Genomic DNA, 259,533 nt, shown 5'->3' with positions numbered 1-259,533 from the left:
AATCAACCTCCAGCCCCAGGTGGCTCCATTTTATATTGCACAACGGGTATCTTTTTGCGGATGATGCACAACGAAAATGGCGGCCCTGTCTCAGCAGCAAACGCAGGAGGGTCCGCCACAGGAATGGCGCCGCATGATCCTTTGAGGGACGTTAGTCATATTGTAGTTGACGAAGTACACGAGCGCGATATTGACACGGACTTTTTGTTAGTGCTGTTGAGACAAATGCAACGGGAACGTCGGGCAAAGGGTCTCCCTGTAATCAAGCTTATTCTTATGAGCGCTACGATCGACACTGGCCTGTTTGCGTCCTACTTTGGAGAGGGTTTCAAGGGAGGTCAATGCCCCACAATCTCTGTGCCGGGCAGGACCTTCCCTGTGAAGCAATACTTTTTAAATGATCTCTTGGATGCCATGCATAAGCAGTATCCTCCATCGGCCATAGCATCATTATCGAGGCATGATCAAACTAACAAATATATACAGCGGGAAATGAGTATCATGCCAGTGGGTCCACTTCAACCACACCAGACAAATAAGCCTATGACTAATGCATCACAACAGTATGACAGTGATGACGAAGTAGACGATGTGGACGATGGTGAGCTCGATTATGCAGAGAGTATCTTGGAGCAAGCCAGGAGAGTATCAAGGATGCCACGTGATGAGATTTTAGATGCAGAGATTCCAGCGCACTTAATTGCTATGACCATCTCCCATATTGTCAAAACTAGTCCACCGACTGGGGCTATTCTCTGCTTCCTTTCAGGATGGGAAGATATGCAGGAAGTCTACAGACAGCTACAGAACACGTTTCCTTTGGGAGTTGATTATAATGATACCAATAAGTTCAGGATCCACATGCTCCATTCGACCTTGCCTTCGATCTCTCAGCAGGAAGTCTTTGAGCCTCTTCCGGACTCTGGTATGAGGAAGATTATTCTTGCCACCAATATTGCCGAGACCAGTATCACTATCCAAGATGTGGTGCATGTTGTAGATAGCGCCAAAGTCAAGGAAACAAATTATGATCCAATCAAGAGAATGACAACTTTGCTTCCAACTTGGATCAGTGCCTCGAGTATGAAGCAGCGGGCTGGACGCGCAGGCCGTGTTCAGGAGGGACAATACTATTGTATGATGTCTCATCAGCGACGCGAGCTTCTGGATGCTTTCTCAGTCCCTGAAATGCTTCGTTCAGATCTGCAAGAAATTTGTTTACATATCAAATCTGTGGACAGCTCAACTAAAATTGTCAGTGTGCTAGCGGAAGCGATCCAACCTCCAGATCAACTCAGTGTGTCGGATGCACTGACACAGCTAACGTCACTAGGGGCATTGGATCGCAACGAGAACTTGACACCATTAGGAAGAGTTTTGGCAACGTTGCCAGTAGAACCAAGCTTTGGACGATGCCTGATTCTAAGCTGTGTCTTCCGATGTTTGGACCCTGTGTTGACGTTGTGCGCCTCTCTTGGCAACAAGGATGTCTTTGTGTCACCTTTAACGAAGAAAGATCAGGTCCGCGCAACACATTCTTTTCTCCCTCATCCTCTTTTTCATTCGAGAAATCAAGTTGAATCTCTCTATTTTTTACTAAGACTAATATGAGCTTTCCTTTTTCTTGTACCTTCTCACACTCCGTGATAGGCGGATCGTGCCAAGATGAAATGGGCCAAGGATCTGAATAGCGACCATTTGGCAATGATGAACGCATATAATGCATGGAATGAGGTGCTTTCTCAGGCTGCCACTATGATGGAGAGGACAGGCGAACGTGGAGACCCTACGCGAGCGTCGTTCAACTTTACGGATCAAAACTTTTTGAGCCGACAAGCACTCGAGAATGTGAGGCGGGCTAAGACTCAGCTTTTGGGATTACTAGAAAAGGCCGGTGTAGTCCCCATGATGACTTACCAGATGCGCCAGCAACAGGCATCATCATTTGAGATGGGTCCTGCAGAATATAACAAGAATTCAAATTGTACTCCACTGTTGCGAGCCATGATTTGCGCAGGAGTGTTTCCCAATATCTCATACAAGACTAGCAAGAAAATCCATCGGACACGCCACGATAATACTTGCATTGTCCATCCAGGATCAGTTAATTCGATGAGGGGTGAGAAGATGTTATACCCAGAGCAAATTCCTGAGCCAGGCTCTCTGTATGCATTCTCAACCAAGGTTAGGACAGGAGAGACCCAAATTTTTTTGAGAAATACAACTCGATTGGACCCAATTTCGATCTTACTGTTTGCAGGCGAGAATGATGTAGAAGCTGTTACTCACAATCAGCTGATGGTGGATGGATGGTGGAGGTTTAGTGGATCGGAGCGAACCATCCGGACATTGCGCTCATTGCGCGAACTGATGAATGATGGGTTTGAAAAAATGTTTTTGATTTTGGACCATAAGAGTCGGAATAGTCACTTGCAGCAGGGACGAAACCATTACAATAGACAGCAGCAGCTTAAAAATAACGGCGGCACTGGAGATGATGACTATTACAATGATAGCCATCGTTCGACACCTTCACCCCAACTCGGATATTATGGTGTGGGTCTCGATCTTGGCCCAGGCGGGGGAATGGATGATGGCATGGATATGGACGCGCTTTTGAGTCAAGCAATCGAGTCAGGCAAGGACTGGCTGGACCAGCCTGCAATGGTTCGTCTAGTTGAAGGAGTGGTCGAGCTTCTCCAGAATTCGGATGAGGAGATGATGGCTGGTAATCACAACAGTTATCAAGGTTATTATGGAGGCAGTGGAAATCAGGCCTATAATCCATCTTACTACAACGGCAGCGGTAGTGGCTACAATAGTGGCTATGGTAGTGGAAACAATAGTGGGCGGAACTCAGCAATGGATCATCATCCAAGCCATCCTCCACAGCACATGCCATTTCCTACTAATTCTAGGGCATACGGGAGTGGAGGACCCTATTATCCACCTGGCAGTAATAGTAATAGCCGACCCGGAAGCCGAGCAGGATATTCTTCAGGATCATATGGGTACAATAGCAATTATGGTCCGCATCATGGTCATGGTGGCCATCCTATGCATCCAGGCCATCCTATGCACCCACCGCCTTTTATTCAACAGAGTCAGGACCCACGCGAAATGTGGACTACTAATGCTGGGCAGGGTACCGGTGGTAGTCAGCAGAGTTGGTTCTAGATTAATTTTTCATTAAATTTTTTTTTATCGTCTAAATTTTGTAATATATTTAAATTAAAGCGATATGATTAGTGCTTTCGCTATTGCGCATCCAGATCCAGGCTTGTATGGTGCATTGATGCTCGCGTCTTTGTTGTAGCTCTCCTTGGTATGGTTGCTGTTGTGCTTGATTACCCAAGTAACTAGCCGCAATAGATGGGGGGAGTGGTGCCTGGATGACCCACGTATCTTTCCCATATCTGTGTTTTGGGCTCGCCCCAAACTCAAACACTGCCATCCGTCCATTACATAGTGTACACATGAGTATCGAGCCAGAGCGATTTATTCTGAACATGTGGATCGTACTGTCACTGCCTGCTGTTGCTTCAGGATTTTTCCAGATCGTTTCTCCAGCAGAATAGGCCATCATTCTTCTCAGCCTGGGTCTCGTTTGGTCAATAGTCTTCACTACACGACGAAGTGATGGGTTGATGTCAAGCAAGCGTGTTGTAGCTTGAGGATGGCTGTGGCCATGACTGTGCAGTCCCTGACTACGATCACGTCGGCCCTGGTTCAACGAATAAATATCCAGTGGGCATACTTGGATCCGGTATAAGAACTGGCCGGTCTCTTTGCTCCAAACACAGAGCATCCCTTCTAGTTTAGAGTTTGTCACAATGACTACGTCGGTAATGATGATTTTGCAAGCATATTGCTGGTACAAGTCTGTTTCGAAACGGAGATGGTCTTTGGAGCATAAGGGTTCGTCTAGATCCATAATTAATGTTCCAGTATTGAGGTCATGGATCTGATAACCTTCCGTGATTGATCCTGAACCTATGATCCAACCCCGTCGATGCAAATTGTTGCATTCTTGCTCATGTTTGAAAAGCGAAGCATTGTTGTTTTCAACAGAGACATTGATACCGCCAGCACCATAGATAGCGACTGAGTAGATACCAAGGCCGATGTCTCGTGAAAGGTACAGATCGGGGATCACGCGCAACAATTCACCAGATAGAGCATCCCAGACTCGCAATGTATGATCTGACCCCCCACTTACGACGGTTGTGTTTTTGATATCTACCGCTACGTTTCCATCGCGTTTTATGAAGGAAAGAAATATATATTAGAGTCGCGTGAATTGGTGCATACTTATTGGGCCACGGGTATTCAAACATACAAACAAACGATAAAAATGTGGTTCTTCTTTACCATTCACCCATCCAATATGTCCCAACAATAGCCATCGACTCTGAATAGGTTGCCCATACATTCTGATTTTCTGCGAGAACGAAATCGCAGCGATCATATCATTACTACCGTTACTGTTACTGTTGTCAAAGCTATTTTTCTGTTGGCTTCTGGGATATCTCCATCTCGGATTCACATCCCATACGCGCACCGTTCCATCAATGGAGCAAGATGCTAGTAAGGTTCCTATATCGTTCACAGCCAACCCTGAGATCAAATCTCGATGACTATGCGCTTCATCATCAATGTCTACAAACTCAGAGTCCTTCATCGGCCAATCCAACACCTGCATTAGAGGGCGGTTCCGATCTCGGTGAGTTCGGACACAGATACGTGCTTGTAGAATCAGACAGACATCAGTATAAGAGCACAAACTACAGCTAAGAATATCATCCACTAGTACCGCTTCTTCCCTTTGGATGCTTTGCTGGTCTCCTTCTTTTCCTTCTCTTTGTTGCTGTTGTCGTAAAGTAATCGACCGGGCAATGGTGGTCGAGGCGGGTAATGCAACCTCCAATGGGATTGAGGAGGTATTTTTAAGAGGACTATTTATGTCCCGGCATTTGTGGGCCATTGAGCGAAAGCTGGAGCCGGAGCTGGAGCCGGAGCTGGAGCGGAGGCTACTATCATCATATTGGTCTTGCAAATGATGGTGGTGTTGGTGCTGATGTTGGACAGCAAAATCTCTTTGGCCAATTGATAAAGATTGACATCCTCTGTTTGTAGCATCTTCGACTTTTAATGCTGTCCGCCCTTCAGCTTGACATTGGCTTTCAATATTCTCCAACATAAAGCTGTTCTGTAGGAGCGACTCATGCGCCGAGGCTTGCTGAGGCGATTGATAAGGCTGCACAACTAGTGTGTTGGCTTTTTGATGGATCCATCCGCTGCAGATGCTAAACATCTCTTTCCAATAAGAATTGAACGATGTTGTTATTGAAGGCTTTCCGCATTCCTGCAGGCGCTGCTTTAGCTGTAGTCCATTGAGCGGCCCAAATCCATGCAGCTCATGCTTTTCTGAGTGTTTATATGATGATAGCATTGGTGTAGGTGACAATACACAAGGAAACGCAGAAAGTGTCGCTGTACGCCAAAAGAGATCCTCATATTTTATCACAATGTAATACCAGCGCTTGCAGATAGAGTAGAGGTCCTTTAGGGTGCTCGGGTGCAAGTGAGCAATCTCGAGGAAAATGTTAAGGAGAATCTCATTCGGAAGCTGGCGGCTAGGAAGAGTCTTCTGTAAGGAGGACGCGTTGAAGGCTTGTATTGACGATGCGATGTCCTCTGGGACAATACTATTTACCATAATTATGGACATTGAGGGGAGTTTGGGGTGTAATGGGGATAGGTCCTATATTGGTGAGTTGAAGAAATGGGATTGCAAGACCAAGGAAAAAAAAAAAAAAAAAAAAAAAAAAAAGTTCATGGAACCGATAAAAGGGCGAAACCAAGTGAGTACCTCACCAGTTATGTCAAATGTTCCACACTCTAGGCAAAGTATTTATTTTACGCTTCAATACAAGCCTTGCTACCAACCGTAGGATTTAAGAATAAGTTATTTTTAAACATAAATACGTACTACTCATCTAATATTCATGGTAACATGAAGAAAGAGGTGCGAGAGAGCCTTATTCTTCGCAGCCGACCGGAAGAACGAAACTTTGGGTACGAATACTTCCAAAAGGCGAATTAGCTCCAATAACCCTAGCCTTGGTGCCCAGACCGCGTTTGGAGAATCCCCTCCAGATATCACAGCGGTACTTGCCGCGAGTCAGAATCTTCTCAGCCTGGATTATGGCATCGCGAGCCTGTATGAAGGAAGGCATGCATGGCTGAAGTTTCATACCATCGACTACCAGCTGAAGGGCCAAAGTGTTGGCATAATGAGTCTTGTCCTTTGTGTACCAATTATCTGTGAACGGAAGGCGAAGGCGCAGGTTCTGGTATACTTCAAACAACATCTGAGCCCAGACTTCGCCCTTGGCGTGGACACCCCAGTAGGCGGGACCGTCCATAAACTTGAAGGTCTCAGGATTAGTTTTCATCGAGGTCGAATAAGGAAAGCGACGGATTCCTTTACCACCATTGGCATAAGCGCCCATCTCGAACTCTGACTCATAGGTGTGCTTTTCATTCTGACGGAATAGAGTAGCAAAGAAATCGCCCCATCCCTCACCCATACCACCAGCTTCGCCCCATCCCAAACATCCAGAGTTGGCAGGACCGCCGGTCAAACGAGTTGAGATACCATGAGCATACTCATGGATAATGATCCCGCTCTCAAGGTCGCCGTCGCGTGGCACTTCTGTCACATCCCAGACGTACATGCGCATCTGACCGTGCTGACCATCAGGAGGTGTTGCAAAGTTGGCGTTGTTGTATCCAGATCCGTCCTGAGCATTGGCGATGACAGCATCGTTGCCTATGCCTCCACGTCCGAAATTATTCTCCTGGAAGTTACCAGACTCTTCATCAAAGCCATAATGGTGGAAAACATCGTGCATTTGGTTGTTCCAATAAAACAGATTGGTGACTGCAGCGTCAACATAAGTAGCAGGGTCCTTCTTGAGATCAATCTTGAAATCAAATGTGAGGTGTCCATCCTTGCTAAGCACGCCCTCAGGTTTAGGGTTGTTCTCCCAATCCCTTCCATTCCTTCTATTCTCTCCGGCGAACACATTATTACCAATAGTGGTGGTGAAGTTCTTATTCTGTGCCTGACGATTCCACCCAAGAGGTGAGCCCTTGGGATGCTCTGGGTTGACAACGAGTTTACGCTTACCATCCTCAGGGTCATTCACACCCATGGGATAAACATTGAATGTTGCGTCCGAAACCCAGTCGACAACCTGCATGACCTTGCCAGTCTCGGCGTGGACCTGGACATGAAACCAGTTATCGGTATCCTTCATCTCAACCTGAAGGTCGTAAACAAGCTCCAAAGTGCCCTCCTCGGTCTGAATGTAAGCTTGGTTGACTGGCACCTTGCCATCAGCAGTGAGGGGACAGTTGGTCATCATAACTTCAACTTTGTCGGAGTTGAGTGAGACAGTCGTGACAATGTCCATATCCTCAGGACGAGGAATCTCGATATTGAGAAATCTGGCAAACGACATTAAGGCCTCTTGAGGCGACTTCACATCTTTGCCTTCTGGAGCTCGGATGGGATTCTATTATGGCCGCATTAAATAAGTTAATTGGCGGTTAGAGCCATCAAAAAAAACTAATGCTGTGATAAATGTTGTTGGTAATAACCATCTTATTTGCCATCCTGTATCCTAAAGTCATTGCCATATCCATAATTCATCCTGTGACAGACCATGTGGGTCCAAGAGAGACAATCATAGCCAGTGTCCAACATCAGGATTTACACTGCACATGTGGATATTCTTCAAGCAACCAAGTGGCTGTAATATGTATGCAAGCCTACAACGTTCGCTTTGACCAACTGTAAGTGCAAATGTACAGCGCACATGCCCAAGGCTTGGCATTTCTTGAGTAACTGTTTGTTGGAATGCTTTGTACGCCTCAACTGTTCATGGCAGCTGACATTAAATTTCCCCTTACCTGGCGATGAGGGCTTCCACGGCGCCTTCGACCACCAAAGGCCAACTGACGACCCTGCTCCAAAAGAGACTCGCCTTCCTGTTGGAGCCATTCGCGAATGGTCATCGACTCGCTATTACCATCATTACGACGGACGCTAAAGCTGTCAATGTTGTTGTGATTGCCTTTGTAGAATGAATCACCAAACGAGATGACGTTGCCATCCTTGTCCACATTCACATTGATGTCACCATTTACTACCTCTAGACCGTTGATCACCTGGCGGAGGTACACATGAGTGACACCGTTGTGTTTGGATGTATAAGCGTTCTTAACAACGTAGTCGGACGAAGTCAACTGTTGCTGCACAAAATCAGTGGCCACTTTCTTAGGGTCGGCGGGCGAGCCTGAGAAGAAGGATACAACATCATCGCCATCCATAGTGATAGAGGAAGAAAGAGGTGTAGCGCCACGAGTCATGGCAGCCATAGAAGATGCTGAACCAGCAATGTGGTACTGCTGGTGGCCTAGCTCAGGGCCGAATGGCTGGATGCGAGTACGATGTGCAGCTGCTGTGCCAGCAACAGCGAGCATGGCTGCCAAGAGAGAGTACGACTGTGTCTTTGATATTTTCATTCTTGAAATCAAACAAAAAAGATTGGATGAAAATGGAGAGAGTCAAAGGAGAGAGTGAATCCTTTAAAAAAAAAATAATAATAGCGAAATGAGTGAATGTGTAGTGAAGAGTCCAGAAGTGAGTGAAAACTGAGAGGAAAAGAAAAGACAAAAAGTGACATTTAAAGGTCATTATTGAGACTGCGTAACATTATAGAATTAGTTTTCATAAACTTTATTTTGCATTGAACATGCTATTAAAACTGTGATCATTGAATTTGAAATACCACTGGTGAGCCCGAGAGCCTTTTCATTTCTTGCTTAGCCCATTCAGTTCACACAGCCGATGGAGACGTAATATCGCTTAGAGAACTAGCCACTGTTATAACATCCCAAAAGAAGCAAAAAGTATCTGACTCTGTCTCCTCCATGTCATAATCATGTGTAGAAAAAGAGACAAATGCATTTTTACAAACAAAAATAAAGCGCAGCGATTCTTTTGGACAGAACACAGGTGCGTTTTGATTCTGTCCAAATCTGGGCACGATCAATTAGAGTTGAAGAAAATTAATTCATTGCATAGCCTACATTCGACGCGTTCTTTTACATGCAAGAGATAATCCAATTACTCACGCAATATAAATTTATTATGATTTGGCGAAACAAACAAAATTGTCAGATCATTACACTCTAATGTTCTCGTCCATCTCTAGTTGCTGGCGCATAGGAGGGCCCTGAAGAAAGGTCGAGTCTGCCATTCCGATATCGTGCATCAAGCCCACCATATCACCTGTCCAGATTCGCATCATCATTGCTTGAATCTTTCGTTTTGTAAACATGTCTGCGGCTTCATCACCTGTCAACGACTCAACAGCCTGCTGCAAAAGAGGCTTGGGCTTGGGGAATACTTTGACCACAACGTTTTCAATTTTCATGTCCGATGGTACATGGCCAGCTTCCTTGTGCGCTTCAAGACCATAGTCAGCTGCTAATCGGACAGCATACGATAGTCCTCCAAGTTTATCTACCAATCCAGCTAAATTGCAATATCAAGCGAGGAAGGTACAAAGTTATATTATATCAGCTAAAAGGCATTGTTCTCGAATACAATTTATATATTTTTTTTCCCCTTTTTTATTTGCACGTTTCTTACCTTTCAAAGCTTCTTTCCCATTCATGACACGCCCACCAGCGATGTCTTCAACTTGCTCCAATGTCATCTTTCGTCCATCGGCAACACGTTTGAGGAAATCTGCATATGTGACATCAATTTGTCGTTTGAAGCGTGTCAACGCAGCACCTTCCAGATCATTGAGCAGTGACGTATCAGATGATCCAGTAAAGAACTGCTCAACACTGACACCAATCATCTTGAAGAACTCGGGAGTGAAATATGGTCGCATGGAAGCGACGCCAATGCTTCCGGTGATAGTGGTCGCTATCATTTCACCAGATCAGACGAAAGGATGGAACCATTTAGGTTAGTTGTACTCAAAACCGTTATGGTCTGATCATGTCTAGTTCAGAACAGACCACATAAAAACAAAGCCTTACGTTGAGCAACAATAGCCTTGGCATGAGTTGATACAAAATATCCTCCACTGGCAGAGGTGTTCCCAAAACTAACAATAACAGGTTTCTTCTTTTCATCTTGGCACCAGCGAATAGCATCTCCAATAGTGTCGCTAGCAACCACGTCTCCTCCGCCAGAATCAATTCTCAAGACGACTGCGTCAACTGTAGGATCATCTGCTGCCTCTCTAATGCCTTTGACAATGGTGTTGGCTCCAAAGTCGCCACCACCACTACAAGCCATAAAAAAAAAAACACCATTACTCGTTGCTTCGAAGATGAATGAAAAAAAAAAAAAAAAAAAAAAAAAGCACTGTACCGTTTAATGCCGCCAATCAGGTAAACGATCCCCACAACAAGGCTGGGTTCCTTTGTCTTGGCAAGCTTGTTTGTGTGCTCCTTGCCCTTAACGCGGATATAGTGAGCCAGTCCAAATGCACCATTTTGCTCGACGATCTTGCCACAGTCTCTTTTGTATAGAAGCCCGTCCACCAGTCCTTCATCCTTTGCTTCATAAGCCATGAATGGACCAACTTGAATTAAATGATTCAGTTTCTCAACTGGATCGCTTCCAAGAGCTTTCTGGCGAGATTTCGCAATATCAGCCAAAACCTGTGAGTTCAAACCCTTTAGAAGATCGAAGAGATTTTGCTTCTGTGCTGGTGGAAGCTCTGTCTCCGTGAAAGGGCTGATCACGCTTTTATACTCCTTGCGAGCTTCAGAGCGCACTAGGTAATTGATTATTGCATTAATAAAACGAAAAAAGGATTAGGCTTTTTTATTTTTTTGGCCATCAAGAAAACATTTTTCAAGCACAAGGCTTATTCCACTTTACCTTGGACACCGAAGCGATTCAAAAGAGTTTTGAAAAAGGGGACAGTCGATGACAAGCCAACCAAAGGAATGCCTCCAGTAGGCTGCATATACACTTTATCGAACACTGATGCCAAGTAATACTGCGTTTGAGTGTCTATATGATCCAAAAAAAAAAAAGCCAAGTTCATATAATGCATTAAATGAGACAATGTAATTAAAGCAGACACATCTATTCATTCTACAAAAAATATAGACCTACCAAATGAGTCTGTAAATGCAATAAGGGACACCTTATCTTCACCACCAAGAGCCTTAGCCTTGGCTTCCTTAAACTCTTGGATGGCACTTCGTAGTTCTTGGATCTGAGCCAATCCTAGCCCTTTAGCTTGCTGTGTTTTATTGTTAGAGGTTGAAAAGTTGGCCATGATACCTACGATCCTTGGATCGTCCTTGGCATGTTTAATAGCAGTAACAACATCAAGTAGTGTTGAGACTGGAGTGGGTGTATCGCCCCCTGCAGCCCTAAGAAGCTTTTGAAGGTGGCCTTTATCGGTGTCTGTTTCTACAATTGACCTATAAAGGATGGTGTACAATGTTATCAGAACGTTACATCGCCAATTTGCATTTAATTCAATTTCTTCCTTGCACAAAGGCGCTTACCCGTCTGTAACTCTCCAGTGAAGCACTGTGTTTGGTGGAATAGTATCCCTGATCTTCTGTTGTCTCCAATTGCTATTTGCATTTAAACGGTGACATAACCAATGAAAAAAGGAAAAAAGAAAAAAAGAAAAAAAAAGCGTTATGGCTACAATTTAATTGATCTTTAACAAAATTAAAATGGCCTTACGATCAGCTGAAATTGCAGATCAAGCAAGATCAAGTAAGCTTCATACTAATAAAAGTTAGCTCCACTATAGGCAAGGAAGAGACCAAAAGTGATCTTGCCACGGTGAGCCCATGTTCTTGAAAACACAGAGGGAATCCTCCTTTGTGATCTGCCTTGTTGTTGCTGTTGCTGCTTCTGAGCGGAATTCCAGTTGTTTCCAGACCCATGTTCTTGACCAGCATTTTGTGAACCTTCAAGGGCGCTGGATCCTACGATGTTTGCTGCAGATGTCGATGTCGACGGTGGTGGTGGTGGCGGTGATGGAGTCGACATCGTCTTTGAGTCAAAAAAGCTTCGATAAAGAAATGAATTTGACTTTTAATAAATGATGGTAAAGGAAGAATGGTAAGAATGGTAAGAATTGTAAGGATGGGACGCGTTACACAAACCATTCACGTCTTCAACATCACGTGAATAGAATATCAAGCACAGCAATTGACATTTAGTGGCTTAGCTGTTAACGACAGGTAGAAAACTGCCTAAGGTGAAGGGGTAACAGATCTGAAGTTAATGGCATGATTGATAACGAGTGCTATGTATGCCCTTCTATATAAAGCTTTAATGCAAGTGGAAATGCCTCCAAGCAGGAATATTAATCCAGGCTTCACCTTGGAATGTCATACAGGGAGGGAGATATAAGGCAAGCTCACCAAACTGAGACTCTTCTACATTGCTGAAAGAGGATTGACAACTTTTCCAACGAACATTATTCCCAACGATAATATTGGTAGCTCCAGAAAAAAATCAAGACCGCGAAGACATCAGGCCTCGATCATACCAACGGTGTCCAGCCCGCCTTTGAACTCATCCGTGGTAGCGCAATAAAAAAAGACCATTCAAGCCGCTTGTTGGCGATCTTGAAGAGCTGAATTACATTTGATGGCTCCAGCAGATAGTATAATTAACAATATGAATGCACATAGCTACATAGTGTTCCTTTGAAGGCTATATGCATTTACTCTGGTAATATAAAATCAAACTCACTCCCGGATCTTTTCTATGCTAATACGGCCACTATAGTGCGCAATGTAATTGTAGCTAGAGATACTTTTTAATGTAAGATTTGTCGATTAGCAACAACTTTGGATAACTAAAATACCATCTGGGTCGTACTGCTCGTCATAATATCTGAGGACCCTACATATAACGCAGCTCTCTGATCATGAGATAGATTTTCGCTTTCCTTGACACTCTCAAATCTACACTACACATGTCATCCTACCCTTAACATTAGTATCTTCATTTTCTTCAGCAATACTAGACATTCCAGAAATTATACACATATTGGTACTTTCCTTTCTCAAGGAGACATCGCTAATTGCCTTGGCACCTCCAAGGCTTTCCACGATACCCTTGTCAAATCCGTATGGAAAACGATCATCATTAGACCTGATTCAAGGTGTTCTACTAAAGAAGCACTAGAGACTCACAAGAAATACATTGAAAAGCTTGAGTAATGATTTCTTCCCAAATGAGTTCACGTCATTTCAAGGCTAGGATCGCCTCCGATCCATCGAGTGGTCAATATGGGCAGCCAAGGATCAGCGCCATGTTCTGAATTTGATTGTCTGACAGCTCCACAATTATTAAGCTCAAGCTTAAATGTTCGAGTTTACAAAAGACATGGGAAACACTACTGGAATACACCCACCTTGAGGACTTGACCATTTCTAGAACCTTTATAAGCGATGACCAAGTCACTTTATTCTTTCAAGTCCCATTGAGGCTGGTGACCAGCCAAAACAACTGTATTTTTTAAAAATAAAGGTTTGTTTGGGATGGTTATGGTGTTGTGGTTGTGTATTGGACGGATAATGTGTTGATAAATGGATCGATAGCGACGCATGCTTTACATTTTTTATCAGCCGTAAGGAGCCATGTTCAATGAGCCCTTTTCCCTTTGGATTTCTGTCCTTTTTGCCCATGGCTGGATATGATTTGCCCACAGGAAATAAATTTCTTAGGGATAATGACATGGCTGTCTCTCATTTGTCAATGGGAGGCATTGCATCGTATTATCGCGATCAAAAAAAAGAGCAGCTGGTTGTGGAACAGTTCTTTGATTGAATACATTCCATGGACATGTCTTCTGTGTAAATCATTTAAATCAAAACTCTGTGAGTGAAATAGAGTTTGAGTATAGTTGCACAGGCAGAAAGAGAAAAAAAAGTCGCGATGGCGAAGTGAGACTCGATTACTTTCCAATAGGAACACGAAAGACTGTATAAATACGTTACTAGTGTACTTACTCATCCTTTTCTTTCATCTTCCATCTCCTTCTTTTCTCATCAACTCTTGTTCACTTCCCCATTCTTACTCATTCTCATTCCCCTCTTGCACCTTTTCTATCCCTTTCTCACATAGACATTCATACACATACGCATACAGATAACATCATATTAATATCAGAATCATGAAGTCCACCCTCTTACTTGTATCTCTTGCTATTGCTGCTGTGGTCTCTGCTGCTGGTCAGACTTATCTTGAAGAAACCTTCTCGGATGATAAGTGGGAAGACGTAAGTTCATATAAAGTGCTGAAGAGCATGTGTCAAAACCAATTGTTATATCTAACGTGATTTTTTTTTTTTTTTTTTTTTTTTTTTGTATGTGCTATCTGTAGCGCTGGATGATTTCCTCACACAGGGACGACCTTGGTAAGGTCGAGCTTTCCTCAGGTACTTTCTACGCTGATAAGGAATACAACCAAGGACTACAGACCAAACAGGATCACCGCTTTTATTCTCTTTCTACCCCTTTCAAGTCGACTGTTGACAACTCAAAGGAGGATCTCTTCGTCCAATACACTGTGAAGCAAGAAGAACCTCAGGAGTGCGGTGGATCATACCTCAAGCTTCTACCTGAGAACTATGATGCCAAGTCCTTCAATGGCGACTCTGAGTATGCAATCATGTTTGGTCCTGATGTTTGTGGCTCTGAGAACCGTATTCATGTCATCTTTAACTACAAGGGCAAGAACTATCTGATCAAGAAGAATTTCCCCGTCCCTCGCGACTCTAAGACTCACTTTTACCGCTTAGTTGTTCATCCTGACCAAAAGTACTCTCTCAATGTCGATGGTGATCTTATCTCTGACCATGTTCCATTGGAGGAGCAGTGGGATGTCTATCCCAGCCGCACCATCCCTGATCCTGATGATAAGAAGCCCGAAGACTGGGTTGATGATGCTAGAATCCAGGAACCTAACCATGTCAAGCCTGACAACTACGACGATATCCCCCGCTACATCCCTGATCCCGATGCTGTCAAGCCCGCGGATTGGGATGATGAATCCGATGGAGAATGGGAGCCCGCTGAGATCCCTAACCCTGACTTTGAGGAGTGGGAGCCTAAGTACATTGACAACCCTGATTACAAGGGCGAGTGGACACCTAAGCAGATTCCTAACCCCGAATTTAAGGAGGATCCCGAGCTCGCTCACTACAAGATTGCCGGTGTTGGCTTGGATCTCTGGCAAGTTAAGTCTGGTAGCATCTTTGATGACATTGTTGTCACCACTGATGCCGAGCTCGCCGACAAGTACTTGAGCCAGTGGAAGGAGAACAAGCCCAAGGAAACCGATGCTCTTGTGGCTAAGGAGAAGAAAGAACAGGAGGAGAAAGAGGCACAGAAGAAACGTGAGGAGGAAGCAGCAGCCGTTAAGGAGGAAGAGACTAAGAAAGTTGAGACTGATGAGCTTGATGAGGATGATGAGAAGACCGAGGCCAAGGAGACCAAAGAGACAAAGACAGAGCCTGAGCCTGAGGCAGTCAGCGAGCCTGAACCCGAGCCTGTGGCAGTGAAGGAGGAAGAGGCCGTCAAGGAGACAAAGGAAACCAAGAAGGAGACCGTTAAGGATGAATTGTAAAATAATATGTTTAAATATGAAAAGACTTTACCACAAAAACAATGTAAAAATAAAAAAAGACATACTTCAACAATCGATCAAGAGTTCTGCTCTGTTTGGAAATACAAAAGTACATGTACATGTAGACTATGCGTGTGAACTTGTTGCGTTGTGTGACAAACTAAAAGAAAAAAAAAATGCTACCCAATGAGTGGCGTAGAAGAATATGATGTTGCCCTGTTGGCTCCTGCGTCTCAGGAACGTGCTTTGGTTAATGGGTCACATTCTTTACAAATATATGTTGGAAAGCATTGCTCCAATATGGATTCAGCACGTGTACATGCTGATGGATGCCGTACAACGCTGGCTTCTTCTTTTTCAACCCAAATTCGCAGGAATCTTTTTCATTAGATCTTTCATTCGTTTTAAGGCTACAAAGACGGATAAAATGTGTGAATGTTGAATGTGTAATTTTAATAAAAAGTACATTTAATATTATTTGATGAATATGATGGATATTGTAACCTTTTTTTTTTTTTTTTTTTTTCCCCCCGAATGTTTCGCCATCATCTCTTTTGCATCCATCTCATCTAGTTTTCTTCCTTCTCTCTTCTACTCGGTTCTCACCTTCTTTCATCCTTTCTCATTCTCTGAAGACGGGTCAACTTAATCTCATCCTGCCAAAACATAATAACGACAATTTGTATCCCTTCCCTGAAGGGTGCTTCTTCCTGTCTTCATAAGAGATCCGGTCTCCCACCCTGGACGCACGCTTTGCCGCCATCATGTACAGCAACCACCAGCATGCTCATTCTCACATGGGTCATACTCATGGACCTTCTCATGGACACATACATGGTCTCTCTAATAGTGATCGTAAACCGGGCATGATCAACCTGGATAAGATCACAAACCACTCTCCATCAGGGTACATGCACCTTCCAACTGTAGTCTATATCTGATATCTGGGAACTAAAATGGACAAAATGCACTTGAACAACTCACACGCTAAGGCTAATATCTCTAATCTGTATTCTTGATATGAAAATTGATCATGATATCAGAATTCCTTTCAATCACATCGCTTTTCTCGGAATCGCCAAGTTAATCCAGGCAGCATGTGCGCATTTTCTGAAGGACTGGATCAGAGTGGAGCATAAGCCTTTAATAGTCATCTTGTGGTGGATCTTGGCAGCTGGAGCCTTCATTCTAATGCTGATCGAACGACCTTGGTCAAAACCAAGCACGAGTAGCTGGAAGGTGTGTTTTCGACATTATGTTAATGCGTGGTTTGAGCTTTATTTAAACCTAGAATAAGAGTATGTTATTAACATCCTCTTTTTTATTTTTTATTTTTCTTGCTTATCAAAGTGGAATAAAATCTTTGCTTACAGCGGGGCATTAGTAAGTCAAATGTACACGTGGCTCTGGGGCCTCTCGACATTATCGACCCTCAGGTACGATGAGATTAGAATGTCAGGAGTCTTTGATGCTTCGAGCAACGTCATCAGTATTTAACGCATTTGACACATCTTTTGGTTTCATCTCAACTTTACAGGGTTCTCATGTTGACACAATATTCGAACATCTGGATGGTAGCGGTAACGGCAGCGTTGGTCAGAAAGCAATCGACATTGCAGGTAATACTCCTTGAAAGAACCTCCGAACCCGATACCCATGTTCATACTATCAGACCAGTTTTTATTGACATTATACGATCTGCACTTATCCAACTGAACGAGTATAGAGACAATATTCCTTCGTAGTACTAGGAAGCATCTTGGCATGCTTATTCTTGGACATTTTTTACACTTCTGCAGGAGTCAACCTTCTCTCTATCCTTTCGGGGTACTTTGGGCTCTTTATTTCGACCCAAGCATCAATTTATCAGCGTGGTGTAGCAAGACGTCTTTCAGCAGAGATGGGTGGCAACAGGACTCTACATGCAGTTACTGTAACTCTTGCAGCTGTTATCGTCAGTCCACTCGCCCTAATCCAGAGCATGATCTCGACTCACTCTGGAGCTGTTTACACTCACACATCCTCCTGGTTTATCTATCTGGTATTGGGTATTGGCTTATTCGTGATCGACTTTTATGTAAACCAATCAATTAGTCAGCGAGTCATCCCACTTTGGCACGTATTGGCAGGTTGGCCTATTGTTCTGATCAGTTCATGCTTTACAGGATTGCTGGTCACAAAGTCAATTGGCGCCAACTTGCTTGACTTATTGATTGCAATCGTGATGTTGTACGGGATTCACGAAATACTTCATGCAGAAGCAGTATCTTCTGATGCTCGCTTTGACTCTGAAGAAGGTGGACGATTCCATAACGACTTACCGATTCATGGAGATCGATTATCATCTCACTATTCCTCTGTAAGCATGGGGGATATCGGCATGTACATCAAAGCTATTCTAGCGGATCAAGACTCGAAGCAAATCTTTTATTTTTTGCTATTAAATCTGAGTTTCATGTTTGTTCAAATGCTTTATGGCGTCTGGACAAACAGCTTAGGGCTTATTTCCGATTGTAAGTTATGCGTGTATTTTTTTTTTTTTTTTTTTTTTTTTTTTTTTTCTCTTTATGTCGATATCGAAGTATTCAAGCGAGATATTTAACCGGATGACAGCGGATATTGAAATCTAAATCCCTCGTTTTATTTTTTAAAACCAAAAAGCGATTCATATGTTTTTCGACTGTCTTGCGCTGGGAGTAGGATTGTTTGCGTCGGTTATGAGCAAATGGAATGCCAACAGGACCTTTTCGTATGGATACAGCAGAATTGAGACTCTGTCTGGATTCTCCAATGGCATTTTTTTGAGCTTAATCTCCATCTTTATCATCATTGAAGCCATTGAGCGCCTTGTCCACCCTCCAGAAATGAATACACATCGACTACTCCTTATCAGCTTCATGGGCTTTGTAGTGAATATGATCGGAATCTTTGCGTTCAATCATGGCCATGGACATGGGCATGGCCACGGTCATAGTCACGGACACGGCCACGGTCATGATCATGGGCATGGACACAATGCTAATATGCAAGGTGTTTTCTTACACATCATGGCGGATACTTTGGGGTCAGTGGGTGTAATTATATCAACACTGCTAATTGACTGGTTTGGATGGACAGGGTTTGATCCAATCGCATCCATGTTTATTGCGGTTTTGATTTTCATGAGTGTTATCCCATTGATCAAGGACTCTGCCGCTGTGCTCATGTTAGAGGTTCCAGATGCGAACCTTGGTAGCATCGAGCATGCCCTTGAGGAGGTAAGCAGCACTTCATAAAACTCCCCAAGTCATCAAAATGGTACGGCATCGAAGTTAATAATGAATGGGTTACTTATTTTTCTTTATACACTTTATGATGTTTTAAACTTCCTAATACAGATCTCCAGGGTCCCAGGTGTCATATCGTACTCTTGTGCACGATTCTGGCCCAACTCCCCAGAATCCATGATTGGCAGTATCCATATTCAAATTTCTAGTGGCGTAGGAAATCCACAGCAGCAAGATGCAATGTCTACATTGACGACAATTGATACCAAAGCCCTTCAACAATCTGTAGAACAGATCCTGTTATCAACGATCCCAGGATTAAGCGAAGTGGCTATTCAAGTAGAAAAGGAGGGCATGTATGGTTTCCAATCATGTTTCTGTAACGGATCTCGGTCAAGAAACGCAGCCTCGGTCATTAAACAGAATGGCGGTGGTGGCGAAGCTGGTTATTCAGGCATGAGATGGTCAAGTTAGTAGATGTATAGAGTACAGACTTTTCATTTCATTAATCCGTATCATATAAATACTCTTATTCTTCTATTAAGTGATCTGTCTATGATAACGTTCTTGCTTTATGATCATGGGGTAGATTCGGACAAAAGGCTGGAGCGAATGACGGCGCCACCGAGGCATTCATCTTGATCATATAATACGATCTGTTGTCCTGGGGCAATTGCTCGTTGAAGGTCCTTGAAATGTACTCGAAACTCTGTTACAGAGTTCACATCGTTTGCTCCATTGTCCCTACCGATAATTGGCTCAATTGTACAGGGTTCTTGAGTATCGAAAAAAAAAAAAAAAAGCTTTAGCAAATCGAAAATCGATTTTGTGAAATATAGTAGAGCCACAAAAAAAAAAACATACGAGGGACTTGGCGATGTCGGATTTGAGCTGTGAATGGAAACTGTTCCTTGTGCAACTCTGTTGACGATAAGATATCGAGCAACTTCTGAGGCGGAGTCCCAGCGATCCAGTGCCAATCTTCAGCGACCAACCCAGGCGAGAATAGTTTAGGATTCTGTGTACCATCCACGACCACTAAAGTATTGGTCTCCAGATCCGTTTTTAAAACAACCCATTTTTGATGACCATGAACCACAGTTGAAGCTTGACCAATCGTATATCTGTAAAGTCCTTTATGTTGTCCAATCAAAGGTCCATTCAAATCATCAACTCGAACTGGACCAGGAGTCATCTCTAAATACTCTGTTAAAAACTCTCCAAAACGACGCCGCTGCCCTACAAAACAGATCCCCATGCTTTCCTTCTTTTCTGCAGCAGTTTTGAGATGTGACCACTGAGCGGAAGCGCCATACTCTAGCGCCATTTTCTTCACAGTGGGTTTATCAAATTGTGCTAATGGGAAGATAACATGTTGGAGGACTTTTTCTGAAAGTGTTGAAAGATAATATGTTTGATCCTTATTATTATCTAAAGCACGTAGGAGGCGAGCCTGCCCTGTGAGAGGATTCCGTTCTACGCGAGCATAATGTCCCGTAGCAAGGTAATCCCATCCTGGATAATGTTCCTGCTCCTGCTCCTGCTCCTGCCCTTGCCCCTGCTCCTGCTCCTGCCCCTGCTCCTGCCCCTGCCCCTGCCCCTGCTCCTGCTCCTGCTCCTGCTCCTGCTCCTGCTCCTGCTCCTGCTCCTGCTCCTGCTCCTGCTCCTGCTCCTTCGCTTGCTTCTGTCCTCGTTGTTTTTGCTGTTGTTGCTCCTTCTCCTGTTTTCGACTCCGATTTTTGCCCAGACCTCCATGACGATGGCACCACTCAATCAATTCTCCGAATTTGATCTCTCGATTACAAGAAATATCAGGATTGGGTGTCCGTCCACGCTCATATTCGTGCAGCATCACTTCAAAGACCTGATTCCAATATTGTCTTGAGAAATCAAGTCGAAGTGCAGGGATCCCGATTTGAGCACAAACTGCTTGTACATCTGCCCAGTCCCGTTCCGAGGTACAAGTCTTTGGTCGGATTCGACTAGTGCGTGGAGTTTTATTAACGCTATTATTATTATTATTGCTGTTGTTGTTATTTTTGGTGTTGTTGCTGGTATGGTTATTACCACCATCGGATATGGTTTCAGTAACAGGTAGAGGGATTTCATCCTGAGTTTCCTCTTGATGGTTCCAATTATGCATATATAGACCCGTCACATCGTATCCTTGATGATGCAAGATATGTGCACACATAGAGGAGTCCACACCGCCAGACATCAATAACAAGACTCGTTCTTTTCTTTTGTTTTCTTTGAGGTAGAGATTTGATGCATCATCTGCAAATGAACTTGTTCCTTCTGCTGCATTGGTTGTTTCTATAGTTGCAGCAGTGGAATAATGATGATGATGGCAAGGAATCAAGGTGCTTTGTTGAATATGCCTTGACTTTGTGCATGGTATTGCTCCATAATATGATAAGCGGTTGAAAAGAGGAGAGGGAGAAGGAGAGATCGAGCAGGATGAAGATACAAAAGTCCTAGATATCCTTACTAGGAGATTCATAGGACGAGAACATTTTGATTGATGGTGGTGATGATGATAAGAGTAGTGCTGTCCTGGACACCGTAGCCTGGCAAGTTGTCTAAAGGCTGTTAAGAAGTGAGCACTATTCTGCCTGGTTCCTGAATACAAGTGTGTCATTTTTCAACAAAGTTGGTCTTTAGCAATTTCAAGAAAGAGAAGTGGAAGGACCCTTCCGACTTTTTTTTTTTTTTTACATTTATGAAACAACGACAGTCACGATAGTGATAAAACAACAAGCGTTGAAAGCAAACTTCCATTCGTTCATTCTTTTATTCAACCGACATTGACTTTACGAATTTACAGAATCACCGAACACACACACACATAAAAGAAACACAATGGATTCAGATTCTGACCTCGAACTATCACCCGAGACTCTCAAGGCTCTTCAACAAGTCATGCAGGAGCAACAGGAGCAACAGGAACGATTCGAGACACTTCGTCAGCAGGCAGAGGAACGTTTTGATGAAGCTCAGGATAGTCATGAAAATAACAACACTCAAAACAAGCCTGCTATCACCATGGATTTTTTCAGAGAAGATTGGCAATTAAGTCAGTTTTGGTATGATGACGCTACTTCAGAGAAATTGGCTCGAGAGATCCTGAACAACACAGATCAACAGAGTATTGTCTGTTGTATCAGCTCGCCCACTGCCTATGTAAAATTGATGGTAAAGAAGATGAAGAAGAAGAAGAAGAAGGGGGAAAAAAAAAAAAAAAAAAAAAAAAAAAGTATGTTTATACACAATAATAACTTTTTTTTTTTTTTTCCTCTTTTTTTCCTGATGTTTTTTTCCTAGTCCATGAGCCCTCCAAACCCCAACAATCTCTTTTTGTTCGAATACGACACCCGTTTCGATGTCTATGGTCGTCAATTTATTCATTACGATTACTCTAAGCCTCTCGAATTTCGATTGGCGGACGAACTCAAGGGATCGGTCGATATGATTGTGGTCGATCCTCCATTTTTGAGCGAAGAGTGTCTCACAAAGACTTTGCAGACCGTGCGTATGTTACTCAAGAAGGGTGGCAAAGTAGTCTTATGCACAGGCGCTGTCATGCTTGAGATCGCGAAAGCCGACGGACTCCAGCTGACGACTTTCCATCCTGGACATCAAAATGGATTATCGAATGATTTCCGATGCTTTGTAAACTACAAATCAGAGCAATTTCCATATTCCCAAGATTCTTAAAAAAAATAAAAATAAAATAAAATAAAAGAATAATAATAATAATAAATAATAATAATAATAAATAATAATAATAATAAATATTAAAAAGCAAAACAAAAGAGTAAAGAATTGATCCTGTCCTTAAACATGGTCAAGCTTTTATTATTAACTATTGTACACAGTAGGGGGATCGTAAAGGATGAAAAAATGAGACCCAATACATTGTGAGATGAAGAAAGAGAGAGAAAAAAAACGGAATACGTTTGAAAAGAGGCAGTAAGGACGAGAGGCTAAAAGCGAATGAGCGAAAATGAGACAAGGAGGGAAAGGGGAAAGGAGGAAAAAAGAGCGTCAATATACGCCATGTAAATGCCTGCGGGTGCATGTTGGTTGGTTTAGAGGGCTTTTTAGTTGCACGTGTGTACAAAAGAGACATCCATAGGAGCGAAAGTCAATCAATCAGCAGCATCCCTCTTTTGCACGGGGCTGGTTCAACTGCACTCTGTCTGTTGTATCCTGTGCTTGTTGGTGCGCATGCTCTGCTTCCTTATTCATGATCTCCTCCAGCAAGAAGCGAGCTGCATCATCAATGTTACTGTTGTCTTTGGCTGAAGTTCCGAACCTAGAACCACAAAAAAATATTCTTTTTGCTTTAGTTTATGTAAAAGATCTCTCGCGTATCAAAACAAAGCATAGATCTTTTTTTTTTTTTTTTTATCTCCAGTAGGCCTACACACCATTTCAGGAATCCATGTTCTTCACAAAACTTGTCCATTTCTTGTGGATCGAGTCCTGCGTTTGGATCTTCATGCAGATCAGTCTTCAAAAAAAAATAATTGAAAGCTAGATTAACAAACGAAAAAAAAAAAAAAAAAAAAAAAAAAACAATATATTTGGATATACCTTATTGGCGAGGAGAATAGCAGGGATAGGTTCTCCTCCAGGCAGTGAGACTTTGGAGTCCAGATCTGCTTTCCATTTAGGTACTGCCTCAAATGTCTTTGGGCGGGTCACGTCATACACAACTAATGCTGCAACGGCTTCCTTGTAGTACACCTAATTTTAACACAAGGATAGGATATAGAGATGAAAATAAATAAAGGCAATATCAAGCATACAAAGTCTGCTAGTAAACCCGATCCGCATCCGGAAAGCCGTTGTTCCAAGGTTTTGTTTTAAAAAGATAACACCTATACACATGATTTGCGATAAAAAGGGTGATACAAAAACCTTCCAGTCATCACCTAATGGTTCTAACAGGAATATTTCCCGACAACCAAGTGATAATGGGACTGACTCAAAGCTCTTTTTTTTTTTTTTTTTTTTTTTTTCCTGTACGCTTCGAACATCTAACAATAATGCCATGTGCTACGGGTGTTGGACAAGACACAAGGAAAAAAGGAGGTCAAAACAAAAAGACATGCTGAGAAAATGCGATCTCCAGGGCGAATCTGCAGCAACAATATGGCTCATCCTGGTAGTACAAAGACAACATGAAATCCCGAACCACCCGTCTCACTTTGCATAATCTTTTTTTTCTTTGAGATGGCGCAATAAGAAAGAGAGAACAACTGTATGATTGCTCTTACTGTATCCAATTGTGTGTCTGAACGTGATCATCTGCATTTTTGACGAAATTTCTGTATCACAACCCTGGAAGAAAAAGATTGATGAGAGGCGAGAAAAAGTATTATTTTTTTTTACCCTTGTCAATCCGGAAAACTTTTCTTGGCCTGCAATGTCCCACAATTGCATCCTAACAACGGTATCGGGTGACCATTGGATGACCTTGAGCGCAAAATCCACGCCGATCTGTCATTTAAAGAATAGGTGAGACCAGAAAAGAAGGAAAAAAAAAAAAAAAAAAAAAAAAAAAGAAGAGCGAATAAAAAAAAGTGAGTAGATTGAACATCTCGTGTCCACAGTAGAGCTTTCCTTTTGTTGTTGTTGCTGTTGTGGTGGTCGTAATTGTTGTGGTCTTGTTTGAACAAGAAAAAAAAGGTGTCCCAGAGATAGTGTATTGTGTCAATAGGTCACAAAGAAAGAGAGATTTCACTCCTCCCTTTTGTCATGCAAAAGTCAAGTCGTTTCATGCCTTGTTCATGCCATTTCATCTTGTAATGTCATGTCATGCAGTCGCTTGTCATGTCTTTTTTTTTTTTTTTTTTTTTTTTTTTTACCGTAGATTTGTAGTTTATAGAAAAGATGTTGTGGACGTAGCGCTTGATGATTGAGGTCTTGCCGGTGCCGAGGTCGCCAATGACAAGGATTTTGTAAAGATATTCACGGATGTCGGTTGGGTAATGGTTATCGTCGTACATGATATAAAAAAAGGGGGAAGAAGGAGGTGGAGGATGTGGCGGGTGAAAAGCTTGTTTGATGTAAAGAATAAAGTCTGTCAATAGTTGAGCAAGAGTTTGTTCAGAAACTGTAGAAGAGATGAGGAGAATGAGTGAATGAAGAAAAGAAGAAAAAAAAAAAAAAAAAAGGAAGGAAGAGAGGAAAGAGAGGAATAGAGGAATAGAGGAGAAAGAGAGAAAGAGAGAAAGAGAAAGAAGAAAGAAGACAATGGAGATAAGAGAGAGAGAGAGTCCTTGGACACAAGGAAACACACGCGATACTCCTTCCTTATTTAGTCCATCACACCTTCCCCTTTTTCTCATCCCTGCCCATGCGACTGATAATTTGCGTCTGACTGTGCGGCAATGCTGTGGGCGGAGTTGAAATCCGAGATACGCGTATTTAAACAGCTTATCAACTCCTTTGATCCAAAATGCTGTAATGACGATTTGCTCCGATATCACTTGATCTCCTTCTATTTGACAAGTTGACAAGTTGACAAGATCAATTAATAAGACAAAGGTTTCTTCAACTTCCAGCTTGCCTTTTACGAACCACATCAACAACCTACCAAGGATCTATATATACTCCGTCTTCATGGCTTTCCTGCCGTCGGCATGAAAAGAAGTTTGCTATTTACCATCAGCAGCAGGACTATTGGCCATAGTCTCTCGCACTAGAGTGCCCCCAGTGCTCTCCAATCCTCAAAGAAAACAGAGACATCAAGGTCAAATGCGGATTACTGCAAATCCGAGGTCACTAGATCGACTCGTTCTCTTTCTCGGGTTTTAGACTACCTCTATGATGATATGATATTCCCTATCCTCGATGTCATTTCTAGCTTCCAGAAAATGTTTGACAGCTAATGGGTTTGTGAGTGGACTGAATTTAGTACTCTTCAAGTTCATTGTGGCTATTTGGAATAGTGTTGGATCATGCAACGTCCTAAATGCATTCCAAAAAAGTATGCGGCTCATGATTATTGTCCTAATTTCAGTGCGTGTCTACACTAATATAGTCCTCAATTCAGACAACCTGAGAAGCATCGATCTAGGTAACAAAATGCACGTAATAAAAAAAAAAAAAAAAAAAAAACACACACTTTCGAGAATACAATGAGACGAGCCATGTCAAATAGATATTACCAGACCCTTTCTGAATATCGTCAAGTGCAATCTTGAATAATCACTCTTGGACAGACCATATTAGGTCCATGAGGGCACAAAAAGTGGTAATAGCATAGTGAAAATTATAAGCAACGGAATGCACTCAGGTAATTCAAGTTAGGTTTATGGTCCAGATAAGCCAAATACCGGATACATGTCAAGAATATGCTGTCAAATCTATATATTGTTGTTTGCTTCTATGGATTTTGTTCCCCAACGCGGAACCCCTGACTCCAATTGAGTGAGCGAGATGATAAATTGTTTCCATTTTTTAGTCTAGACCCCTCCCCCATCGTTGAAGTGTTGACAGCTTGAGTTGCCTTTGCTTCGGAACAAATCACTGTTGTTTACTTCATTTGTACACGACCACCAGAAATTAAGCGGCGTGTGTACTCCGGGGGTTTTTTTTCTACGCGTGTTGGATACTGGTTGTGTTTTTGCTGTGTTTCGACTATTTCTGAAAGAACAAAGAATAACATTGAGATCAACACCCATCAGGTGAAGAGGCAAAGAGGTAAAGAGAAGAAATGAGGGTGAACAGTGATGTGGGGCAGTGAAATTGAAATACGCTTCCAAATGCGGGGTCCATACCATCCTTTTCTATTGAGCATTTTCCCATCAGCTCTGTCTCTTTGATTGTGCTTGCATTCTGATCCGCAGGCTCACTTGAGTATCGCCGTGCACTGGTTGGCTGAACCTTTTAGTACAAAAAGTCCACTTCCCCACTTTTTTTTTTTTTTTTTTTTCTTCGCTCTTCTTTCCTCAACTTGATCCTCCCTCACTGTGCCTCCTATATCCTTCCATCATGACCGCCACCAACACCACAACTCGTCTGCAAAAGCTGCGTGAGTTGATGCAAAAGCACAATGTTACTGCATTGTAAGCCTTACTCGCTTCCTGACCTCTTGTTATCTGATACATAATGTTTATCAGCAATCAATTATTTTTCTCACGCTCATTACTGTGCTTCTAAATCGTTTGAATGTGTAGCGTTGTTCCTTCAGAAGATGCTCATCAGGTGTGTGGCCATTGCAATCACCAATTGCAAGTAGCATGACCTTTTTTTTCTGAATCATCAAGACAAAAAAGCCATGCTCACCAACATTTTTCTTTCTTCTTGTCCTTTTTTACATTTATTCCATGCGTTAGAGTGAATACGTTGCCGAATGCGATGAACGTCGTGCCTATATTTCTGGATTCACTGGCTCTGCAGGATTGGCGGTTGTCTCAATGGATTCGGCTGCACTCTTCACAGATGGCCGTTACTTCTTGCAAGCTTCGCAGCAATTGGACACAAACTGGACTTTGATGAAGTCTGGCCTCCCCGAGGTTCCTACCTGGCAGGAGTACCTTGTCAAGGTAAATCAACACAACCAATTCTATACGGGACCATCGGTTTCTTTTAAATATTTTTAGTTACTTTTGCCAGTATTCGAGACTAAAGTGATACGCCATTCTGCCTGTCGTTTGATTGCGAAAACCCTTGCCGCGGTTTATTTTTCCCTCGTTTCCAGAACCTCCCTGCTGGTTCCCGAATTGGTATCGATCCTCTTGTTTTCACCGCCAGTAAGTTATAAGATGTAATAAATTTATTATGTGACTTGCTGTGGTCTAGGATCCGCCTTGACGTCAAAAGACCAAATGGCATCATTCAGGACAGGGGTACTATCATAGCTTGGACATTTGGGCTTGCGACTCGGTGGTGGAAAAGTGGGTTCAGTCTAAAAAAAAACAGAGCATCAGTAGAAATTGACAGTCCGACTTTTTTCTTATTCCACTTTTCTTCTCACTTGATAGCCGATGCTAAGAAGCTCGAGACTGATCTCGCCAAGGTTGGATCGACCTTGGTCCCCACTGAGAACTTGGTTGATTTGGTCTGGGAAAATCGCCCAGCTCGTCCTGCCAGCAAATTGCTCGTTCTCACCACAAAGACTACAGGTCGCACTCATTCTGAGAAAATCGAGCAGCTGCGCAAAGACCTTGAGAAGAAAGGTGTAGCTGGATTTGTTGTCTCCGGTCTAGATGAGGTTGCTTGGTTGTTCAACCTACGTGGATCAGATGTACACTGTAACCCCGTTTTCTTCTCCTATGCTGTCGTCACTCCTGACTATGTCAGCCTATATCTTCAGAAGAAGTCGGTCTCGCAAGAGGTCAGGGATCACCTTGGAGCTGAGGTCACCATCAAACCCTACGAAAGCCTCTTTGATGACCTCCGTGCTTTGGCACCAACCCTTCAGACCAACAAGCAAAAGTTCCTTCTAGGTACCCGTACCAACCTTGCTATGGCTGTTGCTTTAGGTAAAGATAATACTGTCGAGGCCCGTTCTCCTGTCACGGATGCCAAGGCCATTAAGAACGAGGCAGAGTTGGAGGGTATGCGCCAGTGCCACTTGCGCGACTCAGCTGCTCTTATCAATTACTTTGCTTGGCTTGAGGAACAACTTACTAATGGCGTCGAGCTTGATGAGGCCGATGGTGCTGCACGCTTGGAGCAGTTCAGAGCGTATGTATCTTCCTGAGGCAATAACAGCAATATTCTTTGATCTGGTTCCTTCATATCAATTATGTTTGACCTTTTTCAATTATTTGATCTGATTCTGTAACTTTTTTTTTTTTTTTTTTTTTTTTTATCTAAAAAAATCCATTTCATAGTGAGCAAGCTGGATTTGTTGGTCTTTCCTTCGACACCATTTCTTCGACAGGCCCTAACGGAGCCATTATTCACTACAAACCTGAGAAGCCTAAAGCTGCTCGCATCAATCCTGATCTAGTCTACCTTTGCGATTCTGGCGGACAATACATCGATGGAACAACTGATGTCACTCGCACACTCCACTTCAAAACGCCCAATGACTTTGAGAAGCGTGCCTTCACTCGTGTCCTTCAAGGACACATCGCCATCGACACTGCGGTCTTCCCTGAAGGCACATCTGGGTATCTTTTGGACGTTTTGGCTCGTCGTGCTCTATGGGCTGATGGCCTCGATTTCCGCCACGGAACTGGACATGGCGTTGGTGCTTTCTTGAACGTACATGAGGGACCTCACGGATGTGGCACTCGTATTGCTTACAACGATATTCCCTTGGTCCCAGGCATGACATTGACAAACGAGCCCGGCTATTACGAGGATGGGAAATTCGGTATCCGTATTGAGAACGTCATGCTGGTGCGCAAAGTCGAGACTCTCAACAACTTTGGAGGACGTGGTTACTATGGTTTTGAACATGTGACTTTAGTCCCTATTCAACTCAAGATGATCGACCGCTCACTACTGACACACCTGGAGATTGAATGGATCAACGCCTATCACGCTGAGTGCCTAGCCAAGGTTTCACCTTTCTTGGTCAAGGACAGCCCAGGCTTCAAGTGGTTACAGCGCGAGGCTGCCTCTCTTTAAAAAAAAAAAAAAAAAAAAAAAAAAAAAAAAAAGACATCTCTCGCCATGGGGGTGTAAATACCATAGAGCAAGAAATCACTCTTTGTTGTAAATAATGCGTTGACAAAGCGAATGATAATAAAAAAAGAAGCTGATTATTGTTGAAGCTATTGCGCCGATCCCCTGATCAATCATCTTTTTTTACAATCGCTAGCATGGCCGTCTGCTTCTGAACATAAAATAAAAGTTTTTTTTTTTTTTTTTTTTTTTTTTTTTTTTTTCGCTTTAATGATTTTTACAGCTTTTTAAATCTTCTTTAGTACTATCCTATACCCTATACCTTCCTGTAGCAATGAAAGAAAGCGAGCCAACAGCGTTAGAACATCATTCATATCTCATTGAACACCAGGTCCTTGACTTTCTTGACAAAGATGCGCCTTATCATGAAGTTAAGCAACCAGCGCTTCATCCTGTTATCACAAAGCATATTGTCAGTGACCAGAGCAGGCAAAAAGCCGTTGCTTCTCTTCAACAAACGCCGTCGTCTCTACCACTCCGCTATCTGTCCTCACCACAAACACCACCTAATAACCATTCTTTATTCAATACCTTGCAACAGGGCATTAACTACGACAGAGCCAGGAACGAGACCGAGACCGAGGTCAAGCCCTTTAGTATGGAGCATGAACCCTCACCACCTTCACATCCACCTGTGGTTGAGCAATGGCGAGGAGATATAATCGACAAGACAGAACCCTCACCGTCGATCCCTTCTATCGACAAGATACCACTCTTTCAATTGAATCAACAAAATATAGGGAAAGGAATCACTTTTTCATCCTCTAACGATCCTCGACCTGTGACAGTGAAGGCGATAGTGCAGAACGAATCTTTGACTGATGTTCGTAAAGAGCTCATTGGGCAGCGATCAATGCATCAAAGCCAAAATCGAAGCCAAAACCAAAGCGAAGCAAGCGGCAGCAACAGTATCGTCGCTACGAATGATGCCTCAAAGAACAACACAGAATACAGTCTAGATCCTCATCCACGCACAACCCTGATCCCTCTACCAACTACAGCAGCAACTCGAGGAAGCAGAGCGGAGAATAGCATGCTTCCTTCCATAGATTTACAAGTGGCGAATGGCGTTGTCGTCAGTAGTGGCATTTGCAATGATTTCAAGTACCCGAATAGACCTTCATTAACAAGTATTGACTACAAGAGGCCATCTCTCCCTGTGCGATTAAAGAACTTATCCTCGAGTGGCTCGACCTCACTAGGCAGGAGTCCTTATCATCTTTATTCGTATAACAATAGCAGCCATTATCTACTTGGTACCTCTAGAACAAAATCTCAAAAGAACAAAAGCACCTTGGCCTCTATTCCATGCTCTCCTGGTCATCAGGTCCATCCACAAGTTGATCCGGGGCCTATTCTAGGGGTTCGTCGTCCAATCCGTACAAAACAATATCTTTTATATGATGTGCCCTTTTATGGTATTGAAAATGTCGACATCTCTTCTAGTCGCCACGATTTACTGATGAGACAACATTCTTTGGATGGGCATAACTCTGGCGATGCTTCCCATGCTATTGCCAGTATTAGTACTGCTGATGCTAATAATAGTCCTAGCATTGGAACTGATACCAATGTAGGTGCTGGGGCTGCTAGCCCAAGCTTGGCAGAGCACAGAGAACATATTTGGTTTATTGCACATGAGCATGAGTATGGGACAGAGGCGAGAGCCGATGGCGGGGATATCAGTAATGCGGCTGTAGGTAGCCAGGCATTGCTGAAAGGCCGGCACAAGAGATTTCAAAGAAGTGTTCCGATTCAAGAAGTGTACACCAGTAAGAGCAGTAATAGTAGCTCTGCCCCACAACCCAAAGACGTAAGCTTTGCCTCACAGGGAGGAATGCTTTCACCACAAGAAACTGGTTCGTCGACAATCTCAAAGATAACAACGACATCTACAAGGCCTAGTGGAGCAAGTAGCGAGGGTCCTACTGCTGAAGGAACAGGTGATGGCGCTGAGGATCTTCTTGATCAACCTCGACGACAGCAACTTCAGGATGGTTCACTGAACCAGATACCACACGTGAGTCAGGGAGTCTATGGTCCAGATACATTCGCTGAGTATCTTTTGGAAAGTAGTAAACCGCCAAATTCACCACAGAGGCATCGAAGGCGGTATTCAAGGGCGATGAACCAACACTGGAAAAACTGTCTATGTTTCTTGGTGTTCGTAGCTGTGATAGTGGTGGTACCTTTAATGGTGATTCGTAAAGGGCCTTCCTCCTCCTCTTCTTCTTCAGACCCCAGCCAGCATAACTGACCATGAGGGCTAAGCATCAAAGCAACATGGTCCCTTGGCGATGATAATAATAGAGCACTATGCCAAACTATGGTGATATCCCTACTACTACTACTACTACTACTACTACAACTAGTAGAGACCTTGGAATGTAGTATGAGGTGGCCTCAGCTCTCAATGCGATCATACCAAAAAAATGAATTTTTAAAGTCTGAAAGCGATGGTCCTAACCTGACACCCTTTTTGTCTCTTATCCGTGCCTCCTGAGTCTACTTTATCTCAAAGAAATAAAACATTAAAAAAAAAAAAAAGGTTCATATTTAGGTATTTAGGTTAAAGCGCGTCTTGTCCCTCCTGAACGACGCGTCTTTGGCTCGATCACTATGACTGCGCCGTTCATGAAATGTTACACACACATGTCAACCATACCAACTCGAAATAAATGAGTGAATGTAAAAAATTCCATTTGTAAAAAAATCCTCTTATTCGCCATGAACAACACAGATTCCAAAAAGAAAACAAAAATCACCGAAATCACACGCTCAACCATTGATACCATCACAACGCATGCAGTCCTTTCCAAAGCAATTTCGAATGACACAAAGCCCACACCTGGATACTTGTTTCCAGAGATTGCACGTACGGAAATATCAAACCACTTTTCTGGACATTAAGAAAAAAAAAAAAAAAAAAAAAAAAACACAAATACAAAAATTACTTGTATTAAAATTTTAAAACAAATCGGTTAAAATAATAGGTCTAACGCAATCTCCTGGGACCAGCTCTGTCACCCTTTCACAGCTTCTCAAAATCATTACTCCTGTGAATGGTGATAAATCCTCATTGTCCAACCTTGGTGGTGGTGTTGGCGGTGGAGCAGTGACCTCCAGTTCATCGTTGACCTATTCATCATCACCCCATGTATTATTGAAGGCACTCAAAATCCTCCGACAGCTTGCTCAGAGTGGTTCAGCCGAGTTTCGAACTAATCTGGCAAGACGAGGAAAGGGGCTTTTAGCAGAGATAGTTGGATATCGAGGGCAATGGGATGAAATTCATGGGGATCGATTTAACGAAGATATAAGAAATGTTGCAGAGGTACTTTTTTTTTTAAAAAAAAAAAAAAAAAAAAAAACTGAAGTGGATAATGATAATGGAAAGACTGTAATTTCAATTCTGAAATAGTTTAATACGTAACATCTTTATATATATATAAAACGGAGTAGGATCTAATCGAGTATATGCATGCGAATCCAGTCCAGGAAGAAGAGTTGGTTGGGGGATTTTCGGATAGTTTTACAGACAAAGAAGCGATGGTAATGAGGAATAGTACTCAAGGCTTACCAGGATTTGGAAACCCAGGTAAAAGAACTAAAAAAAAAAAAAAAAAAAAAAAAAGAGCCTCAGTTTTAAAATTAATCCGCAATTCAAATAAAAAAAAGAGCATGATGACTCTGATAGTGAAAAGGATGCACTTCGACCAAGCATCCCAAAGAAAAAAAGCAAAAAGAAGGACGAAAAGCCTATGCCTCCACTTCCGGGCTTCGGGAACCCAGAATTTGAGAATGATGATGTCAATTCAGGTATATCGATGAACTTCCTAAAAGCATGCAATTTAATGCTCTCTAGCAACAGGCTCGAAGGATCTCCGTCAACCAACGACAAAGTTTATTTATTTGATTTTTTTTTTTTTTTTTTTTTTTTTAAATCCGACAATGATAATAGAACCTACATTGATGAAACGGTTGGTGGAAAAACTACAGGACATGACAGCGCCTCCACCACCGATGGCTATGCGTGCTGCTTTCCGAGAACAAGAGCAGCGGCGACAAAAGCTCTTTGTTGGCGAGTATAGTATGCGTGATGAAACTCATGGTGGAATCCATAATAATCCAAACTATACCAGTAGTAAGGCCAAAGAAGGAGCTGTCGCGTTGATAGGCACAAACCCTTTCAAACGAACAGTACGAGTACAAGGCATGGCGGCAGGTGGTTGGAATGAGATATCATCATCGAAGGATGGATCTGGAATACGGGCTTCTCTACTTGATATGACGGCTTCCCATGTGTTCCCTGTTGCGCGTTCTGGGACAGGGTCTGTCCAGTTTAGGAACGAGACTGCAGGATTGGTATATGAACGGGCACAACATGTACAGACAGAACTTGTGCGGTCGAAATTGCAACAGTCGCTATTATCGGATTTGTTGACGGAAGACAAGTCAAATAAATCATCCACACAGGATCTGATAGACACTACGTTTTCAGTACCGAATTCGACCCCAGCACAACAGACTGAGATTGATATATCGTTTGTATTCTGGGGGATTGCCAAGGATATCTGCGACGTTGTTGTCGCTGCACTCGAACAAGAAAAATCATCGTCTTTGGTGGATCAGAGTGAAGACTTGAATGCATTGAACGCCACTAATCAAGGGACACCTGTAATGACAGGACTCTTGCGAGACATGATTGACTGGATTGAACATGAAAACTGGGAGCGACGATTAGTAGGAGTCTTTTTTAATTTATTTTAATTTATTTTACTTTTTCTTTAACCCTTTGACGCTATATGAAGCGACTAATAATTTTTGACTAACTGAGTATACTCTCGATGCTTGAATGATAAAAACACTTTCCACCGCAGCGATATTTGTTTGTATTGGATGCTTTTCTGGCACATCCAAAGATTGAACCAGAATTGATGGGTTGCTCATCACTTCCAGTCCTGTCAAAGACGCTGATGGGGCCCATGTGCCTTGAAGCGGCCCAACCTTCTGTTCAAGAACTTTCGTCCCATGTAAGTCAAAGTTTTCTCTCATTGCTCAATCTTGGCATATATTTTTTTTGGATACTTAAAATGGTTTCCTGGTATTGAATAATAATAAAAAAATAGTTAGCAAAGTATATCAAGAATGAGTACAGAGGGTCATCTCGTTCAAGCGTATCAAGTGGCAAAATTCGGGCAATGTCTTTGATCAACATGACTCTTTTGGACATTTCAGACAAACCTTAAAATACAAGGCGAGCTATGCTTGTGTGCGATCAAATGGTGGCAAAACTTAATAAAAGCAATATTCCATTTCCCACATTCCATTGAAGCAATTCATTCATTCCTTTTTCTTCATTCTCAATCATTTCCTTTGCATTTTTATCGTGCGAAAGTTATTTTGTAATTAAAAAAAAAAAATTACGCATGAGGGCCATCATTCCTTCTATCTCCATCAAAGGTAAAGGATCCTTTCTTCCTCTCGCCCAGTTTTCTTTTCTTTTTTTTTTTTTTTTCTCCTACTTGTTACAATTCTCACATCACACTGTAATAACAAACATAAAAAAACCATAACGATAACAGGTTTCCAAGCAGTATTGGTATGTCTGTCCAAGATCGGTGACGATATCGTGGTAGAAGCTCGACCGGATCGATTCATCCTCTCGACTCTCAACATCACACGTTCTGCTTTCGCAACCTTTACATTTACCCGGGTATTTTTTGAGAGCTATCATCTAGATACAACTGCAGAAGCAATTAAACATGATAGCTCAGGCCCTTATTTGAGATGTACTGTTTTGGCCAAGGTAAAAAAAAAAAAAAAAAAAATAGAGAAAAAAACAGTATTGTCATAGCCTAAGTTCTTTATGTGAGTGTATTCTTGTAGGTTTTAATAGGTTTTTTTCTTCCTTTCTTTCTTTCTTTCTTTCTTTCTTTTTTTTTTTTTTTTTTTTTTTTTTCCTTCAAAAGGCTTTGGTATCAGCTTGCAAGATCCGTGGCAACGTGGAGTCCAAGATTGAAAAGCTCTGCTTATTTATGAACTCGGCTGAAGGCGTTGGAGAAAATTGTCGTTTAACAGTTGAAATAATTTTCAAATATGGTAAAAAAAAAAAAAAAAAAAAAGAAGCCATAATCGCATTAAGGAATAGTTTCCATAAACATGTATATATATATTGATATTCATATCTATATCACAAACACACCATAGGGTTCATTAAAATCCACAAGTTACTCTACGAATCGTGTCCGGAGCCCTTACAAGTCTTAGACTCTATTGAATCCTGCTCTAATTCATGGAGTCTCCCGCCTGCTGCACTGATTGGATTTGCAGAGAATTTTTCATCCAAGGCTGAGGAAATCTCGATGAAGTGTCATCAAGAAGGAGTCACTTTCAAGACTTTTCTAGATGCAAATGAAGGAGGACTGAGTAAGATCCGTTTCCGTCAAAAATTATATGTCCATCCATCCCTTTTTCACTTTTAGGCTTTTTGAAATACTGATTGCAATCAACCAATCAATCAATGGATCAATCAATATATATGTATGTTCTTTTAGAGGCGTCAGGTAGATTTGGAACGACTGTTGTACCAATCAACAGGAGCGCGTTGGAGTTTTACAAGCTACAGGAAGAAGTCGAGATCACATTTTCGCTAAAGGAATTCAAAGTATGTAAGCAACATGGATGCATTCACGCGCAACCTTTTGACCTTTTGATGCAGGAAAGTATGGAAAAACAAATTGATCCGACTATACTTTTCTGTTGCTCTTTCTTTTATTTTACACTTGTGAAAAAAAAAAAGGCAATCATTGCCTTTGCAGTGACACTTCGTCTGCCATTAGATGGGTATTTTGATGCTAGGAGTCGGTAAGACACCAGTCGTTTGTCCTTTTTGTTATAGTCTCTATGGATGATTTGTTTAGGTACAAATACTCATGTCATTTGGACTTGCCTGTCTGTTGGGTTATATTAGGCCATTACTCCTTAGAGTACAAGTTGAAAGCATTGTGAGCGGAGTAAGTGTTTGATGAAATAAAAGATTCTGTTTATAAGTTTGATATCTTTTTATTCTTACTTTTTTTTTTTTTTTTTTTTTTGATAGACTTTCGCTTTGGCGACGGTCCTTAATGAAGGCGAGGCGCCAGAACCATCTCCAATACCTTCTAAACGAGAATATGAGGCGATGAAGGGGGAGGACAGGGGAACGGTGGCGCAAGGGAAAAGTACACATGATAAGGGTCACGGCGAACTTGATCTCACACAACCTGAGAACGCCTTATTTTTAGATGATGACTCAGAATGGCTCGGAGAGCTGAATAGTTTAGAAATGGAGGAGACAGCGACTAGCGCAAAGGCAACGACGACAAATACCAAAAATAATGCTTTAGCATCAGTTAACCATCCAAAGCAGGAGAGACAGTCGTCACAAGCCCTCCAACAACAACAAAAGCAGCAGCAGCTATATCTAAGGGTAGCTGAGGATGTACGGATTTATGAGGATGAGGATGAGCCATTTGAGATTGAGGAAGAGTTCTTGTCATCAAGTCGACAGGTGAGTTTTTTATTATTGCTATTATCATTATCATTATTCTTTTTTAAAGGTTATTGTGTTATTGAAAAACCATTTAAAACAAATCTATTTTCTAACATTATCTTGCAAACTATTTTTAGTCTAAGCGTGCACGCTTCAATTTTGATGAGGACGACTAAGGATTTATAATAATTAGGTGATTTATTATATAAATATATATATATTTGAATTAAGAAAAATTAAAACTTTAATTATAATAGTCGTGTGTGCCCACGCGTCATTGCTCAGGCTCTTTGTTTTTTCAAGCAAGCTCCATTTCTTGGGCTTTGCCCTCATCAACAGAGTTTTTGCGACTGCCAGCAGGAGAAATAGGCAGCTCTCCTGTCTTTTGGGTATTTACGATTTCTTGAGCGATCAAGGAATGATAGGTTATAATGGAGGAGTCACCTCGTTGAATGGCGGCTCGCAATTGTAGGCTGACTCTCTGAGCAATGCGCCGTACAACCTCGTTATGTTGTGTAGCAGCAACAGGAGCGGAGGTATCAAAGGGACTGACACTATGACCTGTTGCAAAGGAAGGCATACATGGCTGAGGAGGATTTTGCTGCTGGTGCTGGTGCTGCTGGTGCTGCTGCTGCTGTTGTTGTTGTTGTTGTTGTTGTTGTTGCATCTCCATCTCCATCTCCATCCCCAAGTCAACGAACCCTCTCAAAAACCTATCCTTGTCCGAATCACTATCTGCATTGGATTTTGACAACCGCTTCACTCGATCTGTCATTGCCTCTTGTGTTTGCTGTTCTCTCAACTGCCGAATCTCTTGATTCGCTTCCAACATGGCGGAACTAAGGTCTTGAGCGGGGGTTGGGCGATCTCGACCATTGTTATCGCCGTTGGCTCCAGAGCCGTTCCCACTGGGCCCACCGTGATGACCATCTCGGGTAGATTGGAAAACATCTCCGGTGCGGGATGTGATCTCAGGCGCGAAATTAAAGGTGGCAGTTGTAGGTGAAGGTGTGGGTGAAACTAAGGGGGAGGGCAATGATGCTGATGCTGACATTGATGCTGACATTGATGCTTGGATGGGAGCTGAGGAAGTCTTTGATGATAGGGGAATAAAGTCCAAATTCTGGGTGAGAACCTCACCTTTATAAGGATTGATTTCGTCATGACCATTGCCGTTGTAGGTCGGGTGCATCATGTCCACATGGACATTAGTGACTTTAGTATCAAGGGGCAGTCCAGCTTTCGCGAAGGCAGTAACAGTAGTAGTCATGGTTGTTGGCGTTGTTGGTGTAGTCTTGAAGCTCTGAATCGGCGATTGAGTTGGGGGAGAAGAAAAGGAGAGAGGGAAAAAAAAAAAAAGGCGCTTAAATAAAATGTAGACTAATGACAAATGTCTTCTGTTCTGTTCTATTTTTTTTTTTTTTTTTTTCTTCTAGCTCATTAAGACACACGGACATGACGAACACTTTTTTTATAAACATAATTCAGTAGAGATATAAAATAGACAATACCTGCTTCTCCACAGCGTTTACAACCGGCTCTGGTGACATGGAGAGCTGCTCATTCATCACATAGTCAGCTGGCACAAGCTCCGATGGCAAGAGAGTTTTCGCAGGACAGGCTGATTGCTCGGCTATTCTTGTTTCATTCGTCATACGGAGCGAACTATGTTTATGGAAGATAAAAAATAAAATAAAATAAAATAAAAAAATAGATGGATAAGTGGTACGTTCATGAAAAACAAGGTGATTGGATATTATACATTATGGTCATTATTATTATTATAATTATACTATTTCATGTTTGATTACGTACTTTAGCTCAAGGTGCATGGGATCGGAGTTGTTCAAGACTCCATAGACAGTGTCAGTGACCTGTTGAAGAGTCATCACGGGGCTTGCATTGGCTTCATCAGCGAGCGCAATAAGAGTGGATGGAGTGGTAGTCATGTTTGAATTAATTTGGGGATAAGATAGATCTGATAGTAAAAAGAAGTAACGTGATTTTTTTTTTTTTTTTTTTTTTTTTTTCTATTTTTTTGAGAGAGAGATTGATTTGAGCGGTACGGTATGTGTACTTTATTTTTTTATTGAGGAAGAAGAAAGAAGCAGGAGTGGAAGAAGAAAGAAGAAAGGAGAGTAAAGAAGAAGGCAAAGTAAAGTTGAGATGATAAAGAAGATGAGGAAAAAAAAAAAAAGAGAGGGAAGAAATGGATGGAATTTAAAGGTTTTTTTTTTACAGATCGAGTAAAAACCAGGATAAGGGACAGAGAAAAATACAGGACCCGGCAAAAAATACAAACAAACAGACAATCAAATGAACAAATGAACGAACAAACAAACATAAACAAAATCTGCTAACATAAACAAAATCAACTGTGTTTTAATTGAGACAATTGTTCAAAGAAACAAAAAATAAAAAATAAAAAAAAAAAAAAACTATGCCCATCTGTAAGGAATAAGCAAAAGAATGTAAATGTGGACTCCTTTCAAGAAAAAAGGGTTCGTTTTGCTCTCGTTTATGCATTTATGCACAGATTACAAGAAAAAAGGTCAGTTTGCTTGGTACAAAAAAAAAAAAAAAACTAAGAGCAGAAGAGCAAAGGAAGAAAGTACGTAAATGTTATTTGTGTTTGTGTTTCTTTGTATTTTCTAAGCAAACGCCCTTTTTTATGGTGTTATTCCTACTATGAGATACTATCCTGGGGATGTAAATGCTGAGCATGAGCACATGCTCACATAGGAATATATAGACACTTTGACGTGTAGAATGATTGAATACTATTTTTATTTTTACAATATGAATGTAAAAAAGTAAACTTTAACATGCTGCATTAGTAATGTGTGTAAAGTTGTAAAAAAGATGTTTATTTGGAGTAGGATAAGCTATTCTCATTATTATTTACTAGACTATTCATTGGTTCAAGTCCAAAGGAGTCATCAGACAGGATCATCATCTTCCTCACTCTCTGGTCCTTGATCGCCCTTTTGGCCAAAATGCAATGTTCCTCATACACTAAATATGCTAAACAATAAATGTAGAATTACAGTTTTTTCAGTTTTTTTTTTTATTTTTTTTTTTTACTATTTCCCATATTTGTATATTGAATATAGTGTATACTTGTACATGTGAATGGTGTATAACGCATGTGAATAGATGAATGTGTTATGTGTGTATGTGTATAGATAGATGTATGTGTATGTAGGAGAAGGATGATCGATGTGTAAAGAGGGGAAGAGATAATAATTTACTGCACTCTCACCGTCTAGGGGGTTTGATTTTATTAGACCCATCGAATTTTTTTTTTTGTCCCATGAGCTTGGTATCGTTTCTAATTGCACCACTTTAGCGTTACTGTCTCCAATTGTCCCAATGATTGTTCAGGGATGTAGGACAAGGGGAAACAAAAGATTTGGATTGGTCGAAGGAGACACAGACGCGTGGAAAGAAATGCCTGAAATGTCCGAAATAAGGGTGCACACATCATCAACCCCCTAACAACTCGCACGCATATCACGCGTGAAAATATAGAACTGGAAAAAAAATAAAATAATCTCTCTCTCTTACACACACAGCACACAGCACACAGCACAGCACAGTGGCGCTTTTCTTTCTTTTTTTTTTTTTAATCTTTTTCACGAATTCTCATTGTGGCCTGACATCATGACAGCAGCAAGACTGGCTAGATCCGTCCCTGTCATTCAAACAATGTGCTCACCACTTTGCCGTTCTTACACTACAAATGTAATAAACTATGCATCTTTCCCTTTTTAACCACACATACCACATACAGACGTCACATTCACAAATAATCATCCAACTCCATGTCATTTTCACACCAACTCCATGGCATCGAAACTGCTCTTTATTTATTTATTTATTTTATTTTAATTTTTCTTTTCTGATAAGCTGATAAGGTGGCTTTTGCCAATATATGTCCGAGCCGAGTTGCTTTTCTGCTCTATGAATCTATCATGTTCAATTACATATTACATATGCTCAAAGGGCTAATTTTTTCCTTATAGAGCCTAACACACATTTTTTACTTTTTATATTTATATTTATATTTATATTTATATTTATATTTATATTTATATTTATATTTATATTTATATTTATTTTTTTTTTTTTTTTTTTTTTTTTTTTTAATCAAATTGTTACCCCAAATATCTCACGCCATGACCTAACTTTTTTTTTTTTTTTTTTTTTTCGTCCTTGTGGTCTAGACAAAGCCCCTTGCCAACACATTGACACTCATCCCTGGAGGAACTCGAGGCATTGGACTTGCAACTGCAAAATTATTTGCACGTCAAGGTTCACGAATTGTGATCTTGGCTCGCGACCATCATCGGATCCAACATGTCCTTCAAAAGGAATTAGATCCCTACGTCTCATCTTTTCCCCCGGCATCCTCCTCCTCTTCAAATAGCAATAGTAATCATCAAAGTCATAACCAAACTCAAGATCAAGGCCATCTTGGATTCCAATGCGATGTTTCTAACCAAGAGGCAGTTGATCAAGTAATCAAGGTAAAAAAAAATATGTATATACAAGATAAAGTTAAAATAAATGTTTACAATGTATAGAGTTTCTATAAATGAAAACAACAATATATATATATATATACTACATATGTTGTACATGCGGTCCATGCGTGTTTAGGAGGGAAAAAAAAAAAAAAAAAAAAAAAAAAAAAAGGAGGGAAGACAGGAAAGAGATGGAAGAAGAGCGAAGGGGAAGGGAGAAATGGCGCCTTGCCCAAAAAAGGAAATACCCGCTAATCATTAATTTGATCCGCTCATTTATTTTAACTTTTTACTTTATTTTATTTTATTATTTTTACTGTTTATTGCATAAAAAAAAAAAAAAAAACATCTTTCTACAACTCCATATGTATCGCATTCTGAAATGTATGCAATTCTTTCTTACGAAATAATGGTGATATACTTACCATACATATCAAAATATCAAATTATCAAAAAAAAAAAAAAAAAAAAAAAAGGATGTGACTAAGGTTGGATCCATTGATTACTTGATAACATCTGCAGGAATAGCCCGGGACTCTTTGCTCATCGCTCATAACCCACAGGATATGGAGAATGTGATCAATACCAACTTGATGGGTACCATGTGGATCAACAAGGCTGTTGCTAAGGGCATGATAAGACGGAAAAAAGGTAAAAAAAAAAAACTATAGCATCAATATCTTCTCCTTAAAAAAAAAAAAAAAAAAGACAGAGAGTAGAATAATATCATAAAAAGGGAGGTGGATAAGGAAAAAAAAAAAAAAAAAAAAAAAAAAAAAAAAGTCTAATGAGATTACCACATTGCTAATATTTATTTATTTGTTTATTTGGCATATTTGTATGCATGTGTTTAAAGGTGCTATCATCAACATCTCAAGTGTTGTGGGTATCCATGGAAATATTGGGCAGACTGTTTATAGTGCCTCCAAGGCGGCCATCATTGGTAAGGAAGTTTGACAAAAAAAAAAAAAAAAAAAAAAAGGCCTCATTTGTCTATCTATCCATCTATCTCCATCTCTCTATATTACATCTTTTTGCCTATATGTCTATTTTATTTTACTTTTCAGCATTAATTTACTCCTCTCCTTAACCTAATCTACATCATATATCTGTATCTGTATCTAAAAAAAAAAAAAATCCTGGTGTGTCCATGTTTGTGTATGATGGGATCATATGTGTAGGATTTTCTAAATCACTTTCCAAAGAACTGGGATCTCGAGGTGTCACCGTCAACGTGATTGCTCCTGGTTACATTGACACTGATATGACAGCAGGTAAGTGCTATTAAAATAAAACATGGCTTTAATCTTTTACATAGTGTGTAATAACTAATTAAAATAAAAAATAAAAATCGTCAAATTAGGTGTCTCTGAAGAAAGAAGAAAGGATATCATTGCAAGGACATCCCTTGGTCGTTTTGGACAGCCAGAAGATGTAGCCGAAGCTGCCTTGTTCCTTGCACAATCCAAATTCATCACTGGACAGGTAAAGAAAAAGAAAAAGAAAAAGAAAAAGAAAAAAAAAAAAAAAGCTAAACTGCCTGATCACTTGATTGACCAAAGTTGACCTTTTTTTTTTTTTTAGGTGCTTAAAGTGGATGGTGGTCTGATACTCTAAATCTTTGCATTTCGCAAAAACACGTCACAGTAATCTATTTTTCTTTTTTTTTCTTTTTGGTGGCAAAACATTGCCAGAATGCTTAATTTTTTATTTTTCTTTAATCAAGAAAAGAAATAAAAAAATAAAAAATAAAATGACAGTTGTACATTAAGGAAAAGTCGATTGGAGTGGACAGAAAACAAAAGATAAAGGTCGGAAGGAAAAGTATGGACGGATGAAGTAAAAAAGGCCTTTTTTTTTTTTTTGCTTTTTTCGTTTTTTTTTTTTTTTTTTTTTTTTTTTCTCTATGAAATGGCAGTGGTTGGATGACAAGAAATCGGGTGTAGTAGTATTTTGTATGGCGGAGGAGTCTTTTTTTTTTTTTTTTTTTTTTTTTTTTACAACAACATCTTGAGTGGATTCTCAATATAACCCTTGAAAGCCTTCAAGAACTGAGCTGCGACGGCACCATCGACAGTGCGGTGATCGGAGCTCAAGGTCACAGCCATAATAGAGGCAGTACGGACCTCACCATCCTCACCAGGAACGACCCGCTTCTCCGTGGCACCAATAGCCAAGATGCAGGACTGAGGAGGGTTAATGATGGCAGTGAAGTGCTTGACTCCATACATGCCCATATTGGAAATGGTGAATGTACCACCCTGGTACTCGTGAGGAGCAAGCTTGCCAGCGCGAGCGCGACTGGCAAGATCCTTGACCTGGTTAGAGATGGCAGCCAAGCCCTTGGATTCGGCATTGGCAACAATGGGGGTGATCAAACCAGAGGGAGTCGAGGTAGCAACACAGATGTCGGCAGTGTGATATTGTCTGATGGAATCATTCTGCCACGAGCTGTTGGCCTCGGGAACGGCCTTGAGAGCAAGGGCCGATGCCTTGACAATAAAGTCGTTGACCGACAACTTGTACTTGTCCTCCGAAGCCTTGTTAAGGACCTCGCGGAGCTTCAAGACCTTGTCCATCTCCATCTCAACTGTGACGTAGTAATGAGGAACATTCTGCTTGGACTCTGTCAAACGCTGAGCAATGATCTTGCGCATGTTGGTGATTGGGATATCAGTGTAACCAGCGCTAGTAGGGGCAGGAGCTGCCTTAGTAGCGGGGGCCGAGGCAGCCTTGGCTGTAATCGAATCGTGTCGATGAAGTTTGATTGATTCAAAAAAAAAAAAAAAAAAAAAAAGTCTGTCAGTTAAAACAATTGATCATTGCAAAAATCACATTTCTAACACCCTCCCTTATTGCAAAGCTGGTTTTCCTGTTCTTCAAATATTTTGAAAAAGAAGGGGAAAAAAAAAAAAAAAAAAAAAAAAAAAAGTCCACGTACGTGCAGGGGTGTAACCCTCAACATCAGCCTTCACAATACGGCCATTGGGTCCAGTTCCGGAGAGCTCGCCCAAATCAATCTTCTTCTCATTGGCGATCTTTCTAGCAATAGGACTAGCAAAGATGCGGTCTAATGGGAAAGGAGGACGAGAAGGGGAAGAGGAGAAGGGGAAAAGGAGAAGGGGGAAAAGAAATCGATAGTCAGGATGTTATGTTGCTGAATGTCGTATTTTCTAACCAGCTATCTGAGCTACATAATCATGAAAATAAAATAATAATAATAATAATAACAATAGTCTTCTTTTGAATATGAAACAAAGTCTCTTACCAGCATCAGAGCGAGAAGGAGGAGCGTTAGTGGTATCAGACTTCTTGGGTGCTTCTTCCTCCTTGGGGGCCTCTTCCTTCTTTGGGGCCTCTTCCTTCTTTGGAGCCTCTTCTTCCTTCTTGGTAGTGCCAGAAGCAGAAGCAGAAGCAGAGCCACCAGCATCAGCAGCAGTAAAGTCAGCAAACTTTTCTACATCTTCCTTGTTCTCAACCATGATAGCAATGGGTTGATTGATGTTGACCTCCTTGGATCCAGAATCAGCCAAAATCTTTGCAAGATAACCTTCCTCCTGACATTCAAAGTCCATCTGGGCTTTATCGGTTTCAATTTCTACAAGCACATCACCAGGGGCGATAGCATCTCCAACCTTCTTTTGCCATGTTCCGATGTTCCCCATGGTCATGGTAGGTGAGAGGGCCGGCATGTTGATAGTGATGTGTGTAGGGTATGCTAGATTATAATAAAAATAATAAAAAAGTTAATGTTTACGGACTATGTCATACATATTTGGGCACATGGGCTCGCACTATTTACTATTTTACTACTGCGCATAATTTTCATGTAAAGCAATGGACGTTCTTTTCTGTCTCTAACGGACCCACAAATTGCGTGGGTTAAGGTTGGAGCATCCCATCTCTTTGCTGGAATAATAACAAAAAAAAAAAACACAGATCGACAAGACTTACATTTGGAGCTATAGTAACGAGCCATGTTGGACTTGATCTGGACTGAGGAAGCAGCCAAGATATGGCGAGACGCACTATTAAGCATATGCAGAAGGAACAGATTACACACAAAAACATTGTTAGATCAAAGAAAGGAGAAGAAAAAAAAAAAAAAAGAAAGAAAAAAAGAAAAACCAACTATTATTTTGAATCGGCGGTATTCGGAGAAGGGAAGGTAGATGAGAAAGATGTATATGGATAGAAAGCAACTCCTCTCTCTTTAGTAACATTGGTTGTCAGCAGATCAACAGAACAGTAAGACACAGGTAAGCACCAACAACATTATTATCAAAGATGGAAAAAATAATAATAATAAAAGAAAATACAAAATACAAAAGTGCCCGCCTTTTTCAGTTTGTGGGTAAATGAAGCTGGTCCCAAGAGATTTTTTCAAAAATGCGCAAGCTGTGTTTGCTGGCTGAGAAAAAAAAAATCTGTTGGGGAGTGAGCACCTAGCAAGTCCGTCTACACCTTCCTACTCTTCCTCTTCCTCTCTCTCTTCCTCTCCGCGCCATTTTTTTTTTTTTTTTTTTTTTTTTTATGAAAGAAAAAAAAAAAAAAAAAAAAACTTCGATTGACTTTACTCCATTTCCAGTTTCACAATTCCCTGCTTTGCTGATATAAAAAGTATATCTGAATGAAATAGCGACGCGCGCCTTTCTGAAATTATTTTCTCAGTTCTTTTAGATCACACTTAGCAACCACATTGTGACGTATATGAACGCCACACACTCAAATCCATCTTTTCTGCAAAAGAAAAAAACCAAATCCGTTGAAGAGGTATAAAAAAAAAAAAAAAAAAAAAAAAAAAGAATGCCACAACATCATTCGAGCCAGAGTATCGAGAATCTTTTTTCCTGGAAGGTGATCTATCTCCATTAAAACATCATTTGCAATATATTTATAAAATAAAGAAAAAAAGAAAGAAAAAACACGTCCTCCTATGGTCTGCTGTTGCTGTAGTGATGGTGATCATTGTTATTATTATTGTTGCGGAAGAAAGAAGTGTAGACGTTTTATAGAATGTACCTTGGAGTGGCGGAAGAAGCGCGAACAGTGTTGTGAGAGACAATAGTCCTGGTCATAGGAATAAGGGTGGCAGCACGCTGGACAGTGCGACGTCCAGTGGCAAGAGCCAAACGAGAGACAGATGAGGAGATCATTCTACGGTTGCTGGTAAGGAAAGGGTAAAGGTAGAGAGAGAGAATGGATGAGGATGAGTTTGAGAATGAATAAAGAAGGACAAAAAAGATAAAAAAAAAAAAAAAAAAGATAAAAAAAAGTGTGGGAGAACAAAATAAATTTATTTGGTTTGATAATGATAATGTGTGTATCACTTATCGCGAATTGATTGTGGGAGATTAGAATCTGCTTTTTGATTGCAAGGTTTTTTGCAAGCCCGCTCTTTACAAAAACCATTATCACCCAATTCAGCAGAAAAAAACCCGCTCATTCATTCTATCTCTCTCTTTCTCTCTCTTTCGCTTTCGTTCATCTTCTCTCTCTTCTTGTCTCGGTCTTTTTTTTCTTGTATTCAAGTTTCTACCTCTTTTACTTCGCACTTTCATATTTATCGAGTTTACAATCATAAACATGTTATCATGTTTTTTTAATCCTTTATTATTGCGCTGTAGGAGGATAAAGAGTATGGACTAGTTGTTAAAACTGAACTACTTGTAACTGTCAGTCAATGCGAAGTAAGGCAAGTCGGAGTAAAGGAACTTCGCTGTGGTTCAGTAGCCATCTGTTAAAAGATTAAAACATGGCTCTCTACTTTTCCTATCCTATTCTTTCCTATTGTTTCCTCTCTCTCTCGCTCTCTCCCCAACCAGTTTCCCATGTAGGCACGGACAATTGAGGAAGGAGAGGGGGAGATCTAATAAATATCTATTAACGTTCATACGACAAAGAAAGTATAAAATCTTGGTCGTCTGTTCTGTGAATCCATTTTTTTTTTAAAGTTCGCGATTCTCCGGCATCCAAAAAAAAAAAAAAAATCTGTGTGTGCACAAGCCACGACGGCAATTTAGCCGCATGCGGCCAACTTTCTCCTAAATACAAACTTCAACCCTTTTGACCGACAAATTCCGAGCGGGCTAAAAAAAAAAAAAAAAAAAAAAAAAAAAAAGCGCGTCTTCCCCCCCACGCTCTCAACTATAGAAGTTTATTTTCTATACACATTTTCCCTTGTAGATACAGGGATCAGAAACAAACCTAGAGAGGATTGTATGCTCCACGTCATGTTTTAATACCGTGGTAGTTTTCTCTCATTCACAATTATAACACCAGCCCTTGGTCTTGTAAAAACGACTGAGTCTTCATCTAGTTTTCCTATAAAGAATAATAACAATAACAAAAGGGAGAACTTGGCAAAAGATTTCCATTATTTCCGTTGCAAAAAGAAGATCAGTTAGGAGTGCTATGTACGTACAGTAGTAAAATAAACAAAAAATAAAACACAAAATAAGGCAGAATATTTGGAAGATACGGTAGTAAATGAGAGGATGCTTATTTACAAAGCATCCTTGTAGACAATGTCCCGCATGTATAGCCCAGGTCTGAGATTAAGTTCAATTGCACCCACAACACCGATATATGGATCCGTCTTCAGCTTAGATTAGTTCTCGCTGATGAATTGAAGCTGATCCACCTCAAGCCTACTGTATTGATCGGTAGCGTACTAATAAGTCAAGCATGTATCCATCCTGATGAAAAATCGCTGGTCTGTTGAGCTCAAAGGACGAATCTGCAGCCTGTACGTGTAAAACTCCTCCAGCTTGGCGTATTCTCGACTTTTCCTAGCTCGGCCATCGCCCTCACCTACATCCACCTCTAGCTGGCCGTTTTCGCTACCGTCATAGCTGTCACCATGAGGCCCTGCAGAGGTTTGACCTGGCCTAGGCCATTTTTTATATTTTTTATATGTCCAGTCCTCGCCTTTTGGATGCAAGAGGTTATTATGGAGACTCTCGTGAGCTGGATGAACCTCACTGGTTTTTTCCAAACCACTGGCTCCGCTTTCAATTATGATGCCTTGCTGAGAAACCTTACTACTGGCGCCAGCCATCAATAGCACGATTCCAGTTGATGAGAGGGCCTGTACTGCATTCGCCTTTGCCCTCTCCCCTCATGCTGAGGCCCAGCACAGATGGCGACCTTCAGCCGCATGATATCCTCGTGCGCACATTCTCTGACGTCTTTGAGCGTATGGGCTATCGGGTAGTGTAGTTCAAGGAGCTGCTGTGGTTACTGCAACAGGCCTTCATCAAGGAATCCCCGAAATGGTTATTACGGAGTCTTGCTTGCTGAGCAGGGTCATGAATGTGAGCGTGAGCCTGCAGGAACAGAGAGGCAGCGCCTTCAGTTGGATTCATAGGATCAATCAGAGTACCAACCCTTCCAATGATACAAAGCGTGTACACTCCATATAGGTTGTTCGCAAGGTCTTTATCAAGGTTCACTTCCATGGACGTGAACGAAAGAGCGCAGTTATATGCTTATATGTGTTAACGGAATAACTTACCTTGCGGCTCTGCCCATCAAGAAGTTAAACCAAGGCTAAGTGGAGGAATATCCACTTGACCTCTCCCACAGCATAAAGGAAATTCTGGCCGGCTTTTACTACTGCGTTGCACACACATTCTTCAATAAACATGAAGGCACCGCAATAATGGCAACTGACCGGTACCTATATTGCATAATATTGGAACCCGAAACGAAATCTTGCTGAAACCTTTTTCTAGCGGGTGGTAGAAAGTTGTCTTCGGCAAAGGAATTATCTTCGGTAGAAGGAGCATCCTCAACAGAAGGATCACCTTTACGCTCGTGTATTCTGAAGGTCAATGGTAAATGGTAAATGGTAATTGTGTAAGATTAAGTACACGCAATGTATAATACAGTATAATAAGCCAATAAAAAACCGAACAAAAAGTAGCACACCCTTGTCTTTGCACGGGTCTTTCATTTTCATCTCCACCATCTTCAAAACAATACTTCGTGTGCACACAGGCCTAGCGCCATTTTGCACTGAGTTACTAACAACGCTATTAAAGCAAGCAGTAAACAGGAAAAAACTAAGGATTAATAGTCTATTGCTGAGAAGAAAAAATCAAACCGTTGAAAATCAAACTCCACCCTTTATTACTTGAGCATGGTCTACATCTACTCCTAGGCAACTGCAGATACTGCATTTATACACTGTAGGAGCTGGTTGACGGTGCTCGCCCTGCAGGTAAGTAATAATGATGGAGGGTTAAAAAAAGAATGACAAAATCTAATGAATATAAAATAGGAACCTTTGCCTTCGAATTGACCCAACATTCTGCACATCGTTGCTGGCAGCGTTATTCAAGTTATAGAAGGTATATAAGCTTAAGCTCAGCATGCACCAACCACTACCATGCCAAAAAAAAAATAAAATAAAATAAAAAAAAAAAAAAAAGTTTTCTACGATTGTTAAATACCGAAATCACTCATTCTTCATTATTTGGGTATGAACTGCGCACATGGCCTGGACAACTGCACCCACATACAGACGTGGAATGGAAGGGGGAGCGAGGCGATTGGGAAAAATCGTTCTGTCTTTATCAGTTGGGAAAATATTATTAATGTTTATATATTCCAAAAACATAAAAACAAAAAGATAAGAAGGCCTTACCACATTCCTTACATTCTGAGGGCATAGTCTCTTGCCATGTCTGTCGCTGCTGCACAGGCTACATGCCATGAGGCGTAGCATTGAGAGGGATCTTTAACTAATATAGATAATAAAATCCAAAAATAAAATAAAATAAAATAAAATAAAAATAAATGTAATAGTGGCAAAAGTAGAGAACAGTGGATAAACGTGAATTATATAGATGTAGTCCCTTCGGAAATACACCGATATTCTCCTCACCTAATGCAATAACAAAAATAAAGTTAAGCATTTTAGCATTGGCGGGTATGCAAGCGAAAATGCTAGAATTTAACTGTTACACTAGATTGTTCCTCGCAGAAGAACTACGTAATGTAAATTATCATTCCCATAGTTTTAGATAGGCTTTCTAGCATTACTTTTGTAGTGTAGGAGGTACTCTTTTATGATCATTACTTGGCTATTTAGCTACCTCTATTATAGACAATGCATCAGTATGGTACGTAGGTCCCTTGTCCTCTTTTTGTGAGGGAGATTGTGGGATTGAAAGAGAGCGAACAGTTGTTCATGTGGAGGTATGCGGGACGGCTGCTGGAGATCAACTCGGTGGAGTGAGTGCCGTTAGACCAAGGACTTGAGCTTGGCTATCCTTAGAATAGGACAAACACATCCTTGCTGCAAGAGCAACCTACGTCAAGCAAGCACTACATCGAAGTTCGGCTGCAGTCTTAAACCTTTCTACCTCATTTTTCCTTTCTTCCCCTTTTTCCATCTCCTATTCAAGCAATGCAAGCAGGGCAGAGCCGATTGGCCTATAAGCCCAGTCATATTCCTTCACCTGTTCTCCTCCTTGTAAGCTCTCTTCAAACCTCCGTCTCATCGGACTTGCCATGCTTTGATGACCCATTTGGCAGGTGGCGAAGGTCTGACAGATGAATGTATGGAACATATCTTTTTTTTTTCTTTTCAAATGAAGAGTGAAAGATATGTGAAGGTAAAGTGTGTGAAAGCAAGGAATGTAATAGAAGAAGGTGTAGAGTGGTAAAGTACGCTTAGAGTTCAGGCCCATAATATGTATATACTCTCGCATCGTATATTGTTGACATTGTGTGAATGGTATACCGTACTCAAAGTAGAGGTCAAATTTTTTTGAGCAAAAATTTTTTGGTGTCGACATTTGCAATGAAGAGAGCACTACCCTTTATTTTCTCTTTTCATTTACAAATAAGATACCTCTTTATTTCCACCCAGGGAGCCATATTGGGGCCAAAGCCACTCTCTGTAGCAGCCAGCAGATCTTGTAAGCCTCTTTGCACGAGGAAAAGATGCGAGTGCATTTAGTGGTCGTTTACTCCATAGAGTCCCCACTTCTGACCATCTCGACTTCTACCTGGTGTGGGCATCTCGTTGGGTCGAATCACAGATTATGGAGAAATTAAAAGATAACACTTGGGTCGATGTGTTGGCGAACCTTGTCAAAGGCGGAGAGGATATAGCTAAAGGCCCGGTATTTGAAGTCTATGCTCATTACTTATTTCGACGTGGTGATATTAGATTTCCCTTTAAGGATCTCCAGTCAGGCGAAACAGGATTTCTTGATTTTCCAGCAAATCCAGAAGAGGTGTTTATCCGGACCCAACAAGCTATTTCAGGTCACAGTAGCAGAGAAACATCCGATCAAGCAAGCACCATTCAAGGAGATAATTGATTATATTACTGGAGAGCAATCAAAGCCGAATGGAAGTGACGATACCATTTTCATCTATTTTGTGGTGCCAGGAGACGTATATGATAATTTTAAAGTTCAGAACTTTCTTACCACCAAAGATACGGTCGTCAAGAATCCATATGTATGCTTAAAACATGTAAGACAGCGTGTCATAAAAATCGACATCGAAGCTGCATATTCAGGAGGAGCAGCCGGTACGAATCTGAAGAATTAAATCGAATACCAATCAAGTGGATGAAATTTTGTCTTTTTTAAAAAAAGCATTATACCCGTTCCTTGAGAATTTTTTACAATGGTTCATTCTTTATGAATGAAGCCATCATTATCCACTTACCTTTTAGACGAATAGATAGAGCGGTTTAATCCGTCCTCCCTTCTACTGGGGCATTTAGAACTTTATAAAGCTTCCTGTGATCATCATGCGATCTTGTGTGCAAGAAAGGGCAGATTTTTGTGATACTATTATCAAAGAGTTTTGTAAAAATGGATAGAGATGAAGAATCCTGTGGAGAACCCAGTGAGAGTCTGATGATGAGACCCAAAACCATATTATTATCACCAGGACAGCTGGCATAGGAAATTGTCCTTTCTCGTATGCTTTGTCATCTGGATGCTTGCCACTTGCGGAAGACCCATCAATTATCATCATCCAAGGCGCCAGAACGTTTAACCAGGAGCTAGGATGACAGCTCCGCTCTAAAGACATAAATGTCGTTTTAGCCCCATGGTGCGTGCACGGGATGGCAACCTGTGACCAATGAGATCATATTAGTTGTATGTTCGGCCAATTCAGTGTCAGTATGTGAAGGCGGCGCGTCTTGAATCTCTAGGCGTCCAGGGACATGGAATAAAAAAACATCAAGAATGTGGCCAAGGCTGCCACGCGATTGACCGGTAAAATGTGATACAACATGGATTGTGTCGTCAGTATATTAATAGTTCTCGGTATATTAATGCTACATGCTGTTGAGGGCATCAATCTCGCCAGAATCATCCCCTCTCACATCAATTCATGCCAGACGGATGAAAGATTAGGAGGAAAAGGTCCTTGATGTCTGGGATATCCACGCTTATTTATAATCTCACCAAATGTTCTGTGTCTTGCGTTCATAGGCGGTTAACCGCAGTTTGGTTTTCGTATACCCCTTGAAGAACGTAAGCAAAAATGCCTTTATGTTTTATATTTGATACTCATCAATTTACCATTTTTACTAACTTGTGTATTTCAAATACTCATAGCCAATAAACGGTTTAGCAGCATTGAGAAGGAATTTTATTCCAAGGATTGGTCTGATTTATCAAGGCTTATATTTATGGCACCGTTAAATTACCAGTAACAGACGGCGCAATGTCAGGCTTCCCAGATGCTTGGCGTCGATTTCAGTCAGAAAAAAGAGAGGCGACACATAGACCATCACTCCTATTCTTTGATCCTCCTGGTTTGGATGGCTCTTATATGAGCTGCGACTCTAATAACAAGGCAAAAGAGATCCTTGTACATATTTTGTCGCATAGTCTCAGCTTTTGCTCACTTTAGGAGCATCTGGCTGTGGAAAGACTCGAACAGTTATGGACATGCTCTCGCAAAACTGGTGATTTTATTTCAATGCTGGTCGAGATGACCGCGGATCAGATGATGTCTGGTCTTTGATTACTTCTGTCAATCTTGGGGCTGGTGTTGACCTATCGGTAAACACTAATATTGCTATGATATCCGGACATCCCACTGTCAAACTTGTCCGGATAATAATTAGGTTTTACTGAATTGGGTGATATTCTAAACTTTATAAAATATATATACTCAGATGATACTGCATTTACGGGTTCCCCTAAATGCACATCTGGCGAGATGTCCGACGATTGCGTTCCTTTCAGTTACAAAAGGAACGAAACACGTTCGATATTGTGGAATAGGCTTCCAAGACCTTTTTTTTCGGGCTCGGCTTTCCCTCCCTTGTTTCTTGGTCTTGCCTTCCCTTGGCTCTATCGTTGCCTATTGCATTTTCTCACTCACATCTGCTAAACATATTGAGACGATTTTGTTTATTGCATTTGGATAGTTTTCTCTTATCATGTCGCTTCACAATTTTTTTTTTTTTTTTTTTTTTTGGTGTTAAAGAAAGTATACTTAAAAACAGAAAACTATCTGAAAGAGCAGATCCATTATGATGACGACCTTCAAGCACTAGTTCGGAATAACTGGGATTAGTTCTTAGCGTACGACAATAGAACAGTGTAGAGAGCATTGAGTTATACTGAGTCCTCCTCCTCCTTCATATCATTTACGCCTCCGCTGTTCTCCTTTTGCGCTTGAGTTCCTTCACCTCCATGACATCTTTGCCCCCGCGCTTGACCACCTTCAATTTGGACTGAATTCCCAGCTTCATATTTCGATGAGGCATGCTCAGTGTTGGAAATGGACTGTTGTCTTTTACATGCCCCTGTCGCTTTCCCTTTAGGCACTTGCTAGTAATCCGGACCAATGATTGAATCTGAAACAATTGGAAGAAAAAGATTTGATCCATTGATTTAAGTTCGGATGAACAGGTTGGCATTGTAAGCTCAGAGATCCTTGCATGGATGACAGTATTGCCAATCATTGCACCAAGGAAAAACACTATCTCAGGGCCGACAGACTGGAAGCTTATGAGTGGCAGATCTTCTTCAAGACCGGGGAGTAGATCATCGAGGCTGTCTTTTGTAAAAATGGCAATGCGGAGGGTATCCGCATTCTTTGACTGTGTTGTGGGGTGGATACCCTTGATTTCTCCATAATATACCTCACGTTTTCCCTCTGTTCGACCCACAATGTCGGGTTGCCTGGCTTGCCCATCCTGAGCCAAAGCAGCTTTTCTGTTCTCGCCCGCAGTCGATGCACTGTTAAGACTGCTAAAAGGAATAACGACAATTAAACCAAAAGAACATCCCATCTTCCTATATGCAAACGGCTAAACAATCAGGATGATATTGCCATTTGAATTGGATATGGCCTGGTATATTCATAAATTCACGTAAAATCGGCACGATGACGGACGACATAATATCACTTTCACTTTCAATCTCGCACCATGTATTGTAGTGTCGAAACACATACAGAGCCACAAACAAAACAGGTAATATGTCTTTTTCTTGGCATGTGTAATAGGATCCCATTATCATGTCAACGACCGACCTAAGATCGATCTCGGGTTCCTCGGCGGTTTCAAGGTCCTTGGATAGGTAGCTCAAGAGATTCATTGATCCCAAATTCTGCAGTCAACAACCAAAAAAAAAAAAAAAAAAAAAAAAAAAGGTGATTGGTGCCCATTATGCATTGCTCAAAACAAACAAGCAGTCAAAAAAACATAATGTCAACAACAACCATAGCCATATCCGCGAACCTGGACCCAAGCGCTCCATAGTGCAGCTGCTTCTACCGACCGCTTTACGTCTTTCTCTTGCAGCTCGCTGGTATAAAACCGACGGAGAACTTCCTTTGTGATAGCTGAGATCTCAGCAGTCTTGAATCCAACATGCTCTTTGTCAAAATGCAGGACACCAGAGAGCAGCCTAGATTGATACATTTCATCACGTCGATTAGTTTGTGTAATTTCGCTTGAACGTGAGTCTCATTTGTATGGAGTCAAACTTACTTACGCAATCTGATCTATTTGCTTGAAGTTCAAAGATGTCTTCTGCTTGATCTTGTTGTAGGACTCAGTTATCCGAGGTCCCCAGTCTTTTGTCAGCGGGAAACGGAATGTGAATTCTGGCCGCTCATTAATCCAGGACATATCTACAGTTCCACTGTAAGGTCGTCCAAATACCTCACCCTCATCACCTTTGTCTCCGCTAGACAGCTGTTCGTGATTGTCGAAAGTTCCTGTGACAGCTCCTTCATCGTTGTTGATATTAAAGAGCGGACGGCGCGGAGGCGACAGTGTTGGTGATGATAAGCCCGAGCCTCAGTCAAATAATGGAGTGCGAGCAGACGAAAATAGCACTATCAGTCGTCGGCCATGCAAATATTGAATGAGAGCAACAAACAATAACAAACAATATCAAATATAAGTATAAATAATAGTAACTCTTACCTCGTTTCGGACCCACCTCGAATTGTTTGATAAAAGTGGAATCAAAGTTGAATTATTGACGCTGATATAATGTTCTCTAACAGCCCCACTTCCTTCGATTATCTCGCTTACAGCCGACTTCGTGGACATTCGGACTTGATAGCGAATTCTTCGGTCTGCCCAAAATTCACCACCTTTAGATGCCTTCCACACTTTGTACTGATTAAGCGAACGTCGTCTTATGATATACGGTACAGTTGTTGATTGTAAAACTTGCATAAATAGCGGATGTGCATCTTCCTCACAATGGAACCCAAGCTCTTCGGCGAATTTCGACATTTCTATATCTTCACCCCTTTTAGCTTTCTTTTGTGCCCAACTCAACGGGTCATTCACACATGGTTCAACTGAGTCGGCAGGATGAAGAGGAGGTAGTTTTTCCTGTGGAGCTGATGATACGCTTCGCATTTGTGATTCTATACGCTCATGATTCTCGTGAACGATTCAATATAAGTAATGAAATTTCAATTTACACAAAAACAAAAGAAATCAAAGAATCATTAAGTGGATGTGATGTTATAACATTGTTCGATCCAACTCGTCTTTCCGCCGCCTCGCCGCGTACTAAGCAAAGGTTCGCTAAGAAAGATTCAGTATCCTGAAGCTAATGTTATAACGTCTAATTAACTGTGAATGCATCTCACAATCCGCCGCCTCGCCGCGTACTAAGCAAAGGTTCGCTAAGAATGTGCTCATGAAATCTACAGCCCACTTAATAATTCTAAATGAATAATTCTAAATGAATAATTCTAAATGAATAATTCTAAATGAATAAATCAATTACGGACCTTACGATGTATTATTTGTAACCGCTGAGTACAGTTGAAGAAGTTCAATGCTACTTAATGTTAAACAGTTAATACACCTGAAGTTGATTGGACAAGATTAATGAACCAATGTTACGTGACAGCTTTTTTCGAAACACAACTGGCCGCCGACGTGGTCTCCATTGTCCTCGTCTGGCACCACTTGAAACGGGCGCTGACGGAGTTTGAGAGCCGCCAGGACCTACAGGTCATTCACCCAGCCAAAGTTGGATTGGCAGGGCGAGGCGATAGCGTGGTTCAGAGCTAGGTCTACATTCGCGAGCGAAAAAAAGGAGATACTGCAACCAAAATCAATGAACGATCGCAATGAAATATGAATAATTATATTTTAATTAAAAGGATTCTGGAATTCTTCGTCTCGTTGGGAGCCATCCTGCATATCTTTTTGTGGAGATACCTGTTCCCTATTCTCGTCTTCACAAGCTCTTACAAGCTTTTTCAAAAAAATGGCGCACACTACTCATGTTACTTTTTTTTTGCATTATCCAGCATGGCCTCCATTCCCTCCGGAGTGCGCATATCATGCCCACCAGACAACTTGGCCAGTAGCTCAACCGAAGTATGAAGTGACTCCTTCGATAGAGGTGAACTATGCATGCTGCTCACAGGGGGTGGAATGGGTTCTTGGACTCCATCGGAAAGATCAGGAAAGTTACAATCCTCTATAGAAGGGCATGGCCCATTTTTATCCTCCAAAACATCCTGCACATCTTTCTCCGCAATGCGGTTGAGGTTCCAGCCGTTTGCCTCATTCACTGAGGCAACCAAGTGCTCGAAGTACGTCCTTTCTTGCCTCTCATAAAGGTGACGTCGCATGTACCGGAGCTCATGGTTCCGCTCTGCATTGGTAGTCGACATGGTTTTGAAGGGCGGCCGCATCTCTTCAGGAAGGACCGGCGTTTCAGCAAAGCAATTCCTTAGTGTTGTCGCTTTAACGGAATTCCATGCATATGGGATAATCGACCACGCGTGTCCATTAAAAATAGCCTTCGCCATGTCAAACGTTCGGATGAGATGCGACTCACGGATAAGCATCTCAAGGAATGCTCGCTTGAACACACTAATAACACCTGCGTCAAGGGGCTGCGTAACAGATGTTGGGTTCACCAGGAGTCGTCGGACGCGGAGATGCTTCCAGGATTAATTGATAAAAGGGTCGCGCATATCAATGTTTTTGTGTTGTGGAGCTGAGTCTAGGAGAAGTAGGCTTGGCTCCGTGAGCTGGTCATCGAGTTCTTTCAACCATTTCACAAAGATATGGTTTGTCATCCACCCCGATTCAGACTTCCTCACAACCATCTTACTTGCCGACTCTTCGTCAATGCCCTGGGCGATATTTTTGCCTAGTATATAAAATATATCACATCAAGTTAATGTCTAATATTTAATATTTACCAAGGTTTTCAGTAGTTGCTTCTCCTTACCAATGACTAGTGTCTTCAATGCACTCATGGATTCTGCCTTGAGGAGCGATGTGCCCGAAGCGTTGATACAAAATAGAATGGAAACACGGCAGCTCCTATTTGCCTTGATACCGGCTTTCGAGACCTGCGTTGTATAAGACTTGTGCTCCAGCTCCTTGAAATAAAATCCTGTCTCATCGCAGTTGTATATGTTGTCAGGCTTGGGAACATAGCCGCCGAATCTCGACTAGTTCAGGCTCAATCGCCTTAAGGTCAACCGATGCTACTTCTCCGTGGAGCTGGCAATACGTTATGTTATGACGCTTTTTGAAAGCATCGAACCAGGAAGCTGAAAAAGACGGCATCATGTCGTTGGAGTCCGAGTCAAAAGGATTTTTCTGGTCGGTGAGGACAATATAGGTGGTTTTAGCCGCTTGTTTTATCATCCTTTAGTTGACTGGATTGTTTCGCTTCTGCTGATCTTCCAGGCAGCCATTTTAAGAGCACCGCCTCAAGCTGAAAATTCTTTCGCTGAGTCATATAACATGCGCCCTTTGGATACAACGGAGCCTGTTGTCGAATCACATTTCTCTTTCTTTACATGTCGTAAAAAGTAGCCTTCGGAAGCATATATCCAACCAGGTCACCGAAGCTTCTAAAGTATCTTTTTGTCGAAGCAAAAGATATTCGTATATATCAAGGAGCTCGATTTTTTGTTCTAGAGTCAAACACACCTTCGCCATTGGGATGGCGTGGTTGTCAACTGAAGGAAGGATAAGGGGAGCATACATATCGCAATTCCTTGCACAATCTAGAAGCCAAGTACCTCTCCTTCCGCTTGCGTTCAATCGTTTTTATTTCAGACTTTGTATATTTGGTCTTCTTGGTCACTTCATAAGCAAGAGCCGACTCTGTGGAGCGTTTTCCAGTTGCCATTTTGATGCTTGGATGCGATTGTTTAATGTAAGGGAACAGGTGATATGTTGTGAATAGTAGCAAGCGGTGGTGGGTTCAAAAATGATTTATTGTTCAAGTCTGCCCTAATCTGCTACAATAATGATGGCTTTTATACTATTCGGGGACGCCGTGTGGAAGTCATGGGGCGTAGTGGGGCTGGGCAAAGAGGCGCAGTGGAGGCGTAGAATTGTCCGGATATTTCGTCAGACAAATCTTGTCGGACATTTCACCAGATGTGCATTTCGGGGAACCCGTAAATGCAATATCACCTGAGTATATATATATATTTTATAAAGTTTAGAATACCACCCAATTTAGTAAAACCTAATTATTATCCGGACAAGTTTGACAGTGGGATGTCTGGATATTGCAAGTTCGACTATGCAATAGTCTAGAGAGTTTCGCAAATATTTTTTTCGTCAAGGATTTTCATCGGGATATTGAACCTTATTTTCGCCGACGTAAAAATTGCAGTCTGTAAACAACTTATCGTATGTGATAGGCAACAACATTCACTCAACCCCAATCGAAATTTGGAATTTGCCTTTGGAGTAAACTTTGTTTCAAACATCCTTAACAAACTTTGGATATACATTTGTGGTAGACCTCACCTCTGAACATCAAGTATCGCTCAGTCATCGCAATATTTTTCTAAATACTCACAAATATGTTTTATTAACATTTTTTATAGTATTTTCTAGGTGTTATATGTCTCATCTTAGCACTAGAGAGCCGCATTATACATTATCCCTGGAGTTGAGAAAAAGATCCTTCACTTTTATACTGATTCATCACCAGTGAACCTGAATTAAGCTGTGAGGAATGTGCCAATCAAGTACAGGCATTTGTTACTATGGATGAAGAGCCATTCAGGACTTCAATAACCTCCATATTAGCCAATAAACTATATACAATGATTGGTGGCGTGAATTTTTTAAAAGAGACACTGGACATTGCATATATATTTCTATATGTCTGTCCTCTGCTCGTGAGCCTTTAAAGGAATAGTATTGGGGAAGGGATACACGGTCAACTTCTATCTCACGAGAGTCTAGAGAGAAATCACGAAAGAGAAGAACCGAGCTATTCTCTTTTTTTTCTTTTTTCTTTTTTTTTTGACAGTCAATGACTACGAAATGTTTCGGCTCTTGCTTTATTTAAAAAAAAAAAAAAAAAAAAAAAAAAAAAAACATTCGGTGCCAACATCAGTGCCCGACACTGTGGCGGGGCGCAAGAAAGAGGAGAATGAATTTAGTCCGGGTAAGTGTCAAGTACTGAGTTGGAATTGAATGAAGAGTGGAATAAGCGGTGGAGTAAGGAATGAAAAGAGTGGAAGGGAAGGTATAGAAGAATGGAACACATGGGCCAGCTGATTGCTGGAACTTTCTTCATGGGAAAATAGACAAAAAAGGGAAATGAGGAGACGTCTGAGTTTATAGAAAAGTAAGATCAAAACATGGACACAAAGAATGTTTGGACTCTGGCTGGCGTGCATGGAAGGATTAAACGTCCGACTTGCATTAAAAAGATCCTTAACAAATGCTCTGCTAATTGCTCTCTTTTCTTCCCCCATAGTTGCCTTATTTGTTTTGAATACTGCACGGATGTCATGACTAAGGGTTCTTCAAGGCCAATCTTCAAATAGGGCACAAGGCATTAAGAGAATGGAAAGAAAATTCTATTGGGACACTAGAAAAAAAAATATTTGTGAGATCATTCGTCCGTAATGGCTGCGTCGGACCCGTATCCGAACACGAGTGTCTCTTCCAGACGAGTCTCGACTCTTAAGGACATGCATGTTTATATAGACATATAAATATATATTCATTTAGTGCAAACAATGAAAGTATCCCTGAATGCCTGAATACGCAAGCGAAGGGTAAAAGGGGCAAGGCAGGCTTTAGTATATAACATTATATATACTTGCGGAATATGTCAGAGAAAATAAAGGAAGGTTGACATGAATTAAAAAAGAATGAAATATGGTTATGGTTATGGTTATAACTATAATTATGGCGTCAAATAACGCCATTATTTTATCAACAGGCAGCAGGAGTTTGGGAGAGTGGTTCGTGGTGTAGCGCGGTGGTTTTGTTAGTCATTTCCATATCTTTTTTTTTGTAAATCACCGCATGTGAATATACATCTTTACTGAAGAAGCACAGCAGCCAACATTCCGCGCGATAAATGCACCCCATCCTCTCTCTATGAACTCCTTATGGGACTAGTTTCCTGCTTCTGTATAGCAATGGCAAGCACTCCGTACTCTTAAGCAAATATAACAGCCCAGGACTATTAATGGTGTATATGGCTATCTGATTGTTTAATTGAAGTCAGCGATATCTGAGCTTTACGAACATGAAGATGAAATGGAAGAGGAACAAATCAAAACAAAACAAAGTAATTCAAAACTATTGAATCAAACATGTTTGGGGCTTCGATATTCTTCTTTCTCCTGTCTGTCCGCTCACACGCAGTACATATCTGTATATATATACTACTTAATACCATCTCTTTATAAAGCAAGAAAATATGAAGTTGGTTTTTATTTTATTCTTTTTTATACATCGCAGTAGCCAGTCCAGTGGTCCGTCATGAGTCTTTCCTTCTCTCATCCGATGCATTAATCGCGCAGTTGTATATCATCAATAGGTGGACATCTGAGCTCCAATTAGCGAATGTATGCATGCAGCAAAGTCGTTGTCCATGATCAATGATTCATTGATCAGCGGCGCTTTTCTCTCTTTCTTTCTTTCTTACTTTTTTTTTTTATTTTTTTATTTTTTTATTTTTTATTTTTTATTTTTTTTTTTTAAATTCTCTCAAGCAGGAAGAGCGGATAATGAACACATATAGAATACTCCTCATATTATCTTTTGTGTTTTTGTTGCTGCGACTGTAGGACATCGCCTAGTAGCACGCAGGTAAAATATATTGGCATTCGATATTCTTTTTGATGATATATGCTCTTTTTATTTTATTTTTTATTTTTTTTATTCATATAAAAGGACCAGGTAGTTCTCTTGGGATTCCTCTTTTCCATCATCAACCACAATCATCAGCATCTTTTTACATTTTAGCATTTTTCGCACCCGCATTAAACAAGATATCCAATTAATCCAATAATGATTGCCGCCAAGTTCCCTATCTTCCTCATTGCCGCTGCCATGGTCATGGTCAGCTCTTTTGTTGAAGCCGCCCCCGCTGCCAAGCCTACATGTACGTAGACGTATTACTGCTACTACTACCGCTATTATTATTACTACTATAATCATTACTATTACTATAATGATTGCTATTACTACCACTATAATAGCCTTCAGTCTGCAATATTGAATGCTTGTTGTTGAATACTTATTAATGTTTTTTATTATTATTATCGTTATTTACTATCATTACTGCTCTAATCTTAGCTTGCATCAAGTGCCTTGCTCCTCCAATGTGCCCTCCCTGCGGAACTGGCTTCAAGTGTGTGATTACTCCTGCCACTTGCCATGATTGTGGCAAGGGAGAGTGCAAGCCAGCTGAGACTCAGACCAAGCGTAAGGGCCCTTACTCTTTTATATATCATTATTACCATGTATTTCTATTCCATTAACAAAGTATTTTATTTTATTTTATTTTTTTAGCGGGCCACTGCATCTATTGCTTCGCTCCTCCTACATGTCCTCCTTGCGGTGAAGATGAGAAGTGTGTGATCATCCCAGCTACTTGCCACGACTGCGGCGACGGCTACTGCACGCCCAAGTAAAGGAAAAAAAAAAAAAAAAAAAAAAAAAAAAAACTATGGATCGAGTAAAACAAGTGCAAAATGTCTGTCTGAGACTTAGACGCGTTTTAATACCAATGCGCTTTAGATCTCATGCAAAAACCTGAAAAGCGGATAGTCTGTTATTAATTAATAAAGAAAAAAAGGAAAAAACAAGAAAATCACATGCATCTATTATGAATCCGAGTATGAACTTCGGAACAAGTAAAAATTGATTAAAAAAAAAAAAAAAGCAAAATGTATGTATACTAGAGACGCGATTTTTTAATATTTACAGCCTTCGTGTAACTTTGGCTACATTCGGTTTAATAAACAAATGGGAAATTTTCCGAATGGCTTAAATAAATAGGAATATACAAATATATATTTTTTTTACTTGGTGAAGCACCAACATGGGATGATCGACTTTTGGCGTCAGGTAGTTTTTTATTTTTCAAGAAGAAAGGAAAAAAAAAAAAAAAGACAAACAAAGGACCATATCATATCCAATGTAATTAGATGTTGACCATACAAGGGACGAGGGCTAAAACAAAAAAAAGGTGTGGGGGCTACACTCTCCAATGTTGCCTCCACACACACATGCATGCTGACAGGGGCCAAGTATATCATTACTGGTATAAGTTTGAGGAAAGGTGTAGATATTGTGCGTAGGCCTTATTGTTAACATTTGTATTAAAGCCTGTAATTAATTGGCACGGACAGGGTGTGGGCGTGTCATGCACGATGTATGTAGAGAAGAAGGGTGTATTGCTGTTGAATAATTGGGTCTCAGAATGTGATCATCTGCTCAGACCTCTCGACCTGAAATGCGCTCAAATGGCAGTGAAGGGATTCATTGTCTACTATCGATCTATCAGCGGTACATTTTATTGATATAGCAAAATAGCATATCACCATTGATGACTCTTTCCTCTTTCACCCGTTATCAATGGGGCACATTGACCTTTGGTGACCATTTTATATCTCTTCTTTTTGTGATATAAAGAGGTGCTACTACTGACCTTTTTTTTTTTATTTTTTTTTTTTTTTTATTTTTTATTTTTTTATTTTTATTTTTCTACTCCAAACAACAAAAGCAGCGATACATTACAATGATCATTACAAAGTTTACCATCCTTATCATTGCCGCTATCTTGGCCATGGCAACCTCTTCTGTTGAAGCTGCTCCAGCCACATGGTGTAAAGGTAATTGACGATATTTTGTCTATTTTTTTTATTACTATTTTTGCTTTATACCCATTTCTTCATCCTTCCTCCTTCCTCTCTTCATCCTATGAGCCATTATTCTAGATTTCCTGGCAATCAATAAGGGCTAGTTGCTTCTTTATTTATAAATATATGTACTCGCTTTTTGTTTCTAGATTGTATATACTGTTTTGCCCCTCCGAGCTGTCCTCCTTGTCGCAAGGATCAAAGGTGTGTGATTACTCCTCGCAAGTGTTGCGATTGTGGCAAGGGAGAGTGCAAGCCTGCATATGGATAACAGTCTGTTGGATAGTAACTGTAAAAAAAGTTGAGACCTTGAAGAAGGAAATAAAAAAAGTTTATCTATACTTAAAAAAAAAGAAATACATAAATAATAGAAAATAAAATGCTATAGCCTCTAACTCTAAGCTAGTTAGTTACCTACGCGTTTGGTAAATCGCGTCCAACAACAGTTACGCGTCACTCGAAAAAAAAAAAAAATCGAGTGACGTTTTTGTCGCAATTAATTCAAATTAAAGTTTAAGAAAAGACATCATCTGTGGAAAGCAGAGTAATAAAAAAAATAATAACGGCTCATTCTTCTCTCATCTTACTTTTTTATTTTTTCATTCATCATTCACCTTCCTTTTATTTTACTTTTTTGACAACCAATGAGTTTGCAAGTTAACTTTACAACGTATGGTCACGACCTCAAGGCGGCCTATGACACAATTTTAACCGGAGATCCCAAGACTAGCGACAACTGGGCCCTATTTGGATATGACAAGGGCACCAATGACCTCAAGGTGCTCGGACAGGGTAAAGGAGGGCTTGAGGAACTAGAGGGAGAATTCATGGACGGTAAAATCCAATATGCATTTGTTAGAGTTGTCGATCCTTACTCTCAACTCAACAAGTTTGTCCTAATTGCTTGGGTAAAAGAAAAAAAAAAAAAAAAAAAAAAAAAAAAATTCTTTCTTCTCTATCATACTGCATACTGGTAAGAAAAAAAAAAAAAAAGCTGACAAAAAGAAAACTTTTCTTTTTTCTTTTTCATATCTTTTAGTGCGGTGATGGTGTTCCAGTGTTCAAGAAGGGCCTCTTCAGCAGCCACCTTGCTGATGTTGCAAATTTCCTCAAGGTAAAAAAAAGTGATAATGGTTACTCATAATTACTTGTCAAACATCCAACGGATATATCTCAATGTATTCGATATGATATCATGTTTTTTATATTTGGGCTTTAGAAAAAAAAGAGTCTGAAAAAAGGAAAAATGTTACAGCGATATAAGATTTTACGAAGCGAGTAATATGAATTCTTTTTTTTTTCTTACATATATCAATATTTTCAATTTGATATTAGGGATATCATTTACAAATCAATGCTCGCTGTGAAGATGATGTCGCACCATCTCATATTATGAAGAGACTTGATGAGAGCTCTGGCTCAAAGTATTCGATCCACAAGGAAGATTATAAACCTGAAAAGATCACTCCTCTTCAATCTGCATACAAGAAAACGGAGATTCCAGATATTTCAGCCATGCAGCGTAACCCTACTAAGCCTCAGCCTGCACCGAAGGTAATGGGAATAATGAAGGAAGTACTTTGTCCTTAATCTTTTATTTGAGCCTATTTTTAACTTTTTTTTTTACATTTCTTGATTTTCTACTTTCTACTTTCTCTTCTCACAGTATGGACTCGCAGCGACAAAGACTTTCGGATCATCATCACCGTCCACTCCTTCTACTCCACAAGTATCCAAACCTGCACCTCCAGCTCCAGAAAGAACGTGGAAGACGTCAGTAGGGTCTTCATCTTACACAGGAGGCACGAAAACGATATCTTTCAACAAGGTTACTCCTCCAAGCTCTTTAACCAACTATGGCCGCCCCGCAGGAGCAGGAGCAGGCGCAAGCTCGGGAACAGGAGCTCCCACCATCCCTACTCCTACACGCAATGAACCTAGTATGAACAAGGCTCAACAAATCAGACTGGAGCGTGAGGCACGTGAGAAGGAAGAGCGAGAACGGATTAAGCGTGAAATCGAAGCTAGAGAAGCTAAAGAACGTCAAGCCTTAGGGCAATCCAACGCTCAAAAACAAGCTGAAGAAAAGCGCCTTCAGGAACAACAACAGCAGCGTGCACAGCAGGAGATCCAGGAACGTGCACGTGAGGAGCGTGCTGCTAGAGAAAGAGAGGAACGAGAGAGAGCAGAAGCAGAGGAAGCTGCTCGTTCTGCACGTGAGGCCGCTAAGGCCCGTGAGCAAGCTCAGGTTCGTGAACAGGCCGCTGCTCAAGAAGAAGAAAAGAGACGACAGCGTGAGAAGGAGGAGAGGGAAGCAGCGGAGAGACGTTTGAGAGAACAGCGTGAGGAAGAAGAGGCCGCAGAGAAGAGACGTCAACAAGAACAAGAACAAGAGCAAGAGGAAAAACACAAATCAGCAGTCTAAGGTAGGTACTGCTGCGGCTGCTATGGGGGTTGGGGCTGCTGCTGCTGCTACCGTTGCTGCCGTGGGGGTTGGAGCTGTTGCTGCTATAGGCGTTGGAGCCGCTGCCACCGCTGCTGCTGCTGCTGCTGCTGCTGCTACTGCTACTGCTACTGCTAATGCAAGTGATTATTCGGCACATCAGGAGGCTGAGGATACACATGGAGACGAGTCTGCACCCGCCGATGCCGGCCAAGGAGTCCAGGCAGTTGTCTTGTACGATTATGAGAAGACAGAAGAGAACGAAATGACATTAATTGAAGGTGAAATCCTTGTCAACGTCCAGGAGCTAGACCCCGGCTGGTGGAGCGGTGAGAGCGCAGATGGTACCAGAAGCGGTCTTTTCCCAGGTAAGTTGATGGATTTTTTCTACTCTGTTTTTAGAATGAAATTAGGATGAGACTGAGTATATGTATATAAAGTTAACCGATAACATTCTTCTCGGCTTTTCTTTCTGTAGCCAATTATGTCGAAGTCATTGGGCAAGATTCTGCTGCTGCTGAGGGAACGTCGGCGCATTATGCAGAAGAGCAGGAGGCCTACGCACATGATACCTATGCAGGAGATGAATCAGGACTTGCCGCAGTGGATGAGGTGCTGTCTGCTAAGCCCACAGCAGTTGCTTTGTACGACTATAATGCAGGAGAGCCTAACGAGATCTCATTCTCGGAGGGTGATATTATCAGAGATATTGAAGTAAGGATCAGAGAGTTGCTGTCTGGATTTATTATTCTTTTTATTTCATTTGTATGCAACATATAAGGCAAATAACAATTGAAACATAGTACTGTTAAATACTAACCCAACTTTTTCTTTTCTTTTCTTTTTTCTTTCTATAGTTCGTCAGTGATGACTGGTGGAGCGGGTTAGCACAAGATGGCACAAATGGCCTTTTCCCATGTAAGTTTTATGAAGAACATATATTTTTTATCTGATGTTCATGATGTTGACCAAAAAAGAAAAAGAAAGAGTAAATTAGCTGATAATATGCTCATTTTTCAATGTATTTGTATCTATCGATGTCTATAGCCAACTATGTAGAGCTTCAGGAATAATGGAAAGAACCTGTATTGGATCGAAAATAATAAAAATAAAAAGCGCGTCATGAATGAGCTGTTTGCACATACACGCGACATAATTTCCCGTGAAGGAGCGCGAGCAAAAATGCGCTTGCTCCTTTCATTTTTTTATTATTTTGGTGCAGCATCTTTATAATTCAATTTGTCCATTCTTCACCTTTTTTTTTTTCCCCTCAATGGTCAATGTCCTCAATTTCTTTCCTGCTCATGTCAAACAAAAGGCCATTCTACAAAATGAACAGCTGAATCGACTTGTTCTAAAAAACATGTCAAGTGCGTTGGTGACAAACTTGCCTTTACGGTAACATGCAAATTAGTGGCAAAAAGAAAAAAATGTATATGCAGGATGTGCTCACGTTGACCGTGAAGCTTGATTATCTTACAGATAATTCTTCTTATTATCTTTTATTAGCTATATATTCCAGTATGCTTTGAATTATCTTCAAGAGAGTGATAATGAGCACCGAACAGTCCTGATAATAACAGATACCAAGGCTCATCTCAAAGAATGGATGCTTCATGAACAAAAACTCTATGCTCCACCTGAACATGAAACAAAGCAAAAAACAAAAAACGGTCCATTACAACAAACATCAGACGCCATAACAACAACAACAGCAACAGGAACAAATTCAGGCGTAGATGAATCAATTAATAAGATAAGCAATGATCATGCCGGACCGTGGCAGCATTTATTTCCTTCAGGCCCTGGGCCAGACGGATACGATGAGTTTATATCTGCAACCCAATCCCAGCTACAAACCCAACAAGGATCATTAGGCTCCCAGATACAGTTGGCTCAAATGCTGCCTTCATTGTTACCAGAAATCATCGAAGAAGCAGAGGATGAGGGAATAGAAGGAGAAGAAGGAAGAGCAGAATCAAGGAGCCAACCCATGTCTATTTCTGGAAGCAGTCTTGAATACAAAACCAATACTGTTAACCTCGATGATGACGATAGTAAGGATGACGATAAAGATGATAATAATAGCGACAATAATGCCAATGTCAATGAGGAGCCATTTCGAGCAGATCTATGGTCAAGAATCCAGATTCGATATGTGCCTACGCTTGCTCATCTTCAGTCCTTCTTTCGATGCATACACCTCGACCCAGAAGATACACAAGATAAAACGTTTGGGTACCATCATCAACATAAATGGGTAACGGATAAAGGCATTAGTCCGACTTTGGACGAGGATGAGGATCATCATCATAGGCAGGAAAGGGTGAAGCGGTGGGAGAAGCACAATGACAATAGGAACGACGATAAGAACAACTATAATAATAATAATAGTAATGATAATCATTTTAACAGCGGCAGCGGAGAGACTATTGAACCTTCGATCCCAACTCTAATCATATTAATTGGATGTTTCAGTGGTCATTTTTATAAAAGTGTTAATCCTGAAGGCCAGACACGAGTAGCCACTTCATCGTTATGTGCCTTACCCTCACCATACAATTATAGAGGTGAATTAACTGAGATCCCAACAGTAGGAACTGCAGCAACAGCTCACAGCGCACAACAACAGCAGCCGCAGCCAGAAACATTTCAAACATTCCCGTCCGCTATATCAATGACGAGCCATACCAACGATGAAGATCGTGAACGTGTTCAATATATTAAAATGGCTAACCAGGCATTGAGCGAAATCAAGGACAGCCTCGAGTGGATTCAACGCGCCTCGTAGGTGCTTTTTATTTATCATTATTATTTTTCTTAAAAAAAAAAAAAAAAAAAAAAAAACTACCTCTCACTACATATCGGCTTATGCTGCTCTTTTTTTTTTTTTTTTTTTTTTAGTGGACAAAATCCAGAACTCTTGATTTTTGAAGAGAATCGAATATCATCACCAGCAAGCATCAATAATCCACCTGCCAATCCTCAGCCGCTACCTTCTGAACGTGAACTTTGGCTTCAACAAATTGTTGGGTTTTGGACAGATTGCTTCATAGTGGCTGAAGTACAAGATCCAGCACTAGAAGTGGAGCAACAGCAGCATCCGTCAACTGGTTATTATAGTCAGGAGCTACCTAATAGAGGGGACACAGCCATATCTGATAAAGTCGCTACGATTAAGTCTAAGGATTGTATGCGTCTCTGGATCAAAACTCGACAGAGCATCAGAGCCATTCTTTCTAACGGAATAGAAGGAATAATAGAACGATTAAGAGATCTGGACGAGACCCCAAAAGCATCAGCACCAGCAGCTTCCTCTATCGGAGCTATTGTCGGATTAGATTGGGAGATTGATCAAACAGCTACACGATGTCGCTTTCAGTTGCTGACATGATATATTTTTTTATTATATTTTTGTCCGCAAAGTTAAATGCCTTACAGCTTACAGCTGGATGAATATGTGCAAAAATAGAGTGGGGGACTAGGGTAGTGATTTGAAAAGAAAAGAAAAGAAGAAAAAATAGCTCTACCAAGAAAGCACTTAATCTTCTCAATGTTTAAATACCCTCTCTTTTTAATTGGCGGCAATGACCTCGAGATAGGCCTTGCGGTGTGGGTTTTCATCACATGGACCTAAAACAACAACCAATCCCCGTGATATATAGACATTAATACGATTAAGATTTTGCTTCTACAAAAAAAAAAAAAAAAAAAAAAAAATAATAATAATAATAATTAATCATTTAAACTTATTCCTTACGATTAAGAGGGGTCCAAACAGGATCCTCCTTGAACAGACGCATAGCCTTGAGGTAGTTGTTGGTATCGAGAGTGAAGCGGTGATAGATGCCAGCGGGCTAATTATTTATTCATTTAAAAATATATTAATATACACATACATCGGTTCTTTAAAAAAAAAAAAAAAAAAAAAAAAAAAAAAGCGTGGTTAAGTCTGTCTTACCAAAACAATTAAATCACCAGCTTCAACTTTAATTCTAACCCAACGATCCTGTCTATCTGTTGATGAATGGAAGAGGGAAGAGAAAAAAAAAAATGCAGCAAGGTAAGTTCAAGATGCCTTGTGCTTATTTTTTTATTTTTTTAAAAAAGGGCTTACTTACCTCTGATATCAAAGTATCCAGTGCCTTCAAGAATTGCACGAATCTCTTCGTCCTCATGCAAATGCCTTTTTTAAATGTTCACGGATTGAAGAAAAGGAAACGAAGAAGATATTTCTTTTAGTACTTTTTTTTTTTTTTTTTGGTTGGTTGGATGGGGTGGATAATAGAATTTTTCATCCATATAGCATTGATGACTTACTCTGCGAAAAACGTCTTGATCTTCTCGTCAAACAAGGCACCGAGACCTTCCTTGGAAACCGTAATCTAAACATATTGACGGAAAATAGTGAAATACCAAAACAGTGTTTAGATTTAAAAGTGAGTGTCATGTTTAAAACATGCACAAGGGCATGGGAGGGGGACAGCTGTCCAGATTTTTTTTTTTTTTTTTTTTTTTTTTGAGTAATTAGTTATAGACATTAATACTACAAATACCTGGTCACGGTTCTTGTAGTTACGTTCTTCACAGATTTTGTCGATTTGCTCCTCAAAGTTCTCGTCCTGTAACTTCCAATAAAGGACTCCGGAAGCTGCTAATTCTTCAGCCGAGACAGGAACCGAAGGCTCAAGCTCATGAGGCAGTCTGCAGTCAGTGTCAAGGTTGTCGTAAAGATAAGCGCGCATAGTTGAAGGTGTGGTTGATAGGTTATTAACGTTAAAAGAAGGAGTGCAAAAAAAATAAAATAAAATAAAATAAAAAGCTAATGTCCGAGTTTGAATGAATGAATGGAAAAAAAAAGAAAAAAAAAAAAAAAAAGTTTGCCAGTACATGTGCCTGATCGATAGCACACCACAGCCTCATGCTTGTCGAAAGAAACACGACATTTTTGTTTTCCCCGACGAACCGGTCTCAAATAAAGCCCAATCTTGTTGCAACAGGAAGGTTTACTTGTTGTGTGACAAGCATTTGCTTGTCGCTTGTTCTTTCATCTCTGCCCACTAATTAATCCTTACTTTCACCTAATTCATTCATTAATCGTATAAATCTCGCTCTCTCCATTGATCTTTTCCAATTAATCTCCTTTCACTTCAAGCTTATGTCTACTGGAGCAACGAGGCGCTCGCAATCTCCTTTTCGTTTCTAGTTTATGTTTATTAGGGCAACGAGGCACTCGCTTCCTCAAGTAAAAATAATAAAAAATAGCACTTCTTTATCCTACCCATTTATCTTTATACTCCACGCCTGTGCATCCAATCCACAACAGCTGAATCTGGCGATTGTTTGATAAGGCCCACATATTCCCCATGTAAAATAGTGAATGCTTTCTCCCTTGTACACTGTTGGTCTGGATACAGAAGACAAATCTATACCTTGGTAAAGGGCGAAGGCTGAAATATGAAAGGCGAAGAAAGATGAGAAGGAGTCAGCGAAGCTGTAAGAGAAAGAGTTGTTTTTAACATATGGCTCTAACTGCCTCTCCATGCGTTACCGTATTAAATCAGACAGTCTAATAATCGACCTTGGCCCCGTATTGACATCTTTAACTGCTTGCATGATAACAAGGAATCGGAATCACTGGCCTCTTAAATACTTTTTTTTTTATAGACTCTACACTCTTGCTCTGAGAATAAAAGGTGTTCAGGCTCATACACTATCATGCAAAACTGATTCAATAATTCATTCCCATGTGCATTTCTTTTTTTCATTCCTAGAAACCGTATATGCATACACCACTCACACTTTGGTTTAATAAAGCTCCCGTCTTCTTCTACGTCATAGTGATGCGTTGTGACATTAGCTTGTCTCATTTGAATAGCTAATGACTTTTTTGTTCATGCAGGTCATTGAATCAGTTTCACATGTGCCCATTCGGTGGCCAAAGATCTTTATTCTTTTGTGAGGCATAACCTTACATCAATAGATAGTATTCCAACCATGGGCATCACTGACAGCTTGGAGTCTCTTATGGATACCTATGATGAGTTTGCGGCAGAAGTCCACTGGGATCCTGTACCATTCAACCGATATTCGCTCCCATAGTTCATCACAGCTCTTAGCTCGCTCCGGATACCTAGAGAGCCGCCTATCCAATTCTGCCCACATGTGTTCAATAGGGTTGAGGTCAGGGGATTGTGCTGGCCACTCTAGAAGTGTACCTTCCTCTTCTGTCAGATGTACTGACTCCAAATACTTCCTAACAATCTTCGCCGTGTGCTTCGAGTCATTGTCGTGCTGAAAGACGATATCGCTTTTAGTTAGGCCCCAGTCATCAAGCGACATCTGTAGATCCTCCTGCAGTAGTTTGATGTAAAGTTGTGCGTCCATATTATTGTCAATCTTTGCAATGTATCCAGGTCCGTACCATGAGAAGCATGACCACACTTTAACATTACCACCCCCAAACTTGACAGTGCCTTGCACCGACCTGCGAGTGAGGCGTCCCGGGTTGTCGTCCCAGATCCACTGCACGCCATCAGAGCAGATTCGGTTTATTTTCGATTCATCTGACCAAATAACCTTTTTCCAATCTTCCAGAGTCCATTCCTTATACTTTTTGATAAAATGCAAACGAGCTTTAATATGCCGTCGACGTAAAGCTGGCTTATGTACACGCCTCTTTGCTGTCAATCCTAACTCCTTGAGCCGTCGTCTAACGGTGGTCTCAGAAACAGCCGCTGGTATGAGCTGGTTGGCTCTGACGGTGGCCTCAACTGCAGACTTGAGTGTACCTCGTTTCATGTTCACCTTAAGATACTGCATGATACCTCTAGGTACTTTCCTTGGTCGACCGCCTTTATTGACTGGCATGTGCTCCTTATTATGTGCATAGATCCTGGTGGCCGTCGCTATTGATATACCAACACTAGCAGCAGTTTCTCTAGTAGACATGCCTCCCATCATTAACCTCCTGGCTTCGTTGACTTTCCTTTGTGGAGTGGGTCTCATATTCTGTGAAGGTATAGTTAAGAGAGAGTTAAGCAAGTGTTCATAAAGGAAAGAGAGAAAAGTCCTTTTTTTACTGGCATTAAATGACGTCCAAAAGTTGTCATGGGCAACATTTTAGACCACATGTGAAACTGATTCAATGACCTGCATGAACAAAAAAGTCATTAGCTATTCAAATGAGACAAGCTAATGTCACAACGCATCACTATGACGTAGAAGAAGACGGGAGCTTTATTAAACCAAAGTATGAGTGGTGTATGCATATACGGTTTCTAGGAATGAAAAAAAGAAATGCACATGGGAATGAATTATTGAATCAGTTTTGCATGATAGTGTATCAAATGAATTGAATCGGTACAATCGAGGCACCGAATGATTCGGTTTACCGAATGCATCGAATATTCGATACATTCGATTCGGTTTCGACAATATATATTCATTCGGTTTCGATTCGATATGAACCTTACCTTGGTCAATTCGATTTCGGTTCGAAGGTGTATTGAATCGAATGTACCGATTAGGAGCACTGGAATCCACCCTGTATTCCATGTCAGCTTACTAGAGCGACATCACCAAGATCAGATCCCAGGCCGTACTCCACCGCCTGCTCCTCTACTAATTATTGATGGAACCAAGGAGTATGAGGTTGAGACTATTCTCGACTCCAAGTTCATTCGTGGTCACTTACACTACTTCGTCCATTGGAAGGATTACCCCGTCTCCAAGAGATCCTGGGAACCAATCGAGTTTCTTGAAAACTCTGGTGACCTTCTGAATAGGTTTCATAAAAGCAATCCTGACAAGCCACGCCCTTTGCTTCGCGGAGCTCAGCCCAAGAGAGGGAGGTTGTCGTATACCAGCCACCAAGTCAGAAGCTCGCCACGTGATTCGAGGCCAAGCAAGTCACGAACTAACGCCACCACGGCTCGGCTCACATCGGCTCGGTTAAGGTCTGAGTCATAGCATGTGAAAGCATAGCCTATGACTCATTGATAAACATAGCCCATCGATAAGCATAGCCCATGAGTCATCGATAGATACAGCCCTATGACTCACTGATAAGCATAGCCCATGAATAACATATAAATAGAGACGCATTCCCCACCTAGTTTAGTTCCTTACCTGATATCTTGAATAAAACTCCTAAGCTTTCCTTGACCCTTGTTCCTGTTCACATATCTCCTACTCTCTTACATACCCACCTGCCTAGTCTGGAAAAGGTCATTCTGCCTTGCCCTAAGCCTAGGTTCTCGACAGGCATATGTAAAACAGACGCAGCCTGGTCTGACGAAGAAGCAAATCTATGATCGATATAATTCTGCCAAGGATCACTTGGGATTGGACGCTAGAAGACTGGAAGAACGTCATGTTCTCAGATGAGACCATTTTTGGCAGAGTTGGGTCCTGCGGAAGAAAGTACTACTACAAACATCGATGGGATAAAACTCTACGAGCACATCATATCAAAAAGACAAGGCAAGGTGGCGGAGGGAAAATGATGTTCTGGGGTTGTATCACCTACTAAGGACCAGGCGTTGACTGCTGGCTCCAAGACAAGGTGGATTCAGTAACCTAGTTCGACGTTCTCAAGGATTATATTTTTATATCCAGGGACTACTACGTGATGGATAATGACAAAAATTTTTTCAGCAGGACAATGCTACATGTAGGATTCATACCGGAAGAATAGCAATGATCTATATCCAAAAGTCTAAGATACTCTCATGGAATGGCCAGCAAACTGCAAAAGTCAAGGTAGTGTTCTAGAGGGATCTAAGGGTGCAATAAAGGTATCTTTATTCAGGGGAACTATGCTACAGAACTAGATAGAAAAGTAGATCTATTTATACTAGTTAATATCCTGTTGCAAGGAATGCTCTAGAAATATGGGCGAAATACTATGTTGCACAAAATTATTATAGTGATTTCGCTTGCACAAACTCTCCTGTCATCAACCAATAGAAAATATCTGGGCATACATGAAGGTGCAGTTGGTTTATTATCCAGACAAGCCAAAGAATTGGGGGACCTCTGAGAGAGAGTCTAAGACGTATGGACACATATCCCTCCTGAATTATTACACAAACTATACTGCGGTATGCCGAAGAGGATGAGGGGAACATCGTTAGGGTAAATGAGAAGTAACAGGAATAAATAAAAACAGGAAGTTGCTAACTGCCATAATAGATGCAATGAGTGGCTGAAAGCAAATTGCAATTAAATGCTAATTAGGCCAATGATGGCTATGACGATGAGAATCCATGGAGGTGAGACAAATGAGAATGAGAAACGGTGGTGGCAGGGAAGGTCATAAAGAAGAAGAAGGAGAATGAGAAATAAATGTTGAAAAATGCAATTTATTGCATCAGTTTTGGCACGCACTATACATTGTCGACAAGCAAGATCAAATTGGAGAAAGGAATGACAATGTCAATATTTCGAAATTATTGATTGGCTTTAGATGACGACAGTACAACGGCAGCTTAGCTTGTATATCATTGACTGATGTTGTTAGTTTCCATGGAACTTTATTAACAAGAACACTCTGATCTGGCAACAATATCCTTCTTGGCTTGACGAAAGACGGTCTAAGCCAACTAAAAGGTACCAGTGGTGAATCTGATGGTGCAATCTTGACGGCTCGCAGATTCATAAGAGTCCTCTCTACCATGATCTACAGAGTGGAGTTAATACTATCAACGTTTTGATATAGTACGGCCTTCATTCGCTATCACAATATATTTAAACCATGTACCTTTGTTGCCTCAAGGATTTCAAGGAGCCTACAAAGTGGGAACATGTTCTCAGCTTTGTTGAACAAGTAGCAATCTGCATACTTTTTAAAAATATATACTCCCTCAGCCTGTATGGTCATCTCATAGAACTCCAAGTTGTATCCTACTGCAAGCGAAATCACTATAATAATTTTGTGCAACATAGTATTTCGCCCATATTTCTAGAGCATTCCTTGCAACAGGACATTAACTAGTATAAATAGGTCTACTTTTCTATCTAGTTCTGTAGCATAGTTCCCCCTGAATAAAGATACCTTTATTGCACCCTTAGATCCCCCTAGAACACTACCTTGACTTTTGCATTGGTAGCAAAGGAAACCACGACCACACCCAGAGAACTACAATTACCAATGAATTTCACCCCTCGCCATGGAACACTTGAATAACGCCCTTTCGTCCATCGATCTTCCTCTGAACATTCGCGAAGCCATAGCTACTGCTTTTAATCAGGCCCTCTCTACTGCCAAAGCCAACGAAGCCGCTGAGAATGACCTAGCCAGAACCCTCGCCACGGTCCTAAAGCCACAGAAGCCTACGCCTTACGAAGGAGCTATTAACGCTGTTGCAGCCTTAAACTTTGTCGACAGCCTGGAGGAGTATTACACTATTGTCACACTCACGCCATCCAAATGGGTTCGATACGCTGTCCTCAGTCTCAATGGCGAAGCCAAGGCATGGTGGAGAGATTCCGGGTTGAATCTCGATACACCTTGGGCTGACTTCCGTAAAGCATTCCTCCGTCAGTTCACCCCTCCAGATTCTGCGAATGCAGCTCGCCGAGCGTTGGATAAACTTCGCCAGGGAAGGATGAGTGTGGCAGAATATACGAGCAAGTTTAGAAGCCACCTACGTCTGGCTACAAATCTCGACAAAGACTCTGCTTTGCAAAAATACATGCTAGGCCTTGAGCCCGAAACAAGCAAGCAGGTAAGACTTAGACAGCCAGAGACGTTGGACGATGCCATTGAGCAGGCGACCATTGTCCACAGTATTCTACATCCCATCGATGCCACCCCTGTATCCGCTGCCCCGAACGCCTTATCACCCCATCATGAGAATAATTCTGGCCCTACACCAATGGATCTCGATAACATGAGAATGTTGGTTGCCAACCTGTACACCTCTCTCCATCAGCAACGACCAAACAGAAACCACTCCAAGCCAAGCTCGCTACCCAAGCTCACAGCAGCTGAACGAGAACGTTGCGTTCGTGAGGGGCGTTGTTTCAGATGCCGGAACCGAGGTCATAGAGCCGAACAATGCCAACGCACCTCTGTCTTTAATATAGAAAACAATGACCATACGCTTTCTGAGTCGGGAAAAGAGGAGGGCGAGCAGTAAACCAGGCCTGCCTCGCCCCCTCTAGCCCCAGCCTTCAAGCCCTGGATAATAGAGGGCATGGTCAGTTACAGTTGATGACTACAAATAAAAATCCTTTGTGCACAAATATAACATCCATGCGCCTTTCTGATCACTCTATTGCTCCCACTGCATCTACTTCCTTACATCTACTCTCTAAGTATTCACCTCATCCTGATCCCCATTCCCCTACTCATTCCTCATTGCTAAAAAACAATCCCCTCTCCGACCCTATTTTCCCCTCCACTGATCCTTTCACTGTTTCCACTTCACTCACTTCCACTCATTCATCTACCCCTAGTTCATCCAATCGCCACTCTCATTGTCGTAACGAAATTCGCCTTCAATCCTTCAGCCTTACCTATGACAAACATAAAAACTCTCGCCGACTTCTTACTTTCATTGGAGCAGTGAATGGTCGACCTGCGCGCATTCTTGTAGATGGAGGGGCCGAAGGCAATGTCATAAGTTCCTCTTTCTGCGAGAACACACATGTTCCGTTAACTAAGGGTAGACCCATTCCTGTCATTCTTCCCAACGGTACCGAGACAATTGCTCAGCACACAGCCACGTTCATCCTCGCCCGCAACGCGTATCAGGATAAAATCAACGCCATTGTTTATCCTCTATCCAAATACGACCTAATTTTGGGTAAACCATGGCTGACGGATATCAACCCTCGCATCAATTGGCGAACAAATGATCTGCATTTTGAATACCAAGGTACCCCGGTCTTGTGGCCTTGCACTGGCATCGACAGGAAGCCTAGACAGCGATCTTCCGTCATATCTGCTCTTAACTTCCTTACCGTTGCCTCGGAACCTGATGCCTCTGTATTCCTCGCCCAAGTTCGAGTTCCAGTACCTGTCTCTAGCAGTAGTTCTGAACTACCGGACTCTATCAAGCAAATCGTTCAAGTCGAATTCCCTGATGTCTTTCCTACAACGCTTCCCGATGGCCTTCCCCCTGACAGAGGTGATAGCATGCGTATAGAGACTGACCCTTATGCTGACCCACCTGTCCGACCTGTCATCAGATTGTCGATCGCTGAGCTTGATGAACTGAAGAAGCAGCTAACTGATCTTTTACAAAAAGGATTAATCTCACCGAGCACCTCACCATACGGTGCTCCAGTCCTCTTTGTGAAGAAAAAGGATGGCTCGCTTCGAATGTGTGTTGATTATCGGGGCCTGAACAAGATCACAAAGAAAAACAGGTACCCCTTACCACGGATCGATGAATTGATCGACAGATTCAGAACAGCTAAATGTTTTACCAAGCTGGATCTACTCTCGGGCTATCATCAAATGCGTGTCCATCCTGATGATAAACACAAGACCGCGTTCCGAACTCGCTATGGCCACTACGAGTTTAACGTCGTACCTTTCGGTCTTACAAATGCACCTGCAGCGTTCTCGACTATGATGCGTAACGTACTTGATCCACTTCTTGATAAATGTGTTGTTGTGTATCTCGATGATATTTTAATTTACTCCGATAACGAGAAAGATCACTTAGAGCACATCCGACAAGTACTCTCCCTCTTGCGTCAAGCTGGGCTTTATTGTAAATTATCCAAGTGTTCCTTCATGCAGGAAGAGACTGAGTTCCTAGGCCATGTCATATCCAAGGATGGACTCAAGACGAATGGCGGACTTGTCAAGGCAATAAGGGAATGGCCAGTACCAACAACCCAACGACATGTGATGCAATTCCTTGGTTTGACTAATTTTTACCATCAGTACATTTCTCATTACGCTGATATTGCTCTTCCCCTCACACAATTGTTAGGCTCCAATAAGGAATTCCACTGGGGAAAATCTCAACAAGACGCCTTTGAGACTTTGAAAAGAGCAGTGAGCTCAGCACCAGTTCTTAGGATATTCGATCCTGCCCTCTCTACAGCAGTCGAAACAGACGCTTCAGGCTTTGCAATTGGTGCTGTCCTGTTCCAGACGGACCAAAATGGTGAATCACGACCAGTAGCTTTTACTTCACGCAAGCTCAACCCAGCGGAACGCAACTATCCTACACACGAACAAGAACTGCTGGCTGTGGTGCATGCTCTGAAGACATGGCGATACTACCTTGATGGTTCTCACTTTGTCGTTTATACCGACCATGCCACTCTACAACATTTTCCTAGCCAGCCGAACTTGACTCGCAGACAAGCAAGATGGATGGAGTTGCTTCAAGAGTATGATTTCGTATTCAAGTATAAACCTGGTAAAGATAACGTCGTCCCTGATGCTCTTTCACGAAGACCGGACCTCAAGGACTTGGAGGCTACACCTACTACTTTGAACTCCTTGGATATCAATCTAGACCCTGGCATTCGAAAACAACTAGCCAGTTGCTACCTACACGATCCAATTCTAGGTCCCTCGTGCATCAGTATAAGGATGCCTCTACCTCGGATCGTTACTTCGTGGTGGATGGTCTACTCTGGATCAACGCTGGACAAGGCCCTCGCCTCTGCATACCCAAGGACGACGGACTCCGTTCACAACTCTTGCATGACGCTCACGACGCTCCTATATCAGGCCACTTGGGATTCGATAAAACGTACAGTAGCATGCGACGAACATATTTTTGGCCACGCATGGCGAGGGATATAAAAAAATACATTGCTTCCTGTGAGCAATGCCAGCGTAACAAGCCTTCACTAAAGCCTCCTGCAGGGCTTTTCCAACCTTTGGCAATTCCAAGCCAACGATGGGATACTGTAACAATGGACTTCATTGTCAAGCTTCCGAAGACAGCCAGAGGTTTTGACGCGATTACGGTCTTTGTGGACAAACTGTCCAAGCAAGTTCATTTCTGCGCTAGCCGAACTACCGACACTGCCTCTGATGTTGCACGACTCTTTTTCGACAATGTTTTTAGACTGCACGGCATGCCTCGGACAATTGTGTCAGACAGAGATTCACGTTTCACCGGCAAGTTCTGGACAACGTTGATGAAGCTCATGGGCACCAAACTTAACATGTCTACTGCCTTCCATCCACAATCAGACGGACAAACAGAGCGCGCCAACAGAACATTAGAAGAAATGCTCCGCTCTTACATATCGTACAAGCAAAACGACTGGGATCTTTTACTGCCTATGATGGAGTTCGCATACAACAACTCTGTCAATCCTACGACAGGCTTCTCCCCATTCTTTCTGAACTATGGTCACCATCCACTAGTCCCTGGATCTCTTTTAAAGCCACCTGATACCAATGTTCCGGCTGTCAGTGATTTTGTTCGAACCCAGTCGATGAATTTGGCGCTAGCTCAGGATGCCATTATCGAAGCGCAGAATAGGCAAAAGGCCCAAGCGGACAAAACTCGCAGGCCTGCTACGTTTGCTGTGGGTGACATGGTGCTCTTAAGCTCGGAAAACATCTCTGTCGCGGGACATAAAAATAGACCGTCGCAGAAACTGGAACCTGAGTACATAGGCCCTTACAAGATCATTTCGAAGGTCAATGAAAATGCCTACAAGCTGGAACTACCGCCTGACATGCATCAGCATCCAGTCTTTAATGCCGATCTGCTTCGCCCCTATATTGAGTCACCTCGTGAATTCGGCGACCGCTCACCACCACGCCCTGCCCCCGAGCTGGTAGATGGAGAAGAGGAGTATGAAGTCGACAAAATCATTGACTTCAAAATGTTTGGCAAAACTCCTAAGTGGCTCGTTCTTTGGAAAGGCTATCCATTAGATGAAGCCACTTGGGAAACAAAATCTTCGCTCGCAAACGCTAAAGAGGCGCTTGCCGTCTTTGAGGCTTCAAGAAAAACAAGATAATAGGTTTCTTCATGACGGGAAGGATGCAAGCGAAATCACTATAATAATTTTGTGCAACATAGTATTTCGCCCATATTTCTAGAGCATTCCTTGCAACAGGATATTAACTAGTATAAATAGGTCTACTTTTCTATCTAGTTCTGTAGCATAGTTCCCCCTGAATAAAGATACCTTTATTGCACCCTTAGATCCCCCTAGAACACTACCTTGACTTTTGCATCAGTCTAGAGGGGCTGGAAAAATTTTTGGAATTAAGGAAAAATGCACCCCCCCGTCAGAATAAAATTTTGACCCCCGGTTGAGAATTCCCTTGACCCCCCCGTCAACATTTCTCTTTCCGGAATTCTCATCCCCCCGTCAACCGCGCAATTCTTACCCCCCCCCGTCAACATTCTGGAGCTGATTTTCAAAAAAAAAAAAAAAAAAAAAAAAAAGAGTACTACATCCTATGATTTCCACACAACTAGTACAGTATTTTAATCTTAACCTCTATTAATTGTAAAGATGGTTTAGGATCGCCAAGCGTTGACGCTGAATAATAATGCAATGTTTTTTTGTCTTTTTCTTTTAAGACTATGTTGGACGCATGTGGTGTATGTTAAGTTGCCGAGGGTTCTGAACCTGATGAATACGAATCTAGGAAGAGATCATTCATCAAGGAACTGATCCACTGATCTACTGTCATGCAAGATACAAAGTAAGAGAGGATCAATGGTGTCGAACTAAATAGCTAGTTAGATCTAGGTATAACCAAGAACAGAAAATCTTCTCTTAAAAACAGCTTCAAAATGTTGACGGGGGGGTAAGGATTCCCACAATTAAGATGGTTGACGGGGGGGTAAAGATTTACATTTTGAAAATCTTTACGGGGGGTGTACCGGAATTCTGACGGGGGGACAGGGGTAAGAATTCCGAAAAAATGAATGTTGACGGGGGGTCAAGGGAATTCTCAACCGGGGCTCAGAATTTTATTCTGACGGGGGGTGCATTTTTCCTTAGTCCAAATTTTTGAGTAGTTTGGCAGAGATCCCAAAAAGGAAAGGTTATATTTTCATTTTAGAATAGTATTTCAATACAATCGACATGCACTTCACCTCGAACAATTTTTTGAAAATGTCGATTGAATTGAGCTGCTTATTCTAAAATATAAGGAATTTCCTTTTTGGGATCTCTGCCAAACTACTCAAAAATTTTTCCAGCCCCTCTAATCTTAGATGACCATAAAAGGACACTTCAAGATAGAGAGGGCTGGGTCGAGCCTAAGTGTATCCTTCATACTCCTGCATACCCTCTTGTATGTAACACTGTGCTCTTCTTTCTCTTTCCTCCCGCTGTTCTACACTTAGGGGATCAAGTGGCTCTCTAGGGTCTTCTTCCACGTCACTGAGGTAACTTATATATCCAACTTCATCATCCTCATCATCCTCAGTGGGCTGCTCCTCCAACATATTGTCTTCTGTGAGTAGTTCATCTGCTCTCTCATTGTTTTCAGCCTCATTTAGCTGTTGGAGCTCCCTTAAATCTCTCTCTTCCTCTTCGTCTGGTCTCTGAAGAATGTTCTTTTTGTCTCTACACCATACTTCGATAAAGTTGTGTGTGTAAAGGGACTCATGAAGGGCATTTTGAACATTGTGGAACCATGCTGGAGATGCCTTTGGGTCTCTCCTTTTCGTACGTACCTCATTCCAGGATTTGAGTGACGAATCCTCGTCTAGAGTTTGCTCAGCATAATATATTCCTCTTGCTGCTAATTCCCGCACAGGCTGGTCATCCACAATGCCATGAAGCATGTCTGCTATATTGAGAGCATTTCCAGGGAGCCCAAAATCGTTTGCTAGTTGCAAGTCAAACTTCACTTGTCGATCGGCCATTAGTTTACAGACGCTTGATGCGAAGTTGTGTTTGTATGCTTTTATTTTGTGCGGCTCTGCAGTTGGGAGCTTGCTCGTCCTAAGGCGCTTCTGGAGGGCAATGAGACGTGCTCTACAGATACGTCCCATCAACCCATTGTCATTTAGGCGTAGGAACAGGGTTGATATCTGCTCCTCTGTCTGTGCGTCTTCTAAGTTTTTAATTGCATAGAATCTAGGGTGATGCATTATGCTGTTGGGTGTGGTTGACGGCATACGTGTTTTGCTCTTACATAGCTTCATATACTTACCTGTCATTCGTCTCACAAAAGAAGGGGGAAGTATCTGTGCCGAAGAAACAAGCGAAACTCTCAAAGTTCGCACGGGATGGCTGTGAAGAGCCAATTCGTATCCATGTTTTTCTCTACTTTTTTTTTTTTTTTTTTTTTTTTGATAACAAGGACCCTCAGGGTCATGGGATTTATTTTCTACATTCTATGAACAAAATGCTCCAGAAACTATAGTGATATGTTTTATGGTAAATCGGAAGTCAAGGAGATCAAAAGTTGTTTATTATTTTAGCTAGGTCGGAGCCTTATATAGGCTCCAACATAGCCGTCACTAATTGCTCTGATCTATGAATAAAAAGGGGAGTGCTCCATTTGGGTACACTCCCTAGCCTCAGGACGTAACAACTTCCCCCCAGATTTTATGTAGGGTTTTTGGCGTCTTGTCTAAAGGCCTTGAGGAAAAATAAGAAAAACCTCTTGTTGTTGAAAGGTAGGAGGAAAAAAATAAACCTCTTGAGGACAAAAATTTAAACCTCACGTGAGACTTCACAGTGTCTATTCTTAAAACTTGTTTTGATATTTCTTTTCTTGTGATTAGAGAGAGACTTTATCTCAAAAAGTAATGTCAGCAAATGGATCATGGAAATATAACAGCCATTGGATCAGGATGTGTCATACAGGAGATGTGGGTAGTAATTATTCAGCATGTCAAAAATGTAGAAATCTCATTGGTCCTTTGTCAAACAGGGATCACAAAAAGATCACGCCATCCACTTCCCCCCAGAAGGACGAATGAGGATTCACGAAGCAAATGAAGAAGATTAAGGTCAAAAGGAATGAAGATTGGAAACTTCAAACGCTCACTCATTCCTTCATTCCTCAGTATTCACTTTTGCTACTCAAACACCTTCTTGCAGGGACACATACTCATTACTTACTTTCCTTATAACAGCCATCAGCAGACAATTATCAATATGCCTTCTAACAATTCTCCCTCTTCCCCCCTGTCTGACTCTTCAACTCTACATGAGTATGAGGACTATGAATTTATCCCTACGGAGCTTTCAACAGCTCCGTCTTCACTCATATTAACAGAGACTGCAGACGTGGAGAATCGCAGTAACTTCGAAGGAGATACTGAGGAAGAGAGCAGCTATGACGCTGAGGACGACGAGGATTATGAGGGTGAGGAGGATCTGTGGGATAGTGACGAGGAGACTCGTGCCTGGAAAAAGGCACACTATCAGTTTTACCACCCAGAGGCACGGAGCCGATCAGCCTCTCTGGAAATCCCAGGACCTCGTCCTATCAGGAAGCGAAAGGAGCCCTCTGGTGATGAAGAGTCATCAGGCAGCGAAAGCAGTGAAGCAGAATTGTCAAGCTGTGGAGTGTGTACGACTCTTGGGAAGAGAAGACGTTTGATGGCGGAGAGTGGCGATGATTCCGCGAAGAGCCGCCTCCAAAGAGAATTCGCATGGGCTAAGAGGTATGAACGCCTCTACAAGAAGTATACTAAGTTGCGCAAGCAATCAGAGAAGTATAAGACTATGCGCATACGGGTAGAGAAAGTTGTAGATTCTCTTAACTCTCAGTTGCCATCACATCCAGTTGCTAGTTGCAAATGCTGCAAGGGAAAGAATAAAGTTGATAGTTGCTAAATTGAAATTTATTGACTGTTGCGTTGCAAAAAAAAAAAAAAAAAAAATATTGAAATGAGGACGAGTGTGTGCTCTCTTTTCTTCATACTGGAGAAAACTTATTTGTACAAAAACTCCAGTTATCTCAACCCTACTAATATAACAGCTCTCTGCACTTTACAGCTTTGCCGCTACATGACGCTTGTGCCGTTTGGTCTGGTTATGGGTGAGTTGTCTCTGCTTCCTCTTAAGAAGTCTTGTTGACTCTGATGCGTTATTCTTTTGCTGCTTCTTCCTCTTTCTGTCATTAATATGAGGATTTTGCTGTCTTAGGTTCTTCCAATATTGACGAATGATGATGTCCGAGTCAAAATTCTCATAGGGAATTTGCTCGTTGTATGAGGAGTCATAGCCCTTCCACTTTACAGTATACATCATTCCTTTTCCCGTGAGTTCGTGGTCAACGATAGACTCTATTTCATACGACTCTTCACTGGGAGCATCAAGAGCTTGAGTGACCATTTTGAGCTGGCTCGGAGCATAATTACGAGCCAATTTCTGGTTGGTAGCGTCTAGCAGAGTGTAGGCACCATTTTCGGTACGAGCCACTACTTTGTATGGGCCTTGGTATTTAGGTGCTAATTTACCATTGGGCAATTCTTCCTTCGCCATGACAAACGCTCCAGGTGGGAACTGAAGGATTTTGTGTGTCCTGTTGAATTTCTCCACCATTCTTTTTTGCGTGTCAGAACTCTTATCATCGATAGCAGGGAAAACTAACGCGGTGAGATATTCCAATCTGTTCTGTAATTCTTCTTCAGACAGGAGATGTGACTCGGCTGAGGAAAAATCCGTTAGTCCTGCAAATGAGCGTCCATAGAATAATGAGAATGGCGTTGAATGATGTAGACTCGCGACTCTAGTATTCATTTGGAGCTGAACCATTGGAAGATGGATGTCCCAATCATTCTGTATGCCTTCGAGTTGTTTTCTGAGGATGTCCTTAAATGTGCGGACAAACCTCTCCGCTACACCATTCGAGCGTGGATGATATGGCGTGGAGAGTCTATGCTCTATTTGCAACTTTTGCGTTATGAGACGTGACACTCCATTGACGAATTCAGTGCCATTATCAGTTTGGATAATTTTAGGGAATCCAATAGAGCAGAATAGCTTGAAGAGGGTGCTGGCCACCGTAATGGCTTCCTTATCAGGCAGAGGCTCCAGGAATACAAATCTTGTGCAGATGTCAACCACTACTAAAGCGTAGTTATTACCCCTGGAACTGGTTTCAAATGAGGCTAAATCGAATGCTATGTGTTCCCCTGGGAGTCTGGCATGTATGGCAGTTAAAGGATGATACCCCTTTCTAGCTATGTTGAATCTTTGGCATGGTCCGCATTGGCTAACCCATTTGAGACAATCATCTCTCAATTTAGGCCAAGTAAAGCCTTTAGCATGGATAGCAGTAACCATGGCATTTCCTCCAGGATGACCGAATTCGTGTGCTAGGCGAAGATGCTGAAGCTTTTCTTCAGGATCTTGGATGATTTTTCTAGAAGCATCCTCCAACTGAAGTTGATGAGAGTAAGGAGCAGTTATATCAATAACCTGTAGAGTGGAAGGCAGCTGCTGCGAATCAGATGACTGTGGAGCTGCCTGAACATTCTCGGTAGTCTCTGTTCCTCGCCTCATAGAAGCAATCTGCCGACTCGTAGAACATGTAGCTTGTTCTTCTTTAGGAGACTTCCACAATTCCTCAGGAAATGCGCGAGATAATGCGTCTGGAATAATGTTCAGCAGGCCTGGACGATAAATACATTCAAAATCATAGTTGAGCAGAGTGGCCTTCCAATTCAGGATTATTTGTGGCAACTCCTTCTGTTCATGAATGTACGTCAGAGGTCTGTGATCAGTATATAATGTAAATCTTCTTCCCCAAAGGTAATGGTGAAATTTCATTAGTGCAAAAATAATTGCTAAGAGTTCCTTCTTGTAAGCTGGGTAATTTTTCTCATGCTTATGCAATGCTCTGGCTTGAAAGGATATGTAGTTGACCTTGGTTTCATCTTCCTTGCCACCCGGTAGCTGATATAGGACAGCTCCTATGCCTACGTTAGAGGCATCTGTGGCTACAAAGAATTGCTGAGTAAAATCAGGGAACGATAAGGCTGGAGCTTGGGCTATAAGCGATCTGATGCTGTTAAAGCTTCGCATTTGCTCCTTATTAAGATCAAAAGTGCCTTTGGCATTGCGCAGGGCATCTAGAGGTGCTGTGAGCGAGCTGTACAAGGGTATATACTCCCTAAAATAATTGAAGAGGCCTAAATAGCGTTGAACCATCTTCTTATTAGTAGGTGGTGTCCATGAATGCACATTAGCAACCTTGTTGATATCTATTTTGCGTCCTTCTTTGTTGATTATGAACCCCAGTAGTAGCACTTCTGTACTAAGGAATTTACTCTTTTCTCTATTGATTATCAACTTTGCAGCTGTAAGCCTTTCTATGACAATGCTGACATGAAGAATATGATCCTCTGCTGTGTGCGAATAGACAATAATGTCATCCACATAATTGTCAGCAAAGTGCAGATCATCTAAGAGTTGTGACATTCCTCTTTGGAAGATACTCGTGAGGGGTTTTAAACCAAAAGGTGCTCTAGCAAACATATATTGCTTACCACCGTACGTAAATGCAGTTAGTGGTTGGCTTGATTTCTCTACAGGCATGCGATGATACGCCTGAGACAGATCAATTGCGGTGAAATACAGATGCCCTGCTACCCTCTGCTGGATATCAGTGATTAATGGTAGAGGGAAGACATCAGTATCCTCTAGTTGACGATTCAACATTCTTGGATCAAGGCATACTCTATATTTCAGAATATTACCATCCAGGTCACGGCGTGCTGCCATTGTCAGGGAGTTATTATACGGACACCCCTTAGGTGCTGGAACGATAACACCCGTTTCTTGCCACTTCTGGATGGTCTTTTCCACTTCTTCTTTTTCAATTTGCGAATGGAATGGGCGAGATCTTTCCTGGATGATACAGGTGGGTTTAACCTTTAGCTGGACCTTCATTGTATCAAGATTGCAAAATGAATTTGGCGAGATGGCTTCATTCGCCTGTAAATAAGGCTCCAGTGCTAACAGGAACTTTTCTTTCAATGCTTTGAATTCAGCATTGTTTTCTCTTTCTGGAGTTTGTGACGGAATGACTTGAGGTTTTTCATCATATGGGACCCATAGGGATTCCTCCTCTCGTATCTCCGGCATGGCTATTCCCGTGATGGAAAAGCCGAGTCTAGCGAAGAGATCCATTCCCAACACGAAGTCATAATACTCAATGTCCATGACCGACAATTGATATTCTCCAGATCTATTGTTGCAGACCAATTGGACTTTATCACAAGTAATGGCATTATCCGTGCTAGTCCCTTTTTCTATCATTGCTATAGATTCTCCTGGTACTCGACCATAGCGAATACCTTGCTCTATGGCTACTTCCTTACTGAGCAAAGAAGTTGTGGCGCCTGGATCTAACAATGCTGTATATTGTTGCCCGTTTATAAATATAGGCACAGCTATTCTATTATCACCAGGAGCGGGACCTTTGAAAGCCCCTAGGTGCTTGATACAAGCTTTCTCAACAATTGAGTACGAGGAAAAGAAGGATTCTTTATTCGGAATTATGTCTCTTATGAGCGCACTATCACTAATCCTCTTAAAAGCACTGACTGAGGCAAGCGGCTTGCGCACATCAGTTCTCTTGACGTCCTTGGGCTTATCCTTAGAATGATCTCTGACTTGATCCTCAGCATACCGACAGTCCTCCGGGGCATGTTTGTACGGATTCGACCTACACTTCTCCGTTCCCTTACACCAGACCTTGAATGGTTTAGCCTTCTTGGCTTCTCTATCACTTGACGGATTGGCATTAAGTCGAGATCTTTTATGACTAGATCTCGGAACCTCTCTAGGAGTGTATTCCGATCTGGACTTGATGGATCGCAAATACTGTTCTCCAGCGTCTCCTCCATACTTCTGGATAAACCAATGGGCGTCATCGGTTCGTTTCTCACCTAAGGCACCTGGTGTCTTTTCTAGGAACTCTAGAAACTCCTTCAAAGAGCTAACACTTTTCACTGAGCCGAATTCCTTGATGACAGCCTGAAATCCTACGTCGGACAGATGATTGCATAAAGCTTTGATGAGCATATAGCAGCCATCATCTGGGATTCCAGCTGCCTCAACCAGTGGTAGCAATCGTTGCGCGAACGACCTAATAGTGTCATTCTTCTCAGGCCTCATAACTAGCGCCATATCAGCGATGTAAGCCCCTAGAATGTCAAACTTTAGAGCTTTATTCAAGCATGTAACTGCCCGAGACCAGGTCCTGTCTTGAAGAGGCACTTTCTTGATGAGATCGTCATAGTCTCGCGCCAGGCCGGACACTTTGGAAACGCAGAGGGATAAGTAATCCCATGCTAGTTTGTCGAAAAGAACATCAGAAAGGTTACGACGGAATATCCTCTCAAAGTCATCACGGAAAGTGACAACCCTGATTGCTATTTCCTTGACCATATTCTTGCCGGGAACCTTGGACACGTCTAAATCAAGCATAGGCGCATCCGCAAACGTTTTCTTCTTGACCTTGGTATAGTCTACCTCTTCTGAATCTTCCATCAAAGGAATGTTCTCTTCTTTGAAGATTCGATGAAGTGCGTCATGTTCGGGATTAGCAGGATCCCATTTCACCGTTATACGGTGACTATCTGCTTCAGACACACTCGATCTATCAATCGAAACGTCCTCGCTTGAAGATAAGCCATTTCTGACCTCCTCCATATGTTCAATAGAACTATTCAAGTCTTCAGTTTGTCTTACTAAGACCTTCAAGATGTCTGCCTTCTGTTGAGCGAGATCGCCTAAGGCCTTGGTAAGTGTCTTTTCATCAATGTCAATTTTTCTTAACTTTGATTTGGCATCATTGTACCTAAGGAACAGCAATGCCTTCTTTCTGAGTGTCTCCTCCTTCTGAAGTCTATAACTTCGAAGAAGCATCGTAACATTCTCGATATCGGGAACAGCATCACTGCCGAACTCGACTACACTCTCCGTCGTATCTACGACCAGGCTAGCCACCAATAAGTTCAACTGCTCGACAGGTGTCAAGCCTGAGCCATTCTCTGGTGAAGAGATTTCCATATCAACATCTTCGTTAATTGGTACTTTATTAATATTAGACATGATTGAAATAAAGGGATTGAAATTATGGAGAAAAAAAAAAATGGTTGGATGGATTGATAAAATGGATGGATGTAACTCTATGTAGATCCTTGAAAAAATGATATGTTTTATGGTAAATCGGAAGTCAAGGAGATCAAAAGTTGTTTATTATTTTAGCTAGGTCGGAGCCTTATATAGGCTCCAACATAGCCGTCACTAATTGCTCTGATCTATGAATAAAAAGGGGAGTGCTCCATTTGGGTACACTCCCTAGCCTCAGGACGTAACATATAGTCAATATACAGCTATTACTGCACAACGACAAGAGCCGCTGTATCCATGATTTCATAAACCCTGACCGCCGTGGTTGGTACTCAAAGTCCACCTTTCCGACGTGGCCTGTTGCGCAACACGACAAATTATCCGCTATCCATAGTCATCAAAAACTTCATTCCACCTAGCCGCTCCATCACGTCCAGTTTGGTTTTCCCAAGGTAACTGTCCCGGACTCGGTCATCCGCGATCTTGTAGATCTCTTTTACATTCAGCTTCTGTCTTTGTCTGAGGGAAGGGACAAGGAAATCATTGCTACTACGTCTGTGCTCCCCAACACAGTTGCGTCCTCTAGCGCGTTTGCTCATAGCAGTGATTCCACGAGCCTTTTCCCATTCAACGGTGACTTTACACCGTTTGTTCCAGATTTCTGTACGACCGAATTCCTCTATGGCCTTGACGAAGCGCCCTGCCATATATGTAGCTATCCTTGTTGTTGTCTTGAAGCCAACTTTCCAATTCTGAGCAATGGACTTGGGCGTAAGTCCATGGTAAATGTCCTGCACAGACCAATCTGGTGTGTGCTCTCTCTCTTCCTCATCATCGCCGTTCCTATCACCATGGCGTCGTACGTATCCATGTTTTTCTCTACCAATGTACACCGTGATCGGTACTCGAAGTCCATCCTTCCGATGTGGCATTTCAGTATAGTCCTCCCATTGTTAAAATAGTGATTTGTTCACACAAAGGTGTCGTAAATCTGCTATTTACGTATCCTCTTCTTCATTATTTCCATCATCATTCAGTACTTTTATCATTATTTCCTTTATCAATCCTAGTATTTAAATCACTTTGGCTTCTTTGCAAAACAGCTATTTTGCAGCATTCTCCAGGACTATCATTGTTGATTTATGATCCTTTAGTGTTCTATTTGTCAGATTATCCTCCTTTGGCACTTTGTCCATTTATGAATTTATCTTTTGGCACTTCGTCCAACTTTTTATTATCATTTTGTTCATTTTCTGTCAATCTTTGGGATCATTAACAGATCTTTCCACGTCAAAGGTAAGCGTTGCTTTCCTAGCTCAGTTGGCAGAGCGTCAGTCTCATAATCTGAAGGTCGTGAGTTCGAACCTCACGGAGAGCAATTACTTTTAGAAAAAAGATATTTGCACTGGCCCGTACACCTCTTATTTGCACGGGGGCCGTACAAATATTTACACCGCTCCCCCCGTGCAAATAAAAAAAAATTATTTGCACGGGGGTCTTTTTTTTTATTTGTACGGGGTCTTTATTTTAGCCCTAAACACCATAACCAGGAAGCCTTCCATGACACAGGCTTAGATCTAGAGCCGCTGCCTAAGCATCAAATACTGACCAGAATATCTTATCAAGTTCGTATGTAGCTCAGAGTAGATGTTGGCATTCTTTATGCGACTGGGACTAAATACAGAATTACAAATGATTTATCTATAGTTGCAATATACTATGCAGCTTTACTTTGCACTTTTGTTGGTTGCATTGTTATGGTTCCCCGATGCTTTCTTTCATTTAACGCGTGCATACATCTTAGGTATTTCCGTACACTATTAAGCACACAACGATGAATTCAGTTATTAGGAATCTCTAACGTGTAGTTTGTGTCGGTAGATGTACAAACAATCATACAATCATACTCATTTCTACGATGTATAGCGTGCCGTGTTACTACCTACTCTCTTTCTTTTCCCTTTCTGTTTATCAAATTCATCAAAATACAATGGGTAGACCTCAGCTTATTTTGTGGAATATCTATCTTCTTACCCGATATTACTTGTCTTTTGATAGTTGGTGACAGTTCGCACTCAAAGCCGAACGTGCACAATCACCTATATCTCTATATCTTAGTGACTAAAATACTTTAATAGCATAACCGTGACTAATAGTGATAGAAAAGAGACATAAATATTCTTTTCTGTTATTGAAATATGCCAGGGTCATAATAAGTAGCGAGAACGAAAGAAAGATGTCTTTATTATGATCCAGGGATCTTCGTTAAATAAAAAGGGTAAAAACCTTAGCTATAGTAAAAACCCATATAAATGACTGCTAATCGCAATAATCCTTAGTTTTGTCTCATTACATTCCAAGTTTATTATCATAGCCAACTTACCTTGGTTCGTCTTTAGCACGCAGTATTGCATACTCAGCAGCACATGTAGATGCTCACTGCGTCTAAAGGACCAGCTTCATATTGTACAATCACTTGAAATGGTAATGAAGAGAAGCACTGTCTTCAATCTTATTTCTTGCCGTTTCCCTCAGCCTGTACTGCCCAAAAACTTCAGTGATTATCCACATTGCCTCATTAATAAAAGGGTAAATTTATTGAACTTTAGCTCCATATTACATAATAAGTTATATCAATTAGGTTAAAACATTGCACCAACTAAGAAGGAGGACAAAGAGAGGGTTCTTGTCTGCCCCACGTGAGTGGTAATTTAAATCATCGTATACGCTATATGGGTCTAATGGTAGTATTTTTGTATGTCACAAATGAGCTGTTTGGCAGCTCCCACGGCGCTGCAACTTCCACCAGTAATAATTCCAGACCCCTCTCTACTCTAGACTCACCTCCACTTATTTATATAAAGCCAGAATCATGTAGTCTGTAGGATACACGTTGCTGCTTGTAGATGAAAAAGAGACCCCGTGCAAATAAAAAAAAGACCCCCCGTGCAAATAACTTTTTTTTATTTGTACGGGGGGAGCAGTGTAAATAGAGTGTGTACGGGGCAGTGCAAATAATTTTTTTTATAAGTAAAAATTTATTTGCACGGGGGCCGTACAAATAAGGGGTGTACGGGCCCGTGCAAATAACTTCATCCTTACTTTTATCCTACCTTCGGAAAGGATGAAGTTATTTGCACGGGGATTAATCTTTTTGGCAGCCCAGTTGCCAAATAACATTCATTATGAACTTGGCAGCCTACCCAGCGTTATTTGGCCTCTTAACTAATTTTTTTTTTTTTTTTTTTTTTTTTGGATTAATCTATTTGCAAAACTAATTTGAAAAGGTTGATTGGCCACACACAAGTAAATTAATGGAGTAAGGGAACCGAGTATCAGAGAGTGTGCACTTCGGAATCAATTTTGCTATTCATTGTAAAATAAAATCTGAGATGTTTTTCAGATATTAGAAGTCAAGGAGATCAAAAGTTGTTTTTATTATTGTCAAACGAGAGCCTTTTATCAAGGACTCTCTATGACCGTCACATGATATTCTGACCTTATGGAAGTGCACCTGAGGTGCACTCCCAAGCCTCGGTACGTAACAAAATCTTTAGCGGGCTGTCTCATGAAGAAAACAAGCTGTGCTAACGGAAACCTTGAATTGAGCACAGCACTTACTATAAAAGGAATAGAGAAGTAATACTTATCGTCTTTTATTGTTCGAGTATACCAATTTCCAAAGATATCAATGTTTAAACATTGCAATATCACGTTTTGTTAATGTATGCTACTCCTGGTCTGTTCCTCCTGCTGCATCTCCCAATATCAATACGGTAGTGGACCAATAATGCGATTCATAATCCATACCATGCTTACCCAGTATAGACAGATGGAGCCCACGGCGGCCTGGGCGATCCAATCAGACAGCCCGTCTATCAACACATATCCACTTAATATCGATCCGTGGATCGCACTCGTGACGGTTGCTATAGTAACACCAAAAATTCTGCCCCAGTATAGAAACGTTCGGTTCACGCAATCTTCATCCTCTTGGTCCAGCACATACTCTGTCAAAATCAAGACGCCCAAAAGGAGCATCACTAGTAGAAAGACTAATACTCCTTGAGATCCGATAAACAGTAGCCAATACGAACTTTTGATGTCGAATCCAAGCGGCTGGAATGACTTGCGATCTTCGTCATCGCTATGATATTTATATAACAGTGCCTCCTTCATGCGAGTTATCCTGTTAACCTTTTCAGCATTTAGGTCTGCATTATTATGCTTTGACTGAAGTGCTTCATCAAAAGCGACAGGAATGGAGGTTACAATGCTAACAGCCAGAGAAGAGGATAGATCTAAGGTAACAGTACTTGGATCAAGAGGTAAATTCAACTGTGACTGTGCAGAACTGGCGTCAGTTTTCGCTTTTGTAGAAGGCACTGCGGCTTCGCCTGCATGCGTATTTGTCAAAAGTGGATACCATGATGCTGGCGATAATGATGGCGATAATGATGGCGATGCTTTGAATTGGGCAACCTTGTATGCGTTACTTGTTGCTGCAACAGACTTAGGAATTGATATATCAACAGTTCTCGAACTACTAACTACTGGTTCTGCTGCCTTTTGTGGAGCCTGTTTCGCAATAATAAAAGCCTGTTCCTGGTAGGATGTCCTGCATTCTTCCTGGGATTGCTGAGACTGTCCACAATGGGATGGTAACAGGAACTTAAACACAGATCTTTGTGCATCCCATCTCCATTCTACAGAAGTGATTGGCTGATCGGAGACGGTATTCTTATCATCGGACCCCACCATCATTTGCTGCTGTTGTCCTCCATGATGAGCCTGCTCTTTAGACAGAGGCACATAGGTGGTCCATGGCGACAGCATAGCTTCTGCCTTGTCATTCATTTTAGCCACTCTGTCATCGCCAGTTGGAGTCTTGGTACTTTGTTCCCCAGTGCCTTTTACTACAAGCACTGTAGTGGTCGATTCTGGGCCAATAGACGCTGTAAACAATGATTGCGAAGGCCGAATAGCGAAGTAACTCTTACGATTATAAATAGTGTCGCGTGAATTCGCTAAGGAGTGTACCATTATCAAGTGTACTGCTACTATGAAGCAGAGACCGGATCCTGCCAGCATGACGTACATCCTGGCGCGTTGGATAGACAAAGATATACGCTTGAAACGCTCCAAGTAACGATATGAGAAGCAGAGCACAGGATAGAAGGTTAATGGTGGGATAAATGCAATAAGAATAACGGCAATTGGTGGTATAGTGACAAATGGTGTTGAGGAAGAGATGAGAGTAGAGGATAGCGCAAAAGGAATGTAGCCTAATGCTGCTACTGAGTGGAACAAGGCATGGAAAATATGTAGGCGAGTCATTCCCAAGCCTAAGTTTTTGAAATAAAAAATAGTACTAATAATGAAAGGCGGTTGGGCGGATTATGTGAGGTAAAGAGAGAAAAATAAATTAGAAAGGTTGAAGACAACTTCAGCGAGATCGCTACAGTTGAAGATCAAAAGTGGGAATGAAAATTCTACTCTCTCCAAGGGCAATTCCACTTGCGAGGAAAGAATGGAATGCATAGACAAGGGGTGCTTTCCATTCTCAACCAGTAGAGCGCTTCAGCACAGTTTATAGTGTTAGAAATTATGTCTTTCAAACAAGGATATCAACTCCTTGTTCTCTCGTCTACATTCCTCCTCTTATGCTTTCCTCTCCATTTAATATTTTTTTTTACTGCGTTATTATGATGCTTATCGTAACATGTTATCGTTTAAGGCACCACACCTGGACTTCTAGATCGTGCAACGATTTCTCAACGCTAAACATGGCGCTCAACTTCTCAAAGAACTGCCGTTCCATGTCAATGTCCAATGCGCGCCATTTGTAGCCAAGGTAAAGCGTTGTGTGTCCAGGCGTACAGAGGTCGTAAAGCGTTTCTAGAAGGGAGTTGAAACTATCTACTTGGTATACAACATCCGACGCAATCACAACGTCAAAAGGATCGGCTTTAAGGCGTGTCAGTGGGGAGGAGCCCCAGATGAGCGGCTTCGCTTCTATACTGACATTAGGCGCTATTCTACGCTTATTCGATGCGATGTTACGTTGGATAAGTTCCATGGCATCCTCTAGATCAGTTAGGACCACCGTCGTCGATGGTGGCGCGTTTGATATATGGGTAGTACTGCTGTTGGTAATGCCATCACGGTTGGTAGCATTGGGTCTACCGCGTAGAAGTAAGAGATCCATTTCAACCTGGGCCAAACCTGCTAGAAAGACGCCTAACAGACCAGTGCCTGCACTGAGATCCAAAATTCGTTTCCCGGCAAATATGGGGGGCCTAGAACCCTCGAGCCTATCTTGTACCTGTTTTGTAAATATGTCCTTCAAAATGAAGGCAGAGTCCCAAACACGACCCTGAGGAACATTATTCCATGTCTCTTCAAGCAGCATAATCCGAGGATTTGAGCCATTTCCTTGTGGGATACTAATAGGGCGTAAGACACGATTCGAATCGTAACTTTGAAAGCTCCCAGCGGTGTAGTTGAAAGGACCAAGGACTAGAGGCATTAACCCTTGATCATCTTTACAGCCAACGCTGATCCAAAACGGTTCTGGACACTCCCTTCGAGGTACTACCCGTACTTCTAATCCTCCTCGACCCGCTGGCCCAATTCCTGGGCCTGACAGATCCTCCATCCCTAGCCAGTTTGCAGATTGTAATGCACGCTTCTCGAGCAGAACATGGCTCTGTGCAAATTGGTTTATTATCTGCCCCTTGGATTCGTAGAGCAGACAGCACTCAAGCGGCATGAGCGACTGTCCTTCATTGATCCTAAACGGCGAACTTTGATTCCCACCATATTGAAATTTGCCAAATTCACCTACGACCTCAAGTGTAAGGCTGATCCACGCACCTCGTTTGATTCTCGAGGGTATTGAACATGCTGGAAGGAGCCTGAACAGAGTTTGACGGCGACAATCCATTGACGGCGATGAAGGTGGTGTGGATAAAGGTGTAAAAGACAAGTCCGAACTGGCCTCGTAGTCGCTTTCAAAGAATGGGGATATGGGGGAGAACGAGGGAGAGGACGCGTTGTCGCAGGTTGAGTGTATAGGAAAGTGGGGGTGGGGTCTATAGAGTGACATGAGTAAATGTTTGTAGGAGTGTAGAGCTGAAAGAGAATGTGTATATTGGATGACAGAAGGCGTATATCAAATAATTAACAGGGGTAGAGAATAATGAAGTGTTTTGTGAAGACAGAATTAAGGTCAAAAGCAAGAATAAAAAAATAAGTAGGAAACAAAGAATAGGATAGAATTGAAGGACTAAAAAATTCAAAAGCAATGGATAGATGAAGATTGATAGGAGAGAAATGAGATCAGTAAGAGGTGTAAAAGTGGGGCGTGCTGCTGATCAATGTGTGGTATATGTGGAGAAGTAAAAGGAGAGGCACGACGCGTATATCTGTCGTCTCTCAGAATATATTTACGAGTCGGCTGCAAGAATAGAAGTCATAGGAGAGAAAAGCACTTAACACCAGATGCTGCAAGGCAGGGCAATGCAAATAGTAATGGTAGTAATAATAGAAATAGTAAGGACAACAACGGCGGTGATTAAAACGATCAAAAAGAAATACGTGCAGGTGATTGAATGCAATTGATGTTGAACGATCGACAGAAAACCATGAAGAGATGGAGAGGAATGTGAAACAAGCCAGGATTCCGATGTGAAAAGAAAAGGTGTGACAGAAAAAAAAAAAAAATTAAACTAATGGTGCAACGCGCCACAGCCAATGAAATGACATGGCTGGATTTACATGATTAATAGGAAGACATTGCTAGACACCACAACTTGTTATAAATAGCATCTGGTGCTGACAATGCCGTTGCTGCTAAGCCGACTGTTCGACTGCTGTCGCCCTTATTTGGGTATATCTAAGCTCCTTCGATATTAAGGCATAAGATGCGAGAGATCCTGCGCTTGGTTACTGAGAGCGATGAAGAGGCCCCGGGTGAGTAAGAGGTACAGGAATGTGAACAGAAGACGGAGAAGACGAAGTCAACACCCTCACAAGTAATAAAACCCAGTATAACGATCATTATTAGAACTAACCTGGATACTTTGGAAACAAGCTTGGAACACTCTCAACTCAAAGTGGATGTAGCATGTCTTTTATTTTGATGACCAGATGTATTGCAAGTTAAGTGCACAGCTAGGATTTGCTCATATCTTTTATGATAGTGCCGCGCTGTTCAGAAAGATTCTTATTGCAGCTGTAGGAGCCAAAGTGGAGAGCCGGATCAGAATAGTTTGAATAGGCATACAGGTTGTTACTATACGGACCCTTAACAAGGAGCGCTTTTTAGGCTTCCTTATTGCCTTCCTTAGGCGGCAATGCAATGCCAAATGTTCTTAAACCCATGCAATAGTATAGCATGCCCGTATTATACATCATGTCACCACAATAGGGTAATGAAGTGTGGAACACTCTAATACTGATTTTACCCTATAAGGAGAAGGACAAAGGTAGGAAAGAAGGGCTAGTTTTAGAGGTTAGACGCAGATGGAGCTTGCGAAACGGGTAGGCTCTGGTAGGCAGAAATGATGATCAAGAGGGAGTGATCGGGCAATAACAATAATAGATAGCCTGCTGAATCTAAGAAACTTTCCTTATACTTTGTAAAAATAGACGCCACTGTCCTGAGAAATGCCAAACGCGCATCTCAAAATTAAGGGTCCATGTAAACAGATGTGGTCTCCTTCCTTACTTTTAGCCAGTCCCTGAATATCTAAGAAAATGAAGCTGCTCCTGATTTTAAAATGTTTTGCTCTATTTGAAGCCTTTGGTATTTCTATTTGCAGTTGTTGTCTTCGCCTGAGTAATGACGCGTTTCGCGTCTGTCGCGAAGCGGCTTGTTTGACAGCTACAGAGTTTTTTTGAATTATAAAATTAGTGAGAACAGAGCTCGACATTGGTTTGGCTATTAGGGATGGATAAATAAGAAGTTCTATTCCAAGACAATGACAGGCTATCACCTCAAAGAAGAATACGTTGCCATGTAACAAAATAAGAATAATGGTACTAGCATGTCGTTCCTTGACATTCACATAGTAGTTAAACATTCGGTTTTGTGAGAGGAGATAGGAGTCCTGGAATTTGGTATGCTATTCCATAGCAGCTGTCGAATAGCAACTGAGCAGGTTATTGAGATAGTCGTCCCATTGACATTGTTGCAAAGATTTATTAAAGATCGAAAACATGTATGGGTACTTATTAACAGGCATATTGAAAATATATTATGTGTCTATAAGCAGTACGTATCGATTAAGGCCAGAAAGACATCCAAAGGTTGATAGCGAGAAATGGTAAGGCATGCGGTGGCGCTCCCAAGATATACTAGCACTGTGGGGCTACAAAGGACATGGCATCATTCAACCATTTGTTGTCACTCCATTTGGTAAATTAAACTCCACTTTTCCAAAGGTAGAAGGTGTGGTGTCAATTGACCGTAAGGAGGAAAAGAAAGGGAACAACTATTCAGTGGAGATGTATCAAATAATTCAGCTTTTCTGTAACAAGACTCATAATTCTCTTGTCTTCTGGATGGTCAAGAGAGCATAAGATCAAAGGCTGAGAGATCATAAATTAACATACAAGAACATAAGCAGTAGAAGTTACGTGAGTGCAAGACAAGGTTTTAATCTTTCAACTTTTAGACCGGTGGAGACTTGGGCATGTTATACAGACATCAAGGTTTTTCACCTGTCTCGCTTTTTTTGTCTTCGCCCCTCTTTTTTCTTTTCCTCTGTGCATCCGAGACATTCGCTCTCGGCTTGTGGTCATTTAGGTCATATAAATACACCGACTACGTCTTGGCTTCCTTTTTTTTATCATTCTCATTTCGCTCTCACTCTCACTCTTGCTCTCACTCCCATTATCACTCTCAATCTTATAACAACTATAACACTCTTCTTTCGCTTGTTCCTTACTCTCTCTTTATTTTTTGTGAGTGGGTGTCCAGGCACAGAAAAAAAAAGCATAGGTACCTTCGTCTCTTTTTTTTTTTTTTTTTTTTTTTTTTTTTGAAACAAGCAACCAAAACATGACCGACATCTTCCAGATGGATACGCACACCACACTTCCAACCTTTGGAGCAAAGCCCAAGTTACCAGTTATTCCTGAAAGTATTTGGCTAGACATTTTTACTCACCTCCCACTTGAAGAGAAGTTCAGAGCATCCAGGTATTATTCTCTCACCCTTCTATATCCTTCGAACTATTTCTTAATCTTTTTCACATCAAGAATCTATATCGAACTTACATATCCGCATTTCCCCGTTATTCCAGAGTCATGGATGTTTACCTGAGCCTGGATCGATCTTCACTACATATCCTCTCCCTTTTTGAAATGGAGACTGAAGCTACAGCCATACCTTTATATTTGTAATGAGTTCAGAAAGAGAGTATTCTAATCCAATTTAAACACATAAATCAAACGCTGCTCTCTCTTCAACAGTATCTGTCGTGCATGGCGCCGCATCTTGGCGGACCCTTCTCTCTACACTCACCTCATACTTGACCATATGGAGTTCAACACCTTGGTGCTCTGTATGCAACAGCTCACTCGGCTTACTCCGCGGATTCGCTCACTTCGTATCGCCAACTGCTATTCCTCCTTTATCTCCAAGACCACAGTTCCTGTCCAGAACACTGCCATGATGCATCACTTTCCTCATCAGCCAGGCATGCATTTGCTCTACACACGTATCACTTCTTTCACGTTACCACGCCGACGAGAGGAGTATCACAAGCTTGGTTTCACCCTTCATCAAGATTTTTCCCGTGCATTGGTTGCATTAATGGAGCAGAGTCAAGGGTCGATCAGGTGCCTTGAAATCCAGGACAATTTTTTAGATCTTGAGATGACTGAGCTTATCTTTTGTATCGTCCGTTATGGGCGCTGTCTGGAGCACCTGTTATACGATGGCAACAGAGATGGAGGATTTGTAGCGCCAGAGGTCGTCAGCGCCATTACTGCAGCATGCCCACAGATTCGGAGCTTCCGAGGACAGCATGCTATTTCAGACACAGTCTTGCGCAGGATGATGACTGGCTGGGAGGATTTTAGATCTGTGACACTTGCCCCATATCAATCTCCAACATTGGGTATCAAAGAAGTCAGCCTGGAAGGATTCTGGTCCTTACTTGAGTGCGGGAAAGTTGAGTCACTGGAACTTCTAGATCTGGACTGTATCTCGAACGAGAATATCCGTGAAATGGTACAACGTGTCAAGCAGCTGAAACTTCTATCCATGTCAGCACTTTGCCCATCAGCTCCAACCGATCTTAATAATATCCCCGATCATCCCTTTGCTCATCATGCCTCACTAACCAATATCACTGAAGGTCAACCTCAATCCACATCATTGTTATTATCATTATCAGCCGTTTCACGACCACTTCCTGGCGATTCAGTACGACACCTAGCATTAACAAAGTATACCTCGAGTCCGCTGACTCTGCCTGGTTTCGGCGCATTACTTAAGCTTTTCCCCAACCTTGAGACGCTCAAGTTCACAACCAACTTTTTCACTTATGAGCATCAATTCCAGGGACTAACTAAGGACATTTACGAGAAAGAGATTGCCATGATCGGGCACATGATTCTTAGTGAGATGACGGATCGCTGGTCAGCCGAAGGTGCTGCTTCCTGCTGGATCCATGATTGGTATGCGCCTGTAACAGAGGAACAGCGTCTTCGAGCTGGTATTATGCACTCTCAATAAGAAATGCTTTCCCTTTTTTCCCCCCAACATCATCGGTTACTCTCATCTGCTTTTTTTGTGTGCTATTGTGCATCTACCTTTATACCTTTCTATATATTTGTTTCACCAGAAATACTACTCCATCATTGTATTATATCATAAAAAATAAATAGGTTTCGATAATCAACCTTCAAATAAATATGAGGCTTGTGTTTGAATTCCTCATATTTTCATTCCACCCATAATGAATAAAAGGAAATGATATTATATTTCGATTGCTCAATAAACCAAAAAGAGGCAGAATTTTATGGGAAAGGCTCATAGATATACAAAATACTCTACCCACCTTTTGTTTGTTTAATTGCGCGCTGTGCTTGTCATCACTGATTCAATGCACAAATCCCACTTCTTCCAACTCGTTCCACTGGCAGCGAAAATATTTATTGTGGAGGGGAAAAAAGCAATTTTATCTTATTTAAAGAATGAGTCTGCTTTCAAGTACTTGACAACAATCTCACCTATGTAGAGCATTTTTTTTTTTTTTTTTTTTTTTCATCAAAAACGATAAATGAGCTTGAATATCCATCATATTTAAATACCTGATATTTGTCGCAGAAATGTATGCTTACCTGCAGCAACAATCACGGCAATGACAATGAGGATGATAACGATCCAGGTATTGTAGTTCATATTGTTCGATGCCAAATCATCGCGCAGCATTGTTAACAAGTCTGAAATCACCAGGCATCGGTCACTCAACACCTTGGCGCGCTGTCCAATTTCGAGATATCCACGGATGGCATTATATAGTGGCTGAAGTTCTGGTTCTGACCAGAAAATCTCAGGCGTATCTAATTTAAAAAAAAGGCATTGGGATGTTCAGTACCAAGGTACCGCTTGATTTCAATGTAATTGGCTCAACTCCTTATGAAGAGCCAATGACTTCTAGAACAAAGCCTAATAATCATACCAAGCACATTGGACACAAGGTCGACATTCATGCGCAGTTGGAAAAGATGTCCCGAGATCCTAGTGATTTGAGGCCTAGAATAGTTCAGTTTCCCTGTTTGCGCCAGCTGGATAGGGATGATCTTGGTATCATCAATGGTATCGTCCATTTGACATTCATAGAGCGCCAATTTGACAGACTGTGAAATGGCGTGGGATATTGTCAGCTTGATCATGTGGTTTCCTCCACGCAACGTGATCCTTAAATGGCGGAAAAAGAATAAAAAGACACACGAACAAAACGCGCGATGCCATTAGACATGACAGGCACTCTAGTCAAGATATTGATCCTCGCTCATCTGTCGTTCAATTATTAAAAAAAATTGCTTACATGTCATTGTAGATACGTGGCGCTGAATATCCTGCGTACTCGAAGTGAAACTCTTCTGTCTGAACATCTTCAGGCAGCAATCGCTTTATTTCAAATTGTGCGAGATCGTCCATGATCCATGCTTCTTGCTCCAAAGTCATATTCCAGAAAACAGTGACCCCATAGTCAAAGAAAAATACTTCCCCACCCATAAATGGAGCCACAGCATGATTTTGGCTTGATGTAAGAGCTAAATCGGCAGTGTCAGGCTGTAGATCTGTAGGAGACTTGAGAGTGGTAGTCTGATCCTCTACCGTATCAGTGAAATAATCTTGTTGTTCAAGCGCTGTGCTAGTACTCTGGTCAGATGGTCCAGTCTCATGTCTTGATGTGCTCAAGCCGACATCTTCATTTTGTTCATTTGGCCGGCTGGCAGTTTGACGTCTGTTCTTTAGTTTTTTGCTGTTGATGGAATTGTTACCAGATCTGATCCCATCTCCTTGTGTCTTGAGATGCTGGCGATATCCTTCCTCCGCCAACTCTTTGGCATGCTCAAGTGACCTAGAATAAGCATCTCCTGTATTCTCTTCGTACTGCTCCAACTGCTTGTCTAAAACAGAGCCGCCGCCAGGAGATCGAACTGGCGGTCCCGCCATATATTTGGTTGTTTTCCCTGGAACAAGAGGGAAGTGATAGGCAGCATAGAGTGCCTCATCATACAGTCGGGGCTGGACCGCATGTTTTTCCCTTAAAAATGTTGTAAGTCTTTTAATATCATACCCTTCTGCAGTGCAGTAGGCAACTACCCTATGATGTATCATCCAGTGAAACATGAATTGTTAGACAGAATCATTCAGCTTGATGTTGGCGGATGAATTGATATTGCATGGAATAAAGCCTTTTGAGGTCGTTATTAAAATAAATGATGTCCTTCACCATATTTACCTGGCGAGACCCCTAGCAGATCTCTGTTCCTTAGTCAATAGCTCTGAGCGAGTTGGGGCTCGTCCGTGAAGTCCTCTTCTCTTGATCCAGTAGTTAGGCTCGTCACGGAAAGGATCTAGCGAGTCATCAAAAGGGTTTTCTTCATACCCCGTCTCATCATCCTCCTGATCCTCCGGTAGCATTACCAGTTTTTGAGATACTTTAGTGGTACGAAGAGGTACTTGCTTTTGCTTCGGAGTCGTTGGACCCGGACTAATAAAGCCAGCCTGCATTGCTGCAGCATTGGCGCTTGCAGTATTGATCCGCATGGAATTATCATTGATAGCTCCATATGAAGTTGGACCACTATTGGTAGGATGAAAAGTACGCTTTGCTCGTGAGGCGTCAGGAAAGAGCCGACGCGGGTTAGGTAGTGGAGTAGACGAAATGAATTGGACGTGGTTTTGGTGCTGCTGCTCTCTGTAGGCGTTGGAGGTTTGCTGACGCCTGTTTTGGACTAATGGGGAGTACACGCCAGGAGTCTGTTGCTGATTTGGATCAGTCATGGTGCCAGTTGGGGTGGTCTGGTGGAAAACAAAAAATTCAAGGAATTATAAGCAGGTTAATGGAGGAAAGGAAGGACGGAACTTCTTACCTCGATTTGTGTGACGTAAAATTGCTACATTTTTATTGTAGGGTAGCCACACATCAATTGTTCTCAACAGCGAAAACGTCTCATTGAAAGTTCAGTAATGGAACAGTAGAAACGCCTGATCTGCACTTCGTAAACATAGAGCCTGGATTGTGAGCATTCCTTCGATGGCCTGCTACAACCGGTGCGATACAACAAGCCGTAAGTTGAGGACATGAGGGTAAAATCATGGCCCCATATAGGAAATTCTTACCAAATACTCCAAATCCCTGGAAACAGAAGGGCTCAGATATGACGTCTGTGAAAATTGTTATAATTGACAGAAATGGGCCATGCAAATTGAGTGTTTATTGATGAAGCCGACTATAGTAAAGATAATAACAATAAATATAATACTACAATACTAATAAATAACAAGATAGAACAGCTGTAGGCTTTTAAACACGTCCTTCATAGACTGGGATATTCAGATAAATATGCGCGATAGTCATATCCTTGATAGCCTGTGGAGGTTGTAACGTCTATTGGTTGACAAATAATGGAGCAAAAGTACATTGTTAAGTCAAAGTTTGTACCCATCGTGAAATTGTTGTGATTATTATTATTATTTACCAATTCAAACGCGCGTCAATTCTGTGCAAGGACCATACTTGGAGGTAAGGTCAAACTGGCGAAGTTTCTTCTCTTCTTCTGAGATATCAGCTTGATGAACTAATGGCTCCAGAAACAATAATAGCGAGACTATAACAACGAGCAGCAACGAATCAACAAAAGATATAGATCAATAAAACCCAGGGAAAAAAACTTACACCCAGAATGGATGTCGCCTACGTATGGAACTACACAGGCACTCTCCTTGGATGCTGTCTTTACACTCCTCTTCGCGATAACCCTTGAATTTTTGATATCTTCGACGGATGCAATTGCGTTTACGTCTACGTTCTTTGGTTCCGAGATACCCAAAATAATAGAATTCTTATCTTGAGCATGCGCGTCCCCATACCCGTCTTCGCCGTGGTCCTCTTGATCACAGTGATCCGAAACTGATTCCTCAGCTGAGTAGTCTAATTCATCACTGTAGCCATCCTCTTCTTGTTTGGTCAATTCCTTGGGAGCTTTTCCTGATGTTGGTACTGTTTCTCGTTCTAACTGCAGGGCAGTCGTGGAAGCCGTTGTCTTTTTGGCAGCTACAGCTCTCTGCGCTGTCGTCGGTTTCTTTCCTCGCTGGAAAAAATTGGCGCTGGAGTCGAGTGTGACAGCTCGTTTCTATGATGCCATAATGGGAGCTGTTTGTCGATTAAAGCGATCATTTGCACAAAGATTGGCCAAATCTGCTCACATGATTTATTTTAGAGAACCAAATATTTTTGAGTAGGAATTAATCTATTTGACAACCCGGGTTGCCAATAGTAAAATATCTAATTTGACAACCCCAAGCTCACTGTTATTTGACAACCCTTTTTTTATTGGCAAGATTATTATGTGAAAATCGTTTCTATTGCTATCTCTCAGCAACACGAAATCCCTCCAGCAATCTAAAAGCTTCCATCAAATAACAAACTTTTTTTTTTGGTTACGAGGTGTTGTTTTTTATTACAACTGATTTCTAAAACAAGGGTTTGCTTTTATAGAAAATGTGCCTATACGGGTAACATGCACTAAGGGGTTTTTGGATATATAAGCATGCATAAATTCGGAGTGGTTATGCGACGCTTGATGGCGCATGCGTAAGACGCGGAAAGGAAAAAAAGAGAGACAGAAGAAGCTATAACCACAGTCATGATAATGGAGTGTTGCCACCATTTTAGAAATCCAGCTGAGAAAGGCCCTCCATAAGTGCAAGAGGGTGAAGACTTGTCATGTGACAGGTTGAAAAAGACAATTTTTCTTCTTTTCTTGACAACCCGGGTTGTCAAATAACAAAAAAGAAGACCTGGGTTGCCAAATAAGCCGGTGTGACTGCTAAATTAGGGGGGTTGTCAAATAGATTCACCCTTTGAGGAGAACCCTTTTGTCCCAGACGCTGGGTATGCGATCAATTTGGCTTCCAAGAGAGTGACGTAGCATTTTTATTTATTATATCGGAATAATCACATAAACAAGTGTCTCTTTTCTTCCAACCACAACCGTAAACAGTATTTTGCTCCATCCCTTTGTCTTGCGCATTCTTCTCACCATGAACACACCCAACGGCCTCCCAATTCAAGAGCAAGTAGACATTGTCAATGTCGCAATCAACGATGTTCTTGCCACTGATCAAATTGAAAAAATATTGATCAACGGACTAGAAGAAATAGTAAGTTTCTAACGCGAATAATTTTTGAATCGATGACGATCTGCTGAAATCTAATCAATATTATGTTACAGAGAGAAGCCTTAGGCGCGTTGAGCCCCAGCAAGGATGATGGGGAGCATGACGATGAAGGAGAGGACGATGATCAAGAGGACGATGATCAAGTCGGTCATGCACATAATTTTGAGGTCAGTGCTATAATGCTACAATCAATAAAGTCTAGTTCGTTGCATAATAATAAAGTAATAACTCAACAGAATACCTATGCGTCAATTGTAGCCTTTAAAGACGCGTATTGAAAATGGTCTCAATAATATTGTTATTGATAAAATGAGAGGGGCTTTGTGTGATGATCCTGAGATTCTTTTATCTGCAAAGCACTATAAAATTGAACCTGAATCTCGGTTCAAAGTTTTGAACACCTCGAGAGTAGAATTCTACATTCAACCTGAGCGTTTCGATGCTTGGCTCCTGAAGCATCAAAGGCCTACCTCCACCAACTTTGTGTTGGCAAAAAAATACGATTACAAAGTTGACAATCAGTGTCGCCTTTCCTATGAATGTCAATGTACTGGCAAGAAGCGCATAAGAAAAGATAGAGTTCAAGGAGGTGTCACTGGCAAGACTAGAAATCGTGCTCCAGGAATTAAACAAGGATGTGGAGCAAAAATCTTCGCTACGCGTGCGCGCGAACATATAGAGACTAGAAATTCGAGAGGGTTTGAAGGTCTTTTTATTTGGCAAACGGGAAGTGATACACTGCTGGTGGAGTCATTCACCACGAAGGGGCTTCTTATGAGATCAAAGTTGACTTTTCAAGATCTCCCACTGGGCATATCATGTCGTGCTCCTGTCACTATTTCTTCATGAACCACACTTGTTGTAAACATATCGCTTTGGCTCAGCTAGAATATCATCCAGTGACATTCTTTCGTGTTGATCAATGGGAGCATGAGTCCAAGTTCCAGCCGGGGATGCTTGAGCCTCTTGAGGAGGAGCATTCTGCTAATCCAACTCCTGACGTTGACCATATTGCAATTTATATTCAACGTTTGACGCTCTTAGAAGAACTCAGGGATAAAAATGCTGACTTTCCACAAAGAAAGCAAATTGAAAGGGACCTGTAGGCTGTACTAGAGCGTTTCGAGGCAGTGTTTCCCCGGCGAGAGGGACAGGGACCTGAGAATAAGCGGCCAAGACAACGTTACTGGACGTAGATATGTCGTGTTTGTCGTTGAATTAAAAAAAAAAAAAAAAAAAAAGCTTACACTTGTAGAATTTAAAAATAGAATAAGGTTTACCGCTCTATCCCTGTGTAAAAAAAAGACCCTGTCTTTATCAAAAGACGCTTAATACTAAAGAACCAATATCATTATAGCCCATGTCTGCTAATGATAATAAAGACACTTTCATGGGGCCCTGGAGGAGCTGTTCTCCAATTCTGAAAGGCTAGGAATGGAACTGATGCTTATTTATGGTGTATTTTGTGTTTTATCAAAATTAATCCGTCTTTCAATCCGTATTTTTCAGTGTTAGAATATACACCGCACTCTCATACATCGCTTTTTCCCATAGCTCGCGCTACTGATGGTAGCCACTGCCCATAGCTATAATATGAGGTCTGGTTTTGCGAGATCCGGCTTGTATCCATCGAGTTTTTATAAGCGTAAAGCTAAAAAACATCATTTTTTGAAGACCTGTTGATATTTGGGTATATGATGACTCTGTCTACCCATGGCAAACACTCAGAGAAACCCAACGGTCCTTAATCCATGTTTATAGCTCTATTTATTTAGAAAGTTTGAAGAGTTTTGGAAATCTTTTGCAGATTCTGTTCAATTTCAAGTAAAAACTAGATAATAACCTATGTGATCTGTTGCCAAATCTTTGTCTAAACGCGTCTTCATTAAACATCCTCAGTATTAAAACTTATTAGTTTTTTACTCAAAGCATGAAATAGGGCACTAGAGATGTGTATTAGTGTATTCTACATCATTTCTGAGGGTTTCAGGTGTTTTGAAGCAGTTCTGGTGAACTTCACTACTGAGGGTATGGTTTTTCTAGATTACTTAGTAGAAATGGCGGAGGAAATAGTACTTTGATATTTATTGGTGAGGAAATTTTCAGGGAAATAAAATATTTTAGCTCTAAAGCGAGCTCTAAGCCGCATTTATCCTGGACAAAAGGACACTCCCCTTTGAGTAGAATTTAGCAATCACACAGGCTTATTTGGGTTGGAAAATTATCTTTCAACCTGTCACATGACAACTTTCCACTATCCACACTATTGTCGCATGTCTTACCGACCACTCATTATTCTATTGGTTTTCAAGTGATAATGAACACCATTGACAATTAGGGGACGAAGTGGATTGTCAAATAACAGCCCTGAGGATCCTTGTCAATTAAAAAAAAGGGGTTGTCAAATAACAGCGAGCACAGGGCTGTCAAATCAGATATTTTACTATTTGGCTCAGGTTGTCACGCAAAAAAAATAATATGTTATTATATAAATATATAGGGTTGTCAAATAGATTAATTCTTTAGCAGAGTCAAGTTGGAACTGGCGTTGTCGCCTGAAAGCTTCCTATCATGAACATCTGCTTGACTTCTGCATTCTGTTCGTCTTATTTATTAATGTGTCGTCCTCCATGGAGTTTATAAAGAAATATTGAAGCACCACTATGATATAGCATGGTCAAACACGAACGAACTTGCTTGTCTTAATCTTGGTCATTTGATAAGGTGACTGTTGAGCTGTGAGCAAACTACCATGTATTTTGTACAATGCTATTTACACAAGGGTTTTTTATCTCACATATTGACGCAGAATTGCGTGTTATATTGATTACGGATTAGGATATCCTTTTGGGTGCGATGGTCCTTCACAACCAAGGATAATAGTATAGTTGGAAGTGCACACATTTTGTTCCTTGACATATTTATTTTCAGGCTTAGGAATGGCATCCATGCAGACTGTCAGGAAGAGAACAACAAAAAGTTGTATACCTACTGAATAGTGCTGAGAGAGTAACAAAAAAGAGAAGAAAAAACTTTCGATCACCATCATCGATATGTTTCATTTTCTGTGGCTTTTTATTTGTTCTTACCGTCGTCCTGGATACTGAAGCCTCGCGTACATAGCCGACACCAGCTGGGTCGTCGGCATGTACGAATAATGGTATGGTTACCTATGCGGCTACCACAGCTCGTCTTAAGACGCAGGTAGCTGGTACATGGCAAAACAAGCATAGCACAGTCCACAACGACGATTGCTTCCTCCACTCATAGATCTCAAAGCTATATAAGTAAAAGGGTCGTTTTCTAGTTTGGTATTTGTGCGCACATTACAGTTGTATTACACTGCGATTACCAAGGCGTGCCCGGATCATAAGGAGACTACCAGCAAGATCGTGAGCAAAGAAAGGTTCAGTTCATCCTCAAGAACCTTCGTCTATCAAGGCCAAACTAGGCTACTGCCATTGCGACAGCCAACGGTTTAGTAGGCGTTGAGGACTTTGGAACTAATTAGTTGACATGGTGTGCAAAAATGAGTTAATGCAAAGTACAAATGCGGTCTTCAAACTAACCTCAGCCTTTGGCTCGTGCTGCTAAGTTATTGGACTTGAACCTCGAAAGACTTGGATGCCTTATCAGTCACGCTATGCGTTAAGGAATCGCATTCGGCACAATAGAGCATGAAGCATATGGCTTATCGAGAGCGTATGTCTGCAAAGAGTAGATAGAAATGCTTAGGAGAGGCAACTGGACAGAAGAATGACCCATGGTACGGTAGGCATTGAAAGATGGATCCTTTTGGACTGCAGTTTTTGAGGATATGACCACTCAGACGGGATGTCATGCTGCAGGCCATAATGTGAGTTGCCACAGCAAGTGATCAAGGCCCGTATAAGTCTATGTGGCCTGACGATGTTAACGGCTATTTTGTTTTTCGATTTAAAGGTTCCTGTGGCAGCTTCGAAGCAATTGTTGATTGCATTATATGAATATTACCTGACTGTGGTCTTAAAGTAGGAGGGATACTAGAGCTACCATAATAAGCTCAATACAGACTCTAAATTCCAGTTGTTGTTCTGCGATATCCACTCGCCCTTTCCTTTGATTTAATAGTTTTATAATTAGGTATGGGTCCTAGGACGGAAATATAAACCCCAGTATGTAGGAAGAAGTGATGATGTTCTTATCATGAAATAGTTTCCTACTCTTAGCAGTGTGCTGTTCATATTCTTCACTAAGTCCTGAGGACATTCTAAGCGTGTCGAGACAAAGCTTTGCACGTTCTGGTGTGCCTTCTTTTCCTCTTTCGAAGAGGGTCCTTTAGGGATTCTGTGCTTCAATATCTTACTTGACAGTGCAGTGGACAATGTTTAAAAGATAGCTTTATAAACACGAGGGAAAGCCGAATAAAATGCTAGAGTATCAACGTATTGTGTGAGAGTGGATGGGATCTGGATACTATGGAGGACAGAGAACAGATATTTTCCATGTTCTCATCCTATTCTTAGTGATGGAGATCATGAGCCATATCCTTTTCTTCGCCTTCGTGACAACGAGCACGAAGCAACTCTGGCGCATTAACAATTAGTGAACTATTCCGCTTCCATCGTTTTTTGTGGGTTACGAAAGAATCAAAACATTTTTTTTGGACCTCTAATATGACCACCACTTTAATAATCATTAAATACTTTTGCACCAATAGCCATCTGTCGAATAAAAAGTAACAGGTCAAAACTGCCAGATTGGTCCTTCCTCTGCAGTATATCACATAAAAAAAGCCCTTTTTTCACTTTATTCGATCAAAATAGTATATTCAGCTATCCGATCGATCGATCATTTTGGGTTTTTTCACCCACTTTCCTTTCAAAATTGCATGGAAACTTTTTTATATATTGCCATTGGCGTTCGAATATATTGAGCACTTACCAAATGTTGAATTCATGCGACCGGAATACAAAAAAGGTTTGTTCCCTTGCGTACTGAAGTTTGAGCCTCCAATATGAATAAGGGTGTGTATAAGGACCTTGAAGGTGTTGCTTACCTACTTTGTGATCATTCGACCACGAGGAAACACTCCAGAGCATGCATGCAGATTACGGTAGCACGAAAACCTTGATAGTATTGAACGGGATTTTTTGCTTGGGTTGCCTGTTTTCAGTGAATACGGTATATATATATGTATATAATAATATTAATATTTGTGTATATGTTTATTTTATGTGACCATGGAGTACATCTGATTGTTGCTATTATTAATAATTAAGGGCGAGACTCCTTCTTCCCCACCAGCAAGTTCCAACATGTCTCCAAGTCATGACTCATCGTCGCAAGGTCGTAGTTCAAAAAGGTCAAGAACTCAGCTTCCATTCTATCTAAATCCTCCACTTGTAACATGGCTGCTGTAGGTGACGCGTTGGTGGCGTTGATGATCGAAGAGTTCGACGGAAACGATGTTTGAGCATGGAATGGGGCTTGAGTGGCCAGATCAGAAGGCGTTCTTACTCGAAGAGACGTCGCACTAGGCGAAGGCTGTCCAAGCATTGATTGTTCTGATGATGCTCGGGAGTTAGGGCTCCCAGAGGATTGAGTATGATGACTATGATGATATGACCCTTGATTTCTGGAGTTAGCAGTCGGTCTGGCAGGTATTGGTTGTCGATAGAAAGATCCAAGGTTCAAAAGCCGAACCCATGCGTCATTAGAGAAGATTAATTCTGCATTCGATCTTTCCAGATTTTGCTCTGTTGAGGCAGTAGAAACTCCAGACATCGGCCTCAGTGGCCCATCTACAAAGTATTCATTATCGTTATCACGGTTGTCGACTGATGGCTCTAGACCATAGCTGCCATGCTCTTGGTTGAAGCCATCCATATCTTGAGTTAAAGGGGACGCCAGCTCAACGCTACAACGGTATTTGGCTGCAATTATGAAGGCTACCAAAAACAGGCGATGCGAGCATCCAGCCTCGCCTTTGGCATCCTTATTTTTCTATCGTACAAACAAGGATGAAATTGTTTAGAGTTAACTGGGTGTCATGGTCTTAGAAGCATACCCAAGTGTTGCTTCAAAAAAAAATCTTACTGCTTTGAGTCTATCCACGTAAATAAGAGCAAGGGTCAAGGTCAGATTTGGATAAGGAATCCTGAGTAATGGCGGCGGATCCCGTGGTGGACCCGTTTGAAATTGAGGCTCATGCTCGTAGTTCGGACGTCGAGCTTGGTGCGAAAGAAATTGTGACGATGCTCGACTCATGCTTTCATGTCTATCCTGTCGTGCGGAAGAGCGTGCCCGTTGATCAAAGACATGAGGTCCTTCTTGATAGCTTTGTTCATATGATGGTTCGTTTCTATATGGATAGATCACTGATTCATCTTGAGGACATTGTTGAAGTCCAGAATGACCTCTCATTGGTTGCAGCGCTTGATGATGGGCGTTCCGTCGGATCAAATGGTGATGGTAATCGGGTGAGTAGCGGTGTTGTCGACCTGATTCAGACTTAATGGGTCCAGGGCCTAGGAGAGATTCGGATAAACGCTTTAGTATCGTAGTTCATCCGGCTGCAAATGTTGGACAGATCGCAGATTAACATATGCTTGTCCTACCAGACGAGACATTTACAGAGACAGAGTTGGAAGAAGAAGTGGAGTTGATTCTGTTCCCTGCTACCGCCTGCTCTGGCTTGGGTTGATGGGCTACAGCCGAATGTGGTTGTTTATTGGGGATTCCTGCGGTTAGGGATAGGATATGACTGATATAGTTTGCAAGAGTCAATAGGCGGGCCGCATGAGCTGGGTTATTTCTTGCAGCTTCAGGTGATGATGTAGCTGAACTAGACCCTTCCTCAGTAGAACCATCTGTGGATGTAGGTAAGGGAGGTTCCCAACGAGATATGGTCAGGTGTGTGCAGAATGCTATCAATAGGGTGCACAAATGACGCATAGAATTAGAAGCTTGCGGGAGGGGGGGAAAAAAAAAGAAGGAAGCACTGCCCCTTGTGGCAATGGTGTACTTCCTTGGCCTGGAGATACATGTAAATATACTTCTACATGTATTATACATACACACACAAAGTGAAAGAATGGGCGAGAATACGTAACATGCGCGGTCATTGCGCTATGCATGTTTGGCGACGGAAAAAAAAAGAGTGCATGTACGGGAAAAAAGGACGCCACACTCAGAGTGCAGACTTGAAATTGTCAAGGATCATGGTCCAAGTGAATAAAGAACACAACCAAACAGAAATCGAAAATCAAGCAACCATTGTCAAAGACAGCAAACATACTCCCGCGCAAGAGTGGCCCTCCATTCCAAACTTGTGATTTTTAATGACAGCCTTACTTACCAATAGTCCGATATTCGACTTTACCACTATCCATCCGCTGGAGTCTTTCAAAACTCCTTTTCATTTGCGAGCTCTGTCCTGAATAAGCTCTCTGGGTCACCTCATTCCTGAAAAGAGTTCGTGCCGGTACGGGATGCAAAGAGTTGTCTCTAGATTTCATGTCGGAATACAATGTTTGGACTGTAGGAGAGGGATGGCGATAGTTGGGGTCTGCGGTCGATAATGAAGACATTGGGTAGTGTTGATTATGGTGGTAGTATGGTCGTGATGGAGTTTTTGCTGAAGATCGATGGTGGGGCTTCAAGTCAGCCTTCATCCTATCAATCACGGACGGTAGTCGATTGTTAATCCGTGGAGAAGCATATGGAGAGGATCTGTACGTAGAGGAGGCTGATCGAGCTGGTGGCTCGGGGTTGGAGTGTATATGATTGATGGTGTAAGGAGATCCATCAGAGTGACTATAGCTGTGATGATTGCGATGATAGGAAATAGAGGAAGAGCTTGTCTTTGCTACTCGCGGACTTCTGAGTATAGAACGAAATGTATCATCATGATGACTGGAGATGTCTTTATGTGGCAACGTGTTACTGGACCATGTATTATGTATGGGCGAGGGAGGTGGGGAAGGCGAAAGTGAAGATTGACGGGTGCATGGCGCGAAGGGTGCTTCGTATTCTGACCTGAAATTGGGGGAGGCGGAAGGATGGTCGTCACAAGTTTGTGAGGTATTCATGTTTGCAGAATTTTGAGGAGGTTTGATTTTATTGACCAGGGCTAGAGCGTATGTTTGGGGAGAAAAGGACAAGAGGATGAAAGGACCTAAATAAATGCCTCAGAACGTCAAATCAACCGCAGAAGGGATAGAAGATGGATGATGATGTCTATCAGCGCAGTTGTTGTTGCTGTCAAAGAGGATAGAGAACGGTTGGCAGCAATGGAGGGAGGCAGTGGAGTGGATGTCTTTGAAAATCCGACGAGGAAAATAAGATGAAGAAAATGTCTATATCACTGTTGTAATAGCATAGTGCGCCATCAGACTCAGGGGAAAAGTCAGGATTGGGAGTGATTGTGAAGGTGCTTGGAAAGAGAAAGAGCAAGAGAAAGAGCGAGGAGGGCAGAAAAAAGGGAAGAGAGAGACCCTGAAATGGTTTACAGTAATGAGCAGAAAAGAAGGCTTGATGATAAGGAAACTGAAAAAAGTTTTTTTTTTAGGCGAGAAGTCTTGGGTATGAGGATACAGGCTGTAATGTTTAAATTGATGAGTGAGCTGGTGTTCAATTTTACTCCGCGGAACGTGCAAATTCTCTTCTCCCACTCTCCCACATAACATGTACATTTTCGCACACAGAGAATAGATATTTTGGATATGAACGACTTCATCAAAAAAAAAAAAAAAAAAAAAAAAAAAAAAGTATGCATTGTGTATAACTAAAACTCCAAAGCACTAAAAAGAAGGGAGAGGGGGCCTCATGTCTCATATGGATTGGGAGTACAAGGAATCCCTTTGTTCGGTCAAATTTTCAACGACGATCGCTTTTTGCCAGATTTGCTTCCAATCGGGGTTTTGACCCATATTGCCACATGACCGCTTCAATTCCGACTCGAAGCATTTTGTGCACACAACTCCAAAGCTTGGATCTAAATCTATCTTACCCTATTCGAGAGGTAGAACTGATTATATCGTGCATAAACAATCCTACCAACAGAAATGCTTATTAGTTTTTTTTTTTTTTTTTTTTTTACACGCACTCGATTCTTAATCAAGCCTCAAAGAACCTGCTGCTTACAGCACTTTGATATCTTCAGTAATAGGCTCCAAAGGATAAATTGCTAAATGGATGGGAGCATCCTTATTTTTATATGCTTTAATTTTTGGCTTATTCGTCTTGTTTTGAGCAAAATGATCCATAATTCTCTGTCTTAAACCATATCCCTTTCAAAGCTTATTTCTATCTCCAGATTGTTTAGTTGCTTCAGTCAGTGTCGCAGTTCGCCCCTGATAAAGCTTTGACCATTGGTATATATATATGTACACACATGAATATATTATATATATATATATATATATATTTGTCATTGCACAGTATTGGGTTTCGACCCAGACACTGAAGTTCGGTATTATTATTATTATTTTCGCGTCGCGATCAGCTTAAGGCTATATTATTGGATTCCTTGCTGAACAAAATAATACACATGTTTTTTGTTTATGGAGCTGAAGATTACCTTAAACATATTTACTGAGGGCAGAAGAAAAACCTTTCGCATAGTTGACGTATTGGTTACGGTCATGCCCTAATTAGTTTATGAGCATCATGTGTCCGGATGCCGAACGTGGCAAAGTTAACATAGAAGGTTCATCTAAAGATTGTACATAGTGAATAGCCTACTTTAAGAAGTGCTCCCCCACATTGGCACTGACCTAGGAAAGGCAAGCCACCAACCTCTGTCTGAATCGTACTTCCCTAATTGTAATCATTCGACTTCTTTCTTGGTTAATCAGCTCACACGCTTAACTGTCTCAAGAATACATTTCTATATTTCAAAAATAAAAAACACATTTCCATGTCTTCTACCGAGGACAAAAATAAGGATCTGCTAGATCTTTATGATGGCACTGATGACTTGCTCGACTACGGCGATTCATATGATCTTGACACCGAGATTCCAGATTCTGAATTTCAGGCAGTCGAAAATTATGATGAATACAACTTCAGTATTGATGATGATCTCTCACCCGATTCTGTCAAGACTACTATCGCCGCTACTACGGCGTCAACTTCAGATGTAGCGAATATTGCCAACCAAATGGCCGTACCTGACGGCAGCAACAATATCAACCCATATGATACTGCAGAAGGGGAAAAAACCAGGGATGGTGCTACTGAGACTGAAGTCGAGATAGAAGGTGCTGTAGATGCGTCATCATCATCCTCTGCTACAAGTAACAGTATCGCTAATACTGATACTAATGATGCACAAGTTAGTATCCAAAACGGCAATATTAACAACAAGGGTAACAGGAGAACCGATGGATCCCCGGGAAGTCTTCAGGGCCAAAGCAATCAATCCAAGGCTGATTCAACCATAAGCAGAGATAGTGCCAAACAATTCAGTAGCAGTCCCTACTGCAATACATCGCACTCGAGCGCATCGACGCGGGGAGGATTTGGACGAGGAGGACATGTAAATATGCGTGGCCGTGGAAACTTTATGGGGGTTGGACGCGGCAACTACCAAGGCGGCGGTGGTATGGGACATCAGTCTATGATGGGCATGAACATGCCCATGAATGGTATAGCCCTCAACCAAGCTATGGCTCAAGGCATGAACCTGAATATGGGAATGAATATGGGGATGAATATGGGGATGAACATGAATATGCATATGATGGGATTGGGCATGAATGGTCCTCGTTTCTCTGGGTAAGCGCCTATCTTCAATAATTCAAAAAAAAAAAAGAAAAAAAAAAGTTTATGATCAATAATGTTATTCCCAACACGATCTGAAACGTGTTTACTTCTCTTTTTCGTTTCGTGATACTCGTAATAGTGGTTTTGGCAACCAAGGGATGATGCATCCTTTTGGTACCGGGCAGAATATGGGTAGTATGAATGCACGACCTGGCATGACTGTTCCTGGCAGGACGATCCACATTAATCCGAACTTTCAGAACCGTGTGGGGATTCCTGGAGTCCCAGGCATGGGTATGGGTTTAAGTGGCGTCGGAAATGGAGGCATTGTAGCAAGAGATCGCTCCCAACAGCCGCAAATACATAAGCAATCTCAGAATCTGCGATCCCATTATGACGAGTCTAGTAAAGGGCAGTTGCGATCATGGGAAAACAAATCCCTCACTACATCTGATTCAACGGTCCGTTCAGGATCGCGCGATAGACGTGATAATGATCGACATGATGGCAATCAAGGACGTTCCGTAAGTTAATTACTTATCTATATCGTAGCATTACTCTTCACCTACGGCCATACTGATATGATCACGCATATCGATTTTGGATATAGGACGAACATCGAGGAAGTTGCGATCAACCGAGTAGCTCAACTTCGGGAGGGGGATTAGGACGTCGAGATTACGAAAGCCGAGGCATCAGCGACTCACATAGTCCTTCAGAACAAGAAAGAGGAAAGGAAGGTGGATCTTTTGGCAATCGCTCCAATCATCTGGAGCCACGTAAGGATTTGTTTGCCCAATCACAACTAAATACACGAACAAGAAGTCGATCGCCCCAGTCTGTTCAATCTGGAGGAGGTCATAGTTCTATCAACAGTAGATTGGGCTTGAAGCGCTCAGGTGAAAATTTGAACGATGCGTACAAGGCTCATAAATCTAGCGGAGGGAGCACGCCTCGCAGCGAGCAGAGTCGGTCAGGAGCCTTTACTGAAAAGGAAGCAGGATCTGTATCGTTCTTGCGAGATAAGAAAGGACCGTCGGATTCATCACGGGAATCAGATATAGAAGCAAATGGTGCACAGGGAGACAGTGTTCCCAGAGGATTTGTCAAGATGGAGAATGTGCCTGAGTCATTTTCAGATGACTCGATTCGGAGGCTAGCCAGCGACGTTCCCGGGGTCCGCCGCGTTTTGGTAAGACTTGAATTGAAGTTCATTGTCATGATAACGCATTTATGCAAATTTCACTGATTTTTTTTTTTCTTTTTTCTTTACTTTTATATAGAGCATTGCTAAGAAAACCGACCGTACTGTGACCCTCGGGTTTGGCTCGATGGATGAAGCAAAATTTTTCCGTAGACAGATTAATAGGTTTGATATGTTAATTGAGATGATTGCTGCTTTAATGTACAAATATAGTCAATATCCAGGAAACGCTCCCATTCAAAACACTTACTTTTTTCTATATCGTTCGCTTTATCTCTATCACTTTCTAGGACAACAATTGAAGGCTCCTTGGTCACAGTGACCTTGGCTAGTGCGTAAATAACATGACATTCGAATCCGACCCGAAGAGCAATTTTTTTTTCTTTCTCTTTATTCTCATTCGGATATCTATTTTGTATATCTTTGCTATTCTCGTTTAATCCTGCGCATGTTTGAATTGTATTATATTCATTTCTTTATAATTTTTTCCCCCTTTCGGTGCATGCATTTTGTCATTTGATGAGACTATCAACATCAGTGGATTGAACTCAAGGGGAGGGATCTATAAAGTTAATAATGAAGAACCATGTATTCTACTAATGGGCCATTCCAGAGCAGGTGTAGGGATCTAAAGAATGAATATACTGAGTATTGTGCTCAACCTGTACCTTAATGTAAAATAGAAAAATAAAGATGGTACATCATAATATCATCCGTAAAGCTGATGGCAAGAGTGGTGAGAATTGACTTAATGCATGGATTTTGACCGTTTGGAGTCGTAGAGTGGAACAGGGTACCCCGGATCAGGCGAGCCAGGTTCTTCATGATGCTCGTGCAGTGTGTCACCTTGCTGTCGCTGCTGCACACTTCGTTGCGTTTGCTGATGGAGTTGACTCATGCTTAGGTAGTCATGCTCTCCTGGCTGTACATTGCTGGTCATACGGATTAGTCGATGTGAGACATAATCATTCCCAACTCCGTTGCCTATTCCAGTCATGGCTCCGACAATATTAGCACTACTCCCACGCCTGGTGACGGCCGGTGAAGCTGAGTGAGGTGTTAATCGCTTTGGTCCTGATTTTTGCCTTCGATGGTGTGCACTTCTGACCCCAATAGAGTATTGTTGTCCCTGAATCCCAGCCTGAATGGCTGAAGCAGATGCTTCGGCTCTTAGTTGTAATAAAATTCGGTCCAAAGCAAGTTCAATCATCAGCCTGTATTTGAGCATTGACAAGAAGGGCCAAGTCGATTGCTCACCCTTGAGAATCCAGTACTGAATTGACTCGTGGGTTGGATTTGAGATCAAGGTCAAGAAGTCCTGAAGCTGGACTTCAGGGACGATTGTAACGTTTCCAGATACCTTTTCCTCCACTAGCTGCACGAAAAGATGAGGAAGAATCCCTATTTGGTTCAGCTGGATACGTGGGAGCGACGTGAGTTGTCAATTAACCAACCTTACATACACATATATTGCAGTTATAGTGGTTTGAGAGCTTGAATCCTTACCTGGCCCATTCTATGCTTAATCTCCTCCAAGATGACTCTTGCAATCCGCTCCATCATTCCTGCAGAGTAACCAAACCGATCAGATCGACCAGACTTTCGATCCTTCAAACCGCGTGATAGGAATGGGACAATGTAAGGGTTTGCTTGTGAGACAATAAAATGATTGACGTTAAACAGCTCGGAAAGTCTGGTTAGGGGCGTCTCGGGACTTACTGCCCCATATGAAAAGAATGAAGGGGTAGTGGAGTTTGTGTAATTAACGGCTATCACAAAATGTTAAATATTAATATTAACTTAATCTCGTTCAGGATCACGGAACTAAATTAGTAGCAAAGCCACAGTGATGTTGTAATTAAAAGGCTAGTTTATACCTGATGGAGTCCATCTAATAATTCGACCGGATTTATCCTTAGCTAGAAGATCCGCAGCAGAAGAGAATCCCAGCATTGAAGCCGACGTGCACGCTGCGCTACTAATCAGCTATGGGTAATATAGTGTATAGTACATGTGATATAAGTCCCACGGTGTTGAGCAGAGAATATCAGTCGTAAAATTAGGGGGAAATAAATCATGATACTTACAACATTAGGGGATGTGATGTAGTTAAGAAGTTTTGGGCCTTCAGACTTCCGTGATGAGGGCACCGTGATATTGAGGACACGCTTCGTTTTTTTAAATGCTTCCTAGGAGGGTATCCGAAGTAAATAATTATCCGAGGTAGGTTAATCTCCAAAGCATTTTTTTTTACTTATATCAGACTTGCCATGAAGGATACTCATACATCAAATGTCAAATTTCCAACGTTGGTCTGAATACACTCCTGTAAAACTTTGATGTCAATAAGATATCCTATATGCCATAATAAAATTTTATTTTAACTAGTCGAACGGACAATGTAATTATGATTACGAGAATTGAAGCTTTCAACGTCCACATACCTTCAGTCATTAGACGCGTGATCTTTCGGCTCAGGTTACCCCTGACTCCAACACGCTGAAATGCCCGGAGATCAATGCCGCCTTCCTCGAAAATACTCTTGAAGATAAGGACATGCAAATATAAATACTTTTTAGACATTTTGATTTTTCTTGGTTTTCCAACTAAGCAAGCCATGAAGGCTAATTAAAACAAACGATATTGAGTTGCAAACATACAGGCAATTCTTCATCCGTTTTGACGCAAACTAATGCTGCCACCAAGGCACCCACGGAAGCACCACTAATGATGCGAGGTAAAAGTCCATGTTCAAATAGAGTCTTGACCACACCCAAATGGTACATGCCTATTAGCAGCTCAGCATGTAATCACTCATTCAGTTTTTTTTTTGTACAATAGGTTTAAGCATGAAACAAGTTGGTCCAAAGTCGTTGTCATTACCAAATGAAGCACCTCCATGAAGTAGAAGCGCAGAACTTCCAAAGCTCTGTCTTGTTTCCATGAAAAAATCTATTTTTGCCTGTCTTGAGAGTGTAGCGTGGCTAGTCTCGGCTACATGTTCAAGCTGTGAGACTACTTCATCCATATACGACTCGATCAAATGCTTCGTGCCTAGATAAGAGTGGCAAAAGAGTCGTGGGTCTGTAATCCCACCCAAGTTCCGGAGTAGTCCGGAACGGAGTAGGTACATCATGGCTGAAACATCTTTGGACTCTCTAACAAGCTTGAGGTGATGTCTCCGTGAGAGAATCAAGTTGTAATCATAGATATTGGATCGGTGATTGTTACGCCATACATCAGACCCAGTGAGGATGTCAAGCTCGGTGGCTCTGGCCAGCCACTCATCAAAGTTTTTGGAATGTGCAAGCTCGTTCGTCATACGATCTACAAGATTACGGTCCACAATCATGGACCACAGGCCCTACAGGTATTGAGTAAGCAAAATAAAAACAGAGATGAATAGCATGATCCTTTCATGCCTATATCCTGACCAACTTTATTATTCAATCCCCTGCTTTTATTGAAAGAAAAAGGAAGAAATACTTCAGCCCGTAGGAAATACCTTCCATGAATATATGATCAGCTGTAGCAAAGACGCAGAAATAGTCGCAAGTAATTGTATGAGTGAGTCTATAAAAGGTATCTATATTAAAATAGGACCATACGATAGCGACCACAAATTACAATAGGCCGGAAGTTTTAGCTTCTGTTGTACTAAATATTCATGGTTCAAGGTGTTAAAAACATGTAGGGCCAATAACCCGACCATTCTGCTTTGCCTGACTGAGTGAATGATGATGGTTCTGAGGAATGGGAAGATGAAAAAAACTGTCTGGTGAACAAATGGAAATGATTAAGAAAAGAAGACAATGGACCGATCTCTCTCTCTCTCTCTTTCTCTCTTTTGCTTCCCTCTTATGAAGAATGGCAGATTTACAAATGGCATCGTGTCTGCACGTGAAATCGATGTGAAGCGCGTGAATTTTCGTAACGTACCTTTTTTGATTGAAATGAATTTATCAAAATGAATAACAGTCGTATCCTCCCACATGTCCAAGTTCTGGGAGCAGTGGGAGCAGAGCTCTCTTACAAGAAACAGGGGATGGCTCAAAACCTTGTTCAGCTGAAATCAGCTCTATCCAAGCGCTCGAAATCGTTGGGCGCTCGACCAACCAGAGTAACCTCGATGACTTCATATCGTATCGCACAGCTGGAGTTTTATCCCTTTGACCAATTGAGTGTGCTATTTTATATATCATTGGTGCTATTTTACCAACCAACTGAGCCAAGTGGCTTACCAATTTTACTTAACTTTCAAACCAAATTCGCTTAAGTTTTATTCAACTGTAATATCGACCCAGAGGTTCACCTCTGAGTGCTATTGATATGTTCCTATTGACCTCACGCATCCACCCACAGCACATTGAGGGGGTAATACAGTATCATATTTCGAAGACTTGCCTCAACGTGCTCTGTTAACATTTCTTGCTTATCTATCTAACTCTTGGATCCTTACATCGGCCTTAACATGACCAAAGACCCATTCAGTCGTATTGAAGCGAGGGGTATATGGGGGTAGGAACAAGAATGTAAGACCATGGCTTCAATTACTTTTTTGATCTCTGGGCTTTTGCGGAACTTGACATTGTCCATTACTATTACCCTTGGCGCTTGGAGACTTGGGTGTATGTGTTGAGGCATGTATCCATTGAATGGTGTATATGTTGATAGATGTGTTGAGTGTGTCTAGATATATATCAACAAACAGTTACGAGTTAAAATGATTTAAAAGTGAGCACATTTGGTTGACATGTTAAGTGGAGTTGGGATTTATTTAAGCGAATCTTCTAGCAACTTAAGCTAATTTCCTAAAAATATAAGCACACTAAACTGACCAAAGGGATATGATATTTCGTTGAATGCGTGCTCGATTTAACAAACGACGTGTCGCCCCCACTTCCTATGTTCGACTATTCTTGGATTACACTCTTATTCTCACAGGAAATGTTATGATGAACGAGGCTCTGAATCGAAATAAAAAGCAATAATTAACAAGCGATACTGCACGCGTAACGATGTGTAATGCTTTCAAAAATTGAATGCACAAGATAAAGATTTAGTTTGCATATACTATATGTATTAAGATGGAGTATTTTCTGATCAGACAGGTCTCACACCATTGATTAGTAACTAAAAGTAGAGCTATACTGATGATTATTAGTGCATTAGAGTGTAGTGCGTGTGTACTTGTCGTTATTACATGTAGGCGCTTGCTTCGGATGTGTAAAAGAAATAGCTGCTAGCTGTTGATGCCGTAGCAAAGAGTGAAAGTGGGGATAAAAATGCCAGAATACCAGATGGTTGCTCATTTTCAGACACTATTCTTGTTGGTGTCCTTGTCCGTGGAGTCCTTCTTGATGCTGCAGCTCAGATGCAAAAAAAAAAAAAAAAAAAAAAAAAATAATAATCACACATTAGAATTAAGTTTTAAAAAAAGGCATGAATATGCAATATGTAAATATGTATCGGTCTGTTCACCTTGAGAATAGTCCCTCTTACAAATAGGACAGATACCATGAACTTCTTTGAACCATGGATCAATGCAATCGCTGTGAAAATAATGTTTGCAAGGTAACTCCCTCAACTTATCCCCAACTTCATATTCTTCTAGGCAGATTGCGCATGGATCATATCGTCTCCTTCTGGCCCTCTTCTTAAGCTGTGTTGTTTTTATTGGTCCTGCAGCTGAAGCTGAGGCTGAACTATTGTCGCCTGTCATACCAGTTAGTGTATCTGTAGTAGTTACAGCCATGCCTTTATCATTACCATTGAATTTACGAGTCTGAGGATAGCCTTCTACAGAAGCGCTTGTTGAGTTTATCTGCTGTTGGGTGCTGCTATTGCGGCTATGAACTCTAACGAATTGGTTCCCAATACCACAAAGGCCCTCAATTTGTTGCTGTCGTTTATTGTCGCTCTGCTGCTTCATTGTATGCTGAGGGTTCAGATGAATGCTCTTATCCTTATGGGCTTCACCTGTATTCAGAGAAAGCCTAGAAATTTTCCTTTGTATTGGCATATCATTATTATCGGGATGGCTCTGAGTGGAAGATGGTTGGTCGAGGCTTCTCCTGTACAGCTGTTCTGGCGATTGATTCTGATGTTTTCTCGTTGTTCTTTGATCAGTGTGGATATGGAGTACCCCAACACCACATCCATCATCGGGATCACTTCGCTTTTTGCTACCATACTCAGACTCTCTGTCTCCAGGAGACGAAAGCAACGATGCTGGCGAGCCTTGCCAGTGAATTTGTATAGATGGCCTACGGAGAATCAGTCTGAGTGAACTGCGCCAATCTGGTTGCGCGGCTCCAAAACCGTTGTCGGACATGATCACTGCACTCAAGCTTGGTCGCCTACGCTCGCCAGCCCGCTCTGCTGGAGCAAGGGACTCAGCGATACTGGCCTCTAGAGAACTGGAGTTATCATCAGAAGATGCTGAGGTGGCCACATCCGTGAGTGAGACAATGTTTAATGGTAGCGGACCTGTTTTGAGCTTGCGTGGCAGGGTAAAACGGTCATCATGCTGCAACGTTGATTGAGAGCATAGAGCTCTTGTCTCTAGAACGCCTGCAGTACTAGCCCTTCTAGGTGTGGTTGTTTTGGTTATATCTCCGTCTGTAGGCACGAAATATAAGGATGGCAATGACCTTCGGCGACCACCAAGCGATTTGACTACCAGCTTGGGTCCAGCATCAGACCTTGAGTTGCTTTTGACATATGATGTCGCAATATCCCTGCCGATCTCCAAATTCCTCCATCCCTCCTGTGCATGCGATTTGTATTTTTTCTCTTGAACATAATCATCATACATACTATTCTTGTCCCCAAAGTCAGCATAATTTCCAAATTTGTTTCCTACCCAGTTATGGCATCGCTTGTTATGATCTTTGGCTGCAACCGACTTCACCGCAGGATGACATCCTGTAAATAGGCTTGACTGCATGCCAGTGGATGCACCTAGCCCGCCATATAGGGTCTCGTCAAAGGATCCACCCCTTCGTTCCATTCCTAGCGAACCTCTAGCAGAGCCCGCATAACTACTTTGGTCCATAGCTGGTATTTGTGGAACGCCGAGACCCGTGCGAGTGGGCACGCGCTGCCCGCAATGGTATAGAGTACCAATTAGTTGTGTATCACTGTTGCAGCGCCTCCGGTTTTCTTGATCTATAACAACTTTTTCAAGATCCAGGTGCTGTTGTTGTCCTAAACAATTGGTTATATCAACTACACCATGGGAAGACCCAGTGTTGTGGAAAGTTGCTGCTACTTCATCTGATTTGTTTTTTTCATTGTTTTTGGCATCCTCATCCTCACTTTCGCCGTCTGTATAAACAATGTCGTCCTCTTGAAAGATCCTAATCTTGTAAGTGTCCAGAACCTTTTGATCCACAGTCCTAAGCCTGATGTTCTCCATCACAACCTGCCGCCTCCTATGAGACAATGAGCGAGCCTCAATCACACCAAACCCGGCCCTGTAAGTTATGCAAGTGAATATGTTAAAAAGAAAGTGAATACTTTGTCATGAAAGTGCAGATGGGACAAAAAAAACACTGGCAGGCACTTTACCAAATACTGACAATGAAGGCTATGAATCCCAAAGCGATCCAAAAGAAGAGGCCCAATGAGCGATCCGCTATAGGATGTTCGTTAGTAGTTGGCGGGACATGTGTCGATGTAGGGTTTCTTGGTGTGGTAGGAGGGTTATTAGGTTCAAGGGCACGATTTGTGAATGTCATTTGTCCAATCACGAATTCGCCCTCAGTTGCAATGCTCGTGCTTAAAATCTTGATCAATCTAGGGTCACTGAGTGCCATAATCCCGATAGTAGGCATCCTAGCTTGCTGAGGCTGTGTCGACGTAGATTTCGTACTGGAGAAGGCAGCAGATGAATTTGTATCTTCAGCCTGGAGTTCTGTGGAATCAGGCGGGGCTTCACTATTCATGCTTGATTTTGTTGAGACTTGTTGACCTTGAGAGGTTTCACTATGTTGTCGCTCTGAGGCTCCTATCTTGGCCAAAATTTCACCTTTTGAAAATCCTCGTAGCGCACGCTTAGTCAGGAGTCCTTCCTTCAGTGGGGCTTCAAAAGCTCGTGTATTCTCTGGACCCTGGCTGCGAAAGATGTGTTGGATTGCACGCTCTGTTTGAGCTTTCACCTCTGCAAACGAAACCCTTGCCTTGTTATCATCGTATATGATCATACCCGTAGCATGCTCTGAAACCGCTTGAATGATAGATATAAGCATAGATACATCACAGCGATTTCTGCCGTCTCCTTCACTGGTGTCATTTGAATTTGATAGGTTGTTGGAAAGAAGCGCCGATGACACGAATGCTATCCAGGGGTGCTCTGTCGGAGGATAGATGGATAGTGAGCCGCCAAGGTCGCATGCAATCCTCCACTCGACCAGTACACCCTAAGTTCATTTTGAAAAAGAATTAGCGTCCATGAAGCGGCAAAAAAAAAAAAAAAAAAAAAAAAAAAAAAAAGACACGATATTTCTGCATACCGTCAGGGGCTCTTTACTTCCAGCTCCAAACATCTGCGAATCATCCACATGATAGATTTGACTAGTTGCGATGGCCAAACTCGAAGTAGGTAGTAGTAAAGGTGTGCTACCATTGGTACTGTTTTCCTGGGCAACTGAGTCATTACTTGCAGGTAGCGATGTGGTAGATGGCGGTGACAAAGTAGAAGAAGGGGAAGAAGGAGAGGGAAGATCCAGGGCTGCAAAGAAAGACATATTAGGGGCTATTATCTGCATTAAAGGTTTCTGAATAAATCCTGTGGTAAGGTCGACGACTGAAGCAGGGGAGAAGGAGGCGGAATTTGAAGCCACTGATCTTAATGTATCATGACTAGCGATGTCCTTCTGAGCGGGACGAAGGGGCCGCAGAATTGTGTTGATAGGATATGCATGGGTCAAATTCGTCAACTTGGTGGTGGCGAACCCACTGAGGATGACAAAGAAACAGCACAAATAGAGGCACTGTGCCATCTTGAAAGCAATAGTGAGCATCACTATCTTTTCTTTTTCCTTTTTTTTGCGATGTTGTCAATTTTATCTTCTTACAGTGAATACTATATGACAATGTCACTAGTGAAAACGGGGACGGACAACTCCCGTGAGAGGGATGATGTTCACTGGCTCCCCTCTAGACTCTACGTCAGTAATAGCCTTCGAGAATTTATAAGATCTTAATATTGTTAAAAAGAAGACGTGGATATGGATGCTGTGTACTAGGTTCTGACTAATGGGCGAAATGTGCTTTGGCCACTTTTATTAACTGGTGGTAGAGAAAAGATTGCACAGAAGCCAACGTTGGTTGCACAACTGTTGGAGAAAGGGAGACCACCCTGCCTGAGGCAATCAATAAATGTGTAATAAAACCAGAATGATAACGTCCAAAAATGGTGAGAGAATGTGGGATGTCAATGTCTGTTAATGACTGTCGTGATAATGGGTGGAAAATTAAGCCTTGAACAAACACGAGCGAAGGAAAACAAGAAATGGACAAAGGGATAGACGAATATCAGAAAGGATGCCAAGATGAGTGTTGGAAAATGGAGTGTGTGAAAGTAAGGAAACGAGGAGGAGTAAGCTGAAAGGGATGAAAATAAGAATGGAAACAGGAGGATACCGATACCGATTCAACTGGTAAAATATATAGTGGATGATATGAAAGAGAAGAATAGGGGAAGAGAGAACCAAAGAGAGAACCGAAGAGAGAGTGAGAGGGCTACAACGCAACCTTGTGTGAAAATCAGGATGGAGGACAAGGCTCCAATTGCAGGTACTGCATAAAATGTATGTCTGGATTGCAAATCGATGTCAAGATGTTTATTTGTTCTTTTCTCCCTGACCCTTTTTTCTCGTCATTATCATCTCGATATTTCATATACTCACAAGCACATTCCTGAGAGTTCCAGGCAGTATTTGTGAACGAAAAACCAGAGATAGCGACCATTCTGCCCCGCTACGCTTTCTTAAACTTTCTTTTTATCAGACTCTTAACAAATCCTTCATATACAACCCATAGTTTAGGGAGGGATGCATCCTGATCATGGCGCTTCTCAAAATAAGACGACTGACAATGCGGACTATGCAAGTGACATGAGTGCCGCGGATGACACTCAGACCGGTTATTGCTTGCAATGCAACATTTTTACATAATAGCCATTCTTTTTAAGGCTATCTCATCTGATAATGGTAGTGAAAAAGTTATTCTTGATCAGAAGGGTTCCATCCTTCTGGGACATACATATCGAGTCTTCTTTCCTTATTTTTATCCCGAAGATCGATTAAGGAATTTGATCGCCTCCTTTAAATGCCTCTGTTATAAAGTGCTCCCTGGATAGAGTGTAATAGATTGAAATATGGTGCGAACGATAAAAATAAAGTGAAAAAATGCAGATGAGGAGGAATGATGAATTTGGTGGCAACGTTCCCTCGATTCCTCAGATTTCAGTTAAGATTTTTATTTTAGGATTGAATAGAGAGGTGTTGCTGCAAACAAAACTAAAACTACAAATCAGCAATCTTGACCACTTGCTTTCCAAAGTTTTTACCCTTGAGCATGCCAACGAAGGCATCGGGTGCATTCTCAATACCAACGGCAATATCTTCCTTATAGACAATCTCTCCGTTCATCAGCCATGACCCGACATCTTTGGCAAAATCAGCACCGCATTCATCAGCAAAATCGCTGACAATGAAGCCACGCATAGTAATGCGCTTGGAAACAATATGGAACAGGTTACGGACGCCATAGGGATTGGGCGTGTTGTAGACACTGATCATTCCGCAAGCAATGACACGACCGTGATTATTCATCACCTCCAGAGCTGCTTCGAGGGTCTCACCGCCGACGTTTTCGTAGTAGATGTCGATACCCTTGGGTGCAGCAGCTTGGAGCTCCTTCAAGATATTTCCCTTCTTGTAGTTGAACGCGGCATCAAATTTAAGTTCCTTAAGCAAATACTCGACTTTTTCGTCTGATCCAGCGGATCCAATGACACGAAGGCCAAGCTGCTTAGACATTTGACCTACTAGCTGTCCAACAGCACCAGAAGCAGCCGAGATGAAAATCGTCTCACCGGCCTTGGGCTTCCCAATGATCTTGAGAGAAGAATAGGCGGTCATGCCCTGTTCAAGGAAAATTAAAACAACTAAGTTTGTTAGTTGACTGGCTGCGACTTTTTTATATATCTGAAATGCCTTGAAAATGACCTACAGGCATTCCAAGGACACCGATATAGACTGAAAGTGGAACTTTAGAATCTCGAGCATTAAGGATGGCACGAAGACCTTGAGCACCGGGCACGACACTGTACTGCTCCCAACCAACCGTGCCAGTGACGATGGTGCCAACAGGGAAAGAGTCATTCTTAGATTCGATGACCTCGGACACACCTCCGCCATTCAAAGGCTCACCAATGACAAAGCTAGCAGTGTAGGACTTGGTTGTATCTCTCATCTTGCCACGCATGTCTATTGATGTAGGAAACCAGAAATAGCCACATTTAGCATTCATGGGACTGTACGTACAATAACTGCAGCAGCCGCCAAAATACATTAAACCCGTTTCAACCCATACAAGGATCCAGAGAAATGAAGAGATTGCGGACAAGAACATCATTGGGCTTAAGATCAACATCGAGCTCCTTGGTTTCGACAGCAAAATGTTCACCGGGAACAGGATACTCGACGGGATGCTTTAAGAAGATCACAGACTTATTCTGAACCATTGTGATGTATATAAATGGAATAGGGAATAGAGAGAGTTACTATGGTAAGGCTACTGCAATGAACGGGTAATGATGTAAAATGAAAAAGAAAAGAATACAATAAGGATAATGGTTGGCTTTTATAGTTGTTTCTCAAGGGTATGAAACAAGCTGTTCATGGAAGCCTATAGAAACAAAATTAGTTTGGATATCATTAGTTATGCTATCGTGGCAATAAGATGAAAGAGGGTGATGAAAGCCCCATTGTAAGGCTCCCACTATCTATTTAGAAATTAGGAAAAGAATATGATCGCGAACATCGGTTGCAAAATATATTATTTCGAGTTAAAACAGAACAATGATCGAAACTATTCCATTTTGGGATTACCTCTTCCTGATAAACGATTTTCCGACGGACGAACTCAGTCTTGACTAATTCTTGACCAAACAACATTGCCGTTCTTTAACTCACAACCCCTTGGCTGGTGACAGCCTGGTCAATGCATGGAATTTGTGTTTGTCAGACATCATGTCCTTCTTTTTTTTACAATTCAAGAGTTTAACCTCTTTATCCGATGTGGTCCTCTTTGAATTCTATTTATTTGTCTTTAGTCCTTCATTTTTATGATTATTCTGAAGGAGTTCGTACATTTGAATATGAGATCAAACCAAGGAAGGAATGTCCTGCCATCTTTCATTAGGCGGTAGATATTTAATATATGGAAAAGTTGGTGGTTAGTGAATTATTTCCTTGAGCTCTTTTATTACTAATATTGCTACACAAGGGTTCTCACAACCCCCCAGCACGGTATCCTTCGAAACTAATACAATGAATTGATTATGGTTCTTCATCCTCCTTGCCTCACACCCATGAACTGACATGCCACTGTTATAATATGCAATTGCCAATTATTCTACGTCATTTCATTATTTGTATGCTCTGCTATCCCGACAGATTGTAATCTTAACATGCGACCAACTCAACCGCTCAAAATGTTATTGCCCAGAGAGTCCTACCGAAAAGTTTCAAGGAATCTTATGATATCCGTTACCTCAGTACAAAAAATCAGGACAAGTGACAAAGAAAATATCCTTGAATCGAAAGGAGACTCGTCTTAAAAAGCTACTAACGGAGCTATGTATATTCTTGAGATTTTGATATGAAGAATCTAGTGGAAAGAAGTTCTGCCACAAAAGACGAGGTAACAAGACTCTACGACCCCATTGCATCAAGAAGACAGGGTGGCGGAGAAAGTTATGAACTGGAGTTCCATTACCAGATATGGTCCAGGCAACACTTAATGTAATGATTTAACATGAATATTCTCAAGAGATGGATTTGAATTCAGTATCTCAGCAGAACAATGCCAAGGCACATGTCGCAAAAAATTAAGAAAATTGTCCTGATGTTAACTCAATAAAGTTGGTGTGACATTTCAAAAAAGCAAGTAATTGAATGACATGGATGAACAATTATCACCTGTATGCCAATTGTATCAGCGATGACTGGAGATCTGGCAAAAGTGAATGAGGAGCCATAATGTCAGGAAAAATGATCAGAAAGAAATTGAAATAATTGAAATTTACATTTTTTTATTCAGAAGCAGCACATTCTTTCGCCTTTCGCCTTTCACCTTTCAAATAGATCAACGTAATAGGATTCCCAAACATTCGCAAACAATAACGGGAAGGGCATCAAGCGGATTCTCCATTGGCACTTTCTGCTCATAATTTTATTATTAACCGATCCGCATGGCGCACTCTAACTCATCCTTTCGTGCCACACAATGGGACCCTGTTCTTATCCTCGTATGGGCCATCCATTTGTCACTTTCATACAACCGGACTCTAACAAAAATAAAATGAAGTCTCGTACTGATTATTTTCGTCGTTTTCTGATGCCTTTTATACACCTCTTTAGTCACAAATCGTTTGCCTGCAAGCTGTTTGGTACATATCCATTTCCACCATCGTCTTTACGCTCTTCAAGTTCTCAGGCATGGATATTACATTGGACGCAATCCTTAATTATCGTGAGATTCGTACCGATAATGCTCAGGGGATGCTGTTGGGCCTTGCATGGCTGCTTAACTCAATCATCGGGTAATAAACAGTTGGTTCGGTTGTCATGATTTTTTTTTTTTTTTTTTTTTTTAAAAAAAAAAAAGTGGTTAAATATGTTTTCCCTTTCCCTTTGCATGACAGAGTCTATCTTCTGCTCAAGATTGTTGCGCGCGCACGCCTGGTGCTTGACTTTTCACTCACGCTTCTTCTCTATCATGTCATCATGACGAGTCTTTATTCAGATCACATTCCTACTGGTTTCCTGTGGTGGGCCTTGAACGGAACCACAGCTGGAATCATGATCTTTGGGGGAGAATACGTTTGCATGCAACAGGAGATGGAGCCAATCTTGCTGGGTGGAGGCAGTAGTAGCAATAATGGTGGTAATAGCGATCATGAATTACAGTCTAGATCTGCATCAGGAGCAGGATTAGCTTCAACTTCAGGATCAGGGTCAGGAAATAATAGGAATAATAATGATAACAATACAGGTTCTAGCAGTATTAATAATAATGAAAGTATCAGTAATCAGAGCACTATCAAAGGTAGTCATCATCTTTCATTACAAGGCAAAGCATTAACTGGGATCCATGATGGATACAGCTATGGTGAGTCGGATTCTTTACTCATGGAGACCTTTGACAGCCATTCCCCGGATCAACAGCAGCAGCAACAATCGTCTTCCTTATCTACTTCATGGTCCATACAGCCACAGAAGGCTCGGTCCAGTGGCAATGCCAGCGTAGTACGGTCAGGGTTCGCACGCTCTAGTGTCATTCTAGGAAGCCATAAACAAGGACGTCAGCGGACTTCAGATAATTATAAGATAGTTCCTATCTCGGACATTGGAACTGATTAAAAAAAAAAAAAAAAAAAAAAAGAAACCTACTATTTCTTCCCATCAATAAAGCATTAAAGTGTATTTCATTTATAGGTCCACAGCCGGCATAAGGAATTCAGCAGCAACATGATATCATTACATCTGTTTATTGATTAGAAAATATTATCAGGCAGTGCCTGAAAAGTTATGGAAGACAAAAAATGGTCTGTATTTTACATTTGTTTCAGCGCAGACGATCAGTAAAGACAGGATACTGAAATACATTAATAGGAGAAACAGCAAATAAAGTAAAAGGAAATAGAAATTCTTCTTTCTAGCGCACAATTGGTTTGCCTTCGATTGCTCGGCGAATCTCTTCTTGTGTTAAGGTCTCATATTCTACAAGGGCCTTAGCCAAACGATGCAGCTCCTCTTTATGTGTCTTAAGCAGTAGCTGTACCCTGATATTTGCAGCTTCGATCAGACCTTTTGTTTCCGATTCAATCAATTGTTTCGTTGGCGTCGATAATACTGCCATGTCCTCTTCTGTATGAGCTACTGGTCCGACTTTATCACTCATACCGTACTGCGTTACCATTGCCTTGGCCACCCTTGTCGCGTGGACAATATCACTTGAGCATCCACTTGTCACATTCTCTGCTCCAAAAATCATCTCCTCTGCTACACGACCCCCCATCGCAACATCCAACTGTGCCAGGTACTCTTTCCTTGTGAAGCTATCTTTGTCCATATCTGGCAACTGCACAGTAACACCCAAAGCATTTCCACGGGGCATGATTGTCGCCTTGTGAAGTGGCATAGCGCCTGGCGTATAAAGTGCTACCAGAGCGTGGCCACCTTCATGATATGCTGTTAACTTTTTTGATTCCATCGTCACAACTTGGCTGCGTCGCTCTACACCCATCAAAATCTTATCCTTGGCATGCTCAAATTGTTTGATGCCCACTTCACTAACGCCTTCACGCGATGCTTGGATTGCAGCTTGGTTGATCAGATTTGCTAAATCAGCTCCAGAAAATCCCGGGGTGCCTCGTGCAATTACCGAAATGTCCACAGAGGGGCTAGTATTAATATTCTTGAGATGATGTTTCAAAATTTGCATTCTTCCACGGACGTCTGGCAAGGGAACATTCACGTGCCGATCAAAGCGACCAGGTCTGACTAATGCTTTATCTAGCAGTTCAGGGAAATTAGTTGCTGCGATGATGATAACGCCTTCCGTCTGCGAAAATCCATCCAGTTCGACCAACAGTTGATTCAGAGTCTGTTTCATATATGTTTGGTCCTTTGGGTTACGTCTTGCTCCGATTGCATCTAGCTCGTCAATGAATACGATACTGGGTGCTCTGCTTCTTGCTGCTGCGAACAGTTCGCGAACTCTCCGAGCCCCGACACCAACATACATCTCATCAAACTCACTTCCACTCATAAAGAAGAATGGAACACCTGCCTCTCCTGCGACAGCTCGAGCCAACATGGTTTTACCGGTGCCTGGAGGTCCAGTCAAGAGTACACCCTTGGGTAGCTTACCACCAAGCTGATTATACTTGTTAGGATCCTTTAAGAATTCCACCACCTCTTCTAACTCTTGCTTAGACTCATCTACGCCCTGAACATCCGAGAATTTAACGTTGTTTTCAGATGAGGGTTCGAACTCTGTTTGACTAGGCGCCGGCTTTAATAACCCAGAGTTCTCAAAGACCAGAGATAGGAATGTCAAGATGCAAAACGCATAGGTAACAGTGATACCTAGCCACCTTAGTCCTCGCCATAACATATATCCTTTTGTAGCTATTCTCAGAAAAGTAAAAACAGGGAAGGTTTAAGAAAGTGTAAATTATAATAGTTATTTTCATGTCTCAGCAGGCGAAAGCCGAAATGCGAAAGAGGTTTTCGTCATCCTAACGTACTTTTACTATCATCCATCACCACATAAATAGGGTTGCCTTTGTTGCCTGCAGCGGCCAATGCGTCTCCCATGGCAACTCCTCCACCATTCTCCAAAGTTGCAATATTGTTCGGTCGACGTAATCCCTGCCCTATACTATTGATCACTGCCTCAGATTCTGTGGCAAGAGGCTGGCGTTGAAGTCGCTGGAGAAGCTTAGGCACGATTTGTTCAGCTTGATTCGTTCGTGCTAATGCGATTGCATAGTATTGCAACGATGCCTCTGAGGTGGCAAATTTGCCGGATTCGAAACGCGATATAATAGCGCCGTAGTCATCTATTCGTAAGAGCTCCTATAAACAAATTAATAAATGATAGTAAAAAATAAAAATGAAAGAGAGTAATTAGAATTGGGTACAAGTTTCAAAGGATGTCTCACGCCGGTAACCAAGGATCGTCCCAACCGTAGCAACGGTTATCGGCAGTCATTAGAAGAGCGCTTGCCTTGTAAAACTCTACTTGAGCAGCTGGATTGTTAGGGTTAGCCATTGCCTCCGCCTCCAGTTTCTGAAGCTTGCGGTGATTAATGAATCGGAAAGATGAATAGCTGCGGCATCCTTGACCCGACATGGCAGCTCGACTATTTGGAGAAGATATCAACAACGACTGGTTATTGGTCCATGACTCTACTCCATTACACCCACCTAAGATCCGAGAAAAGTTTAAGATAAAAATATTAATGCTAGAAGTGGCACTTGCTGCTACATTGAAACAGAAAACAGGAACTAATCTCGATAAAAGCTTTTTTTGCGATTTGGCGGCTACTGTTAATAACTTCTTTACCTCGAAGCCAACCACGCGTAGAGCTACGTGTTGAGGAAGTGGCACTACTGGAAGCAGCAGTAGGATGACGCTCTCCAAGCTGCTTTAATTGACCTATATAAGTAGCATGTTATAATGCCAACAAATAGTAGAGGGAAAAGGAGGGTATAACATTTGTGTAAGCCTTCGTCATTTTCCAGAAGCCGAGCGATCCCGAGTCTCTCTGACTTGTTTTTACACCATTGCTCATCTGGCTCGATATAAATATAACGAAGCACTCCCGTTGAAGAGCTAGGTCCGACGTATAGACATTAAACAATTGAACGAGCGTAACCTATGTATTCCTGCTTCCGTATTTAAGTACTCACCTTTGACTTGCAACAAAAGTGATTCAACATGCGCCGTGGTCACAGTCTGGGAACTCTTTTCCAGCGCCGTCACGGACTGGCGAAGAGTTGACAAAGACAATGCGCTGCTCTTAGCTGCAAGTTTGAGGCATTCAGGAATATGGATGTGGCCATGTCCTGATGCTCTGGCTGACGTTGCTGAAATCATGTTTGAAGTGCTTCGTGGAGATCCAGTTGCAGCTTTGACAGTAGCAGATGCCTTGTTGCGTACATGTGAGGATCGTGAGGCAGCGCCCATTGGCAAAGGTAGTGAGCTGAGATAAGTTGCCGATTCGGCGACTACGGCCATGATCTAGCGATGGTATTCATTTTTCATAAAAAAAGAGGAGGGAGAAGGTTGTCAATGACGTGAAAGAGGTAGCTTTCTTTTCTCTGTGAGATATGTTGAGTCTGGAGGATGTAAGCAGATTGGAGACGTATGAGCAGTACCTGCTGCGAAAGCGAAAATGCTTGCATCAGTGGCGAATGAGGGAGAAGAATAGTCGAAGATCAGGAAAAGGAGGCGTTGTAAGATGAAGGAGGAAGAGAAGAAACGCGCGATGCAACATGCAAACGCACACAAATGCAATCCTAGAAAGGAAAAGCAAGAGAGACTGATTCCTTAATTCCTCGTCTCATTTTACTAATATCATTATTTCCACACAATTCAAGCCTAAACAATCATAATTCCTTATCCTTCATTGCTGGCGACTATCTCACAGGCCGCATCGCCACAGCACATGGAAACATTGACCCTCAAAAATGTCAAAAAGGCATTCATGTCACACGATGTCTTGCAAGGACGAAAACAAAAGGCTATAATTCAAGCATCTGAATCAATAGTTGGCTCTTTACTTCAAAAGCCCTAATGCTGATGAAAAGCTTTGGCAATTTCTCTTGTACTGTTAATGTTGGTGGCTGTTTTGAGAAGCAAAAAAGATTCATGGGCTACATAGTAAGCGCTTGTCTTCGATGAATAATGTGGGAAGGGACAATCATGGGAAACACAACAGCCTAAGGGATTCATCCGGAGGGGAGGGGACAAAGCACAGGCGAAGGCGAGGGCTTTAGTGGAACAGAGCGCACAAGCTACACCAGGGATGCGATTCTCAAGTCGTACATGATCCTCCAAATTTTTCAAGACATCTGCGCCTTGCTGCTAGATCAAATTTGAAGCGCGTCGCCAAACTCAATAATTGATCCAACCGTGGTGGGTCAAATAAATGAAAAACTGACAACCATCCAGTGAGATCTGGATTTTCTGTAGCAGCCATTAATACAGGAATAGAAATCTACTCCTCAATACATTTTGAAAATAGAAAAGTATGAGGAACCCATGTGGTCTTCCTTTTGTCTTCACAGCACATCAAAGTCGATTTACTCGAGCACCAAGGTAAAGAAAAGATGGATTGAAAAGATTAAAAAGCAAAACCTCAGAGTCCGACTAGGCCGTCCACTCTGTTATAGGGATGTTCCTTGCAGGTGCTTATCGTGCCCAGCCGACAAAGGGCTATCTCACTATTATAGTATATGAGAGCTGCAGCTTCAATGTATAGTTAGGGTCGCTATCTCTACAACCACATTCAAGAGTTACTTCTGTTTTAAGATAATAGGGAAGTTTCATTTATTTTTATTGACATTTGATATCAACGTGTAGCAGGCCTTGGCTGCCTTGTGATCTTGGTAGATGAATAACCCAGATCCAGTCTTTATTCCTCATATATCGGCCAAGCATTAGTCCGAAGGGAACCAAGCTTGCGGATTGTGTTTGTTCTGTTCGCAATAGATGGGGAATTGCGACCTTTCTCCAAAAATATTCGGGCAACCACAAGATGATGGATGCAAAGGCATACAAGGCTCCATCACTCTGTCGTTCTCCTAGTGCTGCAAAGTTACTTGGGATTAACGTCTTGTTTGTCCTAAAGTCTAGAAGCCAAATCCTTTAGGAGAGGCAAATAGAAAGTACTGCTAGATGACTATTCCATGTTTTAATACCGCTCTGAGTCCAAATGAGTAGTGGAATAGAATTTTCCCGAAGATTCAGATGTCTTCTGCTCCTTGACTCGTCTTTTGACCAATTTCAAGTTTCCTAGAAAAAGGAGTGATCTGTAAAAATAACAAAATGTTCGCATTGATCAACCTCCTCCATTGGCGTCCAGCACTACAAAACTCCATTTTAAGGAAAATCGACTTTGCTTCCCGCTTGAATACTTATTGGAATCCTTTGTTTTCAATTTTTATTATGTAAACAGGAATTGCCCTTGGGCGCGATTCAACCTTTTGCAGTAACTACACAAGTGATGTCTAGAATTGTTTTACTGACTTTACTTAGGCGCCTAATGGTAAGGCGGAACTTTTTCTTATTTTTTCATTTCGCACGCTATTTCTTCGTTAGTATTTTGATACTTTGTGAGCGAACTTTTTTTTTACTTTGCGAATGTACAAAGCGCGCAGAACAGACGGACGGGCCATCTGTGAAGTCATTGTCCCACAAGGTTTACGATGGGGCTCCCGATATATCTCATAGTTAATATAGTTTCCAGAACACTGAGAATAAAAGGAGAGTATCATTCATTCCAAAGCTCAGTCCAAAGAAAACAAGAAAACAAAAAGTATATATTCCAGTGGCCATGTGCCTGTAAACTCCACATCTTTTTTTTTTTTTTTTTGGTCTTGATCCTTATCCACCAATGCAAGGGTCTGTTTTTTGTTCTTTCCTCATTGGTGAAGGAAAAAAAGGTCGTCTCATCTCTTTGGTTCTACAGCCAACCTATCCTTCGATCGTTCGGATACACTCCGATCCTCTTTTAGTGATACATTGCTCCGTTTTGGTCTTCTGGCACACATGCATTCTTTATTTAATATGTTTAATTTGTTTTTCGCCAAAGAGCACTTGCATGTTTAATTCTATGACATAACAGGAATTAAGAAAAGAGTACAAATACTCGCTTCTCTTGGCAATATCTCTCCTTCCCCTCTTCTTTTCTTCTCTTTCCCGTGCCCTCTTTTTTGCTCGATTCTTATTTTGTCTCTCTGAAAAATCTGCCCACCCCATCATCTCGCCTGATCTGGTGTACACATCTAAAAGGTATCTCCACTTTTCTCTGACTATTCCCAAAGTGTTCAAGCCAGGATGATTGTAACCCTGTATCTTGGGCTCTGAACTGTCACTTGCGCCATCACTTGGCCTTTCCCTTGCACAGTGGTTGCGTAATCAAGCAAGCTGTATAAGGTGCCATAACTCTAGATTAAAACATAATGTGACCCATTCGGTTACTGCAACAATTTGGAAGAGGCAACTGTGGATGCACTGCCAAGACCTAATAAAAATAATAAAAATAATAAAAATAATAAAAAAAGGTCTCGAGCGCACAGCCATCTCTGTATTCTATCTCAGCCCATGACCAATCTTCAAAGACATTTTCTTCAACTTCTCTTTGTTTCCATAAAAGAAATGACTGCCGCGCATTTACTTATATGCTCGCCCTTTCTTTTAACTTGCCCTAGTCTGATACCTCCTTATCAAATCTCATTTCAAGTCGATGACCAGCTCGCCTTTGCCGTCACCTTTTTTGACCATCCTAATGCAGGACTATCCTTTGTTCTCCTCCCCCTCCTCGCCTTCTGCACTCTCTAACTCGATCTCCCCACAAGTCTCACCTGTTCTGTCTTCCATTAACGAATCACCAAACTTGCATCACCCTAATGCCCATATTGCAACCTCATCACCGGTCAACACACAGCAGTGCCAACAGCAGGAACAGCAACAGTACCATCATCATCGTCATCCACAGCAGCAGCATATGAGCACCTCTATTATTCCTCCAGAAGAGCAGCGTCTACGCTCAAGTGTTGTTCAACTCTATGAATATCAACAGCAAATGCTCCATCGACTTGTACAAAAAGATCACCCACTTCATATCCCAAATCCCGAGGCTGCTCGTCGCCATCAACAACAGCTGACCACTCAGCTTGAGTATTACAGACAGCTGCAGGTCATGCATTCCCAGCGTGCCCGTGATATTGAATTGTTGCACCTGCAGCAACAACGGCATCAGCAGGAGCAGAACCAGTCTCAGTCTCTCCATGTCATTAAACGATTCCAACTTGCGCAGAAGATGCTACAAGTGCAACAGTTGCACCATGCGCATCAAATTCAGAAAATCCTGTACCTTCAAAGACTAAATCGCCTCCAAGAACAACCACTTTCTCCCTGTGGTGATGCGGTGGCTGAGTCATCATGCCTTTTTTCCACGAGTGAGGAGGGAATGGCAAAACTCGAGATTGATCCTAAAATGATGCATTTCCCTATCAGATCAGCTAGTCGGCCTCGATTGGATTTGCAAGAGCTTTTTGGGGGTGTTGCACAACGTCTATCAACAAACTCGTCCATTCAGCACCAGGCGGAAGATTTGGCTAGGATTGTACTCCCAAGCCCAGATCAGATCAGGAAGCTACGTCGTCAGAGGCTCAAGTGCCATGCGCGTCTGCGGCAGGCTGCCACAGCTCGTGTAGCCGAAGCCCAAGCCAAGTCGCAAGGCTACCAGCCCTGTGTGGTAATGATGGCCGAAAAGACGGAAGAAGTCAATACCGGCCAGCAGCGGACGATCCCACTCCCACCCTCCCCTATATCTCCAACTTCCTCTACATCATTTGAATCGACTAGCCCAGTCTGTCCATCGTCAGTGCAACTAGCTTCAGGATACGCTGCTGGGGTTCAAATCGAGAAGCAGATGCAAGCAGCTTTTTGGACAAGCTCGACGACTTCAGTCATACCACGTACATCTGCAGATCTGGTTTATAGGCGACAGCTCCGACATAGCATGGCATTACAGCAACATATGATTCAGGATCATATTCATAAGTATCGAATCTTCCAGGCATATTGCCTGTTGCAGCGAGCACATGAGGCCCAGGCTATAGACGAATCAGAGGTTCAGAAAAGGAAGCATCTCCAGACGCTTGCATGGGTAGAAGCCTTACGTCAGTCCAAAGAACTCGAGGTTCCTCAGTAGGACCAAACAAAATTGATTCCTTTTTTTTTACTTTTTTCTTTTCTTCGTTTCTGGGTTACACCTTGTTATTCATAGAGTTTGTTCTTTAGCTATTTATTATTCTCTTTGCCCTTTTTAAATCCTTCTTTTTCCGTGAGTGTACTTATGTTGTCTTGTAGTTTTGTACCAGATGCACTCCCTAACTATCCATAGCATACCCTAATTATATTCATCAACATAGAGTCGCTTGCATGTACCATTATGACAATAAAACTATAGAGAACGTTCCGATACAGTTTTTTTTACATATTTGTAAAAATCAGCCACTAAATCAATTCATTCATCGTTTTAGTTTAAAGAATATATAGGTTCAAATGTTCGAATCACCACTTATATTTAAAACAACTTGTTTTGCATACTGTAGGCATGTTGTATGTCTTCTGTCTTTGTAGGGTTTTCTCTTCACGCGTTGTGTCTAGGACACGCGTTGCAGTTTAGATTAGGGAAATGGTTCAACTGTTGATTGGAAGGATGTGCAAGTGTGTGTGTCTATCTTGTACTACCTTGGCCTTTTGACAGTCCTTTTTCCTTTTGCTTCCCCTTTCCTTCTTCCCTTCGGTCCATTTATTCATCTGTTGGTCTTTCCTCTATTTTCCTATTGAGCTTCTCATTGCCTTGGCGCTTGCATGCTTTTGTCGGTGCCTTTGTTCTGCTCTGCATACCAGCTGTGGACTGAATCGACTAAATGAAATTGATCCCATCACGAATCGACTTTCTTCCAACGCAATAAAAAGAATTAGTCTACTATGAGTGCACGCATCAAAGGGCTATTTGGAAGCAAGAAAAAAAAAGATGACCGTCAGGCCACACGCTCGCAAACCAAAGAAATCTTCCCTCCACCTTCATCCTCTACTTCTGCTTCCGCTTCAGTCTCGTCACTCGTCCAGACACGCGCCCACTCGACCAGATCCATCGCTAGCTCATCCTCTGTAGGTGACATGCAGGGCGAAGTAAGTCCAAAAAAGTCTGGGACATTCAGCTTCTAAACAGTGTTACCATCTCGGGCTCTGTTCTCGTTTTGCTCTGAAGAAGTGGCAAATGCGAGTGACTATCTCCTTTTTTTCTTCCCCCACCTCTTACTCCCATGGTCAATACAAAAAGAACTAACTAGAAATTCCCTTCCTTTTCTTTTTTCTTTTTTTTTTGCTGGTCATCCTACAATTCCTCCTACGCAATTGAACTTTGCACTTTAGTTGTCTGCAAATTTGACTTTGACGCCATCCAAAGCTGCATTCGCCTCCGATATTAGTGCAAGGCACCACGCCCAGCAGGATACAGTTCCTTCTGACGCATCCAGAGTCCCGACAACACCTCTTCTCCCTGCAGAACGACAAGCAATGACTACAGATACAGTCATTGAGGAGCTTGCTTTTTCTAACCCGAACCAATCTAATCATAATACTAGCGTCCCTCCTAGCCCGCCCTTATCAGCGCAAAAACGGGAAGAAGGGGATAATGACAAGACAGCCATCCTTCCTTCTCAGTCGCCGTCGATGCTTGCCTCGCTGGACAGCCAAACAATCACTACCCAAGTCTTCGATTCAGGTGAGTTAATCTCTCACAAGTATATAGAGTGAACAGAACATCGCATAGCGATGGCCGAGCTATCTTGTATAAATGATACCTTGCTTACCATAGACTTCCATTCGAGGATTGTTACTAAGTTCTGTCTATGTTTATGATTCTTGGTGGTAGAGAAAGAGAAGGAAACGACAATATTTGTCGACTCTCTACAGTCTATTGACCGCTCTGCAGGTAAAGCCACAGGATTTCATGATGTTTATTCTGTAAGGTCTCGCATTCTATTAAACAGCTAAAACCCCAGTTGTAGATGATGTACATGATAGCTCAATCAGCAAGCATCTTTCGATTAAAAACAGTAGCCATGGAGATACTGTAAGTCTATAGCATCTTGCACTCTTGTAAAGCGCTATTAGTTTAAATATTATAACAAACTAACAAATTTCTACGTTGATAGGAGAATGATGAGCAAAATTGTTCCATCATTCCTGCAGCATATTCTGAAAAAAATGGGCATGAAGTCAGCTATTTTGTGCAACATCAGGATGGATCACTTGTGGAGCAGCAATCTTACAGTTCAGTTACATCGATGGACCATGATCTCAACGTGAACGATGCTATTTACCTCAACTCGACAACAGAATTTATCCCTGTGGATGATCAGGACGAACAAGTTTATCTTGAGCAATATTCAGAAGGTATCATCAAAATATAAAAGCATCTTATTTTAATGAGGCTTACATTGAGCCAGTATTATCTGATATAAGTAAAATCTAATTATCCTTTTATTTAGAGGGTGACGATATCCCAGTGCTTCAATACAAAGTAACGAAACTGCAAAAGCAGGTTCGAGAAATGCGCAAGTTCATGAGAGGACTTGTTCAGCTGCAAATTGAGCAATATGAGCCAGCAACAATTTTGATTCAGGCATGGTGGAGAGGATGTTTGGTAAGAGTGAACCTATTGATCTGTTTTAAATAGATATTCGAATGATTTTGGACGATGCAACTATGTACAGTTATATTCAAAATCCCTAACTAATATTCTATCAACGACAATAGGTTCGAAGAGAGCTTAAGAAACAGCGAGCTTTTTCATGGCATAGGAATCCAAAACGATCAGTCAAGCCATTGAAATACTTGACGAAAGCAGAGCTTTATCAGAGCTGTGAGAGAATCAGTGCACCAAAGGCATCGTTACTGGTCACGGAAGACCTCGGAGGTAAAGCGAAATAAATGATATCCTATACTTTGATATTTCAATAATGTGACGTATAGATCTTAACAACAAAACATCATGATACTTCGTTCTTAAATATTTAGCTCAGAAAGATACAATTGCAGCGATCAAGCTTCAGGCGGTTTTCAGAAGCTATTTAGTCAGGAGAAGAGTTCATGCCTATCGAGAAGGCATGAGGGCTGCTACCATTATTCAAGCAAGATGGTACGAAGTAGATCTAGTCTCTTTACCCGTTAATGGTAAGCAATGAAATGGCCTTTGTATCAATTATCTGGCTGCTGATATTATATCCGTATTTTATTTTCCATAGGCGAGGATATAGAACGCGGAATCTAGATACCCGCCTGGGTGTGGAGCAGCTTCGTTTCAGGAATTTGAAAGTCCAAAAGGCATTTGGACGAGTTTCGATTAAACTACAGTATCTTCAGGGTCGAATTCTCGCATTGGAGGAGAATAGCTTACCACTACACGAGGCTCAGGAGCTAATTCATAAGGAAATTGAAGAGATGGGAGATCAAATTGACAACTTAAAACAGGAGCTTGACCAAGGGTTGAAGCAATTAGATGAGCAGGTCTCTGAGGAAAAGGAACAGACAACCATTGAGATACGCACTCTGACTGAAAGGATTCAGAAATTAGAAGAAGAACTTAAGTCCATTCGCAACTCGAACACAAGGTACGAGGTCTTCAATTTATGAATTATGCTTTAGTGTGGTAGTCTTTTTTATTATTATTATTAATTTCGAAATCTCTTAATTCCTTTATTGAATTCAAATATTTAGTATTGAGAAGCAAGTCAAGTCTCTGACACTCGAGCTACCAGCAAATGCGCATACAGATACAGGAAAGAGCGATCAGGAAGATGAAGACTATGAGGTCCAATATGATGAAGATGGCAATCGGATTGAAAAGCCACCGAAGAAGAGCACAAAAAGGGCGAGCTTTCATGAACAGCTCCACGATCATACTGTAGCTGGTTCACGCAGGACAAGCACCACTCGACCCATTATGGATACCACAGTTAGTGGCAGTCCAACACAAATAGTTGGGTCCCCAGTGCCTATGCAGCAACCATCTCACAGAGGAAGTATCGGTAGCGTTCATAGTCAGGGACACGCACGAACACACTCTTTAACTTCGCAACCACCACCGTCTCCCGGTCAAACGTTCCCTAGAGCCTTTCCTGCATCATACTCACCCACCATTAGCAACGCGGCTGTATCAAGCGATACCGGAGCATTTACGAATGGAATAAGGTCACACTCTATTCCTTATCCTGGAACCAGCAATAACAGCAACAATTCACCACGATCATTAACGATAGATCCCAATCAACTGTTCCGGTTTCACCCAGCAGCAAACCAATTTATACCACTTTCTCCATCATCATCGTCAGCTACAGCGGCAGCAGCAGGGGTTGCAGGGGGTTTTCCAGGAATGGCTCTGCCTGATCCAAAGAAATATGTATCGGTAGATGATTTTGAATACATGCAGGCAGAAGTTGATACTCTGCGCCTGAACAATGATCGTTTGGAAGGCATTGTTCTCGACCTAACAATGCGCCTGAACACCCTCGCAGCAAATATGGGTCAATTCTACCCTGGATGAAAAATTAAATAAAACACAATTCGTTTTTTTTTTTTTTTATTTTATTTTCTTTTCTTTTTCTTTTTTTTTTTTTTTTTTTAAAAAAAAAAAAAAAAAAAAAATACATAAATCTATCATATTAATAAAATGCTGCGCCAATATGTTGAATATATGGTACTATGGAGCACAGTTTTTTGAAAAAGGGTATGTTGAGATACTTTACAAGGTGATTAAATGTGAGAATAATAAAGGATATTACTGCCTAATTTCCTCATCTGCCTCACGCTTCTCATCGAGATTGGCGGGCACGATGCCATCGAGCTCCTGGAGGGCAATCTCGGAGACTGGGCCCTTAAACCAATGACGAGCGGACAAGAACCAGGTCAGAGTAGTGAAGACAAGCAAGAAACCCACGGCGGCAGGGGTGAAATTGAACTCATTCATGTTATTGACAGGCCACTTCTGGGGCAAGTTAAAAATAACGAAAATGAAGGCAGTCCAGATACAGGCAATCCAGCCAATGGGCTTAGAGAAGCGACCCAAGTTGAACTCACGTTGGACAAACGTGGAAGAGCCGACAGTGATGCGAAGCAAGATGGGGATGGCATATGAGGTGGTAAAGCCGATGATGGAGATACCGGAGATAGCACTCAAGGTAGCGGTGGAACCAAGTGAAGGTAAGGCGAGGATGATGATGACAATGACTGAAAGCCAGACTAAGCGCAGAGGCATTTGAGTGCGCTTGTTAAGCACAACCCAGTAGGAGGAGAAAGGTAAACCACCATCACGAGCAAATGCGTAAAGCATACGTGAGTTGGAAGCAACCGTGGCAACACCGCAAAGGAACCCGGCAAAGACAATAATGAAGATCAAGACACTACCACCCTTCCTGCCTGCACAATCCAAGAATATCTGAGGAGCAGCACCAGATACACTATTGAAAGTATCCTCATAATTCTGGATACCAAAGGTCAGGGCTAGTGCAAGGCCGAGACCAATCATGACAGAAGCAAAGATGGACATGAGAATACCACGGGGACCATTGACGTAGGACTTTTCGGTTTCCTCAGACATGTGAGCGGACCTGATAAAATATTAAAAGAAAGTCAATGTCTAGCACACTTATTCTTCTCTTTCTTACGACTCTTGACTTTGCCCTTTCTCTTATTTTGCCCCAGAAAAAAATAAAAATAAAAAGTAACTTACGCATCATATCCCAGCATGGACCACTGCGACTGCAAGAGACCAAGCATGAAGACAAAAACAGGGCTCGCATTGCTTGCTGTGTAGCCGGTGTAATCTCTGAATTCTGTGAATACAAACTTGCCAGACTGTAGCGTAGGGGCGCCTACAAGGACCACGATAATGATCACGATAGTGCCGACAATATGAATAAATACTGAAACCAAAGAAGCCACTTTGAGGGCGCGACCTCCTGCAGTGTTGACAATGCCAGCAGTGATCATCAATGCGACCATGATGTAAAAGTCCTTCTTGCCATCATGAATATATTCTGGTTGCCAGATAGAAATCAATGTGTTCATAAATGTTGCTGCAGAAAGAACAGACCCCGAACATCCCGCCACTGGAATTTACACACGTGCAAATATAAATATAAAAAAAGTAAGCTTCGTGTGCGAGAAATCAATAAGCCATTTGTTTTTAATACGGCAAGATCGTGCACAAACCTTGACCAAGCATATTGAACCACGCCTCATACCAAGAGAACATTGGGCCCCACTTTGGACCTCCACTACGAAAGAGGGAGGAAAAAGAAAGAAAAACCCTTTAGTAAGGAGGTATGAAAAATTGTTTTTAACCTTTAAGGTGCATTTTTTTTTTTTCCTTTTTCGCTTACAGCTTAGCGGTCCAGAAATAAAGACCTCCAGCAGTAGGGAAGGTACTGCAAATCTCGGCCATGCCCAAGCCAATAAACATAACAAAGAAGGCGACAAGCAACCAACCCCAGATGGCCACCACGGGTCCTCCCGTTTTCAAACCGAAGCCAAACAGAGGCACAATCCCGATCAGGACTGAAGAGTTAGTCAGCGTGAATCCAAAGTTCTGAAGCCCAGTAAATTGACGCCTAAAAATAAAAATAAAAAATTTTTTTGTCTCAGTTCCGAGCTGTCGGTGCACTCTTCCAGGACATACCACACAACACACTTCACTTACTTCATGTTTTGCTTGTAGCCCAACTAAAGTAATACCATTAGAGCAAATGGAGGTTTAACAATATATTATTAGTTCATCTTTTCTGTTTTGTTGCAGTTGTTGTTATTATTGACCTTCATGTCAATGACAAATAAAGAAAGTGGAAACAAAATATAAAGTGAGTGAGTGAAAGCAAGCCTACCGCGGCAAGACGGGCCTCGTCCTCATTGTAGCTAGCCGCATGGCCTTTCTCAGAATTGTCCATGCTTAATGAATACTGAAGGAAGAAAGGGACAAAGGAGAAAAAAAAAAACCGATCTGACCGAGTGGAAAGAAAGAAAGGAAAGGAAGGAGGGAAGAGAAGAGGCGGGCAAAGAGATGTAAGAATGACGGGTGTACACTTTTTTTATATGTAAAAAGAATGGCGCAGGAACAGTAGCAGGACAGCTCAAAAGAAGTAGTAATTATATATTAGTGTGGGATACAGCTTATCACCCAATCAAACACAAATTTTTTGTACGGGGATGGTGTGATTGGAGCTCTCTGTCTGCAAATATTCGTCATTCACATGCGATTATCCATTTAGAAAAAGGTTAACATTCCCAACCCAGGAACGCTTATTTGGGCTTGTTTGCTTTTTTGTTTGTTGTTTGTTTTGTGTTTTAAAGTGTTTTGTCTGGGTTCACAAAACCATTGATCTGAAGTGAAAAATGCAAGGTTATCTCTTTCTTGAGGCCCTTTTGGAAAGAGTGTGGTTGATTTTTCTATCCAGTTCTGACAACCCTTTCGAATATTTAATTTGAATTGATTCATGGGCCTGAGTATATTGTCTTGTTGGATTCAAGATGGCATCTTTTGAAAGGGATTTGATCTTGGGCTAACGTTCCTCAATAAGACTGAATAAAGAGGAAGACATTGTCAAACGTGGACTGAATTCTCAACGAACCCCCTACCCTGTGGCGACTTAAGGTTTTTGCGCTGTCTATTAGAAAGAAATATCATGTATAAATGTTGGACGTCCCACATGATCGTTACGACCACGATCGTGGTTCTTAAGCATCGATCTGGTTCATTGTCTGGGAATGATGGCGAACCCTGTCACTTGAAAGCGAGTAGATGGAATAGCGCCAACGACACTAATATTTCTACCACACTCTTTCATAGCCATCCAAATCTGTGGATCGAATATAGATCAAATCCCGCTCCATCAATAGAAACCCTCCTGCTTCTTCCATATCCACGAAGCACGCATTGATAGCTCAATCATCTAGTAGTTTCTTTTTTTTTTTTTTTTTTTTTTTGACTGTTTCTTCAATGATTTGGGCTTTGCTTGGCTGAGATTGCACACTTCCTTTTGCGATCGCAGCCTTCCAGGAAAGACTCGTATTCCTTTGTGGAAGAATTAAAGTTATGCCCTCGCTCTCCAACTTTTCTCGGAACTTTCCCTCACTTTAAAGCTCATTATCGCCAAAGTTAGTTTGAATATGCAGCTCAGAACTGAGATATCAATGTCTAGCCATGTCCAGTATGACTTAAAATGGTCTAAGGAGTAAATAGATCCTTAAAATCAGAACCACTATCTTCTTCTATAGCCATTCAGTCGCAAGTAGACACTTGGGTCTGGTGACCGTCATTCTGATTTTAGTCCTCATAACCTCAGCTCGATTCACCGAAGCCAGGATCTCAACGGTCATTTCTTTGATGACCCAGGCTTCAGCTGCCGTGCTTTTAGTTCAAATCTAGAGTAGCATAGCGTTTGTTGTCCTGTTGTGCACGTATGACCAGCAATCAAATATCTCATTGAAAGCTGTATCCAGTCATAAATATGTCTTAAAAGAAAAGCATCAAGGATTCATGCATCATCGTCAGAGTAGACCGAATTGATAATCAAGATATTCTTATAGTGTTTAGAGGATGTGGGTTGTATGTAGATGAAGGTGAGGGTTTTTTATGTGTTGTATATTTCATGAACATACTCACATTCGTTTGATCCATTTTGGCACACTCATGTCTTCCAAAAACGCGATGCACAGTCTTTTTTTTTTTTTTTTTTTTTTTTTTTTTCAAAGAGTAGGACAAATTGTACAAGAGCGCATCGCCAATGCTACAAAACTTTATGGCCAACGTTATATAATCGAATACAGTGGACATGAAGATGTAGATTTTTTTTTTTTTGAATACATATTTGTCATGACCCGGATAAATTTTGGCTCACTTTTGAAATTTGGTTGGAAAACAGATTAAGTTTAAGTCAGATATTTGTAACGCAAACAAACATGCACACAATCTGTTATATAATTTGTTTATAAAAATTCGTGAAGGTCCCACAAAAAAAGAGGGTGCCAAGTAGACATTGGCCATATTTGGCTATTGCCCTTCAGAGCAATATTAATATGCTGTACCACGCTTTATTGGGTCAAAATTGTTTCTTGAAAAAGAATGTGGAGGCGCTGGTTCTTAAGGCTTGCGAGTAGCAGCATATATATGTCCATGTATATATATACAATGCATGAACGCTCACTGACAAACTAGAACATTTACTTTTTTGTCTTGCACCGCGGGGAACGGCTCTTATGTTTATCCAAGTCGTTTATGTCGTGGAGCAATGGGGAAAGGTCTCTACACCTATGCTTCAATAGTTCCCAAGTTGGAAAGGAGCTAGAGCATCACGTTATCATACATATCTATATGTCTTTGTTGCTTAATAGAGATTTTCTTACTGGTGCTCGTAATAGAAAAATATGACAACTTCAGTGACTATTCATTAGTACAACCTTTTCTAATTGTAGCGAGAATCCTTAGATCAAATTAAAATAAGTGCACCGGACTCTCGACTCTCTTCAAGAACCTTCCTTATTTTTCAACATACTTTGGGATGGAGAACTTCAACGACACGTAAGATTTCGAGTTTTTTATTTTTTTTATTTTTATTTTTTACCTTTTCTTTAACACAAAGAACGGCGGATGTGGATAGCGTAGTGACTGTGTTGTAATTGTTGAATACAGCACAAACCCCTAGAAACGGCCACGCAACGTCACGCGTACTCAGCCCCTGTAGCTTGGCTCTCCTCTTGATTTTGTTGTCCATATAGGATGGCCGCCCTTGATAATTGATGGCTCTCAACAATGTTGCGAAAGTTATGCCTGCCATAGCATCTCTATGCATGAATGTCTTGCAGCTGTCACAATATAGCTGATGAGTTTCAACCCGACTACCACTATATCCTGGAGATCAGACCCGAGGAGGTGGGACAAGTAAGATAAGCTATAACCTTTCCATCCTGCTCTTTGACAGTTTTGTGGTTGGAGACATTTCTAAGCTGGAGATTGTTGCTAATGTAATTGTAGTACTGTCAATTGTGTTAATTCTAGGGTCTGGCTTTTTTTTTTATCCTCCTCATTGCCATCTGCCCAGAGGAGGTAGATTGGTGACAAAGTCCTCACAAAGTTTGCTTTAAACCATCAAATCCTCTTCGATCTCTGAGGGTTGTTTTTTTTATTATCTTTTATACGCGTTTGTGAATCTAAAATTCATTATTTTGTGCGACCATCAAAATAGGTTTCACAGCTGCAGTGTTTTACCGCCACTTAATATTAAAGTAAAAGCAAGTTAAAGCTAAATGCCTGGCACAGTCTTTTCTCTCGTTCCAAGACTTCATATGCTTGCATATCTAAGGATTAATTCACTTGGCTTGTCTCCCTCTTTTACACTAATTTTTAGTACTCGACTATCTCGAAACCTTTTTGATGAGCTTTAAGTAGTAAATTTAAACTCGGAAGGGACACGTTCTGTACAAAAAAAAAAAAAAAGGCAATTCGACTAATAAGTTGATAGAATTTTCAATGGAGTGTCGATACAGGGATTGAGCTACTTGTTGCGGTTTGGCTAGATCCACTATCACTCTGTTGCTGCTGCTGCTGCTCGTGAAGGATACGCTGGCTTTCCTTCAGTGCCTGAAGTTGCTCCTGTTCCAGTTGCTGTTGTCGAAAATAGGCTGATGCATCAAAAATCTTGTCCTGATTATCCGCTCTTTTTCTGGATCATCGACAAAGAAAAAGATGACGTATGGTGTTAGTATTCCAAGGTCTTTGAATGTTCGTAATGCAGCACCTGAAGATTCAATATTTAAGGGAAATATAATATACCCCATCTTTACTGCTGTAGCAACATCTACAGGCCCAGTAACAAAATAGGGTTCGTCCGAGAAAGGATCTGTTGAGGATGCATGTGTTGATGGTCCATTGTAACTGGTAGGAGCACCCTTGCCATTACTAACTGAAGCTCCATTGCCATTATTGTATTCATAGCTGTTGCTGCGCCCTTTGCCAACCCCAGCGGCATCAATATCGTTGAACGACATCAAGTCCTGTTGATAATCTTGAGAGCTTCTGGGTGCGTTCTCAGGGCTCCGGTTAGGTACAACGTCCGTCATCGCCGACACTTTCGTGACCTTATTCATGTGCTGACGCTCCATCATTTGGTTGTATGCAGTGAAAGCTTGGACTAACTCCTGATTGCAGGCCAGAAGTGATGCTTAGTTTCATAATAAATAAAAAGAGGTTAGAGTTAGCTATATTAGAATTTTTTTCTCTGAGCGCTATTCCTATAGAATTCCCACTTATTGTACTCTCAAACATACTTAGCCATTGCTCATTAGGATTTGCTGACTCGGTCATTTCGGACAAATATTGCTGGATTCCGCGCTGGAGAGTTAAACATTTGGAGTGGAATTCCTACAACGGCACGAAGTGGTTCAAAGTTAAGCGTACGCACAATTGAATTTCATCCTATTGGTAGACGGACAAGAGAACAAAAAATCATGCATCATCCTGGATGTTCGTTCTGGCCTACCTTGATTAATTCATTCTCTTCGATGGCCTCCAGCTCAGGATCTGCGAATGAAACGGCCTCAATTAACATATGTGCATTATTTCTTGCAAGTTCAATATCCTGTGCCATCTGTCTCATTTGCTATTTCGCCCCAAGTACATAGGTGTGATGAATATTCTAGCGTTGAACAAACTTTTTTTTTTTTTTTTTTTTTCGTAAAAGGAATGCAAAGACGGTGATGTAGTTCATAACATTTACCTGTTCTGGGGTGATGGGAGCACGCGTCGGTGAAGGAGGGCCTTGCCGACTATTGTTCTATAGAATTATGCAATAGAAAATATAATGTTTCAGAAAATAATGTGGACTGCGCTGACCAAGGATTTCCCTCTCTGTTCAAGGTTCTCTTACACTTCGTGGAGTGTTGTTCTTAATGAGCATGTAATAAAGCTGTGGGATGATGACAAGACCTGGATCTGTGGCAAATGTCACAGACCAATCCTCCAGACGCTCCATGAGGCGAATCTTCACATTAGCATCAGTGGCCTAAGAAATCGGATATGGAAAAGAAATAAAATTCATCAGCTCGGTTAATTCGCCACCAATGGCAGGTAGCAAACATCACATTTATCCACTAGGCTCCATACATCTGCAATGATCACAGTCTCAATATCTTCAGCAAACTTGGAGGTCGCTAATTGGGCTGTGAGCACAAGAAAGGACAAAGGCATAAATAGCATTAGCAAGATTTTTCTAAATAAAACAAAATAAAAAAATAGAAAGATAAAAAAACGCAATGGTGCCATAAAGATACCTTTGAACTTTGACCCGCAGCCATCAACCATGGCTTGGATCAACTGAATACAATAAAATAAAATAAAGTTAGAAAGTAACTCAAGGTCATGGAATACATCGCCATGAAATGTATTGTTCCACTCACTGTAATGGCGTTCATTTGCTGCTGTGGCCTTCCTAAACGCAACTTCTTCCGCAAAGCCTTGGACGCTTCTTTGGCTCTGTAAATTGTGTTTAAAGGTTTAGGATTTGTAATTGGGGCAGAGAATACACCCGTGAAAATCGAGATGAGCGACAGAAGGTCATGTCAGCGGCTATTGTAATTAACTGAAATGTCTATGTTCATCGTTTTCCAAGTACGGTACAAGTTACTTTTTTTTTTTTTTTTTTTTTTTTTTTTTTTGACCTTACCCATCGTCTTTAGCATTGACAGTCTCACAGAGGACAACAACTTGGTCCCAGTTCGTAATGGATGCTAAGCCCGTGATGACATCTGTTTTGCAAAAAAAAACATCTTCACGAGTCAGCACCTGTGCAGTTGGTGGTGTGGTATGCTTCGCGCAGTACATCTCCTTTCCATACAAGTCTGTTACCAATTTGGGTGGTGATGGCACTTTGCTTGGAGAATAGTCCCATCTTTTGAATGAATGAACAAGTAAATGAAGAGACTTTTTTATAAGTACGAGCTGAGTAATGGAAAATGATAAGAGGGAGAGAAAGGCTGTCTTCGAGCAGAAGAAAAGGGCTGTTGACCTTATTGGTGGATTGGTGGATTGGTACATTATGATATGAAAGCCAAGAAAAACAATTAATTAATATAATATCATGTGATATTGGCTATTTTGCTATTTTAACTGGTGACGATTAAGGATCAATTGGTCATTACACCTTTCCTATCCGTAAATATGCAGCCAATAAATTTTGATGGTGGCAAAGCGTGATTTAGACTAATTTACATGTAATTTTTATTTATTCATCATTAATCCTGCGATAGCAGGCAAGGTACTTGTCACCCTTGTTCCGCTCCACCTTCTGTCCCTCTTCTGTAGCATTCCTGACGTGTTCCACCGCTGGATCATCAGCCTAATTGTATTCGGAAAAAATAATTTAACAAAAAAAAGACCTCTACGATTCAAAACATCATATTGTGTTACACTTTTTCTTACCAACTCCTCGTCCGGAATCCTAACAAACAAAGGGTGGGCATCCAAGTGCTTCACCATCCACAAATGAAGATCCTTGACATCGCTGATAGTGTAAATGATCCCGCCTGGACGAAGAACATATGCATATTCTGATAAAAGTGTAGGTCTAGACATACATCCATAAAAACAGGGAAATTTTAGATTCTTGCCCGTCATACTTTCAATCAGACTAACATCAAAAGAAACGTCAAAATGTCCATACGTAATGATACGGGCCTTATGCTTCCTCTTCTTGAAGTGAGGGTCAGGGAACAGGAAGAACATCTTGGAGAGCTATAGGATCCGGTATCGTAGGGTTTTTTGTTAATTGAAGTACCCCTATATGACTTTAGTCTGGTATTTGAAGCAATCTTTCGTATATTTAAATTTTTTTTTTTTTTTTTTTTTTTTAAAAAAAAAAAAGTTGGCCTGTACCTGATGCTTCTCGAAAAAGTTTGGCAAGAATTTCATGGCATTCATACGTAAAATCGAGATGTTGTCGTAAGAGCCAGGGTGATTCTTTCGTAATGCTAAAATCTTTTGATTGACGTACTCCTCGACTTTGACACGGATCTCCATTCCTAGCCAAGCGATAGTGTATCCGGATACCACATTAATAATAAAAAAACTACTAGTTGGAAGAAGCATATCCGAGCTGACAGAAAATGAGTCTCTCCTCCCTTAATTCTTACCAAGCATCAATGTTTCTGGAAATACAGTTGACAAAGCGACAAGAAGACCACCATATCCACATCCAATATCTGCAAATTCGACTTTCTTCCCAGAATCCTTGACCACAGCCCCATCTACAGCCGCGCCTTCCTTTGGAGCAAAATGATTAGGAAAGTTCTTTGACCAATCCATGTGAGCTGGGCTGATGGGACTATTAACATTTAGATGGATTGACATAAGAAACTTATCGATATAGTATTCGATTCCACAGAATTCATCCACAACATTGACTTCGGGCGGCACTCACTAATCAAGATGATGATCCGAAAACACGTTGGCATGGGCGCGCTGTCTAAAATATTTTTTCTGAAATTATATCATACAACAGCTTTGAGTAATGAACTACAAAGTCTATGGATACATTATGGACTTTAAACATAGGCATTAGCATACCTGTGGAAGTCTAGCCTCCATTTGGCCTTCCTCCGCCTGCCTTTTCTCTCCTGTAATCTTTGGCATGTCGTTTTGCATGTTGTGCTCTGATTGTTTTTACAAAATTTTATTTTTTCAAAAAATAAAAAAAAGTGATCTCAAGCACGGACAAAAAACAACTATTCTGCTCAGCCACTAAAAAGGCGGACACCATTTTATTCAGTTTAGAGAAATCAACATTCTTTGCAGTTGGTTGACTAATTACCAAATCCAATACATTAAATCGACATTGAAATAGACCTCTTTCCAGCAAGTGGTTACAGCGCGGCATAATGACAAACAAACGACAGATGTCCTTCGAGGCCAATGAAACAGTACTCTGTTTCCATGGCCCATTGTTGTATGAGGCTAAAGTAAGGGTTAGAGTGACACCACGTTCAGCATACTTTCAGGACACGCAACGCAGCGATACTCATGCTTCAATACCACACCACTCAAAACATAGATTTTGAAAACGGATTGGAGAAGTCTTGACCCACATGGTGAAGAAGGCCCTGTATATCTTGTTCATTACCGCGGCTGGAAGCAAACGTGAGGCACTATTCACTTTTGTGTATGGATATTGTCACCACTTTTTATCAAGATCCAAACTCATCGGCTTTCTTCTTTTTTTCCCCCCTACGTCCAAATATTGATAGCTGGGATGAATGGGTACCGGAATCGCGCGCTCTCAAATGGAATGAAGCTAATCTTGCAAAACAGGCAAGCTTGAAGGAGTCGTACCCTGGTAAAAAAAAGACAGTTTCAAAGACATCAGGATCCACTGAGAGCTCAGATAGAGGGAAAAAGCGAGCCAAGGACACTAGTGTGGACAAAGAGGAAGATTTTATTAAGAGACCAGAGATCAAAGTACCCATTCCAGACTCTCTAAAGACTCAGCTCGTTGATGATTGGGAGAATATCACAAAGAACCATCAGGTGAATAACTATCGACTTTATACACGGCCAAAGATCATTAAATAGGCGGCCAAACTTACCCATTCTATTTTGGCTCTTGGAATAGCTCGTGCCACTTCCAAGGACACCGAATGTGGTTCAGATTCTGGACATGTACAGGGACTCAAAGAAAGACAAAAAGACGTATGAATTCACAAGATCCCTATAATTACTAAAACAGACCATCCAGTAATATTCGACATCACATTGTCTGCTGACATGACTGCCACGACATTTATTCTTTTTTTTCTTTTTTTTCCCCTTGTGGTATGTTTTCCATGTGCTTGGATCCATTAGTAAGAATGATGAGATTTTTCAAGAGGTCCTGTCAGGAGTCAAGACATATTTCGATAAATGTCTTGGGAACATGCTTCTATACCGGTTCGAACGCCAGCAGTATGTTGATATTCGAAAAAAGAACGTGGGCAAAGAGGACTCTGAGATTTATGGTGGCGAACATTTACTCCGTCTATTTGGTATTTTTTTTTTTTGTACATCTTGATTCTGTCGCCAAGTGAAATACATGCATACATTATGTGACATGATTTATTTATTGCTCCGTTTTTTGGCTGTGTCTAGTACAATTTCCCATGTTGATTGCACATACAGAGATGGATCAAGACTCGATCAATGCGTTGCGGGAGAATCTAGTTGATATTCTTAAGTGGATGCAGAAGAATCATAAAGATCTACTTCTGTCAGAATATGAAAACGCTAGTCCTGCATACCAGTCAATTGTCAAGTCATAATGGATGGCCGAAAATACACGTATATCCTCGCAGTGCACTTTTATGAAAGAGTGCTCATCTAATACAAATAAAAGATTGTTCATGTTCACACGATATTTGTCTTGCCATTCTACAAATTATTTCCTCAAGGTCCATTATGAGAGCCAATAATTTTTATTTTTATACTTACATATTTTTTAAATTAAACTCTAATGCGAGCAAGCCTTATCATGCCACACCTTTGGCGTCCATTGGTCTCGCTCGTCAGTGTAATAGCAGCAAATGTAAATGTAGACATAATCCAGAAGTGGATGTAAATGTAGATGTAAAGATAGGGATAGGTAAATATAAATGTAGATGATGATGTAGATGATGTAGAGGTAGAGGTAGAGGTAGATGATGTAGATGACGAAATGTCAATTGATTCATTGTCCTGAGTTGAATACATTCAGTTTAATTCTATTTTATTAATATATCTTTTAAAGGCAAACTTTTGGTCTCTTCTCTCTTTTCTTTTTCCCTCTTGTATCCTCCCTTTTCCCTCTGTCCTCTCCTCTCTTTAGTACATGCATTTGTTTCTCATATATCATTGACAACACACATAGATATTTCATACATCCAACTCACAGATACCTTCTATCCATGACATCCATGACAGGACAATCATTACCTCCGAAGCGTATTGCTGACTATTTTTTCATGGTCGGCTTGAGGGATGACATTTTATTGGCAGCATCAGACATCCCTCCAACTGAACCCCTCACGTCTGATGTTAGTCCTACAAGCGAAACACAATATCCGCCACAGAGTCAGAGTCAGGGTCAGGGTCAGGATGTTTTTGTGCACAGCTCATTTTTCAATGGTGACACAGCCTCAGCTTTAGCTTTCATTGCAAACAACCCGCAGACACATACACAAGCAACGGAGACATGTAAAACCAGGTCCAACCAAAGGGCACGGTCCAAGTCCATGGCACAAGTGACTCGCCCCCATCCAACCTCCGCCACCCTCGATAATCAATCTTCAACTCCCCCTTCCCGAAGTATGTGAAACCGAACGTAACAATCAAAGCAGGTTTTCTTTTTGTATTTTCATCTAATATTTGGAACACTTTTTCTGATCTTCTATACTGTGCAATGTAACAGCACTTGCGCCGCCTTATTCAGTCATAGATTCGGCACTTACTGAGAGATCTGCGGTCACAGCAGCTCCAAAGACAGCCATCAACGCTGCTTTGGCCATATCAAGGCGACCCAATAGGAGGTCGGTGACATTGAGTGATATTAATATTGTAGAGAATAACACTACAAGACTTCGGCACAAACCAAGTTATCGACACATATCTGCAGGAACGCTTTTCAGGACAGTGCAGGAAGGGATCCGTCAAGAAATAGCAAAGGACCCAATGATGGTCCGAGATGATGATGATGATCATGAAATGTACACAGCAGAGCAACACACTAATCATAGTCCTATAGCAGCAGTAGCGGAAACTAGAATAAGTATGGGATTGACTTTGATCACTCGGCCTTTGATGCCTTTCAAGTGATCATGAGAGTTTATAATGTACTAAAACAAAAAAATTTCACTCATACAAATCAAAACCTTGATTCTTATTTTTATTTTTATTTTTATTTTTATTTTTATTTTTATTCACGTTGATATCCATGAATATAACGAAGTCTCTAACATGAGGCGACAAAGCACAAGTCCATTGAATATGAATGCAATGACAACACAAATACCTGCACTTTCCAAAATCCAACAGCAAGGGAAAACTAGATTTTCGGTACAGGACAAGAAGTGTTTAACTTTTGAAAAAAATATGGCTGTAGTCCGGAGTCGGTCCAAAATCGTCCACGGAGCTGACAACGCTCAAGCAGGAGGTACGCAGGAATTAACACAGGAATCAGCACGGAAATCTCCAGATATACATCCTGCAGAGCTGCTCTTTGATCCCATTGTGACTTGTCGGTATCCAGAGACAGACTGGGAGGATGCAGAGGCCTTCCCACCTCATTTGCCAATGGTAAGCCATAACATTGAATATGGCCGAAGACGAGTAAAAATAGAGTCCCCATTTATTACAGAAACCCGAGCTCTGTTAATTTCTTTGACATGGTAATTGCACCTGAACAAGAGAAGAAGAAAGCTCATCCTCATGAATTCGTCGATCATTCTTAGTTCTGCTTTCCAGGAGGGCTATCCTTCGTATTACAAGAGGAACGACCACCAACCACATATCACTCCTTTGTCATGACACAGGAAACCGGGAATCGATCATATGCAGTGTGTGTAACTATTTATGAACGGCTACCTACATCCATGCAGCAGCAATTTATAGCTCTCTGTGAACATTGGACTAGGAACCACATGGTATGCACCTTAAGCTCAGAGGGATTTCAAAATAATTGATGTATTGGCGTGGTAATCTTCCAAGTGTAGCCATCTAATTTATCACTCTTGCCTCCACATATCTAAATCCTTGATTTTTGCATTTATCTGACGATTCAGTCGGAGAGCGAGATGGAATATGTGAAGGCCATCAAGACTAAGATATCACGGGAACGAGCAACACTCCATAGTTTACGAAACAGATTAAAAGAAGAACAGACTCTCGGAAGGAAGCCGCAGATTCTGGATCTGAAGCGAGACATCTTTGATTCAGAAGAAAAGTTGGCGCTGCTAGAGGATCAGATGCAGCCTTGGAAGAGACTCTTCGTGGAGCCCGAGGATGTTTGGATCCCACGATGTGTGGGTCTTGTGAGCGCGGTTCCATATCATTATCTGCTGAGAGATTGGCTGTTGGCAGTGGTTGTGGCATGTTCAGGTGGCGTGGAGCATCCTGGATTGAGCTCAAATTCTTTCCGACTTGAAAGGTCTTTTTATATGTATTTATATATTTAGATCTAATGTGATGTGTGCCGCAAAGTACTGTTGTTTATTAACGTTTTTATGCTTTGGTTGATATGATAGTTATGTGAAAAACATTATCCATGACGTTGGTATCCCTCCGTTCGGAAAACTGGAGATTGGAATCACCATCAATGACCGCATGATTTACGCATCCAGGCCGGCTCTAAATAGCGTTCCTATTGTGAAAAATGTTCGTCAACGCAGATTATTTTATTTGGGTTCGATGGCTTCACGATCCTGAAATGGCTACTAAATGCGCTTTATTTAATTTACTATAGTTCTCCTTGTATCCGCTATTCCGGTGCATTTCAGCTGAGGATATTGTTACTTTGATTGAAGTGAGTAAAACAAACTTTCATTATCATTATTACTGAGTAGTGATTGTATTAATATGTGTAAACATTTTCGCTCTTTGATAGGTTATGCTGTCCGAAGGCAGGATTATCTTTATTTCTTCTCACTTAGGGATGCTGACATTAGCGGCCGAAAGTCTCCTGTATATGTTCTTCCCACTTTATTGGCATGGAGTTTATATCCCAATCCTCCCAGGAGCATTAATGACATGTCTTCAGGCGCCTGTACCTTATATTATCGGCGTGAAACGAAGCTGTTGTGAGTCCGACTTCCCACCCGAAGAAGTAAGTAGATAACAGAAGCATTATATTTTTTTCATTACTATGAGGCTTCTTTTATTGGTAAGGCTTATTAATTTATCTCATCAATGATGAAACAGGCTTGTGTAGTAGATTTGGATAGAGGAACAGTGAATGTCCAGTTGCCGCCTATTCCATTGCCTCCACGGCCGCGTAGAAAGCTAATCCAATCCTTCGAGCAATATGCTCCATCTTGCACAAACTCTGCTCGTCGCCGCCTGGTTGCCGCCGTCACAGCCTCCACGGCGCCAACTGCCTACAGTATTGATTCTGTCTCAGGCCCTCCCAAGTACGTTCAAGAGGCCTATCCATACTCAAGGCTAACCTTATTTTGCGGTGTCTCCCGAGCGCCACGTCGAGGGAGCATCGTGCGGACGGACTCTTTACGTCCTCCTGCTGGTTCAGCATTCTCAAACATAACCAGCGCATCTTCTTCTGTACAGGATGTATCATCATGCTCAGGAATTAGTAGAAACTCTTCGACTAATACATTGACTCATAACGGTTTACATCCTGCCTCTCTACCCAAAATCCCTAAGATGGAATTTGAGAAGGAAACGTTAATGGAGGGGCTAGCAGATGAAATGAAAATAGTCCTTGCCTCCAGTGATGACCAAGCGCGTGTTACGGATATGCCCTTAACGGCTGAAGGAACTAACAGAGATCCGAGGAATAACAAGGTTGCACCCGAGCAGGTAAAAAAAAAAAAAAAAAAAAAAAAAAAATTGAAGGTAGAGAATTTCTCTAATACTTATCTTATACATAAATAGAACACAACTGAGGTTACTACAGCGATGCGTAAAGTACTGACTTCTCAACGCGCTCATGCAAACTTATTTGAGGCACATAAGAGACAAGATTCAGGTTCCTCAATACAACAACAAGCACAACAGCAATCATCATCGTCCTCCAATGTCAATATAAACAGTATCCAGTGCAGCTATTTGGCATCTGTTGATACTCCAACTAGAGCGTTATCACACAAGTCATCAATGACCTCTATTGAATCGTCAAGGTCCAGACACCAAGGCTCTGTAGTCCACACTGGTTCTCCATTGTCAACAATGACATCAAATACGATGGCAAGTATCAATGGGTCAACACAGCCAGGAGATACATACTACATGCATTATGAATCATCATCTACTACGTCATTGCCTCCCCTTGTGCACAATATGAGTGCATACTCCATTACAACTACCAGTAATAATGCCAGCTCAACTCTTCTCGGCAGCAGTGTAGGAGGCGGAGGCGCTGGCTCTATTGAGGAAGCTGAGCCAGAACCAAGTATAGCTCCCATACTCAAAGAAGGTCATGCCCTCAGCTCTGTCCCTAGTCCTGCTCCAATTGCTCTGATTAATTGTTGTTGTGGCATCTGTTCACATGTCCTAGCATCTCATCAACAAATTTATCGATGCGAAGGATGCTCACTACTTATTCATGCCGGATGTATTGAGGAATTGCTATACCCATGTGTTCCTTGCGGGTTCGATGAATCTGGTATCTGCTGGAGTGTGTTGCAAATGTGGGCAGGGTTGTTGAAGGGATATCGATCAGGCATCTTAGCAGGACAGCAAGCGCTCCAGCATCAGATGCAGCAGTTTCAACAGCAACACTACATGCAGGCACAAAACCCTAGAGGGGTTTCTGGGCACACAAGGCAGCGGTCAAGCAGTGGGAGTGAAGACTGGGGAAGTGCAGTCGAGAAGGAAACTAAAGATCTGCGGTTCACGTGGGCAAGTCTCCGTGGATGGGCCAGCAGGAGCAGCAGTACAACAAATACTAATACGCCATCGACTCCAAGTGTAAAGAGTCCAGCAGTTGGATTTTCTCAGACCATTGAAGATGCTTCGACACAGCAGCAACCGGTGACAAGAGCAAGACGGGGAACGGGTGGAAGTGCAATGAGCGATGTGGTTCGGTTCCATCGAGATGTTTTTATGAAGACTGTGGACAAGGATGCCAAGGTGAGTGTTGAATAAGGACATCTCAGTGTCAGTGCGAAGTATAGATGTTTTTTTATTTTATTTTTTTTTTTATTTCTAGATTTGAGACGACTGCTATACACTATTATCTGATTATTGATAGATGAATCTTTTTTATATGTATCCTATTTTCTCAGCCGTTTATGACGGCGTTTACAGAATCACAGGCATTTGTACAATTTGTGCAGGACCGCGTTGATCGCTCTCCTGGAGACCCTGAAATCATGTTTTTTGACGAAGTCATCAAAACTAAAATTAATCGCTCACGGTTCCGTCTTGGAAAAGAGGAGACCAAGTTCTTGGACGTATGCCAAAAAAAAAAAAAAAAAAAAAAAAAAAGAATAGTCAATCGCTCTCGGTGCTTTTGTGTTCCAATCTAACACTTTTTTTTTTTTTTTTATCATCCTTCCTTCTGTCTATTTCTAGGACACATCATATGGAATTCAAAGTACTACCAAGGCAGCGCCACCGTCGGGCGATATTGACATTCATAATGGCGAAACAAGACGTTTCCCAACTGGTCTTGATCCCGCATATTTGTAAAGCTCCCTCCCTTTTTGCACTCTTCTAGACGAAATAAAATAATATGATAGCAAAGTTTTTATTATATCCAACCAGTTCATCATGGTATGCATCTACTCAACAACCTGGTGTGCTAATAATTTGTATTTGTGTCATGAACCTAAGAATGTCTTGATCTAAAGTCGAGATTGCACTAAGTGGCCCTTCAAACCCTTGGGATTTGTGAAGGGCTTGATATACTGTTCATAACCGGCAACGACCTCAGTCTTGTTTAAGGGTTCATGTGTTGCCATCTCTGTGTAACGTTCATATATTTTCCCATCATATGCACCAATGGCGCTATGGAGCATGTAGTCCGGAAACGCGAATGCGTCCACCAATGCAACTGCATCAGGACGAATCTTCTTTTCCATAAGCTCCATGATCGCCTCTCCAAGCCATTTAAGATGCTTGGCTTCTAAGTATCCTGAAGCCAAGAACTGACCTGGCTCCTTGTGGATCATGTGCAACGCAAACAAGTCCGAAAGCCTTGTCAAGACCTGTTTAGCACTGCTTGACAAGGAGGCGGTCGGATCTACGACCCCATTAGGTTGAGGCATCTCCCCCCTGATCCCAAGGATAAAGTTTTGAACTAGAACGAACTGACAATGAGCAGTCGAGACGTTATAAATATCGACCAGCATTGAATTCCAGGTTCGTTTCTCAACATCCAACGCGTGCACAACCTGAGCAACTAAATGGGCTGCACGGTGTCCAAATGCAGTCAATTGGATCTCTGGGTTGTGGAATTGGACAGCAGAGGTCACGGGACATTTAAGTGATGGATTCTCAAGATAGGCATTCATGTATGCCAGTGTCGGATTGTTGATCTGTAATGCTGTATTCCGTTCACCAGATGCACGTTTTGCTACAAGCTCGCGGAAGGACTTGAAGAGATAGCGGCCTGTCTGCTGTGAGAGAATGTAATTGTCGCCTTCCCACGTAACATTTGGTACTATTGGATACCATAAGAAAACACGACGCCAATTGTATTATTATTAATATTTAGAAATTGATAAAGACAGGATTAGCATTCCATATGCAATTAAACAAATGAGCTTACCATAATCTTGCAATAACAGTGGAAGACCTGAGAAGCTCGAGAATCCATGTCCACCACAGCAGCGCCTACACTCCTCGATACCTGCAGCCGCCATGGTGGTCGTCAGGGATTTCAACCCTGAGCTGGACGCATGTACGTCCGCCAACAACGAAAAATCGCCCGAGGTCATGTTGTGGACATTGACATTATATAATCTCATCATTTCTTTGCTCGTGAAAAAGAACGCATATGAAGTAGCGATCAATGGCAAGATACGATATTGTTGTGTAGAATAATCCAGGACAGGCGTCTCGACTACTGTCTTTTTATGACTACTACTATCTTCGATCACTTTAGGTACGTCCTTGTCCACGAATTGACGGCGGATTGCAGAATACCGTGCCGCAATCGTCACGGCTTTGGCTAGACCTTGGCGCGCTCCTCCAACTAGAGAAGCACGGATGAGGACCATGCTTCCGTACGAGAGCTTGGAATTGGGTGGTTTAATGTACTCTCCGGTTCCAGGCTTGATGCTGGAGTACTTGGACAAGAGCGAGATCCTTGGGATACGATAGTGATCGAACCACATGCAGCCATTGTCGGTTGTGTTATACCTGATTGGGTTTCAAAGCCCAGTTTTAATAATGTCAGTGGGTGCGTTTACATTATCCAAAACGAACCACTAGAAGTTTCGGCTGACGAAACAAGAAACAAATAAAAAAAAAGAAAATTACCCCAATTTAGGCCCAATATCGCCAGCCATAACACCTGGGAGGAGAGTATGGTCTTCCATCGATCGGATGGGGACCACAAACGGATGAGGTCCATGATCCTTACCAGCACTAATAAGCCTGGCCATCACCACTGCATGGTTCGCGGCTTTACCCAACCCACCAATCCACCATTTGCATGCTGTCAAATAAGGTGTGTGCAATTCAAACTCATCTGTCTCCGGTATATACGTCGCCGTGGTCTCGATTCCTTGCACGTTGCTTCCATGACCCAACTCTGTTTGTGCGTAACACCCAATGATCTCGTATCGTAATGCAGGCTTCAAAAACTTTTCAATTTGTTCCTTACTCGCCTGGGCTTGCAATGTTGGAAGGAACATAGCACGATGCAAACCGAAAGGCCCAGCTTCTGTGATCAGCGAGTCGGCCTGACTTAAGTCATCTGGTCCCCATCGATGCTTCTGAGCGAGCTTTATTAACGCATGGTCTTTGCGAAGTGCGGCAGCAAATCGTTCAGTACGGCCAAGAAAGTATCGTTGTGACTTGTCAAACGCTGGGTCGTGTTCAATAAGCGAAAGAATACGCTTTTGTCGCTCTAAGTAGGCTTCACCATAGAGAAATGTCGACAGCTCGTGGACATCAAAAGAAGCGCGACCGCGTTCCCAAGCCAGAAGGTCTGAGCCTTGAGGTTCAGATGGAGGAATCTTTGGAAAGCGAAGTGCTGACATTACCAGAATGAGGAAGAACTAGAAATGGAATTAGTTGGGGAATAGGGTCATGCAAATAACAGTGGAAGAAAAGGAAAGGGAAATCTATTGGGGAGAGAGTGGAATTCCAACCGACACAAACATCCAATAACTTTATTGATCGAGGCGATTCGCCAACCGAATGAAATGCCTGTGCGCCGGAAATGCATTTACCCTTTCTTTCCCCACAAAGTATAATAATCTTCAATGTGCGGGAGTGTGGAGAAAGGGCACATAATGTTGACTTGACCTGCTGTTTTCTTCCATGGGAAATGACTACATGCATACAAATTGTTGCGGAGTGTACTAACAAGTAGAAAGTTTGAGTAATCCTTAAACTATGAGCTCTTGCCTTGTCTAAGAATATCGCTAAGAATAAATTCCTTAGTTATGATGCGAAGGTAAGGAAGTCCAGCCAGCTCGCGACTTACACATTGGACAATGATGTCTGTCCTTACAGCGTCGCGATAGACGTATCTTTAGTACTTTTCACCACAGCACTTAGTTCGCATATCTACCTCCTAAAGGTTACTATAGTATATCTGCCATGCCTTGTGTTAATTGATGCTGGAACCTCTTGCCCAGTATACTAGATGGAAGTAAAGGACCAACGCCTTTTCCCAAAGCTTTTCTTTCCTTGGTTTCCATTTGAGGCAATCGATGGTGAATCGCCGTCAAGTATGTAGGGGAGGATAAAGTTATTTGAAAATATAGCGTTGATGACTGATTTTGAGGATTTATTCGCGTTTGAGGTACTGCTTGACAGGTGAAGAAGGTTTATTTCTTGGTGCCGCCAAATTTCCCTTTTCTAGGCCGTTACGTCAAACGGGTTGTCTCCTGGGTTGTCCCTATGCTAATCATGATTTCTGAAATATTACAAAGGTTCTAAACTTGAAGACGAGTTGTTATTGATCAGAGAACGGTATTTACTGGCAATGACATAATTGTAAATTTGAAATATGCAATACACTACAACATACAGCCACGAGGAGGAGAAATCATTATAATGGATAACTTGTTAGAAAAACTATTTCATTGAAACAATCCATCTTGAATGACAGTTAAATTGTAAAGTTAAAACGCTGTATTTATTAGGCTTAGTCTAATTGCTGCACTATTACCGGCGACAATGTCCTAATATAATTACATGTAAAAAAAAAAAAAAAAAAAAAAAAAAACTACTACTACAACTACCTCCATTACTTTCATTAGGAGCTAATACATCCTGAAATCGTCCAAGCCTTGTACCATAGCACATACACCCCAAGACTAACGAGCATGAATCCACTGGATAAGAGTACTGTCGAAGGCTGATAGACATAATTTCAATTGTCTATTAGATGCTATTATTATTATTATTTTTTTAAAAAAAATAAACATACAAACAAATCCGCGTCACGAATTCGTACCTGATGCAGTGCTGGCTGGTTCCTCTTCGCTATGGGGAAGACGAATTGCGACCATGAAAACACATATTTGGACTCGTTGTCACCATGAGCATACGGGCAATTAGTAATAAGAGCTGTTAAAGAATGTTTCGAAGGCTCTATTCCATCTCCAGATTGTACGGTTCCGCCGTCTACTGCACTACTGATTAATTTTGTCGATGCTGCTGGATGCATAGGGATAGTACCATTAGTATTACTATCTGGAGTGGTCGATAAAGGTGCTGAGATAGAACTGTTACTACTACTATCCTTAACATCATGTAGCATCTTCTTATCAAGCTCTGCTTTAAGGTTATTCAACTGCTTCAGGAATGCGTTGTTCTCCTTGGCCAACGCCTCGATCTTTCGAGATTTAGCTTCTTCAGACTGCCGCAAGCCCTGTACCTCTTCCTTGAGTGATATTAATTCCAGCTCCAGAGCTTTTTGAACCTTTGCCTCAGCAAACGTATTACCAATACTCTCCCGAGCTTGAGCAATGGCCTCTAAAAGCTCCCGCTTATGTCTGTTTCTCAATTCTTCCTTCTCCTGATTGGTTTCTAGAACTATGCGGCTAATTTCTTCTTGATGCGTGGCCTTCAGTTCTGATAATGCTGTTTCAAACCCCTTCTTTACTGACTTAAGTTCCTGTTTATGCTCCTGGGCCATGCTATTAATACGAGCCATGACAAGGTCCATTTTAGATGCAGCTTGTATCAATGCTTTGTTTGCATTCTCATTGCTGTTACGCATCGTATCCTTCTGAGCTTCCAGATGAGCCTTTGTTTCTCCAAACTCTTTGTTCAATTTCGCAATTTCCTCTGAATGCTCCTGGTTTTTAAAATGGATAAATGAGTAAAATAAAATCGTACTGTAGTAATCAATTTACTTTCACTTGACCTCTGTAAATATAAACTCACCTTATCCTTTCGCTTTAATAACTCTTGATAATCGGCAGCAGATAGGGGCGCTCCACCATTAGCAACTGTTGACTCTTTTTTTTTTGCTACATTAGAGTCGTAGTTATTTACAGTCATGGCTTTCTCCAGCTCCGTTAGGCTATGCTTCAACATCCCTAAGTCCGTATATGTTTCTTGTGATCGCGTGAGCTCATTCTGGAGTCTTGAAATGATCAAGTCTATGTTCTCAATTTGTCCGCCTTGCATTGAAATTGCAGTAGTTTTGATCGGATTGATACTAGATCCAGTTAACGAGGTAGGTCTGATCTTGGCATGGGAGCTTCATTCACGAAAGAAGTAAAGTATACAATAGAGCTCGAAAATTAGTCAAATTAGTGAAACCTGGGGATGGGGGCCAATTATATGATGATATGGGCCTTTTCAAGCTACACAATTGTAGTAACATACTCTTGTGGAGAGCTCCCTGGTGTAGGATATGACATTCGAGAAATATAGATCTTGCAAGACACCTTCTCGTGAAGTACTACACACATGAAAGACTTCAGGTCAGTGCATAATCAAAATGAACCTCGTGCTTATCAAACATGGAGATTTTGTATTATTTCTGCCCTTGCTTTGACCTCGTGCTTCATGCAGCTAATTGGTGTCATTGTTGCTGGGGTTTATTTTGTACTCTCACAAATAAATGAAGAGAAGGGAGGGAAAAAAAAAAAAAAAAAAAAAAAAAAAACTTACGAGCACCGTTTTCATCCATGATGTCAATACCAAACTCGAGGTTGTCATTCTGGTTTAGCTCAAAGGGCTCACTCTCTGTGCTTTCCGAACAGAGTCTTCGTCCATTCAAGAATGTGCCGTTACTTGACTTGAGATCTCGAATAAATACCTGGGCCAACGAAATGTTCAAAGCCATGTATAAGAACTGCTCTTCATTTTATTCTTTATTTTCCTGCTGATGTGATGTCCTCATTCAAGAAATTAGTTACTCACCTTGCCACCCTCTGACCAAACCTCTGCGTGAACACGACTAAGGACTTTGGAATCAAAGTATCCATTCGAAGGATGGGGTGCTGTCGTAACGCCCGTCTGACGACCAATTTTGATTTTGGAGTGCTCTGGTAGCTCAAGAGACTTTAATGCAAATGTGTCGTTGACTGGCTCGAGCACTAGGATGGGACTGTTGGAGGGCTGGTGAGCGCGGCCGTTGAATCCGATGGATCCTGACATTCCATCCATATTTTATTGTGGGTGTAGACGAAGATAGTCGTGACCCAAGCTGACTACCTTGTTGGTTAATGTCTGACCTGAATTCCAGTCAAGAACTTCAAATTTTTGTTACAGAAGTAGCCGAAGATATACCAAAAAAAAAAAAAAAAAAAAAAAAAGAAAGAGCGATGTCTTGTTCAAGTGCTATTATGGTACTCTATTAATATTACTATTTCCTTCTATTGCTTCAATATAGTCAACAAGAGTAGGAAGAAAGGTATTGAGGTAATAAAAAAAAAAAAAAAAAAAAAAAAAAAAGGATTTGTCTGGAAAGGAAATGTCGATAGTCCAATATAATAATTATAACCACCGCTTAATGAATACAGAGTGTGAATGAGCGATGGAGATCGTATTGTAACCGGATGAGAGTGTGTGTGAGCAAGAAAATGAATCGATTCAAATGTGAAGTTCTGAGTGATGAGCAAGCAGAGAAATAGTCCATTGGCGGCAAAAATAAAACAAAAATGCGATAATGGGTCAAATGCACCAAAAAGGAGGATGTCAAATGCCACGCAGAGCGTGTTTGTTTGGACTCCTGTATGTGTCAGAAGTGACTGATGAGGACGGACGCATTGCAACAATCAGTGGATACAATACCAACATGTCTGAAGTTGTGAAGTAGGGATGTAGAACTACAGCAGAAATATGTGTTGAACATGTTAGAGACGATCCGTGTGAACTTCCGGTCAAGCTTATATAGATTTACATGTATTCTACTGCGTACATGTTATTTCAAATTGATTTTTTATTTTTATTGTGATTCTCGACTAAACATCACTTTATTCATGCGCTAGAAAACCCAAATATACAAATGTAAATTATACATGAATATTCCTTTTTAAATATTAATTTATTTTTACTTCTATCAAACACGCGTCAGATCACCCGCCCCATTCCGCAGGATCTCATCAACGACCTTTGTGAGTATATTCACAGGCTTTTGAATTGTTTCCATGATGTTGCCAGACTTCTGTTTCTTGGAGATCGATTCTAATAGGCTATTCTTTGTGGTAAGCCCACAGCATAGACCAAGAGATTTGTGATCCTCGCATGTTTAAATTTTTTTTTTTCCGGCACATGGACAAACTTTGCTCTATTGCCTCATTTGCACATTGTTAGTCTCCCATGGCAGTGAGACAAGTTAAATCCTTCTTCCGATTTTTTTTTTTTCTGATAAACCTCAGTTCTGACATCGCTGCCTCGTTGATCAAACGTTCCGGGTTTATAAATTTCTTCCATATCGGCTTTCCTTTCAGTTACGGATTGTGAAGATCACTAAGAGACAGATGGTAGGAAGAGGAGAAAGATTGGTAAAGAGGTGATGTTAAACATTCAAGTAGTCATGTGCATGCCAATATCACAAAAAAAGCGAGCAGGGAAAAGAAGGGCGAAAGGAAAGAAAGAAAATCAGGAAGGGTTAGGGTGGAGTAACATCAAAAAAAAAGAAAAAAAAAATGTGAATGCACGCACGCTCCTCACCCTTTTTTAATAGACTACTCAGATTTCTGAGATTGCTCTGCTTTTTCTTTTCTCCTCTCGAAGAAACGTTTTTCCAGCCCACGCATGATTGAAATGATTGAATAAAATAATAAAAAAATAAAAGTGATGGGTTTTTTCAATTGAAACACCACCCACAGGAACAACCTACGGTGAACAGCAGAAACACTTAGACCCAGTCCATGTCTTTTTATTTAAAAAAGCGTCATAAATCTTGGCCTGGTCGATCTATTTGAAGAAATAGAGAAATAGGGTCACAGGGATTTCTTTCTTGACTACTCAAGTGGATCAAAGAACGGAAACAACAGCACTCTCTCTCACTCTTTCTTTCCTCTCCACTCAACTTCTTCATTCCCTCTCCCTCAGACATACTTTTATTCTCAGACTTTCTCTTGGACGTCTTTAATCACTCTCCTGCCTTTCCTACCCCTCTCGCCATTCTCTCTCTCTTTTTTTTTTTTTTTTTTTTTTCCTTCTGTCATCCTTACAACCTTCCCTCTCTCTTTTTTCATTCTTTTTATCTCTCTCTTTCTCTCTCTCTCTCTCTCTCTCTACTTTGCGGAAGGTGTGGAATGTTTGTGCACAATTTAGAATTTTAACAAATCATCCTCCTTACCTTGTTCCAGCTCTAGCCTCAGTCGTCAATCATTTCCAACAACGCCTCTTCTATAATAATCTCATTAACTAACGCTTTCTTCTTTTGTCCCTTCGACCTCCTCCACCTCCTTTCCTCTTCTTTTACCTCTTCCCTCTATACCACTGCCATCTTTTGCGCTACCTTAGTTCTTCCTCACCCTCTAGTCAAGATCCAATTCTTCTTCCTCCTGTCTCCTCGCCAGAACTCCAGAACCTGCTCTTTTCGAACGTCCCCTTTCCTCCCTCCACTTGGCATGGCAGTTAGTCCTTGCATATCCATCCCTGCTTTGTTGCCCTTGATTTCCTCCTTGGCTACCTCATTCTTCTTCCATCCCCTCCCTCCTTCCACACCCTCTCCTTCATCTAATTATCCGACTGAGAATAAACAAGCCAATAACACTCTCTTCAAGCCATGGTCTCTAAAGCCATGCGTCAGATCATTCTGATCGGCGTCATTTGCTTTGGCACCATTGGAATGTTCAATGCAATGTCTTCGATCGGAAATGCTGGAAAACATTCACCTACAGCTCAGAACCTCGCTATTACCTCCTCCTCTATCGCCTACATCATCGGATTCCTTGTTGCCGGAGGAACACATAACATGCTTGGACCACGACCCTGTGTAGCCTTTGGCGGCCTCACTTTTTTCCTGTACGCCGGAGCAATGATGCTTGCAAAAGATAATGAACATTCGATCTACCCCCCTCTTGCCGGCATCCTACTGGGACTTGGTGCCGGATGCATCTGGGTCACACAAGGAGCAATGATGATGTCTTATCCGACTGAAGACAACAAGGGCAAGTATATAGCTTGCTTTTGGTCAATCTTCAACCTCGGCGCCGTCCTTGGATCTGTCTTCCCTCTCGTCATGAATAGCCGTCCAGGGATGGATCCCGACGACTTTTCACCCTCAACATACATCGTGTACATGGCCCTCATGGGCTCCGCCACATTTCTAGCCATCTTTCTCGTCCGTCCTTCCAGTATCGTGCGAGATAATGGTGAACCTGTGGTTGTAGCCGAATTTGCTGGCGTCAAGGCCGAGTTTGTTGCCATTCTATCAGTCTTCTGTGATTGGCGTATGCTCCTCTTAATCCCTGCATTCTTCTTCTCCAACTTCTCCTATACATACCAATTCAATGATTTTAACGGTTTTACTTTTAACATCCGTACACGCTCCCTTAATTCCATTATCTTCTGGGTGGCACAGATCCTTGGAGCACTAATCATTGGAATGCTGCTTGATCGGCTTCCTATGAAGCGACCTAGGAGGGCTTTACTAGGTCTGTTGGTGGTAGCAATTTTATTCAATTCTACATGGATCGGGGCGCTGCTAATGCAACACAAATACAACTGGGAACGAAGGGCGCCCAATAGTAAAGACTTGATTGATTTTGAACACGGCGATACCTACTCAGGACCTCTCACCATCTATGCTATGTTTGGTTTCTGCGATGCGGCTTTTGCAGTATACTGTTACTGGCTCATGGGCGCTCTCTCCAATAAACATGAAGAACTCTCGCGCTATGCTGGGTTCTTCAAGTCAATCCAATCACTCGGGAGTGCCGTTGCAGCGCCACTCGACCTTGCCCAAACACCATTGCGAGCCTATCTCATCATCAATTGGATCTTATGCGGCTTCTCCATCGCAGCCATGTTTCTCGTTAGTAGGACCATCACAGACACAACAGTTGAAGTACATGGTGAGGGCGACGTGTATGCGGACGACGAGGAACCAACTGAAATGCTTGAAGCGAATTTGACTCATGCCGGCGCTATGGCAAATGAAGGGACCGGCAGCTATCAGCAACGCCAATCTGTGATTGGCACCAGTTTCTTTGATGAGAACGTGAGTACAATCTGCGCTAAGAGTGAAGAAAATAAAGTCATATGCGGTTCACCAACAAGTGGCCAAAGATCTGGAGGCTGGCGATCCTGTAACAGAGTACAGAGTTTTGATGAAAGAGAAATGGAGGAAGGCTACTCTCATGGGTTTTCCTCGTCACGACCGGGCCCTGGACCTGGAAGTCATGACTCTTACACCTCAACTGCTACTGCGGTCTCAAATGAGAATCATGGCAAACGTAAGAGCAGCTCAGTAATTTCGGCATCATCAATAGTAGACCCAACTACGTGCCCCTCACCCACGCTTCAACATCCTCAGGGACATATTCGAAGCGAGTCCCGTCTCTCGAGAGCACCGCCAATGGTGGAGATCCAAGATGATACAATCTATCTGAGCCAGCAGCGCCCACAACCACACCAACACCTCTCTGTCCCACTTACGCAACATTCATCTGTAATACCCTCCATATCATTGACCACTGAGCATGCTTCGAGTTCTCAATCTGGCATTGAGCCCTCGGCGCCTGCAACATATCTTCATCCCTTTGACTACTTGAGTGCAGGAACAGCAGCGTCTTCAGCATCTGCACTGTCTGCAGCACCACGATCAAGCTTTGGTGGCGCCAGTAGCTCAGGATCCACAAGATACGATGAAGAACAAGACATGGATTCTGTCGATACATGCTCGCTCTCGTCCTTGTCGTCTGGTCACGACTCCATACCAGAGATGAGTGACATGGGTCCTGTCTATGGGTCAAGTCGCTTATAATGGCGATTTAATATATATTCTACTCCTTACTCCGTGTACCATAGCTACTATAATGATAATCATTTGCATCTTAATAAAAAAAAACTCTTTTGATGAATAAACACAAACACTAGTTGGAAACAACACAATCCCAGCATCATTATCTAATAGGCTGGGATACTTGGTACACTTGCTATTGTACAAAGTTGTTTTAAAAGCTTTAGATGATCCAACTTTATCCTCTGCTAACCTCTCACGTCCATGAGGCCGATTCTACATTTCCCCAGTCGCAACCACCGTAAGTGAATTTGTCCACGATTAGTACTTTTGCTCATCATCCAGTCGTAGACACAATAACTTCTGTTGATCGCGTAGGTAACCGATAACTGCGTTTCAGAGGCTACTTATCCCCTGATCTCGATATATTCGACAGCTTGAGCCATATTGTTATGGCAGGAGGGCACTTGCGGGACGAAATATATTCATTCAGTCGGATGACAACATACCAAGAAAAGAGCCCTGAAATACCCATGAAAGATGCAAGTTGAATCACCTCCAATCAATACTTTCTTCTACATCAAAGAGTTCGTATATGGCCATGTAGCGATCTCAGGCTTAAATAGAAGTACTTCCCAGACCACTAATAACTATGTGCACAGTAGCTGCCAGCTCCTTCTTTAATTGACGTTGTAGTCAATAAATGAATAGAAGTTGGCTTGTCATCTGACTATATTAATGATCATGAAATTCTCTGTATGCCTCAATAACGCTCTTTCTCGTCTTCTGAAGCTACCACCGAAATTCGATTAAAGAGGAGCAGAATGCTTTCAATGACCAGTGAAATCCTCACTGTTTAGGTCATGATTCAGTCCTAATACTCTGATGATATATTCATATCTGACTATACTCCATGATCCTCCGAATCCTTTGTAGGCTTTTCATGGTTTTTGTCTAGTGGTGTGTTACTTTCAAGATTCGAGATTAATTGATTAGTCTGCTATACCGATGATCCAGCAGGCAAATTAGTTGACAACATATTGTTGAGCAGGCGTTGGAGTGAACGTATACTTAATACATTCGACTTTTTTATTTTGGAGATAATCATACTTCCTGGGCAAAATGCCATGTTCTTGCTTCAATAGAATTACAAGTACACGCTGTTGCGGCATTATGGGTTATTGAGGGAGGGGATGGTTCGGAAGAGTACTGTCGGTCTCTTTCGAAGAGTTTCAGCATATTAGAGTGCTTTCGCCTAATGACGATCGATTAAAACCGATAGTAGTAATAAATAATAATAATAGTAATAAATAGCAATAACGAGTGCATAGTTTAGCATGACTTGTAAATTTTCATTCTTATTTGTGTCGTCGATGAAACACGGCCTGTTTAGGAAAGTCCGGGTAATTCGGACGTCATGGGTCTGTCCGTTCAGTGCTTCTTGACGAACCGTTTCATTCATTCCAGTAGTTTCTGTTTATGACTCCTTGCTTTGATGAATACTTCAGTCTATACTTGCGTTTTTCACTGGAAGGAAATGACAGGGAGGAGTAAGAAGCGACCTACAGCCGCGAGCTGAAAAGAAATGATGGTCAATTAGTTTATACACTTGGGCAATTATCCAACGTGTGCGGAGCTGTCATTTTCTAAGGTGACTCATTCAACGTGTACATTTCCTACTAATATATATTATAGTTATCTGATATGACCCATCACAGAGCTGAAAGGCGATGGATTGAAGTGTCGTCAAAGGCATTTGTTGCACCTTTTTTTTTTTTTTTTTTTTTTTTTTAATTTATTAATCGAATTGTAGTTTTTGCCCGAATGGATATCGCTCAACCGCTTCGCCCAAATCCTAGACTTTCTTTAAAGTAAAAAATATCCTCCCTGTCTTATACTCCATTCTTCAAGCCCCAAACCTTTGACATTTTGCATCCGGTATTACATCTTGAGAGAGACAAGCAGGTAGGTATAGTATGAGAGGTATATTTCTTTTCATTAAAAACTAAAATATCAATGGAATTCTGGTATTTGATATCCGTTATCCGAAAGTTACAGTATCGTAATCGAGCGCGTGAAGCGTTCTTAATTCGGTAAATAAAAACAATGAAGGAAGACCATTGATTGTACCAGAGATATGATGAAAGGATGTGTAAGTAAGAACAAGGGCGCGATTGAACTATAACCTTGATCAGGCCAGAACACAGATCACAATTGACGAGGTACGTGGGCATCCTCCTAGAGACATGGCTTCATCGCATTCGAGACTTTATGTGTATATTTATACAGCTTGATTTGGACAAGAAGATCAGGGATTGAAACACTGGCAACTTTAAACCAGGACACAGCTCGGCGAGATAAAGAATATGATTTTTTTTTTTTTTTTTTTTTTTAAATCACGTATTCTAGGGCTGTGTTGCACTTGCGATCACTCCACATCTTATTGGCGATTCATCGTTGTTTATGATCAGTTGTCAATTCATTTCTTCATAATTTACAAGAGTCTCAATCATTAATTCATTCATCAAACTATGGACGAGCAACCGACTGCATTTCACAATATACGACTTCGCTTCCACTTAGGACCGACTAACCTCGGTATCATGGGGTGCTTAGAAGAGACTATGGGGCTTTACCCCGTCATTATCCATCAACACGACTTCCGCTTTGATGTTTACGGTTCTCCTATGGATGTCGCAGACGCGATTACAGGAAAACTCCTTGTCAACAACCCTAGTCCAACCTCTCCACCACAGCAGGTGATATCCCCGTGGGCTGGGCTGGGCATCCAGACTCTGCATCCATCAGTTCACGAAACCAATGGGCTATCCACAAGAATAGATGAAAATAATAGGGAACTGTCACGAACTGATTCAGACCTTTCACACAATCAATATACATTCACAAAGAATCCACAAACAATTTTATCTGGAGATATCCTTGAATACAGAAGATCTTATTCCTCATCATCACCACCAACATCCTCTTCACCATCGTCGCCGATCACGGGAGACCAGGACGTTAATGATTCTACTCCAAGCATCCCGCCGCTAATATATCTTGCCAGGCCGTCAATATGTGATATCATTGGGCCGCCAGCACATAATGGCACCAAGCTATCGAAGCATGGTGACAAAGATAAAAGAGATCAAAAGGATGAAGATTATGGACAATCGCTCTTTAGAGCAGCAAAAACAGATTATCAGATGGAGCAAGAGCGTCGAGCGGACATGGGTATGCACAAATTTGGTAATGATCCGACGCCTTGGACTTTGAGTATCATTTTAAGCATGCATGAAAAGATAGCTCTCTATATACTCCATATATCGGGCGGACTCATGTCCTACCTTGTAGAGGAGAAGGATCTAATATCATGTGCTCATAAAGATATGACACCAACAGACCTTGAGACCGTGTCACGAAGCGCAGGATTGTCAGTGGGTATCTCGAAAAACCAATTAACGCGATCAGATGAAATTCCGGTGTGGATCCAGGTTGGCGATATGAAGGCTTTACGGGCTATTCTAAAAGGAATCGCCAAGGCACTGGCGACAGAGCCGTTATATAGCCTGGAATCAAAATGGATATCAGATGAAGAACGCATTCGACGTTCATCATGGGAACTAAAACTTCGCCAGTATAAAGGCCCAACTGCGCATAATTCCATAGAAGATGAATGGGTTACATTCAAAGATGAAAATAATCAGTCATACAAAGAAAATTCCATCTGGCCTCCACAACAGCATGGCCAACCTATCATTGTGACCCAAGAAAGCGCACTATATGATCAAAATGTGGATATGGTGATGGCGGAAGACGAGGAAGTAGAAGAAGAAGAGAGTGATGACCATGATGGGTGGTCGAGCAGGATCTCAGTAAGTGGATGATATATAAAGAAAGGGACAAGTGTGCAATTTCTCTCCCATGTCCTCATTCTTTTCTTTTCTTTCTTTTCATTTTCTGTAGTCACCACAAACGCCCTCCACATTAAACGTCATGCATCATGACCCCTGGGCAGGCCCTCCGCCAAATCGCCCACGTGAAAGCCGGGGTTCAGAGCGCCTGCAAACAAGACACCGGATGTCGAATAATGGGGTTTTTACCAGGGCAACCAGTGGCAGTGTTATGAGCTTTTTCGATGATGACGAGCCTCAAACCCAGCAGAATCAACAAGGTGAAGAGGCTGGAGACGGAACTAGGGACACTAGTTCTAGCATACCACCGTCAAGGTCGGGATCAGGTCCCTTACCAAGAAAAGAAAGATACCGTGGAACAGCTGGCACCACCATGTCAGATCCTGGCCTTATTGAGAGAAATGTGTCATTTTCAGGAGAGAGGATGTCACGCCACTTCGGATCTCCTGAGCAAGTCTCAAGGATAATACTTAATTCTAATTCACGGACTACATCACGTACGAGTACACCATCGGGCAGGAGAGTCGTTGTTGCCGATGGATCTGGGCGCAGATAAAGTGGCTTGAATGACCTTCCTATAAGAGATCTAGAGAATGATAAGAGTTCATGTCCACAAAGTAACCAGTGATATCCAGTGTGATAGAGCTCATGAAGTTTTGCCTAGAATGCTTGGTAGTGTGAAATATGCAAACAAGCAAGCAACTGGAAACATTAAATGAGAAAATATACACATTAGAAGAACGCCACCATTTTTTTTTTTTTTTTTTTTTTTTTCTTTCCTCCACATCCACCTCACTTCATTCAATTTCTAGGAAATAACAAAGCGCATTCAGCATGGTAAATGCGATTGATACTTTACATTCCCCGTTTTTAGAGATGAGCAGCGGGATTTGACCAAGTCAAGGATGCATGAGGACACGGATAAAAAAGATTCATTAACTCAGGATCATGCAATTTGGTTACGTACTCTGTTTTTCTTTAGGCTTCTTCGCAATACTACCGTGTCAAGCGTCATACACAAACCATCTTCATTAATAGCGCCAATCCCAAGACGGATACGGTCGCAGCACTCAAGCAGCGCATTGTTAAAGCATTAATCACAACTCTGAAGAACAAGAACGACGCAGATTCTGGAGGTCATATCACCTCATCGACGCAGATCCAGCTTTATATTCCAAGCAAAAAGGATCCTAACCAGTACCAGCAGCTAACCGACTCGAAATCCTTAGCAGACTCTGGTCTTGTGGACCAGCAAGTCATCGCTATGACCTTTAAGACCCCTGGTATGCTTCTTCATCACTTTTTACTGCATTTAATTGTATAAAAAAAAAAAATTTACACCTTTTTATTCTGTTTCTTATAGAAGGAGTATGGGAGAATGTATATATTGCGCAACCAGAGGCCGTGGCGGATTTAGATGATTTGGAAGATGAGGCTGAGGAAGTAGAAATCACAAGATCCTCCAAAGGCAAGGAGCGCGCATGAAAAAAAAAAAAAAAAAAAAAAAAAAAAAAAAGCAAGAGTCAGGAGAAAAGAATGATGATATGAAGAAACAAAAATAAAGAGGTTTACGTGAAATAGAGAGTAATATCGTCCATGATTAAAATTGGCTCAGGATGATTAAGCATGGTGCCTACACGTTTTTTTATTCTTTTATTTTTATTCTATTTCCGAGCAAGCTTCTGGATTGAATAGAATAGAAAGTAAAAACTATAAAATATGAATAAATTAATTGCAATCAAGCACATCACTTCATGATTTCATGATTAAGGGTCAAGCCTTTGTGGCACACATTTCTTTGAACGGCGAAAAGAAAAAGAAGGGGAAGAGACAATTCTATCGTTTTCCTTCCAACCAAATCCTTTGCTTCTACATCTCTGTTTATTGATATAAATATTCATACTCTTTATTTTATTTTATTTTATTTTTTTATTCACTCACTTTGACCTTTTCTCCATCAAAACCAATAACCCCTTTATTTGTTATTTAAAAAAAAAAAAAAAAATTACACCTTGAGCTAATAACACAAGGAAGAACAGGAAAAAGTCTCTCTCCGATGAACACGCCTCTGGATTCTACTACGGATCAGGACGAGTGTAGTTCCGCCGCGTCATTTGCTCATTCACTTGTTGTCGCGCCGCTCGATACGGCCAATACCATCCATAACATTAGTCTTGCTCTCAACAATGGGAGCGATGCAACTCAAGCGGATGTCTCAATGGATCTTACCACCACTTCCACGGACGCGGATGCTCTAATGAAAGATGTCACAGATGCAGTGCAGAGTAATATGACAGCTACAGAACAACAGCAACAGCAGCCTGCAGAAGCACGTATGGCTGTTGCTGAACTCCTAGTCTCTCTCGCGCAAAACTCTCGTAGCAATGAGTAAGTGTGTTATAGTACGACATAGGAACATTGGAGAACAAAGAGGACCACCGCCTTCATAAAAGAAAAAAAAAAAAAAAAAAAAGGTATCATGCGCAGGTTGTAAGAAAGACGGGGAAGAAAGGATGTACTGAATCAAGTTTATATTCTTCGGATCAATTTTTTTTAGGGCTTCAACATCACAGGATGATGGAACAGCAGCAGCCACTTCGGCGTTTGTCAGCGCAGTAACAGGCAACCCGCAACCAATAACTGATATGACACAGGAATCGCCAATCTTTAAAAACGCCGTAGATTATGTTGGGTCTGTAAAGAAGGCCTATGAAAATAACCCCAAGGTGTACACAGAGTTTTTGTCCGCTCTCGGGGAATACCATAATCAAAAGTATGAGACAAAGCTGCTATATACAGCCATTACGTTTTTTCTTTTTTTTTTCCTATAAGTATAGTTGTATTATCACTATTGCTCCTAACCGTATAAGAGCAATGACAAAAAAATATGATTGATTTTGTATCGAAGCCTACCATTAGATCGAATGGTACAAACAGTGATGACTCTTTTCCAGGATCAACCAGATCTTTTACTCGGATTCAAAGAATTTCTGCCAGAAGCACAGGAAATTTTGAATCAATTAGTGCCGGTACGTATTTTTTTTTTTTTTTTTTTTTTTTTAAAAAAAAAAAATAAATAAATAATAAGTAAAAAAAAATGGTCTTATTCAAATGGTCAATTTCCCATTTTACATTCCTAGCCAATGATGTATTCGGATTATAAGGGAAACGCGTCTAAAATAGAAGTAAGTAACGTTGGATCTCCAGCTACAACCAGAGCAACTATACCCGCCGCATTGATAGCTACACCAGGTAAATATATTCATCATCCAAAAAAAAAAAAGTATATACTATGGACATGCCTCGTTGACCTTTTATTTATTTATTTCTCAGTAATGGGCGTTCAGCAGCCAGCACAAAACTTTAGTACTAATGGAAGAGATGGCGCGGCAGCAGATTTCCTGAGTATGATCAAGGTATGAAAGAGGCAGTCGAAGAATACACAGCTTTTTTTTTTTTTTTTTTTTATATATATATAAAAAAAAAAAAAAAAAAAAAAAAGTTATACACATGACGCATGACAATTCATTATGTATTTTGCATTTTGGCTTTCAGGAACTATCGCAACAAGAACCGAATATGTATCAACATTTGATTACCCTTCTTCGAAAATTCCAAAAGGACCATAACTATGCAAACGTAAGAGCAGAAATATAAAACAGTGAGAGATAAAATAGGCGAAGCAATAACAGAAGTAGAGGCATAGCATACTCAAGCGCTTTTTTTTTTTTTATTTATTTATTTTTGTTTGAACTCATATCATATCTGCTTCTCCAGTTATACTTTTACGTCTCGATAATTCTGCGGAATCACTCTCATTTGTTACAGAGGTTCCAAAATTTCCTTCCTTCGGTTGTTTCTGGTGTAGAAGTGACAGAGCCAAGGATCATATCAAAAGCACCGCCAGAAGAACTGGTTGTATCCCCTGAATTTATCGAAGCAAAAGACTTTGTACAAACTGTCAAGGTAAAAAAAGCTCTTTCGTCACATGGCCAACTCGTCATAATCAATGAAAGTAGAATACCCATTTATCTCTTCCTTTCCTGTAACACATACCATTCCACGAAATTAAGCTCGAAGCCAAGAACGATCTATCAATGTATGACAGATTTATTATTGCACTGGAAAAATATCAGTATAATGGGTGGACTCTCGATCAGGTAAAACATCATGATCATCCTTTTCAACGCTATTATGAGTTGATGATACCCAATGTAAGAACTCTTGAGTCTCAACCTCTTTTTATACTTCATCCGCACCATCTCATATTAGGTCTATTCAGAAGTCTCGCTTATTTTTTGGAATCATCCAGATGCATTGATCGGATTTAAGCAATTTATCTCATCGGTACCGGCCCAATCTTCACAACTCTGAAGTATATAGGTGTCCCACGCTTGTCACACGTTCCATGAACATTAACCGCACAAGTCATAGAAGCTCGAGATAAATTTTTTTAAAAATCCTTGTGAAGTATTGAATATTGAATTATTTTTTTTTTTTTTTTTTTTTTTTTTTTTCGTATTAGACATGACAAATAACTGCTTAATAAAAAAATGGTATGGGCCATTTAGTCATGATCTACACAACACATTTAGGGAAGGTGAAAGGGAGGGATATCTCAGAAAGTGAAGGGTAATCTAGAAAAAAGAAGAGAGTGTATTTTATATTCCAGAAAATCATAGCTTTCGAAAGTCATTGAATAATGCTCTATGTATCACAACGAGGCAGGCAGATCAATATAAATGACCACCTTTGTTGAGTCTGTAGTGGACACAACAAGTAGATTCAGTGATGTGATGGTTACTTGAACTCCATGGGATACATTTAATAAAAGAGTGTAACAAAAGGAACAATAGGTATCCTTTACTTCACCATGCCGACAGGCAAGTGCATGCACATTAATAAAAAGAGCTTATGTTCGATGAAAATATCAAAGGAAGCTAAAATATCTAATCGATAAAAAGTCGTATGGAAGCTCCGTTGCTCTTTCACCAGGATTTTTTTTTTTTTTTTTTTTTTTTGCTACTTAATGGGATAATAGGCTTCCTCTGGGACACGGTACTCACTTTTCTGCGATTGCTTGACCCATTCTGTGGTAACTAGGCGTGGTACATCAAACGAACTTGCATCAGAGCCGTATAATGTAGAGATCCGCATGGCCTTCTGCCACTCATCTAATGGCTCCAAATAGCAGGGGTCAAACAAGACAATAATCTCATTCGGAATGCCGACATATCTTTCATCCAGCTTGAAATCATAATTGGCACTGACACGATCTCGTAAAAGCTGCTGACAATGCTCTATATTGCATTGGTCCGGCGGCATAATCACAGCGCCATGAAACTCAAGTATTTGAGAAATCATATCCAAGCTGTAGGAACAAAAAGTAGAGCGAAAATGATTCTCTTGTTTAAAAAAAAAAAAAAAAAAGAAAAGAAAAAGACAAAGACGAAGACAAAGACGAAGACAAAGAAAAGAAAGCCTTACTTTTCCCGACATAATTGGTAGCGACATATTTTGTCTAACATCTGGTCTAATTCTTCTTCATAAGCTTTCTCCTTGTCGACATACTCCCAAAAAGGACTTCCCATTCCCAGACTTTCGATTTCCTTCATCCTTTGTGATGATTTGGCGTCAAGATCCGCCATGATCTGAGAGGCACTCTCATCTCTCCTCATACTCCAAAAGTCGATTGTATCAGATAGGACATCAAATGTCGATTCAAATTCTCGTGTTGGGCCTTTTGGGCATTTCGTATTCCAAATTTTCGGCCTTGTAAATGGAGATCCTGGATTTGTATCATCTGGTTCACGCTTTACTTTGTTAGTCGCATATTTGGGCACTGTAGTTGAGGGCTGGGATGCAATTGACTGCAGCAACTGTGTTGGTGAAGGCGGATAAACCACAAACACCTCTAGGCCTTGAAACATGCCAAGAGGCGGTTCACGTTCACCTTCCTTTCCATAATACCGCCGTGTAAGCTCAGCCGCAATCTTCCGTGCACGGCGAGCATCTTCTTGTTCCCAATTTTTATCGAGGTTGTCGATCTCCATCTGTAAAACCACCTCTTTGTCGTCTATATCCTTGTTGACAGCTGATGATTCAATTTGATCAGCAAAATTATTAAGCCTCTTCATTTTATTCCTTGCAGCTGTTTCTTCAGCAGCCTTCAAACGCCTGCGCTTGACGACTTCGCTTCTATTAGGCATCTTGTCCAGAATTTCTTGCAACCCCTCCGCAGTGAGTGGCTCGGTATATGAATCCTTGTACTCGTCCATGATCAATCGGAATTGCTTTTCAGTTTCTTTTGTTGTAAACAACATGTACTTTGGGTTTAAAGGAATTAGCCGCAACTCGTTAATGCAGGCGCGGATCCATGTAGGTAGAACAATGTTTCTATGACCCTTTTTTTTGAGTCCAATAAGGTCAGGCCCTATAATACCGCGAAAGGGATTTGAAGAGCATTGATGAACAAACAATTGCCGCACTCATGAAGCGGATAAGGAAACCCCGGTATTTTCCATGAACTAAAAAAAAAAAAGAAAAAACAATTCCATACCATGAACTCCTGCAATGATGATGGTGCCTTCCACTTGATCGGACTGAGACTGCTTCCCCCCGAATCGCTTGATCAGTACTTCTAACTCTGACTTGGAATGCTGCTGATCGCCCCGTACGACCCAGAAAACCTGGCCTTTGAAAAGATCTGTTTCGATTTTGAAGGCACTCATATCCCCAACAATGCTGTGTAACAGACGTGCTTGCGTTGACTATGAAGGAGACGTAAAAAATAGTATTTTCCGTCTCAGACTCTGTAAATAAAGACAAAAAAAAAAGAGCCAACACACCAACATGTCTCCAATTGAAACGTTGTTCGTCACTTCGCATGCATACCTTCCGTGGCCCAGCCAACTTCTCCTTGACCTTAATAAGCGCGGTAGAACTTCTGGCACTGAATTGTTTGTTGGAAAGCTTGCCTTTAAATTCACGAAACATGCGATGAACTTCACTCATGGTCATACATGAATCCATGTCTTTATCCTGGCGAATGTGTAGGAACCGAGGGAAACGGAGCGTATATTCTGCGGCATAAGAATCCGTGTTGGGTAGGATCTCCGAAGCCTTTACTTCTACTACAATAGACCTTTTTTTATTATTATATTCTCGGTTAGTAAAGCTATATCTCAGCCTTTTTTGGGCTCTATTATTATGAATCAGAGACACCTCAAATACATACTTGGCAGGATCAATAATCACATCGGGGCGCATCTTGGCACTGTCGAACATCTCCACCCATGGGTTCTCCTTGTAATACTTATACTCTTTCCAGTGAGGCGACAGTAAATCACTATTTGCAGCATCGCCATGACAAATGCAATTGAGTATTAGCTGGGAACAAATGCCATGGAACTAGCTTTGTTTCATTAATAAGGACATGCCTGAATTTCCCCATCTGCTGATAAGAGAAGCCGGAACCAAACTTGCAAAATGTCAGGAATTTCTTTCCAGTAGAGGATTTGGATGTATTATCGCGTACTGCGCATAAATAAGAAGAAATGACACCTTGACCACCACGGGAGCCTGTTCCATAGTAACCTCCCACGATAAGGACGTCTAAACTGTCACAGATACCGTCGATATACTCTGGTTTAATCTTTACCCAATCCTTCCCTCTGCCATTAGGTAAATACACTGACCGCGGGTTTTTGACAATGACGCCTTCCTGGCGATCCATTACAGCTGCATCGATTGCATCGATAATGTGCTGCTCTGTGGAAGCGACTTGATATTTTAAAATTTCCAAATGTCCCTCACGCTCTTTGATGAATATGGAGGGTAGCATATCACGTCGAGCCTCTAGCGGTTGATCAATGATGGATGCGCCGTTCATGTACAGCACATCAAAGACAAACACTGGATCGTCGGAGCAAATTTTGAAAGCAACCATTAGTATCATGGTTTGAACGCTATACTGCATGTAGATAAAATAGAAATGAACTGCTGCTTACAAAGCGGTCGTCTTTTATGCTTATCGCCAGAATGATCTCCTCCTGCAGTCTTGACCGTTCCAAAACCAAGTATTTGTTTAGTTGCTGGATCATATTCGACCATTTCGCCATCCAAGATCAGACTTTCAACTTTTGGGTTAATGAGTGGATGGAGGAATGGAGTAAGCGAACCCTCTTCTGACGTAGCCCCATAGAGGTGAGTATATTCTGTAGAGTTCCTGGACCAATATCGATACTTATCCCCGTCTTTATGAACCTGTACGCGCTCTCCATCAAGTTTGGTTTCAATCCAGAAAGTCATATTTCCCATGCTTTCTACTACGTCTTTGGCACTTGGTAGCCTCTTTGAGAGCATGGGCTTGTATGGACGGCCAAGGCTAACAGTAGAGGTGGAAATACGTACTGTTGGGTCCGCACAATCAAGGACAGTCTTCCGAAGGTCACTGCACACATTAAATAGCTCGAAAGCATCTTGATGATAGCATGGAAGAACAGAGTTTTCATTCATGTGAATCTTGAGATCTCGGTTGATGATTCGCACAATCCATTTATTTTCCAAGGGTGTATAGCTTTGGACAAGCGTTTTAAATATGTGTATGTTATCCGATCCTCTAAATTAAAAAGAGAGACATGCTTGTGTTAATGTCTTTCCACATCTCTTATTTTTGCATTCCGATAGTTTGCTTAGCATACTTTCTTGAGAGCCCTGTAAGAAGCCTATTGACATCGCGGATCGTTTGTCCTTGTGGATGGGTCACTAGCGACCGACTGGCCACCACTTCTCGTACTATTAAACTGAAATCACCGCTTGAATCCTACGATTTGAAGCGTTGAGTTTTTTTTTTTTTTTTTTTAATACTATTACTAGTGATTTATCAGGAGTCTTTTTACAATTGGAATTAGATGTTATGGCCTCTTACCCGAGAACCCTCTTTCCAATTCTTGAGTTTAATGGCCGGTTCAGAGCCGGGCAGGATGTTCAGGCTTATGATATACAAATCTGCCATTTTTTGTTCCTTGAGACCATAGCGACCCCTTTCACGATCAAGCTAATGATTAGGGGAATAATTTGATCAATCGACTTGTTCAAACAAATATTGCAAAAAAAAAAAAAAAAAAAAAAAAAGTGCAGAGCTATCCTCACCTGAGGCAAGATAAGCCTGATAACTGGAAACATGTCACCATACCCATTTTCGCGCCATTCCTACAGTTGTTGGACCCAAAATAAAATAAAACAGCATTACATTTTGCTGGAAAGCGAAATAAATAATGAAATTGTTTTTCTATTCTCTTATTTATTTATTTTATCTATACCTGGAAATACCTGCGCAAAAGTGGCGACTTTTCTGTGCGTTTTCTTGAAATTTCTTCCAACAACATTACGAGATCATGAAATGGCGGGCTGGGCACTGTTGGATCATTATCTTGGTCATTATTAGTGGAGGAAGATTCATCTTTGGGAATAGATATTCGTGAAGCCCTTTTAGAAGAACTATCCGGTGTAGTGGCCATTGAGCTTTGTTTTCTTTTGTCAAGAAAGGCAGGCTTTCAGTTTATCTGATGGTGCTCTAACGGTTAAAAGGCTAGTAAATCGCAAGGGTGGAAGTAGCAAAGAAATTAATAAGAAAAAAAAAAAAAAAAAAAAAAAAGTGTGTTGTTACTGAGCATATTGGTGGCAAAGAAGGGCACTGATCGTCACGAGTCAGATGCAGTCACATGGGCTTCGCTTGAAATGGAATGAGATGAATGATGAAAATAACAAGTTTTCTTTTTTCTCATTCTAGTAACAGAGCTTCAATAGGTTCGTTACCATCACTCAGGGACGGAAAAAAAAAAAAAAAAAAAAAAAAGAAAAAAGAAATGTAGCAATACAGGGTCATGGTGATTTGTCTTTTGTAGCCTTTGTTCCCGCCTCGTCATCGGCTCTCGATATTGAACCCTCATAACCTTACTCTTTCTCCGCCTTTCTTCAGCCCCGTTCATAATGCCAGAGTCAAGAGCCAATAATCTCGTTCTCCAATACAAACTTCTTCCAGCAGAAGATGTTCCAAAGGCCTACAAAATAGAAATCACAGGTGAGTATTTTTTTAGCTGTTTGGTTGTTTATTTAAATACTAGTCTATTATTTTTCTTTGCTTGGTATTTACTGGCTCTTCTGCAAGAGCTGATTGTAAGCCTTGATGAAATTTCGTGTTGATAGCTTGTGCTTGTATATATACAGTCGTATTGTCATTTACGTTCCTGACGCCCAATCTTCTTTCATCCAATCAAATGGCCATGAATCTCTTTCTCACATTCTCCCTATTGGTAGAATATCCCGAAGATGAAGCCGCGTCGCTTGAAAACCTGGTTTATCGGCAAGAAGCTGCACCTCAACTTTTTCTTGGATGTTACACAACAGCGACGGGAATGAAAGCAGGTACAGGAACAGGAACAGGAACAGGTGCTGAGCAGGTGCTGCAAGGCGATATCCTTGTTGGATACATTGTTTCAACTCTGTCATCCGATCTGCATCTCACTCATGCATCCATGTCCACCCATGATCCCAAGGGGACCTCTGTCTGCATTCACTCTGTTTGTGTCGCAAGGGCCTACCAACGTCGGGGAATTGCAAGCGCGATGATGAAAGAGTACTTGGACCATTTGCGGCGTCTCAATAACAATAACAACAACAATAGCAGCATCGATAACAATAACAATAGCAACAGCGTCAACAATAGCAATCCCCCAACATCCGCATTGCCTACTGTCCGTCTAGAGCGTGTATTGCTCATTGCTCATAAAGAGTTGATCAGCCTGTATACAGGAGTAGGCTTTGAGCTTGTTGGCAAGAGTGAAGTCGAACATGGCCCAGATCCATGGTTTGAAATGACTTGCACCTTGTGAAAGATAGAGAAAGAAACACACCCACTGATTATTCCCGCTCATCTCTCTTCCCCTTGTTTTTTTTTTTTTTTTTTTTTTTTTTTTAGCTTTTTACGAAATAAAGTCAAAAAAAAAAAAAAAAAGGTGTACATGCTCGAAGGCATCCAATTTTTTCTTTAGTAATTGATGAGCTTTTTCATTCTTTTCAATTGCTCCCGCTCCCGTCTTCTTAATGATTTATCGCGTAAACATAACGCTGAAAGCTACAGCTCTTTTGACAATACACATAATTTATTCGACTCGTCTCTCCCGCCCTTTCTCTCTTTTTTTTTTTTTTTTTTTTTTTACCACGATGTGTTGCTTAAATACACAAACATTATCAGTGAGCTAGTGCATGCAAAGTAAACCATGGACTGCATGGAGTATTAAAAAAGACAACAAACAATGCAAAGCGCGAAAGTTGCATTAAAATTCACTCCCCCTTTTTTTTTATCTTGTACATTACTCTTGGCCGAACAAGAACAAAGAAGAACTGCTTTGTTGAAGAGAGAAGTTGATTTTTCTTTTCTTTTCTTTTCTCAAACCACATTGATGGAAGATGCTATACTATATTTTATGTAAGAGTGGAAACAAACATTTGCCCACATCTGATCAACATCAAGGTTCTCAATATGGTTTGACTTGACATGAAAGCTTATTATAATACTATCGCCAAGCATCTCCCTTTCTTTCAATATTGGATGGGCTGAATGCCTCCATAAACACAAAGCGATTAGAGTATTGGAAATCGCCCCCATAATCACACAGTCCTCATCTCTTCCCTCCAAGTGAATTGCTACACTGACAATTTTTTTTCGTACTTTTTAGTGCCAAACTTTTTCCCCACTTTTTACCCTCTTCTATTACTTCGTGACAATATTTGTCACACAAGTAAAAAACTTTTTTTTTTTTTTTTTTTTTTCCCCCTCTTCTAGTACTCTTAGCTGAAAGATGCATACAAGTTGGATGATGATAGTTTACTGTGCAATAGGAAAATAATAAATCGGGAAATATGAAATAGGCGGCAAAATATTCAAAATATTTAATGAATATCAATATAATGCTTTCATTAATAAATGTTTTCTACCAGTCATTGTGCAGGTTTTACCATGTCAGTCAATAGCACTGTCAACCTTAAGAACACTCCTTCCTTTCCCTTGTTTGGTACTCCAGAAAAAAAAAAATAATGGTTATGGTTATGATTATGATCCTGATCAGATGCATTGACGGTATCGTCATGCTTAAAACACGCGCGCATAGACATATACTTTCAATGTCATTCATGGTAAAAAGATCATGCTTATTGCTCTCTTCATTGTCTTTTTATTTATTTACTTAATGATCATGCTGTACAAATGAACAGAAAAAAAGAACTACAACAAGACGAAAAAGAAAAAAGGGCGGCAAAATATACAAATACTATTACATAAAACGAGGGAGGAGGACATTGCAGCCTGTGCATCTACATTAAAGTCAAAGAAAATAATAACAATAAAAACGTAATGGTATAAAGGACGGGAATGTACAATTTGTCATCATGATGATAAAAGCCATGGGACCAGTCTTGGCCCATGTCTCCATGGAAGTGTTAATTAAACATATCGTGTCTTGGCTTATGCGAGCAGCCATGAGTCGATAAAAAGTGCCAGAAAAAAAAAAAGAAAAAAAAAAAAAAAAAAAAAAAAAAAAAAAGAATGTGGAGGCAAAGTGAGAAAACAATTACGTCGGGAACAGTTCCAGACAAGAAGGTTTCACACTAGCTTGGGTTTGATCCGTAAGCACAGGCAATAAGAGAAAGTAACAATGAATCTCAAACAATGTGGGATCAAAATAATTTGGTGATTGTCGTGGATGGGCTTGATTGTATTCCGCCCCTGTTGGTAGAGAAAAAAGACTCGATTTGACTTGAATCTAGGCGATGCACTGTACATTTTCTTTTGATTGATCAAGATTATGTCGGTGCATCATCCCATTCACAGCGTTCCCACTACCTCCAAAGCGCTTCAAACGTTGGTATTGTTGCTGCTGTTGGGGTGTAAGTTGAGGACGTTGAGACAGAACAGACTCATATTCGTCGTCACTGCTGCTGCTGCAACTGTCATGGTGAGAGAGAACAGGAGAGCATGGAGGGGATGAATGCGAACAGGTAGATGCCGACTGAAGAAGCGAATGAGGGGAAACGCGACTGGCGCATGAGCGTTGTTGTTCTGGTGATAGTTCAAGATCATCTGCAGTGCTCTGAAGTATGTTCAACCGTTCGTTCATCTCTTGCCGCCAGCTATTGCGCATCTGTAGTAGCTCAGACTCCTCTGTCGTTGAAAGCTTGCAGGGTTCGAGGGCAGAGCGATCATACTCGTCGCCATCATATGTGAAAGAGATCTTGACAAATCTTGAGAACTGTACAGATTTGCAACTACTTGAGCTGCTTGATGGTGAGGAAGGTGAGGAAGGTGAGGAAGGTGAGGAAGGTGTGGATGAAGGGAGCATGTTTGGTGTGCATACCATTGACTCCATTGATGCCAATGTGTGAAAGAGAGATAGGAAAGAAAGATATGAATGGATGGTTGAAAATTTGATAGCGGGGAAGTGTGCGAGAAGCACTTTGTTTAAATAGATGTTGATTGATGAGAATAGGTGAAGAGAAAGAATTAAAATAAAAAAAAAAATAAAAAATAAAAAAAAGGGGGAGAGAAGAGGAGATCCTTTTTAAATATTTCTTTCAGAAGATCGTGTCCCACAACTAAGAGTGAGTGACAATGTCTATTGCACTAAAATGGATAAATGTTTGTACTAATCCTGCGGAGCTAATGAGAGGCTGTACAACAGTCTATATTTTATATTTGTGAATACATAAGCCTGTTCAGAATTCTGTTCATCTAGAAAGGGGAAAAAAAAAAAAAAAAAAAAAAAAAGTTTGGTTAAGAGCAGAAAAGAAGTGAGGATGGTGGAGAACTTGTGCTAGAGCGAGACTGGTAACCCAACTACCAGGCCAGGGAGGAGAGATAATGCAAAAGGTTTTTTATTCAAAACATATTCAAATACGAATACATGGCATGCAAATATATATATATATAACTTATAAAAGTGTTATTCATGGACCAGAAGGTAAAAAAGACGATGAAAAAAGGAGCTAAAAACGGGACAGACATGAGAAAGGGAAAAAGAGATCAAAAAAGAAAAAAATGACTTGCTTATTTGATAATGAATACATGTAAATGAGAATATGGGAATAGACCAATTCAGTTATGAAAGAGTCGGTATAAAAGTATATGCAATTTTCAAATAAATAAATAAAAATGTATAAAAAATACATTATATATATATATATTTATATCGATTCATTAAAAGTGAATTAATTCCTCCCTACTTCTCCTCTTTTGAGAGCTTAGTGGAAAAACAAGTGCTGAGCTAGTGCCTGACAATGACGATGAACAGGCGAGGATGAGCACTAAAACTCTGTATAAACTATGGGTTCAGTGCGTATGTATGTATCAGGAGTGGGTTAATAAACCATTAACAGAAAAAAAAAGGAGAGAAAATTGCAAATAAACGTGGTAAAACCAAAGCCTAATAGACTATAGACCATCGTCTTTCTCGGTCTCTCGGCCTCTTACTGTTTTCTTGAAAAAAGAAAAAAAAAAAAAAAAAAAAAATCAAATGCAAATTCAAATACAGAGAGATCATTTCAGAATGAGGGACAGGGAGTAACATCTTCACAAATTTATTAGATATCAGGAAACATGTCATGGTGCAGCAGGCTAGGTTAGGCTGGGATCAAGACATTTAGCGGAGGAGAGACTGCTAGGCCTCTTTTAGTATATTCAGATCGCGTCGGACAGTGCATCATATCCAACTTTGGGTTGACTCAAGAGAGAGGCGTGGGTAGCGCTGTAGTAATTTTCACACACACTGATCTAGTCTTAGCAGAAACAGTTGTTTTTCATCCTTTTCCTTTCTTTTTCTGATCACCAGGACCGAATTTTAGTTGATCATGACATGGCCTGAGAGCGACAGCTTGACATGACCAGGAACAACATTATCATGGTATATACAATGCAAAGAATAAACTGCCAACATGATCCACCAGAAACACGCAAACACAAAAAAAGAGTTTAAGAAATGAATTTTATATATATACCAAAATAAACATATGTCTTTACTCCCTCATAATCTTCAGCTCATTTCTTTCATTCGCTTTGTCTATCCCTTCTCATTAAGAAAAGAAAGTAATTGCTCTCCATCGCTTGCAATCAAATGAACGCAAACAGAGCGATAAAGTGATAAAGTATTTCCAAAAGCTGTGCGTGTTATAAAAATCTCAGGGTGATACTTCAAAATACGGCTCCATTTCTTCCTTTGGATCGCCCATGTGCATAATGTGTTTGTATGAGAGCCATAAAGTGTACATGTATACAATCGCTAGTGCCATTTTGAAGCTCAACTAGCGAACCTTGAGACACTGCTACTCACGCCCCATGCATCGTAAAATGCTCTCTCTTAACTAGTCGAAAACAGAAACAACTCTTCTTAAAGAAAGAGAGTAAATGGCGATGCTAGAAGGTTGCACAAGGTTACGAATGAAGCAGCCATAGGCCGTTGATCAACAGAAGTATATAAACACGAGAATAAAAAAAAAAAACAAAAAAAAACGAGGCACCATCAGCCAATAACTTGGTGCCGCTTGTTGACGCTCGCATTTTTCAATCCTCATGGCGCCATTATGAAAAAATAAAAAAATAAAAAATAAAAAAAACCCCGTTATCTTTTTTAATTTTATATATATATATATAATATATATATATTTATTTGTGATGTAAAATCGCATGGAATAAGAATAGACACCATGCGAGACATATGCCCGACGATTCAAAACGCTGTTTCCCTCATTGAGAGAAAGTATATATATACATTCATGTTTGCTCTCGCTGAGTGATTTGGTGGCCAAGTGAGTGAAATAATATATATATTATATATTATTATTATTACCATTATTACTAGATTATGATTATTACATATTATTAATATATATATTATATATATATTTTTATTACCCTCTTTAGCTGTAAAGGGTTACAGTCCAACGGCAAGGAGGTCAATGTTTGATGTATTGAGCAATCGTTTTTTTACGAAAAGGGATAAGGAAAAAAAAAGAGTCGTAGGAAAGTGCTCGAAATTACATTGATGCACGCACTGCACTTTTGTATATATTTGCAATTCAATCCATAATTGATTGTGGTAAACATCTGGAGTGAGCTCTTTTTTCTCTTTTTTGTGTGGACTGGTCCGACTTTTTGGTGTTGTCTCGCTGATTCTGGAAAGTATATCCCGCGTTTCCATTTTGTACACTTGTATCCTTTGTGGCCCGTAAAGAACTTTGTTTACAGTCCAACTTCTGCATAACTAGAGTCTGTACTCATTGTTGAGCATCTCCTTTCTAGTGTGTGTGATCCCTAACTACAATTACGGTCTCTTGCTCATTGTTTTCAGGCACAACTGAGGTCCTTTGCGTCCTTTATTCAACCATGACTCTGGAGCAGAAAGAAGCATTCCATGCCTTACAAGTGACTGGCAAAGTTCAGGGACAAAGCGGTGCAACTAATGACCCGAAGGAAAGAAAAGGGAGAAGAAATCATGGTGCAAGAGGCTTTGAACAGCCCAATTTCTCCCAAATCCTTTTCGTTTCTTGTTTGGATCCTCGAGGGTTTTTTGTTCATTGGTCTCATTTCTCTATACTTCACGCACCTGTCCAAATTTACATGCAATGCATGCATGCACTGAAGCCCAAGGTGCAATGTACCACACACTTGGCTCGCCTGTCTTTTGTTCAGTGTACTGTTCAATGGTGAATGAGAGCAGGCCCATCCTTTCTCCCTTTCCCCCTTTCCTGTCTACGACCTCCCAGCGGAACGTGCACTGGTTCATTCAGACAGTTTTTCTGTGTTTATTGTAGTGCCACTTGCCTCCCTACTACCCCTTTTTTTCTGTTGTTGCTTGTGCTTTGTAACGCTTCATCTTAATAGCAAACATCTTCATTTTGTGCTGTTAGAAACTCTTTGAAAGAAGAGTAACGTGGTAGCATGGCAGAGGCAGAGGCTATGCATAAACCTTCTCCCTTCCTTCTCATCTTCTCATCTTCTTTCGTATTGTGTTCAGGCTCTATTTTCTTCTTCCAGAATCTTTTCTTTCTTCGTTTTTTATTTTTATGTAAAGACGTGTGACTATTCCAAATTACGGATACATTGAGAAGACAAAAGGTGGAGTGATCCTTCAGTGAACGTGCAGACAAAAAAAAAAAAAATGTTTTCAAATCGTCTTGCAATATGCAAACACAAATACACACACAAAAGCACAAAACAGAAAGGCGACAAACATGTACAGTAATTGAGTTTTGATAAGAGAATAGTGTTGAGGACATGCGGCGTGCATGTTAGAGTTTGTCCCCAAGCGCCACGCGTCGTTGTCGTTGGATTGAGGAATCAACCTTAAGACCCATGATGGGACCCCTGAAAATCGTTCGTCAACTCAGACACTCATTTATTATGCGGGAAGTTTTCAGAAAAATACAAAAAAATCATGCAAGGCTACAAAATGATGATCTCCCATGCCTACATGAATTTACAGATATAGAAGACACGGTAAGATCAAAGACTTGAATGAATGATATATACATATATATATACATGTATTTGGTCAGTAGCCACGAAAACTCAAAATTGTAGAGATTTTTCTTTTTGGGTTTTGTACTACTGCACCTTGAAAAGGATTCAGCAGAGTAGCATTATGAAGCCATGTCGCGCCAAACAGGTTTTTAACTGTTGGATAAAGAATATACTCTTTCCTTTTCTTCTCTGGTTATGGCTACTCTTGATGCTTTTTTGAATTAATCGGTAGAGTATACAGAAAACAAGAAGAGCTCAGGAGGTGAGGCTATCATGCAACAAAGAAAAGGAAGAGTCCAGACAAGTCTGTAGTTTAGAGATGACACGGTTGGTGACGTTGATTGTCTGGAATGAGCAAGGCGGAGGATTTGCAGAGTCGACATTCTTTTCCTCTCGCTGCTTTCTTCTCTTCATTCAGGCTTCAAGATGTATTTTCTAGCCCGTGCGTGCTAAGGCAGCCCACAGACTAAAAAAAAGGCTCACAGACTTTTTTATGCAGCAATTCAACGTTCGTGTACAACCACGCAATGATGAATCAAGACGGGATTCCAACGTGCGGGACAAAAAAAATGCTGAAGGGAAAGGTTGTTATATGTATAATTGAAGATCTGGTTGTATTTGACTATGTCATGCGTTTTCATCATATCCAGAAACTAATCACAAGGCATGAATTCCAGTGCATTCAAGAGTATAGAGCGAGAATAAGCATTATTGCAGATGAATGTAATTCAGACTACCTTCGCCCCAATATCTGCGTTGTACATAGACTCATATTTCTGTATTCCATACTCTGGTCTATATCCATGAACTGAGGCTCATTGTTGGTGTGATCCTCAACCAGGCACCCTTTGATGAGATTTATATACTGGGTCACATTTTGATTACAAGAGATAAAGTTAGTCATCGTATTTCCAGTAAGACAAACCATATCCTGGGTGTGCAATCCTCTAAATTAATTGTAACACCAGGCAAACGTTTAATTTAGATAAACTATATACATGGGTTTGTATCTTGGAAAAAGTGCCTCTTTCCTATTGGCCAAACTTCACCCTACCTTTCTTGTCCTTCTCATTCGTTTGTACACAGTCTATCAATATGCCTTACGAGAAGCAAGCCCTCACTTGAGTCTTGTTATAGCTTTCTCTTTTTGAGGGGGGAAAAAAGGAAAACTGACAAGCTTGAATGCTTCCCATCAAGTTTCCTGCAATCAACATAACGCTTGCTTCTCCTTCCCCTTTGTCGTTGACATCCATGTAAAAGATCTGTCCCATTGTTTGTATTTGTTTCTGTAGTCCTCCAGTGGAAGTCCAAATCATTTTTGTGTGTGCATCGTTGCAAAAGCCCCAATATCAACGATCGGGTGCTCTTCCAACCGTTTGCCCCAAATAAATAAAGCTAGCAATGGCAATAGCGAGAAGTGATATGCCCGGAGAGAAACACAGCCTGAAGAACAACCAGTGCGAGCGGTCAAACAGACAACATGGCCCTCATCTATTCGAGAGTGGCTTTGCATAAATATTAGTCTAGAACTAGAGAGTCTATTAACCATAAAAAGCTTTAGTATAAATGCACATGTATAAGATTGAACCATAGACCATCGTTTTATCATAAATCATAATAAGGTTTTCTGTGCTTAATCTCTTGACTTTCCTCAACTTGAACATCTTTTCTCTCTCTTTTGAAAAAAAGACTTGTCCTCCTCTCTTTTCACTTTGCACTCCCTTCTCTCCACCCCTTACTCCCCTATTTCTCTCCCCTACTTCTCTCTTCATCCATCATAATCGATGTCCACGGTCAGCACTGCCCTTTTTTCACTCTTTTAAATTATCTTTTCGTCTAAATTTAGTGTCAATAAGCTTATGCTCGCTGTTTGTTGGTAGAGCTTCATTTTCTAGCCTTCCGCTCATCTTTTTTGTTTTCAGACAACGTGTTGATGCACGCAATGAGCATTCATTCATAAAAGAGGCAGTGAGACAGAAAGAAAGAGAGAACAGGATCTCTCTCATTCGCATCATCTCTCAGATTTACACATCATTTCAAAAAAGCTTTTTTTAAATTATCCCCTGTTCCTGAATTATTTTTTTTTATTGAATATAGACCAACTGTCATTATCCCACTCTCCACTCTATTTTACTGTTATCTTTCCATTGACAATATTCAAATATGCCACCCTTTGAACTTCAACAAGAGGTACTGCCACTTCAGTTGCCAATCCAACCCTTGAATATTTCACGACGTCGCACCTCCCGCACTGTGTCTCGATCAGATGCTTTAGCTGCCGTCGCCAATAGTATTGCTATCAATCCCACGACAAGTAGAGATGGGTTTGTCATTGGCAATGAAATAGACCCGAAATATATCAACAATAACGCCTCAAGCACATTATCGTCACCAACTACAAGCTATGGTCCTGAATCTACAGCGGTAGCAACATCGGTCGTAGACTCCAAAGATGCTTATATCTCTCCATTAGCTTGGCTCTCACGAGTGATCACAAAGGCTGGCCAAGATGAACGGCTCCATTATCATTCTAATGGTCAACATCATCACCACCATCATCATCACTGTCATCACCGGAGTCATGTCATTGAGAAGGAGGCAACAAATTTACCACTCAAGAGGCAACTTTTCACCAAGGCCACTGTTGTTACTTTGGAGAAGAAATACGCAACTGTCCACTGGGCTGGTATGTTGATATTTTGATTGCTTTTTCCTGCATTTCTTTAAACAGACTATGTACAGAGAGTGTTTTTTCCTCCCTAAACTAACACCATCTTTTTATTTGAATCATAGCTGAATTTTATTGTACTATTAGTTCGCCGTTCTTTGCACTACCTGTTCTTTTGTACTTGGACCCCGCTTTTCGATGGTCTGCACCAGATATCCATGCCACTCATTTTGCCATCTTCCTTGCTGTTGTAACTGCACTCACGTCGACATTATACCATGCTACCCTCTATAAGCTTTTTTCTTCGCTCGACGCTTGCTTTGCGACTATCATGTTCTATACCAACACTATCTCTTTACTCCGATCCTTACCTGACCCTTATGCTTTGATGCTTCCAGACCTCATCTCAACAATCGTTCATTGGTATTGGACTCCATATATCATGAGTACATGTATGGTCACACTATTTCTCTTTTCATGGAGAAGAACCGCCATGCTATCGTTGCTTCTCATGATCCTCATGATCCCAGCTTCCGTCTGGGGATTTGTTGCACATGAATCATGGGCAGGGCTGGCTTTTGGATTGGTGGGCCTCTCCATGTTTGCTGCTGATCGACTCCGTTTGTTCTGTGGCCATTCCTATTGGCACCTTGCTGGTGGCTTGAGTCTGTGGTATGGCATTTCAAGCAGCGCTCTCTCGCCAAAATGAACTGATCATTGTAAATGTCCTCTTAACAAGCACAAATGAGGTGGAGGTGAAAGGGATAAAAAAACATCTAGAAATCTAGAAGAATAAACATAGAAAAAAAAAAACGCGAATTAACTCAACTGCGCAATAGACACACGGACCCAGCTTCGAATTATTCTTTTTGCTATCCTTACCATCCATTAATGAGCGTTTAACAAAAAAGAGGCTTTTTCCTTTGATGAGGATAAGATGATAAGCAACAACACAATATCTTTTTATTATTTTTTTTTTACTTTTTTATTATTATTATTTTCTCTTAAGTCAAATACTTTTTTTTTTTTTTTTTTTTTTTTTAACCTCTATTATGTTCACGTTCGCTAACCAAGGGAGTATTGGCTAATGGGGCTAGGAGACTTATTAAGCGAGAACAACTCATCACAAAGACATCATTCCCACCACGGCTCTGTGCATGTTTGGCCCAACCAACATGCAATTTCAGCTTAGCAAGCTGTTCGAATCGATGGAAATGTGCACCCAATCCAGGAACACGTGCCAATACAAACGCTAGATCAGAAGCAAAGGTGTTGGCGCAAGCTGAAGCTAAATCAAAATCCAAGTCTTCAGCCCTCAATGGCCGTGATTGTGATTGTTGTTGAGGAGATGTCTGCCATGGTGCAGTCGTTGGTGTTGATGATGATGTCGAGGTGCTGCTTGAAGCCTTGGGAAAGTTACTGGAAGACTGATTCAATAAATCATTTGCTAATGGTGTTGCCGAAAGGTTCTCAAGTGCTCTTGCACTACCATATTGAAATCGACTGGACATTCGGCCAGAAACCGCTATGCCTGGACTGGAATGGCTACGTTGAAGACATGCGAGCGCAGACCTGGATCGACTGTGGGCACCAGTCTCACGGTTCTTTCTAGTAGGACAACTCAACGACGTACTTGTACGTGTGAAACCCAATGCTGAGGTGGTTGACGAAGACAAGGGGGATGTAGAAGAGGTAGAAGAGGAAGAAGAAGAGGAAGAGGAAGAGGAGGAAGAGGAAGAGGAAGAGGATGTTGATGATGAGGAAAGTGATCTAGAGCACGCAAGATTATGAGATTTGTCTGGAGCCATCTCCATAATGGGTCGCTCCTGTTCACTAGTTGACAAAGATCGTTCCATTTTTTGGTTTGGCTGTCCATGATAATGGCAAGTGTTGTTCTCCAGCCGATAGCCTATAACTGATCGTGACTGAGCAAGTTCAAGATGACCTATCATTTGTTCCTGATCTACAGCCATCATGTAATCCTCATCCAAATCATCCTCATCGACATCCATTTCGGATGAAGATTGGCCATGTCCACTGTCCCGTCTTCGAAGACCACCTTTGGCTTCGATTTCAGACAAGAGCTCGTACTCATTTCGTTCCATCATTTCATATTCTCCCGCCTCTTCCTCCTCGCCCTCGACCTCATGAGTCTCGAAAGGTTGCTGCTGCAAATGTCTTGTTTCTTCTTGCTGAGGTCGTTGAAGCTCTTTTTTTCGATGTTCTGAGTATCGGCGCGAGTTCTTCATCATGTCCATGACTCCTTCAATCTCACGATTCCTCTCCCTTGCAGCAATATTACCGCAGACGACCCGTCTATAGTCCTCCACAACATCTCGATAAAGCTCAATGGTTCCTTCGGCCGCAAATGTTGGGTTGGCTACATGCCATTGCAGAGCATGGTTCTTCCAGCTTTGTCCACTACCCTCAACACCTTGATGTGTAGCAGCTGGTGCAGTCGCTTGTGCTGGAGGAGGAGCGATGACAACGTTCCCTATTCAAGTGTACATGTACAATTAGTCAATTAGACTTAACACAAATAAAAAAATTTCTAGGAAAAAAAAAAAAAAGCCCCTTACCAGTGTTAGATCCATTACCAATATTTGGATTAGTGTTATTTGTAACAAGATTTGTGGATCCTACATTATCATTCTCTTGAGACGGGAGGACTGGCGGTGGTACTGCCGTAGTGGGCGCAGAGGGTGGTGCCAAGGAAGGAGCTTCCAAGCCACCCTCGACCGGAATCACTGTGCCACATACGCTTTCGCATCCAAAGAGGTAGGCGCGTTTGATGAAACTATAAAGTGTCTCGTATTCTTCACCAGGGGGGTTACCGACGCGATCCGGTAAAGCGTACCGGACATGGTTCCTCACAGGGTGATGATAAAAGTGAACCTCTCTGGAGTGAGCTGCCTTCCATTTTGTGAATAGTCGAAGGAGTTTATGTTTTCGGAAATGTGGATATGTCACTGGGTGGCAATGCTCATGGAAGGTACGCGAAGTCAAAAGTAAGGGCAAGATATAGGTTGAATAGTATTGAGGCGTCGTAGCCATTGGCAAGAGCGTATTAAGAGCTTGGTTCAAGATCTGAAACCAGATCTCCAATGGTAGTTCTGGTATGGAAGGCATCCTATCACGGAAGAGGCTGTGTGTTCAATGGAATGTAATAATGAAGATTTTTAAATCTAAAAGAAAATAGCAGGCAAATGTTACCAAGATGGGGAAGAATAGAATGATAAGTATGAATAAAGGAATGATGAAGAAAAGACGCTGTCAATTTTTTTCAAAAAAAAAAAAAAACTAAAGAGGAAAGTAGATCTCAACAGAAAGCGAGTGATGAAGAGGAAGAGGAAATAAGAAAGAATGAATAACTCACGTTTCTGCTTGAAGACAATTATGCCTTGATATGATGGTTAATAATGCGATGGTGTGACAAAGAACCAAAAGAAAGAGGGATGTTCAGGTGTTCGGTGTTCTTCTATCTTGGTCTGTGTGTCAATGCAGAAGAGAAGAGTAAAAAAAAAAAAAAAAAAGCTAATGGGTCAATCAGGAACACTGGAAAAGATGAAGGACAATGACATATCTTTCTTTTTCTGTTCAAAAAACAAATATAGAAAGCTTTATGCAATATGTGATATATATGATTGGTGATTGGGAGACAGAAAGAAAAAGCAAGAGTGAATGAGAATCCGAAAGGAAAGAGTGGGAATCTTCAGCTCAATACTGTTTCTTTTTTTTCTTCATACTCCCAGAAATGCCCTTGTTTACCACAATGGCGATGACTTTGACCCAATGGCAGGGATAGAAATGGTAACGGGGAGATAAAGATAGGTGCGAGAGAGAGGGCAGGTGCAAATACGCCAGGGCTAGGAGATGGAATAGGATGGGACAGAAGAACAAGAATATGGGGCATGCAACGAACGCGAGCACATTCAAACACAGCGGGAAGAAGACCTGGTAAGAAATAACATAATTCTAATGGAGATGAGGTGGAAAAGAAGGGATGGGTGACAACAAAGGGCATTCAGATCATGCTAACCGAAAAAAAAGGAGAAGGCGTGTAACTCATTGATCATTCATCTTTTCTTGTCTGTGTGTGCGTGTGTCGCATTACATGTGAAGTGTGAATGTGAGAGTGGCCGTGCGTTTTTATAGCAATGTAGCTGTGCAGCAGAAGCGGAGTAAGCGGAGCCGTGTAGCAGAGTAAACAGAAAGACAAGAACGAAAGAAGAAAAAAACCAACATGTGCTTCACTCAATGATTTACATGATGAAGTATAAGCGAAGAGCCATGACAACAGTGCTCTTTTCTGCCGTGAAGCTCAAAAATAAATAGATGAATAAAACTAGTGAGTAGTGGTTTCGATTGAATTAGACTGGATTGGAGTGGATTGGATTTGGTTCATACTCTTTTAAGAACCAAAAGGAGGAGTAACAAGAAAGGACAAAGAAAGAAATAAAATGCGGAGGCAGCCACAGTGTAACATAAACCACAAAGGATCATCTGAAGAGATTGTGCACGCCTTTTTTCTTTCTGTATCTCTCTCCTCCCATTTTTTTTTTTTTTTTTTACTTGTTTGAGGTTCGGTGAGGCGAGTGCACTAGTAAAATAATGCTGAAAGGATGGGAATGACTTCATCCTTGTGGGTTGCCGTATTTTCTTAAAAGATTCCACACTCTGCCCTGCCAAGTTTGTTTGCATTATTAGTGTTTAGTATGGCATTTTAATCGCCTTCATTCCAGTCAGTAACAAATCGCGAGTGATGTGTGTGATTCATGCATTCAACAATACAAGAAACACCGAATAGAAAACCCCTCCCAAAGAGATGGACAAGTGCAACTAATGATTATCCTATCCTGCCCTATTTATGAATATACCCATTAGCAGGGATGTTGGGGCGGCCCTAAAGGCAGCAGCAGCAGCAATACGATGAAGGCAGATACGCGTCTTTTTTTTTTTGTTACCTTTGTTATAAAAAGTAGTTCTAAGTATGAATATTAAAAATGAAATAAAACGACGCGCTTCGTGGCTTTTGCCGGGTCGTGCGCGCGTGGCTGTGCGGAGCTGGGATTGGAGACTAAGAAAAAAACTTTGTTTAACGTCGCACAACAAGGGAGAGGAGATTGGAGATAAAAATCGATGCTGAGCTGACAGGCTAAAATTATAAAGACAATGAATAAGCAGTTGAAAGAAACATCAAGAAGGCCTACAGCGAAGCGGAGGAAAGGAAGAGAAAGAAGTGCTTATATCTATATAAAGAGAGATGGAGAGAGGGGAAGGTGAAGGTTGAAAATATGGAAAGAGGGTTTGGAAAAGCGATGATGAAGGGATAAAGCAGACAAGACAGAGAGTCAAACAAAAAAACAAAACAAAAGGAAAAAAAAGAAAAAAGAAAGAAAGAGCATGAATAATCAGCCGGATAATAACAAAGGGGAGAAACATGAACACCGAAGAGGGCATGAAATAGGGAGATAAAGAGCTTTAGGTAAAAGGGATCATTTTATTTTCGCAGACTGAGCTGTTTAGGATATGCATGCCACCCTCACGAACACCATTCCTTTGCTAAAGTTAGATATTTGCCAAACAATGCAACAAAGTACCAAAGCACTCCCACCCTTGGCCCTTATCCTTGCAGAAGCGAAAAAAAAAAAGAAAAAAAAAACTGATGTGCGTTTGTGTGGTCTTCATTGTGTATTGGATCCACTATTGCTTTAATTTGTTATCTTTATTTCCCACTTTTGCCTTTTGCATCCGCATGGCTTGCACAAAGGACATCCAGGGCTTGCCTTTCCCTAGGTGCCTGCATATTCAGGCTTCTTTACCCATTCAAGTATCAAGAGGGTATATGATCCATTACGCACCATGCTAACAATCCATATCCGCTATTCACACAACAGTGACGAGCTATTGGGAACGCAGACTGTTCCCATTCAAGTCTTTTGCTTATTTATTTATTTTAATGGCTGACAAATTTCAATGAAATAGCGCTTTAGGCTTACTTTTCCTCCGCACACCTTTTTAATGTTTTGCACCTATCCCATTTTATAGAAGCTTCAGTACTTGTGCATAGATTTCTGACGTTCAGAAGTCCGTAGTAGGATGAAATAATAATAATAATAATAATAATAATAATAATAATAATAATAATAATAATAATAAAACTGTGAATTCCAGAGACTGGTATAAGACCTGAGTTCATGATTCCTGCTTTGCCAAGAAAGTGAACTAGTATATAACCTGGTACATTTGAAGATGGGTAGCCGTTCAGAATCCTTTGCATGGTGTGTCTAACTTCAAATGCTCACTATCCATCAATGCCTTCTTCTTTAACCCCTCTACCTTAGCCTCCATCAGTAAATACATCAACAATCAGAACAATGAGGATTCGGGGCGGCTCGCCCTTTTACCGGGATAGCCATTATTTTGGGAGTAAATGCAAAAAAAAAAAAAAGAGAATCAACCCCACTTTTCCAACCTTTTATTTTATTTTAATATTTTAATAACGTAACATTTGTCCTTTTTATCAGTCAATGTAACGGACATCTGCATGATCACTAAGGAATTCCATCCATGCCTTGAGAAACGCGTCCTTCTTGCCTAGAGTCTCGGAATCTCCAACTACACACAACTGTCTCTTAGAACGCGTCATGGCCACTAAAGTAGGATACAGCAAGAGAAAATAAAAAGACAAACATATGATGAGAAATATAGCTCCTTTTTTTACTTAAACAGACATCTGCAGCCGCCTATCGCTAGTCTGCATAACCATAGACATTTCAAGAGCAACTGCTCTGTGTACCGTTAAGTCGTCTTCTGTCAGAGAGAAATCCGACGTCTCCAGAGTCATTGGAACGAACAAGTGTCAATATGACCGCTTGTTTCTCACGACCCTGGAAGCCATCCACGGTTCCTATCTCAATATCAGGGTAGTCATCTCTAAGCAGCTGCCGCAACAAGGCATTCTATGCAGATACCGGGTTATAGTGACATTAATGTCATTTATAGTAGTAATAATAATGACAGGAAGGTGGATCACATTACTGCATTTTCTCACCTGAGCACTATAGGGTGTAATGATGGCAATATCTTTAGCAGAAACCCCAGAATGAATTAGGCTCCTGACATAGTCTACCACAGTCGCAGCTTCACCTCGATTGAGCTTACTATCATCTATACCACTACTGGGAGAGGAAGCAGTCGCACCGCTGTTCTCTTGATTTTCGGTCTCTTCAGGCATACCTGCCATACTGGTATCTAGGAAAACGAGCGCATGATCTGTGTCTTTTTCTTCGTCAGATGACACCCTCAGTCTCTTCACCTCTGGTAAATCTTTCAGTAGCCACTTGCGACATGATTCGTCCGCGATCAACAAATTTTGATACAGTTTTTGACTTGAGAAAGTCATGATATCCTCGTGCATCCGGTACTGTATAACGAGTGTCCTTTTGATTAGCTTAGAGTCATCCTTTGGGAAGCAGCCCAGTAGTCGAGCAAACATTGTAGTTGAAAGCAAAAATGATGAATAATCGCTATCCTTTGCAATTTTCTCAATATCTAATGCAGGAACCTCAAAGGAGGCAGATGCCCCTACTCTAACAGCCCTATCCCTCTGTAATTTAAGCTCCTTTGTAAGTGAGAGAGTCTCCGCTGCTAGGATGGACGAGAGACTGATGCCCTCTGAAATGATTGTTGGTGGTAATTGCAAGTGATCTCCTGCCAAAACTACTTTAGCGCCTTTTGATATTGCAATCCAACATTCCTACGATTAATGTAAAATGCAGGGGTAAATACCTAGTAATAAAAGGCGTTTTTAATGTTATTGCATTGTAGATTGTTAAGGATTAAAAATACATAAAAGTTATTTACCGCTGTCAATTGATCGTTAAGTTCAAAAAGCAATTAATGCGATTGTAGGATGCAAAAAGCCTCTTAGTATGATTGATAAACAGGAAGATAAGCAGACCATCTTTTTTTTTTTTTTTTTTTTTTTTTTTTTTTTAACTATACGCACAGAAATCGGTGCCATCTTTACCTTCCAGTGCCTGTGTAGCTTCATCAATAATAACGATATCGAATTTTTCTCCCCAGAGTGGTTTAGCTGCACACCCGTTTAACGTGCTTAGAACTACGCTGGCACCCTGGACTAGCTCTTTAACCACCAATTTTTCACGTGTTCTAAAGTCCTTTCGCAGCTGCTTAACCTCCTGAAAGAGTTGTTTGCGCTCGGAACGAAATTTGCATTTCTGGATTTTTTGAAAAGTCTCATCGAGTTCCACACGGATGTCGTTCACAAGTCTTCCTTGATCACTTGTTCTTGAAAGTACATCAAGTGAATGGTCCAATACGCTAGGTAGTACACGAGCTGGGTGGCCTACTCGGACAATGTTGAGTCGATAAGCGGATAACCGCTCCACCAAATTGTCTAATAGGCATACAATGCGAGTATTAATATAGAGCGGTTATCCTATGGCATTATTGCGCAATTTTCCAGCCTCAATTATCAAGATTATTGTATAATCTATGTAATAGCCACCTACCGACACTAATATTTGAAGGTCCACATACCAGGACCCGCTTCTTCTGCAAGACGAATTGCCGGACCAGTTCCACGAGCGTGAAAGTCTTTCCTGTACCTGGAGGTCCATGAATCAAAGCAACCTGTTCTGCTGCAAGCGCAAATCGCACAGCCTCTTGTTGAGATGGATTTAACATGGGATCCAAGAATTGAATTTTTTGCAAATCTGACCAAGCGTCATCAAAGGTTGGATTTTGTCGGCCAAATAGCACGTTTATGAGTGGTAGTGGTAGGCTATTGGTTGAGACCTGGGACAGAGCGTCTTTCAGGAACTTCATCTGTGAAATCATCCTTAATACACCGGTAAAGTTTGGCAAAAAAAAAAAAAAAAAAAAAAAAAAAAAGGTATCAGTTGTGTAATCAAATTGGTCTGAGCGTTCACGTCGTCCTTTTCAAATGATTACCTCTCATAAGTGACATTGTTTGCCAACTTGATCCTAATGGTTTCCAGGGCAGTGATTTACTCAGTAGCATATTCTTCATTATTTTAAAAAGAAGGTCAGAACAAAAAAAAATAACAATGAAAGATAACCATTTTAGCATACAATCGACATCGCTCCTGAACTTCCTTCGGTATCTCTTCTTCATTCTCTCCTTCCTTTTTGGATTTGATTGCAACCACAATGGTTGTTTCTGTGATTCGAAAAACAACGCCTTCTAATTTTGGTTTCCAGCTAGCCTTCATGGGTTTGCCTTTGCTTCCAGTACCGTGCTCTTCTAGAGCGACAATATCCCCCACTCTCATCTTATGGGATGGTAAAGCTGGACTGGTTGAAGTTGCATGAGAAAGTTCAAGATCTACTAAGCTTGCTTACCCAATATCAACAGAACATAGTTAGTCGAGGCTGTGCTTGTATTAAGATACTAGTTGGTAATGTGGCCGTTAGTCATAATAGTTATTCGTACCTTTTGCCTCCAGCCCCAGTTTTAATGTTTACAACGGTTAAACCCAGTAGGGCAAGCCCCTTCTTTGCTAATTGGGCTGGAGTGCATGCTTCAAAGATCCTTTGGATCTCTAACAGTTCGAAATCACGCTCCTCCTGCACTAGTTTCTCTTGGTGGGCTGAAAGACAATGGCATGCGATTACAAATTGTCAGCGAGATTTTGAAGCATCGATTATTTTTTTTTTATGATTAAATTGTTTTGTAATTCCAAGCAATTTACCGAAGAATGCCTCGGGATCCATTTGAAATTGTAATGTTTGGTCAGAACTGAATTGAATCTATTGTCAGTGTGGGGCGGTAAAGAAATAGTTTTTTTTTTTTTTTTTTTTTTTTTGGAGTTGGGTTAATATTTGCTTTGAGTAAAATTGCTGCGGCTACGGCTGCGGCTACTCTAGGACAATAGTGAGAAAAACAAGTGGTCAAACAAAGGCCTATTGATTTCAGTGGTTCGGGATGCTAGGTTTCTCTCTGATAGAAGACTAATCAATGATAGAAGGGTGATTACTTTAATATGTCTATGAAGGTTAGGCGATAGACGATCAAGTTGTCCGTCTGCCTTATGATAAGCAAAAAAAAAAAAAAAAAAAAAAAAAAGTGAATGGAATGTTTGATAATGAATTCTTTAATCGTTGTTTGTCTTTTTTATTTTTCCTACTTTAGTGGCCATGACGCGTTTCAAAATTCAGAGACACTCGATAAGAAGGACGTGTTTCTCAAGGCAGTTTCTTGGTGCACACGCAGATGTCCGTTACATTGACTGACAACCTCTGCGGTGCATACAAAGTTTTTTGGCTTTTTTTTTTGACGTGTCCAAAAATGTAACATGATCCAATTATTGATGGCTATGTCAGTTGAAGACGTCCTTGATGAAACAATCAATGATTGAAGAGGATTTGCCTTTTTTACGGTTTTTTGTTTTCTTCTCTCTCCGTTTTACAATGGCTGTTGTCTGCCCAGTCTCGGTCTCTTTCTCTTTTTCTCTTTTTATGTATGCCGGAACCCCTTTAGCTGCAAGAAAATCATACAATGTCCGTCTGCGCAAAATCTCCGTACTTTGACAGGCAAACCCCTCGCTTCTGATTTTATTTTTCAACCATGCTCTCTTGTTTACCAATTGTTGTGCAGACTGCAGAGCACTTGCAAAGCAACCTTTAGATCTAATGCTGCTCTCTCTCTTCTCTATCTCTCTCTTTTTTTTTTTTTTTTCCCCTCCTTTTGATTGATTTTGATTACTAGATCTGCCAATGTAAGAAAAAAAAGGGGGAGGGAAAGGAGGAAGGGGACCGTTTTCGCAACGGTTCAATTTTTTTTTTACGATTGGAATGTTGGATGTCGCGTCTGCTTTGTCAATTCAATTGGGACTGCACTGCCTTTGGGTGTGGTCAGGATCAGTGATGGGGAAGGCTGTCTCCGGATGAAGACAGAGGATAGGATAGAAAGACAATCCAAATGCAAATCAAATCAAAATAAATAGTCCTCGTTGTCGTGCCCAATTGTCCTTTTTGTACTCTTCTCCACCTTTTTTTCTTCCCCCCTTTTTTATTCATCTCTTTTTCCTTTTTATTTTTCCCGCTTATTGTTCGTCTCATTTGTCTCCAAACATTTCTCTCTCTCTCTTTCTCTCTCCTCTTCCTCACTCATTCTCTTCTTCCTCACATACTCTCTTCTTCCTCACACTCTCTTTCCTTTTCTCTCTTCTTTCCGCCTTTCTAATCAGCTTTATACACATCTCATCTCCATCTCATCTCATTCTTTTTTGCTCCCTCATTCAACTTTACTGCAATACATTCAAAACTATTCCCTTCCCATCCTTTTATTACTTTTTCATCATACCTTTTTTACACATCGACAACTACATTCAACTCCTATTGTATGTATGATATCCTTGCTGTACATTGGAAACAATCAACTTGTACATTTGAGCCTATTTCATAGTCCTCCTCTTTTTGATACTAAAAAAAAGATGTATTCCAATCTTCGCGCTTGGTGTCCTTATACCCAAATAACATGTATAAATATCACCAATGATAATCATCACAAATCCTATTCAATCAAGTTCATGTTACTCTTTGTCGAAAAAGAACAATGGAAAATGGAAATAATTTAAACACATCAGAAATATAACAAATATTACAATCTGATGTGAGCTTGAAGAAAAATTTGTGGAGAAAAAAATAGACAAATGTTTAGTCGGCAAGGCCTGAGAGAAGATGAGCGTAGCATCTGTTTTTTTTTTTTTTTTTTTTAAGTTGTTAGTCGCCATTATTTTCCTTGCTGTTTGTTTTCTTGTTCTCATTGTTTGTCAATGCCTATCTGTTTCAATGTCGATGTCTACCTTCTTTGACAAATATACACATTCGCAAATACTCTCTTTTCCTCTTTCCGATTTCGTATCGCCTTTTTTTGGGGGAGAGGAAGAGAAAGCTTTTATTATTTCTGCATGTTTACAGACTGGACGTTTTTTTTATTTTCCCTTGCATCTTGAATTTTTCAGGCTCTCATATCAAATGAAGAAAAAAAAAAAAAAGTCGCCCACTTCAACTGATATTGTCGTTTCTCTTTTTTTTTTTTTTTTTTTTTTTTTTATTTTTTTTTTTTTTCTTCTGCTTAATTGCACGGCTTTATTTGTCGTTCTTCATTCCCGCTTTTCAATCTTCCTAATTTTTTTTTTTTTTTTTTTTTTTTTAGTGTCTTTCTTGATCTATTCCATAATACTACCGCACAACCACCACCAGTATGAGTAATGATATGGCCGAGCGCATTGCTAATGCGCGCAAAGAAGCCGAGTTCCTAAAGGACAAAATCAGAGAGAAAAAACAGGCCCTCAATGACACGTCATGTAAGTAACTTGGTCCACATTGCCTTACAGAGTCTAATTTTTGCTTACAGAACAGGAAAGTGGTCTTCGCCCAAACCTTTTTTGTTAATGCACATGTATTTATTTCACAGAAAAATTTTCTCCTTTACAACCTGACAATGTTAAATTACAAAAAAGAGTGGTCTCTTGTCCACTAGTGAACGATTCTCTCTTGTCTTTTGGCCTGCCCTTGCCACCTTGCAATGTTAAGCAACGGAGACGAGACAGAATATAGCATGATAAAATATCTACAAGCAATGATCCTCTTTTAATATTTCTTTTTAATGACACTTACATACTATACTCATTTTGTTCTACTTTATCTTGCCTTCTGCTCCCTTTGCTCTATCCCGACTTTCTCTCTGCCCGCATCACTGTCTCCACGTCTTGAATCGCCATGGGATGGATAATGCAATTTATAGTACGAGTTATGTCTCAAGATCTGGAGCCCTTGACTCGCATTGGAATGCGCATTCGGAGGGTGCTCAAGGGCCATCTGGCAAAAATCTATGCCATGCATTGGGCAACCGATAAGAGGCACTTGGTCTCGGCCTCACAGGATGGCAAGCTAATTGTCTGGGATGCCTACACTACCAACAAGGTCTATGCCATCCCCTTGCGCTCATCCTGGGTAATGACATGTGCTTATGCACCTACAGGCAATTTTGTCGCATGTGGTGGACTTGACAACATGTGCTCAATTTACAACCTCCGTACACGGGAAGGATCTGTCAAGGTAGCACGTGAACTGAGCGCACATTCTGGATATCTGTCCTGCTGTCGTTTCTTAAATGACCGGCAGATTCTGACTTCAAGTGGAGACATGAGCTGTATGCTGTGGGATGTCGATGCTGGCATCAAAACCATGGAATTTAACGACCACACAGGCGATGTCATGAGGTATTAGAGTGTACATTATTAACGCATCTGACTTCTCCATTCATAAAAGAGAACCCTTACTATCATGGCCTTAGAAATGGTTGTTCATGCCTTTTTTCTTCTTCTTCAAAAGCTTATCGATTTCTCCTGATCAGCGCTTATTTGTCTCTGGTGCATGTGATTCTACAGCCAAAGTATGGGACATTCGGTCAGGACGCTGTGTCCAAACCTTTACTGGTCACGAGTCAGATATCAATGCCGTGCAGTAAGTTTTTGGCAGGACTATGATTTTTACGTTTATTACTACCTATCAAATTAGAATCTAAAGACTAAACATCAAACATCGTTCATCTTTATCATCTACGGTTAGGTTCTTCCCTAACGGAGATGCATTTGGAACAGGATCAGATGATGCATCATGCCGTCTATTCGATCTTCGTGCAGATCGGGAGATGAACATTTATACACATGACAATATCCTTTGTGGTATCACTTCAGTGGCGTTCTCGATCTCTGGCCGTCTCATGTTTGCAGGATATGATGATTTTAACTGCAATGTTTGGGATACTCTTCGAGGCGAACGTGTAGGCGTCTTGACTGGACATGAGAATCGTGTTAGCTGTCTAGGAGTTGCAAGCGACGGTATGGCAATGTGCACTGGAAGCTGGGATACCACTTTGAAAGTCTGGTCTTGATCAAAATCATCGAAGGATTTTTTTTATTTTATTTTATTTTTGGACAAGAGATGGTTTTTGTTTTATATATTTCTTGCTCTGTACCTTGTTTCCATTGCGCTTCATAATCAAATTCATCAACGTTCCTCCCACCTCTTACTCTTACCAATTGCTTTATTTCTCCTCTACCGGCTTCATCCTATTATTATTACTATTCTTATTACCAATATGCCTTTATCTAGATGCCTATCCTTCTCAACATACCAATAGTGCTTTTGGACTCTCGCTTTTATTCGTTATTAGTGCTTTATCTCGTCTTCTATCATTACCTTATCTCCTACTCAAGTTCGTCTTGTCTTGGTATAATATACAGCGCAGCAAATTCCGTTGAGTCTTGTTCAATGGTTCAACCAGTAAATAAAATAAAGCGTCCAACCTCATTGCCACAACAATGGGTAGAAAATCGAGAAAAGCTCTTTTTAGACCTACTGAAAAATACAAAAGAGAGGATTTCCTTGGAAAGCTTGGCCAGCGAAAATACAGATGGTATACGAGCTAAAGTAACTCCGGGACAAAATAAGAGAATATGTGTCCCATAATAAGTCTGGAAATTACGCAGGAACATCCAATGGAAAGACCATTGTCTACTCCATTCTCCTCACTCTGCAGGTTGTAGATTAACAACATCTTTTATAAAAGATAATACATCTGGGGCCAAATTGAAGTGAAATAGCCATCATTGGAGCAGATGCTATATATTGAAAGGTTGATAGGACCATATAACCACCAAACATATCGGAGTTGATTAAGCTTGTATGTACAAATATACATAGATATATATATAAATATGTCATAATATGATATATATATAATATATATCACAGTTGATTTGCGTTTATTTTAACTGTGTAACGGATCTCTGGGGAAGTTCAGGAAAGTTCCAGCACAGTTATGCCTTGGCGATATGCATACAATGTATGAGTTGCACTCTTAAAACGCTTTAAAGAATGAAGAGGATCTACTCATCTCGACATGGTCCCCAAGTTTGAGCCTTGTCTTCTTTTAAAAAATAATGAGATACGCCTCTTTATCCGATCAAGCTTTTAGACTGCTGGTTGGCCTTTAAATCCCATTTCTTTGATGTTCTTCTCTTCAGCTTTTGAATTCATAAACATGAACAATGCTTGATGGAATACTTTTGACAATTCAATAGTTCACTAATTCTTTTTTTTTTTTTTTTTTTTTTTTAGCATTAGCATTAGCATTAGCATTAGCACTTTGACAGACTTGAATAAACAAAGTTTGTAGTAGTACTTTGATGTTTTCTTTTTTGTGTTCTCTGTGTGGGTGCGAGCCAGTTTTTTGGAAGTCGTCGTGGGCAAAATTTTCATTTTGACTTTGTGATTGATTGGTTTTGGACAAATAGCCTTTTCTTGTCATAACGTGTGTGTAAACATTGAGTTTAAAGTTCACTTGACCTTAGAACGAGCATTTGTGGAGAGTGCCTCGTTCCTCTTGGTCATCTCACCTCTCATCTCTTTTTCTCTCATTCCTCATCCCTCTTGCCCACTTACGCTCTCCTTTTTATTTTATTTATTTTTGTGAAGAGAACTTAAAACGAACAAGGATGTCCTCTCCTTCATCTTCATTTCCCTTGAGAGTTCAGATGTTGACATCCAGGAACCGGGCAGGAGTGGCCCAACTGATATTAGACGCACATATGCGGTCTGTTCCCGCCCTGTTCAATTTTCTTCGGCTTCGTCCTATAATCTTGATCCTCTGGACAGCCATTTCGACTGCGATTTTGAAATATCGTCGGACTCAGCTCCTAGATATCCTTGAAGTGCTCACAATCTTTGCTGGCTCTATCATCCTCGCACAGGGAATCTTGTTCCTTTCACTGTTGTACGACGCCACATCACAAGCACCTGGACCTGAAGTAATGGGCAAACTGAACCTGTTTGAGGACCAAGACCAAACTCAGGAACAGGAACAGGAACAGGAACAAGAACAGGAACAGGGACATGGACAGCAGCAGCAGCAAAAACATAAGAAAGAATTAAATTTATCAGAGTATACTAAGGAGGATGATTATTTTGAAGTATCTACTTCAGATGTGAATGTCCGGACTGTCCAGAGGCGATCTACATCTAGAATATCCTCTTCAGCCGCCACTACAGCAGCATCCGTGCCAGTTGCAGCGATCAATGATGTACGCAAGGACAACAAGTTTTGGGTACTGCAGAAAAATGAGGAGGCCATTGGATGCATTGGTGCCCTGGTGGATATATCCCATCGTGAGGCTCAGTTAGTCTGTTGGGTTGTTCAAGAAAATTATCAACGCAAGGGTTGTGGTGCCCTACTCCTCAAGGCTGCAATGGAGCAATTGACAGATAGCTATAATAGAATTGAGAACAGCAATAGCAGAAAGAACAAGATCAAGACAGTCAAGGTCGTGTTACAAGCATTCCAGGTTCCCGCTCTGAGATTGTTCCACAGATTTGGCTTCCGTCAAATTGGTCGCACTCCTGAATGGATGGGAGAGAGAGTGGTTCTGGAATTGAGTATTGAGGAATGGAGCCAGAATCAGAAGAAATAGTCTTTAGATAGCTGAAGCTTTATTATACAAAAGTCATTTATACAAGAGAAAAAAAAGTTAATCTTGATTTCTCTTTGTCTGAAAGCGTTGGCGACTCGACAGCCCTGACATGAATCCATTTTACAGCCCCCCAAATGGCATAACCCATGTCAAAATCATGAACAAATGAATGAGATTATGAATGTAAAAAAATGTACGAGTACAAGGGCCAGTAAGAAAGGAAAAAAAAGAAAGGAAAAAGAACTGGTATGATACAGTTAATGAACTATGAGTTATGCAGGGTATGGGACTGCGTCCTTGAGAAGCTCCTTCCAATCGAACCGGCGGATCTCGGATCCATCCAGGATTGCCTTCTCCATCAGAGATTGTGCTGCAATTGCATAGCAATGATCCGCATCCAATAGTGCCTCCTCAAAGGCCCAACCTTCTTCCGGGAGCTGTTCTGGCTTTGGTTCATGTACTTCTATCACTGTTGATAAGATAGGCTAAAAAAAAAAAAAAAGAAGAAAAAAAAGTAAGAGATAGACCACTGGAAATAGAAAGTCATGATGAAAAAGTAAAGTCTATATCTAATTCAATAACAAAGCCATTTCTGTTTTCTTTGTAAAAAGAATCGAGCCAGGAATGGGAAGGGCCAGAGGGTAGTGACCCATTTAAAGAACCCAGGCTTCGTCTTTAGAAGAGACTATGAAATAGTAATGGGTATGGATACGTGGCTTTTTTTTAAGCACTTTGGAGCAAGGGGAAGTGCCAGAGGCGGTAATGGTTTGTCAAAACGCAACAAGCTGTACGAACGTGAATCCCTTGTTCCTCTTCTTTTCTCTTTTTACCTTCTCAGTTTCCTCTTCGTCATGAATAACGAATTCGATTGTCTTAAGGTCAAAATCCGGCCGAACATCGAGTGCTTTTATTGTAGACTCCTTAAGACACCACAAGCGATAGAATCGCTTTAATTGAGTCTCGGTACAGGGTTGCGTACCCTCGGCAGAGGCTTCGGCCATGAAAGTGATCTCCTTCTCAGTAAACTTGAAGTTGATGAGATTACATAAAGAAATATGGATCGTTAATATCAATACTATATCACGTGTATCCTACAGATATGATGCAAAGCACTTGGGGGAAAGGAGAAATAAGGAAGAAAGCTGTAATTGCCAGAACACCCTATAATATGAACAATGTTACACAAACATGTCGTCTAGACTCCTGGGATGATTGTTATCCAACAATGAGAATCACAATGACGACATAGGCATTTGCCTGAAAAGTTGAGGAAGTTTTTTTCTTTTTACTTTGACATTGATGCACGGCTTTTAAGAAGAAAACAGTCTTTGTTAGACTTTAACAAAAAATAAAATAAAAATAAAAATAAAAATACAAAATATATATTATGCACAATATACAGATGGGGTCTTCACGGCTTGGCAACAGATTTTAGCTAGAATCTTTTATACTTTGATGTGCTCCACCATTAACTCAATTATAGAATAAAAAGCTTTCCTTTATTTTATCTTTTTTTAAAAAAGAGAAAATAGACGTACCTGGTCCTGAAAACAAGACGAAAAAGACTCGAATGATTCTCCTGGAACTTGTTCCTGGAAGTCCATGACATCAACTCCCAAGAGGACCGGACTACCAGAGGTTGATTCTGTTTCACCAACAAGGATAACCCAGTCTCCATGATATGAGATGTTGAAGCTGACATTCTTTAGGTACTCCGGTGATAGCTATTTATATAATGCACCAAGCGGACCATGTGGAGCGTTAGCAACTGAGAAACACGAGTAAAGAAATGCGCTAGTGGAACAGGGAGGTGCGAAGCGCAGGGTATATGGTATGAAGTGGAACGAATTACGATGTTAAGATATGAGTAGTGTAGATAGATGGATCGAGCCCTGCGTCGAACAAGAATGATATTTTTAGTTGCCTCAATCGAAGCATGTGTTCAAGAGTGGTGGCAGATAAGGCAAAAGAATCGGGAGATGATTACAGGCACAATGGCAATTAGCCACTAGTGGAAATCAAATAGAAAAAACCCATGGTCCTTTTTTTATTTTTTTTTATTTTTTTTTTGACGCCATTTCCATAAATATTCAGACATTAAACGTTGCATTGTCTATTATTGCATTGTGCATATGGGCTGTGTGCAGTTGCACAAAGTATCCCTTTAACTTTTTTTTCTTATCTGAAGAAGCGAAGTATGATTAACTCCAATTCCACCACATGGGGCATAGCAAGAATAGGGATGGTATAGAAAAAAAAAAATTTACATTACCACTACTGGTCTTGTACTTTCAGAGTCGTCAAAGACTAAATCCTCCCATTGACAGTGATGATGAGCAGTAAAAAAGGCATGGATCATTAGACGTGCAACTAAGGCTCGTCTCATGTCGTCTTCTAAATGAAGTTGACGTATCGTATCACTTTCTACTTTTGGGAGGTAGTTGAGTAAATTTGAGACTGGGACAATTATCCGTCCGTGGTTGTCATCATCTGTGAGTGAGGTGACAAGGGGTTCGATGTTTTCCAGCAACAGCGGTTGACGTATATTAAAGGCCCAGCGCGCAAGAGGCATTATGTAAAATGTGGATATGTGTGCGAGTGAAAGAGTAGATGTGAATAGAATATGTGTCTGGTATTGGTATATGTACAAGATGAGTGAGCAAAAATAAAAATAAAGTACAAAAGGAATAGTGAACACGAAAATATTAAGGAAGTAGAGCGGAGAAATGCTTTGTCCAAGATGGACAGAAGAAGCATATAAGAAACGAATGTAAAGGAGAGCCGAATGAGAAGGGAGATGCTAAGGAAGAAGGAAAGAAAGAAGGAAAAAAAAAATGGGCAAAGCAATAAGAGATATGAGCTTTTTGAACACGTAAAGTGTGGAGAAGAGAAATTGAGTGTCTGTGTAATCTTTCCCACTTAATGAACGCTCTATTGGTTTATGACCCTGTCCTGAACAAGTGAGAGATTGATGGAAATAAAAAATTATGAGAGCCAAATGAACAAATACAAGGATAAGAAAGTAAAAATAAAAGCGCGTCTGGCTACAAAAGCAAAACAAAAAACAGAAGAGCTTGAAATGAGGAGAATGCGGATGAGAATGAGAAGAGAATGAAATGGCAAATGGAATTGAAAGAAAAAGAAAAAAAGAAGAGATGAGACCAAGAGAAAAAGGAGAAAGGTTGGCTTCAATATAAGACACAAAGACACGAGTGTCAATCATGGCAGGATGTACAAGTAAACAAAATGCACACAACACACGTTCTCGTTCTCTACACAATGCAATGTCGCAATGCACATCATATCTGTTTGAAGACGCGTGTTACTTATGCAAATTTAAACATCAACAAACACAGGATCACGACGAACCACGACGAACGACTCCAGTTTGGCATAGTATATTTATAAAGGGATGAAAATATTCTCACCTGAGAGCTTTTTGTGCGCATCATCTTCAAAAAAAAACCATCCCACGCACACAGACACAGGACAAATGGGACAGGGCCCAGGGTTGATGATGGCATAAAATTATGAGACCCAAACAAGGTTATTGGTTCGTGTTTGTTGTCATCCAACTCTTTTTAATTCATTTACACTAAATGATAGCCTTGCTCTGTACTATCATTACAAGTTGCATTTCATGACATCAAGGAGATACCGTTGTTTGACTGTTTGTTTATCAAACATGATGCATTATTTTGGGTTGGGGCACACATCAAAATATCGACAACGGACCTTATCAGAATCCTTGAAATGGATTTTTTAGTGACATTCATCTCCTCAGTCAAAATCTAAGCATTCTTAATCTCAAGTTTAGTGATGTGACATGAGGGATACCCAGGATAGTGGGAAGTCATTCATCATCTTGAATTGGTTGTGCACCCGTCTCTTTCTGTTTTTTTTTTTTGCCACCAAAAAAAAAAAATCATTTGACTCTGACTCTGACTTTGACTTTGAACTTCAATTCTTTTTTCTGCATTCATTTTAAAATCATTTCAGACCAACTACTTATTCTCATTCAATTTCACTTTCCTCAATACCTCTTCACCTATTCAAACTATGGTAAGTACCGATCATGCAGCTTTCAGTACTTCTTTCGTGCTCCTTAAAAATAGTAAGCAGTAAAATGCGTCAAGTAAAATATCACTAAATAAAAGTCTTCTATCGACCATAGTCACGCAAAGGCCTTTCAACAGCTGAAAAGCGAACAAAACTATTGGAGCTCTTTCATGAATCCGTAAGATCATTAGGACAATAAAACAGCAGTGCAATAGCCCAATAGTTTTTTTTTTTTTTTTTTTTGACCTGCCTTATCGCTCGAGAGATATTGTACCATAGACTATGGCATGACAGGAAACAATGAACCGTATAAGGATCAGCTTTTTTTTTTTTTTTTTTTTTTTTTTTTTTGCTCTCTTGTGTTGTTTTGCATTTTTTTTAGGGGACCTTTCATAAACTTCAGGAACTAGAAAAGACCGCCCCGAAATTAAAAGGAATTGGTAGGGGCCACATGTTCTATGAGCTCTCACTAACTGTATGCACATAATATAATGATTCTCATCAAGACTTTAATCATGCTTTTTGAACTTTGATTTAGTTCAGCAGTCTGTTAAAGACGTGCTTCAATCTCTTGTGGATGATGGACTCGTCACAGTGGAAAAGATTGGAACCTCCAATTATTATTGGTCCTTTCCAAGCGCAGTTCAACAATCGGTATGCGCTAAAGCTCTATATGGTTGTACTTATGTTTATGGCTAGGGCCCTGGTTATGCTCATGCTTATGATTAAATGGCCATGTTTAGCGTGATATTACGTTGTTGTTTAACGTCGTTGCAAAATTCTCTGCTAGAGTAGAAGAAAGGGAAGTTGCAGAGCCTACAGGAGGAGCTACAGAGATTAGAGGCTGCAAATGCAGTATTAGAGGAAAATATCCGACAGTTATCTAGTGGACGTGAAGATAGTGTAAGGCTTAATTACGTCGAATTTGTATCTTACACGTATCTGGATAGTGACAGTTTTGTTAGTGGAAGCGGACAAAAATCTAAAGGCATTTGTCTGCTGCTTCATGCTCTCATTATCATTTAGGATCAACGGCAGGAACTAATGAGAAAACTTGCAGAAGCAGAAGCACATAATCATGAGCTTCAGCAGGAGCTTAAACAGTACAGTGACAATGATCCCATTCTTTTGGAGGGGCAAAGTACGAATCATAATGATTGTCGAGGAAATACCCGATCCAACTGAACCTGTTCAATGAAACCTTATCTTGTTTGGACGCGCGTTGACCATTGTGGCTCTCTTGCGCTATATCATTTTTAGAAAAATATTCACAAATAGCCAAGGATGCTGCAAATCGGTGGACAGGTAATGCTCCTTGCAGTTTACCTTTTTTTTTTTTTTTTTTTTTTTTTTTTTTTTTCAAAGGCAGATTAGGATCAAATCGTTCGAGGTTATTCGTCACTTGGTCTAACAGTAATATTTGAATTATGGTCTACAACTTTTGAAAGAAAATATTTTTGCATTCCAATCGTACTGCGTGAACAAGTTTGGTGTCGACCGTCAAGAATTTAACAGAAACTTTAGTATTTCTGATGACATGGACACAATTCCTTGATCATTACATTGACATTTCCACTCGAATAAGAAGGATAGCATCGCTTGCTCTTCTTATCAAATTAGAGGTCCTAATATATTTTGGATTAGCAACTTGTAAGACAAATTGGACACAGTCCTTGCTTTTTTTTTCTGAGGCAACATGTGTATCATAATTTATAGACAAGCACAATCGCGAATAAACTTTATTTTTTTTTTTTATTTTTTTATTTTATTTATGTAACTTGTAGATAAGCTTGTTTCAAAAAAAAAAAAAAAAAAAAAAAGGAAAAAAAGCAATGCTTGCTATGCTTGGCTTTTAGTTTCCGACAACTGTTCGTGTTTCATTTGTGAATAAAGGAGTAAAAGAGAAAACGTCCCACTTATTGCTTCATTGTAGCATAATAGGCTTGCTGCTGACGTTGCTTCTGAACTTCAAGAGGCTCCGTCAAATAGGAAGCGCTGCCTGTAAGGATAACTAAGATGATGACCCATCGAAGCAGGTGTGATACGGCAGAATCAACAAACCGAGCTACAAATCCTTCTGGTTTTTCTCCATGGGATTTGATACTAGTGGCATTATTACTGCTGCGACGGTTGTTGCTGCTGCTGCTGCTTCCCCAACCAAACAACGATCTTTTCTGTGTAAGCTTTTGCTCCTTCTCTTCCTTGCTTACTTTGTTGCGACCAAAGATCCAACCACCACCAGCCTTTTCTGCTTCCTTTCTGGCCGATTTCTTCTCTGCTTTAGCAGCCTTCTTTTGCTTCTTTTCGCTTTCCTTTCTCTTCTTTTCTTCCTCAGCTTGTCTTTGTTTCTCTTCCTTCTCTCTGGTTTCTCGCTCAATCTTTGCCTCCTTTTCAGCTTGTTCTAGTCGCTTCGCGGCTTCTTTGCCGGGCCAAGGAGTGCGCTTATGTTCCTTACGATCCTGGCATGAGACCTCAATCCAATCAATAGATGTTGTGTACTCCTTCTCATCCTTTTCACCATAGTCAGTCTTTCCACCAGACCAAGCCTCTGTCTCTTGATTATAACCAGCATCCCAAATCGTGAACTGGAGGAGCATTGGATGAGACGGCAAACCATAGCCGCGTTCAGCCTTCAAATCTTTGGCTGTGAGGGTTCGAAGAACATGTCCATCGACGGACCATCGGATACGCTCTGGAGTCCACTCAATCTTGTAAACAAGCTCGTTCTCTGTGGCAGACTTCTTCAGCGGATGAGACTCCTCTAGTGAGCCATCGTCGATCTCATCCTCATGCTTCGAAATATCATCATCTTCAGCATCACTATGCTGAACGACCACTACATCTGTAGTGAGTGCCTTATTCTTTCGGGTCTTCGTGCCACCACCAGGTAAGATCATATCCTTGAATCTTCGTGTCCGGATTCGGAGACCATCGAGTGAAGGGGTCACAGACTTGAACGAAGGCAACCATGAGGATGATGAAGACGATGGATGACTCCTTTGAGCAGAATGGCGATAAAAATCCGTAATAACAGTCTTGGGATCACGACCCGTGACCTCGATAGTGATTTCTTCTCCAAGAATAGGGTTCGAAAGCATCATGGCAGTAACAATACCTGGACCCGTCGCGCCGGACTTGAATTTGGCAGCAAAAGTTCCATACCTGTTCCAACGCGTCGATGACACTGTCGCCCCAAATCCACCTCCACTTTGGGTCTTGACTGCGTCTCTATTTTAAATTAACACCAAAAGATGATAACAAAGAGCAGTATATTAGATCGTTATTACCAATGATACCAACTCTCCTCTTTCCTCGAGAAAGAATAAGGAAAATAATAAAAAAAAGTAAATAAAAAAAAGAAAATAATTAAAAAAAGGAAATAATAAAATAAAGTACCTCCTAGCGGTCAAGAGCAGCTTCTTTTGTTTGGGATCTACTTGTGCGTAAGGCGCAATATAATCGAAATCTGAGGTCCAATGGGCTTGATCTGGATTCCCTGAAAAGTTTTGTTTAGGGATCAAGGGTAGATGCAGGCCTTTCTTGTCAGGCTGGTTACTCTTAAATTTCTCAGTCAAGGGTCGACAAACCGGTAAAGGGAAGCAGCTCTGTGGATTCTGGGGCTGATAGTCATCTCCAGAAGATTTTTTAGAAGAGTGTGATGAGGTGTCCTTTTGTGGATGTGAAAACTCAGGTTCACAGCCCAGTGCGATGGAACAGGCTTCATACGATGTCTTTTGACAGACTCCATCTTTTATTTTTTGAAAAGGAGTATATTAGCATGTATTAGATACAAAAACTTCATCATGCTTGCTTTTGCTATCAATCAATTCCGCAGCCGAACAAAAAATAATAGCATTAATAATAATAATAATAACTTACTGTTACAACAAGGAGCAGTAACAGGGCATGGAGAGTGAGACGTGCCACAGGTGATGGAGTTGTCTGACTTGGAGACAGAGGAAAAGAACGATGCCTGGACTGGTTCAATCCAGAGGTCATCCAAGGGTAGTATTAGCAGGAGCAACGCCAAGGAAGGATTGAGCAGGCGCATAATTGGTATGGAATACGTGTATGAATATGGATGTGTTTTTTTTCGTGAAAGGACAAAAATATATACTATGAAGGAATGTGAGAAGGTGGTGTTCAAAGAGCAAGGCGAAGAAGAAAAGAAAGCGAAGAAATAGGACGAGAAAAGGTGTAGGTGATGTGCGAACGGACCTCTCTCTTAAATCAAATAATAAGACAGGCTGTCAAACAGATGTAATGCATGAATCAATTTCATGCCCATGACGAAACTTTATGCATCATACGAAAAGTTATCTTTATTTGTCAATAATTCGCTCACTCTCACTGGGTTTATAGCCCAAATTCATAGTTGCTTAGCTGTTCTATTCATCCTCACCGTCCTCTTTGAACATATCGACCGCATGCTGCACTGCTGCAACGCCACCATCATTAGAGAACCGTTTCTCACGTACCACAATTGACGCATGTGAGTTCCATCCTTCGATATGCACAATGTTCTTTTTCCACTCCAGCTTGTTCAAATTACGTGAAATCTCGACCTGTACAGGTAACAGAGCCAAAGGACGAATAGATTTAAGGTCTGGATACGAATATGATATCAGCGCTGAAACTTCCCTAGAAGAAGAAATAGACGACGAAGATGATGGAACGTCTTCAACGACAGAGACAACATTATGCTCCTGCCTGGTATCATCTTTAGCAGACTTAGCGTTATCATCAACGCTAGTGCTGTTGATGTCGATGGCTTTAGACAAGTCTTGAACATCATCTTGGATACCGGTTGCATCATCATCACGGTATTGTTCAAGCGTTACTGCAGAGGCTCGCTCGCGGATACGTTGCAAAGCTTCATTGGACGTAACCATATTCTTAGTCCTTTTTCTTGAAGTCAAACCCTGAAGACCGATCGTAGTGCTCGCGAATACGATCCAAAGAGGGATCAGAAGGGGACCGAGAAGTCCATAAAGCGCATACTTTTTCCAAGGAATTTTAGTAAGCTTTTGTGAAGTCCTCTGAATAAATGAAGCTGACTTTAAAGATTCTTCACGTTCCTGTTTCATTCGCTCTAATGTTTCCATATCGAGGTGTTCAAAGGATTCGATCAAAGAAGAATAGCCAGAATCATATTGGCTATTGTTGGCATGAGAGATAAAAATTAGAAAAAGAAAAATGGCAAACGAAACCATTGCTATCATTCTTTGTTTTACTTTTCTTTGCATACATTTCCATAGCTTCCAGTTCTTGAAAAGGATCTGCATCAGAGAAGCTTGCAGTCCAGAAAGGTACCGATCGGTCGTTTCTAATGTTACAATAAAGTGCTCTTCTCTTGAAACGTGCTAACGCCTTTACAAACACGCTCTCTGGTTCGGACATCACCAACAACAATGGCTTACGGTTTACATAATCGTCAATCAGTTGCATTTGTTCACCTAAATATTTCAAAGCAACATTTAAATGCTTCTTTATTTTTATCACCCCTTGACCATATTTAATAGAACATTAACTTTTTTTTTTTTTTTTTTTTTTTTAGTTTCTTACCTGTTCGGCTTAACATTCTTGAGCTTAAGTAGTTAAACATTTTAGACCAAATAGACTTTGGAGGCATGCGGATTCCCAAGTGTGGTGTAGCCATTGTCACAAAATACATCGGCTGTATACCTCGTCCACCTTCTTCTAAAGGATCAAAGAATTTTTCCATGGCCAATAAGCCTATTGCAAAACGACCGATAAGCCCTCCAAGCGAATAGCCTAAAAAAGATAATTGTGTGACTTTTTTTCTTTGTTGGGTTTCACTGCTTGCGTTATTATTTCTCTCTGCTGATGGAGGGATTTGCTGACTGTTGTTACTCTCGGAACTGGAATCCAAAGACAAGTCAGACGATGGTGCTATTGATGAAATCTTTTTGTCATCCATTTTCTTGTTATGGGTGGTGTTGGTCTTTGATTTACTGTTGGCTTTCTTCTTGCCCTTATTCTTCCGCCCTTGCAGCTCAGAGATATTGCCCCCTGCCTCAATCACACGAACTACCTCATGGATCTCTTGAACAGCACGCTGTCCACAAATGTCAATACCATCATACGTCAAAGAGGATTCGTTTGATTCTGCTCGATACTAAAGATTTTTGAAAAGAAGTCATCAGAGTCAAGACTAACGTCGTTTTCTTCGACAAAATTTAATGGAATTGATAAAAAAAGAACATACGACAAGGATGCGATCACCAAATCGCTTTTTGAACTGCTGCGCAATAAATTTAAGATGTCCCTTGTTGCCCCAAAGACCGTGGTGTAAGATAACCAAGTGGACACCCTCATGGGCTTCATTAGGCATAGACATGGCTTTAGCGGAGCCTTTTGTAAATAGAGTTTCGAAAATTAGAAATATGTCTGCAAGTTTGCAAAGAATGAAGGAGGATGAGGAGTAAAAACTGATCCAATGAGGAACGAATGAGTCAAAAGGGAAAGAGAGAGTAACAAAAAAAAGTGGTTTTGACAGAAAGTCCCTTTTCAAGACTTTTGGTGCTTTGCCCATTGACAATATGGAATGGATAGCGTCATCATCACCCTGGTCGTCTCGATTGCTCAACAATAATCGCCAGGGATTTGTCTCCGCCCATCAGAGCACATGCCAGCTTGCATTCTTGGCAAACAAGAAACATGTACATTTATATATTTTAAATGTTTGAAGACCCAATTGGGCCGTTTTTTTTTGTACTGCGCAAAATCATTCACCCGGTAATGACAGACGAAAAACTTTTTGGGGTTTTTTCTTCCGAGGCACCACATTCATAAGTCCTGGTTAAACAGACGCCAGACTGATACGCCTCTTGGCATCTCTAACCAGAACAACAGTAAGAGGTTTCCTCTCATTTCCCTCAGCCTTTTTACGTGACAGGAAGAGATTCTCAATACTAAAACCACCAAAGGATTTGAGCATTTGCATACTGAAGAACTCAATTTATTATAGCCCTTTAGGAAGCACCAAAAGCTTAATCTAGGGGCTCTATCACAAGAGAGTGGCCAGTTGTTGTAGTCGTAGCAGGATTGGAAGAAGACGTGTTGACGTTATTGTTGGATTGAGTAAAGTTAGAGGTGGTAGCGGTAGGAAATGCTCCTGGAATCCTTGGTTCGTTAGTCGTTGAAGACTGCGAAGAGTTGCCATTTCCTCTGTTTCCAGGTGCAGAGGGATGATCTCCCTGTGTCGAACCATTGTTTCCTCCAACTAATGAAAATCGGCTTTTTTTTTTAGAGAAGAGAAAAGTAAGTGATATTATGCAAGGTTAACCATTGTTTTCATTGTTGCGAGGCGTTGTAAATCGGAAAGAGAAATCGACATACCACGTAGGGCAGGTCCCACTGACTTTGAGCCAGGGCTTGATGCAGTCTTCGTGAAAGATATGTTTGCAAGGTAATTGTAAGAGATTATCCTCCTTCGTGAACTCATCCTTGCATACACTACATTCAGTTTTGGCTTCTACAACCGCACCACAAGAAGATGAAGTATTAATGGGTGATTGCCAGTTTATAGACATGACAAGGCTCTATTTTATATCATGTCATGATTGTATACCAAGCTCTTCGTCTGTCAAAGTGTGGTGAGGGATGCTGTCAATAATCTCGTCTGATGCGCCAACAGGGCCATTTTGACGGCTATTGAGTTGGTGATGAATATTTTGTTAGTTTTTTTTTTTTTTTTTTTTTAGTTAACTTAGCAGCTGGAATCAGCATATTCATAGACTCGCATACTTTTGTATTTCCATCATCTGCGAGATGATATCATCAAGGCCTCCTTGACCCCAGGCATAGTCTCCGGGATTGCTTACAATCGGAAAGAATCCACTACCAGTACCACCCATAGCTAAGCCAAACGGCGCTCCAAACCCGCGGGAATCTTGAAATGCCGTGGGATCAGTAGTATAGTGTATCTCGATTCCAAGACGATTCAGCAGCCTACGTTGCAAAGTTATAACCAAAAATGGATTAGCTTTTGGTCATCGATGTCTTCTAACTCACCACAGCCATTATAAGTGACATCCATATATCTTTGATTTGATGAATTGATACGCGCTTTACCCTGAGATTAATGAAGGAGGACTATGCCATTGTGGTCCTTGAGAATGTTGCTGTTGCTGACCATCATGCTCTACATTAGTACTTTCGCTTCCTACTGCTTCTCTCTCTATTGATTGATCCTGCCTTGGCGGGCTATGGGCTGATGTGTGCTGTGATGTTCCGGGGCTGGTTGCCACAAACGTGTGTGTAGAACTCGTGGAGCCTGGATTGAAGATAAACTGTGTCCCACTTGTGTATGTCTGTCCAGGCGAGCTATATTCATTCGAATATTGGCGCTGACGCTGCTGTTGTTGCATCATAGCTCTCTGTGGGTTAAAGAACGCCTGGAATAGACGAAAGAGATCATCGTGATTATCGGTCCCATCGAGCCCTGAAGAGTTTGAATGCTGCCCTCTTGCATCGTCTGTTGTTTGCGTTTCCGGATGAATGAATGTACGCGGGTCATTATCTGCCTCGATCTATAGGGCATTGAGGAGAGAAATCAGAACCACACGACATTAGTTATTAAAGCGGAAGAAAGGAGTGGGCCTGCTGATACATCGCACAACTAGAATTCTAGAACAAGACATACTTTCTCTACAAACTCGTTGTGACAGTGCGGGCACATGGGGTCTGGGACCATCAACGGCGTAATTTCTCGCTGACACTATTATCCATGATTGAAAAGGACTTTTTGGTTAACTCGCCTTTTCTTAGCCGAAGGAGGAATGTCAACAGAATATATTTCTTGGGCGAAATTAAATGTATACTTGATGGCACCAGTAATCGTTCGTAGACGCGTGTGTTGTTGTCGTCTGCGCACTGGCATTGCTGCTCCCATGGCCCTGGCTAGTCTGGTTTCCTTTCGAGTTATTGCTATTGTGCTGCTCCATGATGGGATGGTTAATGTCCAATGTGAGGAAGGCAGCAATCACAAAAAATGGCCACTTTAATTTTTTTTTTTTTTTTTTTCCTGTTTTGTGACTTCAAATAAGAATCATATTATTTAAAGGAGTAAAGCGATATTTATTACAAAAAATGTCGACGCCTCCGTGGTGGTGGCGGTAAAGCATTGTCAGAGGAATCCGACATGTTTGATTCTAAATCATTTGCTCTCGTAAATGTATGTCTCACAATACCACCAGCAAGAGGCCCATATGACGATCGGTCTATCATACATGAGCTGAGGATTGTTGGGTGATAAGGGTGCCAGCTTGCGTCACGGGCTACATACATATGCTTTCTGGAAGACTCAGAACACTTTGCAAATGCTGCACTAGTGTCTAGTGTTCGAACAAGAGTGCCATCTAATCGGTATATGGCGACATTACCATCTGCGCTACCAGTGTAAAGATATCGCTGACCAGTAGAGTGTACGGGGGAAAAATGGCAGCGTATCAAAGTCCGAAGGACTTTATGGCCTTGGAAAGTCATTACGGAACAATCACCCTAACCAGTTGTTTGAACAGAAAAATTAGTATGAGGATATCGTGATGGATTTTACTGCAACGTATATTCTACTTCAGATTCTTACAGGAACTTTGTACGACTTGTGTTCGTGATATTGCTGCATTCGATAGTCAAATGTCGACTCTCTGGGCTTTGGAAGCGAATCCAAGTCCTTTCTTGAGTACATCATACGCAAATCCCAGAGCAACATCTTTTGGTCCTTACCGTTGCTGGCCAAATAGCGGTTATCGCCTTTAGATGTAACATATGTAATGCCTTCAGAGTGGCCTACAAGGATTCCAGAAGGTGTACTATATCGCCCTCCCATTGAGCGGCGATCCCTATGATTTAATGAACAATACGATGATCAGTCGATAGTGATTGCCTATTCCTTCTTCTATAGGAATGGGCTCTGGTCGTTCTATTACATACCAGACTTTAACATAATGGTCATCGCTACCACTGAATACAACTTGGGAAGATGAAGGCTCAGCAAAACATACAGAATTGACATCATCTTTATGAGCCTTGACAGAGTGCAATACAGTTCTGGATTCAATATCATAGACTATAGACCACAAGATTAGAAATGAATTGAAGAAACAGTGGATTGAAGATCTAATGGTTTCAACTTGACCTGGTACTCACCATGAATCCGATTCCTGCCTCCCGCGACAATCTCTCTACCATCTCCTGAAAATCGCACAGACCAAAGCTATAGAACAGTATAATTGTAAGTGAGACATTAATCAAGATCAAGACTTCCTTAGCTGTTTGCATAATTCAAAGTGTTATGTATGTACCGCACGTTCATCGGTCTCAATCGAGAAGTCCAAGGCATGGTGCGTGTCCGGCGCATCTTTTGCGGTTCGCGTCAAGTACACCACCGGCGTCAGGCTGGAGTAAATCAGCCAGTGGCTATCTAATGACAGGTTATGGTCGGTGATAGTCCACTCTCCAAACATGCCTTGGATTGTACGCTCAGGAACCAGTCTATTTCCAGCAGTTTTGTAAATGCGCAGCTTCCAATCTCTATCACAGCTTGAAAACAAAGACCTTGTAACGAAGTATATATAAATGTTACGACGGTGTAAACGCGAAAATGCCTTCAATAAGGGGATGGGGACTGCGCAGTCTTCTCTCAAGTGATCTTAAACCTTACCCATCTTCAGAATATTGACCAGAGCAGGCAGCTTCATTGTAGAGATCAATGACCTTTCCAGGGTTATCAGGCAATATGGACTATATTTACCAACAAGTCAATAAGTCAATAAGCATACGTCAGCCTCAAAAACTAGGTTGCATTTTTAAGCAGGCCTTACTTCTCCTATAGCCAGAGCCTTAATTGATCGCGGCCTAAGCTGCCTCATCCACAGTTTCCGAGCAACATTATCCTTATTTTCCTTGCTGGGGACATAGGCTGACTCCACACGTCCAAAATCGCCAGAATTAAGTAGCTCAGTCCCTTTCTCAATATCAGGTTCAGGGATTGGGGAGGGGATTCGAGTTCGATGATGAAAACGTGATCTGATATAGACATGATCATCATCATCATTATCAAGCGTAGTATTCTGAGCATGAAGAAGGGCGACGACTAATGAAAAGAAGTAAGGAACTTAATAATGATTCAAATATATACCGCTACGCACATATTCGACTTAGTGTCTTACGCTGACGAAGTCTATTAGGGCCTTAAGAAGACATATAGAGCAGACAATAAAAATATCGGATCGTCTTTAGGAGCTGTCCAGATTAAGCTTCGACGGTATTACGCAAGGCAGTCAGAGAAAATCAGACATTAGCCATACCTGCTGCTGATAACAATGTCGCAAGAAGGTTGCTTTCAACCACAAACTCTTCACTATCATCATCTTCTTCCCTGTTTTCGTCATCGTCGTCATCATCGTCATCATCGTCATCATCCCTTTCCTCCTCCTCCTCCTCCACGTCTTCATAGTCATCATCGTTGTCACTGTTTTCACCACTGTGACCCATCTCTGTATCCTCCTCTTCATCGTCGTCTTCTGTTGCAAGCTCGAAGAGATAAGTCTCCTGCACCTCGTCGTCGCTGTTCATTTTTGATAGGTATATTATTGTTATTTCTATTCGAAAAGAGAGGTAAAGTATTCAAAAAGGAAAGAAAAAAAAAAAAAAAAAAAAAAAAGATGCAAAATGGGGACGGTTGACAACTGCATGAGCGAAAGGCAAGACATCGCAGCCTTGTCGTGACAGGCGTTCTGTATGCCAATCAGAGGAGAGCAACAGCTTATGCACATTTTTCAAGTAAAATTTATTTGTGTTTTTCGTAATTCCTTCTATGCAGCGTGGTTTTTCCTTGCTTGTCGTTCAGACGCATGGTTTATGGCATCGACAACCTCTGAAGCCACTACAGCATCTTTAACCTTTTTTTTAGAAAAGTAAAAAAAACTCAGTATTTCATGCGGGTACCGGAAAGTTAAACACTTATCAATAGTTTCAATAGTAATCTCACCTTAAGCAGGAATGAGATAGGCTTGCCATCCTCAATACCAATGAACCGTATATATTTTTCGCCTGTGATTACCACGTTCATATCTGGGAAAATCGCAACATTCAAAATAAGACGTAAGACACCATCGGCTCTCATCACTAATCAAGATGTGTGCGGTATACGCTATTAGCTCAGTCCATCGAAGGTTCAAAGATATTGCTTGAAGATTCTTGAAACTATCTCATTTAAAGAATAGCACTTACCAAGGCGCGCTACCTTGGTATCATGCTGGCCAACGTTGACCTTGAATGTCCCTTTGCCTCGCTCTTTCCATGTATGTGTCTTGTCAGAGTCTGCATATAGCTTGCCTTTGGTTTGATAAATATTGATTTCATCCTCCTCTCCGGTTTGAACTATTGGATAGGTGAAAGCATCAAGCAGTTAAAATGGCTTGCATTCGCAGAATAGACAGCTTCCTCCCATTTCCTTGGAGGCTAAAATGATTATTACCATCAATCTGATCTGCTTGGCTAAAAACTCCAGTACTAAAGCTTTCTTCGCCCTCGTATTGGTCTCCATCTCCGTCATGGTCACCGGTGTCCTGTGAAAGAAGTGAGCCAAAATCAGCCTTTTCGTGGCTACTGTCCTGATCAATAAATGAGCCTGATGTGAAGCTTGCTTCTTTTCCAAATGTGTTTTTGGCTCCAAATGTACTGAAAGTTTCAGACGACGTAGATCGCAATGTGGCGGGGAAGCCCTGCAATGCAATTGAAAGAACGAGAATATATAAATAGATGAATAAATAGTTATGGGACATTGATCTTATAAATCTTTTGAACTGTGGAGAATTGATATGTTGTGCAACAATCATCTGCATACCGATGACTTGTGAGGTGAGTTAGTGCTCGCAGCTGACCCGACAATCGATTTGGCCCCAAATACGCTGCCAGCAGTCGAATCAGCTGAAGAACCTGCGTTAACACCAAAACTTGAGATAGTTGATGTAGTAGATTGGCCAAATACGCTTTTCGATGAATCACCTCCAAATACATTAGTTGATGTAGTTGGCGCAAATGGACTCACTGAAGATGTATTCCTAAATCCGGCCGAAAGCGGCGAAGATTTACCGCCAAAAACGTTGGTATTTTCAGTCGCTGCAAAAGGACTGGAAGTGGATGTGGCGCTGAATCCCTTGAGGGTTGAGCTTGAGCTGCCAAAGACATTCTCGCTAGATTTGACATTAGCAAAGGGACTGACTATGGATGTATTGTTGAATCCAGCGCCAAGTTTGGAGCCAGGGCTTGATGCTGATTTTGATGGTGGTTCAGTGGTGGTCTTCTTCAGCTCTGTGCCGTTTTTGTCATCTGCAATAATGACAGAATGAATTGTTGTATTTGCAGACTCAGTCTCTTGGTCGCCAATATCTGAAGAGGGTGTCGATTCGGGATCTTGAGGATTATCCGTTGTCGTCTGAAGTGGAGTCGCACTTTCTTCCATCACTTTGTCCGGAATGTTCTCTTCATTACTTCCTGGATCACTTTCTACGTCATCCATGTCTTTGCTTTGAATTTCGGCGTTCTCAGAGCTTTTACTGTCCTCCAAAGGCATGGTTTTGAGGTTGCGCTGGATCTGCTTGACCTCTGCTTTAGATACAGAAGTACTGGACTCTATTTCCGGCTTACTGTTGGCGATATAGATAGAGAAAAAATACAATATCAGGTGAGAATTGCTTTTTCGAGAAGAGCCAAAGCTAAGGATATCGTTAACAAGTAATAATGCCTTTAAAGTAAATATTTGCTTGAACATTAAACTTGCATTTTCTTTGGTGGAGCTGCTTCCGGGTCTGTTCCAGCTTGTTCAGACTAGGATATTGTCAGGAGAGAAAAGCAAAGAGTGATATGCCTTAGATATGTTCCTTCACTGTGGACAATGCCGAGTATAATAAACTTACTGGGACAATACTGGTTTGCTTCTCAAGAGCCTCGACTTCATCTCGCTTTCTTTTGGCATGCTCATCTATCATAGCAGTATAAATGAGAAAAGAAATCAGTACGATTAAAGGGGAATGAGATGTGTGTCAATTTGAGGATTCTAGTGATTTCATTTGTCATACCAAGTATTGGCGACTCAGTGCGACGGATCGGACTTGACATCTTTCTTTCTGTATTGTAGTTTTTTTTTTTTTGCTATTGACTGCAATAAGGCATGCACAAGCAAATGATCTAATTTGGCTTTTTACAAACCCTGTTTCCTACTTGAGTGCAGCATAATTTTTACCCAAAATACGTCACCATCGCTCTTTGGGTGTAGCACATAATTTGTTCAGGTGCTTGAACACCCCTCGCTGTCATTGTACGGATTACATTCCTCGGTTCTGCTATTGAGTCTTGCATATCCTTCAATGCGCACTTTATTTTCTGCCTATTAGATACTATACGGCCCAGCTCCTTCCACAGGACCATAAGCTCTTCTTCACACTCTTCAAACGCTTGGGTGGTGACTTCTTCTCTTTTTCTCTTCTTTTCTTCCCTCTCTTTTGTTCTCATCATATCCAGCTCACGCAGTAAAACTGGTGAGATAAAGCTCTCGAGAGGAGGCCCTAAGTCGAACTCTAAGTGCCTGTTCTGATGTTCAAAGTGCGAAGGAGCAGCGGCATATTGAACATCGAAGCCGTCGTAAATCCTTGACACTAAATACATGTGTTTGCAAGGGATCTTCTGTCGGACATAGTCGGCGCATGAACATGACTGAAGGAGGCCCCTCTCTACATCCGCGGCAACGGAGTACTCTACTCCAGATTCTTCGGACGACTTCACCGCGAACTTTGAAGAACGAAAGAGATTAGAACCTATCCATATACAATCAAACTTTTGATATTATCGATTTTCGACACATTCCTCTTTCTCGACTAACTTCTCGCATACCATGGCCCTTGCCTCCACAGGACTTACTGCCATTGCTCTCGTCAGTCTTTCTTGGTCGTACTGTGAAAGCGTTGCGAGTTGTATTTCATTTTTGACCTTGAAATACTGTCTCCTGAAGTCCTGGTCAATGGGCCCCTGCAAACACGTTAGTCTAGTTCGGAGTGCAGGCGTCGAGGACCATTTACGTGACTGTTTTCAATGATGTAATAGGGCCAAGATTGTGCTGTACTCTCGCTCTTTTATATTGTTCATTGCCTGGCTCTTTTGTGTTCGTTTAGTTGGTTATTGCGGCCTAACGGTTAATAGATGGCGCTTTGTTTCGGATCAATATCCTAGGAGAAATGAGTGGAATTGGTGTTGTAGTAGTACGTGAATTACTCTGCTTATCCTCCGCATCGCGATCCGTATTTCGAACTCGATGCAAGACTCGCCAATGCTACAGCTGAAGGAGGGCTTCACACTCGAACTGGGGATGCAGATCTGACCTGTGTTGATGTCCAATATTTTAATCTCATCTGAAGTGCACTTCCACAAGTCTTCCACAATCTTGAGGTCTTTATGATGCTCCTGATCTCGAATAGAGAGTGGTTAACATCACCGACAGCAAGTTGATCTGAGATATAAAGGGTTTGGCGAACGGCCATTTGTATCTACTAGCCTACTGCTTATTCATTTTGAGTGTCAAAAAATGAAGTCAATGTCTGAGGCTTCGGATACTACTGCGATGCTCGTACCTGGATTGAGAGATTGAAAATAAGGCCTAAGGTTAAGTGGATAAATGTCAAATCTATTTCTGATGTGCAGCTTTTGTGGCCCCTCCAACCCTACTCCTTCCTATGTACGAGAGCATCGCTGTGATTATGAACCCATCTGCATCCTAGTTTATTACATCAAATAATCTAGAGAATGCCGCTCCTTTGATTGTGCATCCATGTCCGCTTTTGATGTATCATGCTGCAATGCACTTCCCAGTTGCCATTTTTTCATTAAATGCGACCGCATGGATGGAAATAAGGCTAAACAAACAGGTTTAAAAAACATCTTCCAATGGGATTGAAGTGCGCCTTTTAAGGTCATGTCCTCAATAAAATTTTCCCACAATTCAGTTCCCATCATTTTTCTTTCTTTTATTCTTTTTGTTCCTGTAGCCAAAAGCTTCCATTTAACTATATTTAAATACAAGGCTCTTTATCTCTCTTCTTTTTTTTTTTTTTTTTTTTTTTTTTTTGGCACAATGCGTCTTGTTGTCACTTTTCTCTTTCTCATCCTCACCGCAACTTCCGCCATGACCATTTCGCTCGAATCGAATCCACTCACCCCGGAGCTCATGCTCTCGCTCCCCCGTCCTTCTTCTGCTGCACTCTCGCCCGACGGAAACTACGCTGTCTTCTCAGTCTCGCGCTACAATGTCGATACAAACAAGTCTATCCGCAACTTACAGCTTGTTAACCTCAAGGATAACAATGCTCATTCTGATTTGACGCCCCATACTCCTGATACTGCCCATAGCAATGCTATTTGGCTCGATAATAGCCATGTCACTTTCATTTCCAAGGGCCAGCTTTATGTCAAGGTCGTTGGCTCAAACGCAGAGCCTTACCAATTGACTAACTTCCCTGTTGATATTGCTAATGTCAAATTCAATCGTGCTGCTAATCTGATCGCGTTCACAGCTGCTGTCTATGCTGATGGATCGCTTCAAGGAGCTAAGGATAAGGACGAGCATGTCAAATCTTATAAAAAAGATACCGCTTTAGCCTTTGACACACTCATGGTCCGTCACTGGGATGAATTTATTCAGGAAAAAAAGAACAATATTTTTGTTGTCAAGGTCAAAAAGGATAGCGACAAGTTTGTGAAGGATGGTGAGGCAATTAACTTGCTGCTCAACACTGGACTTGAATCGCCTGTCATTCCTTTTGGAGATGAGAGCGACTATGATATCTCCCCTGACGGCAAGGAGGTTGTCTTTGTCTCCAAGATAACGTCTCGAGATAACGCTTGGCAGACCACGACGCACATTTACACCGTCCCTACCAGTGGTGGTATCGCTCCCAAGAATATTAACTCAGATAGTGTAGGAGCAGCCAGTAACCCTGTCTACTCAGCTACAGGTAAATCTATCGCCTACTTCCAGATGCTCAAGCCCCAATACGAGGCCGACCGCAACCGAATTGTCGTTTATACGGCTGGAGAGTCGCGCATTATTGCCAAAGACTGGGATCGAAGCCCTAGTAGCATCATTTTTGACAGCAAAGATGAGAACATTTATGTTACTGCTGAGGATCATGGACGCATCAAGATTTTTCAGATCAACCTTAAGACCGAGGCTGTGGAAGAAATCGTCAGCAAGAATTCCCAGAGTGGGCTGCGCCTCATTGATGACCAAACACTGTTCTATTCTACCTCATCGTTGACCAGTCCTATCAACTTCTTTACTGTTGACGTCAGGTCCAAGGCTATTACACGACGCACTGATCTTTATCGCAAGGACCTTGAGAATGTCTACCTCAGTACTCCTGAAGATATTTGGTTCAAGGGTGACCAAGATAGAGATGTCCACGGATTCCTTTTGAAACCCATTGGTTTTGACATTAATAAGAAATACCCTCTTGCTTTTATTGTTCATGGTGGTCCTCAGAGCGCCTTTAATGACAACTGGAGCACTCGTTGGAATCCTAATGTTTTCGCCAACGCCGGCTTTGTTACCGTTTTCTTCAACCCTACCGGATCAACCGGATACGGACAGGCATTCACTGATGCTATCAATAACAACTGGGGAGGCTCTCCTTATATTGATCTGATAAAGGGACTTGATCACGTCCTTGAGACCCACCCGTTCATTGACCAGACTCGTATTGCTGCCCTTGGAGCATCTTATGGTGGATACATGATGAAGTATGAGTTGAACCCTTTGATATGACTTCGTTTATTTGTTTATATATTTACTTTCCATACTCATACGTCCTGTATTTTAGCTGGTTCAATGGACATACCGACCGCTTTAACTGCTTGGTCAATCATGATGGGATCTTTGATACTAAGAATGGATTCTATACCACCGAGGAGCTTTACTTTCCTGAGCATGAGGTTCGCATCAGCCCTTTGTAAAATATTTCTTGAATGGATGGTGATTTTCTGAATTTTTGACGAATACTAACATGTCCTTTGGCATCTCTGATAGTACGGTGGTGTCCCATGGGACGCCAATGCCAAGAAAAACTACGAGCGTTGGAACCCTGCAAATTTTGTTCAGAACTGGAAGACCCCTACTCTCGTTATCCATAGTGACAAGGGTGAGTCTTTTTTTTTTTTTTTTTTTTTTTTTTTTTTTTTCTGGGTGTATAGCCCATGTTGATGTCTTCTGAAGGTTATACACTTAAAAAATGATAACTTCTATTATTATTGTTATCGTTTTGCTAGACTATCGCTTGCCTGTCACTGAGGGCTTGGCAACATTCACCGTCTTGCAGCGCAAGGGAATCCCTTCCCGTTTTGTCTACTTCCCTGATGAGAACCACTGGTTGGTGCCACGCATCTTTACTGAATTCAAGCATGACCAAAAGCTTTTTTTTTGAGTGCAGGCATATTAATACAATGCATTTTTTCTTCTACGAATTCAGGGTTCTTAAACCTGCCAATAGTATTCGTTGGCATACAGAAGTCATTGGCTGGATTAAGAAGTGGACTGCCGAGCCCAAGGAAATTAGTGTTGACGACCAATTTGTTCTTAAAGCCTCTCAAGTCCAAATTTAGTAAAATTAAACAATTAAAGAGTTCTTCATATCATCAAATGCCCTTGTACCAGGGAAAAATAGTTGCCCACATCGAAGGTGGATTTGCAATAAGCTCATCTTTATCTTACTGTTTATGTACTATAATGAGTATTATCGTCTACAGATTGACCGAGAGAAAGGGGGTTAAAAGAATAAAGAGATGATTGAGTAGTGTACAGCTGTTTGTGAGGACAAGCACCAAAGCCAGAAAGTCAACCATGCTACTTTAAAGTCTCTCAATTTGGGAAAGGGTGCCAAGTATAGTCAATTGAGTAAAGCCCTTTATGATAATACTATATTTATTCAGGCACAACAATATATACATTACGAATCTGGCTTATTAGCTTGTATAAAGTGACATAATTAACACAAGCCGAGTTTGACTTAACAAAGGAGTCCACAGTCTACGTCCTCAATTTTGACAAAGATCAATTAGGCGTTGCCTTTTTTTAACTCGAGCATTTTCGGTGTTGACATGTGCCAGTGAGCACAGTGTCCTTCAAAACAAAGTAATGGTATATCTATACAACATTAATGTGACACAATAGCGCGGCAAAAACGTGGTGGAAGCTGTCATAATTAAAAAAGGAAGGGCCATGCAACACAAATAAAAGACGCGTCAGAAAAAGAGGTTGCACTCGAGGAATGTTTGAATACATATAAATGCTAAGCGCACCTTATTATCAATAGTGATAATTATCAAGTTGTTTGCAGACAGGAGATCCATTTATAGAGTGGCCTTGAGAATGTAATCCTTATAATAAACCCCTACAACCGTAGATCTTCATCTGTAACTCCGGCACACTGAAAATCCTTGTTTATCCATACTCCCACTCCACTCCGCTACCATTTTTCTCCACTGGAAATTTTGTCGCTCTTTAAATCACCCCATTTGAACTTCCTTGCTTTCCACAGTGCGGACTGACTCTCCACATGCGAAGAATAAGAAATGTAGCATTCATATGCCTGCCCGTCTGCTACGGCTGTTGCTCGGTTCATCGCATGAATTATGGATCATGTAAAAAATTCCAATCTCAGCTCCACCTGAGCCAAAAAAAAAAAAAAAAAAAAAAAAGGCACTGTTTACTGGATAGGAACAAAGAGTTAAACAATGCCTAGATGCGTACATGTATATTTTTATATATATTGTACACGATACGACTTGCGTATTCAAACAGGTGCTTGTTGGCTTGAATAATGGGTTTAGATCGAAAGAAGCAATAAAAAAAATAGGGCTCTTAAAACTTTACCTAGTCTGTTAACCTGATTTTCGGATGTTGTGTAATACAAATGGAGTACCTATTCATAATCCTTATAGATATATATATACATGTTGTGTATTTTTCCAACCTTTCGATCTGTTCTTGTAAGCCTTTTCCCTGTGAATGTGTATATATCACCCTCATCATTTGGTAACGAACATATTCTAAAAGCACTATAAATGTATATATTATAAAGTCCGGGTTAGTAATTCTCATGCGAATATGTTTCTTTTTATGATTCCCAGTAGCAACCAAGGAAATCATCATTTTAATCAAAGAATTGAAATTATCAGGAACCGTACAGGACGATGAAGATAAATCATGTATGCTCACAAACAAAAACAAATGCACAAAAAAAAGGCATTTTATCGCCATAACCATCCATTACTGTAATCATACTTCTTTAAGTGAGCTTCGGAGAACAGATATGAGAAAGAAAAAACAATGAAGTCAAGCGACTCTGTTTTCATGCGACCCATGGCCATAGTTTTATTGGATGTGTGCTCTCCTCATTTTTCGTCTCTCTTCTCTTCTTGTCCCTTGCTTTTGATCGATTGTCTATTCCATTATCGTTCATACGTTAACTGTTATATTCCTTCTCCATTCTTCATTTCTACCGTTCGCCCGGTCGCTTCCAGGACCCATTCGATTTAAGCGCCTTCGGCAACATTTATTCACTTATCTTGATCGATCGTAAGCTCCATCTTTAACGACATTTTTTTTTTTTTTTTTTTTTTTCGCCCAATCAAATCAACAGCAGTTAATTATCACTCCCTCACACCACAAATCCTTATACAGTCATCGCACAGCCATGTCTCACATGTTATTCTCTGCATCCAAAGAAAAACTCGCAGAGAAGGATCACCATCAGAATGCCGGTAAAATCTCCAGTGATGAGGACCTTCCATATGGCTCTGACGAGGTGGAATACAATGATGAAAAAGGCGAATTTGATACTTATGATGAGGAGCATGGCCATGCCGCAGAGAAACGCACACGCTTCTATCAGAGCAAGCGTTTCTGGATCAAGTGCATCACGATCCTCGTTATCATCCTGGCTGTCTTCATTCCTCTGCTCATCTTCGTCATCTTGCCAAAGTTGGTGCAAGCTATCGTTAATGGCTCAACTATGTCGATGAGCCAACTCAATATGACCGACGCCACTGAGACAGGGATGAAGGTCTCATTAATCGGAGGGATCGATAATGCTGGTATCTTTCCTGCTACTATCGAGTTTCCCGAGCCTATTATCGTCTCATGGGAAGGCCATCAGCTCGGTAGCATGCAAATGTCCAGCGTGAAGGCTTCAGGAGGCAAGGCTACAATTATCGACTCGACTTCGTTCTCTATCATTGATAAGGAAGCCTTTTCTACTTTTGCAAAAGACATGGTACGTATGATGCATCTGTCAACATCCTATTTTACGCAGCAGAGTTCTTCTTTTTGATCGTCTTGTTCTTTATTCTGAAATGATGTCCTTTTTCTCTTTCTTGTTTAAGTTGACAATCGAGACATTTACCTGGGTGTTGACTTCAACAGTGCAAGTAAAAGCTATTGGACGAACCATCAAGGACATCAGCCTCAAGAAAGAACTTAAAATGCTCGGCATGAATGGCTTTGGCAAGGTCACGATTGACAGTTTTACGATGCCTGGAGACGCACCTAATAACGCTGGTGCATATGTCCGTCTTGTCACGTCCATGAACAATCCCTCGCCCATCGGCATGACTCTCGGGACCATGGTGCTCGATCTCTTCTATGAGGGCACCTATCTCGGCCAGGTTACTGCTACCGACGCTGTCCTTATCGGCAACTCACCTTCGCCCCTGACCTTGGAAGGTCTTCTTTTCTACCAGACCAACCAAACCGATCTAGATAATGTCTCTACTCTCATGTCGAACTTTTTGGCTGGCAAGGTCACTATGACGAGCGCAAAGGGTGTGGCTGTCAAGCCTGATGGGATCAACTCGATCTCCTGGCTCAGTAATGGTCTCCTATCTTTGACACTGAACGTACCATTGCAGTCGCCCACACCCTTGAATGTCATCCGCGATATCAGCATCAAAGATATGGGTATGATATTCAATGAAACTAGTCCTTACACTCCCACTGCCAGCTCCAACATGGTTACTGCCGGCTTTAAGCTTCCTTTCAACATTACCGTCGGTATGCAGAGCGTCAGTAACTCTATGTCTATCCTGTATAAGGGCAAGGTTCTAACTGATATTAATGCTGCGGTTTGGAGTCAAGCCCAATCAGATGTTCCCGGTGGCCTGATCGTATTTAGCCTTCCTCCTTCACTCCTTGTTGTTAAGGACGATGCTAAAGAAGAGTTCGATCAGTTCATCGCAGATCTCACAGTCAATGCCGAGCAGACGTTTATGGTCACCGGTCTTGCCAGTGCGGTCTCAACCACGCCTGTAGGGACTGTTAAACTTTCTGGCATTCCTTTCACTTCCAATGTAACTATGAAGGGCCTTAATTTCAACTCGATTGATGCTGCTGTCACCAATGTTGTTGTCAATGGTGGCACTTCCGACCATATTACCATGAACCAGATGGTTGCACTGCCAAACCCATCCACTCTCAGTGTAACAGGTGGCAGCGTGCTTCTGACTGTTTATGATAAAGTCACTGATCAGTACCTTGGTGAGCTCTCTATCCCTAATCTGAAGGTCGTCCCCGGCCCCAACCCTACTCCATCGCAGTTCTTTTTCCACCCTAAAAATGAGACTCTCCGTGATCAGTTCTTAAGCCAATACTTGACAGGCGCCGTTTTCCCTCTCAAGGTTGTTGGATCTAAGAAGGCTACTTCTATTGTAGAGCTCAAGGCCGCCATGTCTCTTGTCTCCATCTCTTCCACAGCGCCTGGTCTCACGCCCCCTCGCCTCTTAGTTACCTCTGGAACTGCTAATTCCAATATTGGGACTCTATTGGGTAATCGTCAGACTATTACCAGCGTTAACATGATCAACCCCTTGAACACAGAGCTTTATGTCACTGGACAAGTCACACAGATCTCATGGAAAGGCAACTTTTTTGGCACAATCAATGCCAAGTATGAACAGGCCGTACCTCCCAATGGTGCTGTCGACACACCTCCATTGACGTTGCAGCATCCCTCAGGACTGGAGTTTGGTTTCTTTCTGACCACGCAGTTTGTCCCTTCGTATCCTTTGATTGCTCTTGGGGGGGCTATGGTTCCATTTGACTTAGATGTTATGATGAGTGTCCGCGTTGGCGGTCCTAACGGTTATCCAGCGACTATCCATTACGTTCAGCAGCAAGAAATTTTGACCAAGATGAGCATGTTTTGAACAGATTACAATATTTGTATTTGAGTATAATAACAATGTGGCTCACTAAGCCGCATTTAAAAAATATGCAGCACAAGTAAATAAACAAAAAAATAACCCCTCCCTTTCAGAGCCTTTAAACATTACTTCTCATTTTCAATTTCATTACGCAACGCCATGGACACTGAGAGACTTGTTTTAAACCTCGTAGCGCCTACAGGGGGCTCCGCACCTACAAGGCTCGCTAAACCAAAGGGTGGACGTTGGAAGGATAGAGTTAAAGTCGTCAAGTCTGCCAAGAGGAAACTCCAAGTTTCTGAGCGTGAAAGTGCTTCATCTTTTCCCAAACCAATACATACCTCAGCATCATTTTCAATATTGAATCCATCATCAACCAAAGACAGAAGGGCCACTCGTTCTCATAACAACTCTGACCACCAATTGCTCAGTGATCATGTTGTCTCCAAAGAGGCGAAACTTATGCACGGAAAGTCCCAGGTCCAATCATCCATCTTCTCGCCTGATATTGGGGATATGCCTAAGGTAAACATTAGTCACCTATCTACCATGCCGAACATCCCTACAAATCGGAAAAAATATGTATTTGCTAAAGAAAAAAGAAGTATGGCCATTTTTGAAAACTTAGATTAAGACGATCCATCGTCCCGTTGGAAAACCAAGCAATGCTCCTTTGAATACCTCAACATTCACTGGTATTGGATTAGACAAAGACTTGGTCAAGCATATGGAAGCGAAGCTCAAGGTGACACAGCCAACAATTATTCAACAAAAGGCTATTCCAGTTTTGCTCGGGCCCACACGTAAAGTTGGAGACAATGTGCCAAAGACGGATACGGATGTAATTATTCAAGCAGAAACCGGATCGGGAAAGACGCTTACATACCTTCTACCCATTATCAATCGGTTAATCGAGTCGGAGGCCTCACCAATGCTGGATCTGGAATCAAAACGGTCTATAGGGACACTTGCCATCATCATGACACCTACTCGTGAGTTAGCAAAACAAATTTTGCAAGTTTTGGAGACGCTCCTCAGCATGCCTGCATCCTCAATCACAGGTAAGAAGCGCTCGCATTGGATTGTGCCAGGGATCGTCATTGGAGGAGACAAGAAGAAGTCAGAGAAGGCTAGGCTGCGTAAGGGTGTTAACATCCTGGTGGGTACACCCGGGCGACTCTTGGATCATTTGCAAAACACAAAATCTTTCAATGTGCAAAGTTTGAGGTGGTTAGTGTTAGATGAGGCGGATCGATTGCTTGAACTAGGATTCGAAGAGTCGATGACGGCGATTCTGAAAATTTTAGATGCAAGAGTTAAATTTGCAGCCTCTATCACTAGTGCTAATGACACCACGGGGATTTGGCCCAAGAAACGCCAGACCGTACTATGCTCTGCCACATTATCGGAAGATGTTCAACGCCTTGCTGGCACTTCACTCATCGAGCCAATATACATTAGTGCACAGAAGGATGCTTCCAATAAGAAAGACATTCCCGAGGCCGCATTAGCCACAGCCGAGGAGAAACACACAGAGAAATTTTCGACTCCAGAGCAACTTAAACAGAATTATGTTATTGTGCAAGCGAAGCTCCGTCTGGTCACTCTTACTGCCTTGCTTAAGAGTGCTTTTGCCAACAAGATTAAAGGACCCAAATTACCCAAGACAGTGGTGTTTTTGTCATCGTGCGACTCTGTTGATTTCCACTATGAACTATTTGCTCATGCCGGAAAAGAGACCAAGCTGGAGCTTTCACACGATGAATATCTTGGCCAGAGATTTGAGAAGGATGAGGAGGAACAAGGTGATAATGATCATGAAAGAAGCCCAGAATTTGCTTCTGGTGCCAACAGAATTGATTCTAAGGCGAATAGGGATGAAATCCATAAGGCAAAGCGTGATGCCGAGAGAGCTAATGCTAAGAAGACAAGAGCGCAGCTGTCGCTCAAAGGAGCCGTGCTACCAGATGTACCTTTATTCCGTTTGCACGGTAATTTAGCACAGGGGATGAGAACAGATACATATTTTGAGTTTTGTAAGGCGCCCAGTGGAGTCTTATTTGCCACCGATGTTGCAGCTCGTGGACTAGATCTGCCGGATGTCAGTCATATCATCCAATATGATCCTCCTTCGGATCTGAAGGATTATGTCCATCGTGTCGGACGCACTGCTCGTCTCGGACGGGATGGTGAGGCCATCTTGTTCCTTTTGCCTAGTGAAGTCAAATATCTGGAGTTACTAACGGCTCAAGGACTGCCAAATCAAGAAGTTTCGGTAACGAGTATCTTGATGACGCTGGCGCCTCCAAAGTCGAACGAGTACCAGCAACCTGCTACGGACATCCAAAACAGCTTTGAGCGGTACAATCTCCACTCACCAGAGGCAAGAGACATCCCAGCACAACAGTTATTTGAACCCACGTTCTTGATGTCTGATTCAAAAGTATTCAAAATGCTAATTGGATTTATATTTATTTTTGATGTCTTTGCCTATTTGTTATATTAGAGCATGGCCATCGCCCGTGCAGCCTTTTGGGCATTTGTCAAATCATACGCGACACATCCATCTTCTGAAAAACATATTTTTCATATCAAGAATCTGCATCTAGGACATATCGCTAAGAGTTTTGCATTGCGTGAAGCGCCTTCGGATATCCCACAACCTAAAAAGAAAAAAGTAGCAGGGGTACGCCCTGGAGGAAAGAATGTGGAGGATATAGATGAGTCACATGTTGTGCGCAAGTCTCAGAAAGAGCGCGAGAAAGAGGAACGATCCAAGCCCAAGATTGTCCTGAAGCGCAAGAACGATGTTAGTGAGTTTGCAGTTGGAGACTTCAAGTCTTTAATTGGACCCGTGACAAAGCGCAAGAAGAACAAGTAAAAAAATAAAATAAAATGGCAAACAGAGAAAAAGAGAGCACCAACACCTGCACATCTGCACACCTGCACACCTGCCAGGTCTGATTGGCATTCATTTGACTATTTTCTGTATTATTCTACAGATCTGACAACGTTCATGTCCTTTAAATTGCTGCATTCTAATTGTGATCTAATTCTAAACAGTACACCAAGCAACAGAAGACACGCACTGTTTAGGCAGACAAAACAAACAGAGACTAAGACAATTCAATAAGACAGTACAAAAGGAAGTGTGTGAATGCGTGAGTGTGTGTAAAACACGCAAGTGAATGGTTTTTAACGATTCTGTGAATCCTTGAAGGAGCTCTCGGGTCAGATACTTATCGACGCTGAAAAATAAAAAGAAAAAAAGAAAGAAAAGAAAAAAAAAACATAAACGCTGGCAAAGAGAGCGCGCATGCAATCGACGTCTGTCCTCATCCCTGACTCCGAAGAGCATGTTCCTGTCCTTGTCGACGACGCCTCCTTCCGCCCACCACATTTGTTTCTCTCAATGAACCACCGCGATTACGACGAAGACAAAGCACAGTCCCCGAAGGAAGGAGCAGCCCGATCGGGAGCCCACCACATCATCCATCAGTTTCCCAACGGTCGCATCGAACAAGGAGGTGAGGAACAAAATGTGGCTCTGGAATTGAAGGAGAAACAACACATTCCAGACTTACAGCAGCAGAAGGAGTCTCAGTCGTCTAAACGTCGATCGCTTCAGAATCACATTGGTAACAGGAGTCAGCCCAGTACATTTGAGTTTGTAGACACAGTGCAGACGGATTTACCTTACAGGTCAGAGCGACTACACCAGGACAATGGGAACCAACATAGCTCTCCTATTCCTCAGCCAAAAACGCATGAGCGTAAGAGAAGTCATCCAACAAAACGGATGTCCGCAACAATTCATTCCAGTAGTGCGTCGCCTACGAGCACCTCGGAGCCGTCATCACAAGAACCTTCACCAACATCACCTTCTCAATACTCGCTACCATACAGTATTGCCAACCATCGGCATATTGATAAAGAGCATAGTGGATCTAAGTCGACAAGATGCGATCCGACTTCTACAGCGCATACAAATGGACGATCCAAAACACGGAGTAAATCGTATTCTACACCTCGCGACATTCCTCTGATGAAGGCGTGCCAGTCACCGTCGTTGAATTGCTCCTATTCAATGGGGATTGTCTTCTTGGTGTCATTGACTTTACTAGGATGTATCTTCCACTCCAATTTTTATCACCAGGTGGACCCTAACACTTGTCAGTACACATATATGCAACCACGTTATTACAAGTTATTGGGATTTGATCGTGAGCGGACGGCATTTGCAGGGAAATATGGCTTACTTCTTTTTCGTGATCAGTATGACTATCGGCTGCAGGTACCAGCGAGTATGATCACAGAGCACTCTTCCAACTCGGTGTTTACAATTGATAAGGAAGCCAAGGTAAGGAATGACGATTTTTTATTTTTTTTTATTTTTACTTTTTTTAATACATTTCTATCGAGCACTCGGTTGAATCTCATGGGAATGCTTTTATTGTCAATTAGGTCCAACCACTAGGCATTCCAGCCCTCTTTATCCCTGGAAATGCTGGGAGTGCCAAACAGATGCGATCTATCGCAAAAGAAGCATCAAAGTATTATTATGAGAAATTGGCAGAAGAGCAGCGTAGTGACGGCAAGATACTATCGCGTCCAATAGACTTCTTTACGTGTAAGGCATTCTCGGTAGTCAAAAAACACGTCGCTTCTAGAGGAGCTACAGGGACGCAAAGGGTGTTTTATCGTCAGTTTTTCTAAAAATCACTGTTTTATATTAAAAAATTGAATCCCATTCTTGCAAAATAGTGGACTTTAATGAAGAGTTTTCAGCATTGCATGGACATTCATTACTGGAGCAGGCTCAGTTTTTGAACGATGCTATCGCCTATATCCTTTCGCTTTACGATGACGATCGCCATCAAGATCCCAATCTGCCGAAACCAACATCTGTACTTCTTGTCGGACATAGTATGGGGGGTGTTGTCGCACGGACCCTCTTTACTATGAGTAACTATCGACCAGGCACCGTTCATGCTGTCTTGACAGCTGCTACACCGCACCTCCTACCGCCTGTGACATTGGACTTTGAGATAAGCGATATTTATGATCGCATTGAGTCATTCTGGAGTCGTGGATTTCAAGGACCCGATGCACCGCTTAAGAATGTATCATTAGTGTCAATTGCAGGTGGCAATCTGGACATTATCGTCAATGGCGAATCTGGAAATATTCACAATATTGTACCCCAATCACATGGATTTACGGTCTTTACGTCATCGATCCCACATGCATGGGTGGGTTCAGACCACGTCTCAATTCTCTGGTGCAATCAAATTGCGATTGTTTTGGGGAAAACTTTGATTGATGTTGTGGATGCTAGTTATCCAGAGCAGGTTAAACCCCTCGAAGAGCGCATGAGAATCTTCAGGAACAGGCTTTTGACAGGATTAGAAGATCATTTGGATAACCCTAAGAGACCAAAAGGTTAGTACTACTCTAATATGTCGTTGATAGTATATAAGTAACTTGGGCTACAAATAAGGATGGTAGCCTTGACCATGCATCATTTATTGGGAATATTTAGAAACAAAGACATTTGTGCTTTCTGAAGTCGCCCATACTATTGTTACAGCTGGTAGTGTCTTGCAATATCCTCCTAGGGTTAGCGGCAAATATGATGTCGAGTTGGATGCCCTTCATTTGCATATCATGCCAGTCCCATGGGATAGTGATGTTGACACCTTTAACCTTTTGACAGATCATCAATTTGGACCTGACAGTCGATTGGATTTGCTTCTTTGCACTGATGAGTATTCCGAAGTTAGAGCCGCAGCATCAACCGATGCAGCTCGCCTTACATGTCGGTACGACACTTTATCTGCCATTCCAATCCCTGCTTCACTTGCTTCTCCTGCACATCCATCTACATCGCCTCCATTAGGGAAATATGGTCGTGGCCAGGAGTTCCGCTTTGTATCTCAAAAAGTCCAGGAACTAGATGGAGTGCAATACCTGGTAATCCTAGACAAGGGTCGTAAGTTTCCAGTACCAGGGTTTTTGATTGCAGAGTTTGTTGCTGAAGCTGACTCATTGGTGACAATGGAGACGACAACTCGAAGTAGGTGATTATGGCTCAATAGCGCAGTACTGCCACTGGGGACCAGCTGCTTTATTATGACAGAGTTTAATAGTTACCTGATCTTGCCAACAATCCACAAACCCACCGTTTTAGAACTCTTGAATGATGGATTAAGGATTCATGCTTTTCCCGTGAGACCATCATTGGTATCAACACTTCGGCTGCCTAACATTGACAATAGTCTACTAACTTATACTCTTACGGTTAGCCGTCAAGGTTGCTATGGTAATAACTTTTTTTTTTCTACCAAATAATATAAAAACAGCGCAAGCAACTGATGAATTTAGCTTAGGCTAATTTGGACTAATTTTATTTGTATTAATCTAGCTCCACAGCATTTCTCTCCAATGTTGCGGCAGTCCGGCTGGACCATGTACGAGGATCGATATTCAGTAGATGTGACTTCTAAACAGGATGGGATAGATGTTAATTTTCACGGTGATCTCCCGTATTACGAGCGAGTTCAATTGCCAGGAAAGAAAGGCATAGAGTTTCGTTTTTGGATGGATCCATCATGTCCAGTACCATTATCACTCAATTTGCAGGTTGACAAGTATGGAAGCCTCGGCAAAGTCGTGATTCGCTATAGAATGGTGGTGCTCGTTTTTACCTTCTTAGTGGTCATTTTGACTTTGCGGGCCCAATTCAAAGCTTTTAATGATGGTCATCCATTCATTCCGTTCGGGATTATGTTGACTCAACTAATCACAACGACATTCTTGAAGTTTACATTGTTCTTGGCAGCCATTGCTCTCCTCCAATCATTCCAGGCAAAGACAACGTATTCAATTAACGAATATTCGGCCTATGCTCAGGAAGAAACTACATCTAGAGGAAGTTCTGGTGCAGCGGAGGAAATCATTGAAGGCCCCGCAGGCAGTAGAAACGTATATCAGGATGCGTACGAGCAGATGATCCGTGCACGAATCGCAAGAAGTGAATCATGGTTCTCGAGCTTTCGTTTTAGAGACGCATTGCTGGGAGCGAACGATACGTTTTTCTGGTTCTTGGCACCTTTATTTTTCCAAATTGCAATTGGGATTGTGATTGTCATTTGGATTGCACTGAATGGCCTTGTTCGATCAATAGCAGCTAGTCTTATGTTTGTATCTAGGCGATATAACGTAAGCAAGGCCATCGGCAACATGCTCATGAAGAGGTAATACATTATTCTCATGGTGATATGCCTCTTGTTGAGGGGTTTTTTTCCTGGATCCTGTGCTAACCCTTTGCTTTTATTTTTCATTTAATTTTTTTTATATATTAAAGATCTCGCGCTATACGGCGTCGAGTAATCACGACAATCATCCTATTTATTATGGTGGCGACTTTTGTGCCTTACCAATTTGCATTTGTGGTTGCGGTCCTCGTTCACATTGTCTCCTGCGTCCGATCATTAATCTATGCACTGAAAGCGGTACGAAAAAAAAAAAAAAAAAAAAAAAAGTATTTTTAGTTTAATGAATGTATTACTAAACTTGGGAAAGCTGATGGGTGTCTATTATTTAATCATTATTTTTTTTTGTAGACATCATCGCAGACGCAGGCAGCATGGGATCGCTATCATTATGTGATGTCAATATTTGTCATGTTTTTTCTGCTATTGCCATGCACGTTGCCGGTGCTTATGGTTTGGATCAGGAACTTGTCAGTCCAATGGTATGAACCATTCTCGTCTGATCACCGGCTAGATTACATTGCACCATTTATCTTTTTTGTGGAGGCTGTCACTGACGGTGCCATGGTACCACGGACACCTGAGAAAGGGTAAGGATTGGACATTAATAGGTTTATTTTGCTGCTTCCGTGTTATTTTATTTTATTTAATTTAATTTTATTAAAAAAAAAAAAAAAAAAAAAAAAAAAAGTCTGGATTTGAATTTATCTAATCCATTGAATTTATTGGTGTTGTGTAGGTATGCAGCAGTGACAGCCGGAATCCTTAATGTCATTATCATTTTCCTAATTATGTTCGGTGTGCGATATAGTTGGCAAATCTTCTTCATGTCTAGAATCTGGATCGTGTGGCTCCTGATATTGCAGCTCAAAGATACCGAGCTAGTACTTCAGATATCCAAGACTGTTGCAAGTTATGTTTGGACGTTTACTCGACCGAGCAAAAAACGTAAATAGACAAAGCGACAACCGCTTCTAATACTTAAAAAAAGCAAAATATTATTATTAATCACTATTAAACATTCTGATATCAAGCAAACGAAACGTTGATCTCGAATCTTCTCTGATGACTTTACCAAAAATAAATTGTTCTCTGTTTAATTGTTTCGCTTGTGCTATTACTGTTTAAAAAGTCTTTGTGATTTCTGTCTTTGTCTATTCTTTTCTTTTCTTTTACTGTATCCACCCTACCTGTCATCTGCCTATCCATATTACTATTCAGTTGCCACAATGCTCACTACGGGGACCGTACGACTGTGGCCCGCCCTAGGAAAGAATACGGCCCTGTTTTCATTAGCCGTTCGAACGTACTTCTCGTTTCTCCTCACTTTTTCTAAATAAGCAAAGAGTTGACATTCAAGCCGGCATCCTTCATTATCATTTAGTCTGCCTATGTTTTTCATCCGCCCACCAAGGCTCAAGGGACCTTAGAAAAGAGGATTTCGAGGATTACTTCTAAACCAAGCTCCATCCTTTACTTTGACGGAGCACCCTGCCTAGAGAAGGAGGCGACAGATGGCAAAAGACGAGTGTTACATGCAAAAGTTTAGCTTTAGTGACCAACTCTGTTGAACCGTTTGAAGAGAGAGTCAAAAGCAAGCAGGTGATCCGCAAGGTTCTCTTCAAGAGCATCAAAAGGTTTTATTTTGGCGGTCCTTCATTGGAGAAAGAAGACAACGCTGCCTTTGCTGCTTTATGGTCTCGAAAGGTTGGGCCATCGCTAAGTCCCCAACTGAAGCAGATTTGCAGATTGCAAAAGACTGTTGAGAAGGCGTCATCGTCGTCACCACAGACAACGATCTGTTTGCATACAGGGGAGTTAAGACTATTTGAAGAACAATTTCGAGCTATAACATCTTTGAATACCACTTGAGTGGTAGCTTCGAGCATCTCGATGTCTCCAGAGCGAGCCTTATGGCCTTGGGTGTTGTAGCCCGAAATGACTATTATATTTCCCCATCGTTGACATGCAGGGTAAACTTGAGCACCATAAAGGCACTTGATAAGAACCTATATCCTCTGTCATCTGAAGTTATCCTCTTGCCTATGTACTAATAAAAAAAAAAAAAAAAAAAAAAAAAAGAAGATGTGCGTAGTCTTATCCATCTCTATCCACAGAGCAACAAGGTCAAGTTCAACATAATTATAATCAGGCTTGTGCTCTTGCAGAAGTCCACTGAGGGTGTTTAAGGACATTGTCACAAAACCCGCCACTACGCCAGCCGTCAGACCAGTTTAAGTTGCCCCAAGAATCTCAGCAGAAGCAGCATGATCAAGCAGTGATTAATCTGATTGATCGGTTTCGGGTATTCCAGATTTTGTAACAGACGAAGGGATAGTTTCCAACGACGATAGAAGCACCATTGAGGACCATTATACTGTTGAGCAATATCATGCCAAGCTGCTTCGCTAAAATACCATCCAATCCATCCAGGTATGCATCCGTAGCTATCCTAAGGGCGCTTTTCGCAACTCCTGAGGCACTCATGGATGAGACAAAAGACACCAGCGACAAAGATCGAGTATTGATCAGAGAACAGCACCGGATCGTGGGCAGACCGGTAAGCGGCCAGCAGCATCCTCGCTTCGTAGTAAGCCAGACAGTTGACCATGGTTTAGAAATAGCGTGGTTTCTGCCTGATCACTTCCTCAGCGGCGTAATTCAGGTATACTGTATTCTCCTCATAGCATGTTTTTATACTATTCTATTAATCATTTATTTTCTAGACAGATATATTTACAAAATATGAGTTTACAAAGAAATAGACCAGAAAAGAAGACGACAACCGCAAGTAAGATGGTAATCGTAATCATGCTTTATCGATAGACACATTTTCTTGGGGCCTCGTTGTTTGGCCCTCTAGATCGCCTTCTGAAAGTCCATTATCTTCCCCCTGCTTTTCCTCACCCTTCTCTTCCAGTGCCTTGTCTTCTCCAAGCTCGACGTGTCTAGCAATTGCCTCGACCTTGTTGCCACATCGTAGACAGCACCATTCGTCGTCAATCATCATTTTAGTTTTAATGCAGTAATAACAATAGACATGGCCACAGTTGGTAATATATGGATTATGAATGACAGTCATCGTAGCTGTTCCTGGTGCGACAGACGCACTGTTGTTCTCATGGCAGATGGCACAGATGTGTGCGGGCAAAACTGACAGCTCGTTCGCTGATATTAATGCTGCCGGTAAAAGCATCTTTTTAACATTTCTCTTCAATTTGGATACGTTAATCAAGGGCATCAAGAACATGAGAAATTCCTAAACAAGGTCGAGAAATATTGAACTTTAGACCAAAAAAGCTTTGTCCGCTTCGACGAATTACGGTTGAATAGATCATTGATTCATTTTCCTATTGCTTACTGTGAATGCATGCCAAACCATCTGGCGATTAAGAAATTCAAAGCTGGCCTGCCGGTTTGAGTTGCGGTCTGCATAGACGAGTCGCATTGCGAGAACCCGCTCCAGCACCGAGCGATACTTCCCGGCATACAGAAACGCTAAAAAATTAAGTAGAGATACTGTTCTGAACACACTGGTGCCCTTTTGTAGCAAATTCCATGCTTTCCTCCTGATGTTGTCCTAAATGTGGATGGAGAATAAGGTAAGCAACTAGTTATTGAATTTAAGCATGTTCCAGTAATGAGAAAAAATACCTCTTGTAATTCGCCCCATCCTTGCTCCGTCACAACGCGGTTCAGTCGCTCCATGACGTACTGTCCTCCAACGGTGAAAACTCCATAAGCAATCTTTTGTGCCTTGGTAAGGGGGGTATCGATTGCAGTGGATTGTACTGCAAAAAAGAAAAAAAAAGTCGGTTAAAGAGCTTGCATTATTTAAAATCAAGCCATGTGCCTAGAAATATTACAGTCTGACAAATCGGAGCCGATATTAAGATACATACATCCTCCGCGATGCTTGCGCTCATTTCTATATGCAAGATTCTGCAGCTGGGACCCATAGGTTGCCCCCATGTCATAGACAGAGAACTTATACATAACCAAGTTTAGCACCAAAGCTAGTTCCGGCTTGAATTTATCCTTGAACGTTGGCTACACAGCAAGAAAACCGACAAAGTGACAGAGAAGCCGATCAGTTGAGCCAGTCAATTAAAATTTACAGCCAGGCAATTAAAATTTACATGTGCATTGGGGCATACAAATAAAAAAAAATTAAGGGAAGAGGACAAAGAAAGGGAGGTAAAATGGTTGCAAGGAAAGCTCTGTGTGCATTTTACCTTAAAAAGTGAGAATGCACTCCAGAGTTGCTCTTTCATGGTCTCAAGCAACTCATCGTCAAGAAGGTCAGCATCTAGTTGGCTGACTTTCATAATGCGCAACGGAGGTGAAGGGAATGAGGCTAGTTGACGGCGAAGTGCCACCAAAGGGGCCTGCACCCGCTTCCAGTCTGGTTCCCAAAAAGGTATTGTTGGGGTGGTCATTAGCAATTGCGTGAGGAATGCGGAATTATATAACGGGGCTCTAAGAAAGAAAGATAAAAAGACTGGCCGGCTCAGAATTGTAAGTAATGAACAATGAATAGTGGCTTTTTTTTATTGATCTCTTGGCAAGTAATGAATCAGCTCTTCAATTCTTCAACTCTTCAACTCCATTGTTTGCGCCATGTCTGCGAGAGAAGCACTGCTGTCGGTCCTTGCCGAAGCGGCATCACAGGAACAGGCTCGCATGAGGCATGCTGTAGCACAGCTGCAACATTGGGAAACTACTCCACAATTTAATGCCACGCTCCAGGTGCGTGCTTTGACCCTTTGTATGTCGAAGATATAAAAATCTTGCTCTCTCACTCTGCTCATGTCTTCCTGTCTGGTATGCTGAGTAGGATATATTTTATGACAAGTCCATTGATACCAATATTCGATGGCAGGCTATCATCTATCTCAAGAATGGCATTGAGAAATATTGGCGAAAGACTGCCAAAAAGTATGTGCTTTTTTACTCACGTTTATTCAAGATTTGGAATTACTTTGATCTGTGCAGCTTAATTTCGCTATTAATTATACGGCTTTCATCCTCCTCATAGTGCAATTGCTTCTGAGGAAAAGGCTGCTATTCGATCGCGCCTATTATCCGCATTGGATGAGGAACAAAAACCTGTATGTAAATTGATCACAGAAAACCCTTGCGCCACAGTCCATTCAAACGTTAGATGAAGCCTACACTTATGAAGCCCCTATAATTCTTGCATTGTTCTTTTTTTTTGTAACGTAACAAGCTTGCAACCCAGAATGCTGTTTTAATTGCCAAAGTTGCAAGGATTGATTTCCCAATGGAATGGTAAGCAATCACGACAATAGGAAGTTAAATTAGGCGTTTCAACGTTTTGTTTCAAATGCCCCAGCTTTGAACGAGTGATATCATTAACTAATATAAATTTCTAGGCCAGATCTATTGTCAATTCTCTTGGGAATTATTCGTTCATCCACAGCCAATGAATCAGACCCAAGAGCCCGTCTTATTCAGCAACGGTCACTCTACACTCTTCATCTTGTTGTTAAAGGACTCATTTCAAAGACATTGGCGGCTGGAAGGAAACAATTTCAACAAGCAGCACCAGAACTCTTTTCTAACATTGTCGACACCTATGTCCGCTATATCGATCAACTCTTTGCCACCAACACCACAAACATTGAGAGTCTTTCTGGGTGCTTGGAGACATCGCACTTGGCTCTCAAATGTTTAAGAAGAGTTGTCGTACACGGATTTCCCGAATTCTCTACGTCTGACGGCCCTATTACATTCTTTAGATTGGCATTAGAGCACCTTCAAAAGTTTATGGGTTACAAGGAATCGATTCCAGAGCAATGCTCGTTTTTAATTACATCAGTGGATTCTCATATCAAATTGATTGGCAAATTTTATCTGGATCTCATAGATGTACATCCAAGACAATTTATTCTGACACCTGGCGCAGGCGATGTCCTTCGATTCTACTGGGGATTACTTGCCAGGAATGGAGGCGATAATAATGCTACGCTCTCACAGACCACACTGATTCAAGCATTACTCTTAATCAAAAAAACGCTTAAGGACCCGCAGTTCATTCTTTCTGATAGTAAGTAACGACTTGGATCTAGATCTTAGTATGAAGATCCATGGCTGAAGTTTAAGTGCTGATCGCCTTACCCATTTTACGTGATCCATTTTAGAGGACCCTGAGCCTGTTGTTGTCCAGTGCAGACACATCATTGAAAACGAATTTATGACCTCAGAGACTACCAATAGACTGGCTGAAATTTTGGTTACCAAATACATGCGCTTGACTGAGGGCGATTTGGAGGAATGGGATAACAATCCTGAAGAATGGGCTTTGGAAGAGGAAGTGGACGCTTGGAAATATCAACTCAGGGTGAGTTCCCTCACTATTATCGTAATAGTTCTTCAGCTTATATAAACCATTTACTGTTGCTAAATACAAAGACGAATGGCATTCCTCTGCGATAGCCCTGTTCTGAGAAAGTATTCATGGTCTTACTGTCGAGTCATCGTGCACAGCTCAGCCCCCTTCTAGTTAATTTAGCTGGATCAACTGCAAGTAAGCATTTTGAATATTCTACATATCCTACTTTCCTGAACGTCACTCATATGCTAATGGCTTTCATAATTTCATTCACTAGACATGACCGATTTGTTCTTAAAGGACTCGATTTACTGTGCCATTGGATTGGGATCGCACGATTTGTACAACGCTATTGATTTTGAGAGCTGGTTGAAGGGACAGCTTGCTCATGAGGCTCAGAATCCTAATCCAAGGTTAGTTTTGCGATCTTTCATCGATACATGAGGCCTATATGGGAATCATGACTCAATCGCCCTGTTATCCTGGCTTTACTTAGTTATCGCATTATTCGACGACGTATTGCATGGATGATTGGCAAGTGGGTTAGTGTCAATGTTTCAAAACCAGCACGTCCAGCTGTTTATACAATCATGCTGCATCTCTTAAGACCCGAAGAACATCTGGCAGTTCGACTTTCTGCAGCACAAAATTTGAAGGCATGTATCGATGACTGGGATTTCGATCCTACTGGGTTTGCGCCTTTTTTGGAGCAGTCTGTCCTGGGACTGAAGAAAATTATGAGCGAAGTCGAGGAACCAGATACAAGAATGAGAGTGTTGAATTGCATGTCGATGATTGTGGAGCGTATGGACGAGCATATTGCCCCCTATGCGCAGCAGATTATTGAGCTCTTGCCTCCACTTTGGCAAGCAGCCGCGGATCAAAACTTGCTTCAATCGGCGATTTTAGTAATCATGACCAAGCTGGTTGAGTCTTTAAAATCACAATCAATTGGCCTCCATGCTCTTGTTATGCCGTTAATTCGCCTTAGTGTCGACCCATCACATGAAGCACATGTTTACCTTATGGAAGACGGCTTCGAACTTTGGTTAGCAACTCTGAGGACCGCGCGCCAGTCAACAGACGAGCTCATGTCTCTTGTTCCAGCTGCTGTCATACTACTTGCTGAGGGTATGGACCATTTGCGCATAATGCTCAAGATTTTGCAGAGCTATCTGATGCTTGATGCTGAAAGAACTTTCCAGGTATGACTCGCATGAATTGCTTTTAAAAACTCTGTCGGGTGTGTTATTTCTGACACGCGTTCTTGGCTATTTTATATGATAGATTGCAGGAAATAATCTCATTAATGGTGTTGCAGCACTTTTGGGAGAAGGGCTTCGATCCGAGGCTAGTGTATCTATCATGCAATTCATGGATATTACCGCATTAACCTGCCCTCTTCAAGTTACAGGAGAACTTTATATCTCTTCAGGACTGATCAACAAAGTTCTCAATATAATTATGGCTAATAAGGTAAGTTATTCTCGTGGAGTAGGTTTATTTACGGAGTAATACATAACGCCGCGGAAGTCATTAAACTTGCTATCCGGTTCTTATATTTAGGAAACAAATGTAGTCTTGACCCAATACCTCTGCTTCATTGCACGGCTTGCTGTTGATAACTCTGGTTACTTTTCTAATGTAGTCAATAATGCTAGCCACCAGTTTGGCCAGGCTCATCTTTTAAGCTCCTTCTTGGAGCTCTGGACAGAGAAGGTAAATACTGACTGGTTGTTTGCCTCATTTGCTTTATTCATAATGTTCTGAAGCTTACTATCTTTTGCTTCTGTTTTACACCGTCATGTCGCCTTCAAGTTTGATAATGTGTCACATCCCAAGCACCGCAAGCTTCATGCAATGGGCCTGACAGCCATGATTCGTACTACGGATTCCTCGGTCTTGAAGCATCTGCCTCGTTTAATTGGCATCTGGGGAGATGTTTTGAACGAAGTAAATGAGAATGGCACTGGCGATTCACTTGTTTACTGGCGCGAGGCACAGGACGATGAAGACGACGCCTCAGAAGAGACAGCGGAAGTTATTCGACGACGTGAGCTTTTAAAGCATGATCCAGTTCACACTACGAACTTTGCTCAATATGTTAAAGCCTCAATCTTAGAATGTGAGCTTATAAATGGAGGAGCTACTGCCTTCCAACAGCAGTACCTTTCCAAAGTCGACCCGTTGATGTTAGAAGGCTTGATGTCATTATTGAGATAAATAAATAAAACAAATAGAATTTATAATAAAATAGTGGGCGCGAATGATTTTGTGCAAAAAGTATGAGAGATAATAAAAGCTAGTCCATCAGGCGTCTAACATG

The 259,533-nt window shown here is 41.4% G+C and overlaps 74 protein-coding genes and 1 non-coding gene across 75 annotated transcripts in view; 37 read left to right on the top strand and 38 right to left on the bottom strand.

Moving 5' to 3' along the window:
- Window positions 1-3,203, top strand: part of BCR41DRAFT_336416 (P-loop containing nucleoside triphosphate hydrolase protein) — a 5,423-nt gene extending 2,220 nt beyond the window's left edge. The window contains exons 2-3 of the mRNA XM_022022031.1: window positions 1-1,521; window positions 1,651-3,203. The exon at window positions 1-1,521 is cut by the window's left edge and continues 1,936 nt beyond it. Coding sequence (XP_021881403.1) covers window positions 1-1,521; window positions 1,651-3,177 — 3,048 coding nt within the window. The 3' untranslated portion in view covers window positions 3,178-3,203. The remainder of the gene's footprint in view (window positions 1,522-1,650) is intronic.
- Window positions 3,035-5,790, bottom strand: BCR41DRAFT_422077 (WD40-repeat-containing domain protein). The gene is made up of 2 exons (XM_022030099.1): window positions 4,372-5,790; window positions 3,035-4,245 (listed from the first exon to the last, which is right to left on the bottom strand). Exons 1-2 carry the CDS (start codon window positions 5,729-5,731, stop codon window positions 3,227-3,229), a joined length of 2,379 nt encoding a protein of 792 aa, XP_021881402.1. The 5' UTR covers window positions 5,732-5,790; the 3' UTR covers window positions 3,035-3,226.
- A 94-nt stretch (window positions 5,791-5,884) lies between these two features.
- Window positions 5,885-8,742, bottom strand: BCR41DRAFT_353449 (Fungalysin metallopeptidase-domain-containing protein). The gene is made up of 2 exons (XM_022024149.1): window positions 7,981-8,742; window positions 5,885-7,583 (listed from the first exon to the last, which is right to left on the bottom strand). The coding sequence occupies exons 1-2, from the start codon at window positions 8,593-8,595 to the stop codon at window positions 6,042-6,044; spliced, it is 2,157 nt and encodes a 718-aa protein (XP_021881401.1). The 5' UTR covers window positions 8,596-8,742; the 3' UTR covers window positions 5,885-6,041.
- A 460-nt stretch (window positions 8,743-9,202) lies between these two features.
- Window positions 9,203-12,192, bottom strand: BCR41DRAFT_386440 (peptidase family S49-domain-containing protein). The gene is made up of 8 exons (XM_022027793.1): window positions 11,856-12,192; window positions 11,623-11,694; window positions 11,222-11,535; window positions 10,982-11,116; window positions 10,466-10,874; window positions 10,129-10,379; window positions 9,728-10,012; window positions 9,203-9,610 (listed from the first exon to the last, which is right to left on the bottom strand). Exons 1-8 carry the CDS (start codon window positions 12,119-12,121, stop codon window positions 9,258-9,260), a joined length of 2,085 nt encoding a protein of 694 aa, XP_021881400.1. The 5' UTR covers window positions 12,122-12,192; the 3' UTR covers window positions 9,203-9,257.
- A 1,922-nt stretch (window positions 12,193-14,114) lies between these two features.
- BCR41DRAFT_322515 (Calreticulin family-domain-containing protein) lies at window positions 14,115-15,786 on the top strand. Its single transcript, XM_022021473.1, has 2 exons — window positions 14,115-14,366; window positions 14,471-15,786. Exons 1-2 carry the CDS (start codon window positions 14,262-14,264, stop codon window positions 15,713-15,715), a joined length of 1,350 nt encoding a protein of 449 aa, XP_021881399.1. The 5' UTR covers window positions 14,115-14,261; the 3' UTR covers window positions 15,716-15,786.
- A 2,294-nt stretch (window positions 15,787-18,080) lies between these two features.
- On the top strand, window positions 18,081-19,455 carry BCR41DRAFT_305697 (cation efflux protein; the record flags this gene model as incomplete). Its single annotated transcript, XM_022020803.1, has 3 exons — window positions 18,081-18,228; window positions 18,377-18,972; window positions 19,093-19,455. 3 exons carry the CDS (start codon window positions 18,081-18,083, stop codon window positions 19,453-19,455), a joined length of 1,107 nt encoding a protein of 368 aa, XP_021881398.1.
- BCR41DRAFT_59550 (tRNA methyl transferase-domain-containing protein) lies at window positions 19,275-21,676 on the bottom strand. Its single transcript, XM_022030928.1, has 2 exons — window positions 19,846-21,676; window positions 19,275-19,756 (listed from the first exon to the last, which is right to left on the bottom strand). Exons 1-2 carry the CDS (start codon window positions 21,620-21,622, stop codon window positions 19,560-19,562), a joined length of 1,974 nt encoding a protein of 657 aa, XP_021881397.1. The 5' UTR covers window positions 21,623-21,676; the 3' UTR covers window positions 19,275-19,559.
- Window positions 21,677-21,776: 100 nt separating this feature from the next.
- On the top strand, window positions 21,777-22,698 carry BCR41DRAFT_386437 (putative N6-adenine methyltransferase-domain-containing protein; the record flags this gene model as incomplete). The annotated part of the gene is made up of 2 exons (XM_022027792.1): window positions 21,777-22,176; window positions 22,306-22,698. The coding sequence occupies exons 1-2, from the start codon at window positions 21,844-21,846 to the stop codon at window positions 22,696-22,698; spliced, it is 726 nt and encodes a 241-aa protein (XP_021881396.1). The 5' UTR covers window positions 21,777-21,843.
- Window positions 22,699-22,811: 113 nt separating this feature from the next.
- BCR41DRAFT_353441 (rab GTPase) lies at window positions 22,812-25,156 on the bottom strand. The gene is made up of 5 exons (XM_022024148.1): window positions 24,858-25,156; window positions 24,382-24,489; window positions 23,581-23,733; window positions 23,415-23,497; window positions 22,812-23,299 (listed from the first exon to the last, which is right to left on the bottom strand). The coding sequence occupies exons 1-5, from the start codon at window positions 24,996-24,998 to the stop codon at window positions 23,137-23,139; spliced, it is 648 nt and encodes a 215-aa protein (XP_021881395.1). The 5' UTR covers window positions 24,999-25,156; the 3' UTR covers window positions 22,812-23,136.
- A 1,787-nt stretch (window positions 25,157-26,943) lies between these two features.
- On the top strand, window positions 26,944-29,587 carry BCR41DRAFT_353439 (Creatinase/aminopeptidase). Its single transcript, XM_022024147.1, has 6 exons — window positions 26,944-27,062; window positions 27,174-27,201; window positions 27,333-27,542; window positions 27,698-27,749; window positions 27,981-28,686; window positions 28,836-29,587. Exons 1-6 carry the CDS (start codon window positions 26,989-26,991, stop codon window positions 29,578-29,580), a joined length of 1,815 nt encoding a protein of 604 aa, XP_021881394.1. The 5' UTR covers window positions 26,944-26,988; the 3' UTR covers window positions 29,581-29,587.
- Window positions 29,588-29,911: 324 nt separating this feature from the next.
- BCR41DRAFT_396191 (hypothetical protein) lies at window positions 29,912-31,894 on the top strand (the record flags this gene model as incomplete). The annotated part of the gene is made up of 1 exon (XM_022028786.1): window positions 29,912-31,894. One exon carries the CDS (start codon window positions 29,912-29,914, stop codon window positions 31,892-31,894), a length of 1,983 nt encoding a protein of 660 aa, XP_021881393.1.
- A 469-nt stretch (window positions 31,895-32,363) lies between these two features.
- BCR41DRAFT_353437 (hypothetical protein) lies at window positions 32,364-34,953 on the top strand (the record flags this gene model as incomplete). Its single annotated transcript, XM_022024146.1, has 7 exons — window positions 32,364-32,512; window positions 32,631-32,971; window positions 33,100-33,235; window positions 33,316-33,456; window positions 33,599-34,380; window positions 34,518-34,670; window positions 34,767-34,953. Coding segments are annotated over 7 exons (1,822 nt in total), but the record flags the coding sequence as incomplete, so codon positions are not given.
- BCR41DRAFT_386434 (Rad9-domain-containing protein) lies at window positions 34,952-37,367 on the top strand. Its single transcript, XM_022027791.1, has 9 exons — window positions 34,952-35,100; window positions 35,223-35,446; window positions 35,610-35,739; window positions 35,848-36,066; window positions 36,195-36,304; window positions 36,440-36,504; window positions 36,611-36,653; window positions 36,740-37,189; window positions 37,309-37,367. The coding sequence occupies exons 1-9, from the start codon at window positions 35,067-35,069 to the stop codon at window positions 37,345-37,347; spliced, it is 1,314 nt and encodes a 437-aa protein (XP_021881391.1). The 5' UTR covers window positions 34,952-35,066; the 3' UTR covers window positions 37,348-37,367.
- Window positions 37,368-37,424: 57 nt separating this feature from the next.
- Window positions 37,425-38,489, bottom strand: BCR41DRAFT_353435 (hypothetical protein). Its single transcript, XM_022024145.1, has one exon. The coding sequence runs from the start codon at window positions 38,439-38,441 to the stop codon at window positions 37,470-37,472; it is 972 nt and encodes a 323-aa protein (XP_021881390.1). The 5' UTR covers window positions 38,442-38,489; the 3' UTR covers window positions 37,425-37,469.
- A 166-nt stretch (window positions 38,490-38,655) lies between these two features.
- BCR41DRAFT_386432 (hypothetical protein) lies at window positions 38,656-39,163 on the bottom strand (the record flags this gene model as incomplete). The annotated part of the gene is made up of 2 exons (XM_022027790.1): window positions 38,987-39,163; window positions 38,656-38,836 (listed from the first exon to the last, which is right to left on the bottom strand). The coding sequence occupies exons 1-2, from the start codon at window positions 39,118-39,120 to the stop codon at window positions 38,656-38,658; spliced, it is 315 nt and encodes a 104-aa protein (XP_021881389.1). The 5' UTR covers window positions 39,121-39,163.
- Window positions 39,164-40,788: 1,625 nt separating this feature from the next.
- Window positions 40,789-43,460, top strand: BCR41DRAFT_353433 (3-oxoacyl-reductase). Its single transcript, XM_022024144.1, has 7 exons — window positions 40,789-40,915; window positions 41,398-41,700; window positions 42,174-42,348; window positions 42,554-42,640; window positions 42,879-42,971; window positions 43,061-43,182; window positions 43,282-43,460. Exons 1-7 carry the CDS (start codon window positions 40,835-40,837, stop codon window positions 43,312-43,314), a joined length of 894 nt encoding a protein of 297 aa, XP_021881388.1. The 5' UTR covers window positions 40,789-40,834; the 3' UTR covers window positions 43,315-43,460.
- Window positions 43,461-43,694: 234 nt separating this feature from the next.
- Window positions 43,695-46,951, bottom strand: BCR41DRAFT_336392 (pyruvate dehydrogenase complex dihydrolipoamide acetyltransferase; the record flags this gene model as incomplete). Its single annotated transcript, XM_022022030.1, has 5 exons — window positions 46,720-46,951; window positions 45,652-45,725; window positions 44,966-45,415; window positions 44,639-44,767; window positions 43,695-44,434 (listed from the first exon to the last, which is right to left on the bottom strand). Exons 1-5 carry the CDS (start codon window positions 46,851-46,853, stop codon window positions 43,695-43,697), a joined length of 1,527 nt encoding a protein of 508 aa, XP_021881387.1. The 5' UTR covers window positions 46,854-46,951.
- A 7,349-nt stretch (window positions 46,952-54,300) lies between these two features.
- BCR41DRAFT_59280 (hypothetical protein) lies at window positions 54,301-55,300 on the bottom strand. The gene has a single exon (XM_022030927.1). The coding sequence runs from the start codon at window positions 54,983-54,985 to the stop codon at window positions 54,338-54,340; it is 648 nt and encodes a 215-aa protein (XP_021881386.1). The 5' UTR covers window positions 54,986-55,300; the 3' UTR covers window positions 54,301-54,337.
- On the bottom strand, window positions 54,811-56,263 carry BCR41DRAFT_353426 (hypothetical protein). The gene is made up of 4 exons (XM_022024143.1): window positions 56,129-56,263; window positions 55,692-55,998; window positions 55,436-55,604; window positions 54,811-55,304 (listed from the first exon to the last, which is right to left on the bottom strand). The coding sequence occupies exons 2-4, from the start codon at window positions 55,826-55,828 to the stop codon at window positions 54,990-54,992; spliced, it is 621 nt and encodes a 206-aa protein (XP_021881385.1). The 5' UTR covers window positions 55,829-55,998; window positions 56,129-56,263; the 3' UTR covers window positions 54,811-54,989.
- BCR41DRAFT_353424 (hypothetical protein) lies at window positions 55,787-57,011 on the bottom strand. Its single transcript, XM_022024142.1, has 2 exons — window positions 56,129-57,011; window positions 55,787-55,998 (listed from the first exon to the last, which is right to left on the bottom strand). The coding sequence occupies exons 1-2, from the start codon at window positions 56,573-56,575 to the stop codon at window positions 55,831-55,833; spliced, it is 615 nt and encodes a 204-aa protein (XP_021881384.1). The 5' UTR covers window positions 56,576-57,011; the 3' UTR covers window positions 55,787-55,830.
- A 1,983-nt stretch (window positions 57,012-58,994) lies between these two features.
- BCR41DRAFT_59262 (hypothetical protein) lies at window positions 58,995-60,197 on the top strand. Its single transcript, XM_022030926.1, has 2 exons — window positions 58,995-59,360; window positions 60,046-60,197. The coding sequence occupies exons 1-2, from the start codon at window positions 59,145-59,147 to the stop codon at window positions 60,112-60,114; spliced, it is 285 nt and encodes a 94-aa protein (XP_021881383.1). The 5' UTR covers window positions 58,995-59,144; the 3' UTR covers window positions 60,115-60,197.
- Window positions 60,198-62,370: 2,173 nt separating this feature from the next.
- On the top strand, window positions 62,371-63,109 carry BCR41DRAFT_353417 (hypothetical protein). The gene is made up of 3 exons (XM_022024141.1): window positions 62,371-62,573; window positions 62,768-62,896; window positions 62,984-63,109. Exons 1-3 carry the CDS (start codon window positions 62,480-62,482, stop codon window positions 63,103-63,105), a joined length of 345 nt encoding a protein of 114 aa, XP_021881382.1. The 5' UTR covers window positions 62,371-62,479; the 3' UTR covers window positions 63,106-63,109.
- Window positions 63,110-64,901: 1,792 nt separating this feature from the next.
- Window positions 64,902-67,950, top strand: BCR41DRAFT_353416 (hypothetical protein). The gene is made up of 8 exons (XM_022024140.1): window positions 64,902-65,243; window positions 65,375-65,449; window positions 65,671-65,889; window positions 66,002-66,707; window positions 66,766-67,146; window positions 67,257-67,492; window positions 67,636-67,696; window positions 67,826-67,950. The coding sequence occupies exons 1-8, from the start codon at window positions 64,980-64,982 to the stop codon at window positions 67,849-67,851; spliced, it is 1,968 nt and encodes a 655-aa protein (XP_021881381.1). The 5' UTR covers window positions 64,902-64,979; the 3' UTR covers window positions 67,852-67,950.
- Window positions 67,951-68,257: 307 nt separating this feature from the next.
- BCR41DRAFT_59185 (hypothetical protein) lies at window positions 68,258-70,443 on the top strand. Its single transcript, XM_022030925.1, has 2 exons — window positions 68,258-69,565; window positions 69,683-70,443. The coding sequence occupies exons 1-2, from the start codon at window positions 68,388-68,390 to the stop codon at window positions 70,170-70,172; spliced, it is 1,668 nt and encodes a 555-aa protein (XP_021881380.1). The 5' UTR covers window positions 68,258-68,387; the 3' UTR covers window positions 70,173-70,443.
- On the bottom strand, window positions 70,118-71,616 carry BCR41DRAFT_336385 (Acireductone dioxygenase ARD family). Its single transcript, XM_022022029.1, has 6 exons — window positions 71,335-71,616; window positions 71,099-71,163; window positions 70,900-70,964; window positions 70,740-70,795; window positions 70,539-70,635; window positions 70,118-70,411 (listed from the first exon to the last, which is right to left on the bottom strand). Exons 1-6 carry the CDS (start codon window positions 71,521-71,523, stop codon window positions 70,353-70,355), a joined length of 531 nt encoding a protein of 176 aa, XP_021881379.1. The 5' UTR covers window positions 71,524-71,616; the 3' UTR covers window positions 70,118-70,352.
- A 20,476-nt stretch (window positions 71,617-92,092) lies between these two features.
- Window positions 92,093-92,165, top strand: BCR41DRAFT_t72. The gene has a single exon. It is a non-coding gene; the product is annotated as a tRNA-Met (tRNA).
- A 2,390-nt stretch (window positions 92,166-94,555) lies between these two features.
- On the bottom strand, window positions 94,556-96,124 carry BCR41DRAFT_370639 (hypothetical protein; the record flags this gene model as incomplete). The annotated part of the gene is made up of 1 exon (XM_022026549.1): window positions 94,556-96,124. The coding sequence occupies one exon, from the start codon at window positions 96,122-96,124 to the stop codon at window positions 94,556-94,558; it is 1,569 nt and encodes a 522-aa protein (XP_021881378.1).
- A 388-nt stretch (window positions 96,125-96,512) lies between these two features.
- Window positions 96,513-97,316, bottom strand: BCR41DRAFT_370638 (putative methyltransferase-domain-containing protein; the record flags this gene model as incomplete). The annotated part of the gene is made up of 1 exon (XM_022026548.1): window positions 96,513-97,316. The coding sequence occupies one exon, from the start codon at window positions 97,314-97,316 to the stop codon at window positions 96,513-96,515; it is 804 nt and encodes a 267-aa protein (XP_021881377.1).
- Window positions 97,317-102,260: 4,944 nt separating this feature from the next.
- On the top strand, window positions 102,261-102,524 carry BCR41DRAFT_287460 (hypothetical protein; the record flags this gene model as incomplete). The annotated part of the gene is made up of 1 exon (XM_022020294.1): window positions 102,261-102,524. A coding segment is annotated over one exon (264 nt), but the record flags the coding sequence as incomplete, so codon positions are not given.
- A 286-nt stretch (window positions 102,525-102,810) lies between these two features.
- Window positions 102,811-105,400, bottom strand: BCR41DRAFT_322484 (hypothetical protein). Its single transcript, XM_022021472.1, has 5 exons — window positions 104,779-105,400; window positions 103,855-104,640; window positions 103,486-103,724; window positions 103,145-103,366; window positions 102,811-103,033 (listed from the first exon to the last, which is right to left on the bottom strand). The coding sequence occupies exons 1-5, from the start codon at window positions 105,321-105,323 to the stop codon at window positions 102,987-102,989; spliced, it is 1,839 nt and encodes a 612-aa protein (XP_021881375.1). The 5' UTR covers window positions 105,324-105,400; the 3' UTR covers window positions 102,811-102,986.
- Window positions 105,401-105,846: 446 nt separating this feature from the next.
- Window positions 105,847-107,362, bottom strand: BCR41DRAFT_422054 (hypothetical protein; the record flags this gene model as incomplete). The annotated part of the gene is made up of 4 exons (XM_022030098.1): window positions 107,185-107,362; window positions 106,219-106,675; window positions 106,032-106,150; window positions 105,847-105,930 (listed from the first exon to the last, which is right to left on the bottom strand). Exons 1-4 carry the CDS (start codon window positions 107,188-107,190, stop codon window positions 105,847-105,849), a joined length of 666 nt encoding a protein of 221 aa, XP_021881374.1. The 5' UTR covers window positions 107,191-107,362.
- A 428-nt stretch (window positions 107,363-107,790) lies between these two features.
- BCR41DRAFT_353379 (hypothetical protein) lies at window positions 107,791-108,897 on the top strand. The gene is made up of 2 exons (XM_022024139.1): window positions 107,791-107,885; window positions 107,976-108,897. The coding sequence occupies exon 2, from the start codon at window positions 108,033-108,035 to the stop codon at window positions 108,570-108,572; it is 540 nt and encodes a 179-aa protein (XP_021881373.1). The 5' UTR covers window positions 107,791-107,885; window positions 107,976-108,032; the 3' UTR covers window positions 108,573-108,897.
- Window positions 108,898-112,919: 4,022 nt separating this feature from the next.
- BCR41DRAFT_353376 (hypothetical protein) lies at window positions 112,920-116,224 on the bottom strand. Its single transcript, XM_022024138.1, has 4 exons — window positions 115,063-116,224; window positions 114,323-114,631; window positions 113,802-114,232; window positions 112,920-113,708 (listed from the first exon to the last, which is right to left on the bottom strand). The coding sequence occupies exons 1-4, from the start codon at window positions 115,793-115,795 to the stop codon at window positions 112,980-112,982; spliced, it is 2,202 nt and encodes a 733-aa protein (XP_021881372.1). The 5' UTR covers window positions 115,796-116,224; the 3' UTR covers window positions 112,920-112,979.
- Window positions 116,225-117,559: 1,335 nt separating this feature from the next.
- BCR41DRAFT_386421 (hypothetical protein) lies at window positions 117,560-120,373 on the top strand. The gene is made up of 4 exons (XM_022027789.1): window positions 117,560-118,484; window positions 118,612-118,996; window positions 119,083-119,664; window positions 119,756-120,373. Exons 1-4 carry the CDS (start codon window positions 117,625-117,627, stop codon window positions 119,996-119,998), a joined length of 2,070 nt encoding a protein of 689 aa, XP_021881371.1. The 5' UTR covers window positions 117,560-117,624; the 3' UTR covers window positions 119,999-120,373.
- Window positions 120,064-123,492, bottom strand: BCR41DRAFT_353370 (hypothetical protein). The gene is made up of 10 exons (XM_022024137.1): window positions 123,386-123,492; window positions 123,182-123,262; window positions 122,560-123,040; window positions 122,337-122,464; window positions 122,121-122,217; window positions 121,964-122,031; window positions 121,764-121,865; window positions 121,554-121,662; window positions 121,183-121,445; window positions 120,064-121,090 (listed from the first exon to the last, which is right to left on the bottom strand). The coding sequence occupies exons 1-10, from the start codon at window positions 123,386-123,388 to the stop codon at window positions 120,425-120,427; spliced, it is 1,998 nt and encodes a 665-aa protein (XP_021881370.1). The 5' UTR covers window positions 123,389-123,492; the 3' UTR covers window positions 120,064-120,424.
- A 1,347-nt stretch (window positions 123,493-124,839) lies between these two features.
- BCR41DRAFT_58919 (hypothetical protein) lies at window positions 124,840-125,464 on the bottom strand. Its single transcript, XM_022030924.1, has 2 exons — window positions 125,158-125,464; window positions 124,840-125,039 (listed from the first exon to the last, which is right to left on the bottom strand). The coding sequence occupies exons 1-2, from the start codon at window positions 125,429-125,431 to the stop codon at window positions 124,876-124,878; spliced, it is 438 nt and encodes a 145-aa protein (XP_021881369.1). The 5' UTR covers window positions 125,432-125,464; the 3' UTR covers window positions 124,840-124,875.
- An 802-nt stretch (window positions 125,465-126,266) lies between these two features.
- Window positions 126,267-128,737, bottom strand: BCR41DRAFT_405752 (hypothetical protein; the record flags this gene model as incomplete). Its single annotated transcript, XM_022029385.1, has 4 exons — window positions 128,210-128,737; window positions 127,249-127,906; window positions 126,330-127,154; window positions 126,267-126,297 (listed from the first exon to the last, which is right to left on the bottom strand). The coding sequence occupies exons 1-4, from the start codon at window positions 128,700-128,702 to the stop codon at window positions 126,267-126,269; spliced, it is 2,007 nt and encodes a 668-aa protein (XP_021881368.1). The 5' UTR covers window positions 128,703-128,737.
- Window positions 128,738-130,140: 1,403 nt separating this feature from the next.
- On the bottom strand, window positions 130,141-131,792 carry BCR41DRAFT_353369 (hypothetical protein). Its single transcript, XM_022024136.1, has 3 exons — window positions 131,281-131,792; window positions 130,918-131,174; window positions 130,141-130,829 (listed from the first exon to the last, which is right to left on the bottom strand). The coding sequence occupies exons 1-3, from the start codon at window positions 131,429-131,431 to the stop codon at window positions 130,209-130,211; spliced, it is 1,029 nt and encodes a 342-aa protein (XP_021881367.1). The 5' UTR covers window positions 131,432-131,792; the 3' UTR covers window positions 130,141-130,208.
- Window positions 131,793-132,884: 1,092 nt separating this feature from the next.
- BCR41DRAFT_336372 (integral membrane protein S linking to the trans Golgi network-domain-containing protein) lies at window positions 132,885-134,333 on the top strand (the record flags this gene model as incomplete). Its single annotated transcript, XM_022022028.1, has 3 exons — window positions 132,885-133,219; window positions 133,332-133,513; window positions 133,616-134,333. Exons 1-3 carry the CDS (start codon window positions 133,163-133,165, stop codon window positions 134,331-134,333), a joined length of 957 nt encoding a protein of 318 aa, XP_021881366.1. The 5' UTR covers window positions 132,885-133,162.
- A 122-nt stretch (window positions 134,334-134,455) lies between these two features.
- BCR41DRAFT_353364 (peptidase family M41-domain-containing protein) lies at window positions 134,456-137,962 on the bottom strand. The gene is made up of 6 exons (XM_022024135.1): window positions 137,862-137,962; window positions 137,394-137,724; window positions 137,047-137,139; window positions 136,708-136,907; window positions 136,226-136,556; window positions 134,456-136,106 (listed from the first exon to the last, which is right to left on the bottom strand). Exons 1-6 carry the CDS (start codon window positions 137,886-137,888, stop codon window positions 134,629-134,631), a joined length of 2,460 nt encoding a protein of 819 aa, XP_021881365.1. The 5' UTR covers window positions 137,889-137,962; the 3' UTR covers window positions 134,456-134,628.
- A 2,565-nt stretch (window positions 137,963-140,527) lies between these two features.
- Window positions 140,528-142,568, top strand: BCR41DRAFT_353362 (hypothetical protein). Its single transcript, XM_022024134.1, has 2 exons — window positions 140,528-140,634; window positions 140,910-142,568. Exon 2 carries the CDS (start codon window positions 140,954-140,956, stop codon window positions 142,424-142,426), a length of 1,473 nt encoding a protein of 490 aa, XP_021881364.1. The 5' UTR covers window positions 140,528-140,634; window positions 140,910-140,953; the 3' UTR covers window positions 142,427-142,568.
- A 1,059-nt stretch (window positions 142,569-143,627) lies between these two features.
- On the top strand, window positions 143,628-146,866 carry BCR41DRAFT_58769 (hypothetical protein). The gene is made up of 9 exons (XM_022030923.1): window positions 143,628-144,010; window positions 144,161-144,220; window positions 144,291-144,361; window positions 144,444-144,684; window positions 144,780-144,934; window positions 145,048-145,207; window positions 145,309-145,429; window positions 145,536-145,901; window positions 146,008-146,866. Exons 1-9 carry the CDS (start codon window positions 143,803-143,805, stop codon window positions 146,831-146,833), a joined length of 2,208 nt encoding a protein of 735 aa, XP_021881363.1. The 5' UTR covers window positions 143,628-143,802; the 3' UTR covers window positions 146,834-146,866.
- A 77-nt stretch (window positions 146,867-146,943) lies between these two features.
- Window positions 146,944-149,335, bottom strand: BCR41DRAFT_353356 (APC amino acid permease). The gene is made up of 6 exons (XM_022024133.1): window positions 149,169-149,335; window positions 148,988-149,010; window positions 148,671-148,898; window positions 148,501-148,565; window positions 148,019-148,397; window positions 146,944-147,896 (listed from the first exon to the last, which is right to left on the bottom strand). The coding sequence occupies exons 1-6, from the start codon at window positions 149,229-149,231 to the stop codon at window positions 147,068-147,070; spliced, it is 1,587 nt and encodes a 528-aa protein (XP_021881362.1). The 5' UTR covers window positions 149,232-149,335; the 3' UTR covers window positions 146,944-147,067.
- Window positions 149,336-152,761: 3,426 nt separating this feature from the next.
- On the bottom strand, window positions 152,762-155,352 carry BCR41DRAFT_353353 (hypothetical protein). The gene is made up of 11 exons (XM_022024132.1): window positions 155,183-155,352; window positions 155,001-155,082; window positions 154,735-154,810; window positions 154,609-154,651; window positions 154,442-154,497; window positions 154,206-154,340; window positions 154,056-154,112; window positions 153,819-153,938; window positions 153,607-153,700; window positions 153,113-153,500; window positions 152,762-153,002 (listed from the first exon to the last, which is right to left on the bottom strand). Exons 1-11 carry the CDS (start codon window positions 155,223-155,225, stop codon window positions 152,807-152,809), a joined length of 1,290 nt encoding a protein of 429 aa, XP_021881361.1. The 5' UTR covers window positions 155,226-155,352; the 3' UTR covers window positions 152,762-152,806.
- Window positions 155,353-155,550: 198 nt separating this feature from the next.
- BCR41DRAFT_353352 (putative methyltransferase-domain-containing protein) lies at window positions 155,551-156,995 on the bottom strand. Its single transcript, XM_022024131.1, has 7 exons — window positions 156,899-156,995; window positions 156,753-156,811; window positions 156,466-156,656; window positions 156,209-156,354; window positions 155,997-156,067; window positions 155,756-155,900; window positions 155,551-155,672 (listed from the first exon to the last, which is right to left on the bottom strand). Exons 1-7 carry the CDS (start codon window positions 156,974-156,976, stop codon window positions 155,559-155,561), a joined length of 804 nt encoding a protein of 267 aa, XP_021881360.1. The 5' UTR covers window positions 156,977-156,995; the 3' UTR covers window positions 155,551-155,558.
- A 136-nt stretch (window positions 156,996-157,131) lies between these two features.
- BCR41DRAFT_353349 (MRG-domain-containing protein) lies at window positions 157,132-158,712 on the top strand. Its single transcript, XM_022024130.1, has 6 exons — window positions 157,132-157,290; window positions 157,383-157,468; window positions 157,576-157,855; window positions 157,941-158,017; window positions 158,171-158,349; window positions 158,453-158,712. The coding sequence occupies exons 1-6, from the start codon at window positions 157,210-157,212 to the stop codon at window positions 158,620-158,622; spliced, it is 873 nt and encodes a 290-aa protein (XP_021881359.1). The 5' UTR covers window positions 157,132-157,209; the 3' UTR covers window positions 158,623-158,712.
- A 149-nt stretch (window positions 158,713-158,861) lies between these two features.
- On the top strand, window positions 158,862-164,766 carry BCR41DRAFT_58660 (AEX-3 domain-domain-containing protein). Its single transcript, XM_022030922.1, has 13 exons — window positions 158,862-158,942; window positions 159,087-159,643; window positions 159,747-160,103; window positions 160,284-160,630; window positions 160,786-160,977; window positions 161,116-161,480; window positions 161,578-161,707; window positions 161,796-161,855; window positions 161,937-162,155; window positions 162,251-162,865; window positions 162,941-164,137; window positions 164,293-164,460; window positions 164,582-164,766. The coding sequence occupies exons 2-13, from the start codon at window positions 159,244-159,246 to the stop codon at window positions 164,696-164,698; spliced, it is 4,167 nt and encodes a 1,388-aa protein (XP_021881358.1). The 5' UTR covers window positions 158,862-158,942; window positions 159,087-159,243; the 3' UTR covers window positions 164,699-164,766.
- Window positions 164,767-164,782: 16 nt separating this feature from the next.
- Window positions 164,783-167,290, bottom strand: BCR41DRAFT_422039 (acyl-CoA dehydrogenase/oxidase). Its single transcript, XM_022030097.1, has 3 exons — window positions 166,493-167,290; window positions 165,780-166,372; window positions 164,783-165,671 (listed from the first exon to the last, which is right to left on the bottom strand). Exons 1-3 carry the CDS (start codon window positions 167,215-167,217, stop codon window positions 164,854-164,856), a joined length of 2,136 nt encoding a protein of 711 aa, XP_021881357.1. The 5' UTR covers window positions 167,218-167,290; the 3' UTR covers window positions 164,783-164,853.
- A 1,124-nt stretch (window positions 167,291-168,414) lies between these two features.
- On the bottom strand, window positions 168,415-170,932 carry BCR41DRAFT_353340 (hypothetical protein). Its single transcript, XM_022024129.1, has 6 exons — window positions 170,567-170,932; window positions 170,315-170,462; window positions 170,027-170,102; window positions 169,580-169,898; window positions 168,645-169,490; window positions 168,415-168,545 (listed from the first exon to the last, which is right to left on the bottom strand). Exons 1-6 carry the CDS (start codon window positions 170,810-170,812, stop codon window positions 168,444-168,446), a joined length of 1,737 nt encoding a protein of 578 aa, XP_021881356.1. The 5' UTR covers window positions 170,813-170,932; the 3' UTR covers window positions 168,415-168,443.
- A 794-nt stretch (window positions 170,933-171,726) lies between these two features.
- On the top strand, window positions 171,727-173,457 carry BCR41DRAFT_58551 (hypothetical protein). Its single transcript, XM_022030921.1, has 3 exons — window positions 171,727-171,762; window positions 171,865-172,097; window positions 173,123-173,457. The coding sequence occupies exons 2-3, from the start codon at window positions 171,968-171,970 to the stop codon at window positions 173,419-173,421; spliced, it is 429 nt and encodes a 142-aa protein (XP_021881355.1). The 5' UTR covers window positions 171,727-171,762; window positions 171,865-171,967; the 3' UTR covers window positions 173,422-173,457.
- A 166-nt stretch (window positions 173,458-173,623) lies between these two features.
- On the top strand, window positions 173,624-175,691 carry BCR41DRAFT_353336 (major facilitator superfamily domain-containing protein). The gene has a single exon (XM_022024128.1). It carries the CDS (start codon window positions 173,640-173,642, stop codon window positions 175,587-175,589), a length of 1,950 nt encoding a protein of 649 aa, XP_021881354.1. The 5' UTR covers window positions 173,624-173,639; the 3' UTR covers window positions 175,590-175,691.
- Window positions 175,692-177,986: 2,295 nt separating this feature from the next.
- On the top strand, window positions 177,987-180,189 carry BCR41DRAFT_353335 (hypothetical protein). Its single transcript, XM_022024127.1, has 2 exons — window positions 177,987-179,440; window positions 179,532-180,189. Exons 1-2 carry the CDS (start codon window positions 178,097-178,099, stop codon window positions 180,033-180,035), a joined length of 1,848 nt encoding a protein of 615 aa, XP_021881353.1. The 5' UTR covers window positions 177,987-178,096; the 3' UTR covers window positions 180,036-180,189.
- A 124-nt stretch (window positions 180,190-180,313) lies between these two features.
- BCR41DRAFT_370619 (hypothetical protein) lies at window positions 180,314-180,964 on the top strand (the record flags this gene model as incomplete). Its single annotated transcript, XM_022026547.1, has 3 exons — window positions 180,314-180,316; window positions 180,462-180,762; window positions 180,843-180,964. The coding sequence occupies 3 exons, from the start codon at window positions 180,314-180,316 to the stop codon at window positions 180,962-180,964; spliced, it is 426 nt and encodes a 141-aa protein (XP_021881352.1).
- Window positions 180,965-181,415: 451 nt separating this feature from the next.
- On the top strand, window positions 181,416-183,950 carry BCR41DRAFT_353333 (hypothetical protein). The gene is made up of 9 exons (XM_022024126.1): window positions 181,416-181,867; window positions 182,037-182,252; window positions 182,388-182,508; window positions 182,620-182,731; window positions 182,813-182,895; window positions 183,035-183,118; window positions 183,257-183,445; window positions 183,553-183,639; window positions 183,752-183,950. The coding sequence occupies exons 1-9, from the start codon at window positions 181,536-181,538 to the stop codon at window positions 183,851-183,853; spliced, it is 1,326 nt and encodes a 441-aa protein (XP_021881351.1). The 5' UTR covers window positions 181,416-181,535; the 3' UTR covers window positions 183,854-183,950.
- Window positions 183,951-184,500: 550 nt separating this feature from the next.
- Window positions 184,501-189,088, bottom strand: BCR41DRAFT_386406 (ATP dependent DNA ligase domain-domain-containing protein; the record flags this gene model as incomplete). The annotated part of the gene is made up of 11 exons (XM_022027788.1): window positions 188,803-189,088; window positions 188,633-188,692; window positions 188,409-188,537; window positions 188,182-188,303; window positions 187,489-188,099; window positions 186,919-187,393; window positions 186,717-186,827; window positions 186,374-186,623; window positions 186,039-186,249; window positions 184,967-185,912; window positions 184,501-184,850 (listed from the first exon to the last, which is right to left on the bottom strand). Exons 1-11 carry the CDS (start codon window positions 188,998-189,000, stop codon window positions 184,502-184,504), a joined length of 3,462 nt encoding a protein of 1,153 aa, XP_021881350.1. The 5' UTR covers window positions 189,001-189,088.
- A 360-nt stretch (window positions 189,089-189,448) lies between these two features.
- BCR41DRAFT_422033 (hypothetical protein) lies at window positions 189,449-190,427 on the top strand. Its single transcript, XM_022030096.1, has 2 exons — window positions 189,449-189,563; window positions 189,800-190,427. The coding sequence occupies exons 1-2, from the start codon at window positions 189,473-189,475 to the stop codon at window positions 190,372-190,374; spliced, it is 666 nt and encodes a 221-aa protein (XP_021881349.1). The 5' UTR covers window positions 189,449-189,472; the 3' UTR covers window positions 190,375-190,427.
- A 1,660-nt stretch (window positions 190,428-192,087) lies between these two features.
- Window positions 192,088-193,056, bottom strand: BCR41DRAFT_353329 (hypothetical protein). Its single transcript, XM_022024125.1, has one exon. The coding sequence runs from the start codon at window positions 192,904-192,906 to the stop codon at window positions 192,304-192,306; it is 603 nt and encodes a 200-aa protein (XP_021881348.1). The 5' UTR covers window positions 192,907-193,056; the 3' UTR covers window positions 192,088-192,303.
- Window positions 193,057-199,214: 6,158 nt separating this feature from the next.
- BCR41DRAFT_396142 (hypothetical protein) lies at window positions 199,215-200,428 on the top strand (the record flags this gene model as incomplete). Its single annotated transcript, XM_022028785.1, has 2 exons — window positions 199,215-199,737; window positions 199,845-200,428. 2 exons carry the CDS (start codon window positions 199,215-199,217, stop codon window positions 200,426-200,428), a joined length of 1,107 nt encoding a protein of 368 aa, XP_021881347.1.
- Window positions 200,429-200,759: 331 nt separating this feature from the next.
- On the bottom strand, window positions 200,760-202,882 carry BCR41DRAFT_386405 (hypothetical protein; the record flags this gene model as incomplete). Its single annotated transcript, XM_022027787.1, has 2 exons — window positions 202,299-202,882; window positions 200,760-202,213 (listed from the first exon to the last, which is right to left on the bottom strand). The coding sequence occupies exons 1-2, from the start codon at window positions 202,846-202,848 to the stop codon at window positions 200,760-200,762; spliced, it is 2,004 nt and encodes a 667-aa protein (XP_021881346.1). The 5' UTR covers window positions 202,849-202,882.
- Window positions 202,883-206,179: 3,297 nt separating this feature from the next.
- On the bottom strand, window positions 206,180-209,567 carry BCR41DRAFT_353325 (P-loop containing nucleoside triphosphate hydrolase protein). Its single transcript, XM_022024124.1, has 10 exons — window positions 209,460-209,567; window positions 209,201-209,357; window positions 208,840-209,100; window positions 208,699-208,731; window positions 208,257-208,585; window positions 207,752-208,141; window positions 207,586-207,587; window positions 206,774-207,478; window positions 206,519-206,681; window positions 206,180-206,373 (listed from the first exon to the last, which is right to left on the bottom strand). The coding sequence occupies exons 1-10, from the start codon at window positions 209,479-209,481 to the stop codon at window positions 206,243-206,245; spliced, it is 2,193 nt and encodes a 730-aa protein (XP_021881345.1). The 5' UTR covers window positions 209,482-209,567; the 3' UTR covers window positions 206,180-206,242.
- Window positions 209,568-212,000: 2,433 nt separating this feature from the next.
- BCR41DRAFT_353324 (WD40-repeat-containing domain protein) lies at window positions 212,001-214,096 on the top strand. The gene is made up of 4 exons (XM_022024123.1): window positions 212,001-212,078; window positions 212,189-212,996; window positions 213,109-213,240; window positions 213,346-214,096. Exons 2-4 carry the CDS (start codon window positions 212,494-212,496, stop codon window positions 213,668-213,670), a joined length of 960 nt encoding a protein of 319 aa, XP_021881344.1. The 5' UTR covers window positions 212,001-212,078; window positions 212,189-212,493; the 3' UTR covers window positions 213,671-214,096.
- Window positions 214,097-215,156: 1,060 nt separating this feature from the next.
- On the top strand, window positions 215,157-216,300 carry BCR41DRAFT_353322 (hypothetical protein). The gene has a single exon (XM_022024122.1). The coding sequence runs from the start codon at window positions 215,277-215,279 to the stop codon at window positions 216,246-216,248; it is 972 nt and encodes a 323-aa protein (XP_021881343.1). The 5' UTR covers window positions 215,157-215,276; the 3' UTR covers window positions 216,249-216,300.
- Window positions 216,301-216,310: 10 nt separating this feature from the next.
- BCR41DRAFT_353319 (hypothetical protein) lies at window positions 216,311-219,086 on the bottom strand. The gene is made up of 4 exons (XM_022024121.1): window positions 218,521-219,086; window positions 217,787-217,972; window positions 217,079-217,273; window positions 216,311-216,733 (listed from the first exon to the last, which is right to left on the bottom strand). Exons 1-4 carry the CDS (start codon window positions 218,818-218,820, stop codon window positions 216,521-216,523), a joined length of 894 nt encoding a protein of 297 aa, XP_021881342.1. The 5' UTR covers window positions 218,821-219,086; the 3' UTR covers window positions 216,311-216,520.
- A 1,237-nt stretch (window positions 219,087-220,323) lies between these two features.
- BCR41DRAFT_396136 (meiotic nuclear division protein 1) lies at window positions 220,324-221,862 on the top strand (the record flags this gene model as incomplete). Its single annotated transcript, XM_022028784.1, has 8 exons — window positions 220,324-220,335; window positions 220,423-220,485; window positions 220,690-220,747; window positions 220,846-220,961; window positions 221,103-221,210; window positions 221,334-221,448; window positions 221,568-221,612; window positions 221,756-221,862. 8 exons carry the CDS (start codon window positions 220,324-220,326, stop codon window positions 221,860-221,862), a joined length of 624 nt encoding a protein of 207 aa, XP_021881341.1.
- A 1,022-nt stretch (window positions 221,863-222,884) lies between these two features.
- Window positions 222,885-224,502, bottom strand: BCR41DRAFT_58329 (hypothetical protein). The gene is made up of 4 exons (XM_022030920.1): window positions 224,187-224,502; window positions 223,704-224,055; window positions 223,101-223,535; window positions 222,885-223,048 (listed from the first exon to the last, which is right to left on the bottom strand). The coding sequence occupies exons 1-4, from the start codon at window positions 224,356-224,358 to the stop codon at window positions 222,940-222,942; spliced, it is 1,068 nt and encodes a 355-aa protein (XP_021881340.1). The 5' UTR covers window positions 224,359-224,502; the 3' UTR covers window positions 222,885-222,939.
- Window positions 224,503-224,609: 107 nt separating this feature from the next.
- Window positions 224,610-226,835, bottom strand: BCR41DRAFT_353313 (putative serine esterase-domain-containing protein). Its single transcript, XM_022024120.1, has 4 exons — window positions 226,537-226,835; window positions 225,873-226,446; window positions 225,556-225,763; window positions 224,610-225,464 (listed from the first exon to the last, which is right to left on the bottom strand). The coding sequence occupies exons 1-4, from the start codon at window positions 226,666-226,668 to the stop codon at window positions 224,696-224,698; spliced, it is 1,683 nt and encodes a 560-aa protein (XP_021881339.1). The 5' UTR covers window positions 226,669-226,835; the 3' UTR covers window positions 224,610-224,695.
- A 440-nt stretch (window positions 226,836-227,275) lies between these two features.
- On the bottom strand, window positions 227,276-229,328 carry BCR41DRAFT_353310 (hypothetical protein). Its single transcript, XM_022024119.1, has 7 exons — window positions 229,154-229,328; window positions 228,976-229,050; window positions 228,405-228,862; window positions 228,078-228,281; window positions 227,902-227,981; window positions 227,670-227,805; window positions 227,276-227,567 (listed from the first exon to the last, which is right to left on the bottom strand). Exons 1-7 carry the CDS (start codon window positions 229,274-229,276, stop codon window positions 227,321-227,323), a joined length of 1,323 nt encoding a protein of 440 aa, XP_021881338.1. The 5' UTR covers window positions 229,277-229,328; the 3' UTR covers window positions 227,276-227,320.
- Window positions 229,329-229,396: 68 nt separating this feature from the next.
- Window positions 229,397-231,981, bottom strand: BCR41DRAFT_353308 (WD40-repeat-containing domain protein). The gene is made up of 9 exons (XM_022024118.1): window positions 231,641-231,981; window positions 231,503-231,523; window positions 231,155-231,426; window positions 230,995-231,074; window positions 230,636-230,888; window positions 230,481-230,547; window positions 230,265-230,400; window positions 229,918-230,173; window positions 229,397-229,832 (listed from the first exon to the last, which is right to left on the bottom strand). Exons 1-9 carry the CDS (start codon window positions 231,906-231,908, stop codon window positions 229,413-229,415), a joined length of 1,773 nt encoding a protein of 590 aa, XP_021881337.1. The 5' UTR covers window positions 231,909-231,981; the 3' UTR covers window positions 229,397-229,412.
- A 146-nt stretch (window positions 231,982-232,127) lies between these two features.
- BCR41DRAFT_353306 (hypothetical protein) lies at window positions 232,128-234,505 on the bottom strand. Its single transcript, XM_022024117.1, has 8 exons — window positions 234,416-234,505; window positions 234,254-234,318; window positions 234,118-234,164; window positions 233,182-233,983; window positions 232,813-233,059; window positions 232,566-232,715; window positions 232,324-232,460; window positions 232,128-232,234 (listed from the first exon to the last, which is right to left on the bottom strand). The coding sequence occupies exons 1-8, from the start codon at window positions 234,453-234,455 to the stop codon at window positions 232,148-232,150; spliced, it is 1,575 nt and encodes a 524-aa protein (XP_021881336.1). The 5' UTR covers window positions 234,456-234,505; the 3' UTR covers window positions 232,128-232,147.
- Window positions 234,506-236,511: 2,006 nt separating this feature from the next.
- On the top strand, window positions 236,512-238,584 carry BCR41DRAFT_305848 (Alpha/Beta hydrolase protein; the record flags this gene model as incomplete). The annotated part of the gene is made up of 3 exons (XM_022020809.1): window positions 236,512-238,124; window positions 238,205-238,316; window positions 238,411-238,584. 3 exons carry the CDS (start codon window positions 236,512-236,514, stop codon window positions 238,582-238,584), a joined length of 1,899 nt encoding a protein of 632 aa, XP_021881335.1.
- A 2,491-nt stretch (window positions 238,585-241,075) lies between these two features.
- On the top strand, window positions 241,076-243,581 carry BCR41DRAFT_422018 (hypothetical protein; the record flags this gene model as incomplete). The annotated part of the gene is made up of 2 exons (XM_022030095.1): window positions 241,076-241,654; window positions 241,764-243,581. 2 exons carry the CDS (start codon window positions 241,076-241,078, stop codon window positions 243,579-243,581), a joined length of 2,397 nt encoding a protein of 798 aa, XP_021881334.1.
- A 459-nt stretch (window positions 243,582-244,040) lies between these two features.
- On the top strand, window positions 244,041-246,459 carry BCR41DRAFT_377715 (P-loop containing nucleoside triphosphate hydrolase protein; the record flags this gene model as incomplete). The annotated part of the gene is made up of 3 exons (XM_022027120.1): window positions 244,041-244,103; window positions 244,207-245,961; window positions 246,085-246,459. 3 exons carry the CDS (start codon window positions 244,041-244,043, stop codon window positions 246,457-246,459), a joined length of 2,193 nt encoding a protein of 730 aa, XP_021881333.1.
- A 1,305-nt stretch (window positions 246,460-247,764) lies between these two features.
- On the top strand, window positions 247,765-251,446 carry BCR41DRAFT_305781 (PGAP1-like protein-domain-containing protein; the record flags this gene model as incomplete). The annotated part of the gene is made up of 9 exons (XM_022020805.1): window positions 247,765-247,872; window positions 248,043-248,208; window positions 248,343-249,020; window positions 249,121-249,608; window positions 249,720-249,900; window positions 250,003-250,456; window positions 250,613-250,834; window positions 250,945-251,092; window positions 251,204-251,446. 9 exons carry the CDS (start codon window positions 247,765-247,767, stop codon window positions 251,444-251,446), a joined length of 2,688 nt encoding a protein of 895 aa, XP_021881332.1.
- Window positions 251,447-254,150: 2,704 nt separating this feature from the next.
- Window positions 254,151-255,362, bottom strand: BCR41DRAFT_57875 (Pex12 amino terminal region-domain-containing protein). The gene is made up of 4 exons (XM_022030919.1): window positions 255,088-255,362; window positions 254,755-254,902; window positions 254,507-254,643; window positions 254,151-254,432 (listed from the first exon to the last, which is right to left on the bottom strand). Exons 1-4 carry the CDS (start codon window positions 255,289-255,291, stop codon window positions 254,187-254,189), a joined length of 735 nt encoding a protein of 244 aa, XP_021881331.1. The 5' UTR covers window positions 255,292-255,362; the 3' UTR covers window positions 254,151-254,186.
- Window positions 255,363-255,430: 68 nt separating this feature from the next.
- On the top strand, window positions 255,431-259,466 carry BCR41DRAFT_322429 (armadillo-type protein). Its single transcript, XM_022021471.1, has 12 exons — window positions 255,431-255,601; window positions 255,690-255,790; window positions 255,891-255,963; window positions 256,083-256,144; window positions 256,249-256,922; window positions 257,017-257,216; window positions 257,312-257,402; window positions 257,485-257,620; window positions 257,704-258,412; window positions 258,495-258,683; window positions 258,774-258,926; window positions 259,026-259,466. The coding sequence occupies exons 1-12, from the start codon at window positions 255,473-255,475 to the stop codon at window positions 259,428-259,430; spliced, it is 2,922 nt and encodes a 973-aa protein (XP_021881330.1). The 5' UTR covers window positions 255,431-255,472; the 3' UTR covers window positions 259,431-259,466.
- The last annotated feature ends 67 nt before the right edge of the window (window positions 259,467-259,533 follow it).

The sequence above is a fragment of the Lobosporangium transversale genome, assembly GCF_002105155.1.
Source record: "Lobosporangium transversale strain NRRL 3116 chromosome Unknown BCR41scaffold_18, whole genome shotgun sequence".
Taxonomy (NCBI): Eukaryota; Fungi; Mortierellomycota; class Mortierellomycetes; order Mortierellales; family Mortierellaceae; genus Lobosporangium; species Lobosporangium transversale.
Note: the sequence above shows the minus strand (reverse complement) of the source record. Positions and strands in the feature narration are given on the sequence as shown.

Coding starts and splice junctions, on each gene's coding strand:
- BCR41DRAFT_353424 (XM_022024142.1), bottom strand. CDS start 56,575: ATGCGAAGCGTATCATCAGCTCCACAGGAAAAACTACCTCCTCTTCAT. Junction 55,999..56,128: donor CGAGGTGGGTCCGAAACGAG/GTAAGAGTTACT, acceptor TATTTGACTGAG/GCTCGGGCTTATCATCACCA.
- BCR41DRAFT_353310 (XM_022024119.1), bottom strand. CDS start 229,276: ATGGAGCAGCACAATAGCAATAACTCGAAAGGAAACCAGACTAGCCAG. Junction 229,051..229,153: donor ACGATTACTGGTGCCATCAA/GTATACATTTAA, acceptor CATGGATAATAG/TGTCAGCGAGAAATTACGCC. Junction 227,568..227,669: donor AGTGGGACCTGCCCTACGTG/GTATGTCGATTT, acceptor TAAAAAAAAAAG/CCGATTTTCATTAGTTGGAG.
- BCR41DRAFT_386440 (XM_022027793.1), bottom strand. CDS start 12,121: ATGTCGACTCCATCACCGCCACCACCACCACCGTCGACATCGACATCT. Junction 11,117..11,221: donor TGCATTTACAGACTCATTTG/GTAGGTCTATAT, acceptor TGGATCATATAG/ACACTCAAACGCAGTATTAC. Junction 10,013..10,128: donor CAAGGCTATTGTTGCTCAAC/GTAAGGCTTTGT, acceptor GTGAAATGATAG/CGACCACTATCACCGGAAGC.
- BCR41DRAFT_57875 (XM_022030919.1), bottom strand. CDS start 255,291: ATGACCACCCCAACAATACCTTTTTGGGAACCAGACTGGAAGCGGGTG. Junction 254,644..254,754: donor GCGCAAGCATCGCGGAGGAT/GTATGTATCTTA, acceptor TCTTTTTTGCAG/TACAATCCACTGCAATCGAT. Junction 254,433..254,506: donor GATGGGGCGAATTACAAGAG/GTATTTTTTCTC, acceptor ATCCACATTTAG/GACAACATCAGGAGGAAAGC.
- BCR41DRAFT_353340 (XM_022024129.1), bottom strand. CDS start 170,812: ATGGATGGAATGTCAGGATCCATCGGATTCAACGGCCGCGCTCACCAG. Junction 170,463..170,566: donor TTTGGTCAGAGGGTGGCAAG/GTGAGTAACTAA, acceptor TCGTTGGCCCAG/GTATTTATTCGAGATCTCAA. Junction 168,546..168,644: donor ACCAGCCAGCACTGCATCAG/GTACGAATTCGT, acceptor TATGTCTATCAG/CCTTCGACAGTACTCTTATC.
- BCR41DRAFT_336385 (XM_022022029.1), bottom strand. CDS start 71,523: ATGCGCGCTTATCTTTACGACAACCTTGACACTGACTGCAGACTGCCT. Junction 70,965..71,098: donor ATCAAGACGTTTTTCGCAGA/GTAAGTCATCAA, acceptor CATTTAAAAAAG/GCATTTGCATGAGGACGAAG. Junction 70,796..70,899: donor TGGATACTTTGATATCAGAG/GTAAGTAAGCCC, acceptor ATTCATCAACAG/ATAGACAGGATCGTTGGGTT.
- BCR41DRAFT_58919 (XM_022030924.1), bottom strand. CDS start 125,431: ATGGCTGTAACTACTACAGATACACTAACTGGTATGACAGGCGACAAT. Junction 125,040..125,157: donor TAAGAGGGACTATTCTCAAG/GTGAACAGACCG, acceptor TCTGAGCTGCAG/CATCAAGAAGGACTCCACGG.
- BCR41DRAFT_353324 (XM_022024123.1), top strand. CDS start 212,494: ATGGGATGGATAATGCAATTTATAGTACGAGTTATGTCTCAAGATCTG. Junction 212,997..213,108: donor CACACAGGCGATGTCATGAG/GTATTAGAGTGT, acceptor CTTCTTCAAAAG/CTTATCGATTTCTCCTGATC. Junction 213,241..213,345: donor TCAGATATCAATGCCGTGCA/GTAAGTTTTTGG, acceptor ATCTACGGTTAG/GTTCTTCCCTAACGGAGATG.
- BCR41DRAFT_353433 (XM_022024144.1), top strand. CDS start 40,835: ATGACAGCAGCAAGACTGGCTAGATCCGTCCCTGTCATTCAAACAATG. Junction 41,701..42,173: donor CAGTTGATCAAGTAATCAAG/GTAAAAAAAAAT, acceptor AAAAAAAAAAAG/GATGTGACTAAGGTTGGATC. Junction 42,349..42,553: donor CATGATAAGACGGAAAAAAG/GTAAAAAAAAAA, acceptor ATGTGTTTAAAG/GTGCTATCATCAACATCTCA.
- BCR41DRAFT_59262 (XM_022030926.1), top strand. CDS start 59,145: ATGGCGTGGTTGTCAACTGAAGGAAGGATAAGGGGAGCATACATATCG. Junction 59,361..60,045: donor CTTGGATGCGATTGTTTAAT/GTAAGGGAACAG, acceptor CATTTTTTATAG/TATTTTCTAGGTGTTATATG.
- BCR41DRAFT_353329 (XM_022024125.1), bottom strand. CDS start 192,906: ATGGAGTCAATGGTATGCACACCAAACATGCTCCCTTCATCCACACCT.
- BCR41DRAFT_353336 (XM_022024128.1), top strand. CDS start 173,640: ATGATGCTTGCAAAAGATAATGAACATTCGATCTACCCCCCTCTTGCC.
- BCR41DRAFT_353417 (XM_022024141.1), top strand. CDS start 62,480: ATGATTGCCGCCAAGTTCCCTATCTTCCTCATTGCCGCTGCCATGGTC. Junction 62,574..62,767: donor CCCCGCTGCCAAGCCTACAT/GTACGTAGACGT, acceptor CTCTAATCTTAG/CTTGCATCAAGTGCCTTGCT. Junction 62,897..62,983: donor AGCTGAGACTCAGACCAAGC/GTAAGGGCCCTT, acceptor TTATTTTTTTAG/CGGGCCACTGCATCTATTGC.
- BCR41DRAFT_58551 (XM_022030921.1), top strand. CDS start 171,968: ATGGCAGTGAGACAAGTTAAATCCTTCTTCCGATTTTTTTTTTTTCTG. Junction 172,098..173,122: donor CCATATCGGCTTTCCTTTCA/GTTACGGATTGT, acceptor GCGCTACCTTAG/TTCTTCCTCACCCTCTAGTC.
- BCR41DRAFT_59550 (XM_022030928.1), bottom strand. CDS start 21,622: ATGACACACTTGTATTCAGGAACCAGGCAGAATAGTGCTCACTTCTTA. Junction 19,757..19,845: donor CCGACATCGCCAAGTCCCTC/GTATGTTTTTTT, acceptor TCGATACTCAAG/AACCCTGTACAATTGAGCCA.
- BCR41DRAFT_322429 (XM_022021471.1), top strand. CDS start 255,473: ATGTCTGCGAGAGAAGCACTGCTGTCGGTCCTTGCCGAAGCGGCATCA. Junction 255,791..255,890: donor TGGCGAAAGACTGCCAAAAA/GTATGTGCTTTT, acceptor TCCTCCTCATAG/TGCAATTGCTTCTGAGGAAA. Junction 258,413..258,494: donor ATGCTGAAAGAACTTTCCAG/GTATGACTCGCA, acceptor TTTATATGATAG/ATTGCAGGAAATAATCTCAT.
- BCR41DRAFT_59280 (XM_022030927.1), bottom strand. CDS start 54,985: ATGGGATGTTCTTTTGGTTTAATTGTCGTTATTCCTTTTAGCAGTCTT.
- BCR41DRAFT_353426 (XM_022024143.1), bottom strand. CDS start 55,828: ATGTCCTGGATTAATGAGCGGCCAGAATTCACATTCCGTTTCCCGCTG. Junction 55,605..55,691: donor AAGCAAATAGATCAGATTGC/GTAAGTAAGTTT, acceptor GTATCAATCTAG/GCTGCTCTCTGGTGTCCTGC. Junction 55,305..55,435: donor TATGGAGCGCTTGGGTCCAG/GTTCGCGGATAT, acceptor TGTTGACTGCAG/AATTTGGGATCAATGAATCT.
- BCR41DRAFT_353441 (XM_022024148.1), bottom strand. CDS start 24,998: ATGTACGACGATAACCATTACCCAACCGACATCCGTGAATATCTTTAC. Junction 23,498..23,580: donor CTATTCTCCTCGCCAATAAG/GTATATCCAAAT, acceptor TTTTTTTTGAAG/ACTGATCTGCATGAAGATCC. Junction 23,300..23,414: donor GAACATGGATTCCTGAAATG/GTGTGTAGGCCT, acceptor TTGTGGTTCTAG/GTTCGGAACTTCAGCCAAAG.
- BCR41DRAFT_353353 (XM_022024132.1), bottom strand. CDS start 155,225: ATGGGACTATTCTCCAAGCAAAGTGCCATCACCACCCAAATTG. Junction 154,341..154,441: donor AGACTGTGATCATTGCAGAT/GTATGGAGCCTA, acceptor CCGATTTCTTAG/GCCACTGATGCTAATGTGAA. Junction 153,003..153,112: donor GCTACAGCAGTAAAGATGGG/GTATATTATATT, acceptor TCGATGATCCAG/AAAAAGAGCGGATAATCAGG.
- BCR41DRAFT_422033 (XM_022030096.1), top strand. CDS start 189,473: ATGCCAGAGTCAAGAGCCAATAATCTCGTTCTCCAATACAAACTTCTT. Junction 189,564..189,799: donor CTACAAAATAGAAATCACAG/GTGAGTATTTTT, acceptor CCCTATTGGTAG/AATATCCCGAAGATGAAGCC.
- BCR41DRAFT_386434 (XM_022027791.1), top strand. CDS start 35,067: ATGAGGGCCATCATTCCTTCTATCTCCATCAAAG. Junction 35,740..35,847: donor TGAAATAATTTTCAAATATG/GTAAAAAAAAAA, acceptor AACACACCATAG/GGTTCATTAAAATCCACAAG. Junction 36,067..36,194: donor TGCAAATGAAGGAGGACTGA/GTAAGATCCGTT, acceptor ATGTTCTTTTAG/AGGCGTCAGGTAGATTTGGA.
- BCR41DRAFT_59185 (XM_022030925.1), top strand. CDS start 68,388: ATGCTTCATGAACAAAAACTCTATGCTCCACCTGAACATGAAACAAAG. Junction 69,566..69,682: donor GAGTGGATTCAACGCGCCTC/GTAGGTGCTTTT, acceptor TTTTTTTTTTAG/TGGACAAAATCCAGAACTCT.
- BCR41DRAFT_386421 (XM_022027789.1), top strand. CDS start 117,625: ATGTCTTCTACCGAGGACAAAAATAAGGATCTGCTAGATCTTTATGAT. Junction 118,485..118,611: donor AATGGTCCTCGTTTCTCTGG/GTAAGCGCCTAT, acceptor TACTCGTAATAG/TGGTTTTGGCAACCAAGGGA. Junction 118,997..119,082: donor ATGGCAATCAAGGACGTTCC/GTAAGTTAATTA, acceptor TTTTGGATATAG/GACGAACATCGAGGAAGTTG.
- BCR41DRAFT_353333 (XM_022024126.1), top strand. CDS start 181,536: ATGAACACGCCTCTGGATTCTACTACGGATCAGGACGAGTGTAGTTCC. Junction 182,509..182,619: donor TTTTGAATCAATTAGTGCCG/GTACGTATTTTT, acceptor TTACATTCCTAG/CCAATGATGTATTCGGATTA. Junction 182,896..183,034: donor ATTTCCTGAGTATGATCAAG/GTATGAAAGAGG, acceptor TTTGGCTTTCAG/GAACTATCGCAACAAGAACC.
- BCR41DRAFT_353370 (XM_022024137.1), bottom strand. Junction 122,032..122,120: donor CACGCGTCTAATGACTGAAG/GTATGTGGACGT, acceptor TATGGCATATAG/GATATCTTATTGACATCAAA. Junction 121,091..121,182: donor TTAAGCATAGAATGGGCCAG/GTAAGGATTCAA, acceptor CCACGTATCCAG/CTGAACCAAATAGGGATTCT.
- BCR41DRAFT_353356 (XM_022024133.1), bottom strand. CDS start 149,231: ATGGACAATTCTGAGAAAGGCCATGCGGCTAGCTACAATGAGGACGAG. Junction 149,011..149,168: donor ACGAGGCCCGTCTTGCCGCG/GTAGGCTTGCTT, acceptor GTATTACTTTAG/TTGGGCTACAAGCAAAACAT. Junction 147,897..148,018: donor TCCATGCTGGGATATGATGC/GTAAGTTACTTT, acceptor ATATTTTATCAG/GTCCGCTCACATGTCTGAGG.
- BCR41DRAFT_353364 (XM_022024135.1), bottom strand. CDS start 137,888: ATGCAAGCATTTTCGCTTTCGCAGCAG. Junction 136,908..137,046: donor TACGCGTGGTTGGCTTCGAG/GTAAAGAAGTTA, acceptor CTCGGATCTTAG/GTGGGTGTAATGGAGTAGAG. Junction 136,557..136,707: donor CTCAAGTAGAGTTTTACAAG/GCAAGCGCTCTT, acceptor ATTTGTTTATAG/GAGCTCTTACGAATAGATGA.
- BCR41DRAFT_58329 (XM_022030920.1), bottom strand. CDS start 224,358: ATGCGCCTGCTCAATCCTTCCTTGGCGTTGCTCCTGCTAATACTACCC. Junction 223,536..223,703: donor CTGCTCTTGACCGCTAGGAG/GTACTTTATTTT, acceptor AATTTAAAATAG/AGACGCAGTCAAGACCCAAA. Junction 223,049..223,100: donor GAAGATGATGATATTTCGAA/GCATGAGGATGA, acceptor CATCCGCTGAAG/AAGTCTGCCACAGAGAACGA.
- BCR41DRAFT_322515 (XM_022021473.1), top strand. CDS start 14,262: ATGAAGTCCACCCTCTTACTTGTATCTCTTGCTATTGCTGCTGTGGTC. Junction 14,367..14,470: donor CGGATGATAAGTGGGAAGAC/GTAAGTTCATAT, acceptor TGCTATCTGTAG/CGCTGGATGATTTCCTCACA.
- BCR41DRAFT_353416 (XM_022024140.1), top strand. CDS start 64,980: ATGAGTTTGCAAGTTAACTTTACAACGTATGGTCACGACCTCAAGGCG. Junction 65,244..65,374: donor AGTTTGTCCTAATTGCTTGG/GTAAAAGAAAAA, acceptor CATATCTTTTAG/TGCGGTGATGGTGTTCCAGT. Junction 65,890..66,001: donor AGCCTCAGCCTGCACCGAAG/GTAATGGGAATA, acceptor CTCTTCTCACAG/TATGGACTCGCAGCGACAAA.
- BCR41DRAFT_353439 (XM_022024147.1), top strand. CDS start 26,989: ATGACCGCCACCAACACCACAACTCGTCTGCAAAAGCTGCGTGAGTTG. Junction 27,202..27,332: donor CTTCAGAAGATGCTCATCAG/GTGTGTGGCCAT, acceptor TCCATGCGTTAG/AGTGAATACGTTGCCGAATG. Junction 28,687..28,835: donor CGCTTGGAGCAGTTCAGAGC/GTATGTATCTTC, acceptor TCCATTTCATAG/TGAGCAAGCTGGATTTGTTG.
- BCR41DRAFT_353335 (XM_022024127.1), top strand. CDS start 178,097: ATGGACGAGCAACCGACTGCATTTCACAATATACGACTTCGCTTCCAC. Junction 179,441..179,531: donor GGTGGTCGAGCAGGATCTCA/GTAAGTGGATGA, acceptor CATTTTCTGTAG/TCACCACAAACGCCCTCCAC.
- BCR41DRAFT_353308 (XM_022024118.1), bottom strand. CDS start 231,908: ATGAACAGCGACGACGAGGTGCAGGAGACTTATCTCTTCGAGCTTGCA. Junction 230,889..230,994: donor GGTCAATATTCTGAAGATGG/GTAAGGTTTAAG, acceptor CTTCGTTACAAG/GTCTTTGTTTTCAAGCTGTG. Junction 230,174..230,264: donor GACCATTATGTTAAAGTCTG/GTATGTAATAGA, acceptor ATTAAATCATAG/GGATCGCCGCTCAATGGGAG.
- BCR41DRAFT_353435 (XM_022024145.1), bottom strand. CDS start 38,441: ATGACTACTACTGTTACTGCCTTCGCGAAAGCTGGACTGCCCCTTGAT.
- BCR41DRAFT_353376 (XM_022024138.1), bottom strand. CDS start 115,795: ATGAATACCTCACAAACTTGTGACGACCATCCTTCCGCCTCCCCCAAT. Junction 114,632..115,062: donor AGTCGAATATCGGACTATTG/GTAAGTAAGGCT, acceptor CCCTATTGATAG/CATTCTGCACACACCTGACC. Junction 113,709..113,801: donor ACGTGGATAGACTCAAAGCA/GTAAGATTTTTT, acceptor TTTGTACGATAG/AAAAATAAGGATGCCAAAGG.
- BCR41DRAFT_353352 (XM_022024131.1), bottom strand. CDS start 156,976: ATGCAAAACGACATGCCAAAGATTACAGGAGAGAAAAGGCAGGCGGAG. Junction 156,068..156,208: donor ACTTTTTCGAGAAGCATCAG/GTACAGGCCAAC, acceptor CGGATCCTATAG/CTCTCCAAGATGTTCTTCCT. Junction 155,901..155,996: donor CATAAGGCCCGTATCATTAC/GTATGGACATTT, acceptor ATGTATGTCTAG/ACCTACACTTTTATCAGAAT.
- BCR41DRAFT_353322 (XM_022024122.1), top strand. CDS start 215,277: ATGTCCTCTCCTTCATCTTCATTTCCCTTGAGAGTTCAGATGTTGACA.
- BCR41DRAFT_353313 (XM_022024120.1), bottom strand. CDS start 226,668: ATGTCTATGCCTAATGAAGCCCATGAGGGTGTCCACTTGGTTATCTTA. Junction 225,764..225,872: donor AAGAATGTTAAGCCGAACAG/GTAAGAAACTAA, acceptor TGAAATATTTAG/GTGAACAAATGCAACTGATT. Junction 225,465..225,555: donor GAACTGGAAGCTATGGAAAT/GTATGCAAAGAA, acceptor TGCCAACAATAG/CCAATATGATTCTGGCTATT.
- BCR41DRAFT_422039 (XM_022030097.1), bottom strand. CDS start 167,217: ATGTCAGCACTTCGCTTTCCAAAGATTCCTCCATCTGAACCTCAAGGC. Junction 166,373..166,492: donor GATATTGGGCCTAAATTGGG/GTAATTTTCTTT, acceptor AAACCCAATCAG/GTATAACACAACCGACAATG. Junction 165,672..165,779: donor ACTGTTATTGCAAGATTATG/GTAAGCTCATTT, acceptor GGTATCCAATAG/TACCAAATGTTACGTGGGAA.
- BCR41DRAFT_353362 (XM_022024134.1), top strand. CDS start 140,954: ATGACCAGCTCGCCTTTGCCGTCACCTTTTTTGACCATCCTAATGCAG.
- BCR41DRAFT_58660 (XM_022030922.1), top strand. CDS start 159,244: ATGACATCCATGACAGGACAATCATTACCTCCGAAGCGTATTGCTGAC. Junction 164,138..164,292: donor CTGTGGACAAGGATGCCAAG/GTGAGTGTTGAA, acceptor CTATTTTCTCAG/CCGTTTATGACGGCGTTTAC. Junction 164,461..164,581: donor AGGAGACCAAGTTCTTGGAC/GTATGCCAAAAA, acceptor GTCTATTTCTAG/GACACATCATATGGAATTCA.
- BCR41DRAFT_353449 (XM_022024149.1), bottom strand. CDS start 8,595: ATGAAAATATCAAAGACACAGTCGTACTCTCTCTTGGCAGCCATGCTC. Junction 7,584..7,980: donor GTGGAAGCCCTCATCGCCAG/GTAAGGGGAAAT, acceptor CGGCCATAATAG/AATCCCATCCGAGCTCCAGA.
- BCR41DRAFT_353325 (XM_022024124.1), bottom strand. CDS start 209,481: ATGGATCCCGAGGCATTCTTCG. Junction 206,682..206,773: donor TTACACCCTATAGTGCTCAG/GTGAGAAAATGC, acceptor GTATCTGCATAG/AATGCCTTGTTGCGGCAGCT. Junction 206,374..206,518: donor TGACAGAAGACGACTTAACG/GTACACAGAGCA, acceptor ATCCTACTTTAG/TGGCCATGACGCGTTCTAAG.
- BCR41DRAFT_353369 (XM_022024136.1), bottom strand. CDS start 131,431: ATGGTTCAGAATAAGTCTGTGATCTTCTTAAAGCATCCCGTCGAGTAT. Junction 131,175..131,280: donor CTTCATTTCTCTGGATCCTT/GTATGGGTTGAA, acceptor CTACATCAATAG/ACATGCGTGGCAAGATGAGA. Junction 130,830..130,917: donor TCGGTGTCCTTGGAATGCCT/GTAGGTCATTTT, acceptor TTCCTTGAACAG/GGCATGACCGCCTATTCTTC.
- BCR41DRAFT_58769 (XM_022030923.1), top strand. CDS start 143,803: ATGACTACAGATACAGTCATTGAGGAGCTTGCTTTTTCTAACCCGAAC. Junction 145,430..145,535: donor ACCATTATTCAAGCAAGATG/GTACGAAGTAGA, acceptor TATTTTCCATAG/GCGAGGATATAGAACGCGGA. Junction 145,902..146,007: donor ATTCGCAACTCGAACACAAG/GTACGAGGTCTT, acceptor TCAAATATTTAG/TATTGAGAAGCAAGTCAAGT.
- BCR41DRAFT_322484 (XM_022021472.1), bottom strand. CDS start 105,323: ATGACTGATCCAAATCAGCAACAGACTCCTGGCGTGTACTCCCCATTA. Junction 103,367..103,485: donor CCTTGTGTCCAATGTGCTTG/GTATGATTATTA, acceptor TTTTTAAATTAG/ATACGCCTGAGATTTTCTGG. Junction 103,034..103,144: donor TGCCGTGATTGTTGCTGCAG/GTAAGCATACAT, acceptor TGCTCTACATAG/GTGAGATTGTTGTCAAGTAC.
- BCR41DRAFT_353319 (XM_022024121.1), bottom strand. CDS start 218,820: ATGCCTCTTGCGCGCTGGGCCTTTAATATACGTCAACCGCTGTTGCTG. Junction 217,973..218,520: donor AAAGTACAAGACCAGTAGTG/GTAATGTAAATT, acceptor TTATATAAATAG/CTATCACCGGAGTACCTAAA. Junction 217,274..217,786: donor CGTCTTGTTTTCAGGACCAG/GTACGTCTATTT, acceptor ATCAACTTCAAG/TTTACTGAGAAGGAGATCAC.
- BCR41DRAFT_353306 (XM_022024117.1), bottom strand. CDS start 234,455: ATGTCAAGTCCGATCCGTCGCACTGAGTCGCCAATACTTG. Junction 234,319..234,415: donor CACTGAGTCGCCAATACTTG/GTATGACAAATG, acceptor CTGCTATGATAG/ATGAGCATGCCAAAAGAAAG. Junction 232,235..232,323: donor CTATCTCATTCCTGCTTAAG/GTGAGATTACTA, acceptor TCTAAAAAAAAG/GTTAAAGATGCTGTAGTGGC.
- BCR41DRAFT_353349 (XM_022024130.1), top strand. CDS start 157,210: ATGACAAACAAACGACAGATGTCCTTCGAGGCCAATGAAACAGTACTC. Junction 158,018..158,170: donor TCAAAGAAAGACAAAAAGAC/GTATGAATTCAC, acceptor TGGATCCATTAG/TAAGAATGATGAGATTTTTC. Junction 158,350..158,452: donor ACATTTACTCCGTCTATTTG/GTATTTTTTTTT, acceptor GGCTGTGTCTAG/TACAATTTCCCATGTTGATT.
- BCR41DRAFT_353379 (XM_022024139.1), top strand. CDS start 108,033: ATGAGAGGGGCTTTGTGTGATGATCCTGAGATTCTTTTATCTGCAAAG.
- BCR41DRAFT_422077 (XM_022030099.1), bottom strand. CDS start 5,731: ATGTCCATAATTATGGTAAATAGTATTGTCCCAGAGGACATCGCATCG. Junction 4,246..4,371: donor ACATATTGGATGGGTGAATG/GTAAAGAAGAAC, acceptor ATGGAAACGTAG/CGGTAGATATCAAAAACACA.